This window comes from Pestalotiopsis fici (assembly GCF_000516985.1).
Source record: "Pestalotiopsis fici W106-1 unplaced genomic scaffold PFICI_Scf_1, whole genome shotgun sequence".
NCBI lineage: Eukaryota > Fungi > Ascomycota > Sordariomycetes > Amphisphaeriales > Sporocadaceae > Pestalotiopsis > Pestalotiopsis fici.
In genome coordinates this window covers 2,559,642-2,795,450 of record NW_006917091.1, presented here as the reverse complement: position 1 = coordinate 2,795,450, position 235,809 = coordinate 2,559,642, and the positions used below count along the sequence as shown (strand labels likewise).

The 235,809-nt window shown below is 48.6% G+C and overlaps 69 protein-coding genes across 69 annotated transcripts; 31 read left to right on the top strand and 38 right to left on the bottom strand.

Annotated features, from left to right (window-relative positions):
• Positions 1-1,170: 1,170 nt before the first annotated feature.
• Positions 1,171-3,183, top strand: PFICI_00847 (uncharacterized protein; the record flags this gene model as incomplete). The annotated part of the gene is made up of 1 exon (XM_007829428.1): positions 1,171-3,183. One exon carries the CDS (start codon positions 1,171-1,173, stop codon positions 3,181-3,183), a length of 2,013 nt encoding a protein of 670 aa, XP_007827619.1.
• Positions 3,184-3,905: 722 nt separating this feature from the next.
• On the bottom strand, positions 3,906-6,190 carry PFICI_00846 (Acetolactate synthase catalytic subunit; the record flags this gene model as incomplete). Its single annotated transcript, XM_007829427.1, has 4 exons — positions 3,906-5,656; positions 5,714-5,781; positions 5,841-5,945; positions 6,027-6,190. The coding sequence occupies 4 exons, from the start codon at positions 6,188-6,190 to the stop codon at positions 3,906-3,908; spliced, it is 2,088 nt and encodes a 695-aa protein (XP_007827618.1).
• Positions 6,191-9,525: 3,335 nt separating this feature from the next.
• PFICI_00845 (uncharacterized protein) lies at positions 9,526-10,806 on the top strand (the record flags this gene model as incomplete). The annotated part of the gene is made up of 1 exon (XM_007829426.1): positions 9,526-10,806. One exon carries the CDS (start codon positions 9,526-9,528, stop codon positions 10,804-10,806), a length of 1,281 nt encoding a protein of 426 aa, XP_007827617.1.
• A 203-nt stretch (positions 10,807-11,009) lies between these two features.
• Positions 11,010-12,332, bottom strand: PFICI_00844 (Glycerol-3-phosphate dehydrogenase; the record flags this gene model as incomplete). Its single annotated transcript, XM_007829425.1, has 1 exon — positions 11,010-12,332. One exon carries the CDS (start codon positions 12,330-12,332, stop codon positions 11,010-11,012), a length of 1,323 nt encoding a protein of 440 aa, XP_007827616.1.
• Positions 12,333-14,708: 2,376 nt separating this feature from the next.
• On the top strand, positions 14,709-19,411 carry PFICI_00843 (uncharacterized protein; the record flags this gene model as incomplete). The annotated part of the gene is made up of 2 exons (XM_007829424.1): positions 14,709-14,938; positions 14,998-19,411. The coding sequence occupies 2 exons, from the start codon at positions 14,709-14,711 to the stop codon at positions 19,409-19,411; spliced, it is 4,644 nt and encodes a 1,547-aa protein (XP_007827615.1).
• A 2,771-nt stretch (positions 19,412-22,182) lies between these two features.
• Positions 22,183-22,506, top strand: PFICI_00842 (uncharacterized protein; the record flags this gene model as incomplete). Its single annotated transcript, XM_007829423.1, has 2 exons — positions 22,183-22,231; positions 22,286-22,506. The coding sequence occupies 2 exons, from the start codon at positions 22,183-22,185 to the stop codon at positions 22,504-22,506; spliced, it is 270 nt and encodes an 89-aa protein (XP_007827614.1).
• Positions 22,507-27,397: 4,891 nt separating this feature from the next.
• PFICI_00841 (uncharacterized protein) lies at positions 27,398-28,204 on the top strand (the record flags this gene model as incomplete). The annotated part of the gene is made up of 3 exons (XM_007829422.1): positions 27,398-27,431; positions 27,508-27,853; positions 27,907-28,204. The coding sequence occupies 3 exons, from the start codon at positions 27,398-27,400 to the stop codon at positions 28,202-28,204; spliced, it is 678 nt and encodes a 225-aa protein (XP_007827613.1).
• A 2,700-nt stretch (positions 28,205-30,904) lies between these two features.
• PFICI_00840 (uncharacterized protein) lies at positions 30,905-35,131 on the bottom strand (the record flags this gene model as incomplete). Its single annotated transcript, XM_007829421.1, has 3 exons — positions 30,905-34,770; positions 34,829-35,012; positions 35,084-35,131. 3 exons carry the CDS (start codon positions 35,129-35,131, stop codon positions 30,905-30,907), a joined length of 4,098 nt encoding a protein of 1,365 aa, XP_007827612.1.
• Positions 35,132-37,401: 2,270 nt separating this feature from the next.
• PFICI_00839 (uncharacterized protein) lies at positions 37,402-40,945 on the bottom strand (the record flags this gene model as incomplete). The annotated part of the gene is made up of 2 exons (XM_007829420.1): positions 37,402-40,330; positions 40,407-40,945. 2 exons carry the CDS (start codon positions 40,943-40,945, stop codon positions 37,402-37,404), a joined length of 3,468 nt encoding a protein of 1,155 aa, XP_007827611.1.
• A 4,473-nt stretch (positions 40,946-45,418) lies between these two features.
• On the bottom strand, positions 45,419-48,988 carry PFICI_00838 (uncharacterized protein; the record flags this gene model as incomplete). The annotated part of the gene is made up of 1 exon (XM_007829419.1): positions 45,419-48,988. One exon carries the CDS (start codon positions 48,986-48,988, stop codon positions 45,419-45,421), a length of 3,570 nt encoding a protein of 1,189 aa, XP_007827610.1.
• Positions 48,989-51,518: 2,530 nt separating this feature from the next.
• On the bottom strand, positions 51,519-51,905 carry PFICI_00837 (uncharacterized protein; the record flags this gene model as incomplete). Its single annotated transcript, XM_007829418.1, has 1 exon — positions 51,519-51,905. One exon carries the CDS (start codon positions 51,903-51,905, stop codon positions 51,519-51,521), a length of 387 nt encoding a protein of 128 aa, XP_007827609.1.
• An 858-nt stretch (positions 51,906-52,763) lies between these two features.
• PFICI_00836 (uncharacterized protein) lies at positions 52,764-54,364 on the bottom strand (the record flags this gene model as incomplete). The annotated part of the gene is made up of 2 exons (XM_007829417.1): positions 52,764-54,146; positions 54,269-54,364. 2 exons carry the CDS (start codon positions 54,362-54,364, stop codon positions 52,764-52,766), a joined length of 1,479 nt encoding a protein of 492 aa, XP_007827608.1.
• A 1,063-nt stretch (positions 54,365-55,427) lies between these two features.
• On the top strand, positions 55,428-55,715 carry PFICI_00835 (uncharacterized protein; the record flags this gene model as incomplete). The annotated part of the gene is made up of 1 exon (XM_007829416.1): positions 55,428-55,715. The coding sequence occupies one exon, from the start codon at positions 55,428-55,430 to the stop codon at positions 55,713-55,715; it is 288 nt and encodes a 95-aa protein (XP_007827607.1).
• A 1,488-nt stretch (positions 55,716-57,203) lies between these two features.
• On the bottom strand, positions 57,204-60,506 carry PFICI_00834 (uncharacterized protein; the record flags this gene model as incomplete). Its single annotated transcript, XM_007829415.1, has 5 exons — positions 57,204-58,412; positions 58,463-58,896; positions 58,952-59,495; positions 59,545-59,687; positions 59,735-60,506. The coding sequence occupies 5 exons, from the start codon at positions 60,504-60,506 to the stop codon at positions 57,204-57,206; spliced, it is 3,102 nt and encodes a 1,033-aa protein (XP_007827606.1).
• Positions 60,507-63,797: 3,291 nt separating this feature from the next.
• Positions 63,798-64,552, bottom strand: PFICI_00833 (DNA replication complex GINS protein PSF1; the record flags this gene model as incomplete). Its single annotated transcript, XM_007829414.1, has 3 exons — positions 63,798-63,891; positions 63,953-64,461; positions 64,526-64,552. The coding sequence occupies 3 exons, from the start codon at positions 64,550-64,552 to the stop codon at positions 63,798-63,800; spliced, it is 630 nt and encodes a 209-aa protein (XP_007827605.1).
• A 603-nt stretch (positions 64,553-65,155) lies between these two features.
• PFICI_00832 (Bifunctional purine biosynthesis protein ADE17) lies at positions 65,156-67,067 on the top strand (the record flags this gene model as incomplete). Its single annotated transcript, XM_007829413.1, has 3 exons — positions 65,156-65,298; positions 65,379-66,858; positions 66,912-67,067. The coding sequence occupies 3 exons, from the start codon at positions 65,156-65,158 to the stop codon at positions 67,065-67,067; spliced, it is 1,779 nt and encodes a 592-aa protein (XP_007827604.1).
• A 1,064-nt stretch (positions 67,068-68,131) lies between these two features.
• Positions 68,132-68,801, top strand: PFICI_00831 (uncharacterized protein; the record flags this gene model as incomplete). The annotated part of the gene is made up of 2 exons (XM_007829412.1): positions 68,132-68,320; positions 68,451-68,801. The coding sequence occupies 2 exons, from the start codon at positions 68,132-68,134 to the stop codon at positions 68,799-68,801; spliced, it is 540 nt and encodes a 179-aa protein (XP_007827603.1).
• A 98-nt stretch (positions 68,802-68,899) lies between these two features.
• PFICI_00830 (uncharacterized protein) lies at positions 68,900-70,696 on the bottom strand (the record flags this gene model as incomplete). Its single annotated transcript, XM_007829411.1, has 1 exon — positions 68,900-70,696. One exon carries the CDS (start codon positions 70,694-70,696, stop codon positions 68,900-68,902), a length of 1,797 nt encoding a protein of 598 aa, XP_007827602.1.
• A 378-nt stretch (positions 70,697-71,074) lies between these two features.
• Positions 71,075-73,686, bottom strand: PFICI_00829 (uncharacterized protein; the record flags this gene model as incomplete). Its single annotated transcript, XM_007829410.1, has 5 exons — positions 71,075-72,041; positions 72,092-72,315; positions 72,411-72,492; positions 72,551-73,227; positions 73,279-73,686. The coding sequence occupies 5 exons, from the start codon at positions 73,684-73,686 to the stop codon at positions 71,075-71,077; spliced, it is 2,358 nt and encodes a 785-aa protein (XP_007827601.1).
• A 1,214-nt stretch (positions 73,687-74,900) lies between these two features.
• On the top strand, positions 74,901-75,838 carry PFICI_00828 (uncharacterized protein; the record flags this gene model as incomplete). The annotated part of the gene is made up of 3 exons (XM_007829409.1): positions 74,901-75,045; positions 75,100-75,392; positions 75,500-75,838. The coding sequence occupies 3 exons, from the start codon at positions 74,901-74,903 to the stop codon at positions 75,836-75,838; spliced, it is 777 nt and encodes a 258-aa protein (XP_007827600.1).
• A 1,094-nt stretch (positions 75,839-76,932) lies between these two features.
• On the top strand, positions 76,933-77,468 carry PFICI_00827 (uncharacterized protein; the record flags this gene model as incomplete). Its single annotated transcript, XM_007829408.1, has 3 exons — positions 76,933-77,013; positions 77,071-77,231; positions 77,303-77,468. The coding sequence occupies 3 exons, from the start codon at positions 76,933-76,935 to the stop codon at positions 77,466-77,468; spliced, it is 408 nt and encodes a 135-aa protein (XP_007827599.1).
• An 866-nt stretch (positions 77,469-78,334) lies between these two features.
• PFICI_00826 (uncharacterized protein) lies at positions 78,335-79,545 on the top strand (the record flags this gene model as incomplete). The annotated part of the gene is made up of 2 exons (XM_007829407.1): positions 78,335-78,728; positions 78,806-79,545. The coding sequence occupies 2 exons, from the start codon at positions 78,335-78,337 to the stop codon at positions 79,543-79,545; spliced, it is 1,134 nt and encodes a 377-aa protein (XP_007827598.1).
• A 269-nt stretch (positions 79,546-79,814) lies between these two features.
• Positions 79,815-80,829, bottom strand: PFICI_00825 (uncharacterized protein; the record flags this gene model as incomplete). The annotated part of the gene is made up of 2 exons (XM_007829406.1): positions 79,815-80,716; positions 80,775-80,829. The coding sequence occupies 2 exons, from the start codon at positions 80,827-80,829 to the stop codon at positions 79,815-79,817; spliced, it is 957 nt and encodes a 318-aa protein (XP_007827597.1).
• Positions 80,830-81,735: 906 nt separating this feature from the next.
• PFICI_00824 (uncharacterized protein) lies at positions 81,736-82,587 on the top strand (the record flags this gene model as incomplete). Its single annotated transcript, XM_007829405.1, has 2 exons — positions 81,736-81,798; positions 82,018-82,587. 2 exons carry the CDS (start codon positions 81,736-81,738, stop codon positions 82,585-82,587), a joined length of 633 nt encoding a protein of 210 aa, XP_007827596.1.
• A 3,386-nt stretch (positions 82,588-85,973) lies between these two features.
• On the bottom strand, positions 85,974-86,980 carry PFICI_00823 (uncharacterized protein; the record flags this gene model as incomplete). Its single annotated transcript, XM_007829404.1, has 2 exons — positions 85,974-86,910; positions 86,967-86,980. The coding sequence occupies 2 exons, from the start codon at positions 86,978-86,980 to the stop codon at positions 85,974-85,976; spliced, it is 951 nt and encodes a 316-aa protein (XP_007827595.1).
• Positions 86,981-91,498: 4,518 nt separating this feature from the next.
• On the top strand, positions 91,499-95,229 carry PFICI_00822 (uncharacterized protein; the record flags this gene model as incomplete). The annotated part of the gene is made up of 2 exons (XM_007829403.1): positions 91,499-94,122; positions 94,179-95,229. The coding sequence occupies 2 exons, from the start codon at positions 91,499-91,501 to the stop codon at positions 95,227-95,229; spliced, it is 3,675 nt and encodes a 1,224-aa protein (XP_007827594.1).
• A 761-nt stretch (positions 95,230-95,990) lies between these two features.
• Positions 95,991-96,362, bottom strand: PFICI_00821 (uncharacterized protein; the record flags this gene model as incomplete). Its single annotated transcript, XM_007829402.1, has 2 exons — positions 95,991-96,206; positions 96,282-96,362. The coding sequence occupies 2 exons, from the start codon at positions 96,360-96,362 to the stop codon at positions 95,991-95,993; spliced, it is 297 nt and encodes a 98-aa protein (XP_007827593.1).
• A 697-nt stretch (positions 96,363-97,059) lies between these two features.
• Positions 97,060-98,143, bottom strand: PFICI_00820 (uncharacterized protein; the record flags this gene model as incomplete). The annotated part of the gene is made up of 2 exons (XM_007829401.1): positions 97,060-97,754; positions 97,819-98,143. The coding sequence occupies 2 exons, from the start codon at positions 98,141-98,143 to the stop codon at positions 97,060-97,062; spliced, it is 1,020 nt and encodes a 339-aa protein (XP_007827592.1).
• A 923-nt stretch (positions 98,144-99,066) lies between these two features.
• Positions 99,067-100,121, bottom strand: PFICI_00819 (uncharacterized protein; the record flags this gene model as incomplete). The annotated part of the gene is made up of 2 exons (XM_007829400.1): positions 99,067-99,698; positions 99,755-100,121. 2 exons carry the CDS (start codon positions 100,119-100,121, stop codon positions 99,067-99,069), a joined length of 999 nt encoding a protein of 332 aa, XP_007827591.1.
• A 794-nt stretch (positions 100,122-100,915) lies between these two features.
• PFICI_00818 (uncharacterized protein) lies at positions 100,916-103,165 on the bottom strand (the record flags this gene model as incomplete). Its single annotated transcript, XM_007829399.1, has 2 exons — positions 100,916-102,543; positions 102,610-103,165. 2 exons carry the CDS (start codon positions 103,163-103,165, stop codon positions 100,916-100,918), a joined length of 2,184 nt encoding a protein of 727 aa, XP_007827590.1.
• A 4,799-nt stretch (positions 103,166-107,964) lies between these two features.
• On the bottom strand, positions 107,965-108,522 carry PFICI_00817 (uncharacterized protein; the record flags this gene model as incomplete). The annotated part of the gene is made up of 1 exon (XM_007829398.1): positions 107,965-108,522. The coding sequence occupies one exon, from the start codon at positions 108,520-108,522 to the stop codon at positions 107,965-107,967; it is 558 nt and encodes a 185-aa protein (XP_007827589.1).
• A 4,992-nt stretch (positions 108,523-113,514) lies between these two features.
• On the top strand, positions 113,515-114,045 carry PFICI_00816 (uncharacterized protein; the record flags this gene model as incomplete). Its single annotated transcript, XM_007829397.1, has 2 exons — positions 113,515-113,642; positions 113,835-114,045. 2 exons carry the CDS (start codon positions 113,515-113,517, stop codon positions 114,043-114,045), a joined length of 339 nt encoding a protein of 112 aa, XP_007827588.1.
• A 2,057-nt stretch (positions 114,046-116,102) lies between these two features.
• On the bottom strand, positions 116,103-117,219 carry PFICI_00815 (uncharacterized protein; the record flags this gene model as incomplete). The annotated part of the gene is made up of 4 exons (XM_007829396.1): positions 116,103-116,617; positions 116,680-116,831; positions 116,893-117,046; positions 117,096-117,219. The coding sequence occupies 4 exons, from the start codon at positions 117,217-117,219 to the stop codon at positions 116,103-116,105; spliced, it is 945 nt and encodes a 314-aa protein (XP_007827587.1).
• Positions 117,220-119,396: 2,177 nt separating this feature from the next.
• PFICI_00814 (uncharacterized protein) lies at positions 119,397-120,584 on the top strand (the record flags this gene model as incomplete). Its single annotated transcript, XM_007829395.1, has 2 exons — positions 119,397-119,609; positions 119,667-120,584. The coding sequence occupies 2 exons, from the start codon at positions 119,397-119,399 to the stop codon at positions 120,582-120,584; spliced, it is 1,131 nt and encodes a 376-aa protein (XP_007827586.1).
• A 1,885-nt stretch (positions 120,585-122,469) lies between these two features.
• On the top strand, positions 122,470-125,378 carry PFICI_00813 (uncharacterized protein; the record flags this gene model as incomplete). The annotated part of the gene is made up of 4 exons (XM_007829394.1): positions 122,470-122,484; positions 122,560-123,166; positions 123,226-123,821; positions 123,870-125,378. The coding sequence occupies 4 exons, from the start codon at positions 122,470-122,472 to the stop codon at positions 125,376-125,378; spliced, it is 2,727 nt and encodes a 908-aa protein (XP_007827585.1).
• A 40-nt stretch (positions 125,379-125,418) lies between these two features.
• On the bottom strand, positions 125,419-128,286 carry PFICI_00812 (uncharacterized protein; the record flags this gene model as incomplete). Its single annotated transcript, XM_007829393.1, has 1 exon — positions 125,419-128,286. One exon carries the CDS (start codon positions 128,284-128,286, stop codon positions 125,419-125,421), a length of 2,868 nt encoding a protein of 955 aa, XP_007827584.1.
• Positions 128,287-128,831: 545 nt separating this feature from the next.
• On the bottom strand, positions 128,832-129,567 carry PFICI_00811 (uncharacterized protein; the record flags this gene model as incomplete). The annotated part of the gene is made up of 3 exons (XM_007829392.1): positions 128,832-129,080; positions 129,154-129,348; positions 129,409-129,567. The coding sequence occupies 3 exons, from the start codon at positions 129,565-129,567 to the stop codon at positions 128,832-128,834; spliced, it is 603 nt and encodes a 200-aa protein (XP_007827583.1).
• Positions 129,568-133,509: 3,942 nt separating this feature from the next.
• On the top strand, positions 133,510-135,004 carry PFICI_00810 (N amino acid transport system protein; the record flags this gene model as incomplete). Its single annotated transcript, XM_007829391.1, has 2 exons — positions 133,510-134,883; positions 134,951-135,004. 2 exons carry the CDS (start codon positions 133,510-133,512, stop codon positions 135,002-135,004), a joined length of 1,428 nt encoding a protein of 475 aa, XP_007827582.1.
• Positions 135,005-135,493: 489 nt separating this feature from the next.
• Positions 135,494-139,318, bottom strand: PFICI_00809 (uncharacterized protein; the record flags this gene model as incomplete). Its single annotated transcript, XM_007829390.1, has 1 exon — positions 135,494-139,318. The coding sequence occupies one exon, from the start codon at positions 139,316-139,318 to the stop codon at positions 135,494-135,496; it is 3,825 nt and encodes a 1,274-aa protein (XP_007827581.1).
• Positions 139,319-141,359: 2,041 nt separating this feature from the next.
• On the bottom strand, positions 141,360-146,925 carry PFICI_00808 (uncharacterized protein; the record flags this gene model as incomplete). The annotated part of the gene is made up of 2 exons (XM_007829389.1): positions 141,360-141,494; positions 141,550-146,925. 2 exons carry the CDS (start codon positions 146,923-146,925, stop codon positions 141,360-141,362), a joined length of 5,511 nt encoding a protein of 1,836 aa, XP_007827580.1.
• A 666-nt stretch (positions 146,926-147,591) lies between these two features.
• Positions 147,592-149,442, top strand: PFICI_00807 (uncharacterized protein; the record flags this gene model as incomplete). The annotated part of the gene is made up of 1 exon (XM_007829388.1): positions 147,592-149,442. The coding sequence occupies one exon, from the start codon at positions 147,592-147,594 to the stop codon at positions 149,440-149,442; it is 1,851 nt and encodes a 616-aa protein (XP_007827579.1).
• A 503-nt stretch (positions 149,443-149,945) lies between these two features.
• On the bottom strand, positions 149,946-151,586 carry PFICI_00806 (uncharacterized protein; the record flags this gene model as incomplete). Its single annotated transcript, XM_007829387.1, has 3 exons — positions 149,946-150,845; positions 150,907-151,402; positions 151,462-151,586. The coding sequence occupies 3 exons, from the start codon at positions 151,584-151,586 to the stop codon at positions 149,946-149,948; spliced, it is 1,521 nt and encodes a 506-aa protein (XP_007827578.1).
• A 465-nt stretch (positions 151,587-152,051) lies between these two features.
• PFICI_00805 (uncharacterized protein) lies at positions 152,052-154,074 on the bottom strand (the record flags this gene model as incomplete). Its single annotated transcript, XM_007829386.1, has 2 exons — positions 152,052-152,511; positions 152,567-154,074. The coding sequence occupies 2 exons, from the start codon at positions 154,072-154,074 to the stop codon at positions 152,052-152,054; spliced, it is 1,968 nt and encodes a 655-aa protein (XP_007827577.1).
• Positions 154,075-154,873: 799 nt separating this feature from the next.
• PFICI_00804 (uncharacterized protein) lies at positions 154,874-156,901 on the bottom strand (the record flags this gene model as incomplete). Its single annotated transcript, XM_007829385.1, has 9 exons — positions 154,874-155,002; positions 155,058-155,522; positions 155,585-155,969; positions 156,026-156,146; positions 156,198-156,295; positions 156,360-156,442; positions 156,502-156,638; positions 156,687-156,767; positions 156,826-156,901. 9 exons carry the CDS (start codon positions 156,899-156,901, stop codon positions 154,874-154,876), a joined length of 1,575 nt encoding a protein of 524 aa, XP_007827576.1.
• A 411-nt stretch (positions 156,902-157,312) lies between these two features.
• Positions 157,313-159,239, top strand: PFICI_00803 (uncharacterized protein; the record flags this gene model as incomplete). The annotated part of the gene is made up of 5 exons (XM_007829384.1): positions 157,313-157,444; positions 157,499-158,348; positions 158,426-158,640; positions 158,690-158,860; positions 158,910-159,239. 5 exons carry the CDS (start codon positions 157,313-157,315, stop codon positions 159,237-159,239), a joined length of 1,698 nt encoding a protein of 565 aa, XP_007827575.1.
• An 821-nt stretch (positions 159,240-160,060) lies between these two features.
• Positions 160,061-161,173, top strand: PFICI_00802 (uncharacterized protein; the record flags this gene model as incomplete). Its single annotated transcript, XM_007829383.1, has 1 exon — positions 160,061-161,173. One exon carries the CDS (start codon positions 160,061-160,063, stop codon positions 161,171-161,173), a length of 1,113 nt encoding a protein of 370 aa, XP_007827574.1.
• Positions 161,174-161,292: 119 nt separating this feature from the next.
• On the bottom strand, positions 161,293-162,084 carry PFICI_00801 (uncharacterized protein; the record flags this gene model as incomplete). The annotated part of the gene is made up of 1 exon (XM_007829382.1): positions 161,293-162,084. The coding sequence occupies one exon, from the start codon at positions 162,082-162,084 to the stop codon at positions 161,293-161,295; it is 792 nt and encodes a 263-aa protein (XP_007827573.1).
• An 894-nt stretch (positions 162,085-162,978) lies between these two features.
• Positions 162,979-164,674, bottom strand: PFICI_00800 (uncharacterized protein; the record flags this gene model as incomplete). The annotated part of the gene is made up of 4 exons (XM_007829381.1): positions 162,979-163,250; positions 163,318-163,529; positions 163,589-164,286; positions 164,357-164,674. The coding sequence occupies 4 exons, from the start codon at positions 164,672-164,674 to the stop codon at positions 162,979-162,981; spliced, it is 1,500 nt and encodes a 499-aa protein (XP_007827572.1).
• A 903-nt stretch (positions 164,675-165,577) lies between these two features.
• Positions 165,578-166,215, top strand: PFICI_00799 (uncharacterized protein; the record flags this gene model as incomplete). Its single annotated transcript, XM_007829380.1, has 3 exons — positions 165,578-165,724; positions 165,794-166,014; positions 166,068-166,215. The coding sequence occupies 3 exons, from the start codon at positions 165,578-165,580 to the stop codon at positions 166,213-166,215; spliced, it is 516 nt and encodes a 171-aa protein (XP_007827571.1).
• A 902-nt stretch (positions 166,216-167,117) lies between these two features.
• Positions 167,118-168,013, top strand: PFICI_00798 (uncharacterized protein; the record flags this gene model as incomplete). Its single annotated transcript, XM_007829379.1, has 3 exons — positions 167,118-167,333; positions 167,408-167,643; positions 167,728-168,013. 3 exons carry the CDS (start codon positions 167,118-167,120, stop codon positions 168,011-168,013), a joined length of 738 nt encoding a protein of 245 aa, XP_007827570.1.
• Positions 168,014-169,142: 1,129 nt separating this feature from the next.
• PFICI_00797 (uncharacterized protein) lies at positions 169,143-169,751 on the bottom strand (the record flags this gene model as incomplete). Its single annotated transcript, XM_007829378.1, has 1 exon — positions 169,143-169,751. One exon carries the CDS (start codon positions 169,749-169,751, stop codon positions 169,143-169,145), a length of 609 nt encoding a protein of 202 aa, XP_007827569.1.
• Positions 169,752-173,515: 3,764 nt separating this feature from the next.
• On the top strand, positions 173,516-174,058 carry PFICI_00796 (uncharacterized protein; the record flags this gene model as incomplete). Its single annotated transcript, XM_007829377.1, has 1 exon — positions 173,516-174,058. One exon carries the CDS (start codon positions 173,516-173,518, stop codon positions 174,056-174,058), a length of 543 nt encoding a protein of 180 aa, XP_007827568.1.
• Positions 174,059-174,782: 724 nt separating this feature from the next.
• On the bottom strand, positions 174,783-178,805 carry PFICI_00795 (uncharacterized protein; the record flags this gene model as incomplete). Its single annotated transcript, XM_007829376.1, has 5 exons — positions 174,783-175,012; positions 175,069-175,183; positions 175,233-175,605; positions 175,658-178,672; positions 178,744-178,805. The coding sequence occupies 5 exons, from the start codon at positions 178,803-178,805 to the stop codon at positions 174,783-174,785; spliced, it is 3,795 nt and encodes a 1,264-aa protein (XP_007827567.1).
• A 1,025-nt stretch (positions 178,806-179,830) lies between these two features.
• PFICI_00794 (uncharacterized protein) lies at positions 179,831-181,476 on the bottom strand (the record flags this gene model as incomplete). The annotated part of the gene is made up of 4 exons (XM_007829375.1): positions 179,831-180,415; positions 180,474-181,026; positions 181,089-181,196; positions 181,253-181,476. 4 exons carry the CDS (start codon positions 181,474-181,476, stop codon positions 179,831-179,833), a joined length of 1,470 nt encoding a protein of 489 aa, XP_007827566.1.
• Positions 181,477-182,381: 905 nt separating this feature from the next.
• PFICI_00793 (Aconitate hydratase) lies at positions 182,382-184,870 on the bottom strand (the record flags this gene model as incomplete). The annotated part of the gene is made up of 2 exons (XM_007829374.1): positions 182,382-184,682; positions 184,742-184,870. 2 exons carry the CDS (start codon positions 184,868-184,870, stop codon positions 182,382-182,384), a joined length of 2,430 nt encoding a protein of 809 aa, XP_007827565.1.
• A 508-nt stretch (positions 184,871-185,378) lies between these two features.
• Positions 185,379-188,178, bottom strand: PFICI_00792 (uncharacterized protein; the record flags this gene model as incomplete). Its single annotated transcript, XM_007829373.1, has 5 exons — positions 185,379-186,486; positions 186,560-187,149; positions 187,387-187,885; positions 187,945-188,042; positions 188,107-188,178. The coding sequence occupies 5 exons, from the start codon at positions 188,176-188,178 to the stop codon at positions 185,379-185,381; spliced, it is 2,367 nt and encodes a 788-aa protein (XP_007827564.1).
• Positions 188,179-189,071: 893 nt separating this feature from the next.
• On the bottom strand, positions 189,072-190,005 carry PFICI_00791 (uncharacterized protein; the record flags this gene model as incomplete). Its single annotated transcript, XM_007829372.1, has 2 exons — positions 189,072-189,842; positions 189,922-190,005. 2 exons carry the CDS (start codon positions 190,003-190,005, stop codon positions 189,072-189,074), a joined length of 855 nt encoding a protein of 284 aa, XP_007827563.1.
• Positions 190,006-190,652: 647 nt separating this feature from the next.
• On the top strand, positions 190,653-191,633 carry PFICI_00790 (uncharacterized protein; the record flags this gene model as incomplete). The annotated part of the gene is made up of 2 exons (XM_007829371.1): positions 190,653-190,719; positions 190,771-191,633. The coding sequence occupies 2 exons, from the start codon at positions 190,653-190,655 to the stop codon at positions 191,631-191,633; spliced, it is 930 nt and encodes a 309-aa protein (XP_007827562.1).
• A 192-nt stretch (positions 191,634-191,825) lies between these two features.
• PFICI_00789 (uncharacterized protein) lies at positions 191,826-194,389 on the bottom strand (the record flags this gene model as incomplete). The annotated part of the gene is made up of 5 exons (XM_007829370.1): positions 191,826-192,101; positions 192,213-192,545; positions 193,108-193,593; positions 193,652-194,126; positions 194,178-194,389. 5 exons carry the CDS (start codon positions 194,387-194,389, stop codon positions 191,826-191,828), a joined length of 1,782 nt encoding a protein of 593 aa, XP_007827561.1.
• Positions 194,390-196,781: 2,392 nt separating this feature from the next.
• Positions 196,782-200,102, top strand: PFICI_00788 (uncharacterized protein; the record flags this gene model as incomplete). Its single annotated transcript, XM_007829369.1, has 1 exon — positions 196,782-200,102. The coding sequence occupies one exon, from the start codon at positions 196,782-196,784 to the stop codon at positions 200,100-200,102; it is 3,321 nt and encodes a 1,106-aa protein (XP_007827560.1).
• Positions 200,103-202,177: 2,075 nt separating this feature from the next.
• On the top strand, positions 202,178-202,754 carry PFICI_00787 (uncharacterized protein; the record flags this gene model as incomplete). The annotated part of the gene is made up of 3 exons (XM_007829368.1): positions 202,178-202,287; positions 202,351-202,569; positions 202,667-202,754. 3 exons carry the CDS (start codon positions 202,178-202,180, stop codon positions 202,752-202,754), a joined length of 417 nt encoding a protein of 138 aa, XP_007827559.1.
• A 380-nt stretch (positions 202,755-203,134) lies between these two features.
• Positions 203,135-204,844, bottom strand: PFICI_00786 (uncharacterized protein; the record flags this gene model as incomplete). The annotated part of the gene is made up of 2 exons (XM_007829367.1): positions 203,135-203,838; positions 203,905-204,844. 2 exons carry the CDS (start codon positions 204,842-204,844, stop codon positions 203,135-203,137), a joined length of 1,644 nt encoding a protein of 547 aa, XP_007827558.1.
• Positions 204,845-206,387: 1,543 nt separating this feature from the next.
• Positions 206,388-209,350, top strand: PFICI_00785 (uncharacterized protein; the record flags this gene model as incomplete). Its single annotated transcript, XM_007829366.1, has 2 exons — positions 206,388-206,924; positions 206,984-209,350. 2 exons carry the CDS (start codon positions 206,388-206,390, stop codon positions 209,348-209,350), a joined length of 2,904 nt encoding a protein of 967 aa, XP_007827557.1.
• Positions 209,351-210,209: 859 nt separating this feature from the next.
• Positions 210,210-210,959, top strand: PFICI_00784 (uncharacterized protein; the record flags this gene model as incomplete). Its single annotated transcript, XM_007829365.1, has 1 exon — positions 210,210-210,959. One exon carries the CDS (start codon positions 210,210-210,212, stop codon positions 210,957-210,959), a length of 750 nt encoding a protein of 249 aa, XP_007827556.1.
• An 888-nt stretch (positions 210,960-211,847) lies between these two features.
• PFICI_00783 (uncharacterized protein) lies at positions 211,848-213,357 on the bottom strand (the record flags this gene model as incomplete). The annotated part of the gene is made up of 4 exons (XM_007829364.1): positions 211,848-212,618; positions 212,677-212,902; positions 212,983-213,197; positions 213,280-213,357. The coding sequence occupies 4 exons, from the start codon at positions 213,355-213,357 to the stop codon at positions 211,848-211,850; spliced, it is 1,290 nt and encodes a 429-aa protein (XP_007827555.1).
• An 830-nt stretch (positions 213,358-214,187) lies between these two features.
• Positions 214,188-215,099, bottom strand: PFICI_00782 (uncharacterized protein; the record flags this gene model as incomplete). Its single annotated transcript, XM_007829363.1, has 1 exon — positions 214,188-215,099. One exon carries the CDS (start codon positions 215,097-215,099, stop codon positions 214,188-214,190), a length of 912 nt encoding a protein of 303 aa, XP_007827554.1.
• Positions 215,100-227,304: 12,205 nt separating this feature from the next.
• PFICI_00781 (uncharacterized protein) lies at positions 227,305-228,138 on the top strand (the record flags this gene model as incomplete). The annotated part of the gene is made up of 1 exon (XM_007829362.1): positions 227,305-228,138. The coding sequence occupies one exon, from the start codon at positions 227,305-227,307 to the stop codon at positions 228,136-228,138; it is 834 nt and encodes a 277-aa protein (XP_007827553.1).
• A 488-nt stretch (positions 228,139-228,626) lies between these two features.
• On the top strand, positions 228,627-230,654 carry PFICI_00780 (uncharacterized protein; the record flags this gene model as incomplete). Its single annotated transcript, XM_007829361.1, has 1 exon — positions 228,627-230,654. The coding sequence occupies one exon, from the start codon at positions 228,627-228,629 to the stop codon at positions 230,652-230,654; it is 2,028 nt and encodes a 675-aa protein (XP_007827552.1).
• A 1,289-nt stretch (positions 230,655-231,943) lies between these two features.
• On the top strand, positions 231,944-234,648 carry PFICI_00779 (uncharacterized protein; the record flags this gene model as incomplete). Its single annotated transcript, XM_007829360.1, has 3 exons — positions 231,944-232,162; positions 232,237-232,691; positions 232,743-234,648. The coding sequence occupies 3 exons, from the start codon at positions 231,944-231,946 to the stop codon at positions 234,646-234,648; spliced, it is 2,580 nt and encodes an 859-aa protein (XP_007827551.1).
• Between the last annotated feature and the right edge of the window lie 1,161 nt (positions 234,649-235,809).

The window sequence follows — 235,809 nt, the reverse complement described above, 5'->3', positions numbered from 1 at the left end:
TTTTCGTTCGTACTACTACCAACTACTACTACGTCCTCTCTCTCTCTCTCTCTCTCTCTCTCAAGGTCGTGTTTTTCATTCCTGACCATGATAGTACAAGCAAGTTACAAGATATTATAGGTGTAAAGAAGAGGAGGAGGACGGACCTCGTCACCTTGCTCGGCCCATCTGCATACATACTTACTGACTCATTGCCCGTCTTCTTTTCTTCACTTGTATCTCCTCAAGACGCGCCTCATTCTCGGCCTAAAGCATGCACATGCTCTGCCGCTGCCGCATGCACAAAAAGGACTTTTCTTGCTGCCACTATCCCAGCCATTCCCACCAACGCTGTGTTTCATCAGATGCTATTGATTATATAGCACAATGTGGGTTAGCAGCCACGGCGTCCACTTGGGGCTATCAACCCAGGCGCCACTCGAGCTACCCTGAAATAGTCCTTGCAGCAGTCTAGCTTGGGTATGTAATACATTATACTGACCATGTAACTTCTTTCTTAATACTTCCCTGTTTCCAGAGAGGCTCTTCTCGACCCATCATAGCGAGTTTCGTCGTCGTCGTCCCTCATCATCACCATCGTGCTCCTTTGCCATATATTCTTCGGACCGGCTTTCGGTGAGACACGCTTTGTCAGAGAGACATTCTGCCCTGTTTGTGTGTTCACCTGTCGTCAAGAACACGGGTACTCGAACACTCTGTCGTACCATCGACTACCGTAACAGCCGCCCGCCGTGTAATGCTCATGATTACTCGAAATTATTGTACCGCTCATGTCTGCCGTCTTTGAACGTATCCCGTTTTTTTCTTTACCAACACTTTTCCTTAGCAATCTTGGGTTTGGGCTATCCAATCTCGACCGGTTGAGGAGCACAATTATTATTCGTCACTCCTCGTATCTCGTCGGGACCTGAGAGACCAGAGAAAAGTTTATTCTCAGAGCCCCAAACATTGCCGCGAGCTTGACCTGAATCTCAGGCGCAGTTGTCTCGTTTCGGAAAAAGGCTAGGCAAAATCTCTGACTATTGGGCATCGCCCATCGTCAATTGTTTTTTTTTCCCCTTCCAAAGAACACCTTTGCTTCAGTAAGTCATTGGTCCCGACTCGTAGAGTATCTCGCACTGAACATCTGCAGCATTCAAGTTCTTTACTCGTCTATATATGCAGACAAGGATGACGGGTGGTCTTGATAGGCTGGAGAAGTTCTTCAGCTCTTCCCGGAAGAGAGAAAAGGATGTGCCGCAGAGGAGCGTGCCATTGAGGGATTTCGACTCTGTGCAAACAACAAGTCCAGGAACGGATGCCAGAGAAACCACCGTCTTTCCTTCGCCATCGTTTCTCAAGCCAACGTCATCTCGTATGCAACCGCGGGATGAGGCACAGAATGGCAAAGACAAGGCGAGATCGCGAAGTCTTCCCGACGTGAAAAAGTCTATAAGAGGACAAATGTCAGGTATCAAGTCTCTGGATGTTGAGAGAAAGACCAGAAGTTACGAGCCTAGACCACAGTCCATTCCCGAGATACCATCAACGCCTCCTCATCTTTCAGGTTTCCGCTTCCCAGAAGACTCACTGTTCCGGTCCCCGAAAACTCCTGATACTTCCAAAGGCTCGCCAGGCCGCAATGACACGAGCAATGATGCTTTGGAGTCGTCAAGGTCGGACAAGGACGGCCACCAATTGCTGGATTGGTCTCCCCGGCGTATTTCTCTCATGTTCAAACCCAACGAGCTGTTGTCCATGAATCAGAATCTTGGATTGGCCTTGAACCATGAAACCCCAGAGGACAAAACATTAATGCCGTCGCCAATGTTTGCGGTGCCTGAACACCCACCCCCCAAATCGCCCCTGCGAAGAAAAGGACTCAAGACGCCTCCGAGACCGCACACTGGACAGCCATCGAAAAGCCAGCCATGGGACTTTTCAAAGTTCCCAAGACAGTACTCTGTCATCAACTCATCCATGTGCCATACCTACTCCCCGCCAACGTCAGATAGTGAAGATGACCAATCAACTATTGTCACCATCCGATCAAATATCCATAGCAAACTAAACGCGGATGTCAGCTCCAATAGCGACTTATCGCCAAAGTCGCTCGTCACCAAAGGCCAGCAGCCCACGTCGGTTTCTGGACACAAGACTTCACGAGAAACCTGGGGCGTCAGGCGTGATGATCCCAACCTGTACACCTTGGATTCCAATGGCAGCCCCATACCACGTCTACATCTCGACAAGACAACCAATGCGTCAGACTTCATTGAGACGAGTTTTTCAGTTGTCAAGAAAAGAATCCTAGAAGAGCCCACCATCAAGGACATATATGCACTAAGTGACGAGGATATTTTCGAGGCACGGCCGTTCACACCACCACCTTCCTACCCACCCCCTCCACCCCCTCCCCCTCCCAAAGATGAAGTCCGGGTGCGCATTCGGCGGAGGACGCTCACCACCTCGACCGTCGTCGCCGTCGCCGCCCCTGCCCAGCCGCGGCGCGTCCATGCCGTCGACCCGACCAGCGGTGAAATGACGCCGCCGGAAACGCCGGTGGACCTCCAGTTCCTGGCGCCTCTGCCCGCCGCGCGCCACTCTGCCTGGGAGCTCGGCGCCCTCATGACGGCCGGCATCGCCACAAAGTTCAACTTTGACTTGATCTACCTCATCAAGGTGTGGCCGAGTAGCGAAGGGAGTCGCCGCCAAGCGTCTTTATCAAGGACTGCTTCTTGTGGCGCAACACCACATCATTCAGTAGTAGAGGTCAACAAGGGGAGTGGTGTGCTGTGTGGCGCTCCATCTACAAGAGCGGATATCTGCACACAGTACCTCGCAGCGTTTGGCCTGGACCAGGTCGGCGAGCCCTTGCAGATCCAGGCTCACGTGCTGCAAACGGCCCTGCAGACGGATAGGTGGAGCGAGCTCGACGACCCGGCCGGTCCCTTCAGTCATGGCTGGGCGTGCTCCTTGGCCAGCAAGCGAGCCTCGGTCCGGTCTCAAGATGTGGCCGACAGAAAGTCCATCATGATGGGGGGCGCAAAGAATGCTGCCAACCGGGGCGTCGTGTTTGCCGCTTATTCGAGGCGGCACAATAATACGGTACTCCCGAGGGAGTCACCGAGTACAACAAACTTCCTGGCCGAGCTGCGCGATGATGCAGAGAAACTCGCCAAGTTGGTTCTAGGAGATTACTGATGCGGTGTGAGGGCTGGCGATTTCGATCAAGACACGAACGGAGTGGGAGAGAAGACACGGGAGAGTATTGAATAAAGGGCTTGATATCCTGGACCATGAATGAATGCATGTTTTGCTTTAGCGAAGAAAGAGCAGATGGCAGTGGCGTTATAAAGAAGGGGCCAAAATAAATAAATCGTTAAAAGAACATTGACAACCAGAATATTGATGATGCTGTGCTTCCTTCTACGACAAAAGCGGAATTGTAAGTTGCAAAACAAGTATCCTGCTTGACCATTTCAAATGCCGAGGTTGATGTTGGTATTTCCAGCTTGCGCTTCACTCTTCACATTTCGATCAGAATTTGGAATAAAAAGCTCCCGTTTATTTTTTCCGGCCACATTTCGCTATATACAATTCCAAGATGCCATGTGAGAGCGAACAACTCAAAAGAATCAGAACAAATTAACCTCATACGCCATATGCCCGGAACAAAATTCGATGCTATGGGTGCACAAGCCGATGCCGTAAAAAACACTTTTTTGGTATTTTGGCGACCATGAAAATCCTCCCGTCACCCTCGTCCGTGGTATACATCCGCCCAGATATGCGAAAAAGCTCGACGACAAAACGATAAAGTCGCGATAACACATATCTTTCTCGACCAAAAGCCAAACCCCTTAGGATAGCAGAGCTCAACTTGTCGGCAACATTAAAAGCAGTCAAGATTCAGAGTGCTCCGCTTAGCCGTGGAGGCCACCGGTTCTCTCCCGCATCATCACTCTTCGCTTCTTGTCCTTCTCGCTGTCCCACACCAAGAACTCGTGCAGACCGCAGCCGGCGGGCACCATGGGCAGGACGGGAACCTTCTTGTCGGTGATGACCTCGAGCAGGGCGGGGCCATCAGACTCAATGAGCCACTTCAGGGCATCGACAGTGTCGTCGGGCTTGATGAGTCTCCGGTGCTGGATGCCCATAGCATCAGCCAGCTTCATGAAGTCGGGGTTCTTCTGGTGAGTGTGTGCGTAGCGGTCCTCGTAGAACAGGTTCTGCCATTGCGTGACCATACCCTGCTCCTCATTGTTCAGGACAATGACCTTGACGCCAATGTTGAACTGTGCTGCTGTGCTCAGCTCGGTCAGAGTCATGTTGAAAGAGGCATCACCGTCAATGTCAATGACGAGAGCATCAGGACGGGCAACCTTGGCACCAATGGCAGCAGGCAGACCGTAACCCATGGTTCCCAGACCTCCGGAGGTGACCATGGTTCGGGGGTGACGCCATCTGAAGTGCTGGGCGGTCCACATCTGGTGCTGGCCGACACCAGTTGAGATAATAGTCTCGTGCTTGCGGTCGTTGGTCAGGTTGCTGAGCTCCTCAATGAGGGTCTGGGGCTTGATAAGTCCGGCTCTCTCAGCCTTCTCGTAATCACCAAGGGGCCACTTAGTCTTCCAGGCGTTGATCTTATCGAACCATGCCTGACGATCCGAGATGGCCTTCTTCTCAACCTGGGGCAGGAGCTGAATAAGGTTGGTGGAGACATCACCCTCGACGGCCTCGGTGGCTTGAACAACCTTGTTGATGTTCTTGGGCATAATCTCAAAGTGGACGATACCTCCGCGGCCCTCGGCAGCAGCGGCCTTGGCACCAGGAGCAAACTTGTTAATGTTCAGAGTGACGCGGTCGTCGAATCGTCCTCCAAGGGCAATGATCAGGTCGGCCTCCTGGACAGCCATGTTGGCGTAGGCGGAACCGTGCATACCCAGCATGTGCAGAGACTTTTCGTCGAGCTCGTCAAATGCACCTAGGCCGTGGAGGGTGGTTGTGACGGGAATGGACGACTTGTCAGCCAGCTCCTTGAGAAGAGCAGGGCCATCGGGCGAGGAGATGATACCCTGACCAGCATAGATGACGGGCTGCTTGGCGTTGTTGATCAAGTTGGCAACGCGACGAATCGACTCGGCATTCTGTCGGCGGGTGACCTCCATGGCAGCGCGCGAGGCGGCGCTGGGAAGGGCGGGGAGAGCAGACTCGGTGGGGATAGCTCTCCTCAAGACGGCGGCGGTGACATCCTTGGGCAGGTCAACCAGGACGGGACCGGGACGACCGCTGGTGGCAATCTCGAAAGCCTCGTTGATTCTCCGGGGAAGCTCGGCAACGTTCTTGACCATGACGTTCCACTTGGTGCAGGCTCTCGAGATACCAATAACATCAGCCTCCTGGAAAGCATCGCTACCGATGGCGCTGGTGACGACCTGACCGGTGAAGACAACCATGGGAGTACCGTCAGACAGGGCATCCTGCATGGGGGTAATGACGTTGGTGGCACCTGGGCCAGAGGTGACGAGAACGACACCAGGCTTGCCAGATGCTCTGGCGTAACCCTCAGCCATGTGTCCAGCACCTTGCTCGTGTTTCGGGAGGATGAAATCGAAATGTTTCGAGTTGTAGATGGCGTCGAAGACGGGCAGAATGGCACCACCAGGATATCCGACTGTGACTCATGTTAGTTGATGGCCGCTATGCAAGTGCATAAATGTGTTTCGCCTACAGATGTGCTTGACACCTTGCCTCAGCATCATTTCGTGGAAGATTTCACCACCAGTCTTGCCAATGAACCTGCCAAACAATGGTTAGCTCGACATGCACAATTGCGGCGGGGTGACGAGACAACATACGACTCATCCATCTCTGGTTGTCTGGGGTTGACCAGAGGTTGCACATGGCCTTGCGACTTGGCATCTGCCGTGTTAAAGGCCTTTGAGGGCGATTCTCTTGCTACGCTACATTCCACGGTGTCAGTACTACAAATTGGCTCGAATTGGAGCGACAGCGATGTCGGACGAAAAGGAGAGAGCACGTACGGAGAAGAGGTTGCCGACGTGGCCTGATTCCTGGTACCAGCGGGAGTCTTGTGAGTGAGCTTGGCAGCAGCAGTCGCCGGCGAGGTGCTGAAAGACCGCTGTTGGAATCGCGAGTTTTGAGCCAGAGCCTTGACGGCTCGGCTGGCCTGGCGGGTACGGAGCATGTCTGCGGCGAAGGAGGATGGGAGACGAAAACGGCGGAAGAGGGATCGAAAGAAGGCTGTAGAGGGTCGAGATGGCTAGTCAACAATCTCGACAGGATCCGAAAAGTTGTTTAATGTCTCCCAATGGAATCCCCTTGAACCAATGCTTGATCAAAAAAATGGGAGATCGAGGAAACAAACAGCCAGGGACGAAACAATAAGAAGATCATGAACGGGGAGGTCAAATGAGTGGTGTCGAGAAAATGGGCCCAGATCCGACCGGCAATCGGGGCTCTGATTCACTGAAGCACTAAGAAAAAAAATTGAGGCTTCGGGAGAATGTGGGGTAAGAGGAGCCAAGCTAGGGAACATGTAGGGCACCTGGAGCCAATAACAGCGCAGCCAATGCAGCAAAAGTGGCGATATCGGCTATTATGTGCGTCCTCTGTCGCTTGTCAGAATTGTCTTTTCGCAGTGTCTAGGTCGGCGCAATCCAAGGGTCTTGCTCCTGCGCGGCGTTTCTCCTCCATTTGATAGTGGGATCTGGCCGAAAGTGTGTAGGTATCGTAGTAAGTCACTACGTTGACACAAACTTTTTTTTTTTTTCACACTGACCAGATTTGCCAAAAGCCAAAAGGCTTTGTTAGGGAGCACCTCAAGTCTTGAGAGCCTCTTCATGGGCATCACTCATACGGATCTTGAGGCGCTGAAACTAACCAAGCTGTATCGGAGTATATACCATCAGAGCGTCGTAGTGAACGCCTGTCAACCCACCTGTTATAGCGGTCTAGTCTGCATCAACAACCACCAATACTCCCCCCGCGACCTTACATGCTGACATGGTTGCGAACCAAGAAAGTCCTCAGCCATGCAGCAGCCACTGACGCGTGCCATTGTGAGAGCAATGCAATGCGAAACCGGCAGCTCGTGGATTCGTGGTAAATATGTTCAATGCTTGGGTTTGCAACCGCACCCTGCTGTTGTCACTGCCCACAGTTCTTTAACCCCCCAAATATAATGACAGGGCGCCAAAGGGCGCTTGAGTTGCACCGAGACTAATACTAGTCCAGCCCGAGGTCTTGTGCCCATGTTCCCCGCCATAGGACTGAAAGACACTTGATTGCTGCTTGGCATCAGTCTACTTGGTGGATGCTCGATGTGGGCGAAACATTTTCGAAACCTTGCGTTGACAAGTCTTGGCATATGAGATCCAAATAACCAGACTACCAAGTATGGCCGGCCAGCTACTATGTCAAGTGCGCCTCAAACTCGTTATAGTGAATTTATCATGACCAGATGCTTTGCTTACCGTTCTCGAAACCGCAACATCATTCGAGGTATAGTGTAGGTGACTCACGTGCCCTCCCTTATTCGGCGTCAGCACCGACAAAGTGAGTAATGCCTGATTACTTTCGTGAGCCAGTAAATTGTGAGCGTAAATTAGGTGGATCACTTGCTGCTATCAGCCAAGTGGATTGCTGTATACGTGGGTGGGTAACATGATATGAAGCATGTTACGAAGCACGACTTGTCTCTGATAATGGATATTGCTATATTTTCAGATGGTTATCAGACTTGTATTAGAGAATATCATTACTGAAGTACACCGGATTAGTCGCGCTATAGAATATATTGGTTGACGTGTCTTTCTGCTGATTCCATAATGTCGGATCCATATATTCTAGAATATGAACCTTTGGCCTTGAATACCACCTAGACGGTATTGGTGTCCTCTTCAAGTATTACTCAAAAGCACAGCTTCCAAGGGTCTAATAAGGTTTCCCCTGGCATGAACCAGACTGATTATGGACAATCATACTTGTATCCAAGCACTGCGTGGCAGAAAATAAAGTTCTCACAAACCTCAGTGCCTACATTAGTGATGCACCTGCCATTTTTGTCATCGAACTCTCATTGCTTGCATAGAGTCGACTACAAACGAGCAAAGACTGCAATTACTCACAGCTGAATTCCAGAAGAATATCTTCGTTTGTTTAGGTAATTCGAAAGACCAACACAGCTTTGTCCGTGAACTAGAACAATGGCTTATTATACCCTCTTGTTGTCTCGGTCTCTTTCTTTTGCGTTTTAGCTAACAGAGGTTGGCTGGATGTATAAACGTGCCATCAACCCATCTTAGACCTCAGAACATTCAAGCTGAACAAGATAGCAGTCTCACTCAGGGCAAACCATATTCTAAATCGATCCAAGTTCATTCAACTTGCTCAATCCGGAACAGACAGGCACCTAACAGGTAAAATGTCCAAGGGTCAAAATCTTGCAGAATCCGAGAACGCATGGCGTGCGTTGAACCAAAGAAGGGTTCAAGAGCAGGAGGCACGAATTGTCGTTCTACGGGCAACGTTAACCGAAGAGAAAACCAGATGGGGTGAACTACAAACGTGGGGATCGCATGAACTCACCGACGAACTCGAAAACTCACTATACGATTGCCAAACCCGAATGCGAGACCTTGCCGGCGAGATCAGTTGGAGAAGAACGTACGCAGAAGAATTGAGAAGGAAGCTCCGGGGAGAACCCGAGCCCGCTACCCTGTAAATACTAGCGAGGTAACTTTATACGACTTTTTGACGGTAAGTACCTGGGCAATTCGAGGCGAGGCAGAAGAAAATGAATATTCTCATATTTTCTTCAGGCCTGTTGAATTATATAGTTAATTAACAATTTTATCATTGTATCTGTTCTGGGTCCTCTGTCCATCGTATTGCTGCCAGACATGAGAGCACTCAAAATGTTGCCTCAGACTTACGTTACTTACTGCTTGGAATAACACAAGAAACGCACGCTTACAATCAGTTGCCCTCAAAATCACAACCACAGATCATCTAGACTCACTGTACTATTGCTAACAGTGTCGTTAAATCGAAGTGACAAGAAAGACCTAGATTATAGAAAGCAAAGATGATTTACAGCGCCAGATGGGGGTTAATTTAAAAGAAAAATGAAATAAAGAAACGGAAATGAAAAAGTATATCAATTCTTTAGAATATTTCTTTGGCGTCGCGAGGACAAGAACGACCCAAGTAATGTCTCAAACATGAACTCGAAAGGGCTTAGCATGTCCGTTGGGGCCATTAGCTGGGCCAATTAATCAGCATCACCAGGATGCCAGGATAACTCAGTATCATGTTACAAACCTGCCGCGCGGCCGTCTCGGCTATCTGATAGCCATCTATATCTGAAAGAGTGTGATTCATTTCATCTCCCTCTCGCAACTTATTGGTTGTTATCCTTGTGACCCATCTAGAGTATAGTAATAATACACCTACGATCGTCACTTGAGACTCGATATAGCCCCACCACTCCAGCTAGCTTCCGCGTACGAGATGGAGACAATGGCGGCACCTGAGCAAGTCAACTCTTCGACTTGCTGTCTTGTCCGGGCTGAACAGAGTGCCAGCCGGATCTGGCAGTCCGTGACAGCTTCACGCACAAGTCTACACCGGTCTTCTCCAGACCAACTGCCTGCCTCGAGCATCCCGCGGACATCCCCGGAACGCCTCGCGCAGGCATCGCCCGACTACCATGGGCCGAGGACCGCCACGACGGTGCTCTACCTGGCCTACGGCTCGAACCTGAGCGCACACACCTTCCTCGGCGTCCGCGGCATCAAGCCCATCTCCTCGATTAATGTCTCGGCCCCCGGGCTCGATCTGACCTTTGACCTGCCGGGGTTGCCGTACTCGGAGCCGTGCTTTGCCAACACGGCGCTCCGCAAGATTCCCAAGCTCCCGCTGCCGGGCGACCCCCCGATCAAGCCGCCGATTGATCTGCCCCCTCACGCCGAGAATATCTGCACGAACGACAAGTCGGGCGGCGTAGAGGCGGGACTAGGAGGGGGAGGACCCGACGTCTCATTCCCGGCACTGCCGATCCGGCGGCCGACCTGGAGCAAGGGCCTCTACGGCGTCGTCTACGAGGTGACGGCAGCAGACTACCGCAAGATCATCGCGACCGAGGGCGGAGGCACATCCTACGCCGAGATTGCGACGCTGTGCGTGGCGCTGCCGCCCGCCATCCGGGTCCCCGAGCAGCCCCCGACGATACCCGACACGAAGCCGTTTCTCGCCAAAACCCTCTACGCGCCGCGGCTGCCCAACAACGCGGAGCCGCCCGTCGACGACGACAAGAAGTGGTGGCGGAAATTTCTGCTCCCCGTGCGCCGCGCCGAAGCCGACTATGCCCAGCCCAGTCTGCGGTACCTGCGGCTGATCCGTGAGGGCGCCGCTGAACACTTTCTGCCATTCGAGTACCAGCAATACCTACAGCGGCTCGAGCATTATACGATTACCCGGCGTAAGCAAGAGATTGGTCGATTGCTCTTCTCGCTACTGTTCCTGCCTCTGCTTCTCTTGCTTGTCCTTGTGGGCAAATTCGTCTCGGACAAAGATGGCAAGCATCCTCGATGGCTGGCGGTTGTCATGGGCGTCCACTTTAATGTGATGTGGATGAGTTATGACGCTTTCTTCAAGGATACTTTTGGTGATGGAGAGCGGACCATGGAGGACGAGGAAGATGATGAAAATGATGTGACAAGGTCCATGAGCAGGAGAAGTTGGTGGCACACGAGCAATGGGGCGACGGGCGAGAAAAACCGTCTTCTTAACGATTGGTGACACGCCGTGTTATGCATCTCTGGAACTCGATTGGAAATTATGATTATTAGGCAAACTTTATCATCATTGCTGCTATACCTCTCTAAATCATGACCCATCCTGTATAAGTCTATTCCGAGTTCCGTTCCACGAACTTTGATTTCACAAAACTCCGTCCAGCAGTTCCTCGATACTAGAAGATTCCGGCAAAAGAATATTCACATCTAGTCGTCCTGAATCAGAGATAGCAGGTCAGTAGTGGGATATTTGCCCTCAATGATATCCCTGACGGCCGTGAAAAGAGGATATTCCTTCTCGAGGCCCTGCTTCTTAAGGAAGCTGTACACCTCCTGTGCAGTGGATGTTCCCTGAAGCTTTTGACCATTGAGCTCCTTGGCTTCAATTTCTGCAACGCTAACACCCTGCTCGACTGCCATCTTTGCACATCGAAAGTTTCTTCCGCTGCTGCAACTTGTGATGAGATCGGCCACACCAGCACTCTCCACGGTAAAGGTGTCGGGGTGTACTGTCTCGGCAAAGAACTCCTTGCCAAACTTGAGCATCTCACAAAGACCGACTCGGATGATTTCAGCCTTTGCGTTGTCACCCAAGCCCTGACCAATGACAAAACCGGCAGCCAAGGCGACAATATTCTTCAGAGCTCCACCGAGCGATACACCAGCCACATCCGACACCATGCGAACGCGGAAGTAGGGCCTCTGGAACAGGGTCTTGAATGTCTCGTGGTCGAGGGGAGGGAATTCGACCGGCACGGGAGTCAGCCTCGTCTTGCTTGCTCTGCCGCGTGCGTCTCTGTGCTGCATGTCCGCAAGGGGAGTGATGCTCAGTTCGGCGGCCTTGTCTCGAGGCCCATCCCGGCTAGGAGTGTGTGTGCGACTAGGCGTCTGTGTTCGAGGCGTCGGGTTGCGCGAGCTGTCCATCGGCGGGGGATCGTATGCAATGGTCGTGCCGCACCATTTCTCCGCTGCAATTTCGGATGCAATGTTGGCGCCGCTGAGAGCACCACAGTATATGCCCAGACCGTCTCCGATCCACTCCGAGAAGAGAGCGACACCCTCGTCAGAGACTTCAACACCCTTGATGCACGAGATACCACGGGCGAATGGTAGAATGTGCCCCTTGAGCTGGCTCGACACACGATGAATGAATTGGTGGGGCAAATTGAAGATCAAGATGGACGAGTCCTTGGCGGCATCGACCAAGGAGGGGTTGGCGATCAAGTTGGCGGGCAGCTTAATGTTGGGCAGGTACTTGACGTTCTCGTGGCACTTGTTGATCACATTGGTGAGCTTCTGGGGAGCGTCGCCCACAGCCGGGTCGTAGTGCGGCGAGTCCTTGGGAATAGTGACCTCCTCTTCGTAAACCCACATCTGCACCTCCTCCTCGAAAAGGTCTGAATGCTCCTTGGTGTTCTCGGCAACAATCTTTGCGACGGTAGAGCCCCAATTGCCAGAGCCGATGATGGTCACCTTGTGTCGCTGCTCGTACTTTTCGGCGCTCGCGGGGGTGAGAAGTCCGGGCGCCATCTTGTAAGTCGAGATCGTAAAGGTCCGGATGCGCTTCGGTGTTTGGTACTTGGGGTTTCGCTGGAAACTACGAGGACGGAAAAGAGGTCTCAAGCGCAAGAGCATATGCATAAATAAATCGTAGAAGTGGACAAAGGGAGAGGAGAATTCAGACACGGGATGTTGATTTTATGTGGGATGTCTTGTTCCCGAATTATTATGGATAGTTGGTATCTTGCACAAGAATTTGGTAGTCAGTACATCGATAAGGGACAGCTGACCGAGGAAGCCCGTGGTCGGCCGGTCTGTCCTGGTGGTATACCTCCCCGCCATCAACAAGTCTTGTGCTGCCACAACATGGCGGCAAGCAGTGCACTAACCTAGCACATCCCACCATTCTGTGGCTGTTGAGACTGGGATCTTCTTAGGGGGGTGACGCAAGTGGTAGAGGCAGAACCGTCCTGGAGTTGACCGCCTGCCTGGTAGGGCGAGACAGAGATCCAACGAAAAGGTTCGAAGAGCGTTGTGCCTACATTAGGTAGGGGAATAGCGACCGTTGGAGTGGCAGACAGCGGCAAAGTCCGAGAGTTACCGAGGAGATGAGAAAAGATCAGAGATATTGCCACCATCTCACAGGCCAGACATCTCGAGATACGAGGAACGAGAATCGAGTATCGAGGTCAAGAGAAACGGACTTTGATAAACATGTGAAAGTGGATATAAAGAAGTGCCGAATGAACATTCATATTTGTAGTGCATCGGCTCCCCCAGCGAGCATAACTGCACATTGTTTCTTAGCTGGTGAGCAAACCATCATGCCATCACTCGATGCTTCTCGTTCGATTTCCTTGACAATAAGTCAAGCCAGAGGATGTGGCTTGGGCATTGGCCATTGGTTTGACACCATTGTCGGGTGTCAGCCTGTGAAACGCAGAAAGTGCCCGTCGACCTCGCTGACCGGCTCGCTTTCTGTGTGACAATTCGCCAACCAAAGTCCTTACCATTCGAGCTATTCTAAGAAGGAGGGCAGCATTTTATCAAATTCCCAGCGCATGGCAGGATCCGACGAGCCTCATCCGGCCGGGCGATCAATCAGGTTTACAACCCTGCTCTGATATTCAGGAACCGACCTGACCGGGCAATCAAAACCAAACCATGCTTTTTTTTCCCGAGACGCGGCTTTTGGATTCCTCTGCAGGCTGACGGCTTGTCCTTGGCTTGCTTGGACGGCGTCTGGACTTGCAAGTCTCGCGTACAAACCCTGCAGGTTCGTGATTAGCAGTGTCGTTGGTGGTAGCTTAGCAGAGTTTCTTAGCTGCCTTTGACCTAGAGCCTTGCTGGGGGAGCATGTGGGACCACGCGGGTTGACTCCAGTCCTTCCCCCGTGGGATTGCTCCAGAGCCCAGTCTTTTACCAGTGACGTCAAGAAGATGACTCCAGACTCTGCGAATGCCCCGCATTGAGCTCGGGGCTCGTCTTCTCGAAGAGTTGCAACCCGGGAAACGGAGCTCAGCAATTGGCTGAAACCTCGTGAGAAATGGATCTCACTCCTCGAAATTTTTGTTGAAAGCGGGCAGCAGCCATCATGGTTTACAGTTGTTCATCGAGGGGAAGACAAGTCATGTTGTCTAGCTAGGTCCAGGCGCAGAATGCCAACGACTATCAGCCGCTAGTCTGCCCGTTGACTACTGCTCATTGGCTTCGCCGATTCGCGTCGTGCATATTGGGATCCATCACCAATGCCGCGCGCAGGAGAAGAACCACCTGTTGGTGTATATTTGTGTGTTTTCGATGCTGGATAATTCCCGCTCTTCCCCCATTTTCCATGTTGTCCCATGCAACAATGGGCTTGGGTCAATGTTTGTCCAGGGGCTAGAATAACAAGCTGGGCTAGGTCCCATGTGCACAACTGTCTCGCAAACCCAACCGGAAGTCACAGACATCCATCCCATTCCATTCATCCACCCCTGCTGCTGCCATCTCGTACCGTACTCTGTACCTACCTACCTACCTACCTTACTTAGCTGCCGCTTACTTGCTTGCCTTGGCACCCGACGGATGCCATCGTCGATGACGAGTCCCAAAAAGAGTACATTAATAAAGTTCCTGCATGCTGCCCGCTCCCAAGACAAGCTGGCATCGTGTCTCTTCACCGCTGACCTGACCTGACCTGACCTTACTTTACCTTACCTGACCGGCCTGTCCTCCCGGTCGTTGGGCTTGATCCTTCTCTCGGAGAGCTTCTCAGAGTCTCTCCGCCAGCCCATTGTGTAGCTCACTTTCTTTCTCGATCAGCTACATTCCTTACTGTGCAAAGACCCAAGTATTCTCGACTCCCTTGTCTGCGGCTGCTTGACGATCACGGCGACCACACATACCTGAGCCGGCAGAATCAAGATGGCTCCTAGAACCATGACCTCCAACGAGGTCTACCTCCTTCCTTTGAAGGACAATGGTGCTCCCGACGTGCCCGGCGAGTACATCTACTTGGCGCCGAAATCACAGGCGCCCATTACTATCCGATTCACCATTGAAGGCACCTCTTCCATATGTCGGCAAGGGAGCCTTTGGGTCAACATTCCGGAACAAGGCTCCCCTTTCCAGAGAGACTCCTTCCGAGAATACAAGTAAGACGGGTTCCCGTTCTTTATGGCCAATATTCGTCGCATAGACTGATACGTATTAGGCTTGATCCTGACTTTAATCGCACTCTCGAAATCTCAATCCCTATCCACGATGCTGGCGCTTTTGCCTACTATGTTACCTACGCCGAGCTGCCCGAGCTGACGACCGAGCTCGACTCCAACAAGTTGACCTCTTCCGAGAAGAAGAAATCACCTCTCTATTACATTGATGTGGCGCCGCGGCTGTCACTCGATGGCAGGCCCCTGCCCTTGCCTGCCTTGTCCCTGTTCTCCGTGATTAGCAAGTTCATGGGCAAATATCCCACTGATTGGGAAAGGCATTTGCGTGGAATTAGCGACCGAGGCTACAATATGATTCATTTCACACCACTCCAGGTTCGCGGAGATTCAAATTCACCATACAGTCTCTACGACCAGCTTGGCTGGGACCCCGACTGTTTTCCAAATGGAGAATCAGATGTTCAAAAGATGGTGACTAGCTTGGAGAAAAATCATGGACTGCTTAGTCTTACAGACATTGTGCTTAACCATGTCGCCAACAATACCAAGTGGCTAGAGGAACATCCTGATGCGGGTTACAACTTGACCACGGCACCGTGGCTGGAATCAGCCTACATTCTGGATACCAAGCTTCTTGAATTCGGTTTCAAGCTTGAAGAGTTGGGATATCCAAACGAGTTCAAGTCAGTTGACGATCTTGTCAAGGTCATGGATGGCATCAAGAAACACGTTGTTGCCGAAATCCGTCTCTGGGAGTATTATGCACTCAATGTTGACCGAGACGTGGATGCTGCTGTCGAGGCGTGGGCTGCGGGCAAGACATCTGCCGCCGCCGATCTTGACCATCTCAAGGATGCGAGCCTCAAAGACCAGGCCGAATACTTGCTCGGCAAAGGACTTCTTAACAACGATCGCTTAGGCGAACGTTTCTTTCGACGTATCGACCCAGAAGTGGCGGCTGCGTTGGCTGCCACATTGTTTGGAAAGTACCGTGGAGAGGCTGATGAGTCGACAATTCGCGCCAAGCTTGTTGAGATATTCGATGCCGCAAATGTCCGGTTTTATGACGAGTACGACAAGGAGATTGGAGAGATTCTTCAGCAGCTCTTCAATCGCATCAAATATGTTCGCATAGACGATCACGGGCCAAAACTTGGACCTGTGACCCAGAAGGACCCTCTTATTGAATCTTACTTTACCAGATTACCTCAAAACGAGACTACTTCCAAGCACAAAAAGCAGGACTTGGTGCTGGTCAACAATGGTTGGGTTTGGGCTGGCAATGCTCTGATTGACAACGCAGGGCCTTTGTCTAGGGTTTATCTTCGCCGTGAGGTGATCGTCTGGGGAGACTGTGTCAAGCTTCGATACGGCAGTGGGCCGCAAGACAGTCCGTTTTTGTGGGAGTACATGACCAAGTACGCGCGTATGCTGGCCAAGTACTTTGCCGGATTCCGTATCGACAACTGCCACTCTACTCCAATCCATGTGGCTGAACATATCCTCGATGAAGCTCGCCGCGTTAGACCGAACCTCTACGTTGTGGCTGAACTTTTCACCGGATCCGAGGAAATGGACTATGTTTTCGTAAAGCGACTAGGAATCAGTGCGCTCATTCGAGAAGCCATGCAAGCCTGGAGCACTGCGGAGATGAGCAGACTTGTCCATCGTCACGGTGGCCGCCCGATTGGGTCCTTCGAGGTGAATGACGTCTCCAAGACGGGTTCGCAGAACCCAGGAAGTCCCCCTATGAGTCCGGGTGTCAATGGTGCGACCACACGCGAGATCGTCAGGCGGGTCCAAGCAGTACCCATACAGGCACTGTTCATGGATTGCACACACGATAATGAAGTCCCTGCGCAGAAGAGAGATGCCCGCGACACTCTTCCCAACGCAGCTTTGGTCAGCATGTGTTCTAGTGCGACTGGCAGTGTCATGGGTTACGATGAAATCTACCCGAAACTCGTGGATTTGGTCAACGAGACGAGGCTGTACACATCCGAGTCCTCGGAAAAGGCAGTCAAGGTTGGCGGTGGAAAGGGAGGTATCGGCGGTGTCAAGAAGTTGCTCAACCAAATCCATACTCTCATGGGCATGGATGGCTACGATGAAACTCATATCCATCATGAAGACCAGTACGTCACAGTGCACAGAGTCCACCCAGAGTCGAGAAAAGGTTACTTCCTCATTGCGCACACTGCTTATCCGGGCTACGGCAACGGCAACGGAGCTTTCAACGCCGTTCACCTGACGGGCACTAAGGCACGGCATCTTGGAAGTTGGATGCTCGAGGTGGAAAGTGATGAAGCTGCTCAGAAGACTGTGCTTGAAGACAAGAAATACCTCAAGGGTCTGCCCAGCCGCGTAGTTGATGTACCCGGCATTCGCATGGAAGTCAAGGGTGACGAAACTATCATCACGGTCCGCGACAAATTCCCTCCCGGTTCCATTGCGCTGTTTGAGACCTGGATCCCCGCTGCTGAGCACTCGGTGGGATTGGACAACTATGTCACCTCGGGAGCAAAGGCTGCCATGTCCGAGCTAGACTTAGTAGATCTCAACTTCCTCCTCTTCCGCTGTGATGCAGAGGAGCGTGATGGAAGCGATGGCAAGGACGGAGCCTACGATATTCCTGGACACGGCAAGACGATATATGCCGGTCTTCAGGGCTGGTGGAGCATCCTGAAGGATGTTATCAAAGACAACAACCTCGCTCATCCTTTGTGCCAGCATTTGCGTGATGGACAGTGGGCCTTGGACTACACAATTGGTCGCTTGGAAAGGGCTAGCCAACAAGACCACTGGAAGGGGCTTGCCGTGCCAGCATCATGGTTAAAAGAGCGCTTTGACGCAATTCGAAAGGTTCCAAGCTTTCTGTTGCCACGATACTTTGCCTTGGTGATCCGAACGGCATACAAGGCAGCATGGGAACGTAGTCTTGAGCTGATGAACGAGAACACCCGCGATGGCCAATGGTTCCTCCAGAGTCTGGCCATGGTTAGCGTCCAGCAGACCGGAATCGTCAAGTCCGGCTCATTGTGGCCGTCAAAGCTTGTCCCTTCGCTGGCTGCTGGTTTGCCCCATTTCGCTGTGGAATGGGCTCGCTGTTGGGGTCGTGACGTCTTCATCTCTCTCCGTGGACTTTATCTGGGTACAGGCCGCTTTGAGGAGGCTGCAGAGCACATCTTTGCTTTTGCCAGCGTACTCAAGCACGGAATGATTCCCAATCTCCTGAGCAGCGGAAATCTACCAAGATATAACAGCAGAGATTCTGTGTGGTTCTTCTTGCAGACGATTCAAGACTATGTTCGGTTCGCTCCAAACGGAATTGATTTCCTGAAGCGAAAGGTCAAGCGCCGCTTCTTGCCATACGATGATACTTGGTTCCCTTCAGATGACCCCCGCGCCTATTCCACTGAGAGCATCATCCACGACGTAATTCAGGAGGCGTTGCAACGTCATGCCTCTGGAATGAAGTTCCGCGAAGCCAATGCCGGCCCCAGTATCGATGCTCAGATGCGTGATGAGGGCTTCAATATTGAGATTAATGTAGACTGGTCCAATGGCATCATCTTTGGTGGTAATCAGTTCAACTGTGGAACATGGATGGACAAGATGGGTGAAAGCGAACGGGCAAATTCCAAGGGTATCCCAGGAACACCAAGAGACGGCGCTGCCATTGAAATCACTGGTCTACTCTACAGCACCTTGAGATGGGTCGCCAAGCTTGCTTCGGAGGACAAGTACCCGTACAAGGGAGTGAAGAAGGCCGACGGCTCAGAGATCACCTTTACCGAATGGGCCGATCTTGTCAAGTCGAGCTTCGAATACAGTTACTACGTGCCGACCGACGCAGCAGATGACAGCAAGTATGCCGTCAACTCGCAAGTCGTCAATCGCAGAGGTATCTACAAGGATCTCTTCCGCTCGGGCAAGGAATACGAGGACTACCAACTTCGCCCCAACTTTGCCATTGCCATGACCGTTGCTCCGGATCTATTCGAGCCGTCACACGCGTGGGGTGCCCTCCTCTTGGCCGACAAGGTCCTCCGTGGCCCAACCGGAATGGCAACATTGGACCCCAGCGATTTGAACTACCGCCCATACTATGTCAACAGCGAAGACAGCGATGACTTTGCGACTTCAAAGGGCAGAAACTACCACCAGGGTCCAGAGTGGCTCTGGCCAACAGGTTTCTTCCTCCGCGCCTTGTTGAAGTTTGATCTTGAGCGTCGTCAGGGCAGCCAAGAGGGTCGTGTCGAGGCCTTCCAGCAGGTCACACGGCGCCTTGAAGGTTGCAAGGAAATGATCCAAAGCAGCCCATGGGCAGGTCTGCAGGAACTCACGCAGAAGAATGGCGAATACTGTAGTGATTCGAGTCCCACCCAAGCATGGAGTGCCGGTTGTTTGATAGATCTCTACATGGATGCTGCAGAATACACAACCAGAGCCTGATGTACTGCTGGCATATGGTACATAGATAATTAGATGGTTCAAGAAAATGGGTCGAGTTCTAGAGGCTCAAGAGCGGCCTATTCGGTAGGGCCGATAGGGGGTATAGCATGACAGTAAACGAAGTTATGATCAATTGGAGTTTATGAGTTTTGACCTGTTTAGCTTTTATTATCCGTGGTCGTTCTGGGATGATATCGTCCGATTTAATTACATAATTTCATTAAGCATCTGGACTTGAATAGGAATTTGTGAGATTGCGGTCAGTCAAAAACAGCAAGTCATCCAAGACCAAGTCCCGTATCATGATCCCGCAATCTTTACATGTGCCAACACATAAGGGCTAGCATAATAGGTCACCTAGTCATATAATCTTTGATATCGCACGATTTTAGTCCTTGTAATATATCCCAGACCGGAAGATTTCAAGATGCAAGACCTGTCGCATCACCCTCATCTTTCAGTGTTTAAATTGGAATTATAGATGGACAGTAGACGCTATTTTTGTTCCAAAGATTAAAACATTGTTAATTACATAATACTCTGATGGACTTGACATGACGAGTGCCTTTACTCTTCTTCGAGCGCGGAGATTGCCAGAGCGAGCCTGTTGATAGTGAGGAGAACGAACGAGGATTTGGGATGATACCGTGGCTGAACAATGAGCAACACCGAGGTCCTTGAGGAGGTGCGTAGTGAACAGTTTAGGAACTCTGACACTACTAACCAAAGAAGTGATTAGAATGAAGAATTATTATTGTTATCATGACGAAATGGTGAGACCGGTAAAGGGCATGCCATGTGGAATTCTGTCTTCTTTGGAGGCGCTGAGCGCCCCTTGACTTGCATGGACGTTGCAAGAGCAGCGGCTCATAAACTGGTTCAGGTCTAGACACACGAGGCTCAAAGGACTCGGCACGAAAGTCGCACCCCATAACGGGTGGATAGCGTCGGTATAGGGGTGAGAGTTGACGTGCTACATGGCCATGTGCCGTTGAGAGTATTTTTGGGCTGGACTCTTCCCCGAGACATTCTCAACTAGAACCACGTGGGAGGATCGTATCAGAAAGCCTTGGAATTTTTAGCTTTGAGGAAAGTAAAGACAATCGGGATAAAAGAAAAGGCGAAAAAATAATCGCACCTTATCATGGCACGATAACTTTCAAGGGACAATAGCTCCGAAGACTCAAAGTCTTTGTATAGGGGAGCAAAGCCGATTGGGTCAAATCTAAACACGGACTGATCCTATCTGTGGCTTCGGTTTTCCCTTCTAAGTGACCGGTTGAAGGGACAAACCAGCCATCGACTAGCCGGATATTGAACCGCTAGATCTTTCCTGGCTCGGGAATACAGACCATCACCAGTGATGAGTTGTCTTTTCGTTTCGTGATAGTTCTCATGGGTTTGGGGCCCAACTTGCCATGGTATTCATTTTCGCTGATCTCGCGATCGAGACTCGTCGGATGAAGTCTATTTGGCAGCGGGCCCAGATTATACCGGTAGAAAGAGGCATGTCTTCGGTATCGACAGTCCAATACAATGGCCTTGTGTCTGCCACACATGCTGCGTCCTCCCGTGAAGCATGGGTATCTCTTTGCTATTGACCCCTGTATTATGTCGCAAGGAACTGCCGTCGACCCTTCACGCGCGCTCGGAACCATAGTCTTCTAGATAATCGTCGGAGGGGAGACGCCATGATCTGATCTTCCTGGTTGGCTTGGAGCAAACATACGTAATTATGAGGCGATTGAGGTTGAAGGCAAAAGAATGTCTGACACGGCCTATTTCGGCGTGCGCCCACGCTTGACAACGCATCTTCTACCGGTGTCAATGGCACACCTAGTACCCGTTGGCCAACGTCCCTGTCGTTTGAGGTCGTCTCTATAGGGTATGCCATGATTTAGTGCCTGCGTCTATCCGTCTTGGCATGCTAAAAGCAACGGCCCCCTCAGTGCGTCTCGGTGGTGAGTCCGGGTCCCAGCCCGTGGCCAATGAGCCGCTCGCCCAATGGCACCTCTCGCTAAGTACTGCGTTATTCGGGGGAGGCTCTGAGTTGTCCAAGGCTGGAGTGCGAGAAAATACCCCATGAACCCAAGGCCGGGTTCTAGCCTTTGGCAATGTTTCCGTATCAGGCAACCGTAGCGATAGTCTGACACGGAAAGGCGGGAGGGCTGTATCTTCTGTTTGGCCAGATGTGACGTTCACAAGATATACTATACTGACTACCTGGAAGCTTGTAGGTAGTACATGCCGCCAGGTTCATGATAGGCATCTGGACGTATATCATCAAGTAGAAGCACATATCTACGAGGCAGTCAGTCCATGACACCTGAACGAGCCTCTAACACCTGAAACAACAAGATACCGCATCCCACAAGCTATACGCTTGAACAGTTGAATATGCCTTGCCCCTAAATCGAATAAGGTTCAGAATAAGCAACCCGACGGGAGCCGTATAATTCTTTGTTGCAATCGGGAACCCGGAGCCAGTTAAGCGAGAGCACCCAAGCACTGGGACAGTCTAGATACTGCCAATGCCAGTTTTTCTCTCGGAATAATAGGCGCAAAATGGCCGCACAGGAAGAGGCCAAGGTCGACCAGTATCGTGGATTGGATTCGTGTGGTGTATAAAAACATGTTGATATCCGTCCTCGAGTCGCTTCTCAGGCATTCTCGAGTAGAGAATTTCGCCATCCTTAATCAGCTTCAACACGTCACGGAGAGAAAACTCATGACAAGCATTCTCTGAGACACCTCACGACCAATACTTTAGCATGTCTCCATCTAGCAAGAAGTCCAAGAAGGCCTACAGTAGTTCAACTCGTGAGTTGCCCCCAGCAGAGCGATTCCTCCATGTCTTGGTCTGATGCAGTGCAGATTCGAGCTCCCACGTTCCTGTATCATCTGCCGTAACTGAGCAGTGGGTTCACACCCAAGCCGTCGAAGGACCCTGGGACAACATTGCCTTTGCAGCGGGCACATGGCCGAGCAACGTACAGAGCAGCAGCACATATGCCGAGTCTGTGCAAGCTAGCCAGGGCTCAGTGAAGCATAGCCACAAGCATGAACATCATAAGAAGAGTGGTGGCAAGAAGTAGAAACGACTGATTCGTCTCTCATGTCTGAAGAGGCAAGGACAAACCATAAGTCTCATTGGCAGATGTCTAATCTGCTGCTTTGCCTTGGTCGATTGATACTATAAGCTGGAAGATTCGACCTTTTGGGATCCCTCCTTTTGTTCCAGGCCGAAACGAATGGTAGCAAAGATTCAAGTCTGTTAGGCGTACTGAAGGATACATGGCCACTGTTTAGCTATACACTTGTGAGCCGGCCTATCTCGAGTAATTGTACTTGAATAAAGTATTAATCAAACTGAATACTATATTCTGAAAAGAAAACTGAGGTCTCAGCTCGAAAGGTCAAACCTCTGTTCTTGATTTTCATTTCACGTAGTTCACCGGCACCAGAGTCATCACTGAGACCCATTGGTATTCTGTAGAGTGCCATAATATGTTTGATGCATCTGACCTCCAGCCTTGATTCGAAAAAAGATACTCGAGGCTGGATTCGAATGCAGATAACATGTGTCATGGATGAGTGGTTCCCGATACCATTGAGGATGACTGACGTCCAATGAGACTTGTGATGCCTTGAGTTTGCATTGCTCGAAACGATGGCTCCGGGAATCAGTACTAGAAGGCTGTTAGGCCTTGGGTGACGAGCAACCGTCGTTATCGAATTGGTGATCAGAAATAGCCACATTGTCGTGGGTATTGTTCGACAATTGATGGTTTCTACTGTCGCATTACCAACAGGTACCATGGCCGTGGAATGGGGAGGAGCGGTCATTAGCGCACAATATTGAAGCAGTGGATTAGCAAGGTCCAATTGTCCGATCTATTGTCGACTGTACTCTGTAGATCAATGGAAACGTACAGATGATCGCTTCCCATATGGAGCACATGTATTCGCTAACATGCATGCTTATGCCCGGCTAGTCCGGAGGCCCGGCAGTACGGTTCAAGGTACGAATCGACTTGTTCGACCATGAATAATATGTTAGTATGTATTGCCAGTGTAATATGGCAAGCTAAACCACCATTCCAACTGCTGATGCCGTGTTGTTCCATGATGAAAAGACTGACGGCAATGAGTCGTGATTGGCACAGTGGAATACAACGGTGCAAGATCTTGCAGGGGTGGAGTCCGCAGCAGCCGGAATTATTAGTGGCCGCTGAACTGCAGAAGTGTAGGGGTTGTATTGGCTTCAACGTCTTTTGCGTACGAATCGTACATTGCAGTGAGCCAATGGTTGGACATGTAGCTCGTCTGCCAGTCTTGGGGTATTGTCATTTGGCCGCGTATACTGCTTCGGACGTGAGGTGTATGGAGTCATTCGGTGCAATGAACACGGCAAGATCGGGAACGGAGGTCCCTTGGTGCGTTAGGTTATGATTCGTCTGTTGCTAGCAGAGGCCGTTGGTATGGGATGGAGAAAGAAGAAAAAAGGTGTTGGAAGTGATGCAAGCAATGAATACCCAGCCAGCGATGGCTAGGATTATCATCCTTTGTCATCCCACGATCTCCCATGTCTAGTAGTAGTACTGCGTCCATTGCAGGTCCCCTGCTGTGTTCAATCAACGAAGCGCGAAGGGTTGGTTGTGTTCAATGTTGTTGGTAACCGGGTTCGGTCTTTTCTCTCTCTCGAATTATTAGCGACAAGATGCTGGGGTCCTACCGAGCAGAGTTTGCACCTTCCTGCCCAACATGATTCTCAATTTGCAGCAATGCCGAGGACATTGTCTCGCCGCAATATTTGCATAGCATAAATGATACAGAGCATAAACACAAAAGAGGTTATTCTACTGAACTCTAGATGTGATTTCGTTCATTCTTGGGCCGGTACACAACACGTTTGAGTAGATGTTTGATGATTTCTGCCAAAACTGAACAAAGCAAACAATTACCTACAACAAAACTATTAAACAATGAATACCGTGGCCATACCGCGTAACACGACACGAAATCGTTGAAAACTCTGCATGACGTCAAGGCAAGCGGAAATTAGCAGCACCTCGAGCCGGTCCGGGGAAGGAATTAGTGATTTCAAGACATGGAAATTTTCTTTCTTCTTCTCTACTGTGTGCATGTTCCAATGGCAAAAATGGGTATCCCTGGGAATTGGGTGCCGAGAGCCGCTGTTTTTGGTTTGCTTAGCCCCTGATGTACCTACGATCTTAGTACATTAGGCCTGGACTTGGATTGCGTTAAGTTACCAGCTCCAAACACCGGCCTCGCCGTTCACTGTTAATAAGCTTCTTTTCTTCGACTTTTTAAGCATGAAATCACCGACTTGGATCCAGGCTGGGGCAATTGTACTATTGAATCGAGGCATGTCGCCAAGATGAGTCCGTGACTTCCGCTTACCTGAGTCTGTAACCAGGTGTAAAAATCAAAAGGCCATGTCGCAAGGTCGTATCGTATCCAAGACTTGCAAAGGTTGGGGTTTTAAGGCAAGATCAAAATAGCCACATGTGTTACCGCCGAATGACCTGGGGTAGGACAAATTGACTTTTTTCTGATGGAGAGTCTGGCCAATGCAACGGGGGTCCTCGAGACGTTTGTTTGCAAGGAACATTTCAGAGGTATTCCTGGAAGCTTGTCCGTTCTGTACGGGAATATGCCGAGTCTGGTGGGCTGACCTTGTGGTACCTCCCTACAAGTAATATAGGTCCCCATTTCTCGTTCCTTCACAATCAATCCCATATATATTTGTTACCTTGTCATTATTCCATCGCGTCGGTCGTCCCTCGCGTGTCAGTCAGATGCGTTGCCGGCATGTGCCATGCATTCTCACCCTGCCCTCGCCTCGCGTATTGTAATGAGCGTAGCATGGGGGGTGACGCGTATTATTATCGCTCTCTCTGCTTATGGCTGGACCCTCCCCCGTCAGAAACCTGGACCAGCGTTTTGCTGCTGGTTGAGCCTCTTTTTCTCCAAATTCCCCCTTCTCATTACGAGCTTACCAGTTACTTCGGCCGCGGGAAGGAAGCTGCGCTATTGCCATGCTGCATACATTAGGTCTGATCCAGCCACGATAAGATCTGGGTTCCTGACTGAGGTACCCAAGTGCTGCCTCCTACCTAATGTACTAAACCACTACAAACTAGACGGACAGTACAGGTACGGTACTCGGGCAAGGGGGTGGCCAAACTTCAGGTGAGGGTAAAAAGGCACGGATGACAGGCGGCCGGAATGGTTTTGCTCACCTCTGTTTCGCAAGTGCGGGACAGCCATTTCTGGCTTGTGTAGATCAGGAGAATACTCATTCATAATAAAAATTGAAAAGCAAGAACAAGACTGTGTTTTTCAGTGAGTAATAGTGTGTATCACAAGAACAAAGATGAAGCTGTCCGTCGTGGTGAATTGACCAAAGAGCAGCAAAAATGTCCTGGCTGAAAGAGTGTCTGGTGTGTGCACTGCGTGTTTTTGGCGAGATGATGGAGGGACAAAATGATGGACCTAAAATGCATTTTCTCAGGTGCAGTGTGTCCACGTTCCAGCGCCGATTGAAGCTTGTCAAGGCCCGGTCAACACCCAGTGACTTGGCTGAACACATAGTTGTCTCTGCCAATTCCAACCTTCCTCAAGGTCCGCCACCTTGGCCACATATGGGGTCAACTCTACTTGACAACAGGAGGCAAGGGTAAATTGTACCGTTGATAAATAGAAACGAGTGACGGCAGCGTTTGCTACCTCTATCTCTCCCTGCGAATACAGCAAAAGTGAGTGCTGCTTTTACACTATTATTGCATTGCAGACCTCAATGAACAGATACAGTAGATGCGCCTGTCAGCATTGACGAAACCCAAGTAAATCCTTGGTAGTGGGTGTACCCTAGGTAGGGGTCAAGGGTCGTGGTGCTGTCCAGCGGGTTACTTTACCGTTTTTACTTTACCCTTTCAAAGTACCTTGACCATGCAGTAGGCTGTGGAGGGTACTTTCATGCATCTAGTCCATACATACAGTGGCTACCTACCTACATTACCAGTGCCAGACAGACAGACCTACAGTGGCCCCAGCATCAATCAGCACGAGCAGGTGCACTAGGTCGTTCCCAGCTTGGCGCCAATATTCCGCTCGGCTGCCCAGGCCGAGTCATCAGCTCATCTCATTCACCAACACGGTCGGAGGCCCAAATTGAAAGTTCAGCGTCTGTCTCTCTCTCGCTTTTTTGGCGCCGTGCTGCATTCTTTCTGCCTGTCCGCCTACACTGCAACTCTGTTCTGGCCTCTTTTTCTCTTTCTCCCTCACTGTCCGTACCCAATCTCCCCCAGGTACCGCCAAATCGCCAAAACCCTCGACATTCGTTTTATCTGGCGACAAACAGACGAGTCCGACTGCTTTTGCACTTTCTCCTTACCCCAGTCTGTCTTGCTCTGGCATCTGCAGCAGAAACCAAATTACCCACCAGCTGCCTCGCCGCAAAGTCGATCCATCTCGCGGCAGATCACCTTGCGCCAAGACATACCGTACACATTCCAGCCAAACTCCGACGCCCGACTTGCCCTTCCACCCCCCAAGGACGCTCGCTGTCTGGCATTTCCGCTGCTTCACAGATCCAAACGCGACGGCACTCAACCACAAAAGCGACTCGACGATTTCCACCTTGTCGCGTCTTTTGCGTTTATAGGTTTTTCAAACGACACTTCTGATCGCCTGCTCTGCGCGGGTTCTAGTCCGATAGTACCCATACTCGCTTGCGGAGGGCCCCGGGGGCTTCCAGTGCACTTCTCGCTGCTGTGACTTGGAAACACAGCACAACAATACGATCGCCGACAGCGCACCAGTTGGCATACAGACCAAGAAGTCGCCAGGAAGATTTGCACTGTTGGGACAATTACTGCGCACTGCCAGTCTCGTTGACCTCTTGCATCGCGCCTCATTTTCCCGCTCTTGCCGGATCTTGAATCGAATCTCCCAACCATCATGTGTATGGCTCCCTACCCCAAGTACCTTATTGGTCCCAAACTACCTTGGAGCTATAACACCATGTCGTCTGATGTTTGCAAAAACCCCTTACTGACTGTCCTGTTCAGCCGACCCAACAACTACGGTAGTGCCTTTCTCGGCTCTGCCATCATGTGCAGTTAGCTGTGGTCCTCTCTACGACGCAAACGGTGCTTGTGTGCCACCAGCTGCAGCGACAGCAAACGCGGTTGTCTATGATCAATGCTTCTGTAGCTACAGTGCTCTCCAAGCGTTCAGTTCAACTACCGCCGGTGTGTGCGATGCCGCCTGTACGGGGGAAGCCGATGGGCTATCAAGTATACAAAGCTGGTTCACGAGTTTCTGTGCATCGGCAGCAACAGCAACAGATAGTTCGTCAACATCGACCAGTACCAGCTCGAGCAAGGGCTCTAGCAATTCAGGTGGAGGTGACTGGTCAGTTTCGCTCCAGGAACTTGTAGCGGAAGTGGGTCTAACACAGCACACAGGATGTCAAATCACTGGAAATGGGTCATCATGATCGTCATCGTCGTGGTCGGCATTGGCGGCATCTGGATCGGCGCTTGCATCTGGCGACGCAAGTATCTCAAGAAGAAGGATCGCATGTACGAGCTCGGAAAGGGTCTGCCCAGCACGGTTGCTGTCAATGCTCAAGGAAAGCTCGTTGGACCTGGAGCGAGGACAAGCGACCAGCCGGGACTCTTCATGTCCGGCCCGGGCACGGAGGCGGGAGCTGAGAAGCCCAAGAAGGAAAGGAAACGCTGGAATGTCAAAGAACGAACATGATCTGCTGTATCAATTTGATACTTGCTGGGGCGAATCTATTAACCCTACTTTGATACCCTCCAAAAATGGTGGTGCTAGCTGTTGCGATATTGATTTTTTCAGCATATATCTGCCTTTCCACCCAAATACAACAATTCGGCGTATCGCATGGCAACATTTATAGGCGTTTCGAGGGGGCGGACGCGCTTGGGCTGACTTATTGGGGCATTGGCTTGGAAGCCGCAAAGGAGTTGCAAGCGGATGTACATTTTTGATCTGATCCTCAGCTGGGGATTGCTGTCCCGGATCTATCCTTGCAGAACTGGGCAATGTCATATCCGCGTGCATACACAGGGCGAGAAGAAGAAAAACGACCTGCACGGAATACCCCGCTGGCTTGAGCAGGAGCCAGCATTTGACGAACAGGATTGAATCATAATACAACCGATCCGGCTCTTCATGAAGAAAATAGTAATGGAATGTTTCTTGTCAAATAATCTGAACGGGCTTGGCCATTATCTGCGAATATTATTCGTGTCAAACAACCATGATATACCACGGGGAAACCCAAGACCAGTCCAGAGTCCGATAATTCGACCATGTCAGGACGATGAACCCGGTCATGGCCGTCAAGATAAACCCCCGCAAGAATCCAGAAATCTCTAGCAGCATGACGTGGGATAACTTGCAATGTACGACCCCTGATAGGTTTGTGCGACAGGACAAGATGTAGAGCCGCCAACGCAGGTTACCATGCACGTATAGGTACAATGAGTCCAACATCAGGCCTCTTTCAAACAAGGCTTTGAAGAACTAGAAGATGCAAGATAATTTTGACTAGGACAAGGCTCTGTTTATGTGATTATCCCAGTGATTTGGGCCATGGTGCCAAGACAAAATTTTGTACTTGATGCATTCCCTACGTCGTGGATTTTTGCCTTCACTGCGGAGTTTATATAATGCCAGAAAGGAGGATGTTTTTCATTTCCATGTTTTCCTATAGCTTGTCCTTTGCGGCGCCAAGTTACAGCCTTTCCCCATTAACTCATCACCGTCATGCAGATGAAGCATTGAAGAAATATGGCACCTTGTTCTGCAACCTTGGGGCAGTGTCTCATGTGGTACCTTGAGAGCTACGACAGGCTGCTTTTGGATGAGTTGACGCGATTTTACTTGCCCTTTTCAGACTTCTTGATGCAAAGCTGGCTATTTCTCTACCTGCTGTCCACGGTCAAGTCAAGCCGTGTCTGCATCTGCAAACATCATATAGTGACAACATAATATTCCATGTATTCAAGCAGTCGTGATCATCTCCAAATGATACGGACCGGTTCCAAAGTATTCAAAAGTCTCTCAATCACATGAGCTCTCTCAAGTGTTTCCTACAAGTATGATGAGATCTCTCATCGCGTGGCAGGCGTTGGATATAGCTAGCTGATTAGGAAATCAATTCTCCTTTCGTCCTTTGAACTCTCTTTCTCCCCCTCCTCTAACATCATTTAATAACGGTCTCCGAAATGTATGTCTGCCCCATCTATAGAACTTTTCCTCGGAAACGAGCAAATCTTCAACAGGCTGTACTCCTCGAGGTAATACAATCTGCAACATCCTCTTCTTCTGCGACTATTTCAAGTCACATCCAAAATGTTATAGCTTTCCTGGTTTGGAGTATTTACGCCCCGGTCGTTGAAAAGGACGGTCTTCGGTCCAAGCTAATGTATATCGTACACTAGGAAGGCAAATACCATGTCGGTTCAATCATGAGCTATGGAATTCTTAAGCTAATCACCTCTATCTCTTGTGCATTACCGCCCGCTCAAGAGACCGTAGATTTTACGGTATTTACGGGGCCAGCCCTATTAGCAATATTAATTCTTTGGGACCAAGTCACACTTCTAAGCACCAATTTCTAACATTGACTACAATTGAGCCCACGCTTCTGTGGTGATGAGTGTGGGAACTTGAAGAAAGCAAGCCACCGTTTTTCCGATAGAGACCCCCATTGAACGAACCAGCTTATCCCAGTCTTATATCAACAAACTAGAAGCCCGATTGGAGGGGTGGGCCATAACGCCCAATTCAGTGCCCACCAAGTCGATCAAGCTCGCCTTTTTCCTTACTCATCGCTGGGCACTAGTAGTAAAATTTTTGCACAAGTCATGATTTTTAATAAGAGCGACTCGATCTCAACAGATCACAACAGCCCCGCTGGCTCAATGGTAGAGCATTAGACTTCTACGCATTCGCTTTCAGGAAGATGATGATTTCGTCCCATGAAAGACGCTGCTGAGGGATCTAAAGGTTGCGGGTTCGACCCCCGCGTGGGGTTCAATACCTCCGGTGGACGCCCCAGGTATCTGACTTTCTTCGGTTGGTGCATGGGTCAAATTTTTTATGGCCTCTAAGCAGGCAAAGAAAGGACCTTGAACGCATACATCGATATACATTATTATATACGCTGCCTTGACAGGCTAGGATAATAAGTATTTTTTTAAGGTATTATTTCTTTTTTGCAAAGGTTAGAAGAAGAAGAAAAAAGGTAGAATCCTAGAGAAATTAATATAATGCCAGTCTTTTCGGAATACTTATCTACCTTCTATTCCCTTGAATTCTCCTTTCTCCGGCGGTTTGTAAATTATATAAATTGCAAACATGTTTTTATTGCCTTTTTATTTACATCATTAGGGATCTTCTGGAGACTTTGCAAATCTACCTTGATTTCTACTCCAAGGTCCAATTGCCCTCGGCTCTCCTCGTCTTGTACCAGTCCTGTACATATGGCAGGGTAACATGAGCACCGTACGGGTCCTCGTTCCATTGCGGCTCGGGAGCCGGCAGTCCCGTGTCGTCGAGGCAGCGGGCGCGGAGCTCCTCGAGCGAGCCGCCGCGGTTGTAGATGCTGGGATACTCCTTCTTGTCGGCGCGCAGGCGAACGCGCAGGGCCTCGGTCCCGGACGCGTCGACGGCAAAGGTGGTCGGGTCGACGACGACGCCGTAATTGTCGCGCGCGCCGGCGACCGTCACGAGCTTCTGGTGGACCTCGAGGGCCACGGTCTCGGCGGGCCGGGTGAGGGCGTCGCCTAGACCGCCGCCGCCCCAGGTAATGTGCTCGAGAACGTCGCCCGGCAGGACCTTGACGTGATCACACTTGCTGGGCAGATATTCTGGTCTCGGGTCTTTGCCCTGCGAGTATCGGTACAAGACCTTGCGGCTTCGCTTTCCGGGCTGGCCGCCGTCGATGCCCCACGGGTGGGTGAACCAGCGGTCGTCGTGGAGGGAGAACTCGCCGCGGTTGAGGAAGCGGTAGCGGGTGCGGTGCGCATTGCCGCCGCGGTAAAAGCCGGCGCCGCCCGTGTCGGCCAGGGACTCGTTGGCCTCAATGAGCAAGGGGAAGGCGAGCTCGATGGACTCGGTGGGCACCGACTTGATGGCCGGGAACAGACAATGCATGTCTGGGCCGTCTCCGACGGGCCGGGCAGGGACGCCACCAAAGGCAATCTGATAGAGCTGGAACCAGGTGCCGTCTGGCTTCCACCCCGAGTAGAAAAAGTGCGGGCTATCGCTGAAGCCGGCCGCGGCGCGGTACGCCTTGTTGTGCTGACCCATGAGCGCCTGGATTATGTCCATGACCCGACCAAGCAGATGTGTTCTACAACTCAGGGCGGCCGGGCGGATGGGCTTGAGGATGCTGCCCTCGGGTATGGCGACCTCGATAAAATCGTACAGGCCCTCGTTGACGACACAGTGAGGATCAAAGACGGCCAGCAGGTAATACCCCACAAACATCTTGAACATGGTCGGCGACAGATAAAAGTTGAGCGCCGTGTTACTCTGGGCCGAAGTGCCATCAAAGTCGAAACGGAGCTTGTTGCCGTCAACCTTTGTCATTTTACACTTGACGGCGTATGGGCCGATGCCAGCACCGTCATCGTCGACAAAATCGGTAAAGACGGCCTCCTCATCGCCAAATTGCGTTTCAATCAGCTTGGAGACGGCGAGCTGGTTGCGCCGCAACAGTTCGTCGCAGGCAGCTTCGTACAGCTCGAGGCCGAACCGGTCAATCGTTTCGCAGACACGAGCTCCGGCGGTCTGGCAGGAGGATATCAGGGCCTGGATATCGGATCGGTACCACTCTGGCATTCGAGAGTTGCGACACAGCAGATTCATAATCTCTACATTGTACTTTCCGGCCTTGTACAACTTGACGGGCGGGATCTGTACGCCGTCTTCGTACAGTCCACTCGACGAGATGGACATGCTTCCTGGCACCTTTCCGCCGACGTCGGATAAATGGCCAAAGTTGGCGGACCAGCCTACGAGCTGGTGCTTGTAGAAAATGGGCAACAGAATAATGACATCGTTCAAATGGCTAATGGCACCGTTTGTCGAGTATGGGTCGTTGGTCATGAATATGTCGCCCTCTTCGATGGTGCCGCCCGTCTTGTTCCAGCCCTCCAAGAACTCTCCAATGAAGCTGCCAAACTGGCCGACGAGCATCTGGCCCTTGCCATTCGTCACCACGTTGAACTCATCTTGCTGTTCACGGATACCAGGAGACATGGAACACCGTAGGACTAGTGTGTCCATCTCGATTCGGATTGCCTGGAGTGCCGATCCGATCAGTGTCGGGATCAGTGGCGAGTTTGTCACCTCAGCCTTGGCTTCTTCGGGGGTAAAAGTCTTGGTCTTGGCCACGACCGAGTCGTCGGCTGGGTGGATGAGAATGTTTCCTATCTGGTCAATCTCTCCGTAAAAGCCAGGCAGGATCAGAGTGTTTGAATCCATTTCGGAAATAACGGCTGGCCCGTCGACACGATATCCGGCCTTGTTCAGGGCGGCACGGTTGTAGTACTTGGCTTCAATCTGTTTTCCTTCGACCGTGATCATCTTCTTGTTGACTACAGCAGACTCGGGCGGCGCAACTAGCTTTCCGTCCGACTCGGACTTGATCTCGGCAAAGACTATTGGCGATGATGCGTCCGTGACGGTGGCACCCAGCCGGACTAGCTCAAATTCGAGCTCGTCGAGAGAAAAGCCGAACTGAAGTTCGTGTGTCGTGTTGAATCGTTTCCGCAACAGCTCCGCGAGCTCGTCCTTGCCCTTGCTGAACTCCTCCGGAGTGAACGAGATGGTGATATCCAGCGCCTGTCCCTTGTATCGCAAGTCGGCTTCGTAGGCAACGGATAACTTCTTTTCCGACAATGAACCACCCTCAAGTGCCGTGTTCATCTTTTCCGTGCACTGCCTGCCGAGATTCTCCAAGACTTCTTTCAAGTCTTGATGGGTACACTGCGACAGACTCTTGATAAACGACACAGACTGCGAGTGGCTCAGCTTTGTCGTGGCATCGCCTTGAGCGCAGAGCACACCTGGAGCCTGGGGTACAATGACCGGCCATGCACCCAGCAGCTTGCCCACGGCATTTGCATGGAGCGGGCCGGCACCTCCGAAAGCCACGAGGGCAAAGTCTCGCGGATCAAAGCCCTGTTCGACTGATACTTGTCTCAGAGCACCATACATGGTCTCGTTTACGAGGTTGACGATGCCCTCGGCGGTCTCCTCAGCGCTGATGTTCATCTGGTCGGCGACACTCTTGACTGCTTCCGCCGCGGCAGCGACGTCCAGGTGAAAGTCGCCTCCCAGCAGGGCTTCGGGAAGATAGCCAAGCACCAAGTTGGCGTCTGTGACGGTGGGCTGCTTGCCGCCTTTCTGGTAACAGGCCGGACCGGGCGACGCACCGGCCGACTCGGGCCCTACACGCATACTGGCCGTCAAGTCGACGTACTGGGCAATCGAGCCGCCGCCGGCGCCCACGGTCCGGACGTCGACCGAAGGCGCCCTGACCGTCAACTTGTCCACCACGGTCTCGCGTCTCAAGGCCGCCTTGCCGTCGACAATGAGCGCCACATCTGTCGATGTACCGCCCATGTCTAGAGTGACGAGATTCTTGTAGGGCGTCTGTTTGGAAATGACGTCCACGACGCCCTGCACGCCGCCGGCCGGGCCAGACATGAGCAAGTTGACGGGCAGCTCACCCGCGAGGTCGAGACTGGTCAAGGCGCCGTCGCTCTTGAGGATGCGAATCGTCCTGCTGTCGGGCGAGAGGAGCTTTTCCAGACCCTCCATGTAGCGCTTGACCAGAGGCTTGACCACGGCATTGGCGGCGGCCGTGACGGTGCGCTCGTACTCGCCCGCCTCGGGGAGCACGTCGGCAGAGCAAATGATTTCGACGTGGGGGCCAAACTCGTCGCGGACGATGCGCTCCACGGCCCTCTCGTGCTCATTGTTCACGTACGAGTTGAGTAGACTCACGGTGATGGCCTCGGGCTCTTGCCGCTTTAGATCGGCTAGGTCCCGGCGCAAGGCCGCCTCGTCAAAAGGAATAACGACCTGACCGCTCGGGTCGATGCGTCCAGTGCACTGTACCGTCCGCTCTAGGGGCACCACGGGCTCCGGGGGCACGAAGCTAATCCATCCCCCAAGACCTCCCGGGATCTGGCACCGCCGGTTGGTCAGGACTTCTTTGAAGCCGGCCGTGACTATCAAGCCTGCCTTGACACCTTTGGACTCGAGAATTGCATTGGTGGCTTGAAAAGGGGAGATTAGCCATGCAGTCCCGGTAGAGTGTAAAAGACCAATGCTCACCAACTGTGCTGCCATGGTGGATAAAAGAAAACTCCCCCTCCCAGTCGTACTTTGACTTGAGGAGTTTCCGCACCTTGGTGATGCCGTCTTTGACGCCCACGCTCTGATCCTGTGGCGTCGACGGTGTTTTTGCTCTGACGGTCTCGCCGTTGGGTGTAATGACGCAGACGTCGGTAAATGTGCCCTATATGATATCATGTCAAACATTATATTCTGCTATGCATTGACACATGGTTCTTAGTCGACAATACGTACACCCACGTCTACACCTAGACGATAGTCTCCATTCTTTGTTGAAGCCATGTTCTTCCAAGGCTTATTACCCCAAACTTGCAGTTGTGTATTGGAAACCAGATATAATGGTGACCAGGTATATTTCCACCCACAAGGGAAATGTTTGGGGGCTCCCTCTGGTTTATATGTCCCTTTACTTGCAATCGCCAATCATTGCTCAACTAGATAAGCCATTGCTCGCGGAAAACTCCCCTCCTATCTTTCCCACACCCGGACATCTCATGCCATGGAAATAGGATACGTGAGCAAGTAAAGTGCCGGGGGGCTGCTCAGCTCGTAAGGGCGCCAAACAAGTCTAGGCAACATGAAGCCGATAGGGACAGGACTGACAGGGCAATAGGCACGCCCCCAAAAAGGTCAGAGAGGTACGTGAGGGGAAGAAAACGAGCTTTCATAGGGCGCAAGTGATCATCGGGCATGTTTCCCGACCCTTTTCTGGACATCTGCCCCGTTCTAGGTAAGGACCATGATCAAGTTCAAGAGAAAAAGCCTGGCACATAACAGGCTACTACTACTATCAGCAAAAGGTGCATCGGGAAGCCACCATCCTGGGTTCCTTGGGCGGATTGGCGTTGGCTGGCTTGACCGCCCACGCCCGCGCCCATGGAAACTTCCCTCGGCATATCTGAATGAATTGGTCTGATCTGCAATAGTACGTAGTTGGAGGGTATGGGTAGGGCTATACTTCTCCAATTCCACCAAGGTAGAGTTCTCCACGCCCGGCCGCCGACGGTTTCTTTCCTTGATGAGCATTGGCATGCATTGGAGTGGGGGCGTACACAATGTGAAAGGCGGGGAGGCCCCCGGAGAGAATGTCAAGGCCGTCTCTTAGTTGCATACAATTATTAGCCGTGGCATACTGGTGTGACGTATTGCAATGTGCCAGCTCCAACATCATGATTGGTTTAATGCTTCCTAGAAAGTCATTCAAACGGATCAAACTCCATGCCATTGAGAAAATAGACTACTTGTTTGAGTAACTCAAACCGTCTACAATCAGCCTCCGGCGCCTGCGTCTTGGGCTCTTACAATGTCGCCAAAGAGGATTGGGACCCACCACGTCTCTTTCTTCTATCTAAAAATCAATACAACCCGTCGTACGATGTATAGATAGTATGTCAAATGGCACCATGACGATACAGATATCAGTAGAGATCCAAACATGCCCGACATCCTTTTACCAACGCCGGCCCGTTGGAAGCTCTTCCCGAAGGAGGGAAACACAAAGAGTTCTCCGAACCGCGAGCCGCTGCCGCCATCTGTGAAATTGGTCAATTGTGCGTCTGCCTTATGGCCCTTTGGTAAACCTGACAATAAGAGCCTCGCATGAAACACAAAGAAGGATTGAAGGATTATATTGCGACTCAACAGGATCGATAGGTAGAAATTAATAGATTAATTCAAGACGTCTCGCCTCGAGGAAACATTCCTGGTGAACGTAGATTGAATAAAGACTAGCGCTTAGTCAATATAATAGTGTCTAAGGACTCACCCAACAACCAATTAGCACAAAGCTTAATCTCGATTAGTATAGTGGTCAGTATGCCAGCTTGTCATTGAATCAACAATTCAGTACGCTGGAGACCGGGGTTCAATTCCCCGATCGAGAGCACAATTCTTTTGCAATTTCATTCAGTCTTTGACTGACCTCTGCTTCAAACTACATGCTTGTTGAGGCTTTTTTTTTTCCCCCTTCGCCTTTCTGCCTACTCTATTGCTCAATTACTTCAAGCGATGGTGAAAATACGTTGTGAATTATTATATTTGCTGCTTTTTGCATAGGCAATATATTATGGCCGCATAGCCTCGCATAAATAGTCGAATAATTAATCACATATATTACATTTCAAAAAGAAAAAAATATTCACCGAGTCGCAGGTTTATAGGTAAACTTATTTCATTTATGCAAAAGTCTTGGTGACTAAATTTCGAGTTCTTTTGGAACCGCTTCCTTCCCGTCTTCCTTTATATAATATAATAGTTACAAAGTAGAACTAGGCAACAGACATTAGCAATACAAGCTGGGCGCACCAATTTTTGCCGGCCATTTGAGATAGTATACAACAGAACAGGACAGGGGGGCATCGCCGCCAGCTAATGTGAAAAGAAAAAAGTTATAGAATGCGTATAAAGCAGGGTAATGTCAATGTCAAACGCCGTTGCACCTTTTTTATCCAGTGGGGGACTGCTGCACTAGCATATGTCCCGTTTGTACCCAAACCTTTAAATGCGTTTTAAAAAGAAAATTGAACGGGTCGGGTCGTGCCAAATGCAATGATCTAGGACTGGAGGCTCTTGAAACGCTCCTCAAAGGCCTTGACCTTCTCGGCTTGAAGTTCTCTCTCCAGCTTTCTTGTCTGGCTCATGGCAGCCTCACGCTCTTCTTGCAGCTGGAGGACCTCGATCTGGGCTGCGTTCATGCGACCGACGACCTCCTCCATCTCCGAGTCAGCTTGCGTCAGGGCCTTCTCAAGCTCAGTGACTTTCTCCTTGAGAGAAGCAACTTGGGTCTCTTCGGATACACTCATGGCTGGGCCAGATCGTGTCGTGCTGAGTCGGAACGACTTTGCGGAAGCCCGAGCAAATAGAGGCGACATTGGAGATTTTGGTAGGAACTGGCGTGGAGAACGGGGGTTGCTGCTGAGTCTAGCAAGATAGCCAGTCTGGTTCTCCTTGATGGCGGCAATCTCATCCTCATGGCGAGCAACGCGCTCTTCCGAAGCCGTCTGAGCAGCTACAACCTGCTCTTCCAGCATGTGCAGACGGTCTTGTAGAGCGGCAATACGCTCGGCATTTGCCCTTTGCGCAGCATCTCCGCGAGCAACCGTGTCGGACAAGCGCTGGCGCAGGTTCTGGTTGGTAGCCAATTGCTGACGGACTTGGGTGGAAAGCTCTTCAACGCGTCGAGCTGACTCGGAAAGCTCATCGCCGAGAGCCTTTTCACTCTCCAGGTAGGCACTCTCGCCTGCCTTGAGCATATCGAGCTGCGCCTTGAATGATGCCGCCTCCTGCATAGCGAGATCCCGATCCGAGATGGTCGAAGAGAGGCTTTGTTCAAGCCTTTCAATGGCGAGTTCCGTCTTCTCGTCTTGTGGGGTGGACAGCTCCTTGACGCGTCCCAGGGCTTGAGCGTACGCATCTTGGAGTTCCGCATAAGCGGTCACGAGGGACTCGGACGTTACAGGCGGGCGGATCGAGCCATCGCTGCTACCACTGTGCCGCAAGTAGGCCTCGGGGATGAGGATATCCTTCTCTTGGAGCAGGCTGCGAAGAGACGCAATCTCCATCTCGGCACGGTCAAGGTCCATCTTGAGACCAGCAAGACCCTTTTCAACTTGCCACTTCTGCTCAAGCGCTTCCTCAGACCTGCGGCGCAGCACGTTGATCTCATCACGGAGGTTTGAAACCTCCTTGGCGAAACCCGCTTTTTTCGGTGAACTGTTCAAAAGACGGTCTCGCTCCATCTCCAGAGCTTTGATCTTCTTTTCGTTCTCACGGTTCTGGTGCTCCTGGCGCTCGAGAAGGGCTTTCAAGGCACGGTGAAGTGCATCACGCTGATCCTCGACGTCCTTGAGTCTGTCCGTCAGGTTAAGCGGACTTGGAGCATTCGCGCTTGGGGGACCTGTGATGGAAAGTCGATTGGGTGTAGTGTCGCGAGACTCTGTTGTCCGGACCGACTTGGATCTCGAAAGTCCAAGGCCACCAGGTGATTTCGAGAATTTGCGCGTGGGCGGTGGGCCGGTAATGGAGTTTGATCGAGTAAGCCTGGAAGGCACAGCTGAAAAGCTGTCTTCCTCTGTGATGCTGCCCATCGAGGCAGCCGCTTTGGAACCGGCTTCTTTCAAGGATGTATTTTCCGACTTTAGTGCTTGAAGTTCCTGCTGCATCTTGGTCGCCTCATAGTTCATCTTCTCCAGTTCAGAAGCCTGATTCTCGAGGCCGTCCACACGAGCTCGCAGCTGCGGCACGATCTCGTCGCGCAAGTTGTCACGCTCGTTGGCAGCATTTTCCAGTTCGCCCTTCAATGCGGAAAGTAGATCCTCAAAGTTATCCTTGATCTGTCTCTCATCGGCCAGCTTCCTACGCAGGGACTCGCATGTGTTTTCCAGCTCCTGGATCCGGCCACTGGCGTCCATACTGTTTATCTGAGCTAGGTCGACTTGAGAGGCTCGTTCAGAAAGCTCCTTAATCTGACCGTCTAGTTCCGCCCTCTTGAGTCTCTCATCTTGCACCTTTTGGGTCAGCTCCAACCGAATTTGAGCCTTCTCCTGCTCTGATCTCCTCTGAATCTTTTCAATTTCATCTCTCGACTGTTCATACTCGCTGAATTTGGCCGAACTGTATCCGGAATCGGAGAAGTAGTCACTAGTTCGCTTGTTCGCCGTGGCAGTTGGGTTGTCCCTCTCTGCCTGAAGTCTGTCGACGAGGTCTTCCAAGTCCATCTCGCGCCGGATGGACGCGGCCAACTCGGTCGAGATGGCCTTGAGCTCGTCCTCCATCTCTTCGATCTCGGCAGTTGTTGCTGCTGATATTGGTGGGGGTGTCGCCAAGTACGAGTCAACGTAGTCTCGGGGATTTGCAGAGCCGTTGTAGGACACTAGGGGGGCTTCAAGGAGTGTCGTCTGTCTGAGCGTGGCCGGAGATGCATTTGGCAGCGTGTTTGACCTTGAGAACCCAGTGGATGGTGGAATAGGCGAGAAGCTTTCCTTGTCAGAGGACTCTGGCGTCGTCGGCGATTGACCTCCCCAGCCAAAGAAGGAACCAAGCTTGGATGCCGAACCTGGCGATTTGGGCAAAGGCTTGTTGGTATCTGGGGTCTTGAGGTCGTTTGGACTTGATATCGAGGTAGACCTGGTATCAGTGTCGACCTGTGCAAGGGCGAGTTGTGGTGGTGTTTTCCGTGAGTGAGGCATTGACATATTAGAGTTATTGGAACTAGTGTTATAGGAGGAGTCGGTATTATATCCGTCGAGCACACTCAGAGGATCTTCTTCATCCGTATTGGGTTCGGCCACAGATCCGTCACGCGAGGACTGACCGCTGGGCTGCAACAGCCCAGCTGTGAGATCTGTTTGAGGAGCTGCAGGGTTGGGGTGGTCTGCCAAGCTGGGATGTTTGACCTCCTCCCCCGCTATGACAGACGGCTCGGGCGACATTGACCGAGACGGGGATGAAGAACGGACTGGACTCTCAATTTTGTGAGAGTTCCTGGGGCAAATTAAGTTGGCATTTGTTTGGAAACACTGGGGCAATGGAATTGCAAAGCAATGAGACATTGACTTACCTTACGTCGTCCTTTGGCTTTGGTATGGACGCCACCTTGGCTCTTGGGAATGATAGGCCAGCAACGGTTTCTATTATTGACGCCTGTTCAAACCCATAGACGGTAGGGCTGTCCAGAGAGAAGGAGCGCGAGGTACGCTGCTCTAAGCGCGCCTTGTCCCGGACAATGGAGAGGTAGGCCCCAGACGAGAACCGGGTAGCGATGGGTGAGGCCGAGATGGACAGCGGCTTGCGTCGAATCAGATGGCCAGCAGACGGCGGGCGCGCGATGTCGCTGTTGATGGTGAGCTTCCTCGGGTTCCTGGACGACGACGACGGCGATGACGGCAGCTGGGCGGCAGCAGGCACGGAGGTATCTGGTAGTTGAGAAGGGAGAAGTTGAGGGGAGGAAACATCAGATGAAGCATTGGGAGTCTCAGATACAGATGTGACAGAGGGAGGAGAGGAGGGGTGGTGGTAGTAGTCGTCGAACCCGTCCTCGTCGAGCTCATGGTGCTGCTGCTGCCGCTGCCGCTGCTGCTCTTGATATTGGTACTCCATGTCGACTGATCAGACCGTCCAGACAGATGACTGGATTGATTACCTACTCCTAGCCCTTGTCTACTAGCGGACCAAGCAATAGTCGAACGAAAAGGGAATGTGGAGGGCAGATGATCAATTGCCTTCGCTAAGGGCAAAGATACATTGGCTCTTTCTCCAGACTCTACTTGGAGGAAAGGGGAAAGGAATGAGCGTGTCTTGGAAAGTAGATAGCGAAAAGACGACGGGATGAGCAGCGAGCGCAACCGCCGCAGCGAGGACAGAGCACACGCAGAGAGTGAGAGAGAGACCAGACCAGTCGGGAGAATCTATCTCAATGCAGGACTGGTTCAATCTGCCGGGCATTTGGCCCCTTAGCCGGGGGGGCCTTAGGGGGGCGAGGCCGGGGCTACGATTGGACAACAAAGCATTGAAATGGGCCCGAGTTGCCAGCAAATCCAGTCCGCCATTTGGGCAGCCCACTGATAGACCCCTGGACTATGTGCCTCTGGGCGCTGGTCTTTTGCTCCTCCAGGACTCGCCTGGGTGCTCAATTGGGGAAGCCACTGGACAGCTGGAGGGGGGTCAAGGTAGGAGCGGCTCCCACTGGGGACTCCGCAGCGCGGCTCAGGTGGGGAGACCTGGTTGGTGATTGTCCATTGATGTGACAAAGATGAGATGAGATGCAAGCATATTTGCCAGTTCGCGCGAGGCGTCTCTGAAAGACTCCCAACCTATCAGGAACCGCCCAGGAATGGGTTAATTGGCATCTCTAGCGCTATGAACGGCGACAGAAAACGCTGCAGGTGCAAATGCTGCTCTTTGGCGGCTGCTTGTTCCGTTCCCCCCCTGCATGACAGGCAAAAAGGAAAGACAAAAAAAAATCATTTCAAGGTGGGCGTTGATGAACGAGGCTCTTGAGTGGTTCGTTTGGTCGTAGCGCTGCAACGGCGCAGGCTTCGTTAGGAAAGCCGCAATTTCACTTATCGGTGCACTCCCTGCATTGGGACGCCCTGTTCGTCCGATGAACCCCCCTGAGATTTTGGCGCAACCCATACAGGGGGGAACGAGTGAACAACCGCCGCCCGGGATCGTGCATAGCTCGCGGGCCCAAGGCTGGCCTCTGCTGCAAGGCACACGGGGGGAAGCATGGACTGGCGGGGCTCGAGCACAGGGGGGGTTGTTCTGCTCCATGGGCGTCTGCACTCTTGACAGCTTTGGGCAAAGATCACCATATCGTCTGATGGAGAGGATTTTGGTCTGAAGTTGGATTGATTATGATCTGTTTCTCCAGGTTGTGATGTGATGCAGGATTCGGCACATGTGAGATAGCTGGAAGGTAGTGTAGTCTATGGTGTGCACTAAGATCTGGCCCGTCAAGTCTTTGCGCTGGGGAAGAAAGTGAATGGTTAGCCATCTGGCCACTGCAGAGGATCTGATTGATCTGACCGTCTGATGACGGCATAATCTGGTGAAAGGATGTGTGTAAGCTCTCCTTCACGCCTTGCAATCCTCTAGGAATGCCTTCCAATGTCCAGCGTCATAGGCTGGCTACTGTGTATCAAAGGGTCCCTCCATTCTTACTTGCCCCAAGGCTTGCAGGACGGGCTCGCGCAATCCTAAATCTACTACCTTGTAAAAAAACAAAAAAACAAAAAAAAAAAAAAAAAACAATGATTGGACAACGTCAAAGCCATGAGGTCCAGCACGGCACAGTACGTACAGAGTAGCACTGGCAAGAGAGAGACGCATCAAGATCCAATCCAATCGAAGAGGCGCAGCAGGTGATTAGACCCCTGTTCTAATCAATCTAGGTTATGAACTGGAAATAAGAATTACCTTTGGAGCGTCGTCGCATCGAATGGGGGAATCTCCCAGGTTCTCAGCCTCTCTAACCCAGTGCTACATAGTACAGAGACGACAAGGCGCCCGCCCGCCCGCTGTAGAGAAGAAGCATGATGAATGGTCAATGGGGGTCAAATTTGAGACCAGGAATTTCCCTTAGATCTAGGCCACATGTGCGCGCGCGGTAACGCTAGACTCAAAACCGACTAAACTTTTTGTGGCCCGTCGGAGATCATTATGAGAATTCGGGGTCCTTTGGAGCACAAAGTTGCCCTGATAGTTGCGACCTGCGTGGACGATCTGCGCGGAAAGCTGGTACAGATGAGATTGGAGAGCAACTAATGTTGTGTGCTTTTGTTTCTTCTTCTTGTTGCGGTGCGGTGCGGTGCGGTATTAACTTGATGGTTTTGTAATCATCATATACATACTGTGTAGTCGTGATGCCACACGCAAGGGATGGATTTGATCGACTTGAATCTCTGTTCTTGGAATGAATACCGAAACGTCCAAGCAAGGGGGTCAGCCGGGCATTGTCCGCGGAGTCTAGAATCTCAAACTTACTGGCTTTTAGGATCGCTACCAGCTCTGAGCTTTGCTTGGGAACAGTAAACTCAAGCCAGCACCAATTGGGACACCAAAAATAAACCTCTCTCCAATTTCCCTTGATTGAACGATCCATTGGACGACTTGTCGAGATATGAGAAATGACACAGCCGCCCTTATCTGCTAATCAAAGGCGCGCATCTTGACCGGAAGCTATCCTCTCCGTAAGAGTGGCGTCCTTTTCAAGAGCTTCTTTTATTTTAGTCTGCTTGCTGGATTTGAAGCGCTTACAGGACATCATCTTGCCAACGTCATGTGCACTTCTTTTTTTAGTCTTTAGTAGATCATGTAAGTGTGTAAATGGGCGCACGCCGCCGTCGGAATCGAATACGTAATGAAGAAAACACCAGCTTCATGCTCATTCTTTGCTTTTTTCTTCTGCTTACCCGCTGTCGGAACTTGTCTCTTTGGGTCCCGATGCACCAATGGAAAATAATCAGGAAGCGCGGACGGGACCCAAAACCTGAGACAATTGATGCATCCATACACGTGGGAACGCTGAACCAAAATCTGGTATAAACAGTCTAGCGCCAGGTACGCTTGCAACGCTATTAGCCAGTCGGGAACTTTGAATGAGGGGTTGGCAACTCGCTTAGGTACTGGTAGGGTCCAAGCACGAAACGTCTCTTTCTTTTCTCCTGCAAACTTCTGGAATTCTTGAAACGCTTTTCGGGCAGGGTGGTGTCTCTGGGCTGGTAAAGAAATCTGCCGTCACATCCGATTGGCAAGACGTTTCAAAGACATCATCTGAGAAGAGATGATGAAGAGACAGAGAAAGAAAGAGAGAATGCGCGTGTGTGTGTGTGTGCGTCTGTGGCACGTTCATCCCCGTCCTCACGCCATAGAGTTTGACGTTTTATGGCACGATACAGGCACTGGGATTCTTCAAATTTTGTTTCAACAATCAATAGAGCACATACCCTCAGCCATGAGATCCAGCCGCGTTGTGAGACGCAGAAAGGTAAGAAAAATGCCCACACGTAGAACATAATCCACCAAGGCGGCCTCGCTGGGCATGTTTGAGGTGCATCTGTGTAACAATGACCATGGCGGCGATCACAAGCTTGGCTTAATCCAGACTTGATCTGGCAAGTAAATTCTCAAGTTTGACGAGACTCGATTTGAAAAATAGGCCAGCGTCCACAAGAACTACTATATCAATACAACCAACAAGGTTCTGGAAAGCTATCGACGTTAGTAGGATCACAATTCCTTCCCATGATGTCGTGACAAACCGTTAGATATTCGATAGACTTGAGGGCTAGTCCAAAATTCCTTGGCATCATTGTCAAATTGTGGCTTCACATATGTCTCATCCGCGCCACTTTGTCTTTGCCAGACGGGTGCAAAATGCATTGGCGTGTTTAATTCGCTAATCTTTCCTCTAGCTCTTTGGGTGAGTCAGTAATAACAAGTTTGCAGTAATGCAATCAAACATTGTCATCGTAAAAGCCGTCAACTGCTCATGAAAAATCCTCCCAGCATAACAAAAGCTCCACTGCCATCTGAATCTGGGTCATCAAAAGTAGGAGCAACATCCCGAAACTGTAGATCTGACTTTTATATAATCAATTTGAAAAATGCCTCACACAAGCCGCGTATGAGCTCCTCAGACATGTCAGCGAGCTGGCTTTTGTGCCAAGTTGGTGGCAAAGCCCGCCTGCATAGCGACAGAGCACTTTTACAGATACCAGGCCAATCAGAAATAGCATCGCCTGGCTGACAAAATACACCATGGCTAAAGCGTCAATGAATACCATTGTAAAGAAAGTACAGTGGCAGCTCCAGGTCACGCTTCCCATCTCGTGGGCGACTGGTCCCAAATCCTCGTTTAGTAAATACATCAATTACGACACATTCTTGTGTCTAGTGTACATTCTAGTAATGGCGGTAATGTCTATGACCTCTCCATCTAGTCAACCTTGGTCATATGCTCATGTGCTTCATCTGCCCGTCATCCTCGAGCTCGTTCGTATATGTAAACGCCGTAAAAACAAATTCCCCATATTAGTGATGACTGTGATTGAGTGCTAGAATTGTGTGTCCTCATTTGGTGCCTCCGATCAGCCTCGAGGCAAATGTGACTGCTGGCATGAAGAACACTGGACTTGCGCTCCTGCGCCTGTCGCCTTCATGGCTAGTGCCGCTGTCCTCTTCCTCTTGCTTGGCATCATTGTCCTTGGCCTCGACAAGCAACAAATCTTGAAGCATGCCGGAACTAGCGGATCTCTTCACATTTGTCTGGTCTGGATCGGGCTCGAAAAGGACTGCACCCTTTCCGTGCGCCGTCGCAGGTCTGATGGCGAAGCCCATCTCCATGCCTGAAGAAGCCGACTGCCCTCTCGTGCCGTGCTGATGCATATTACTCCACAAAGACGTCGCCGTCATCGGCGAGCCTCGTATCCCCTTGATCATTGGTATCATCAACGCCCTGCGTAACCCCACCTCGATTAGCCTGGGTTCACCAACACGAATTCCCAGGAACCCAGCGCTGCCAAACGATCTGCGACGGGTCCGGGAGGGTGGCGGTGAACGTACCAGACTCGTGGCAAGTGATCGTGGTATCACTGATTTGTTGTTAGTCCTACTCCTGGAATCCTCGGGCTCGCTCTCGACAGCATTGTCCAGATTATTATAAAAGGCAGGCTGTGATGTCTCGCTATACGGGGAAGCAGTAGACCATGGTGAAGAAAAATCAAAATCTTGACGTGTTTGCGCGAATCCCTCAGATGGTGTACGAACCTCTGCATAAGCCGTCTTGGTTGGAGTTTGGGTGTCATCGTTCAGAGTAATCTCTACATCAGCTGTTGCTTGCTGTGGCGTCTCAGATGATTGATTTCTTTCATTATCCTCGATGACATTATCAGAGTAGTCCTCGTGGCGGACTGGTGGTGGTGGCAATTGCGAAGAAGCCTTTTCAGAACGATTCTTTTGGCTAGAAGTTGTTGCTGCAAAAGATGCGAGTTTCTCAGGCAATTGTGGAGTGACCGGTGACGCATCTGTGCCCTCTGCAGATAATGCCGTTTTATTGTCTTGTTTGCTGACCTCACTCTCTTGCTGCTGGTTGTCGGGCATCTGATGAGCTTGTCCGTCATTGGACGTGCTTGTCTCCATGTCGATGATATGTGCATTGCCTTCTAAAGTATCCCTGACTTCAGATACACTCTCGTCACTCAAATGATTCTGTTGCTGGAGAGGAGATGGCATATGCTTATGCTTCGTCAAACTGGAGCGTCTCAACGGTGAGATCAACTCCAAGGAAATGATGGGGTTTGAGAGTTTGGCATGAGATCCTGCTTCAACCGTCTCGTTCAAGGTGTGAAGATCGCGATTACTGTCTGGAGTACCAGGAGATAGCATCATGTCCAATTCCGAGCCTGAGCCGGCTGCATGAAACTGGGGTGTGAACATGGACAAGCTGCTCGCAGCCGAATGAAGACCTCCAGAGACCAGACTCGGTGTTGACGGTGCAATCGAGAGATCATCTGCTTCGCTGTGCCTAGCCTGATCTGACATGCCTGTAGAAGACATCCGTCTGGTATCAGACTCTGCAAAATCCCGAACCAGGACTTGAGTTTGCAAGTCCTGACCCGATTGTGGTCTGTCGGTGCCTGATATAGCAGCGCCATTCGGAGGAGCTGCGACTTTGATGTCCTTGTTTCCGTTGATGTCATGTTCCTGGGTCCCATGTTGACCCTCTGTACTTTGGTTCAATCCAAGGGCATCCACCGGTTTATCCTCGCGAACCGAATACGCTGGAGCTCGCTTATCGATGAAACCATATGAACTTGTAGGGGAAATCAAAGGGAAGGCTCGGACACCATCCCTGTAGTAGGCAAAAGACCTTGGCTTGGGTCTCTCGGGAGAAATGTTGGCCAGTGCTGTGCCGGGGGATTGAGGCAAGAGACTGCCCGCTGAGCCAGGAGGCGTGGCATAACCATCGGCTGGGCTTCGAGCCCTTGTCATGGGATCAGGGCAGGGTGTTCCAGGAAGAGGTATTTTGATGGCTTCAAACTCAGCCTGGCCAAAGACGTCTACTTTACTGGGAAGATCTTTGATTGCGGCCGGTTCGCTCTCGTCCAAGTTATCGAGTGAACATGTGTCCTTGCAGATCATGTCAATATCCTGGAGAACGCGGCGCCGGAGTTTGTCCACAACTTTTGTCTTGTTCTTGGAAGGTATACTCCAGCCGCCGGTGTCAGTGGTCACATCGCGTGGAGCGATAAGAGTCTTGTCGAGGATGTAATGGCCGCGTTTGGCTGCCGTCATGCGAACAGTGGCGGCATTTCCGCGAAGAACATCTGCGACGCCAGCCTGCACCCTGTCTAGAATGGCTTGGATACTTCGCCGCGAGTACGAGTCGGCTGGGCCCAAAGTGAAGACTAGTGGTTCGTCAATGTTCCAGCCTCGGCCACTGAGCTCGACGATACGGAACTCAAAATCGTTTGTTGCACTAATCGTGCGATCAGCGATGTCTCGCGAGGCCTGCAACGCTTTTTCAAGATTGCTCATGAGCTCAGTCACGTTCTTGGTATTGACGTCGGTGATGAGAACCAATTTGCTCGCCATGACTTTCTCCAGATGGTCAAACTGTGGCCCGAGATTGTTGATGATACGAAGGCTGAGCTTGGTGGCATCTTCCTCGTAGTGTGGACAATGTGCTGCAATGAACCCACAGCTCTGGCGATGTCGCTCCTCCACGGATCTCCGTCTGTGACCAAGTGTCCCCTCCACGGCATACGATGCGTTTGCAAACAAAGCCTCGGCTATTGCCAGGTTCAATGGTGACGTCTGCTCACTCTCTACCTCGAGGGTCTGGCTCCATTCCGGTGGTCTGCGGCGTTGGCACCTGCTCGTTATCGAAAGCTCAAGTTTGAAGCCGGGCAGTGCTTCGAATGTCTGTGTCTTTTCCAAGAAGCGAGATCGAGGGATGCAGTTCATGGGTTGTACGCCGCCCACTCTATAGGGCGCCGTTTCCGGGCCTTCCGGGATTTCGTCACGGAACGGACCATCCCTCCAGACAAATTCAGGATCATGCCTCCTTAAAAAGAGACCTATTAAGCGGTGAGATGAGAGCACAACTTCCTTGACAGAATTTGCCGTCATGACATCTTTCTGATACGAGGAGTATTTCCGCGTCGCCCAGACAGATCCCTTCTGGCTTATCTCAAAGGTCATTTCAAACCTCTTTGGCTTTTCCTTGCCATCACCCTTGGTCGTCGCCGTTGCAACGGGGTCTTTGCGCGTGATGAGTTCAAAGGCGCCATGATCTATTCTCCTCAAGAGGCCTCTCAATAGACGTTCACTTGGCTTGAAGTCTGGAGAGCTATTGTAGCATCTTTTACAGGAGAATTCGAGTGGCTCGTCAAAGTCCAGTGACAATTGAACAGAGATGCCCGCCTTGTGTTCGGGCTGCTCCTCCGGACAGTCAAAGTCGCTAGCAATTGACCAGGCCCGCTCCGAGTCGGTGGCGGTGGACTCTGCGGTGCTGGGACGGGGCGAGAGATGATGCCCACTTGCCGTGCGCTTCAGACCCGCAACATCTCTGACAAAGGTTTTAAACTTGCCGGGGAAGATGGTAGTCTTCCCGCTTTTCGGCGTTGTCTTCCATGCCATCTCTGCTGAGATGGATTACTGACTCCCATGCAAAAGGCACGTGTACACTGAGCGAGTGAGTGGATGGAGCACTTGGTCAGTTCTTGATGGGGAAAGTCCAAGCTTCTTTGACTATGCAAATAGGTCGTGAAGGAGCCGAAATAGAGGTCGAGGTTGTTTAGACCAGGGTTGTTTTGATTTTGTTGACTAAGATCAGGTGAGTAGGCACTCGAAAGACTGATAATGGCATGACCTAGGCGGGCAGCTGGCCTCGGACATTTGTGCAAAACTTACTTTGGTAGGCTGGGCGTTCACGATAGCACTCGCAACGGTCGGGTTGAGATCCACGAGGTTGGGTGAGTTGGCGCTGATGCTAGCTAGCCAGCGCAGCTTGTTTACCCTGGGTGGCAACTTGACTTTGAGCTCCGCAAGTTGCTGGCTCCAGTTGCGGTGAGTATAAGAATGGAAGAGGGAGAGACGCGTTTTGCTGTTGCGGAGTGAGAATGAAAGCTCGGCCAATGGCGGATGGACACACCAATCGGGAAGGTTGGTAATTGCCAAAACATACATGATAATACGTGGACCTTTTTCCTTTGAGAATCTGGGGCCATTCACTCCTTTGCGTTTGTCCAGCGTGTGAGTTCAAGGGCAGGAAACACAAACAGTTGTCTTTCTTCCTGCCCACAAGTTCAATTCACAGAAGACGCGGGATAAAGAACAGGCATACGAAAAAGAAGAGAAGAAAAAAAAAGTTGGCAAGAGAGCAGCAGGGTTAGGTAGGTGAAACTCGCCAAATAGTTGGTTAGATAGTGGTCACAGCACAGTTCCTAAGCGCCATCAATTAAACAATTTGTTCGGCCTCTGCCTACCTACCTACACAGTACCTGCCTCGTGCTGGGATGCGCGCTCTCTCTCTTTCTTTTGCGTCAGGATTTCCGCGTGCTAACAAAAACAAAAGCTCCGAGACGAGAGAGTCTTCTGACGACAGCAGACCGTGGCCAGTCAGTCGCCTGATTTGCGTGTTCCTGATGTACAAGAGGCGCAAAAAACTGGTTTCGGGCTCGGGGAGGTGGAGGGGGTCAAGGGCTTCCTATTCGCGGCTGGGTGGATTAGTTGGGCCCTGGTCACTTTGGCCGGGTGTTATGGAGTACATATCAAAATGCCGTATTATAGGGCCATGAGGTAGGTACCCAAGGTTCCTGCATGGTGCAGTTAGGTAGCCCCTCTGTGGAGTAAAAGCAGCACCCGAACGGCTGGATTAGCCGAGAGTCATAAGCCCTACTATGTACATACTGCGCTTGTTATGTAGTAGATATGTAAAATGATGTAGTACATAGCAGATGATGATATAACCTTTTGGAATATTGCTAAACTCATTCTCGAATCAATTGGTTACAAAGTAATTAACCTAGACAGCTATCAAGACGCTAGAATGTTCGACGATGAAAAAGCAACTCGTACCCAAGACGCGGATCGACAGGAACAGCGACAGCCCGATTCGGCCCCGAGACATTGTCTCATAATCCAAGACTTTCGATTTTCCTTCTTGTTCCAAACAAAGATCCTATAGCTTGAGCTCCCTAGTATATCACGAGGTCTTTTTTCAACACTTCACTTACAATGTTTGTCTTTTATAATATCAATCGAGCTCGCGGCGACCAGTCGGTGATTTGTCGGCCTCAATTTTAGCATGCGGGTACATTCGTAACCACCCTTAAAATATGTGACTAATATCAGTATGAATAACAACAATTTTCAACACATACGACCATAGCTCTTAGAAAACTCGGCATCCCGTCCGCTCTGCCCTAGATAAACTGAGAAGCGCCGGATTAGTACTCAGATCGGTGACGGCTGGGGAATCCCCGGTGTTGTATGTTTTTTGCCGTTCCTGACGTCTGTCACTTGCTCCTCTTTTTTCCCCATCCCATCTGGGCAAATAATGATCAGCGTATATTTGCGCCAGCCAAAGTCCAGTGAATCTGATATCAACGTCGTGGATTTCATTGTGGCTGCAGTCTTTTGCCCCCGAGACAGACGATCTTTGATTTATAGAGCCATGGCGTTGTGAGGACTGGGCAAATTCGAGAGACTTGCTCGGTTTTTTCTTGCGCCGCTCTGTCTCTGGCTGCGTTGAAGGTGAAATTGTCGAAGTGGAATCCAAGAATGGCTCAAGGCTTTATGAAAATTGGTGACAGGATTGGGCAAAACAGTAATAGCGATCACCAACCACTTGCTGCCCAGAGCCTCCGACGAAGAGATGATGAGATTCCCCGAAGCAATAAGATTCGTTCTTTCGGTGATCTTGCCTTGATTCTGCAATTGACCGTGATTGGGACAAAATTGGGATGCTACTTTTGGAAAGGATTCTTGATATACCGTAATATGTGTAATTAATTGGCACTTGGAAAGGCTCTCGGTGAGCGTCGAGATACCATTGCTTTTTAACATCATTACCTACTTACACAAAGTTCTCATATCGCGGCCAGACACGCCCCACCGTTTATCTTAGGGATTCTGTTCCTCGACTTTGCCTTTGACCCGCGGACGACTACTTGATCTCCGCACATCCAATGAAGACCACTTCCACCGCGGCAAGGCTAGCCGTAGCCGCGAAAATCTCGATGCGCCGCGCATTCGTGAACATGGAGAGCAGCGCCGCAAACGCCGCCGTGATGCCGATGGAAATGTAGATCCTATGCAGCAGATTCTGCTCAAAATACAAACCCAAGATCGCAATCATAGGTATAGTCGACGCGATAGTGATGGATACCATCTTGGCGAACCTATCCATCCGGCCTTTTCTATACTCGACCACGCCGGCCTCTTCATCGATGACGGTGCCCGCCGGGCGCCAGTTCTTGCTTCCCATCAGCCTGTGGTACAGCCGTACGGGATACGTCGTCAGCCACCGCGAGAACGGGGGCGATGTTGGCATGGTCATCTACAGTTGGCAGCCAGGTATCCTGAAGCCGGGAGCCAACGGAACAGCGCACCAATGCGTCGACTGGCCCAGGCTGTCGAGCTGGGCTAATGACCGGACCATTGACATCTACAAGCCAGGTCTGATTGTTAACCCCGAGCTGGGTAAGCTGATATCCCGCAGCATTCTTAAATATGCTTGGCAAGAGAGACCTGTTAACGCGTCTGGTATATAGGACCTGTTTATCCACATGGTAGAGATAATAAAGATCTGCATGATCCGTAGTGTTTTCTGATTACATATATGATGGTTATGCTGGCTTGATCGGCATCAGATCATGGTCGTGAGGAAAGATACACCTAATGATAAAGGCATTTGCAAGAAAACGAAACGGCCTTCTACAACTACATAAATATTCCAATGAAGTACTGCGACCCAGAATTCGACTGGCTACATGTATGCATGTGCAAATACATGCGAAACTCGTTGAATATAGGAACAAATCTATCATTATATGCTGCGTGAACTTTGCCGTTGTCCATACGTTTCAGCGTGTACTTGAGATACCATGCAATGCAGCTTAACAGTGATCCCATGGGTAGCCAAGACGTGATATGCCACGTGCGGCTTCATCCGTTGTTATGTGAACATGGGTATGCGCCTGGCAGCATACCACTCTCCATGCATGTGTGCCGAAAATGTATTTGGCTAGCATTGCAGCTGGTATGATGCAGAGTGGCTTGATAGACGACATGGTCGAAAGGATCATCTTAGTTTCCAGTCACACAAGTGCATAGGCATACTCATCCACGATGATGACGATGATGATGATGGTGATGAATATCTATGTGCTACATAAGCATAAGTGGCATCTCACCACTGTGGCTTACCCATTGCCCTCAACTTTGCGCCATATTTCCACAACAGAAAGGGTGCAGGCCAGCCAATGACAACAAATGTCAATGCGAGTATCGTGTTGCCCCAGCCGTACCCAAGGTTGCGATACATGGACGGCGCAAATATGGGGAACGCAAAGCCGGCGACACTGCGCAAGAATTGGGCCGCGGCAAAAGCAGAGGCCACGTACTTACGATATGCCTCGACGACGTAGGCCTGCATGGCCTGGGTGTTGAGGATGATACCACAACCAAAAATGCCGATGCCGATGTCAGGCACGATCCAGTGATAGTACTCATGGCGTTCTGCAGTCCATCCGTAGATAAACAGACCCAAGGGGATAAGAATGGCACCAGGTACCATCAGCGGCACCCGATACTCTGGTGCCGTATCGTCGCCGTGTTTGGCCTTGAGATATGCCCATAACCGATCCATTACCCTGCTACCCACTTGCGCGGCGATTGTGTAGCCGATCACTATAGCGATATAGTGCAGTCCACTCTGGGATTCGGTTTGTCCGTAGCGCTGGATCCATAGAGTGGCGAATGTCGACAAGACTATATAAAGTATGCCAAAGTTGTAGGCAAGGAATATGGCGATCACCTGGAGGATTGGCTGCGTAAAAAGTAGTCGAAATGGTCGGGAAAGAGAACGGGATAGCTTGGCGGTCAATGACAAAGACTCGGCGTCGATAAAGTAGGATTTGCCAGTGTCTTTCCGTAGCCTTGCAGCCTTCTTTGCCAGCAGGATTGGCTCGTATGTTTCCTGGAGAACAAATATCCCAACGAATATGAGGATTCCGTCGTAGATAGATAGAATCCAGAACGTCCATCTCCAGCCAATGGACTGTGTCACGGCACCACCGATAATGGGGCCTATTGCTGGCCCAAGTAGCGGGATAAAGGTGGCGATTGAGAATGACTTGCCACGCTCGTCCGGCTTCCAGCAGTCAGATAGGACGGGTTGAGTGATGGCAAACTCAACGCTGGCACCAAGGCCGGAGAGGATACGGCTCGCTATCATGAGGCCGGGAGTCTTGCTAAAGCCCGCGACGGTATTCCATAAGACGTAGAAGCAGCTGCCGAGTAGCCATACGGGGCGCCGGCCGAAGACCTCGGCCAGTGGCGAGAGGACCATGGGCCCAAAAGCAAAGGCCAGGATGAATATTGAAAGGAAAATCTGGGTTTCCTCCTCGTCGGTCTCGAGGTCCTGCGATATGGAGTGGAGGGCCGGTGCTAGCATGGCCCCAGACATGAGAGTGACCAAGCCGCCGTTAGAGAGAAGAATCGTGATGGCCCATTTACGGAGCTGTGGCCAATTAAATGGGTGCTGGGCATCATCATCGCCGTCCCATGTCACCTAATAGATCAATGTGTATTAGAACTATAGTATACCCACGACTCCCCCATGATCAACATGCGTCCACCGTCGCTATCTATCCCAAGGTCATGAGGGTGGAAACTAGGAGATGAGTAGCATACCAAAAGTGAGACTGTCGTCTCGTCCTGCTTCTCGCCCTCGACAGGCGTCAGCAGTGCGGGGCCAGCGGGGGACTTGTCAATATCCTGGACAGCCATGATTACTCAGTCATTGGTGAGACTTTGGATATTCAATGGCGGCATGGCAGCTTTAAGAGTCCCCGGGTCCTACTCCAGGCTGCCGCACTGGAGCACGGAACAATGGGCTCAGGTTCAGATTGCGACGAGCCAATGGAGCAGCAGATTGGCAGGTTGGGCGGACTTGGCGAGGGGTCGAGTCCGTTGCAAGGAACTGGAACAGGGGACTATCCAAGTCCAGTAAGTCGTAAATTTTGACCTGCATGCGAGTCCGACGTGGAGTATCAAGTCAGATCAAGTCAGCACAAACATATAAACCACCCACGAGTCCATGTCGGGGGATTGTGCCGCACATGCACCTGTCAAGTTGGCGACAGAAGAAATGGCGCGCTAATATGCCTTTCTGATACGTCGTGAAGCGTGATACCTAGTTGCCCAGGATTTGTTCAACCAATGTTTTCATCTTGGCACTGCTCCTTCTGCCAGGGTCGCCCAAGTTCTCATAACGGTTCTTCGGGGTCCAAGGCAGTATCATGCATAAGCGGAAGCGGCCAGCTGTGATGGCCATTCGCTCTGTAGGGGAAAACAATATTCTATGCTCATGGCCGGCCATGAGCCATTTTATGCCTATCGCTTTCGTGGGAACTGATGGATTGACTTTCCGCAGCCATCGAGGATCCCAATGAAGACCTCGTCTTGTGGGAATCTGGTGCCATCATCAATTACTTGATCGATCAATATGACGTGAACCATATCATCAGCTATGCAACGCTTAAAGAAAAGCATCAACCAAACCAATGGCGTTGGTGCACGATTCTGGTTATCTATTTTTGTTCTTTTATCTCCTATCAAACGAAAACGATAATGGAAGTATACTAAATTTAAATCCTTCATAGTACACTTTCAAGCAAGTGGCCAGGGTCCTTGTTTCGGGAAAGCAGGTTGGTTTACTGTTCTGCATTCCGAGAAGCTGCCCTCTGCCATATCTCTCTATCAAGCTGAAGTCCGCCGGATCCACGGCGTCCTGGAAGGCTGGCTCATCAAGCAGGAACAGCAGGGATAGCAATGGCTCGTGAGAGACAAGATGATCTATGCGGACCTTGCCTTTACGACCTGGAATGATCGCTCTGATGCCATCTTGGAGTGCGCTCCCGATGACAAGTTTAAAGGTTTCCCGCATGTGCAAAACTGGCACGAGCGTATGACCAGTCGCCCTTCGTGGGCAAAGGCCATGGAATCTCGCGCCAGACTTATGGATGAGCAGAGATTGACGTGGACGGGAATGCCAAAGGGATTTAATAGATTGGAAGAATGCCAAGAGCGGCTCAAGGCCAACGATGAGACGGCGGCCAATGCAGCTACAAAGAAGTGACCTTGTGTCACCAAGAAGGATCGAACTAGTTGTAGTCCATAGTTGAATTGGACAACTCACTCGTGGTACAACGCAGCGAAGACTATGACGCTGTTGAATGCGATTCACCTAGAATAATTGAATCCACGTGACCTCTGGATCACTCGATTGTCATCTCGTTCGCGGTTTCGTTATTTCCTGACTTCGAGGCCGTCGTGGTAATGAGGCCTGCATCCCAATCTGGGCCTTCGAAAGACGATTATTGCAATTAATATTCATCATGGAGTAGGCCGTTCAGAATGATAGACTCACAAGATTTATAGCCAAAGCATCTCCTGTTCCACCCAAAATTTGATATCCGATCCAGTGACTACTTGATATCTCTTGGGAAAGAGTGCTTAGCAGTCCGCCTCTGAGAGACACCATGGCTACTGCAAATAATAGAAAGGGATTCCACTAGCCCAGTTTCATCACAATACCTGTGCCCAGCAGAGCCGTTGCATCAGATATGACAGTTGAGAGATAGTTGATTCCACTTTGCGTAGGTGACACGTCCAGGACTGCCTGAAAGTAGATTGGTAGCCACTATATGGTGAGCTGGAAAGGTCATTGACAGTTATTTTCCATTTCTGAGTCTTGATTGGTTTACCGCTTATTCTAAGCCGTTGCTATTGTGGTTGTCATGATCTATCTAACTCTAATCCCAAAGACTGACCTTTTGCATGATCCTGCTGAAGAGATGACTTTCTCGGATTGGGGCCTTCATGGTGCTTCCCCCCGTGCATGCTTTTCTCCCTTTTCCAAGATGGACAATATATTGTCTCTGCTCAGTTGTGTCGACGGATGCTCCTGCCCGAGCAACTCCTCCTTTAGCGCCAGTGTCTTTTTATGCATCGCTGCCGCCTTTTCGTATTTCCCCTGACTGCCGAGAACCTCTGCCAGGTTGCTTTTGCTGTCAAGTGTTGACGGATGCATAGGCCCTAGCACCTGTTCTTTTAACACCAACGTCTTCCTATGCATCGCCTCCGCCTCTTTATACCTCCCTTGAATTCGAAGCACATCAGCTAGATGGGTCATATTATCAAGTGTTGACGGATGCTCGGGCCCCAGCACCTCCTCCGTCATGCTTGTCGCACGTCGATATTCTCACTTCAGCATACTTCTTTTCCCATGGGTTTTTCTTTTCTGTCAGCTTTCCATTCCACCGACTAAGATGAGCTGCTCGATGGACTGCCAGGGCTGCCGCTGTAGCAGAAAAGAAAAGTACTTGCTTATACTTCATAATGGCGGGATCATGTACTCTCTCGCGCTCACAACCACAATGGCACTTGATTACTCCTTTTGATCAATGGACTTGATGCTGACAATATTCTCGCTAAATGCTGCAAAACTATGAATGACTTTTGGTATCGGCCATACCACAACAACCAATGACATAGGCTTTTACAACCATTTATGCCCCCCCAGCCGTGAATGGCGGCTTTGTGACGACTTGATCAAGTCCTCTGATCAATTGGCGTTTGCTAGAGTATAGTTGGTCATGGCATTCATCCGCTCTGTCGTGAGCTTCAGCGATATGCTCAAGAGCTCCTGATAGACGTCATTCTGCTCTTGGCGCAACTTTTCCCAGCTCTCTCTATCCATGACCCACACGACACAGTCCCTGACAGCCTGAACGGTCGCAGTGCGGTTTGTTTGCGAGAAGAAGGGCAATTCACCGCAGGTTGTGCCTTGAACAATCGGCTCTGAAAGTTTTCCTTGCGGTGTTTCATAATCGGCTCGCAGTTCGCCTCTTTCGAGCAGATAAAACCCACTCGCCGGCTCGCCCCTCTTGTACAAGATGGTACCTGCAGGATACTCTTTCTGGGCGAAATACGGCTTGGCCCGGAACCAGAAGTCTTCATTCTTGTCGCTGAGGTCGTGGAAAATTTGAAGCATGAGTCGAAGAGGCTCGTTGATATTCCGCCATCTGGAGGCCCGCTTCAGTTCATGCTCTACCAAAACATTCTTGGCAACTTCTTGCCGGTAATTTCGTCGTGGCGATTCTGACAAGAACTCTCCCGGTTCGAGAGACTGGACTGTTTTCCTTGGGCTAGGGACTTCGAGATTCTTGGCCGACGCCGGGCGCTCAACTCGCCGTAGTGCCTCTTGGTGGGCATAGAATGTCTTTAATTGCTCATTCTCGCAACTCTCGAGGGCCGAGTTCAAATCAGGCATAAACATGACTTCCGGCCCGTCGTTTCCAAGACCGACAGCACGCAGGTCTCGACCAATCTTGCTTTCGGCATCCTTGCCACTGATGAGTAGTATAACTCCCTTTTTGTGGAGCAATCGACTGATTGTCATGAAGCCCTCTGCAGCCGAATAGTCAATGCCAGTGACTTGCCACAGGTCGATGATCAAGTACTTGATGGGATGTTCCGCAAAAACATTATCCGCAATTAGGGCACGGATCTTTTCTTGCACACCGACAATTGTGCCAAAAAAGAGATTTCCTACAAGTTTGATGATATAGGTTTGCCGACCAACTTCTTGCAAGTAATGGTGCTGGGACGGATTCCTTCGAACCATTGAATCGACTTGATCGCCAGTGTAGCAGGCTCGAATTGCGGACACTCCGGATTGATGCACAATCACAGACGCAAAAGCAAGAATAATGCCAAGGAAGATTCCAGCAACAAAGTCGTAGATACCCATGGTGAGGACAATTGCGAGAATCTATCCATCTTGTCAGTGATTGAAGAGCAGCTAGCCAGAAAACTTCTTACTGTGAGATATTCAAGGCCCTTGAGCTTGTGTCTCGGTGCTACTAGCGCATCGCACAACAACTCAAAACCAAGTACAAAGATCAGCGTGCCGACCATCATGACAGGGATAAAGCCAATAAGCTTTGGGCCAATGACTAGAACGACTGCTGTCAGGGCAGCAAGCATAACACCTGCAAGCCGACTATTACCACCGGAGCGCATGAAGAACAAGGTATTGGCATATACCAGGTAATTCTGTATGCTACCAGCGCAACCGGAGAGGAAGTTGGAATAACCGTGGAGCTTGAGCTCTTTGTTCAAGTCTGCGTTATCCTCTCCTGTGCTCTGTGCCAGGGCCGGCACATTAATGGGCACATGTAATAGGCTGAAGAATGTAAGCGCAAACATGGCTCCGGTGGTTTCGAAAACGGCGCCCCAGTGGACGAGATTGAATTCTGATCTCATAGTCAGCAGGAATTGCATTTCACCAGGAGCTTTTAGGATACTCACTATACAAGGTCCAGAAATGCCACCAAGGCTCTCCTTCGTTTGGCGCTTCGAAAATCCAACCATGTTCCCTCAAGTTTTCTGGCTCAAGCTCGTCTATGGTGAGGACAAAAAAGTAGAAAACAAAGGGTATCATAAGGATATAAACGGATAAGAAATATTGAGATGTGATCTTCCGCTGAAGACCAAAAAGGAGAATGGCGAGTGCAAGTGGGATAATCCACAGAGCCAGAGTGTCGCTCTGTCCGAGTCTATGAAGAGTGTCTAAATCGTATTGGAAGTCTTCCAAGCGTGCGGAGACTTCGAAACCAGTCTGGATAAGAAACCATCCGACTCCGCCGATGCAACCAATGAGGATGTGGCGAGGGATGAAGCCGATGATGTATCCCAATCGGAACTTGCCCATGAGCCAGAAAATGAGACCAGTCAGCATGGAGCTGAGTGCATATGACGTGATTGTCGTTGCAATGACGGCGTCTGGGTTTTCTTCGCCGACAATGGAAGTAATCGTACCGGCCATACTGTGGAAGAACGGCACGACTTCGATCTGTAGCTAGTCAGCAATGTTTACATTATGACGATTGCGAAATACTCACCAACTCGGACCCAATGCCACCTTTGAAAATACTGCCAGCGGAGAAAACGAGCTGCGAGATGATTGTGCTGACGTAGAATATGGAAATACCTGCAGGACCCAGATTTGCAAATACAGGGTTTCCAAGAGGAAACAAGATCATGCCTGTCATTGTTAGTAGACGACCAACATGCTAGGTCCAGTTTCCGTACCATATGATAATGCGTCCAGTATGTTGAGGAGCAGGCCCACAACGACAGCTGGTAGGCAGTGAATTGGGGCCATTACGGCATTCTGCCATATTGCGTGTCTGTCCCAGGATTTGGGATTCACGAAATGGGAAACAACTCGAACCTTGTCTCTGGCCCTTTCTCTGATGCTTCCATAGCGACGGTAGGATTGGTCCATCCTTGGTTTCTGGCTCTCGACATCACTAAGATCGTCCGCATCGCTCATGCTTGGGCTTTCCGGCGGTCTCGAATAGCTCGACATGGTTCGTCCCAACAGAGGCGTATGCTCAGAAGCCCCGTCAACGTTTATTTCTGCCATTGAACCGTTGGCGCTCTCCGGGCGCCGGTTGGTTTTTCTTTTGCCATTGTCTGCATTTCCGTTCGTCGAAGAATCGTCGGCTTCTGAGGCGTAGTCGATCTTGGGGGGAGAATGTTTCAGCATGCTCGATAGAATTGAGGGACCATCGTCGGGTATGTCTTCGATAGCACTGTCGGGCGATGAGGGCTCCGACACCTCGGTAATTCCTTCGCCACTAGCCGTATGCTGTTCTCCTCGATAGGGGGAGAAGTTCTCACGATCGCCATACGAGGAGCCAGACGTCCTCCGCCTCAGGAACGAGGCGTTTCTCTTATCCTTCTTATCTGCGAGCACATAGGAAGCGAGCTCGGCAGTGTCTTCACGAACACTGCGGGCGTAACTGGCACTATCAATTGGAGCTGCATATGACGTTAGCAGACGTGCGGATGGTGGCATGTTCTAGAGCAACCACTTGCATAAATGGTCTCTTGCAGAGCCAGGGACAAATGATCTCGTTGGTTCTCGGTGGGAGGCGGAAGCGACGGAGGATGACAACAGTCTAGGGTCCGGGTAGTTTGTAGATCGTGAATGTGAGCCTGGACTGCTTATTTGGCCCGGAATGTCCTCAGGCCCGGTGCGCGAGGCGAACGAAGGAGACCTCCTCCGCCAGGAGGAGAAACCGAAGGTTGGTACAGACATGATAGACTCAAGAGGACGGGACGGAGCGCTAGCTCAGTCAGTAGGCCGGGTGTCGCGCATAGGTACAGGTAGGTTCGTATGATAGTGTTTAAAGCCAAAACCTATGAACTCGTGCAGAGGAATGCCGCTCTGATAAGAAAAGAAGCGCGGCGCATCTGGTGATGGGAGGAAGAGCACAGGCCAGCGAGTCGTTCACCAGAGAGGTAGATGTCAAGGAGCCAGAGGAGAGAGAAGGAGAAGAAGAAGCTCAATGTTAGCATGGGACTTGAGCATATCTAGCAGCGGCATTGTGGGACTGTCAAAAGTAGTCGTGGTCGTTGCCGGGAAAGCTCCAGAACCTTGATCGTTGTGAGATTTTTTAGCTTCGGAGCGGGCTTCGCTGCGCAAGTTGGCAAGGTCGTCGTCGTCGGTCGGTGCGATGCAGGCTAGGTCCCATTTCCCCACTAGTACTGCATTGTAGTTTGCATATGTATGGGTGGGTGGGTGTCTTGAGTGACAACGAGACAAGGAAAAAAAATAGAAGAAAAAAATGCACAGGGCAACTTGAAGGTGTGTATGCTTTCCATTGGATGCATTCTTTTCATTCTTCTCATCATCAGACATCTTCAGCCAACGATTTTGTTCATTTGGCCCTTTACCGTTGCTGTCTTTTCCTAAAGTCTCTTTCAAAAGTCTCATCAAACTTGTCAGGTGCAGCTACGTATTGATTACGGTAGGTACCAGTCCTAGCCCATGGAGGGGAAAGGGCGAAAATGTACCCAGGGTCGAAGTGACAAGGCTTGGGCCTAGGCTCACTGTCAGCTCCAATTCTAAAAGTTGAGCACTGCAAATAACCATCCAAGATCGAGGCACACCCACCCATCAGCGATGGACCAGGATGCAGATAAAATTTCGTCGACATGCTTGACATGTATGCCGGCCCCCTTGTCACGGTTACACAACTCACGTCAGAAAAAGTCCATCTTTGGCAAGGGCATGCGGTATACTGCCGTGCTCGGAGCTCTGTGGGAGCAATATGAAATTGAGGAGATTGAGTGAATGCTGCATTCAGTCCTACTCCAACCAACAACGCCTCATGCTGCCAGCAGGGTGTAGAAATAAGACGAGTTGTCGTCTGCTATACCACATCACCTTACTACACTACAGTACTTGCAGATTGGGGCTAAGCAAGTGCTGTTTGTAAATTAGGTACTAGTTTGAGGGGTCGAGGATATCTGGGGAGTAATCTAAGCTTGAGGTTAGGCAAGTTAGCCAGAAAGCCTCAAAGTGTTCAAACGTTGTTTCTGTAATCGGCGATTTTGCAACAAAATATACATGTGCAAAGATTTATGTGATGACCCGGCATAGTCTGCCGAATGACTTTCCCGCCGTGGGCTCGTACACGCCCCAATCCCAGAACTCCCTTTGTTCCACTCCAGCTCCACTGGCATTTTCAACTGGATCTCGGATTTCTTCACAATGCCAAGCCACGAGGTGGTGAGCACAGTACTAAATTATCACCAGTAGCGGCGATAACAGGTACTAAAACCATTTTGTATGAAGGATATTGACTGCCGTCTTCTGCTAGAGGGGGGTTTCCCCGCGATTAAAGCCATCGTGTATGGTGCACCACGCCGGCTCTTGGCTTGCTTGGGTCACCTCAGAGGTCGTCAAACGGTTGAGGAGGCTGAAAGGGGATCTACAAATCGGATTGCCAGGCCGTCCTCGTGGTTCCGGATTGTGACCTGCATGGTGAATGAAGACCCCTTGCTGCATCTGCACCACCTACCTTGTATCTACACTATTACATATTACACCATGCTGCACTACATACTAGGTATAGAACGCGGGGCAACGACGCGGCTCGATTTGGAGTAACGAGTGACCTGAGTGGCCCAGTGATTCTTGGTCTTCTACTACGAATATCTCGTCATGATGGCAGAATATATCATGATTCCACACCGAGTGCTTTGCCTGCCTAGATATGTAGAATCGAAATATTTGGACTTAGGACTGGCCACCAATGCTGTAGTAGTACAATTGCGAAATCAGAACGCGACTGAGGAAGAAGAGCAGCTGAACCTGGACATTGCCATACTGATCAGACGAATCATACGAATATGCACCAAGATGGAGTATTAATAATTGGATCGAATAAAAGAGGAAGCATGTCTGCCCACGCCATGGTATCGACATCAGCGAGCCTCCGCATTATCCCGGCCGGTTTTTACGTACAACTTAGCGTATTGATTCGTGCGACTATATTTACAATCGGCCAAGCAAGCAGCCAAGCAATCATCGGATTCGGAACGGCCCTCTCGAGGCTAAGACATTGCCCCATAACATTTTCCACCTCACACACCCGTGTTGTGTAACCAGTTGCCCCGCCCCAAATCATCTCCACCTCCTCAGACTCTTGCAGGTCGTCGAGCTGTGATCCCAGTTCAAGATCGACAGCTCTACCAGTTTGCATCACCTAGGTCTGGCAGACGATTTGACAGCGGGATGGCGGACACCCGCCACTTCGTCAGCAATGCTGTCGTATTTCCGTAGGCATTCGGACCGTCTGACATAATCCACCAATCCCTAAGGTTTGCGTAAAGCTTTGCGAAACGAACCTGCGACATGAGGTTGAACCAAATGCAATGACTGTCCGAGATCAATGCATTACCTTGCTAGTCGATATGTTCCAATACAACCATCGTAGCATTGTGGAATCATTGTCATCTTCGGAGAGAGAATCCTTTGCAGATAATGTCCAATCCAACCACATGGCCAGGCCTGAGACTGGCGCATATTGTGCTTCGATGTGCTCAAACCCTAACAATACCCACCCAGCAATGCCTTCCTCTCCGGCATGAATCGTGAGAAAGGATATCTGAGTTGTGAAGTGAGGTCCTAGGGCACGAGTGTTGGCTGCCATGGGCTCTTCTGCGGGCATTCTGACAGACAATGCCCTTGTACAAGCTGCATGTGAGTCACATTTTCATGACGGTGTCACAGCAAGGGCCCCTTATTGACAGCAATTGAGCTGGTCGTGTCAAGACTTCAATACCCGAAGATGTTCGCTCAACTTAGTTTTTGCAGATAACCCTGGGCAATCAGGCGCTCGACATCGCCTTGTCGAACGTAGAACTGGCTGTTCTTGGTCAAAGTTATGGCCCTACATAGCGTTGTCAGCACAAAAGCTCTGAATATACTGACCTATCCAAACATTGACCTACCCATACTCGGTTTGGATCTCTCCTGCATCCTTGAGCACACGAACATCAATGAACAGGTCGCGAGGTGGTTCAAGGCTACCCGTCAGGTCTATATCAGTCCACTGTCCCTTATATGCAGCGAGTAGATCGCTGTATTGCCGAACATAGTCCTCTTCTTGAGGACTTAAACTGCTCGAACTGCTTGCACTGGGACCTTGGTTGGCCGATATTTGTTGGCCAGGTAGGTCGACGACGTCTTCTCCTTTCCAGACCAGTTCTTCGAGCTTATCTGTCCGTGTTCTGTGATAAGCCAGCAAGCATCGTTTGTCCCTGCGCATCGAGAGATGGTTGACAAGCATCGTGCAAGACTTTGCCTCGTCGGCATGCGGCTCGAAACTACCCTGGAAGGATTCCAGCATAGAGGAGAGGTCCTTATCTAGGTCGCGCACTTCTCGAGTTACAGCGCGGACCAACTCCGTCTGATAGGGTGGCAAATATGCCAGTTGCTGCGCCCGCTTCGCATGAAGGACCTGAGCGAACCAGACTGGTCAACATATGATGAGGGGTGAGCATCTACCAAGAACTGCATCTTACAAGCTTGTTGCCCAAATCTCCGTACATTGGATCGATGACAGGCGTGGCGCAAAGTCTTCAATGGATCACAGTTTTGGCTTGCGCGAGTGAAAGGCGTCTGGCCGATTGTGTAGCAATGGGAGATGTACCCGATATCGTGGTGAAGGAAGGACGCGTTGAGTGAGCTGTGATACGCGTCTAATGGCGGGGCATGGAAACGGGTGCGGTACCTTGTATGCCAACCTTGCACCAGCGCCTGGAAGTCGGCAATCGGGCAAAACAGGCGGTACCATTCAGGTCTCGCTACAGCCGGACGGCAGCCGACCCAGGGCCGGCAAAGGGTGCTCGAGAAGTTCCTATTTTTTTTTTCAGCCCAATGAGTGACGCCATTTCCTAGTGGGAAATAGCGTCTACCACTCAGCGCTCTCGGATAACTCAATTCCAGCCTGGAGAAGAGCTGCCCCGCGATCAGATCCTTGCAAAAATTTGAAAATATTGCTCGCCGATGAGCTCCGTACCCCGCCAGCGTCATAAGGTAAAGAGAGACCAATTTCGAGATTCAGGGTCTGGTTTGGAACCTTTCTCTTCTCTACACAACCATCAATTTCTTCTTTTCCTTGGCTCTAATTGATCCTCTCATTCCAATTCGCCATGGCTCAGAGAATTGCTATTGTGTCCGTCTATGACAAGACTGGATTGCTGGACCTTGCCAAGGGTCTGGCCCAGCAGAATGTCCGCATTCTCGCTTCCGGTGGCACTGCCAAAATGATCAGAGAATCTGGCTTCGCTGTTGAGTAAGAGACACTTGGATCTTGTTGATTTGCTCCCTCGAGAGGGATGTCAAGGGTAGAATATGTGCTTATACAGCTTCAAGGGACATTTCCGCCATCACCAAGGCTCCTGAGATGCTCGCTGGTCGCGTCAAGACCCTCCACCCGGCCGTCCACGCTGGTATCCTGGCCCGCAACCTTGCCTCTGACGAGAAGGACCTCGCGGAGCAGCACATTGACAAGGTTGACTACGTCGTCTGCAACCTCTACCCTTTCAAGGAGACGATTGCCAAGCCCAATGTCACCGTTCCCGAGGCTGTCGAGGAGATTGATATTGGTGGTGTTACGCTCATCCGAGCTGCCGCCAAGAACCACTCGCGTGTTACGATCCTGAGCGACCCGAACGACTACGCCGAGTTCCTCAAGGAGCTTGAGGCTGGTGAGATCAAGGAGTCTAGCCGAAACCGATACGCCTTGAAGGCTTTTGAGCACACGGCCGACTACGATGATAACATTTCAGCCTTCTTCCGTGCGCGATACGCCACAAACGGCGAACAGCACTCCCAGCTTCGCTACGGCGCCAACCCCCACCAGAAGCCCGCTGCTGCCTTCATGAAGTCGTCCAACCTCCCCTTCAAGGTCCTGAACGGCTCTCCTGGCTACATCAACCTCTTGGATGCCCTGAACAGCTGGCCGCTGGTCAAGGAGCTCAAGGCCGCTCTTGGCAAGCCTGCCGCTGCTAGTTTCAAGCACGTCTCTCCTGCTGGTGCTGCTATCGGTGTTCCTCTCTCTGCTGAGGAGCGCAAGGTCTACTTTGTCGATGACATTCCCGGCATCGAGACATCGGCTCTTGCCCAGGCCTACGCCAGGGCTCGCGGAGCTGACCGCATGAGCAGCTTTGGAGACGTCATTGCTCTCAGCGACATTGTCGATGTTCCCACCGCCAGCATCATCTCCAAGGAGGTCTCTGATGGAGTGATCGCCCCTGGTTTCGAGGATGCTGCTTTGGAGATCCTGAAGAAGAAGAAGGGCGGCAAGTACCTCGTCTTGCAAATTGATGAGGACTATATTCCCGACCCTATCGAGACGAGGACCGTCTACGGTGTTACCCTGCAGCAGCACCGCAACGATGTGGAGATTTCTCCCAGCTCTTTCAGCCGGACCATCACACCCAAGGACTTTGCCCTTCCCGAGTCCGCTGCTCGTGACCTTACGGTTGCCACGATTGCCCTCAAGTACACCCAGAGCAACTCTGTTTGCTACGCCAAGGATGGTCAAGTAATCGGTCTCGGTGCAGGCCAACAGTCTCGTATCCACTGCACTCGCCTTGCCGGTGACAAGGCTGACAACTGGTGGTTCCGCTTCCACCCCAAGGTTCTGGGCCTGAAGTGGAAGAAGGGTACTAAGCGCCCCGACAAGAGCAATGCCATTGACCTGCTGGTCAGCGGTGAGCTGCCCAAGTCTGGTGACGAACGTGCGCAGTTTGAGGCTGTGTTTGAGGAGGTCCCCGCAGCTTTCACTGAGGCTGAGCGTGAGGAGTGGGCCAGCAAGCTGACTAACGTCGCTGTGTCCAGTGATGCCTTTGTAAGTACACCAAAACAACAATCACACAGATTAGAGACTGACAGATTCAATAGTTCCCCTTCATTGACAACGTTTACCGAGCACACCGATCCGGCGTCAAGTACATTGCCGCACCAGGCGGTAGCCAGAACGATGGTGCTGTCTATGAGACTGCCCAGAAATTGGGTATTGTGGTCGTAGAGCAGAACGTGAGACTGTTCCACCACTAGATATTCCTTACATGATATTTGCGATCCAATGTTGGCGAGCCAAGGAAAGACAGAGAAAAATGAGAAAACCATACTAGAAAGATACCCCGATGGAGGTATGGCAGATTCGGACAGGACTGGAAAAATGACGATTTGAATGATGTACGATACCGCAACTTCTCAACTAAAGGGGGTTCAAGAGAAGTTTCAACACTTCATGAAATAAAAGATATACTGCAACTTATTCCATGATCTTGGCGCCATCTGACATGAAAGTTTCATCTTCTGCATGACAAAAATCTTGCCAGCCCGCTTAAATGACTTATCGAGGTGATTTGCAGTCACGAGATTATTCTGTGGATCGCTCTGCTGGAGGGTCGTAAAGGTTCTGTAAATATGCATGGGTATGGTCTGGGTATAGGCGGCCTTCGCGTTGGTTGCGGCTAACATGCAGCATGGCACAGCATCCGCTCGCCTCAACCAACAACCAATTCGTGCCAGGCGTTCAAAGTTGTACATTCGAGCCGCTCGGTCTTTTAGCTTATACCAACTACCCCCATTTTCAAAACCACAAGATTTAGAATCTACTAGTGCTGGTTATGGAACCTGCACATCTTTGCGGTTGAAGCCACTACAGTGGCCATTCGTACAATTAGGCGGGTTTAGTCATACCAATCAAAAATATCTTGGCCGCTTGAGAAACAATAGATAAAAGCATGCATATGGAGGTTTGAAGATGAAAGGCAATTGCTCCATGTGGTTGCATAGCCTGGTACATGGGTCAGAAGTTGCTGTCAAGGTATAGAAGCATCTGGAGAGGGGAGTTCAGGCATCGATGTAACAAGGACACCTGCATACATCGTGTTTGGTGTCTTGGTTGACCTGGCCAACAAGACAAGACACATTTAGGCATTTTTCGGTCTGTGGATGGCCCACCTCGAGATGCCTAGCCAACGTTGCCAATGTCCACAAGGTGCCTGCAAGAGAGAGATGTATATAATGCCAGAAGGGTGACCAGAATTGTTTGCATCCTCCCATCCCAGTTTTTCCCTCTATCCTGGACCAGCCATACCTGTTTGTCGATAATGCCGCGCAACAAGAAGGGAGCCAAGGCCAAGGCCATCACCGTGGAGCCCAAGAACCCTCCAAAGAAACCCAAGGTTGTTGAGGAGTGGGAGGCATACTTCAAGAAGGGTGATCTCCAGGACTGGTTGCGCTTCATGGGAGATTTGGGTTTGCGTCAAGATTATAGCAGCATCACAAAGTGTCGCAAGGTGAGCTTAGTATACTATTCTTCTTCTTCCTGGCATCTTCTTTTCTCTCTGACTTGACACAACCGACTATATCAAACTCGTGTGTGTGCGAGAGGAACCAGGCTAACGTATTGCATAAACAAATCATCAGGCTTTGAAGAATGTCTGGGTCAATATCCACGATTTCCTCCATGCTGTCAAGAACAATCAAAAGCCCCGCCGCTTCGCGTCCCAGCACGAGCTCGCCCGCTATACTCTGGATAGCCGCAAGACGTACCCCAAGAAGAACATTCCCCAGGGCAGCCCCCTGCGCCGCCTGCTCGCTCACATTCACCAGCCGAGCATTGGAGAGAAGCGGCTGTCCAAGCAAGAGCAGCAGCACGAGTACCAGAAACAGCTGGCCCATGCCCTCGCCATTGTAGAGAAGGAGCACAGATTGAAGGGAGCGTACACGCCGGAATCCGATGAGGAGTCGCTTTACCTATCGTCAAACGGATTATGATACGCACCGTTGCAATATACCCGGGGGAAAGAAATGATGCCTTGGAGCTTTTGCAATGTAATTTTTGGGAGTACGACTCTTACTACGTAGTATCTTTTTTAACTCCGTATCTCCCATAATCTGATCTTTCCCGTATCGTTGCCAACCGCGAGCGTATCGCTCTTGCTTCCAAACGCAATGGCCGTGATGCGTCCGAGAGGGGTCTGCGCCGTCGGCCAGTTTCTATACACGGTGCAGCTGGGCAGATGAGCCAGGCGCAGAGCGTCCTTCTTGTGCGTGCTACCAAAGGCGAGGATTTGACCGTCGGGACTAAAGGTCAGGAAAGTGACGGGAACTGTCAGCTGCTCAAAGCGCCGGGCGGGTTCGGGGCGCTCCTTGAGCTCCAGCTCGTCATTGGCCTCTGAAGACGTGATGAGGTCCTCTCGGTTGTAAATGTTCATGACGCCACTATTTGAGCCAACGGCCACCCACTTGTGTCCACCCAGGACCTTGGGTCCATTGTGGCCACCCAGCGCAATGACAGTGCCGCCTATCGAGCCCTCATCGTTCCATATTGCCAGGAAACGGCGGGTTGCCATGCTCCATTCGCCGACCTGACCTCCCTTTCCTAGCACCGTCAAGCCGTTGCCGTTGCTCCACCATTGAAAGTCAGCAATACCTCCTCTGCTGTCTAGACGAGCCGCGGCAATCCATTGCATGGTGTTGACATTGACAATGTTAATCTCACCACCTCCCTTCCGAGTAGAGGCAATCATTCCCAACCACCGCCCACACGGACTCAGCTTGAAACGTTCCCATGTCCTCTGCTCAAGGTTGTGGCCCTGAAGCTTCTGCGTCTTTTGGATCAAACCCGTAGGCAGATCCCACGAGTGAATGAATCGCCGCCGTCCAGCAAAGAATATCTTGTCTCCACCTGGGTAAAGGAATTCGGCATGCCTCACCGGAACCTGCTTGATTTGCACAGAAGTCAAGAGCGGGTTCGGTGTAGGGTGGGCAGTCGGCGCGATATGGTGAAGGTACAAGAGTGTTGATGTACTCGAGGACAAGAGAACTGGGTATTCTGGGTGGAAGCAGAGCGCTGTGACTTCTTCCTTGTGGCTGTCGGCCATGTCTCTCGATCGTTGTATGTCAATGACCTCGGGGCGAAGCTTCTTTGACCTTGCGCCGCTCTCCCGTAGCGAGGTTGCGTCGCGCAGGAATTGGTCGAGCGGTAGGGCTGATGCTTCGTCGCTGCTGTCACTGACATCCGAGGCTTGGGAATCGTCCGAAGCAGCAGAAGAGCGCCGGCGGCGCTTGGCTGGGCGGCCCTCTGCCTCCTTGGCCCAAGCAGGCACCGGATTCAGCCGCAGGTATTGCTGTCGCAGTCTTCTGGTGTACTCGGTACCGTTCACCACGTCGTCGTCTTCGGTAATGCGCAGCTTTCGCAGCTGCGTGGCGCTGGCGAGGGAGACGGTCAACCGCTCGTCGTCGCTGTCCTCCCACGCCGGCGCATTCTTGTCCTCCTTTTTGGCCGCAACAGCATTGGTCGGGGTTGCTACCGCGAGGCCCTTGCTGCTGGCGGGAGGCGCATCGAGGAAGAAGAGTTGCGCATCGTCGATGTCTTCAATGTTGTCGTCGCCGTCCTGGTCGTCCTCTGCACCAATATCCTCGAAATCTGAGCCGACCTCGCCCTCATAGTCGTTCTTGAAGAGATTTTCTCTAAAATTCGAACTGTCGCCCAGAACTAACCGCTCGAGCTCTTCCTCATCCGAGTCTTTCTCGAGTACTGGTTTGGGCTGGCGGTTCTGAGGTTGCTGCTGCTCTTCTTCGCTTTCGCTACCCGACTCATCGTGCTCGGAAGAAGAAGACGTGTAGACGTCCTCGTCGACGACTTCTTGCCTTTGCTTGGGCGGCATGATTGCAATTGGTGATCAGTGATTATGAAAAGGCAGAATAATCCTCGTCCTCAAGTCAATTGTTCTGCTTGGAAACTTTTTTACTGGGGTCCATAGCCTTGCATGCGACTAGCAGGGATGATATGTTATCGCTGTGGGTTGGGTTCCGCGATAAAGAGCCCCTCTTTAACATGGTTCAAGTGCATATTCTCTATGAAAAGACTATAATATGCACCTATCCATTTGATGGGACTTATACTCCTACAACACCTTTTTTGAATTTTAATTTTTGGTGGCACAACGTTCTCATACTAATCGGCACTTTCAAGATTAATCGATGAAGTTGTGACTTTCCAATTTTGAACATTATAAGTATGAATTATGTGCTTCAATGTTCGCTCACATCGCCCGAGATGCTGCCAACTCGCCTGTCAATGATCCCAACTCCTCACTGACCGATTCAGAACTTCTCAAGGTCATGACTGCCGCCTTTTGGGAAACATGCATGAGATTTTCGATTTCCCCTCCCTGAGCAAGCCCGGAAATCAGAACGCCCAAGAATGTATCTCCTACGCCATTGACTGAGACAACATCATCAACGGTCTGCGCCACTGGGAATAACCTCATATAGACACCTCCAATATCTGGGTGATCGTGGAACGATCTGCATAGAATGAATGGCTCATAAGCAACATCAATCAGGCGCGGATCTTCTTTTCGCAGAATTGAAGTCAAGAGAGCTCCTTGGTCGCCAAGCTTTGTGATGATTGTAGGAACGTATGGGAGTAGTTGAATGGCTTGCTGCGGAATTCCAGCATCCGTCATGGCAGCGGAAGTGATGCTGACAAATCGTTCTCTCGCACCCTTCATGCCAAAAGCATCGATAACCTCCCACCATTTCTGGTTCTCGAGATATCCGTTTTGTTGTGCCGCAGCGTGCATGGCTGCCAACTCGTACTGATTTGGGGTGGCCAGGTCGACATGATGTCTGGGATAAACACCCAACTGTTCCATGTTCTTTGCCGAACAGAATAACCGAGCCGACTTTGCATTCGATACAGGCTCGAAAGCCACCTTGGCGCCACTCTTCTTGCCAGCATTTATCCACGAACGAATGCTGGGCTCTGACCAATTGCCATCTACAACGAGCCACTTTGGTTTGGCAGCGGCCACTTCAGCACTCCACTCTGCCGGGAAAGAATGTGTAGTAAATAGGTCCATATCGGCCATGGCAAGGACGAGGCTCTTGTTGGCATCATTGACCGCAACATATTGTGCAGTCCTGCTTGATGGCCCGCTGAGCTGTCTGATGGACTGAGTGTCCATGCCCGCTGAAGTGAGTGATGCTAATACGGTCGAGCCGGCACTGCTAGTCTTAGCGTTTCAGTCTATACACAAAAACATGATTCGACTTACATGTCATTTCCCACCATGCTGCATAGTCTGACCTTCATATCGCCACTGACACGGTGTGCGGCTAGTGCCACGTTGCGACCAACGCCCCCTATAGACTGACTGATACGGGAAGGATTGGAAGTCTTCAGATGGGGTGCTGGGTCATTGGCGCTGCCAGGCCCGGCATAGTCACAGTTTAAATCAATTGCAACGGAGCCAGCCACCATGATATCTGCTCCTTCTACCTGTTTGGAAAGTCAGAGGTCTGACGGTAAATGGGACGTGTTGCACGACTATTTTCTCTCACACTACACGGACGACGATTGTCGACTATTCATACCTTGGGCTTTGTTTCTTGGACGTCATTGATTACAGGCTTATTTGCCAACTTTGGGATCGTATAGGATTGGGGTTGGCTTTTCCTAAATATGGTCTTGTCAGGATTTTATTCTCTTCTCTACATTTGAATCTAGCCCTCACGCTTGCACAGGCGCCGCAATATCGCCCGAAATAATTTGCGAGACAGCAGCGGCGACTTTGGCAGCGCGCTCCACGTTCGCTTGGACTAGTGCTTTGTTTGCCGGCACGCTCCGACCGTTGGAGAGCTCCCGAATCTTCTTGAGAATGAAAGGCGTGTTCTCGTTGCCTGAGGCACCTTGTTTCTCTGACTCGCGAACAGCTTGGTCAATGATCTTGTTCATTTCGTCTCGCGGAATGGAAAACTCTTCTGGTATAGGGTTTGCGAACAAGAGTCCGGACTCGATACCAAGGCTCTCCTGTGCCAAGATCATGGCCGCTGCTTGCTCTTCGGTTTGCACCACAAATGGACTCTTGGTGCCGCTGTCCCGAGCCCAAAAGGCAGGGAAATCAACATTTCCATTACGGCCATCCGCAAAGGTCGACACCAGAACGCCTTGCGTTTCAAGGTACTCCAACGTTCGTGGGAGATCGAGAAAGCCCTTGCAGCCACTGCTGATAACAGCCATTCTGGTACGGCCAAGCTCCGTCAGGTCGGCCGAGATGTCGAGAGTGTTGTGACCGTCTCGGTGCACGCCACCAAGGCCGCCTGTGCCAAAGACGCGAATGCCGGCCAGCCTTGCCAAAATCATGGTGCCGGCAATCGTCATGCCTCCATTGATTCTCTGGCCCATCATACCCTAGTGAAAAGCGTTAGAGAGCACGATTGCGAATGACCATGAACCTCATACCATGCCGGTGAGGAATGCGATATCCCTCCGAGAGACTTTCTTGGGTGAGCTGGCAACCATATGCGCCACTTCTTCAGGCAAAAGTCCAACGGATGGCACGCCCTCAAGAATTCCACACACGGCTGGCACTCCACCGTTGCGGCGGACAATGCCTTCCAGATCAAGATCATCACCCAATGCCCCGTGGGTGTAGATTGTCGATTCCAAAGCCACAACCGGCTTATTGGTGGCGATAGCATCTTGCACTGCCTCGGATACTTTGAGAAATTTGCCCAAGGAGCCCAGAGACTTGGAGGCTCCCCCGACTGAAGTAGACCAGAGCCTTCTCGACGCTGTAGTCAATAAGCTGCTACGTTGACTGTAGACTTGCCGATTCACGGCTCGCCACGCAGTCCTTGTTATTGTCATGATGTGTACTATGGTGATTTCAAGCCGTTGTGAATTTGGGAATGGGATCTAGAGTTAGAATTGAATCTTGAGCTGAAGTAAAGTATTTTCAGGTCCTGTATTTATCGCTCTGCTTATCACGCCGAGAGTACTGTGCCACAGTAATGATCGGAATAACTGTTGGCTGCCGCTCCTCGAAGAAGAGGGTCTCGCGTGAAGTATGCAGACCAATCAAACGTTGCAAAGGGCTTAGTCAACTCTCTGGGGAACCTGGACGATGTGTGAACCGGGTTTAATCGTTGTCGAGCTGCTTACCGTGAAAGGCTGACCGAGGTCAACAATGTGGTGGTTGGCGGTTGGTGGTGTATGTGCCAACGTTTCCCGTCGGCAGACTCCGACTGGGACATTGGAACGTTTTGGAGCGCCCACAATTGGCAAAGGCAGAGGCGTGCCGACTAGCCTAGCGTGGCCGTAAGCATGCCCCCCATTTTTATTCCATCTAAGATTATTCCCAGTGCCAGTCTGGGCCTGGTGCTCGGGAGCTCTAAACTTGAAACCCGAAGTGCAATCAGGAGGCTTCATCGTCATTTATATTACATTGATACCCATGATATTGAAATTCTTGTCATCTTTTGAAAGTTGCGCACTGGAGTGAAATGGGAGATGAGCGCGTTGGTCGTGGATTGTGGACCGAAGCATAGCTGTTTTGTCAAAATTCAAGCTCAAACCATTACATAGTAACAAACTGACTGTTGAATGGTGAAGTTGTTCATGACATGGAAAATGGCTTGTGGACTTGTACTCAAGGTAGGCCTTTGCAGAGGGGCATCGCTAATGGGAATCTCCATCCTTTAGAGCCCCTGCGATCATCATGCAGCCCGACGAACAGCGCATGAATGGCAAACCAGGATATTGGGCCACCTTCCAGGTAATATCCTCTAAACGATCTACGCAATATTACTGACATCTTTCGTCCCATAACTACCCAACTTTTTAATTCCATCTCATGGATTGTGCGAGAGAGCCAAGGATCATTTTTTAAGCTTGTTTCTCTCCTTCGTTTGCCTGTTTCTCAACCGTAATCATAACATTCGCCAACAGGAAGATATTTCTATAGACACCAGAAATACGCCCGTGTCTGTAAGACGTGGGACGCGATAAACCATTGCAACGAGGCCGGCCAGATCCAATTGTTTTATCCTTTGCTGTTGCCTCTCCTGATGTATCTTCTCGAAATGGCGACAATACTTATTGGCGCGTGTATCGCTGGTCTTGTTACCCGGACCGCCGCCCTCAACTTTACCATTTCCAATGGTCAAATCTTTACTCCTGGCTTCGCCATACTCGACTCTCCACAGCCAGGTACACCTATGGGTGGTGGTGAGTCTGAATGAAATGTCTAGACCACCACGTTTTCTCACGTTTGCCATATAGACACCATTGAGGTAGCGCTCGATGTTTCTGCAGATGGAAAATTGAATTTGCCCCCATACGGCGATGACAGCCCCAGTCAGATTTTCAACATCACGATCTTCCTATACAGCTACGAGACAGGACGAAACTTTACCATCACAAATGGCACAGCGTCGGCAAACAATGCTAGCCTTGGTGATATCATGCTCTCCGAATCCGGTAGCACGGTGAAACATGTCAAGTGGCAATGGCCAGACTGTCTGGTCGGCAACGGTCAGCCAACCTCTTCGGATAGCGATCGTGGTGTCTACAATGTAAGTACACAACCAACCAACGTTCTCATGTCCTTCCGATTGTTACTGGCATCATTTTTCTCTCTCCATCATCTCGGGCGAAAGCGGCTTGCTCACAGCTGTGTTAGATCTCGATTCGCCAAAACTTCCGTCTCAACGGCGACGATCACTATACCATCTTTGACGTGCCCATCAACGTCACCAACAGCATCGAGGACTCGAGCGATAGGCCGTCTTGCGATGCACTGGATAATCCGCTCCTCAGCTATGACGAGATCAACGCGACGGCAGCCAATAGCGTAGGCATTCTGTTCGCCCCGGGCGACGCGACGCAAGTCGAGCAGTCGGGATCCGGCTCCGGCTCTTCGGGTTCCACGGGCGGGCTAGGTGCAGCTGCGACGATACACTGGAGCGGCGCGGCCGTTTCTCTGGCTTTGCTGTCTCTCTCAGCTGTATTCTTTATTTAGTTTCATTCTCGAGCTAATTATGCTGCAATTGATTTTCTTCCCAACAGTTTCTCTTGGCGTTTCTTTTGGCAATAATAGTCGAGATGATTTCCCGAGAATTCGATGCGTCATGACTGGGGATTCATTCCCGGGTATCTGCAGACACCACAAAGAAGAATTTGGAAAATGTGACAAAGCCTGGCGTTGCCCTGCCATATAGAGAGCAACGTCGTATAGCTTTGTCGGGGAGGACTCTTGACCGCTTCGTGGTCGCCTAGAACGAAGGTACTGCATATCTTGCCAGGTTACACGATATGCGGGCAATTTCGTAAAATATTCTTCAGCTGCAACACTTGGCATAATTCTCAGTCTTTCTGTCCACATGAGTGAAGACAGCCGCGAATCATTGGATGATGTATTTGAATCCATACTCTACTTGCAAGCTGGAGTCGTGGTTCACTGGCGTTATTGGAAGCGGAGCTGTGTATACGCATACTCAAATCGCTCATAGATATCGCTCCCAATTGCAATAATTCTTGGGAGTTGGATAAACAGATTGTCCTGTCGTGATTGTCAACCGTTGGCCCTTTGCCCGAATTCCGGACCAAACAGTCAATATTTGAGTACACAACACGAGAAATACTACCATAACGAGAAGATGTTTGCTTGAATAGGCATAAATACCGGAAGTTCTGGATCTTCTGCATGCATGATGATGTGCAGCTCGTACAAGAACGAGCAGCGGGTCCGCCGATATGGTCGCATAAGGGTCTCTGGCTGCATACAGCGGTGGCACGGGGTATTCGAATACTCGGAGTCCAGATGCCTCTCAACTCGTGCTCAGCGAAGCGACGAACATCTCGAATACGTAAATGCATTCCATATTCACCATACTGAGAATCTGACAACGGAAGTCGAGAAATGTATAAATGCCCGTCCTGCCACCTCTGACTGAACAATCTCTTGAGTCGTGAACAGACAAAGCTACCCATATAAGATTATCGCCGCGCAAACCTTCATCACATCGACTACCCCAAAGTGCCAACTTTTTCTAATTCCTGCTTCTACTTTGAGAAACATCTTTTTCCCCCTTGGAACCTTAATCCTCATCCAAAATGCAGTCCTTGATCATCTTTGCCCTCGCTCTTCTGCCAACAGCCATCGGCGCACCTACAGAGAAGAGAGTCCTTGGCGATGTGAGCATTTCCTACACCTGCATCGGCGAGCCTCTAGACAACTAACAATGGAACCAGGTCGAGCTCTTTACCGAGGAGAACTTTGCTGGTCAATCCGAGACCCTCTTCGTAGGCGACACGTCGGACTGGATCGCCAATTGCAAAAAGCTTCCAGAGCCGTACGCCCTCAACCTTGGATCGTTCAGACCCAGCTCGGGCCTCTTGTGCCGACTTTACAGGTTTGTCTTTTTTTTCCGAAAACGCATCAACACATGTGGAATTTGGTTCCCGCTGACCCAGACGAATCAAGCTCCGAGTACCCTGACTGCAGTGGCCATGGCATGATCATCGCCGACGGCTCTGATGCCAGCGGTGCAACTCTCTTTACTCTCGCAAACCCTGAAAGCCAAACGGGCGGTTTCGTCGGCCAGGACGCCGAGTCCATCTCTTGCGTCCGTTGCACCAACTGTGTATAGACGGAACTGCAAAATCATTGTTGTTGATGCCATGGGTTGGAAAGGGAAACTTAATCATCTACAACTTTCCCTTGTTCGGGTGACTTATTTCAGCGAGTCTTGGGCATGGCAGTAATACTTAATCATCATAATTATATCAGAAGCAGAATTGTTTCCATTCATGTCAAGTCTGCGAATGCGATGTTTGAGAGTGTGATATGTTACAAGTTGATTGGGGGCATTGCCCAAGTCAAAAGAATTAGACTTTGATATGCCTATTTATATTCATATGTAAAGCTGTTAAATAACTGAGTATAGTCATGCCTCTCGATGCATTTTGAGACAGTGAAACTCTGTCAGGTCCCAAACAATCCTCACCTGGCACAAACCTTGAAGATGTCAACACAATTCTCTAACAAGTTCGACCTATACCCCATCAGTAGCTCACAAGCCCGCGTAAATTGGAGCTGGGGTGTGTTAAGCACAATCCCAAAGCAGGAACGAGGTCGCAGCCAAGAAACCCCAATGTTTATGCAAGCCCCAGCCTACCCAGCACAGACATCATGATATTACCCCAGCTTCCCCGCATCTTAATGTGGTTACTTTTGCTCATCACTGTCGTTGCAGAAACCATTGTATTGGCCAGTTCAGAAAGGGGGTATTTGCCTCGGCAGAACCTGTGAATGTGCCATCATGTCACTGATGCGAGAGGACTTAATGTGCAAAGGGGTCCCTTTTCGCCCCGACTCTTGCCCAAGAGAATCAGGTTTTTGACCAGAACTCCCTTCATCAACCGCTGATATCATCCGAGCTTGAGAAACTTTTATAACTTCCGAAAGCCAAAGCACAAAGATTCCAATATTTGATCAATCATTGGTTTGTCCAGTATGCCGTTCCATAATGGTTGGCTGCCCCGCGAAGGGTTCACTGCCGATCCGGTGCTGAGCTTGGTCAATAAGACGGTCTTGAACCCTGTGCTTCTGCTGCCCGTCCTGCTGCTTGCAAGATTTACGAAAAAGGGCGAAGATGTGTCCCTTCTTCACCCTCAGGCCTTCTCCAGATTCAAAACCTTGTTCTATTTTGGCCTGGCCAAATGGCTGAGCGCATACTACTCGGACGGCGTCATCAATAACTGGACGCGGGATACCTACGACTGGCCGAGGGAGATTGCCGTGGTCACGGGAGGCGCGGGAGGTATCGGTGGGAATGTCGTCAAGTTGTTAGCAGAGCGCGGTGTCAAGGTTGTGGTTTTGGACATTCAAGAGATGAACTTTGATGCTGGTACGTGTGACATTCAACATCTGTGTTTTCATGCATCATGTTTTCCAAAGCGAGAGCCACTCACATATTTTCCCCAGGCCCCAATGTTCATTACTACAAATGCGACTTGACCAGCCCGGCCGAGATCAAGTCGGTCGCGGCCAAGGTCCGGGCTGAAGTGGGCGACCCGACAATCTTGGTGAACAATGCCGGAGTGGCACGCGGCAAGACGATTCTCGACACGACGGAGCGGGATCTCAAATTCACCTTTGACGTCAACGTCTTTGCGGGCTTCTACACGGTGCGGGAGTTTCTGCCGGCCATGATCCGCCGTGACCACGGCATGATTGTGACCGTCACGTCGCTGGCCGCCTGGATCACGGTGCCCAACATGGTCGACTACGGCGCGTCCAAGGCCGCGGCCCTGGCCTTCCACGAGGGGCTGTCGGCCGAGCTCAAGACGCGCTACAATGCCCCCAAGGTCCGCACCGTCCTGGTCAACCAGGGCTATACCAAGACGCCCCTGTTCACCGGGTTCCGCGAGGACAGCCCCTTTACCATGCCCGCGCTCGAGCCCGAGAGCGTGGCCGAGGCCATTGTCAGGCAAATCCTCACGGGCAAGAGCGGTCACATTGTCAAGCCGTCTCTCGGCGCCACCATGAAGGCGCTCAGGACTTTGCCGCACTGGTACAGCTATGGTTTGAGGGCCAAGGGGGAGAACTTTATGACCAACTGGCGCGGAACGCAGGTCGTCAAGGACTTGGACAAGCACTATGCGGAGAGAGAGGGAGGCAAAGGCGAGGTTGATGGGAGCACAGTGCTCGTGCCAGAGGCGTAATGTGAGCTGCTGTAACGTTGTACAAAGCGATATTAAATGTATATGTTGGAGACGATAATGTCACCTTTCCGAGTCATCTGGGGCATTACACAAATATGCGATACTATCAGACATGGATATATGTTTACTTTTTAATGGTCTCAGCGGCGACTTGGAAGGACGAAATACATTCAAATTTGTCGCAAAAGAAAAGAACCTAAGTTATCTATAGTCACAGACTCTGTGACGTTCAAATGTACAATTCTTATCATTATCCTCCATTATCATCATTATAGCTTGGAGCGGCCATCCCGTGCATCCTTTGCGTACTTTGCAAGCTCACCGTTAAGGAGGAATTGGGGGTATTGGGTAGAGGAATCTGTGCCAGGTCCAGAGGCGGTCTTCAGTCTCCAGGCTGCACCATCCACCACAAGGACCTCGCCGTTGACGTAGTTGCCCGTATCGGAGAACAGGTAGACGGTGGCGTCGGCAATGTCGCGAATCGTGCCCCAGCGAGCGAGCGGGACGCTGGCGGCAATCTGCCACTGATCACCCTTGTTGCCTCCGGAAAGTCGGCGCATGCCCTCAGTGTCGGCAATGGCGCCCGGAGAGATCACGTTGGAGGTGATGCCGTACGGACCATACTCGAGACTGACAGAGGCCATGAGAGAGTCTACTGATGACTTGGCGGCGGCCACGTGAGCCTGGAGGGGCATGCCGGTGTAGTGGAAGCTGGCCGAGACAAAGATGATCCTGCCGCCTGTCAAGCCATCCTTGCTCGGGTTAGGGTTTCGCTTGGCCGACTCGATGAGGTAGGGTACGGTGGCCTTGATTGTGTTGAAGGTGCCCAGGACGTCAATGTCCATGACCGACTTGAAGCCCTTGGAGCTCAAGCCCGAGATGGGGGCCACAAAGTTGCCAGCGGCACCGGCAATAACAAAGTCAATGGCGCCGAGCTCCTTGACGCAGCGCTCGGCGGCCTTGTTGAGGCTCTCGGGATCCCGCACATCGCATCCGCCGATGCCAATGACCCGGGCGCCCTTTCGTGCCGTGGCAAGGTCCTTGGCTACTGCATCTGTCTTTTCGACGTTGCGTCCGATGATGCAAGCATCCGCACCGAGATGGACCAGGGCGCGTGTCTGCGCGCTACAGATTGTGCCAGCACCTCCCGTGACGAATGCGACACGGCCATCTAAGGGGGGCCAATCAGCTATCATGAGACAAGCATGAGAATGTTGTTTATAACTCACTGAAGATGCCATCCTTCCAGACGGAACTGAGATACTCGGATCTTTCAACAGGCATTTTTCTTTTCGGGAATAATAGAAAATAAAAGTCAAGTAGTAAGAATTAGATTAATTTGATAATGGAAAAGAAGATACCGGCTGACCGCAGCGGTGACGGTAAAATGGTTGATGAGGTTGGCCCGTTTAGGTAGGTAGGTAGGTGTTGAACAATGGAATGGTAGCGAGGGAGAAGATGCGAGCCGAAAATCGAATAGTCGAGAGATTAAATTCACATATGAAACCATCGACTTCTGTTTTTCCCGTGGCTATGACCATTCGCCAGCAATCTGGGGTAATCGTTGACCTATTGACTGAACCTCCGCCATTACTTGAGTACTTGCGGGCGTCCCGATACCTCGGCTGGTGGTGGAGAACTACATTAGGTAGACAGTAGTCAAACGGCAGGGCCTCGTGGGCGCTGTCCGGGGCTTTACTCCGGGTACCATAGTGGACAGTTATCACCTATCGGCGTACTGTAGATTGAGACTGTGTCCTGCCCAACAATGCTTGCTTGCTTGCTCGCTTGCTTGGCTTTCTCCTACAGAGTGCTTCTTCACAAGCAAGCCATGAAACGACCTCCAATTCCCGTAGCTGCAATGGGATTCGTCCACGGCGTGCAAATGGCAGTGCCTTGATTGGCTCTTCCCCAGATTCTCATAGCAGTAACCGCCGCGCCTAGGCTGAACCTAGTTCACTCGGACATGCTAGAACACAGCTCCTAGATTCCACAAGTGACGCTGTCAGGCCCCATCAATCAGCCCACTGTATTACCACCTGGACCTGGTCACTCACTGTAATCTGTACATGACCTAACCTCTTGCGAATCCGACGACCTTCCTCAACTTCCACCTCGATCCGCATCAAAGTTGCTCACCACCTCGAACTCCATCGCAGATTCAACCTTGGCCTAGGTCAACCCTGCATCATGGCGTCGAAGAAGGTGTCTATCCTCAAATTCGTCGGGACCGTCTCCCTCGGTCTCCTCACCGTAAGTCTTTGGAAGCACTGACGTTGTTCATCCCAAACGTCACACCCCACCTCACCTGCCTTTACCCGCGCCCCGCCCTGGGCTCGTTGGACTGCGACGACATCAATCCTCAGATGTTCTACAATATGCTTTGCGTTGCGAGGGACATGGATGCGCAAAATCTGGGGGAACAGCGGGCGCTTCGTCAACATTGCCTGAAGGCAGCTAACTCGTTTCTAGGGCACAACATATACCCTCTCAACCTCCACGATTCCTCAGCTACTCGATCTCCCCTCGGCTTCTAGCGCCTCCAAGGCGTTCCGCTCTATAACCAGCACCGCCGCGACTCATCTCAACACGCTGACTGGTGTAGCCGGCTCCGCCTTTCTGCTCGCATTTGCTCTGTCGCCGCGCGGCTTCAGACACCCGTATCTGATCTACACGTCCGTTTTCGTCTTCAGCACCCGCCTGACCGACTACTTTGCCCCGTCACTGTTTGGCGCCCCCGGCGACTTTTCGCAGAAGAGGGCTGCCCTGGCCAAGGCTCGCCGGGAGAAGGCTGCCGCCAAGCGCATGGAGCAGAGCTACGAGGTTCTGGGCAGTGAGACGCAGAGCGACGAGGGCAGCAGCGAGGACATCTTTGAGGAGGAGATCAACGGCGAGGAGGTCCGCAGCGAGGTCGAGCTCTTTGTCAAGAACCACCTGGTCCAGACCGCCCTGGCCGGCATTGGCTTCATGATGGCCGTGGTCGGCATCTGGGGCGACGGCGTCTACGATTCCTTTAGCGAGACCGTGGTTGTTGCGCTATAGTAGAGTGGACGACTAGTTATGAGAGGACGAATACATGAATGAGGTGAAACAAATTGGAACAAGGCATCTTACAGTCACCACACTATAAAAGGGACAATAGTTGATGCCGAATGTTGACGCGGAGTTTTCGGCGGGTGTTGTACTATCAGATTTAGGATTTTTGTTGGATTCACGGTAGACGACATACGAATTACTTACGAATATGCTCTGGACATTGCCCATTGCAAAAAAAACATCTCGACTTATCAAAACATTTTGGACACCATTCTCTATAAACTGGATCAAAACTAGCACGTGATGATATTATTTCGCAGTGTAACACGGTTGTGCATGGTCTCAGCTAAGCGGTGTTGGTTGTCCTCCGTCTCCATGGTATACATGATAGTGTAATAATGGTCTGGCGATTGCATGTCTCCTAAGTTTGTGGTTTCATCTGTTATGTTTGAAGATATGTCATATCATCACTTGAACGTTTTCGGAAATTGGCGCTCGGTGTCTGGCAGTATGCCATTCTTGGTTCGCCACACCCAAGCTCTACCGACCTATTTTGCTCACATGAATACGCTGTAGATGATCCGCTCATGCAACATATCCTGCCTATATACCAGGTCGCTGTGGGTAAGATGCTTCGCAGTGATAACTCTTTGAGGTCATTATACGCTGATTATGGAAGTCAGTACCGGACGTGTGCTGACAGCCTTTTTCAACCTCTTCTCAGATCTACGTAATATATCACGGGAACTCCTTGATTGATGATGAGGGATAAGTTCATATAGCTATCGAAAATGCGGCCACGTCAGTCAAGGTGAAAATTGTTGAAAATTTCCCTTTTGCTCTGACTCTGCAGACATTCTCGCCAAGTCATTTCGAAATCAAATCCCGTGTGTGCGACCCGAGTTTCGGTCTTTCAGAAATTGACACACCAAATGACCACTTGGCACATGTGGTTTAACTCCCTTTCTATACAGAGTAGTTTCCTGTTAATCGGAGAAATGACGGCACAAGAGCCTACTTGAAGGCAAAAGAGAAGCCCTCAGGAACATGGCGCGATACAAACAAACTCCCGTGATAATAGGTTGGAAGGACGATCTCATTTGTACTATGAATACACTTGAAAATAGTTTGAATGTAATAGCAACCAAGTCTCCAACAAAAGCGACTACCTGGGTCATGTTCATTGAAATCCATGACTGGCCCAAGACCCTTGGAGCATGCATGCCACGTTGATGATAACCTTTTTTAAATGATACCACGACGGATACCGACCAAATTATTGACCATGAAGCTCCACAGTGGTCCTCCTATTGGGGGTTCGTGTGACCGGTAACGGTTGACCTGTACCGCCGCCAATCGGGTAACCGCTTGCTTATGCTCAACCCCTGCGTCTCATGCACGAACTTGGAGACGACGCTGCTGAAAACAGTTATTTGTTTACTCCAACCTTTTGAGGTCTCACAGTTTCTTTTCGAGCTGTACGGTGCGTATTGTCGTTCATGATGTTTTTTTCTGGTCTTGAAGATCTAAACATAATTGCGATACGAGAACGTCATGCCCGCATCTTAACCTCCGAAAAAATAACCTGATTCACACACTTTTTGCTCGTAGCCTCATGCCAAGCTCATGGTTGCGAAAGTGTATAGAAGTACAAGGTTTAGTATGTCTCACTTTATATACCTGCCATCATAATCACCTCGCCTATTAATCACGCTGACACCCCTTTTTGCGGCACACGTGTAGGGAATCCACTCCTAGCAGCAGATGGTCAAACCAAACGACGCCATCGCCTTGATTATAGGCTTTCACATTCTCCTCCTTGTGCTCATAACATGGGGTCTCAATCAGATTCTGCGCCGCGCCAGAGGTGCTAGCGTCAGTTCGACTTACGAGACGTCGACCGAGAGCTACAGTTCAGTCTCCGAGGAGGTTGTCCAGCCGGGGCCGCCGCCTGCCGGAATGCGTCGACCATAGCCCGAGCAAGATGTGGTAGACGGCAAGTCTTACTTTCGAGTGTTGACTTGCCGTCCCCAAAGACAATAGAAGACAAACACTACGCCCATAGCCCGGAAATGGCTCTTCTCAACATTTCACCAAAGGCGCTGGTGAGATGCGTTGCAACATACATACAAAACATCACGCATACTGGGGAGAAAGTCGGAAAACTCACCAAAAGCAACAAATGGTATTTCGCAATCTGATCAACACAATGCCGTTGATCATTCGTTCGAGCGAACCAATTTCCTGTTTCGGTAGCCACAAGTGGACGCAAAAGTGAGATCGTAATAATGAGAGGCGTGATCACTAGTGGTCATGCCCAAGGAAATGCAATTACAATGACACGATCTGGAATCACCGGGACGGGGCTAAGACGGCATCTGGATATTTGAATTTGACATTGCCGACGGATTTGGATTCTGGCCGGGAGAGGCTGAGAAGGACTTTCCGGTCGATTTAAGGAAGGGCTCCTGGCACGAATGCTTGCTTGGTAACCGAGCCTCGTTGAAGATCACTGGATTAGGCATGAAGACGGGAAACTTGGCGATTTCCAAAATTGACATATAGTCGATTTTCCTCTGAAGAAGCAGTGCCAAATTAACTGATATATTCATTGCAGTACTTCACCTGTGCCGCTCGGTGTTCAACATGCCCAAAGCTAAAGGCCAAATTGAATCTTCACTGAGATCAATCACATTGTGTTTTCCCCGTGAAGCCAAGTTTTATTATTGCTTTTCTAGTGATCATGCGTCAAAAGCAGGTTTGATACATATATCCCAACGTTAGCGAAGATGATTTAGAGAAGGCTGGAAACTCATGTCTACGGGCGAACGAAGGGAACTACTGGATAAACTGAAATGCTCAATGCACGGGCAAGGTTCCCGACCACGGCAGAAAACGTAGCCTTACCAGTTTTCACTGCAATATTAGCCCACTCAAAGGGATTATCACTTACCAGAGCACAAGAGAGAAGTGGAGGGCAGATTGGCAGCGTGAAGATGGTCTTGAGCTCAATGTGAAGAAACTATCTCTACTGACCTTGACGTAAAGCTGAGGAAAAGGAGCAAAAGAAGGAGAGAATTCACAATCATCAAGTTATCTACATGATTATGCATGCACTTCGTCTAATGGTTCGGGACACCTCTGACATTTTCAATCCCGTCAATGAAAGACGAACACACAGAAAACGACCCTACCAGAGGGCACGCCTTTGGACGCGGCTTGGAGAAACAATGCGATGAAATACCAATGACCTCTAAAAGTCTTGATTAACTACCGATGATCTTGATGCGCTCAGAGCACATGGCCAATAAACCTTTTCTTTTCTTTTGAGAGCAACGCCAAACTCCGATGCGATACATAAAAAGCCTTGACAACAGATCCGCCAAGAAGAATTATTTCTTGCTCTTGGGCGCCTCATCATCATCGTCTCCACCAGCTTGCTCGTCTTCCATATCCCTGGATCTCTTGAGACCCTTCATCTTTCTTGTCTGCAGCTCGCCGAGATCTTGTCTGCCCAAGTGTATTCTGCCGAGCTTGTCACCCATGGAGTCGGTCGACACGTTCTTCTTGGTCCTCTCCTCGTTGGTCTTGGCCTTCTTCATGGCCTCCTTCCACATGGCCTCCTCGGCTTCCTGCACTCTGCCCACTCTGAAATCCATACGGGGGCCCATCTCCTCGACCTCGACTCGGGGCATCTTTTGGCCGCTGCGCTTGGTCGAGATGAGGTAGACTCTGAGGTGGATGACGGGCTTGTCGTTCTCGCCGACGGGCTCCTCGGCCGAGATGGACACCATGTACTGCAGACCCTCGACGTCAATCTTGTCGGACCCTTCGCCCTTGAAAAAGTCGAGGAAGAAGCTCTTGGCCAGGGTGTACTCGTTGGTGACGGGGCTGTCAAAGGCGGTACCGGCAAAGTGAATCATGGGGCGCAGACCGACGGCGAACTTGCGGCCCTTGAACTGGTCAATCTTGCGGTGGCTCTCGGGGTCGAGGTGCAGCTCGAGCATGTCGAGCGTCTTGTGGCCAAACAGGCGGACCATGGTCAGGGTGTGCGGGCGCTTCTTGGAGCTGCTGCCAAAGACCATGAGCGAGGCGTCATTCTTTTCCGAGAAGAACTCGAGCGACGAAGGGTCCTCGAACGGGTGGATGGCGTTCTTCTTGGTGAACTTCTTGGCGAGGGGGACGCGCAGCTGGTACAGGTCGGTGATGGCATCCTGCACAATCTGCGAGCACGAGGTGCCGCGCAGGAAGAGGCACGTCTTTGGGTTCTCGATGGCCTTGGGGGCCTTTTTCTCGAGCGCGCGCTTGGAGCGGGCGTTGCGTGGTTTTCTAGACTGTTGTGAGTGATGTGCGAGAGGGCGATTGTGTCGGGAAATGCAACTTACATTTGTCTCAGCATCTTGACTGACTGTTTTGTATTTCGGCGCAATGGGGAGGCTGAATCCAGCACAGTATGGCGCAGGCGAGGGGACTTGAGAATAGAAAACTTTCTTATCGGGCTACACACGATAAGCGGAAAGTTGCAGGGTGGGACCTCGTTTGGCGGGGCGGTTCCGCTCCCACGCAGCCAGAGTTGAGCTCGAGGTCTAGCACCATCCATGCCTAACCTAGTGGAATGCACGTTGTAGAGGTACTATATTTCCCATGTGTGCTGGCACCACAGATAGAGTGTTACGAGACTCTAACCACTATATTTCAGACTGAGTGCATAAACTTGAACTGCAAGATTATTGACGAGTGGTCACTGCTATCTGTATGACATTTTGCTTTACTGGGATCAAGGCGTTGCACAAGGCGCGTATTTGGGCAAGCCGCATGTCTTGGTAGGCTACAGTTGCCGAGCATTCTTTTCATATTTTTCGTCTCTTGGGACTCGGAATACACCATACATGTAAACTTGATCTCTTCTACATCCGCGGATGAACGGCAATTTCAAGAATACGGGAAGCTTGAATTGATGCCTGCCCTCATTGCTGGCTCTTATCCATCATCTCCCCAAGTTACTGGGTTAGAGCGTTTTATCTGCAGCGGGGCCGTTCTACGGGCCGGCCGCCCGCTATTGACAGGTCTTTTGCATGAAGAAGTTATCGCCCATTTATATCAAGCACGCCTCAATAGTACTTGAAGTTACATTGCTGAAGCCAATAAAATATTGCTCAACATGGTTTGACAAGATTGGCATGATAAACCTTCTAGCACGATGCATGATGAGCAGAAGTAAATAGAATTTCCGTAGATCGCCTTCCCCCAGTATAACTTTTTCAGATTCCGGAAATATAGCTAAATAACATCGCTTGAAGTTGTGTGTGTATATGTGTATGTGTCTTTTCTTTCCTTCTGAAAACCCAACATCTCTTTTGAGACCGAGTAGTGTTATACCTTATAATGCTGCTTTGCTCAGGTTCAATAAGTATAGAACGCCGATAATTTTTATAGGGAAACCCCTCTTTCTTTCTTATTATATACCTAGAAGAATTTTCTTACTCTTTTTGCTCCATATATCCTTGACTACTAAATCATCTTTAAATCGAGGTGTCCATAATGATGAAAAGTAAAGCCTTTACCTGCGCTGAGGTAGAACTGCTCAATTGTTAAAGTCAAATAATATAAAAACAGCCAGCTTAGCGAAATGACACCCCTTGAGTTCTTGGCCCACCAGAGTCGCGGAAAAAAAGCAGCCATCTGAGATGATCAGCAAGTGTCATGAGCGCAAGAGGTAGGAAGCTTTTCCTATTCGCCGTTATTGTAAAGCACATGACTCTGGGGAGGAGACGCCAGAACGATTGTCGAAACAAGGGCAATGGCGACACCCGACGGTAATCGGACAGTTGCTTCGCAGATTTTCTCGTCTGTATCGTCGACTTGGTGATGAGAAAGAGAATTCGCCGCACTCATAATACCCTTTTGCTTTGATCATAATGTAGAATTCTTGCGAGGGGTCCTGCTGTTTGACTATTTGGGCTAAGAGCGACTACATTATATGTATATCGTATATATACAGCCATTTATGGCCATGGTTGCCACGCATTAGCCAATGACCATCAAAACCCGATGACTAAGCGAGAAAGCAGTAATCTATCTGTATGCCCCTTATCGCAATTCTTTTTGAGATTAAATTGACACAAATACTAGGTTATACTACTCATTAAACATGCCTCGCGTACGTAGTGATTTGCCTCTGTATCGTCCCACTTCCATATGATATGGTCGATCAGATATTTAAGCCGTGACGTCACCGTTGTGTGTTGCTTGGAGTAACGGCACCGTCTGTATCTGTGAATTTCATTCTGGGGACAGCATCATTCCGTAAATTCGGTACCGTGCCTGTCATTCAATCATTTACTGGATACCCTACGTGGCCGGATGCCGAGGCTCAAGAACAGTGAGAGCTATTACCAGCTATCCTCGACTGTCTAACCAGGAACATTTTGTTTAGGTGACCTCCTAGACTCGGTACCTATTTATACTAGTGCACTACGAAATGGCATTTCCGATGGACGGGAAGCCTCAGCTGGGTTAGCTGAAGTGTCTACACTACTGTCAGCCCTGCATCGCCGGATCCGAGCCACCCGGAGGCCCTGCATTCAGCAGTGGGGTCCGTAATCAGCTTCCCCTGTCCTCAAGACTACCAGATCATTTCGGAGGTCGGACTGGTACCAAATTCTTGATCCTTCCAGGTTTCTACTCTGATGGCTGTTTCAACACTGGTAAGGATTTGCGAGCTAGAAAGTGGTTTGGAAAAGACTCAATGCTCTTGGGACTTGCATGTATACACAGTAAAGAGCACGCCAGACGAATTCAAGCTAATAAACTAGAATTGTCCGAAAGCTTTCGGCTGCAAATGTGCATGGCAGCTGTCATCTAATAAGTTGCGATCCAGACCAGTACCGGTACTGGTCTCGATAGATCCTAGCCTGCCCCCATTCGCAGCACTATTGTACACATCAGATGACGGCTTAGCCTAAGGTAAAAGAGACATCAATAGTGTCGCACTCGACAAGCTGTTGCGATTCATTGACAACTTTTCCAGCGAGGCCGCCCGTACTAATTTCATCTATCGAGAGATCATGACCAATGGTGGTGTCTAGAGGGGGTTTGCTCACTTGACTTCTTCCATTAGGTATACAATCACGTAGTTGGCTCCTAGGTCGGAAATCAAACAGACCAGTGCGTTGAGAGCTTTGTTGTGGTACCATCCACCCTTGAAATCAGCATATCCTGTACCAGTGTTTTTTGCCTTGCACGTATTTTCAAGGGTACAGGATCTCTGAGAACTGCACCAGGCTGGAATTGTACCATTGCCATTTGTACCTGAGTGCCTGAAAGTTGAAGCCAGAAGCCTCATAGTTGAGACATTATGTAGGGCGGTGTGCTGGCCTATGCGCTCTCCAGACTTGCTTGACCCATTTGACAACACGAAAAGATCTGATTGTATCCATACACGTCGAAATATTGATGTTCCTCAGCAAAGGAGCCAATGACAGCCCCCTTCTCGGGCATGGAAAATCAGGTGCGTAGTACACAAGACACAATACATGTGTAAGCAGGGGGGCGGTGAGTGAGGGCATCCACACACGCACAAGCGTGGTGAACAACAAAACAAAACGACTGACCAATCCGCTGTGTATAATGTCTGTTGATTCGCTTGCATGGTGAAGTTTTCGAATAGAGACACGGCGGCACGCCACACAGCTGCGGTAATTGCTTCTGGAAGTAGGAGTGACATTTATTAGCTGCAAAGTAAGAAAAAAAAAAAAGACCCGAGATGCTCTGCTTGGTTAGAGCATCTATCCGCACGTGCATGTGCCTACTCATAGTTAGAGTTCAGCCGCTAACAGCCATCAATGATTGTTACAGCAGTCTTTTGTGATGTTTAATTCATTCCCGATCATAGCCAGGACAGCCAGCTCAGCGAGCAACGTTTTTTTCGTTGCCCCCTTTCACCTGCATCCCATCCCCAAGTACCTGGGGGCGTGCTGTAAATCATTACCGCTTCCCTCGCTCAGGCAAGAGCGCTGTTGCATCACTATTAGTGTTATTCATCTTAGCACATGGCCAACCCCCAGTCGACTGAGTCTTGGGGCTAATATACCTTAGGTACGACCGGACTCGGATCCCAACAGGCCTGGATAAACGAGTCTCTCGGGCGTGTGACGATGAACATGACATATTGATGCTATTTTCTTTCCTTCTTGTCTTTCCTCTCCCGTTCTTCTCTCCTGTTGTTGGACATGTGCACGGCCTCGTGTGTGACCAGTACTGAACCCTCCCCATATTAGACTCTGCTGGGACACCCTTTCGAACGGTTAAGTCTTGGTCCAGTCCATCCATCTACTTAGCGGCAGCATCACAAGTGCTTGAAACCACCACCAAGCGCAGCCTACCCACATCGTCTCTGTTTCCCAATCCACCCCCCGTTCCTCTCCGTCGCTTGCGAATTTTCCCTACTAGACTTGCGATTCCTCTTAAGTGTTTGCCTGCGCAGATCTGGCTTGTCATTCATTATACTACTTGCTTCTCTTTCCGTTGACGCGCTCTGCATCTTGTATAGGCGTTTCGCGGTCGTTGTGGTTTCCTTGGTCCTATATAATATACTTCCCCTGCGCCGACAAGACCCAGAAGCTTACTGTAAGGGGATACCCTACCTTGCCTACCCTCACCTACTCTCGACGTTCGACCGGCCTCTGAAACGCGGCCCCGTCCGCCACAAAAAAAAGATTAGGTACAGTGAATTTGACTGCTACAGTACATACATAGCACCTGCAGACAGCGCTGAGCACGTCTCGAAACTCTGCATTCACTGCAAAGCAACTGCACTGCGCTGCGCTGCGCTGGGGGAGGAGGAGACCCACGTGTTTGTTGCCTGTCTGTCTGGCACTGATATCCCCGTCTCGACTCGTCTCGTCACAGCCATGAGATGACTGCTCCAACTTTGACTGTGACGGCAGCTCCAACCGTCCACAAGTCACAGTCCTTCTCATGCCAACCAAAGTCGCAGGCAAATCCCGGTCATGCACAGCCGCAGCCGACGGATTCTTCTGCTTCTTCCTCCTCTCTTTTTCTCAATGATCAGCAACAGCAGCAACAAAATCGTCTAACCTCCAAAAGTCTTTCCAATCTACCAGCAGCCACAGCCGCAGCCTTCGACTTTGACTTGCCCTCGTTGGACTTTGATACCGGCATTGACTTCGACCCAACATTGCCCGTAAGCCGAAAGCTGCAGCTTAGCCCCAATGAGAAGACTACACTCGCTCCAAACGCTGCGAATCTCGAGGGTCCGCGGCCCCGGACAGACAAGATGGGGAGGAGGAAGTCAATTTTAGGACGCCCGCATTCGTGGGTGCCGACCTCCAAAGCCACAGCCGACACTCGGCCTGCAAGCGAAAAGTCAACTGAACCCAATGGTGGCCATGTGAAGACGACCGAGACTCAGGATCAGAATAATAATAAAAAGGAAGCTCCTGGTTCTGGACTCTTGCAGCTGCCCCCCGAACGAACTGGCGGCGCTCTGTCCTCCCTTGCGAGACGCTCATGGATTTCTTCGTCAAAGACACCTTCGCCCTCGGCCAATGCAACTGAGTCCTCAGACTACGTGAGCCATGCATCGCGCGAGCGTTCCCTGAGTACATCGTCAAATAAGCTCAAGAAGCTCACGCGCAAGCGACAAGGCTCTACCAATGACAACGAAGGCAGCAAATCCTCCGACTCCCTGGGCAAACTCGGGTCGTATCTGGGGAAAATGAAGCAGCGCCCTCAGAATGGCCTGTCCAAGGGTGCGGCGCAACATGATACTGATAGTGCGGCATCCTCGATTACAAGCAGTGCACCCGCCTCGACAGCCACGAGACCTTCCAATGCGGCATCGGACAATACGTTTCCATCTGTTGTTGTAGAGGAGGTAGCCCGGCCACCGACTGCACAAGCGCGCGATCCTCTTTGGTCCGTCTTCAAGAACCTCGAGTCTGAATATGCAAAATTCCAGGCCAAGAAGCCAGCAGAGAAGATGAGGCATGTGCGGACGGTACTGATCCCTTTTCTGCGAGGTCACGCTTCTCATCCTTCGACCAAGAAATTGACTTTGGAACATGTCGAGCAAAGGGCCAATATTCTCCACAAGTGGTGGAACGGATTACTGGAACTGCTCGATGGGCCTTCACAAGGAGCTGTGCCGGGCACCGACCGACCGACCTTGCACGAGGTGACTACGCTTGTCATGATGCGGCCAGAGTGGCGATTGAACACGCCCTATTTCCGACCATTATCAGAACGGAACCTGGGGGAAGCTTCGAAGCGCAGAGGACAGCCGCAGTCTGCCAACGCAGCCAACGACTCAGAAGGTTCTGTAGACTCTGACTTCATCGCCGAGTCTGCAGAACACAATGTGCGGACCATGTTTACATCCAACCTGATGCGACAGATGGCGATTGTGGTGGACAAGATGTCACAGCGTCACATGCCGTGGAGTATGATCAACTTTGCCGGAAAAGCCTGCGCCTATGCCTTCTTCTTTGTCCCAGGAGTTGCCGATGTCCTGGTGAGCCTATGGTCTTTGACGGCTGACTTGATGCGACGCGTGGCAGACGAATTCCATGTCCAGCGACGAGGCAAAGGCGAGAGCGATGATATTGTGGCCCTCTTCCCGCCTAATCTGAACAGGCTGAGCTGGACCTCTGTCAAGGGCATGGCGCGCATACTACGAGAGCCCACGAAACTTCCCCATGCCGCAGCAAAGATCAACTGGAATGGACCGTGGATGGCCAGATGGCGTGGCCGTGATACTGACCTCTTCTTCATCTTTTGCAAGTATTATTTCATACTTGCGGAAGAGTTCATACCTTCAGAGCTTGCTCTGGTGGAAAAGAGCCGAATCCCAGCGTTTGTGCTGGTAAATGCCCAGATTCTCTCGGCACTCGATTCAACAGTTCATCGACAAGCAGCTTTCAACAACGCCATGGCATTCCCTTCTGCAGATGGGATCGATGCTACTGCCACCGCACTACCAATCGCGCCGAACAATAACGTAATGAAAGGAATGACCGAGAACCGACTGATTGTGCTACTCAAGGACTTTCTATCGGCCAGCTCAGTAGCTTTCATGGCCGCTCGCCATACGTTTGCTGAGGCTTTCATGGCTTTGATGAAGGCATCTGCGAAGCGCACATCACTTTTTGATCATAATGCTTGTTTTACACTGTGCGACTTCCTCGAAGAATCTTTGGTTGCCTACGATGGTTACGTCGACGTACACAGACCGACCTTGGAATACATTGACTGGCCCTTTTGGATTGATGTTTGCAGGAAGATGATGGCTTCTAGTAATGCCGGTTCCGAGGTTCGCGTACTATCGCTTGTCTTTTCAATTTGGGACGCCATTGTCAGTAATCCGAGCCGGAAAGAGCTGGTCTGCTTGGACTGGCTTCTACAGGAGGATATTTTCTACAAATGGTTCAATAATTGGTGCCCCATGGTCCGAGCATACTACATGCGTCTCGTGTGTTGGCGAATGTGTCGGAATACTGGGAGCCCATCAGAGCTTGATACGTAAGTTCACATTCTCTGTACCAGCCTGGTGGAGAAACGACTGACATCTTGAATAGCAAAATCTTCGCAGTGGTCAACAGTCGACTGAAGACTGTCTGGTCCCACTATATTTGGCTAAAGCAGGAAGCAGATTCGAAAGGCAAGGTTCCTCCCTCGACAGCTCCATGTTGGCCGACTCCCGGAAAGCGCTTTGTCATTATTCGAACAGAGGTGCCGGCTGCCCAATCGGGACTGATGTTGGGCTTTGATTCATTTTCAACGCCCATGGGACCTTTGGAAACTGCTGTGAGCCCGCCAAGCCCCCGGGGCTCAGCAGAGATGTCAGCGGTCGAGCCGGCTGCATACAAGAAGAAATGGAACCTATTCGGAAAGGTTCTTTCGTTTGGAAGTACAAGTGGTCCCAATGATTTGGAGACTATCAGGCGCGAAACCGCAGCGGCACGCAAGCACTCAGCGCCTCCAAAGTCGAGCGAAACGCCTACTCCTCCAGCATCTGACACGGACAGCCTAGGTTCATCGCCAACTTATGAAGCACTCCAATATGTATTCCGTTTCACTCTGCAATGGCATTCACAGGGAGCGACGGCCCCACTGGGTAGAATCCTGACACGGCCTCGACTACCAGCACCCGCTCAATCATGCATTAATGCGCAGGCAAACCAGGGAGATGGAAGCCCACCGCCACTGCCCGCGAGCAGGCCGGCTCCCACGAGAGCATTTTCGGGAAGTGCCAATAGTGGCCTCATCGACGCTGCCAAAAATGCCAATCCTGGGGATGTTTCGCCCACAACCGTCAGGACAATGATGCAGTACGCCGATGATGACATTTCAGTGTCACTCAGCCCTATCGAACAAAGAAGCAGCAATGGCCAGTCGCCATGGTCTGCCCCCCAGATAGCAACTTCGGAAACCCTCGTCGGTCCTGTGAAACCAATGGGAATCTATATGCAGTCGTCGACCTACGCAGGTCGTGCTCTTGCAGAATGGAGCACAGTGGTGGCCGAGTGCAACAGCTTCGTCGACCGAAGACGCGAGGAAGGTGTACTCAGTCTTGAAGATGTCGAGGTCCCTGCATTGGGCGTGGAGGGTTTTAGAAAGATTGGCTAGAAGCAAAAAGAGCCTCGGTCCATTTTCCGGCCCATCCACATTTTTTAGACTTGTTGTCTATCAATCCGAGCCAGGTCCCTTCAACATGGCTTGTATTGTGCATCCTGAGGGTCAAGTCAACCACTCGAGTGCCCAGTGCGGCCAAGTGGTATGTGTTGTTTACAAACTCAAATCCTTTGAGCCATCAATCCTTTTGTTGTATTATCTGCAAACATTTTGCGGTAGCATCACGCGAGCATAGCATTGGCGGCGTTTTGGTCAGGATTTTCTGCGGTTTCTTCTTTCTTGTTTTGATCAATTGTACACGAGAAATTTCGTGAGCATAGGGAAGATGCCAGGCACAAGATGTCTGCTCTGGCTACTTTTACAAAAACGACGAGAACTTTTGGCTTTTTTCCCATGTAGGAGTGGTTACAATCAGGCACAAGGTTCATGGTAGATAGGGTTTTCATTGCGCCTGGACAGAAGTTTAGACTTCTTGGTACATATGCGGTACATATAGGCATTGGCTGAACTCGCTCACGCGCGTTGTCAACAACTGTATATAAGGTTTCTCTAGGATGCCTCAAAACTTGTCAAATGTGCAACTCTAGTTTCCCTTTCCTCATGTGACCAAACTCGATCAAAGTTGTCTTCTCAGTCCAATCTAACCAGTCCAGTCCTTGACATCCTCTCTTCAACACATGGCAAGTTTCCTCCGCATTCCATTCTAGGATCTATGGCGAGCTTCCATCATGTCGTTTGAACTGTAGCCGGAATTCTTAGAATCGGGTGGTGCTGGTGAAAAGCACTTTGTCAAAAATGCGTAGCACCAGAAACATGAGCCAGAGACCGAAGAAGCAGGTCAGAACTGTCATCAGGCCATTGAGAAAGACCATACCAGCATCTGCCTCGGTGTCGGCGCCACCAATGCGCTCAACGACATGGGGCTCGATCTCCTCCAGATCGTCAGGAATGAAGAGGTTGGAGTCGGTGTTCTATTAGACGGGGAAAGCTCAGGTCAGTATCTGTATGGCCCCCATTGTGGGAATCGAAAGAGTTGCAAGACGTACGTTGGAACCAACCGACTGGTTTCCGGTATCAGCACCGGTGGTGAAGCCCGAAGACGGGTTGTTGGGAGTCTGCTGTGCCATGGTTTGTTGTTGAGACAGTTGACTGATGCTCTGCGTAGGGTGTGGGAGTGCTTGTGATGATGAATGAAAATACTTCGTTGTGGGACGAAGAATGAGGAGTGGTGGTGATGGTTGAAGGAAGAGGGAAAATAGCTGTCAGAAACCAGCTGTATTTGTAAACAATTCCTAGAGGGTTGGGCTTGGGCTGATTGTGCTGCAAGTGTCCAGCCGTCACAGGATCGTTTTGGGTAGGCCCGCTGCGTCGTCACGTCTTTTGAGACGACGACCAGAATTCTGTTTGATTCCGAAAGTCCAGTCGGCCAGTCACCAGGAAGCTTGGCCATCAGGGTGAACAATAAGACTTTGTACATCGTCTCCAATTAGGCAACGATCTGTTTTTTCCGTTCCAGCTATTCACATCAGGTGAACTATCAAACGCTGAATACCCGAGTACATAGTGATGAAAGGACACACTCAGATTGTCCTGATTCACGCACTGGTGATTCCCTTACATCACGCTGTGGTAAAAGTAACAACCATTTCATAGGATGCCATGGTAGAGAAAGAAAGTCAGACTGATACTTTCATGGTCACTTCCTTATTACAGCAAACTACAGCCCTAGCAGTTATACAGAGAAGAAAAAAACAAGCCTTATCAATGCTTCAAGCCAAATACCTTTCTTCTTTACGCATAATTCTTGGACTGGCCTCAATTTTTTCAAGTATTGATGTCTGAGGGATCGTTGTTGGTCTTCTCAGAATGTTCTCTGGTAGTTTGCCAAGTTTCATCAGTTTCCAAGACGGGCTCAAAGTCGTCACCGAGGGCGCGGAGGGGAAAGTCCCAGCACGTCACCAGCCTCTTCTTCGTTTTCTCCCACAACGCATCTGGTCGAATTTCAGCGTAGTCGCGGATCAGATCGTCAGGGTTGTATTCCACGTCAGCAATAAAAAGCCGGCAGAGCCACATGTTCGGAACGGGCGGATCTTCGTTCTCTCTGAATCCCAATGGGCAATGCCGTTGCCGTTCACGGAGCCATTCGCATTGATAGCAGCACTTTGGCGGCTGGTGTGAGTCTAGGTCCTCCTCACTGTCAAGCATCTGAAGATCGTAGACACGTTTCACCTGATTCATCTGTTCTGTGGTGGGCGGCGCGGTGATGTGGCTTCTTGTAATCCAGAGCGCCATGTCACTTATCTTATATGGGGGACGGTACCCCGACCAGTCTAGGTATTGCCACTGAAGCCTTTGCTGGATATTGTCTAATTCGCCGTAATTAATGGCGAAAATCAGTTCGTCCCACCATATTGGATTGAACCCGGTCAACAAGGTGGTGTACTCAAAGTTGAGACGGAGGACCCCTTTGGCCTCGCCGTCGGGCTCCGGTCTCATTTCTGTTGATTCTCTCACACAAGCTGGGACAGGTGAGCAAGCTTTGGGACTTGGTGTTTTTTTCTCTCGAGACTGTTGGAGACCTACCGAAAACATCGAGTTCTATATTGTAAAACGTTTTAGCAAGTTTATTGGATGCGGAGTTCACCAACGAAATGTTGGATATCAGCTGCACGCTCGGCACTAGGCCCTGGTGATCTTCAACCACGATTGTCCGTTGGGCCTCTGCAATCAGAGCGTACGTCCAAATGATGTCTTTAAGCTCTTGCGGAAGGTCTTTAAAGCTAGGGGGGTTTTCCTGCTGCTGTGCTGGTGGGTTGCTCTCTTTGTCCTGTCCGTTCTTGTCCTTTTCCTCGGACTCGTCGACTTCCAATTGTGCCATCTCCATGGTCTCCCTCTGAAGCTCTTCCATTATACACCATGGTTGCATAAAGGGATCGAAATAGGTGAGGAGAAAAAAATCCATGATACGCACTGGGGTTCGCAATGGGCTAGGGCCGCCAAAATCTGTCTAATCAAGATGTTTATGTACAAAGTGATGGAATCCAAAGTTGCTAATTTCTCTCAAGCAAGTGGGGAAGAAGAGAAACTCGTGACTGCTGGGTAAGACGTCAACAGTGACAGAAGGCTGTCAGTCACGGCTGAGATGGACGGCGGGTAGTGGCTCCTGCTTGCCGCAGCCTGTCTTCTAACCTTGAAGCGATTTGTGCGAAAGAGCGACTCGATTGCTCAGTTCAAATGGAAGACTGCGAACAATTCCAAATTTGCGTATCTGCCAAAAGATTTGCTCGTACATGCCAGCATCAAATTCCACTCTGTCATATTTAGTGCCGATGGTGTAGCTAGAAGGTTGAGGATAGGATATTGATGGAGTGGAAAAAGGCGAAAACTTCAGTCAGACCGTCCTATGCATTCTCAGCATCCTTGATCATGGTGCTACAAGCATTGATAGCCTACTGTATCTCTCATGTAAATGACCATGCACCTCATCGTCGCATCATGGTGCAAGACGCGAACTGAGGACGCCACTGCCACGGCGGACTTTAAGAAGATACTGGACTTGATAAGTTTTCTTCTACGTGACAGACGCATACAGGTCTCTACATGACGGATTAAATGAATGTCAAATAGTACTCTAAACCCAAGCGCAACTGAAGTTACAGATGCAAATTATTCCATGCCAAGTCATTATTTCATAATCATCACGACACCGCACCCAGACACCGGAGTTTGTGACGTTTTCCTATCAACCGTCCATACTTTTGGCGCATCAATTGTTGTCTCAGCCACAAGTGTCAATAAGTCAAAGAGTGACAAGATTTCCCATCGGCATCTTCACCACTCGCGGTCTGGGTCTGGCTCAAAGTCATCACCGGCACGACGGACTGGGAAATCGTCACACGTGACGAACCTTCCCCTCATGAGCTCCCACAACTCCTCGATTGGGACTTTAGCATAGTCTGTCACCAGCATATCGAGCTGGTACTCGAAGTCGGTGATGAAGAGCCGACAAAGCCACACGTTGGGGAACTGGCTCTCCTTGTGCGACGAATACGCGCCTTCGCAAGGGAAATTCGCGGACTCCCAGCTGCAGCCCCAGCAACACGGTGGCTCCCAGTAACAATCATCCACTGGAGAACTCTCTTCCTGGTATATGCGTTTCACCTGAGCTCGCTGCGGCTCGTCGAGGGGCGCGGTGATGTGGGAGCGGGTGATCCAAAGCTGCTTATCATGCCAAATCGAGGAGTCTCCCTGGGGACGGGTGCCCGACCACTTGACGTAGTCCTGATTATCTCTGCCGTCTTCAAACTCTTCCCCAATGTCCTCGATTTCGTCCAAGTCGAGTCTGAAAACGTACCAGGGCGGTTGGCGGCCGAGAAACAAGGCGGTGTACTCGAGATTGAGGCGGAGAACGCCCTTGGCCTGGCGGCGCTGAAGTATCATCTCTGGAGGTTCTCGAGTGCAGGCTAGGAGGGGTGAATCAGCTTGAAAGATACTGCCACAAGAGGCTTGAGCAACATACCAAAGACGTCGAGCTTTACGTTGTAGAATTCTGTAGCAATGGTACGAGCAGCTTTGTTGACCGTCGAGATGGACGAAATAAGCTTCACACTTGGTAGCAAACCACCTGTCTTGGAATCGTGTATCACGAAGGTATGTTTGACTTCTGCAATCAATGCTTGCTTCCAGATGCTATTCTGGATCTCCTGGGGGAATTCCTTGAAGTAGGGGAACTGTACAGGCAAGCTTGGCTTGGTCTTGTTGTTCTTAAAAGCGCTCTGCTGAGCTGTCTCTGGCTGTGAAGGCGACTCGGTCTTCTTGTTTGCTTGCCCGCCCTTGCTTTTCCCCTTGCCCTTGCCTCTGCCCCTTTTGCCCTTCGACTTGGCCATTTTCTTCCTGTTATTTCCGCTGAATGTGTCAGAGAAAAAGACGGATGAGTGAGAGATGGTAGAGTGGGAAGTGTAGGAGAGAATTTGGCCGGCCGGAATCTATAAGAGATCCGTATCGTTTAATCTAAACCTGCCTGAGAACTGCCCACCTGCCTCAGTCCTGGGACAATGAGATGCTAGGCTTCTACGTTATTTGAGACAAGGACAACGTACACCTCTTAGTAAAGTAGACTAACCGCCAGATTTGTCATAAAAAGTGACAAAAGTTGGTAGTGGCGTTTGATGATTGCCCCTACTTGTCCAATGGTTTTTCCCCCAACCATGCATCTTCCCGGGATTGTTTGTGTCAAATCATGACGACGAATGAAAAATAAAGAACTAAATAGCCTGCATGATGTCGGGTTGCGTTTAGCAAGAGAATCTGGTATAAAGAATGGAAACCAAGGTCGCCCTTGTTAGAGAGACATGGCAAGATGATTGTGCAGCTGACATATCCAGTTCCTCAGTATTATGGTCCTTTTCTACAAGTTGGCGCAGGTGTCATTATTTAGTCAACTGAGCCTTTGATTCTGCATACGATACGTCATAAAGCATGCCATATCCTCTAATGCCAACAACCGCATTCTATCCCCAGATTGAATTAAGATTATGAAGTTACTGTCATGCCACTTCAACATTTCAAATGCACTCCTATGTCAAGTATTTGGTGAATTTGAAATAAAACTGCGTAAAATATCAACGCAGGACAGCTGCCACCTAATATCTTTTCTTTTTCTTTTATCGGGTTTGAAGATTTATGCTAGCACCACATCCTGCTCTGTCTCATTCTTGATCCAAGTCGTATCAAGTAGACGACCGTAGCCGACTCGCTGGTAAACATTCCTGTCGCGATTGTAGCAGACCAAGAGGCACCACAAGTAGGATGGCTCAGCCGTGTCAAGAGGGGGCATATACCACGGTTGCGTTGGAGCCTTTACCAGTGGCAGAAACCATACCGAGGCAGTCGGGATCTTGGGCCCCTCATCGAAAGCTCCCCAACCAACGGCCTTTCCAGAGCTAGCCATCAGCATGTAGTATCTCTCTGGGTGATTACTATGATGACACCATTCTCTGTCTTGATCCTTCATTGATAGACCCGAGTCTGGATCCACCCCTCGAAGCTCCTCGACAGTGGTCGGTAAGCATTCAAATGGCCCGTGAAATGAGGCGGCTTCCTTTACTTTTGCCCTTAGATGCAGCGCACCAGAAATGAGAGTAGACGGCTCAATGTCACCGCAGAATACCTCTGAAGCGCTCTTATCTTCGACTGCTATCGAGGCAAATTCAATGCGCCCAGTAGTAGAGGCCCAAGTCCAGGATGGAACGCCATTTCCGATATTCCGGACCAGAGCCTCCAACACTGACCCGCGGCCAATCCATAGCAGACAATAGGGCAGTTCTTCGAGGAATATACCGTGATAATAGATGTTCTTGGTCCTTTTCGCCCACGCGTCTGCCAAGCCCTGGATTGCCACCATCTTGTCCGACTTGTATGTAAGATCACGTCGCGTGTACTCTCGAATCATGGCCATCCAGGTATTGGGCACAATGTAGGCAGTCCCGACCTCGAACTCGTTACGCTGGTACCCCGGATCACGGCCGCAGGTCCAGTACACGCCAAACGCCGTAAAGTGCATCGTTCGGCGCGCCAGGACAGATTCCTGGAGAACCCAGCCCCGTCCGCTCAAGGACGACTTTTCGAAAATGGTGCTGGCGCCCACCGGGTGCTCGTAGGCATAGATGGCACCGCGCGTGCCCGACTCCCGGTGCGTGTATGGGAGCTCCACAAAGTTGACATTGGACCGGACGCCGAATAAGCCCTGGCTCGAGTTGGACGCCGAGGACGCGGCAATGGTGAATTCCGACTCCTCGTATACTCTGCACATAATGGCGGCCTCGTGGCTCCAGTCGGCCGGGTCATCTTGGATGATGCAGAGGGAGTCTATCCAGATGAGCTCAACGCCCAGGGTCAAGCAGAGTGTACACGCATCCCGAAATGTCTGAGATAGACGTAGCCAAGGCACTTGGATCTTGTGCTGTTCAAGATTCGCCTTGAGGGTGCACAATGGTCGTTTCTCGGGAGGACCCCAACAGTGACTTAGACTCACGTACCGTGCCCTAAAAGGCTTTGCTGGTTCAATGAGGCGTACTGATGGGGGTTCATTGGGATTCTGCGGTGCCGTGATGGCAAGCAAGCGTCGAGGTGCCACCTCTGGATTGCCCTCAATTCTCTCCCCTGAAAACGACTCGTAGCAGTCGTCATGTCCAGCTTTACACCAATTGAGCCACTTGCTAGCAAGATCACTCGGAGTCAGTGATTCGGCGTCCAGAGGCACGCAGATATCGCGGCTGGCGACGTCGCCAAACACTGCAGCTGGGCTGCCTATCAAGTCTCGATGCGGTTAGCAATTGGACCATGTATCTGGGATCACTATGGGCGATGACTGACCTCGTGGAGCGTACAGGTTGACGGAGAATATCAGCCCGTCGCGACCGAAACTAACATCGAAACCGTGAAGACTGGTCTCTTTTCTCGATTTGAAACTGTCCTTTGCCTGTCTCAGCAAAGAAACGGGTAATTCGATCTTGTCTGCGGCGACACCATCCTTTGTCGCATAGTGCGCGAAATAGGAACTGGCCAAGATGTGCGCTAAAATCAGCCCGCAGAGGGCGCAACTAGAATTGATCGCGCGACTATAAACTTGGCCGAGAGTGCCCAGCTTGAAACCCGGCGGTCGCGGGTGACTGTTGAGGGGGAGTTGTTGGATCTCCAACCGGGAGCACGAGTCGCAGAGATTCATCTGATATGTATCGCGCAACGAGCCCGTGGACTTCTTGTTGACCAAAGTAGGTTCAGCTCCGGACTGGGTGACCCCGCGGTCTCCAGGGTTAAATGCAACATCTGGGATGTCCTGCAGAGGAACATGATAGCCAAGGAGGCGCTTGCATGAGCCCTTCACCCGTACCCATGGCGTCGGGAGGCGTGGCGCGATCCCTGGAATCATTTTCATGCATGATCATTGCTGGAAAGTTTCCTAATTTGATTATTTTCATTATACTATTGTATGATAGGTCACAACTACACAAACAATGCGCTCTTCTGCCACAAAAAAAAAAGACCTCAAATCGCGAAGCTCAACTGGGTATATTTCCGCCGATTTGAGGTCCCCTTCCCATTATGATCTCATACTTGGGGGCCAAATCTTCTTCTTTTTGCCAGGTTTGTCAACTACAACGTGTTGCATCGTTGCCCCATGTTCTAATGCCCCGGTGTATTCGCCGGCATCTCATGAACTCGTCCATAGTGTGGCATTTCCACTGGCGATTTGATCGCCGAGAGTTCCTGGAGTGGCTCGTAATTCCCCTTGGCCACACCGCCCGATGACGACGAGAAATATGTCTGGTCCGTGTAAGGTTGACTGTGCGGTGTGTGTGATTGATTGTGCGGCGAAGCGCCGCCAAATTCGCTGTACTCGCCCGGTTGCCCTGACCATTGCGCGCCGCTGTTATACTGCATTTCGGGATTATAGCCGGGGTGGTTGTTATTATTGTTGTTGTTGTTGTAGTAGTTGGCATTATTTACGTTTTTGTTTTTCCTTCTCGAAAAGAGGAAAAAGGCCGCAATCAGAATCGCGACAACTCCTGCGCCCACACCAACGCCGATCCCAATTTTTGCGCCCGTGCTCAAGCCCGAGGACGACGATTCTTGGTATGATGTTGTTGATTGCGACGAAGAAGAAGAAGAGGCGGTCGCTGTTCCCGCGGTCGCGCCAGAAGTACCTGTACTCGTTGATGCTGCTATAAATGATGGATCGGTCGATTGCCTAGTGACGCTGTCAGCGCATGTTTATTTGTAAAAGTAAAAGGCACATCTGGGATTACCTTTGGACTATAACTCCATAAGCCTCGATAAATGTCTGATCCGACGATAGTGTCGTTGTAATTACGTCGGCAGAGTTTGTATAAATAGTGGTGGATGCCGTCGAGATGGTTTCAAAGGTGACGCTTTCAATGGTGAGGACTGTATTTGCCGTCACCAGAGAGGTGCATCCATAGATATTGCCGGCTCTAGGCGTCCGACAAACGTAATTTCTGGGAGGGCATGTCAGCTTCTTCTGATGGCTTTGTTTCTTGGCTGGTCAATAACGGCTCACTTTGGACAACATGTTCCCACGGTCACTACAGAATTATCGGACGTAAAACTCGAGGAACACGCCGCGACGAATCCCGATGGGCATATGCCTGGCGAAAAGTAGTACTCGGGATCTCGCGTAAAGCCCGTTGGCAGGCAAGATGTCGAATCTGATCCTATGCCGCCAAGGACGTACCATCCTGCGCTGTTGCTGTTCTTGGCATAATGGACGCTGCTACATAAACTTCCCGAGGGAGTATAAGTCGTGGTCAAAGGGCCCAGGAGGGTTGAGGGTGTAGTGGTAGTCATGATGGGCGAGACGGGACTGATTGCTGAGTTGCCTTACCAGAGGCGCAACACTCCAGGCCAATTCAGCCTTTTAACATGGGCCAAAGACGAAAGGAAGGGAAAGAGTGTTGTAAAATCACGACGCCAAGGGCGACGACAATGTCTATTTTTGAGACGTGACAAGCCAAAATTATGGGCCTGGCGAGCACTAGATTCGTTGACAAGAAATTGAGGCCCTGTCAATGAGAGAAAAGAGAGTCATGCTGGTCGCAGGGGGATCCTCAGCTGCTGCTGACATGTCCCACAGAAGATGCTTGTCACATCTTCCGGGACCGCTGCCACTACACTGTCTGTACCTTGGGTTGACCCATGTCCCATGCCGGCCAAGAGCAAATGGTAATAAGGCAGCTCCAGTTGATGGACATTATCCTCTATGGAAATAAGGCGCAGATGTCCGACATGTCGAAGAACATCAGAATTCATAATCCTAGTATGCAACCGTCTCATATCATAAATGCCGGTTGCTTAACGGCCGTTAGGTATTATTACAATACTACGGTAGTACAGATTAGTTGACGGCGTCCACCGGGTCGGAACCCCGAAGGAGGGATGTCTTAGGGCCGAAGGGGCCCTGGGGCAGCCCCCCTTTTTATAAATACACTATCGTTGGCTGCTAACGAGTTCTGTGCAGCGTCACCGCACCGTGCTATGATGGATCAAGTTCTAGCAGGCTGCGGGCCTCAGAGCCGTGGAATATTGGCAAGACGCTGCCCGGAAAATGGGGCACTTGATCCGTGCTCGGAGTAGCATCCTAGCATATTTTGTTCCGTCGCGTTATGGTTGCTGCTTGTGCAAAAGGCTCCACGCTGGGAGGGGCAGACCAAGACCCATGATCCAAATTCCAGAGCTCAAACTCTACGAGCTTGACGAGGTCGCCAGAATAGAACAAGCTGGCTACTTAAGCCTAGAAACTGCTGTTCAATGGTGCCGCGAAGGATTTTCGGCGCGCCTCGACTCTTTGCGGGCAGGCCATTTGGGTTTCTCGTGCCCTCTTTGTAGCATGGAGTGGCCTTGGTGTTCCAGACCCCTTCCTTCGACAGTCGGCAATCGAGAACTGACTGATTTTTGACGGAGGATTAAAAAAAAGAAAAAAAAAAAAAAAGGGCGATGCATACCACGGCACGACGTCTATGGTTCAAGAACAGGCTTAATTCTGTAAATAAAAGGGCAGCCTCCAGACAGGCTTGATCTGACTGCTTGGCTGGAAATCAACCATACCTCGGTGAAATTCGAACGATTGACTGCCTGTGACATGCTCAAAATACTCTCGGCGTGCTGTCTTTCTCAACCGGCCCTGCAAGGCATGGCTCACCCATGTTATAGTATCAGATCATATACTTTGATATAATGCCACCTCATTGGTTCCAGGCTATTCGTAGAAGGGCGAATGAACTTTCTTCCCGTGGCAGCGTGGCGTAGTCCACCATCCCTGCGAGGTATGTAGCCGATAGCCTTACAAGGCTTGTGAGGATCCATTCATTGCATCCTGCTTAATAACCATTTGTTACGTACGTATGCAAATGAGTACCAGGGATTTGGCATGAAGCGCGGTGAAAGGGTTTGATTACGTACACCACAAAAGATCCTGCGCTGCTTTGAGATCCTCCGCAGAGTTGAGAATCACTAGACAGAATCCGAATAACTCAAAAGACTTCTTGGTAGGCTGTCAAGAGAGGACCCAATCTTAGTTTCTACATTTGCAACTGTCACAATTTATTGGCCAGTGGAGTAATTGGGTCGAGCTAGGAAGCCTTGCCATTATCATTATATATTACTGTGATTTCTATAGAATTAAGATAAGGGTGGCGCCAGGATACCCGATCCCTTCAAGTAGCGAGACACATGACGGGCGAACGGCCAACGCAAGCGGAACAGGATCTGAATACATGTTTGTTTCGAAGATGGGGAAACAAAATATTCTCACCTAGAATTTCTTGTGAGTATTGGGAGGCAAGAAGAGTGGCAAACTTTCCGTGAACCCCCTCTTCTTATACTTGTCAGCCATCCCATAGCAACACGTTCACAGTTTCCTCGAATGCAGTCATCCATGTTTATGAACCATAGTAAAGCCAAGCTGTCAAGTGGATTCGATGTATCCAAGACTAAGAATATTGCGGGTGTGAAACCGAGTGAGTTGAGCATGGTGCATTATGATTCATCTACTATTCAGACTCGAGGTGTTACACGAAATTGGCTGCAAGTGATTATAGCAAAGAGGCTGACATGTGGCTGAAATGGTGACGTGGCTGAAATGGTGACATGGCAGCATATACATCTACACAGTACAACTTACTGCCCGAAAGAGCTACTCTGCTCTACAATCCCGTCTTCTTATGCCAAGAGCCAAGCTTACGCCGACGACCATGCGCTAGCTTGGCACAGCTACCTTTAATCGATGATGCTTCTTTCGAATACCTGCAAAGTGTCAAATGCAGAAAAAAAGCTCACAGATAAGGATGTAGTTCTCCTAAACTGATATCTCCGCTACTCCGGCTGTGGATCAAATCGGCACTTTGTGATCTGATTACGTCGAAGAGGGCAGGCAGTAAAAGTGAAGCAAGTAAAGACCCAACCAACAAAAAGATCTTTCGTCTCTTTCTTTCTAATTTGCAAGCTGGCTCGTAAAGACGGATTCTGTTGCCGATATAATGTCCTGCATAGGGGTTGGTTCGTACTTAATGCAACCATCATTTAGGATCGGCCAGGCCTGGTGTTCTCTACACTGATGTCTAATGTTACTTGGAATTGATACCAATGTTGCATCGTATATGGCTCGGGTCGATCCGCTAATATCATATCGGCCGCCCTGCAGGTTGCGTGCGACCGACATATAGGGCACCACTAGGCATGACACTACGACTGTTAAATGCGGGTGCATCCGCTGTGGCGGCGCCCCAATCGCCCAATCACCCTTCTGACCCTGCCACAAATGCGACGCTGAAGCACGCTAATCGTAGTTGCCGTTCAGCACACTGACCAACTGTGCGACGTATGCAATACAGGCTTGAACATTACCTACCTACAAATAGTACGGATATTAGGGGTCTCTCTCTCAAAAAAGGCATCGCAAGGATCATCTCAAGATTCGACGACAATACGGTCGAGGAATGGTAGTGTAATATTTAGTGGTTTTATTGTGTTACATTTAGCACAGGGCCGCCCACTAAGCGCATCTCTTTAGTAACAGAGTGGTTGAATTCTGCGTTGAACCACCCGATATCCTTATATCCTTGCCCAAAAGAACCCCGACCCAGATGACCCAGATTCAACTCCGTACAAGTAGTAAGAGCAAAAAGAGTATAGACATGATTTCTTTGATTGTATCTACTCGGTGCAAACGGCAACCTTGATAGCACCAAAGAGGTCCGCGGCCCCGAGTGATCCTCCAGCAGCCGACAGCGCATCAAAGACGGCACCACAAGCATCCTTGGACTCGGACGTGCTGATGGAGATCTTGTACAGAGTGTTGGGGTCGTCATTGTCGTAGTTGCGTCTGAGCGAGATGTAGCCGGGGATGGTGTAGTTTGTGGCATCGAGGAACCCGCAGCCCGAGCTGGTGCAGTCGGAAATGGTCGTGTCCTCGGTCTTCATCGAGTTCTTGATGTACTCGCCGACAATCTCGAGGATGTTGTCGTGGTTGTCGTCGAGGTTGTCGCCGTCAATCGAGATGCAGTGGGCAATGTTGCACTTTTCCGTGCCCGAGTCGCAGCCGTTGCTGTCGCACGCGTCGAGCACCGAGTCGACCAGGTCGTTGAACTCGTCGATGCTGTAGCCAGAGTCGGCGCGCACCGTCTCGGTCATCTCGTTGTTGTGGTCGACATCGGTCTTGAAGGCCGAAACGCTGTTCAGAGCGAGGAGAGACAGGACAGTAGAGTAACGCATTGTGACGACTGGCTATTGGGAGTGGCTCTTGTATGAGAATATACGATGATGAGAGTAGGAACTAATGTATGAATTTTAAGTCAATCAGGCAATGTTTATTGGATATAAGTAGAGTTTTTTGATACTTTTTTCTCATCGTTATCGACGGACTTTCACTCGTATTTATAATGTGACCCTCTACAGTTTACGCCGTTGATCATTCTTTGGGATATCCAACACCGGGTTCGAGACATGACTCTATCATGGAATTCTCAGTATAAGCTCATCTAGAATGTTGTCTTGCTGAGCCACTGTGATCTTCGGGAAGATATCCATTTGAGGTTATAGAAGCACTAGAGTTGTTCTTTTTTTGTGTCGGCCAAGACTTTTAGTTCTTATACCAATTCTTCAGCTCAATCCTACCATCGAGATTCTGTAAGGGACTCAATCCTTGACCAACATATGCTTGCGCAGGGGAGAAAAGCTTTAATTCACGTAATCGACGGCAGATCCGACCCTTTTTTTGGAAATATCAAGTATTATGAAATGCGTTCTTGGCGCAATGCGGGGGAACTGTGGGAATATATGCGCTGCGCCGCTGTCATCATTGATCATCTTCAACAAGGGAGGGTTTCTTACTTGTCGAATGTTCAGGCTGACTGCCAAGAGAAGGGTAGCCCCCAGATTTCGTCATATTTTAATGAAGCCTTGCCGTCTGGGCCGTGCCTGCAGCAGTATTCTGGGGAACAAGTGGTCCTGGATTTCTGCTGTGAGCATGCGCATCATGTAACAATTTCTCTTATTCCTCTTTCTACCATTGTGATGCACCAGGCATCGATATCGCACTATATGAAGACGTCTAGTAATATCCAGACATTCCTAAATTATCCCAAATCCTTCCATCCTTCCGCCTTTGATACCATGAACTCTATACCTATCATCCATCCACCCATTCTTTATTGGAATGCCGAGGATCTCATATGCCATGAAAAGACCAAGCACTCGCCTACTACTATGTACAATACACATGACTGCACATGGTTGTGTATCAGGCCAGGAAAAAGTCGCTTGACTGCTGGCCTTGGGAGTGTCGTCCCGGCTCCAGAGCTTCAGCAGATACTGGCCGACATGGAGCAGCGGTCAACGATTTGCGTCTCGCCTGATTGCGGCCGCACTGCGACAGGGAGAAAGAGCCAAAGTAACCATACATCAACATCAGCATAGGCATGTCTAGAAAAGTTCCGCACCAGAGAATGATCGGAATGAGCGTTTGAGCTGGTTTCTTCGATTAAAGTGAATGCGGAATTTCCTGCAGTTGTGAAAGAGAGATGACGTTTGAAATTAAAGCGGTACGCTCCTTGGCCTAGCGCTATATCAAACGAAGGCCTTCTTCGTCTGTAGTAAATATTTTCTAGGTATAGGCCGAAAGGCTTTGCTTCCGAGATATGCAGCCTTCGAGCTTTGACGTTTGATTGGTATGCCCGTCCAACGTTCAATGGCTGCTACCGTTAACATGGATCGAGATGTAAAAACCTCTCGTTGGGCAAGAGCAAAGTATAGCCACATCTACCTCAAAGTACGGCACAAAGAAAGAATAGGAGCAGAAAAGTCACAGCCGAGTGTACTCACAACGGCGTAAGATATTCTTGGCAAACAGACTATTTAAAGACCTGATCAACTGACCCATGAACATGATGGTTTGTCAAGCACTAAACCAATTGCCTTGGGTGATACGTCACGACATTACCAAACTGGACATTGAATCCTCCATATTCTCATCAGGAAGAATCGGCAATTGACCAAATGGCAAAGATTGGCTTCTCCCGAGTCGGAAAGGATCAAGAAAAGCACAAGGAATTCGAAAAGACCGATGCTCTGCGGAGTGAACCCTTTTCAGCTGCACACATGCTCCAGGAGTGCACTGGGGTGTAATGGAATACAAGTCCACTCGTTCCCGATTGAAAACAAAAAACCCACGGCAAAGTTGCAACAGGTAAGCCGAGGCTAGGAATTGGGACTAGTATAATATCTCCTGGGGCCAACTGGCTAAGGGAGAATACTACAGAGTTGGCCTCCTCGTTCATAAACACGTATTTATTCCATGGCGCAGTCTGTTTTTTGCGGCAAACTGAGATGGCGAAGAGCTATTGGGTCTTCCATGGCTTCTAGTTTATGCTTACGCCCTGACCGCCCCCAACGTCCGGCACCAGACTGATTTCATGTCTGTTAGCTCAAACCTTGCACCTTCGGTAGATGGGATGTGACCGATTACACGATCAACACTAGGGGGGAAATCGCCCTAACCTAGGTTGTCTGTTGCCTTTATGTTGCGTGGCCCAAAACTGCAAAATATTGAGCAAATAGGTTATCTCGACATCATAGTGCAAAGCTTTGAAGAACTTAAGAGCTGGCGTATCGGCACCGAGTGATGCAACCACAAGCTGAGGAGCCACGCATCAATCAGCTGACATTTGATAAACCCTTTATATTCCCTTGGTGTTCGAGGGTCCGGCAAATCAAAGATCAGCGGAGCCAGTCCTGAGTAGGAGCGCGTGCGGTCGAACGGATGCCGCACCGTTGCCCGGCGTCGCTTCCGAAATAGGATAATGGACAAACCGCTGTGCATCTCGTAGGCAACTTTTGAAGCCAAGGAATTCTTCTTTTACTGGTACACCAGCGCAAGGCGTCGGTCGGAATACGCCCGCCCATTAGACTTTGCCAACGGCCCGGTTTAGAGCCTTTGCAGCGGCGCCGCCCCGGATTTTGCCCAAACTTGGATCCACTGACTGGGCTACAGCCATCTTTGCTCCAACGTCGGCAAGGTCGGACATGGGCTTGGCTTACTTGCTGTTTAACCCTGTGAGTATAGGCCCAGAGAGTCCCTAGACGTCCCCTTTTCCCCTACCGATCGATTGCCACTCGATCTTACTACCTTTGGTGGTATTATGTATGCACAGCCCACGACGCATTGACAACCTTCAAGAGCGGTGATGAATACGATGTATTGCTAATCAATCCTGAGTATTGTCTTGTCACTCTATTATCGAGCATTTTCAGCAGAGTATCCATCAGGAGCTGCGTTCGGGATGCTAGAGATTCACATCATCGCCAGCGCAACGTATGAGAGAAACGAAAAACTCACTAAATATCTGACTAGCAAGTTTGGTTATTTGGCTAATGCCGGCAGGCACGTGAATCGACGGCACGATCGCTGTCGGTGCTCACCAATTTCCGCGGAGCACATTTGAAAGACGTCGGATACCGCTCCGTTTATAGCTACGTTTATATTGGAGCATATACGCCAACAATCTGTCAAATGGCTTCATTCGGAACCTGAAAGTCATTGCGTGTCGAATCACATATGTCGAGTCTGCAACGCTAAGCGATGGCAACTTTTGCAATGACTCAACCCCGAATCAAGCCTCGTGGTAAACACCTCGGAATTTTTGGTTCTTTTCCCAAAGAGTCGTATATTTCTTACCGTTGAAAGTCCCAGGAGTTTGGGGGTGTTAGTCCATCGTGGCGACAGGTCGTCTTGCCAAAAATCATAGCTTGGGGTCCTTTTCCACACCCGCGAGTCGGGACCCCAGGGGTCTGGCAATATACTTTGGTAGCGTAGAACATCGCGTCATGAGCGCAACATGGTAGGATAGAATCGGAAGATTCCCCTTGATGGCCCCTCACTGGCTGACGGACGGGTTCAACCTAACTACCTACCTACGTAGCTGACTGGCTGCACTGCCTCTTCTCTCTTGTCCTTTTCGCCCGCAAAAGATAACGAACAATTTCCCGACAACGTTTCTCCCGTAATAAATCCCTGACGAGGAAAACCCCATTCATGTATCTTTCACGGTCTTTGCGCCGCCCGCAACGCCTCTTCAGCGTCGTCGTCAATTTGGACACTTTGCGATGAGCGTGCCAGGAGGATTTGAGCCGGGACCCTCCCGCGACCCGCTGGGAGGTAGGGTTGCCTCCCTCTCAGTATGTGTCCTGGCAGCAATAGTCGTTTCGACTCTTCTCGGTGTGTGGTATATCGGATGGGGAGTGGGAAAGATTTTAGATTGCTAACATCATCTTAAGGATACAAGTATGCGATTGTCAGCCATCGACAAAAGCTACCTTGGTTAATATGGCGTATGTTGACGGCTGGAACCCCAAAAGTGAGACAATCATATTGACGAGTTTAGTGGTCTTTGCGATATACCTACTCTCCATGGTGTTTGTATCCTCACTGATCATCCTACAATTTGGTGTTTACACTGGGAGGAATATGCACGCATGTAATGCTGCAAGCTTCTTGTGCTTGGGAGTGTACCTATTGACAAAGGTAAGTCCTCCGACATTCAGCGCTTAAGGATTTGATACTAATTGCTATTCAGATTGTATGTTTGGACGTCTCGATTAAGGTTGCCCGACTAATCAACCCTTAGGCCATTTATCTCTTCCTCGTGGACCGAGCTGTAAGTGCCCTTCACATAAAGTACATTTGAAAATATACATCTAAGCCACGTGTAGTATATTGTGAGCGGATCCACGAAAAGTCGCTTGAAATCGAAATTATACCTTTGGAATACATTTGGAATGTTGGGTACGGATCCTGTTGTTAGGTCTCCTATATTGACACGGGGCAATGTTAATCAATATTACAGGTCTTTACGGAGTTATCGGGATTCTGGATTTTGTTTAGTAAGCTTTTCTTCTTTTCTTCATTCTTCCTTCCTGTGCAATATCGCACAAGCTAACCAACCAGTCGCATTGCTTATATCAGAGATGGCCAATGTATCCTTGGCATTGAGTGGGAGCTCATCATCCCCTTAATCGTATTTGACGTTGCAGCAAATGTTTGTGCTAATCATACCTTGATCGAATGGACGGCATATTGACATCAAAGTAGATTTACCTCACTATACTCTTCCTCAAGCCACTAATGAGTAGGATAACACACACAACCTTTATCGCCAAGTCCTTGATATTGACCATGGCTTCCTAGACACTTACTCGGTACGGCAAAAGATGCCACCGCCTCCGGTCTTGTCAGGCGGAGACGCGGCATTACAGGCCAAGCCCCTAAACACCAAGCTACGAAAACTTGCCATCCGAACCGTCATTGGGTGTGTCAGCACATTGCTCATCAGCATGGCGTAAGTATGTGCTTCCAATAGGATGGGCTGTGTGGGCTAACTCTAGGACAACAGCAACGTGACAGCACTTTTGATCCTCCGAAGTGAAGTGGTTTGGCTTTGCATGACTTGCTGTACAGTCGATAGTGAGTATACCTATGCTTTGGTTGTCCGTCCACCCATCGTTTATGAGTTGGCTAACCATGGCTATAGTCATAGCAACTTCCATAATCATACACTGGGTCACTCTACCCGACGATTTGTCCAAGGCGCACTCATCCTGCGGACCCAGCTGCAACGAGACACTTCTCACCGACGAATCCGAGCGGGAAACAAAGTCAAGGACATTATCCATACCGACCGCTCCACCCTAGGCGACTTTTGGATGACATGTTTCGAAGGCATATCAGCCGCACCGCGTTGAGTTGAAAGTCGAATACTGCAAATCAAGGATCAATTGAGCAGAAATGGAAACGAAGAATGTCTTACAACCATCACCCTTCGCACGCATAAAATTCGATAATATTCTGACAAGACCAATATTATTATTTGGTATGCGGTTATGGAATCCCGTGGTCTGCGACGACATTATCCCACGTTCATACTATCTTCTTGGAACCGATACTTTCAGCTTTGAAAGTCGCAGTTCTCCGCCACCTATCGCTATCTAAAGTTACAATTAACAAATGACCATAAGGCTTCAGTGGACGATTATGACCCATTTGCCCAAGCTCCTCGACAGTCAAAAAGAAACCGGGCCCCGCCACTAAGTCCGTCTGATCCGCTCCCACGTCTGCGTGGAATGTGGAATCGCCGAGACCGCCATAACTGATGATGAATCATAAACGCTTTGTATATTTTCTGAATAGACCGCGCGACAGGATTCGGAACTCTTAGTGCACCTTGGCCAACAACCAACGTAAACCGGGAGCCGACAGGTCAAAACTCAGGTGACCAATACTGCTTTGAGGAAGGGCTACATAGGAGTCAAAGGGACCATCGTCGAATTCGGCCTGCCTCGGAACCCTGGTTCAACATGAGGGATGGCTTAGACCCCAGCTGCCTCAGGCGTTCGTTGGTTATATTGCGAAAGTATCTATTTTCTTTCAGACTGTTCCTCAGCACATGTCTGTAGCGTGTCTCCAAATGTAAACGGTCAAGAGCTGAAGTCCTGGCGGCCTTGACCTCATTGATTCTGTCCATTAGCCGGTGGACGAAATTGCTCGCTGCCATGAGAATAGCTTCTCTTTCAACCTGGAAACTCTCGATCCCAGGGGCGCCCAAAACAAAATAGGGCCCTCTGAAAATGGGATTTAACAGCGGAAACATGGTATCCCTCGCTTGCTCGAGTTCACCTATCAGTGACGAGTACCTATTTATATGTTGTTTGAGAATTCCAATGGCGCGGATGTTGTCATGTCTGGCTTGGTCTAATTGTTCATACTTCGCCTCGCTGACGCGAACGTCATTTTCGAGACGAATTCGTTCGTCGTCAACATCGTGGTCTTCGTTCTCGGCCATCGCTAGTTTTTTGGAAAGAGATCGAGTATGCGAAATACCGGAGGTGGAAATGATTCCTATTTCTGAATTGCTGTTGCGCTCTTTGATGGCACCGACTCGTGATATCGAAACGTGAGGCGGGCTCCAAGAAGTTATCGGCGGTATAAGAATCAAAAAGCTTTCTGTTGAGTTTGAGCCACAAAAGGGCGGTATAAGTTGTGCTGTCCGCCACGAGTTGGAGGAAATGTAATGCTTGGTTGTAGAAAGTAAAAAGCTATGTGCAGGTGTGAAAAGCAGATGCCGTGTGGTAGTAGACTTTTGCCAACGGCCAGCGCGCTTGTTGGAAATGGGGGATTGTTTTGGGTTCACGGATTGTTGTGGTGCGCTTGGTCGCGGACTGTTATGACAATGGTCTTTATAATGTGATCCTTTTAGGGAAGTGGCATCTCTCGACACCAAGAGGGTCAAGGCTTCGCTCGATGGTCGGGATGGTACAACGCGACTACTCGACATGGGAAGATTGACGCAGACGTAGTTACCCTTGGACATGAGTGATGACTACCTGTGTTTATCGTTGTCATGCATTTTCATTTTCATTTGAGCCAGGATGACAACAAGACAACGAGATATTGACCCTCTGTATCTCTTGAGATCATCTTACATATGTACAATTTCCCACTCTTGTAATCATTCAAGAGTTGAATCCAAGCGGCTCGACAACCATTTTATCGAACATGACGCCAGAAAGATACAATCATGAGCAAGGAGTTTGAATCAATAACCCACGTCCATCACCAGCAGTGCAGAAGACTTGGACCCAAACATTCTCATCAATCAATACTTCCATCCATCCTTTATTATGACTCTGATTTATCATTATATAAGTGTCTTGACTGGTCTATAGTCTTCTCATCTCATTTTCAACGTGTAGAATAATTTTGGTTGCTCTAGTACATGCCGCGTTGGTCCAGTTCCTACTTTTCACCTTCCGTGATAAGTCGATGCATCCATTTCATAATAGTGAGGCGCCTGACCTCCTCCCATCTCGTGAACATTTCCACCCACATCGTGAACATTTCCGCCCATTTCATGAACCTGCCCGCCCATTTCGTAAACCTGCGGGGAATCGCTGTACGCAACCGGATGCTGATAGAGCTCCGGTGAGCCCGCGTGTTCGACCTTTGCCACCGATTCACGTACCGGCGACTGGTATGGATGCGTGGCGGCCATTTCCCCAGGAGCATGACTACCACCATTCCCACCCTTTTTGCGCCGGAGGAGGAACCAGAGCAGCGCACCAACAATGGCCACACCTACAATACTGCCGACGACGGCGCCAGCGATTGTACCCGTGCTTGGGCCTGCAGAAGTTGTAGCGGGCTCGGAAGATGTTGGTGAACTAATGATGGAGGTGCCCGTGCTGGTCATTGGTGTGGTAGACGTAGCCGTGGTGAGTGACTGTACACCAGTGGAGGCTGATGTTGTCGACGAAGTTGCTGTTGAGCACTTGTGTTAGTCGCGTGGAGAGCCAACCTGAAGATGAACGGGAGGGACATACATGATGACTTCGAGCTCGTAGTCGTCGTCGTAGCATCTAGTTGTCGAAAGACGGTCGCGGCAGGCCATGAGCCTTGGCCGCAAAAGTAATTGTAGATTGCTGATCCTGTTGGGTAAACCACCATCATTGAGTAGCAAGTGCTAGTGCCAGTGCTGTTCGAAATTTTCGGTTAGCTTCCAGAAACGGCCATGTTACTTCGACAAGGCACTATACCATGCAATATCAGTGCCACCGCTATCTGCCAAAGCCCAAGTGGAAGAACACGCCGTCTGGAACTGGCAAGACGTTTTGGCGGTATTGCAACATACGCCATATTTTCCAGAGGTCGTCCATTTCTGGTCGGTACCGCAATTCATTTCCTGAGGGTCTGAAATGGTCAGCGCAAAAGGGAGATGTGGGAAGTTTTCTCAACATACCCGAAGATGGTGGTTCATACCAGCCCATGAAACGAGCCGATGCTGTGACAGTTTGACTGTGGCATTGTAATACAAGTAATGTCAAAATGACAATACATCGTCCGAGTGAATTCACGAATGCCATCGTTGCACGCGGTCAAATTGTTAGATTTTTGGCAGCGAGCTTGAATCTAGGCATGAAGCTTGGATAGATGTGGGAAAAGCAAAAGAGTCCAAGAACGGTGAAACGAGGCTCGGGGGGCAGGATTATGGGCATTTCTCGCGTTGCGATTCGGTAGGATGCTGCCCATGTTGCGTTTTAGGGCGGTGCCGGGTGTCCATGATATTGACGGGTTACCACTTACAGGTTGCGCCATATCTCTATCAGACAAAGGGCTACTCCTACAAGTTAACGTGCCATGCCCCTTTGCTGAGCGGTCCAGGGACCCCGGGAATAGAAAGATATCTTCCCATGCCCCAAACCTGTGGCTGCCAGCTCGGCCCCGACGGTGCAGGGTCAGATCATACAAGGCTTCCGACAATACGCAGGTACTCATCGTGCATACCTAGCTGGATGTGAGATCGAGCAGGCTAATGTGACATTCGAGAAGAAGGAGCATTGGGCGGCTTTGTTCTACGAAAAGTTCTTCTCAGGGGGTTTCACAATAAATGTGGCGCAAGGCTGCCGCTCAACCAGCAGTTGACCCAAGCATCGAGAACCAAATGTGTCATTGATCTTGCATGGTGCCATTGCTTCCGCTCAACAGAAGAAATATTGCAGGGCCTTTGATGCTTTCTAAATGTGGAGCATTCTAGTCTTGAACAAAAAAAAGAAGAAGAAAAAGAAAAAGTCAATTTTTAGTCTAGTAATGTGATCGGCTGTGTATCAGTCCCGATGTGCAATCATCATATCATCATATCATATCATATTCCAACGGAAATAAACACAGTATGGCGTGGACTTGTCTCCAAAGTGTGCTGGCGGGACCGCGGGGGATACGGACCGGTTATGGTAATTTTGCAAGTGGGAGCGCCAAGCTTGGAGATAAAGTCTCTCGGTAGTCGGAAGCCAGGGTTCTATGATCTAGGAATAAAGCCATGCAGTCCTTTTTTTCATACTGCATCTACTCCATTCCAGTACACTCCAGTGTGATGGGTATAATGTGGTCAACGTCGTAGAATCAATGGAATTGCCCCGTTCCTGGGTGTCAGACACGAGAAACAACTTGATACTTTGATAATTCTTGAGCCTACACTGTACCCAAATATGCACTCATCCATGTCATTGATTTCACAGCTGCTCCTCTCGACCGGGGTATTATTGAGATTCGCTTCCACTCGGCTGCAGCATCCCGGTCAAGTCGCATATGGGCAAGACAGGGCGTCTTCGATCTAGTAGGCCACTTACACAAAAGAAAGGTGCGCAGGCTGCAAAAAAAGAATTGAAGCGGGTGACTGCTCATTTCCAAGCCATCAGATATATTTATTCGCCTTTGCCAAGTCAATATTCAATGACTTAAGAATCTGAGGACCGAACTGCTAGCTTGTATTATGATCGATCGGAGGAGAATTGACCTGTAAGGCTGCTGCAACGTCAAGATTCAGGCCCCGGTTATATGAACAGTCCCTGGCCAATGGGCGCAGCATGCCCTTGCCGCCAGAATTAAACATTGCAGGCAACAGGAAAGCCTAAAATTTGACCATAACGATTAAGCAGTGAGCCATGTAGGGGACATACCCTGGAATAAAAGAGCGGGCGGCGGCGCAGGCGGCCAATCAACAACGAGAGCCGATCACCACTTTGCCCGTGTTTGATGCCCCCACACCTGCAGCAACAGTGTTGGTTAGTAGTACGAAGCTGTCAACATCGTGCTGTGATTTGCTTGTGTGATGTGGGAGGATGCAAATGCTTTTGCAGCTGATGGCCCTGTACTTTTGTGTGTAAGTAGGTACCGCTGTCACTCGTTTCCGTTGACCTACTGTGTATGTAGGTAGTCTGACTCTCTCGTCTTGGGCCAACCGGGCTGCACTGCAGGCAAGCAGCGCGCGCATAATTTCCAGTTCTAAGGGCCCATGTCGAAAAGTGACAATGTGATATAAATACTTCCGTACCCAGCTATTTGGTACTGCTTCTCGCCGACCATGAAAGGTCATCATGTACACAGGGGCAAACGGCTCCTACAAATGGCTTCTCCTACGCCATTACCTCCTTTGAATCCCCAGGCTCCATTTGCCCATTACTTTCCTTGATTTTATGTTTTTTTCATTTCCTTTCTCCTGTCAGAAGTAGTGCACATGTACGAATTCTCCAACTCTTCAAAGATGATTGCGCAGGTCGTCGGACCGGCCGGAACCATTATTGGGCGGGCACCCCGGAAATGGATCATAGCCACGATAGCCGCATTTATGATCATTGCTCTGGGCCTACTACATGGTGTAAAAACCGACTTTCAGTCTTTTAGCCACAATAGCCCAGATATTGAGGAGCCGGTTCTTCAACATCCAAGAGACCTTGCTACAAACTCGACACTTGGGGTGCGCTTGTTCCTCCAAGTAATCCTGTTTCCAACCGTATGCTCATGGTTATTCTAGTTTGAACGTCTCGTCGCTCTGTCGACTGGGCCGAGCTGGCGCACGCGCGGTCTGAACCGTGCAGCCGATCTCTCCGGCCTCGACTTTACTATTCCTTTTCAACCACGTAACCCCGATGAACTGGTGCATGCCTTTCAAAGCCTCGGCAGCCCGCAAGACCGGAAGCCGCCGGATGGCTCTGCTCGCGCCTGGCTCTCACATCTCGACTTGCTCAAATACATCATCGCCTCGGGCTTTGAGACGGCCCTCGTTGTCGAAGATGACGTTGATTGGGATGTGCGCATCAAGCAACAGATGACCCTTGTCTCGGACAATCTACGAGCATATCAAGAGACGCCCGAAAATGACACGACGCCCTTTGGTACCGACTGGGATGTCCTCTGGCTCGGACATTGCGGATCCTCCATCTCGGAACATCCATCCAAGGCGCCATTAGTTTATGCCGACGACACTGCTTTCCCTAGCAGTCATTACCTTGGCTGGGCCCAGCCAACACTGGAGAAGTACCTTGGAGATGGACGGCGGCAGGTGCAGACTTCGTCCATGACAGTCTGCTCCTTTGCCTATGCTGTGAATCGCGTCAGCGCGCAGAAAGTGCTCGAAGTGATGGGCAAAGGTGCCAATGAAGCTTTCGACGTCGGCCTTAATGTAGCTTGCCGCGATGGAAAGCTGCGCTGTCTTATTGTCAATCCGCAGCTCTTCAACCACTATGAGCCGCCGTTTACGCAGGGCTATGTCAGCGACGTGCAGGCTGGTGATGGCAAGGGGGCCAGCAAAGAAGAAGACGAGTTTGAGCAGAAGATGGGGACAACGAGGAATATCATCCAGAGCGCACGCTGCAAGGCCTTGTTTGGGAGCGAATGCGCACAGCCCAGCAACTGTATTGGGTCCGCCATATGCAAGGAACTGTACAACTGATAGATAGAAACTATAGAAAAGATTTTTAATAATTTTATAAAACCTGTAAAACGACAGCCCCTGGCACTTGAAACTCGTGACGACGACTGCAAACCAGTATTGTAGCAATTCGGTGCAATCTGCAGAAAGAGAAAATATCAACTTTATTACCAATTTGCAACTGAATCGCTATGGATCAATCCAAACTGCCGTCTTGAACCCACTTACAGCTCAGCTCATTTTGATGCTCTTACACTTCGCTATTCTAACTTGAGGCATCTTTATGTGTACTCTGTACGCCCCAGAGACCGGTCCCATGTCCCCTCGATGATCTGTCAGCATGAGTGCTGTCCGACAGTCCGGACAAGTCAGTGCAATGCCAGTGCGAAAAGTACATTGGCATGTCACCGGAAAGGTACAGCCTGCCTCCCCTCTCCCTCTCCAAGTTGGGAAGAGTCAAGTTGGCGGAGTCGCAGACATGCCAGGTTTCCAATCCATCAACGGCAACTCGAAACTCGGCTGTGGCTGGGAGATCAGTTGATACTGACGAAAAGCCAGAGTTTGCAAAGAGGCCGGACACCAACTCGAGGCGATCCCCTGCATATCCTCTCAAACTCTGCATAATGTACAGCGCAGAGTTATGATGTTATGTTCCCGACAAGGTCATGACTCCAGCTGCTGGTCATGCTGTAACCCAACTCATTTTGCAGTTTTATTGAATATGCGTCTTGAACCACCATCACCACTAGTAACAATGATTGGGCTAGGGGGTAAACAGGAATGTTCTATGTGTTTGCTGGGCTAGAATGCTGACGCCGCCAACACCATCAGCCATCAGTAGACATGACTATCAATAGCTTAATCCGGTAATAAGTTTCTAGTTGTACTGGGAACGATGAAATTACTATTTCGGATGGCATATTGGATCGCGACTGGCCAAAAGTCAAAATGGGAGGCCAGAATTATATCCAAGGAATACATTGTCGGCTGCTCTAGCTGAATGCACCATGAATGAGGGCCCCCAAGGAGCAATCATGGCAATTTTGATATTCAATCCGTTTGAACAGGGCTGCGACCATGCTAGGAATTGCAGCCGGTCCATAGGTCTGTAAATAGTGATCGGTTTGGTGCCCGATAGCCAGGTCGGCATTTCGGTTCAAAAGCCATGTGAGGACGCACAGTAAAACCACTCACACGATAAAGATGCTCAAGGGCGATCGCGGCGTAGAATAGTGCTACACTGGAGATACGCAAGAGATGTATTCGTATACAGCTTGAATTACTGTTTTAGACGCTGCTCTCATGACCAAGTTGGTAGTTTGGTAGCCGTGTTTGCTGCGGTTTCATATTCAAGTCGAAGAACTGGCAGTTATAAGAGTCGCTCATTCTAGTATACAACCCTTAGCGTGTTAACGTGTGTGGTTGAGTGCTACCCAGTAGTATTGCGACCATGTGATGCGGTCATGGATGGCATAAGTTGTATGAGATCCCAGAGCTTTAATAGCTGGGGCTGTAAAAAATGCGGCGAAAGGAGTATTATATAGGTATATATATTAATTATTAAAATGCTTGGATATGATTGTGACTGTACTCGGTGCGTTTCTCAGAAGAATGCGCTCGTGTCATTTGATGCAGGCTTGAATGCTCACTGGGGCTCCCGATGCTCTGAATGGACCAGTCTCTTAGCCCGATGGAGTCCGGCCGGGGGGGCTGACGAGGACCGAATTGGGGGCCAAAATGGAAGCCTTCATGCAGGGCAACATCCAGCTGAGAGAATCTCTGCATCTTACCCTGGGTACCGCAACTCGGAGCATCTTGCACTGAATTCTAGTTTTATGTTATTGCCCAAGCCTGCGACTTGTACGTGAATTGCTGTCGAGACAAGTCCCTACATTAGTATTCTAGTATGAATTCTTCAGGCGTGAGTGGATGTAGCGCCACAGCGCAGTGCCAAGCGCGAACATCATGTCTTATCTAACCAAATGGATCTATTCAGACCTTCCAAGGTGCAACATCAATCCTAGACCAGGAGTCGCTTTTCGAGAGACCTCGACTCTTTTCGAGCTATATTCTGGATACGTCTGAAGATGCCGCGCGGTACAATTTGATCACCTTTCTGGCAGCGGTCCAAGGCCTTGATCTCGGGATATTCTCCATCCCATGGCAATCAGCGAGACGAGCGATTGGAGATGGAGGGACCAGCCAGATCAGCCAAGCGTCTGTAAACCCCGAGACCAGCATCGCGTTCAAGCGCGTGTCCACCCACGACAAGCTGCAGCTCGACGACGGTGAAATACTGCGCCGTTTGCTGAGCGAGATCCTCGTGCTTGGACACCCAGAGGTTCGTGATCACCCGCACATTCTCGACTTGCAGGGCGTGTCGTGGGATGTTTCGGTCAAGGCGGACGAGAACAATGCCAGTTCTGCATCTGCCGCATCGCCCAGTAGCAGTGCAGTCTATCCGGTTCTCATGTTTGAAATGTCGCGCCACGGAGATTTGTACAACTTTGCAAAATCACCAAACGGCCAAGTCATGACTATTGCAGCGCGCTTGGAGTTTTGCTTCATGATTGGTACGGCCATTGCAACGATGCATGCGAATCGTGAGTTTTGTGTCTCTTCTGTGGATATTCCAGCTGTTGATTGAGACCGCACCCTGCAGACATCATACATGGTGATATCAAGCCCAACAATGTCATTGTTTCCAAGTTGGAAGATGATTCTTTCATCCCAAAGGTGGCCGACTTTGGATATTCTAGTCCGCCCGCTCATCAAGAGGTGCCAATTCAGCTCCCCCGGTCCTGGCCATGGAATGCACCCGAGCTGGATGAATACCCGTCCTTCACACCGGCGCAAGCCACCACGGCTGATGTATTCTCGTACGGTGTTCTGTGCTTCTGGTTCATCTTTGAAAAGTATCTTTCAGGAGTCGAGCCGCTCCCCGAAGTAGGCGAGATCACTGGGCTCAACCACGGCTTTGAAAATCAGGATGCATCGTGGAAGAACCTCGCTGATCTAAGGCGCAACAACATCAACCTTGTTCAACTCTCTGAATACTTGATATCGTCCAACAAAGATCTAGACGCCCAGTCAATGTCGAAGCTGCGGCGATTCTTTAGTGCGACGCTCGCCTACGATGCAATGGAAAGAGGCACAGACTTGTCTGAACTGTTAAGTTATCTGGATCCAGGGCAGGAGCTCATCAAAGAGGAAGCCGACGCGTTCCAGTATAACGCTCCAGCAGATTATACTTTCCATGTAAGTCTGGTCCTCGTAAAGAGATTCAACACTCACATGATGGCATAGCTCAATCAATCACTACGATCACTCTACCTATGCGACTTTCGTGTCCGATCGCACATTGTTGCTTGCCTCGAGGAGATTGTCCTGGCGGATCCAAAGGGCCCGCTCGCTGCTCAATTGGGATTGTGTTATGCCATTGGATTTGGTCAGTCTACGACAGTCGACGAACAGCAGAGAGTCCAAGCAATATTACAAGCCTCTTCCATTGACACCAAAGCGATACTGGAGCAGGGACCCATGTTTATCGAGAATGCGACAGACTTCATGACAGACTTGGCCGAGTCACGCTACATGGCCGAGATGGACTCGCTCGCCGACACCTACCGCGAACATGACGTGCTGGAGGAGGCCGCAACAGTCACAAAACACGAGTTCGAGAGCCTGAGTCGCATCATGGGACCTGATCATCCTATACTGGCAGATCTGGCCAATATTCTTTCTCTGATCATGCATTCAATGGGCCAGTGGGAAGAAGCTGAAAAGTTTGCCAAGTATCAGGCAGACTTTCTGGAAAAGACTCTGGGCGACAAGGACAGCGATACACTACAGAGTAAGTTGCACCTAGCTGGAGTATACTGGGAGCAAGGCCGATGGCAGGAGGCGGAAAAGATGGAACAGGGAGTCATGGACGTTTGCTTGAGCGAATTCGGACGGCATCATGCTCTCACCCTGTCGTGCATGGCAAGCATGACGGCAACATTCAGGGAGCAAGGCCGATTCGAAGAGGCCGAGAAACTCGGCATCGAGACCATGCAAGGGACGCGTCAGTTATTTGGCCCCGAGCACCCCACCACGTTGGCCAACATGACCATCCTGGCTGCGCTGTACCACCGGCTGGGGAGGCTGGATGAGGCCATTGAGCTCCAGACGGAAATCTCGGAAACATCGGAGAGAGTGCAGGGGTTCGACCATCCAGATTCCATTGTAGCCTTGTCGACGCTGGCGCAGATGTACTGGGACGAGGAAATATGGAAGCAGGGACTGGAGCTGCAGTTTGACGCAATGGATGCAGCAACACGAGTACTCGGCAGCAGCCATCCAGAGACCCTCAAGATGACGGCAGCGTTTGCAAACATGTACAGAGAGCTGGGAGAGTATGAGGAAGCCGAGAAGCTGCAAAGACAAGTCATTGACGAAAGAAAGAGAACGATTGGCGATGAGCATCCCGACACATTGACGGGAATGGCGGCGCTGGCACTCACACTTGGAGAACAGGGGAAACGCAACGAAGAAGAGGAAATAGAGTTGGCGGTTTTGGAGACTAGAAAACGGCTTTTCGGTCCAAAGCACCCAGATACTTTGACCATGATGTCCAATCTAGCCTTTACGTGGAAGGATATGGGCGAAAACGACAGCGCTTCAGCCCTGATGCAAGAATGTCTCAAATTACGACAAGAAGAATTGGGCAATGATCACCTTGATACTATTGAGACTTTGCAAGTTTTGGAAGAGTGGGACGACGAGGAGTGGGAGTCAGCCGAAGATGAAGATGTAGAGATGGAAGACGACTGAGCCTTGAGCAAACGAGATATGAATTGAAAGTGTCACTACTTCAAATTCCCGAAAATGGCCTTTGTAGTCGCCCAACAACGCGCTTTTCAAACTGTAGTAACGTCTCCCTCGAAGACACGGTATCATTACCCTTGAGGCTTTCAGCGCCGAAATCGCACTCGATACAGTCTCTTACGGCTTCAAAATATGCTTTTCCCATATGTTGTCTCAGACGAGGTACTCGGTCAGCAAGAAGCTTCTTGCGCCTGTCCTCGAAAGATCCCGTCCAGCCATGTGTGATCTTGGCCAGCGGAGACCAGAACCCAATCTCGAGCAATATCATGCCCAGACTATAATAATCAAACTGGGCTTGGTATCCGAAGCGCTGTTTGAGGTATGCCGGATGCGTGTAGTGACGTGCGGCCGACTCTGCCATGCCGGAAGTGAACGACAAGGGGTCGTCGGGTCGGCTGTGGTCGAACCCGACGAGAAAAGGCTCCCGGATGATGCCTTCATGTCCGGCATTAGCTTTCGGAAAGAATACAATGTTGGATGGCGTGATGGCTTTGTGGACCCATCCCACGGTATGGAACTCCAGTATTGCGCCGGCGACTGCAGAAGCAAGTGCGAACCTGTCATCAAGGTCGGGCCACAGGCTCGTTTTACTCGCAGTCTTTTCTATCATCTTTTGCAGGCTGACTCTGTCTAGAGAACCGGTGGTAGGTGAACTTGTAGGTGTGTCGAAAACGACACCAAAAGCCCCTCTGCTCGCCTCGTGGAAAAAGCCAGTAGCCCTGAGCGTCCGAAAAGTCTTGGGCCGTTCTTGCGCAAAGAGCTCCGTCAATCTGGCTGCACGCCCAAAGAGCTGTTCCATGACGTGTTCATCTGACCCATGTTGTGCATATTTTCGCCACTCGATCCATATCGGGCGCGTCGACTCGCCCTCAGTAAAAACTCCCAGGTTGTGCTCTCCAAACGTGCCGCTTATCTGTAGTTTACTGGCATCCACCTGCAGCGCACGAGACTCTGTACCGGCACCACCTGCAAAGAGCTGACTGATATGTTTGATATTTGATCTCATTCGTATCTCGTAGTCGAGGGTCAAGCCACTATTCGAGTCGGTGACCTTGTCAAACAGCCCGTCATTGTTTTCCATAAGAGTGATGCTGAAGTATCGTTGCGAAGTATCTTTCTGTTCTTGACCGAGAAAGTACATGAGCTCATCGTTCAGTTGGGTCAGCAGTGACAGGTCCAGGCGTTGTGTATCTTGACCTCGTGATAGCCGCGAGTCCAGATCGTCGCGAAGTCGAGTCAAACAATTCAACGCAGCATCAAACTTTTGCAACACCACAAGGGTAGCGCTGGAAAGTGTCACGACGTCCATTTCAGGGCAGTCAATAGTCATGGCGTATCTCCACGAGTTGAATCTCGCCTGTTCAAGAAACATGTCTAATGAAACATTGCCACTCATGATGCGTTTGAACAAGTCGTCGATGGAAAGGCCGGCCATGTACAATGCGGCCAGGCGTATTCGAGCACACAATTCTGCAGCTTTGGGTCGATCGGCTGGATCCAAACACAACGCCTTTCTTGCAATGGACGCCATCAGAGTGCTAGCAACAGATGAGGACTGTTGTACTTTCTCCAACCAGCTTTCAACGCCCGCGCTCAATTGCTTGGGGCCGTGATGGAACTGGGAAAGCGTCCAGGCTCCTACCTTGTGTTCCCTGACCTGTACAAACTGCGCCACTCCCTGGTGACCAAAGGCCATGTAGGTCGCAACCTCTGCAATGATACAGCCCAGCGACCAAATGTCGCTCGATCTCGTCACTGTACCTCCCTGGAAGCCATTGTCCCAGTCCTCGCACTCGGGAGCCAGATAGTCGTCAGTAACAGGCTTGAAAGGAGTCGCCGAGTTCCGGGTGGTTTGTTTAAATGTGGAAAGTCCGAAATCAGCCAAGATAAAGGTCCCGTCAGAGATGAGAATATTGCGCGGCCGCAGATCGTGGTGACATCCAATGAACCGCAGATTCATCTTGCTCTCGAAAAAATCGTGTACGTGGTGCACCGCCGAAGTAAGCGCAGCAAGCGCAAACACCATGGACTCATCCGAGGCGAACGCAGTATCACTGCGTTCCGCTTTCAGGAGATTGGCAAGACTTCCAGACTTTGCCAGCGGAAAAAGGAGGTTATGTTTGTCGTTGTGAGTATAAGAGCTCAACAACTCGACAATGTTGGGATGCTTGAGATGATTGAGTATGGCAAGATTTTCGAGCTCTTTATGGTGGTCATCTGATATTTGAAACTCCTTTCGTGCAAACTTGATCATGGTTAGCCAAGGACAAGCCGACGAGTCATGCATCGATACAGTACCTACATTCTCTGGAAATGCTCGATCTAGTGGTTGGTGAGTCACGTCGAGTGCAACCTCGTATACTGTCCCAAAGGCGCCTCCCCCGATCCGGCGGTCCGACAGAAAAGGAAGGATTGCGCCCTCGCCCAAGCGCCGATGTAGTGTACCGCGGCAGAAAGTGGGAGCCAGCAGTTCCCACTGTCTCTCTTCAAAGTCCTGTGCTTCTTCTTCCTGGAGGTTGATGTCGTCTGTGAGGGTTTCGATCTTGAATGGGAGCTTTGCATCTTCAAATTGATCTGCCTCGATGAAATTGTTGACAAGCGCGGTGTGGTCCAATAAGACTAGGATGCTAAATATCTTTTTGCCATATTGGACAATTCTCGGCGCGATTTCTTCCCAGTGGTGTTGTGGGATCGCGGACTCTGCCAGTGCTTGTCGAATCGCCTCTTCCGACATTAAAGACAGGAAGGCCGTTTCGGGGATAAAATACTTGCGGCCGGAGTTCCTCTTACGGAGCCGCTTGAGATGATATTTCAAGTCATCCTTTTTGTCTGGCTCATCGAGCCGCAGCGCCATTGTTGCCATGGGATGACTTCAAGAGCAAAACCAGAATAGGCGTGTGCCAAGAAGCTCGCTTGCTCGCTGTGAGCCGACGAGGGGTTGCTGCTTGACCCTGGCGCCGCTGCAGGCGAGTGGATCGCCACGATCGATGTTTCGCTCACGATTTGACAATGCCTGAACGACTTTGCGCCTTTATGTTATCATTTGGTTGCGTTGGTCAAAATCTTTTGATGTGCTTTAATATCTTATCCTGAAAGAGTTTGAGCTGTTGAAATTTCATACTGGCCAAATGGTTTGGGTTGAAGCTGGGGCTGACAGGCACCCCAGTCCCATTGGTGGGTGCATCATGCAACCCACGTCAGCAATGCTTTGCTGGGTCATGAGGTGGATTTCGACGATGAAATCCACGCAGTATCTCCTAGCGGCCAAAACAGCGTACCGCAGGACCGAGGGACCAAAGGCGCACCTACGTATTCTGCAGCATCACCATGATAGAGTGAACTGTGTCACCAGATGACAGATGTCTGGCGACCGCTTTGTTTGCCTACTCGCCGAAACTTTTATACCATACCCTCTGACAATGAATGCACATTACTGAATCGCTTCTCCTTGGAATCGTCTTTATCGGTGCGCGCCTTTTCCTTTCGCTCCCACCACATTGATGCCGTTAGAGTACAAGTTGTAAGGACCAAGATGGTGACAACAGAGATCCAAATTGAGCTGTGGACCTGAAGATGAGAAGCTTGGCTCTCCTCCTCTTCTCCGTCACCAGCACTATCAAACCAGACAAAGACCGTACTGAAAAAGGCCTATACTTTTGTTAGTATGTCCGGATTGCAGCCGCCCATTGAAATATTCAAAATGGTAGCGACAACTACATACCATGACCAAATTCGCAGGCAAGTATACCATGGCAATCAGGGTAGCTATGCGCATGGTGCGCGAGTCTTGCGCCGTCTTGTCTGCGAGTGAAAGCATGGTCTTGTTCTCAACCGAGTCGGCCTGGGCAATCTGCGCAAGTCTCACGCCATTGTCATGCAAAAGCTCCTGGCCCCGGAACTTGAGAATGTCATCGTACTTGAGAGAACAAATTCATTAGTAGCTCGGCTATATCTTGACACATGTGCACAGACTCACCATGGATCGAATATCTTCCGAAAAGTTTAGTAGCTTCTTGGTGGTTTCTGTATAGTGTTGCAGCTCTGTAGAGATACCTCTCAGTTCACGTTGGAACCTTTCATGCGTGGACGCAGCGAGTCCGAATCTCTGCGCAACTGCGTCTCCGTGATTTTCCATGGTTGACAAGGTGCTTTGGGTGTTTGCTAGAATTGAACGAGCGTGATGGAGTTTCCGCCGTAGGTTGTGAATGGCTTGTTTGGAACTAAAATCAATGCCGAATTCTCCGTATGGTTTGGAAATAGCTACTTCTTCGTCCTACTCGTAATGACCACAACTCTGGTCAGCTCTCCTCAAGTGCATAGTGAAGGAGTATTCAATGTCGTTGTGGTAGGGCTTCGTTTACCAAACCACGTCAGGTTTGGTTCAAACTTACAAGTACCGCTAATTGTTTGGATATAAAGTTCAAGTACTCTCTCCAACGGTGAGTGGCAACTAGCAGGAAATGTATATGCATCTCCATAGGGTGAGATTCCTCGGTCAAAGAGTACTGTTTCGAGTATTCGAGAGTCAACACAGAGGGTTGCACCATGATGAATGCTGACCTGCGTGTTCCATGGTGGTACTTTTGGTGTATTGCAGACTGGCGGCATGACCAAGGATCTTCGAGTTGGCGTCCGTGTTGCTCGAAATAGCGTATATTATAGCAAATGTCTACCAGTCTTTCTTAGTTACTTTTATACTCATGAGATCCTTCCTCATTTGACACTTACCGTACGTGAGGTCAGCAGCTTCGCTTCGCCTATCTCCAAGCTGCTCCGTCCCCACGTCGTTTCCATTGGCAGAAAAGCGTGCCGAGCAAGCCACAAAGTCTTCATCATGAGCAGACAATTTTCTACCAAATCCCATGACAATTTTTAGGAATTGTGGCAAAACTAGGTCAAAAACACATATTGTTGTAAATAATTCGACTGTGGTGTCAATCCGGCTCCAAGAGTTGAAACGCTGCAAGAATCTGCAATGATGCCTCATCAGATACGAAACATTATAATGCATGTTTTTCAGTTTTGCTCACAATATCCTTGATGAGCCTGGTGGCAGAGTTTTCTAGAGGTAGTCGAATTAGTGTACTTGTTATGATTGAGAGAGACTGGTGCGGATAATGACCAACTTTCAACGAAGTCTCGAGCTCTACCTTGTTCGACACCCACTCGATCTCTTTCGTGATGCCATCAAGCTCAATTCCATGCTCATTTGGACATTTACTTGGTATTGAGCCATTTTCCCGAGGTCTGGTTTTTACAATTTCGGACCTGCAGTCGCTTGATTCCTCTATAAAAAGATTGGGTGATTTCGATTCAAAGTCGGACCAGAAAGTGTGAAGGCCACGACTATCAAGTGTTTTGCGCAACACTCGTAAATGGCATGAAAGTTTCTCAGCCATGATTCATTCGTGAGTTGCAAATGTGGTTGAGCAACCCACCACCGCACATCAAAACAGAATACATGCGCAATGCACACTGGGCTGTCTTTAAGGGCTTGCGAGGAGGTGAATGCAATAGTGGCCTGCAAGCCCCTCACTCTCCTCCCCCTCCTTGCCCACATGCACTCTATCAAGCCGCCCGCCCGCCCTCAGCGCACTGCCTCCTGCACATGCAATAAGTTCCCACCAGTTCTTCAACAGACAACGCATCGCCTCCCCGCAAGGCAGAATGGTGGCTCAGAAGGGTTTGGTAGTACATTGTAGTAGCAGAGACGGCCCGCCCGATGGATTGACAAGGGGCCCGGCAGATATGGGGGCCGAATTCACTCAATCACTGGAGGGCCAGTGTCAGCACCCAGCTGCGTTGGCTGGCTAGCGCCATTTTGCCTGCTTCTCGTCCGCTGGGTCGCCCAAACGCCTCGACAACGCCCGGCGCTTATATCTGTCGGAAAGTGCCTCCCTGCCTGGGTAGGACAATGTGATCTGGTGCAAAACAGAGTTGTTACTCAATTCCTACCTGTTTTCCTTCAATCTCCCAGCCTTACAAACTTGATCAAAATGGCATCCGTGACTCGACTCGAGGCCCGATATGTAGTCCGGGCAAAGCTCGACAGTCTCCTTCGAAAACTATTTGGTTCCTCCTACACTGTCGCGGTATTTTCTAGGCATGTTCCCGTGTACAAGGCCTGCCCAGCTAATCCTACGTTAGAGCCAAGGCGACAGGATTGAGATCACTGCATCGAGAAGTCTTACCGAGGTAGGCAACCCAGTTGGTAATGACCATCGGTGAAGTAGCTAAAAGAGTGACTTTATAGGATGAAATCAGCTCCGTCGTGTCTGGTCGCTGAGTGTTTCGTACACGTTTATCGTGTACACGGATTGATGACATGGGGCGCCGAATACAAGAGGCTTTGGGAATAAGCCTAACATTACGGCCCACCGCGATGACAGTATGAATGCTTCTGGTCTCATTTGATGATTGGTCATTGTCCTAAAGTGCGGTCATCTTGGTACCAAGACTTTCGCGTAATAAAGAGTTGAATTAGAGATGGCCTACAACTTCGAGAAAATCTCAACCAAACAAGCTCACTTCATTCTCCCCGTTGCGCCACCCGACGGTGCCACACTGCTGAGCTACGCTAGTAGCATCCCGTACACTGTAGCCCAACAACAGCCAGTTACATCACTGTATCTTGCCAAGTCTTATTGGAGTATAAAAAAACGCCAACCCATCGCCAAGTTCAAAGACCACACTTGTACAATGAAATCGGTTGCATGAAACTTCAATTTCTAGTGCGGGATGGACCAGATTCTTGAAAATCTAAAACACCATGCAGTCTGTCTATGAAACTCTGTCAGACCCTAGTAATATCAACACCCAACATGTACTTGAATCCTTTGCATCAAAAATCACACCAAGTCCTTCTGCGTGACGACTTTGTTCTTGCCTGCATCTGACAATCGCCTCACTTTCCACAAAAATAGCACTGGCCCTAGGTTTTTAACCTTATTGATAACATATCAATGAGACTGGACATGGGATTAAGAGAGTGGACCGTATTCAAACGCGGTGCACCCTATGCGGTGACTAATAGACTTCCTATTTGGATAGGTAGACGAGGTAGAAGGGGTTTGGGGGGTGGGGAATGTTCTGTACAATAATTGTATACTCAGTTCATACTCAAGACTCCTTGTGATAGGTGTAAAAGAACCTTGGCCGTTCAATAAATGCATAATCATCTGTTCTACCAAGGGCCCAAGCGGCGCATATTTGGCCGTTAGTACCCGCGCCGTCGTAAATTAAACCCCTTTGAATTTGTCATCTAGACCACCAAAACCACACTGTGAGATAGTTTCAAAAGCAGCAAGAATCATCATGATTAACGGGCTTATTGATCAAGAGATAAGATTGCAAAGATATTGACACATTTTGACAGATAACTTGTACGAGCCCAAAAAGCATGGACAAACCGGATTGGCTGGTTGTACAGGCTTTGCACGGGCGATTTCACGGATGCGGCAATGTTTTTCTCACCTTGGTATATATTGAGGCATGGACTAAGGGAGAAGAAAAAATTCTCTTACCTAGGAAAAACTCTTCAAGTTGCACTTATTACGCGTGAGAAACACAGACTGTACGCCTTTTGCTGGTGAAGAAACATGAATTATGGAGACACTAGCGTTGGTTTTACGTATTTTGGTGCGACTTGGTTCTTTTTATGGCTTTTTCGCCTCGTAATTGAAAGACGGATGCCGCCACTAAGACACGACTATAGTCTATGTCTTTCGTAACAAAACTCCACCGGGCATCGTGGGACCTTGCAGTAATGTATGCAAGGAACGCTCCATATGGGACCGTCACGACTCAATGCACCCGACCCGCGGATAAGGCCGCGCCTTTCCAGACTTCTAGAATGTTTAATCCAGTCAAATTCCATGGGTTTGCCATCCCGTCCCTTGCCTTTTTCACTTCTCTCTTCTTGGGATTTCATTACCCTTTTATTACATCACAGACACTTCTTCTTTGCTTTTCCCGTTCCATGACCACTGCTGCCCGTCCAGCCTAACGAGGAGGTCATTGGTTGTTGTTGCTGTCGCTGTTGCGTGAGGACGAGCCCCCCCGGACGAAAAGAGAAAAGATGAGTGCTGCAACTGCCACCCCTGAGCCTATGAAGGCGCCAGCGAGGGGTCCTCAGGATACGGCAGGCGGTGTCACGGATAGCGAATCCGGAAATGTCCAGGAGATCAACGACAGAGACCGCACCGACATTGAGAAGCAAAAGTCGGCGCAGGGCGCGGCGCACTTTAACCGTCTGGGATGGAAGCGTCTCACGGTTGTCCTCTTGGTAGAGGCCATTGCCCTGGGCACGCTCAGTATCCCTTCGGCCTTTGCGACGCTCGGCATGGTCCCCGGCGTGATCCTCTCGGTCGGCCTGGGTCTCGTGGCCGTCTACACTTCGTATATCGTCGGCCAGGTCAAGCTGCGCTACCCCCACGTTTCGCACTATGCCGATGCTGGACGCTTGTTGATGGGCAAGTTTGGCTACGAGCTCGTGGGAACCATGTTTGCGCTCGAGCTCATCTTTACCGTCGGTTCCCACTGCTTGACGGGAGCTATTGCACTCAACAATATCACCGCCCACGGCACTTGTTCCGTCGTTTTCGGCTTCGTCTCGGCCGTGATCCTGATTCTCTTGGCCATTCCGCCCTCCTTTGCTGAAGTCGCCATTCTGGGTTATGTCGATTTCGCCTCCATCATTATTGCTGTTGGCATCACCATCATCGCCACCGGCATTCAGTACACCCACCCCACGGCGGCTTCCGTCGCAACGGCAGCAGCTCCATGGCAGCTATGGCCCAAGGAGGGTCTTGAGCTCGCCGAGGCTTTCGTGGCTCTCGGAAACATTATCTTTGCCTACAGTTTCGCTCTGTGCCAATTCTCGTTCATGGACGAGATGCACACCCCCGAGGACTTCCCCAAGTCGATTGTGGCGCTCGGCATTATCGAGATTGTTATTTACACAGTGACCGGCGCGCTCATCTACGTCTTTGTCGGCCAGGATGTGCAATCTCCAGCCCTCTTGTCCGCCGGAAACACGGTTTCCAAGGTTGCTTTTGGCATTGCGCTGCCCGTAATTTTCATCTCGGGCTCCATCAACACCACCGTCGTCGCCCGATACATCCACGGCCGTGTCTTTGAGCACTCGATCATCAGGTACATCAACACCAAGATGGGTTGGATCACCTGGTTGGCGCTGATTACCACCATTACCCTGATTGCCTGGGTCATTGCCGAGGCGATTCCCTTCTTTTCGGATCTGCTCTCGATTGCGTCTTGCCTCTTCGTCTCTGGTTTCACCTTTTACTTTCCCGCCGCCTTTTGGTTCAAGTTGCTCAAGGAGGGTCACTGGTACGAGAGGAAGAACATTGTCAAGGCGATTGTCAATGGCATTGTATTCGTTATCGGTATAATCATTTTGGGCGTTGGAACATACGCCAGTGTACAAGACATTGTAAGTCGACACATTATGCAAAAGTTGTCCTTGTGCAGAACCGGATTGCTAACTTTGCTCCTACTAGATCAATCAATACAGAGAGGGTACAGTGAGTGGAGCCTTCACATGCGATGCATAGACAGACCGAGGGAATCAGGAAAACAGTCCTGAACCCACTTAATGACGGAGTTCTGGCAAGCACATAAGATGTGCTGGAATCGTTGAAGATCATTGTACATTAGGCATGTGATGAAAAATCTCTACAAAGTAATAAAGCGCGAGACTTGAATGAACCTTCCACATGGATTCGAACCCCCAATCAGCGTACCATCTACCGATTCACGTTTTCCTGTCGTGAAGGAGCCAACAGATTGTGCGAAATGGAACGTGACAGCTTTACTAGGCACTTGGCAGCCTGTTGCATAGATCATACTTTATTCACAAACCAAAACATATCAGCAGAGGCATTGGCATGTATGGGTATTTTATATCATTAATCCGTACCTGTTCCTTACTGCGGCTCTATTTTAAACCCTTCCGCATCTTATATCCAGTCCATTTCTATCGTGACAAGATCTATTATGTATTTTCTAAAAGACTTTCATTGAAATCCAACAATGAACATGGCCTAAACCAAGGCAGTGTTCTTGTATACCAAAATTCTATTACTTCCACCACAAGCCTCCGTCTTGTTGCCATTGCAAGGATAGTCACAGCCGGCCGACAAGGGATCAGCACCAGACGCCACCGCGGCCGAAGAGGAGAGCTGGCCGCCGTAGCACTCGGAGTAGTACTCCTCGCCACAGTACGGGTAGCCGCTCGCGGCGCAGGCGTCCAGGCAGTGGGCAATGGTGGCATTGCTGGAACCGCCCGAGGCCGACAGGCTGACGCCGTTGGGCAGGATGCGGCTCGACGTGTCGACGTAGCAGTCCATGAGGGTCCAGGTGCCGTAGCTCGCGCGCACGCCAAAGGACGACGTCCAGGTTGTGTCGTCGACGACGGACAGGCGGTTGCCGGCGCCGCACGTCTGGGTAGCGTCGCCCGAGCAGGCCATGTTGCACTCGCTGCTGCTTGTCGCCAGGGTTGAGTTGTCGGGCTTGGTGTTGCCGCACCAACATTCCGAGGCATATTCTGTGCCCGAGTACTTGTAGCCCGCAGACTGGCAGGCCGTGGCGCAGGACTGGGGCGTGTTGGTGCTGCCAGAGGTGGCCTGATAGGTGAGAAGTCTGGGGTTACCCGAGTCCACGTAGCAGCCCAAGGCAGAGAAACCAGCAGAGAGAGCCGACGTGGTAGTAGCAGCTGCGCTGGAAGAAGTGGTGGTAGACGAGATCACTGAGCTCGAGGTGGTAGTCGACGTGGTGCTAATGGTGCTCAAGGTCGTCAAGGTGGTTGCGGTTGATGTGGGTGATGTGCTGGATGTCGAGGAAGTAGAACTGATCGACGTAACGGTCGACAATGTGGATGAAGTGATCGAGCTTGAAGAGGATGTTGACGTGGAACTCAACGAGGACGAAGACACGGAACTGGATGACGATGTCGAAGTGACCAGTCTAGCTCCCTGGACAGCATTATAGACGGGCGCCTGAACGCTAGACTTCATGTAACAGGCCGAGCCCTGGAAGGACACAACGACGCACTGACTTTCAGCTGCGCAGGCATCGATACACTGCTGCAAGTTGCTAGTGCTAACGCTCTTGAAGTCGCCACCGGCATGGTCGATACCGCACTCAATCACAAAGGACAGACCTCCAGTGACATACGTTGTACTGTTGGAGGCTGGGCAGACGATACTGGTGGTTGATGCCGTGGCCGATGTAGTTGTCGATGTGCTGGTCACGGTGGTAGAGGACGTGGTGCTAACTGTTGAGCTCAGACTCGTGGTCGCACTCGAACTCGTAGCCGTAGTCGTGGCCGTGGTCGAGCTTCCCGACGCCGAGCTTGTGGTCGAGGACGAAGTAATCAGCTTTGCGCCCCATACACCATTTGATACGGAAGCGCCAAGGGTGGACTTGAGATAGCAGGCCGATCCAGACAGACTGACATCAACACACTGAGAGTTCTGGGCACAAGCATCGATGCAAGCAGCAAATGAGCTGACACTGAGGGAAGTCAGATCACCTCCAGCATGGTCTATGCCGCACTCAATCAGGAACGAAAGACCATTGGACGTGTATACGGTGCTGTTGGACCCCGGACAGGTGGGAGCCGTGCTAGTTGCCGCAGCCGACGAAGTTGTCGTGGTCGCCACCGAGCTCAGGCTCGACGTACCTGTCGTGGTGACGGTGGATGCTGCTGAGCTAGTGGAAGACTTTGACGTGGTTGTCGATGAGCTGGTGGAGGTTGACGAACCCGACGATAGTTTTGCTCCCCAAATACCTGAATTTGATACTGCGGCGCCGAGAGTCGACTTGAGATAGCAGGATGTCCCCGATAAGCTGACGTCGACACACTGGCTGTTCGATGCGCAAGCATCAATGCAGCCCTGGAAGGACGAGACAGTAGTTGAGGTGAGATCACCGCCCGAGTGATCAACACCACACTCAATAGTAAAGTTCTTGCCATTGGACGTCACGACCGTATTGTTGGACGTCGGGCAAGAGATATCGGCCGTGGTGCTCGAGGCCACCCAGGTTGTGTTCTGGTAGACGGTGAGGCGATAGCCTGCTCCGCAATACTCGCTTGTATCATTGGCGCAGAGCATGCTACATTCGCTGTCGCTGGTTCGGTTGGCTCCAGCGGCGAAGCTGTTGCCACAGTAGCACTCGGAGCCGTACTCGGTGCCAAAGTACTGGTACCCCTTGCAGTAGCTGGCGCAGTACTCGAGAGTCATGGAGCTAGTCGACGTGGACTTGCTAGAGAGAGCGTGGCCGCTGGTAGCCTCAGTGTAGCAAGAAACGTAGTAAAAGTCACCAATGCTCTCGGGGGTGCCGGGGGCAGACTGCTGAGCTGGACTTCCGTTGGAATAGAGCGACAGACGATTGCCGCCACCGCAGATTTCGCTAGAGTTGCCGGGACAGGCAGTGGAGCACGAGCTCTCAATGACTTGTTGCGACAGGTATCCAAGCGATGTACCGCAAAAGCACTGACTTCCGTACTCGAGTCCTGCAATCGTGTTACCACCAGCTGCGCAAGTCGAGGTGCAAAGCTCAATCGTGTTGGCGTCGCTCTGATAAGTCATGTTGGTCAGGGTCAATGGAGTCTGATCGGACCAGCAACCCCAGTAAGTCATGTTTCCAGCATAGGTATTGTTGTTGACGCTAGATGAAGTACCATTGAGACTCGGGTTGGGGTAAGGATCATCACCATCCTGCTGGCGAGGGTAACCAAAGTCATAGGATCTGTTGCCATTGCCGTAAAAGTTGTCAATGAACAGACGAGCAAGACCGGCAGATGAGGCCATCATGGCACCGCCATCGTGACCCGAGTTGATAAAGTCGACAGTGTCACAGTTACCGCCGGTCGGGTTCGGGCAGGACGGTGGGAAAGCCTTGATAAAGTTGAAGAATCGCTCGTTACGATTAGAACCAGTAGTGCCAGGAGCGCAGCCCGAAGAATCATCGCCGAGATCTTTAGTTCCGCGGGCATAGTTGACGGCCTTGCTGTTGAAGTTTGCCAGAATGGCAGATCGCCCCTGAGCGACAAGACTTGTAGCATAAGTCATGGGATAGGTGGAAAAGTTGGTAAAGCCCTCTCGATAGACATCGTACGCTGCGCAAGATGCCGTGGAGAATGGCCGATCGGTGCTCAACCATACATAGCTGTTGGGATTGGCCACCCAGTATGATACGGGCGACTTGGTGTTCAGCTGAGCACCAATGGCGGCGTAGCGTTGTACAGTCTGTCCACCCATGGAATGGCCGGCAATGACAATCTGCTTCATGTTGGGGAACAGAGTGGTGTTGTCAAAGTATTGAATGACCTGATCCAGCACCGCATATGAGCTCGTGTTCTTGGAGGTATACGGATACTGGTTGTTGCCTCCTGCCGACCATTGTGATCCTGACCAGACGAGTGCGTTTGTGGTTGATCCGCGTCCGGACTTGAGGCCGTCTGTCCAGGGATAGCCATAATTCTTGTCGTCTCCGTTCGGAAAGTACGGTGCCATGATGGCCACTGAATCGGTATTAATGTTGGAATCAGTTGTCACTTGCGACAGTGCCGACAGCATGTTGGACATGTAAGTGCCGGGGTCTCTGTTGAGGCCATGGACAATGACCACTGCTCGCTGAACATTGCTCTCCACCAGACGCTTGCCCGACTTTCCATGAGAATAGTAATTGATAAGTGTCAGATTATTGTTGGCGCCCGAAGGGTCTTTGATGCGAAAGTATGCAATCTCTGAGCCCGGTACCGAGGGCAACGAGGAGTTAATGCTATCGCCGGCATACTGTTGAGCGAATGAAGGCTCGAAAAGGCAAGCACCAAGTGCCGCCAAGACTGTGTGGAAGCGCATAGTGCGCGGACCGCAAGAGACAAACGATAGAACCAAGAGACAGAAACAATATGATCAGGAAACGAACGACCGATCGACGCAATGGTCACCTCAAACAAGAGAAGTCTGACCCAGATGGTTGGCAAGCGACAATGGGAAGATCTTCGCAAGTGCACACCGTCGCCATGATATAGTACTGTGTAAAAAACGCGTCTCGATAAGCCAATGCCTGCCTTGATGTGAACTATACCCGGATTGTATCCCCTGCTCCTCCCAGATAGGCCAGAAGCTTATCTGCATCTCTAAACTTTGACGTTCGGAGGCTGGTATGGGGATCGTCAGCTAGCCCTGGCACCGACGCCTAGAGCGGCCCAGTTCCTAATTGAGGCTTTAGGGACCCGGCTTTCAGGTGCCCACTGTTGAACTAGCGGTGCCCTTCTGGGAATGGTAAGGCCCAAGCTGAATACGAGTATTGAAGCTAAAAAGACACAAGCCGTCTAGAAGCGCCAGAGATATTCAGTCCACCGACGGCATTCACATCACAAGTTCGAGGGCCCAAGTTGACTAGAACCCGCTGTGCCATTTGTCCTCGGACAGGGGTTGTCTTGCGAGCTATCTCTGCCCTGCAGAGTTCACGATCCCGAACCAGGGCCATCGCGAGATCCCAAGGTGACATCGGCTGTAATACGGAATATCGTGTACGACCTATGCCGGCCAATGAATCCGACAACATGGGAGGCCAAGACCAGGGGTTCAAGGGCCTGCTGCACCGTATCGGTCAGGCCGCGATAGATTGCAGCAATCTGAGGATTCGGCCCTTGCATTCAAAGCATGCGCGCTCGTGCAGCTGTGAGGTTGGGCTTGGCAACCCACATGTTCCAGCTCGACTCTGCTTTCTGTTTTCTTTCCTATACAGAGTAGTATATAGCTTTCAACTTTGCTGTACAACTCATTCAGAGTCTGGACCTGTATAGCTTTTCGAGCTATTGAAATTCCTTGACTGCAGCTGACATGAGAACGGCTACAGCTCATCGCGCAAATACAGGACGACTTTTCTGTTACTTACCGAGTTGCGCGGTTATACCATGTTGAATTTGGCACTGCAGACTGCAATGACTTGGTGTGGACGGGATCATTCTGGAAATCTGAAAGAAGGGCATCACGCTCGCTTTTACTCGATTTGTTGACAGGGAGCGCCCAAAGACTTGTGTGGGAATTTTCCGGCATCGTCAACGTGCTCGTCGCTGTGTCGAAACAGAAAGCGTCGATAGTGGATCAGAAAAGTGCTCAGGTTGGCGTGGCGATGCAGACACACGTTGCCGTACCACAGCCATTCATTCAGCTTGTTCTCATGAGAGCTGAGAATTCTTGTTCTGGACATGGATAAGAAAAAAAATACACGCATTCAAGACCCCCATGTTGACCAAGCTAGGCTTTTTACATTCTACGCAAAGGCACAAAGATGGAGTCTAGCTCCCTCGGAAGCTTCTCCTGCCCTAACGATCCCGGCTGGGTCTAACCGCAGACGATAAACAAGTCCGTCGCGCTATCAACGGATAATCCGCTTCCATTCCACTCTATAGTCTTTTTGGGCGGAAGCTACGGATAAGCGTACTGCCTATTTTTGACCTCATCTCATATCATGTGGTAAACGTGCAAGGCTGAAATGCATCCAGTCCTCCAGGGTTTAGTAGACAGCTCTTGTGCAGTGCTCTAATGAAAATCAGGTCATCTCCTGGATGAGAGGCTGCTGAAAAGTTCCGAAAACGGCACATCACCAGCTCTATTGAATCGCCTCTCCCATCTAGCCCTTTAGCTGAGTGCAATTGATCTCTTGGGAGGTCAAGAGCGGCCGCTGACCACTGTGACTCGGCCCTTCTGCGTGGGCCTTGCACTGGGCAGCCACGATTGACGCTCGGTGATTTCACTTGCTTTGAGGGGGAAAATAAAGGTCAATTGAATATTGTTTGATTACTATTCGTAGCGCTCTCCACGTTATCATGTGTTCAAATCGTTCAGGTTGTTGTAAAAATGGTGTCCCCGGTCAGGCTGATCGCTGGGATCATGACAGAGGCTGAATGACCAGGAGCTCGTCTTGCGCTTGCACAATGCGCCCTTCTTGGACACTCACCCTAGCGCAAACTCCCTCGATAGGGCTGGACACCTCAATCTCCATCTTGCTACATTCCAAGTACACCTATGATGAGCAAGTTAGTGCTGAACTCCACCAGACGCAAATGGCATGAACTTACCAGAGCCTCTCCCTTCTTGACCTTTTGCCCCTCGACAACAGCTATCCTCCAGCATCGGCCTGGCATAGGTGCTCGAACAGAGTCTCCAACAATCTCCATGCTTCCATTGTCAAGCGACCGTGTGAGTCCGCTATCATATGGTTTGATCAGCTCTTCCATGAACGGTGAGTTGTCCCGGTGTTCAGCACGCTTTGCTTCCCACTCTGCTATCTCAGACTTGTTCTCTTCGAGCCAAGATTTGTATGCCACCAGATCAAGCGTACCATCAGAGATCTTGATGAGCTCAGATGATGACTTTGTATCGATGTCGGACTCTGTAACAGGGTGGAAAGTGATCCGGTCGAATATTTGGAAGATCCACGCATTGTTTGTGTCGGTCCCCGCTCCTCTGTTCCCTTCATGAACCGGTGTTGAACTCCAGATATCTGTTGTTCGACCCACAAGCTGATAACCTCCCGGTGAATTCATAGCATATATGCACATGTACTGTCCACCGATGCCTACCGAGCCTCTAGGTGTGAATGACCGAGAAGGGTTGTACTTTGTGCCAAACAAACGCTGCCGAGGATCTAGTGGGATTGCACACGGGGAGCCCAGATAGACATCACCAAGACCGAGAACGAGGAAGGTAGACTGCTGAAGGACATCTTGCAGATCGTCGATGCCATTCAGCTGTTCCAAAAATTTGATATTACTGGGCAACCACGGAGCTTGCGATCGAATTGTCGCACTGTACCTGTCGAGGGCTGCTCGGGTAACGCTGTCGTCAAAGGCAAGCGGCAACGAAACGATGCGAGACGGAACTTTTAGCGGCACCTCTCTAGATGTCAGGGATTTGACCAGGCGTTGAAAGATCAAGCCCGGGTCAGCCTGAGAGGTGTATGTAACATGCAAGGTTCGGACACCAGGTGTCAATTCTCGGACATCGGGAATAGGGTCAACACGATGCTGCTGTATCAATGTCAGACTTCGAGCGCTTTGCCAAATGTCGAATCCATCATTCTCTTGACCGAATTCCAATAATATGCCACGATCGCCGGCTTGTTTAGCGACGATTTTAGTACCATTGTCATCAACTTCTCCAATCATGGTAGAGTAGAATTCAGCAGCTTGCTGGCCATGCTCAGAGGGATTCGAAAATGGGTCTGAGAACTCAAAAGAGTTTAGTGACTGCAAGAGAGACATTTCCAGCTCATGAGCGCGTTTGAGGTTGATTGGTTGAAGCTTGATCTTGTCTCCAGGTCGGACTTGGCCCAACTTCCACAATTCCGCAGCAGCAACGACGCAGAAAACAGCAAATCCTCCTAGACTGGGGCCATCGACTGTCAACACAATGGCCTCATCGCCAGTGAAGCTGACACTTCCAATGGAATAAGGCGCGTCATGTATGTTGGAAGGATGTAAACCCGCTGAGCCGCCATTCTGGCGCGCCCAGCTTGGCCGCACACCCTGGAGGCGAATGCCTAGACGATTGCTATTGTAATGAACGTCCCATTCATTGTCAAATAGTGCATCGATCCCTTCTTGATTGAAAATATCCGGGGCGCCATGTGGACCAGGAATGACTCCTATCGTCCACTTAGCATTGGGCTGAGATGGGATTGGTAGAGGGACGGCCGACTGCAAAGTCCTAGACTCGCTTTTGTGCCCATTGGTGTTCAGGTGGATCACATCAGCCGCTGCCAGTTTCCGTCCCTTGTGGCCACCCAGCTGTGCGAGATCAAACGTGGACCGACTTCCCATCACTAGTGGAACATCAATGCCACCAGCGACTGCGATATAGATACGGTATCCAGTCTCGATTTCCTTGCAATGGATATGTTGTCCGGCACTAACGCAAAGTGCTTGATACATCTTGACCGGAAGATCGTCAATAAAGACCTCGCATTGACCTCCCGTCACAGCGATGACGGTGTCGCAGTGGAATTTGAGCGAGGGACCTCTGAGTGTGCATTCGAAAGCGGCAGCATGGTCATCGTTGGATACTAGTCGATTGGCAAGTCTGAAGGAGAGGTCATCCATTGGACCGGAAGGCGGCACTCCAATGTCCCAAAACCCTACCCTACCGGGGAAATCTTGGATCGCCAGGCTGCCACCGGGTTGGAGAATTGTCAAGCTATCTGTCACAAATTGAAAGGTGTCAAGGATTGTTGTGGTGTATGAACCGGTGCGAAACATTTCTGAGCTGATGATCTGGCGAAGGTATTTGAGGTTGCTCTGAACACCGTCAATCCTGGTCTCTGCAAGTCCACGAGCCATGATCTCCAATGCTTCTTGGCGGTCCTTACCAAAGGTGATTAGCTTGGCCAGCATGGGGTCATATGACGTGGAAACTTCAGTCCCTTTCTCAATCCAAGTGTCTACCCGCAGCCACTCGGGGAACTTGACATTTGTGATGAGCCCGTGGCAAGGTTGGAATGACTGAACTGGATCTTCAGCATAGACTCTGACCTCGATTGAAGCGCCGGATGATTCCACTTCATTGTGCTTCTGGTGGAACAATGCTGCGAAATCCTGAGCTGCAATGTTAATCATACACTGAACAAGGTCGAGGCCCGTCACTGACTCAGTCACTGGGTGCTCAACCTGCAGACGCGTGTTCACTTCAAGGAAGAAGAACTCCTGTGAGTCGACATCATAGATGAACTCCACAGTACCGACATTCCGATATTTCACTGATGAAGCGAGTTTGATTGCGGATTGCCGTATTTGAGAGCGAATTGCGGCTGGTATCATTGAAGCAGGTGATTCTTCTACCACCTTCTGGTGACGTCGCTGAAGGGAGCAGTCTCGCTCGCCAGCTGCGAGAACACGACCGGTGCCGTCTCCGAGAATCTGAACCTCGACATGGCGAGCGTTTCGGATGAAACGTTCCAAAAAGACACCGTCATCGGCAAAATTTGCACTGGCAAGTCGCTTGACACCATCAAAAGCTTCTCTCAGCTCTTCAACGTCATTGCATTGACGCAGTCCGATGCCACCACCGCCGGCAGTGCTCTTGAGCATCAAGGGAAAGCCAACACGATGAGCCTCAGAAAGTGCCTTTTCTAGCTCGGCGATCAACTCTGGGCTACCCGGAACGGTGGGAACGCCAGCTTGTTGAGCAATTGCACGGGCACGATGCTTCAAACCCAAGTCGGACATTTGATCTGGCGTCGGCCCAACCCACACGATGCCGTGCTCCTCGACCCTGCGAGCAAAATCGGCATTCTCGCTCAAGAAACCATAACCAGGAATGATTGCATCCACCTTTTCGCTCTTTGCCAGCTGCAAGATCTTGTCAGCGTTGAGGTAGGTGTCTATGACTGAAGTGCCCTCAAGGCGTAGCGCAACATCAGCGTCGCGGACATGAGGGCATGCAGCATCCGCATCCGAATAGATGGTGACTGCTTTAATGCCCATCTGGCGAAGAGTCTTGAGGATGCGCAGTGCTATCTCGCCGCGATTGGCTATTAGCACGCTCTTGATCCGGCGGGCGGTTGCTTTGGGCGGCAGAATGTGAGGACTAGAATCTTGAATGCTCCTGTTGTATGCTCTCCAACCACCAAAATGAGTAATATCCAAAGCGCTCTGCAGAGCAGAGTACTCGCAGACAAATCCTTTTACCCAAGTACCATCTGCCAGTTGGATAGTTCCAATACCAAGGGGGAAAGGAATGGTCTCCATGAAGCCAGCAAAGTTCTCTCGTGGCAGACTCCATACCTCGACTTCGACCTTTTCGCCCACCTCGCCCGTGAGTGCTTGACGTAATCCTGGCTTTCTTGGTTCAGAGTTTGACAGAGCAAACAAGCGATACGTGGACGAGGTTGAAGTGAGTTGCTCAAAGACCGCGCCACGGGAAACCAGGTCCTTGTTCAGTGGAAAGCCGCGCAAGTGTGCGCCCACTACAGCAACTCTAATTCTATCAAGACGAGGGGAGTCTGCTAATGGAGCATTGGCCTCGTGTCCTGGATTCGCCACTGCCAAGTGCTGGGTTGACCCGAGACGGTGGCTCGTGCCGGAGACCAACTGGCGAGCCCAAGCAAGGAGAGCTGTTTCTTGCCATGAATTCGCAATGAGAGTAACACCAAAAGGCAATCCATCTCCACGAAAGCCAGCTGGTACTGAAAATGCAGACCAGTCCAGAAAGTTCACGAAGTTTGTGTAAGTCCCCAGCTTTGAGTTTTCGCCAATGGGATCCTTTACGAGAGCTGCCATGGTTGGAAACAGAGGAGTAGTGGGCACAAGAAGGCCGTCAAAGTTCTTGAAGGTACTTTGAACCTGCCGTGTGAGTTCCTGGCGTTTGTACTCCGCCAAAAATGTGTCAACAGCAGAGAAATTCTTTGCACCAAGCACAATGGTGCGCACTGTCGGATCCATTTCACTGCCTGATTCAATGAACTCATGGATGGCCGCAAAGCGCTCTGCAACCCAAGGGCCCTCGTATAGCAGTTTGGCGAGGGCAAATAGATCAGCAAAACTGACGGGAACCAGTTTCCAGCCAAGGCCGGTGCATCGTTTGAGTGCCGAAGCGTAGGCATCGGCCTGTTCATCGTCTCCATACCACGCTGGGTCGTTACAAACGGCAAAAGTTGGGGTCTTTGTAGGAGATGCGCAGGAATTCTCGCCGAGACCGCTCGCTGTCAGCTGAGATGGCCGTGCTCTCGAATACGCGTCTTCTTCGTCAAAGCCCTCCGCAATGTGTAAAATTGTCTCTGCATCATCGACAGTGAGTGCAAATATTGAGACACAATCAAGTGAACGGCAGGCAGGGACCACGCCTTTAGTGCTCAGAGCTCCGCGTGTTGGCTTGAGTCCGTAGATATTGTTCAATCCGGCTGGAACACGGCCCGATCCAGCAGTATCAGTGCCAAGGCTGAACGGCACCACAGCGCGAGCTACACTGACAGCGCTTCCAGAGCTTGAACCACCGCTGACGTAGCTGGGATCAAACGAGTTGGGCACAGCGCCATAGGGAGAACGAGTGCCGACCAATCCAGTGGCAAATTGATCCAGGTTGGTTTTTCCAATGAGAATAGCACCAGCAGCCTTGAGCCTTTTTACCACGGTCGCGTCCTCGGTAGCTGCCGTTGGGTTGAAGGAAGGACAGGCAGCTGTGCTGCGGAATGTTGCAGCATCAATATTGTCCTTGACGGCGAACGGGACACCATACAGCGGAAGGTTGTCCGATGATAGAGCATGCCACTGATGTGCAATCTGTTTATCTGTCGCAAGGGATATCCACACACGCGATTGCTCATTGTGCGCTCTTTGATGGGCCACAAGAGACTGGAGTCTGGCCAGACCATTGCCTGCAACCTGTGCTGCCCTCCATTCCGATATGGTCACGGGGAACTCGCCATCCATCGCCTGGGCTTCTGACAGGCCCAGTTGCATCTTGGTGTGTGATGCTGCGAGGGCCGAGTGAATATGTGGTGGCGATGAAGAGATTCGACAAATATAGAAACGTCGAAATCAGTCTTTAATTTCCGCACGACGATCCGAGCTTTGATCTCGAGGATGGGAGGGAGAGCGGAAGACTTTTGAGATAGAATTGTTATTCTTGAATTCAGTTGTATCAGTGAGCTCCAAGTAAGCAGACTGGTGCTATTAAAATACTACAAAAGCAGTCATGCTCATGATTCTTCAGCTCGAGTGAAGTTTTCATCTAACAAAACTTGCACTGCAATGTGACAAATAATGCAGCAAAAATTTTATTAAGATAAAATCTACCGATTGAAAGACAGTCAAATGCGTTGGTACTGAATGCCGGCGGGCATCAAGACGCCCACCTGCTTTGTCGATTCCTCCATCCATGGTGGTGAGGTAAGTGAGTGGTTGTATGTGTTGAAGGAGGAAAATGTGGTTGAAGACTGAGATGCCCGTCGGGTAAAGCGGTGATTGGCTCTTGCCAGAGCTATTAGCTTCGCCGGCGGGACCGCGGCTGCACAGCACTTGAGCGCCAATTGCTTTTGACCCGGCGGCTTTCTCCCCTCCCCCCGCGACGCGAGTACTGGAACGGATCGTGTCGAAATTGGCATCTCGCTGCTGCTTTCACAAGTCATGGCCCCACGAGCTCGCTCTTCAGCAGCATGCGATACGTGCAGATTGCGCAAAACCAAGTGTGTTTTACGGCCCGGCGAGGAGCGCTGCATTCTCTGCGCGTTCCATGAGCTAGAATGTGTATTCGACCCGGACGGCCCCCGCCGCAAACGACAGCGCCGACGGCGTAGCACACAGGATGGGGCTGGACTAGTGGAGCAGCAGCAGGATACCTCGCATACAGGCACAGGTCAACATGTTCAGCAAAGACGACACCACCAAGAAACGCTTGCCGAGCCGGCGGCTTCGTCAAGGGAGACATATGTTGACTTGTCATCACCCGAGAGCAGCCGAGATCGAATCAGCACCCCTCCCGCTGCAGCGTACCCCAGCATTCTCAACGAAACCCTCGGCCTCGATCCCGCGAACCATGCTGAATATGTCGGCCCGAGCGACTATAGAGACCCTCTCTTACTCGATTTAAGGCTGAACACCGAGAATAGCTCAAGTTTTGTCCGTCGAACGGACAATCGTACTCTTTTCATTGTCCACTCCGATGAAGCAGCCGCCTCTGATGCCAGGAGAATCGCCGACGTGGACGCCATTGAGGCTGTTGTTCACCCCCACGGCCCGAATCTAGTCAACTTGTACTTCCGCTTTGTACACCCAAGTTTTCCTATACTCCACAAAGATGTTTTCATTGCCAAACATCGCGTGTCATACCGCTACTTTACACCATCACTGCTTGCTGCGGTGTATTTGCTGTCCATAGAATGGCGATTACATGATAGTGTGCTGGCCAGCAGCGACATTCGTACTGGACCAGATGTCACTGCCCTTGAACAGCTCGCTGATGCCGCAATTCAAGAAGATATGCGGACGCCGAAACTAAGTACCCTGGAAGCGGGCTTATTGCTTTTGCAAAGACACAAGTTACAACTTGTCGAGCGGCCAGTAGCTTCGATATGGAGGTTGCACTCTCAAATTGTTGCCATTTCTCACGAGCTTGGTCTCCATGCCGACTGTAGCTCTTGGTCAACCCCCGACTGGGAAGTTGGGCTACGGCGAAGAATTGCCTGGGCGTTATACATGCAGGATCGCTGGATCTCGTTTGTGCACGGCCGGCCGGCGCTCCTCCATGACGATGACTGGGATGTCCAGCCCTGTTCTTCATCAGACTTTCCAGAATATCATGACAAGCCGGATGACTCGTCAATAGGTACTATAGCGGCTCCAACCGGTTGGCGACTTTTTCTCCGCCAAATCGAATTATCTCAGATTCTGTGTGAAATCTATCGTATTTATTATGCAACATCGGCAACCAGGCGAAACGGCTCTCTCGATCAGATGGGCGTCCGCGCCGCGGTAGATCTTGCAAAACCCATCATTGCCCGGCTTTCTCAATGGAAATCGGCCCTGTCGCCAGATCTGGCCTTTACTGCATCGAAACCACGTACACTCTGTGCAAGCGCATCTCTTCATCTCGCATACCACACTGTTGTCATTGCAATGTATCGAGCCCTTGTGCGGATACTCACACCAGATACACCAGAATCGTTGTATACAGCCGTCCGTAGCGCTGCTAGGGACAAATTACAAGCTGCCGTGCAGCTGCTGGGTTCCATGCAGCCGGAACATACATCGGCGTTCTGGGGTAGTGTTGCTTCTTACCAGGTGGCTATGATAGGAGCCTTTGCCGGACTCTTGTGGGCCACGGCAGAGACTAGTGAGGAAATAGCCTGGTGCGCCGCTCGCATAGATGATCTGAAGTGGGCGTTGAGAGTCAGAGGTGCAGCTGCGCCTTTTGCTAGAGAGGCATTGCAATTGCTAGAGCATGAGACAAGCGGTCTCAACGCTTTAAAGGCCACTTGAGCCATAGAGGCAGTCATGAATAAAAGAAATGCTAAAGTAGTCACGTAGAGCGATGGCTACTAGTTGATGTAATGTATTGATTACATGTAATGGTCATGTCTTGTGGCAATGTGTACTTCTTGCTACCCCAACTTTGCAGCTTCGCTTGTTGTCAGGGCTGACTTACGGCTAGGGTTGGGGCATTTTGGTGTGGGGTCCGGGCTTTTGTATTAGACACGAGAGCTAAGACAAGTACAAAATATAGGCCCGCTGGATTCGGCCCGGCCCGAGCCCCTATCGTAAGGAAGCCAGGTCCCGTCCACGGTTATACGTATACCCCTTTATTATAGTCACAAGAAGGTCTCAAAACCAAGGTCAGCAATTTTCCTGCTGAGGAGATTGAGGGAGTGAATGGAAGAAAAACAACAAGAAACAGTCCCCGAACTGTACCTCACTTTTTCTTCGTGTTGACTCTCTATGTATACTTGCATCCACTATTTTGTACACGATATGATTAAAGATGTCTAGAGCTGATATTTGACCTGTGGGGTCTCTCCATTGTGGGCTAAAACAACCTCTCCCTTCTCATCCACCAGCTCACCAACAAAAGTCTGCTTTGCCAGTTGACGGTTTTTGGCCCAGTAATACACAATCATCAAGGATACAACCACAATACTCCCCGCATATATGCACATGATCTTGAGGAACCCCTTTTCATAGTACGGTGCATCGCTCTGCACAAAAATATTCTGCCCAGCAAGTCCACCCAGATTAGAGCCAGCCACGGCCAGAGCCATGCCGAGACAGCGCACTTGGGGGTCGGCGGTATTAACGCTAAACCATGCATCATTCAGACCTTGAGATACCGCCGTCCCAGCCGCAAAGACGGTCAAGATGGCGTACTTGAGCCAAGTGTCGGTGTTGCGCACGAGCGAATACTGTATCCCGGAAAAGACTAGGCTGTAGATGCCGCAGAGCAGACACAGGGGGCCCCGTATCGCTGTCTTGTCGCTGATCCACGAAACCACAATGGCATAGATGCAAACGCCAAAATTGTGTACGGCAGCCAGCTCGCTGGCTATAATGGCATCGAACCCAAAATTCTTGATAATTGTGGGCATGTATGTTCCAATGCCGCCCTTTGGTGTCAAGGAGATGAGGTTGATGGCCGAGTGGCCCCAGATGGCGGGATTAGTGAGTAGGATCTGACTAGCACGCTTGACTCCGATGCTTTCCAAGGATATCTTTTTCCGTGGATCATCGAGAATAACTCTGGAACGGATGATGCGATTATCTTCCTCGGTGAACAGATTTAGGCATTTGAGACCACATAGAGGTGCAGTATTGGTAGTTGTCGAGGGCATAAAGAAGATGAACCAAAGCCCCACAATCAGAGTAAACAGACCATTGAGTAGAAAGAGCCACTTGTTGCTGTCAGCAATCACTCGGGGCATACATATATATATACATGTAAGATTGTCTTACCTGCCATTGCTTCAGACCAGTTGACTGTGGAATCTTGAATATACCGCCGGCAATCAGGCCTCCAACCCCAGCCGAGAAGTAGTTGCCAATGTATACAAGCGTGACTCGCATGGCCATCTCGCCACGGGTATAAAAGCTGGCGAGAATGGTCAGGGCTGCCGCAAGATAGCCCGCCTCACACATGCCCAGCAAGAATCGCGTGGCATAAAACCCCGCAAGGTTTCGTATGGCCGTTTGCGCCGTGGCGACGGTCCCCCAGGCGAAGATCTGAATGACGAGCCACTTGGCGGCCCCGATCCGGGACAAGACCATGTTGAACGGTATCTCGAAAATGACAATGCCCGCTAGCATCAGTTGGTTTCCATAATTGACTTGGTCGGTGCCGATACCAATGTCCCTAGTGAAGCTTGTCGTGATGGCGTAGGCAATGTTGCCCTTGTCCAGCTGGAGTGCAAAAAGGCCCAACATGAGAGATGGAAGTACGAGGTAGTCGAGCCTAGTTGATGCAGAGCACTTAGCCAAGATACGAAAGGAATTTTTCATCACGTAACTCACTTTCTCCGAACTCTTCGTTCAGTCTGAAGAGACCAGTCCCTTACCAGACCCGCCTCTGCATTTGCTGGTGTCTCATCCATGTCCCTGGCTGATTCCTCGACAGTAGACTTTCTAGGTATGGTCATCATGGCCGCTCTAGCAAATCTATGAGAAGACGATTGCTATTGCTCTGAGAGAATGACTCCGGCATCAAGGTGTCACTGAATTGTGTGTAGAACGGGGTAGGTTGTAGAGATACACAGCTTAGCAAGGCAATAGTCGGATTATACACGAAAACTGTACAAGCTTCCCCACAAACCATGACCATACTCCGATGTTCCGCTATTTCGGCGTCTTGCGGACCACTGCCCCGATCGCCGAAAATTGAAATGACAACACCAAGGTCAAGTATGGCGCAATCACAGTCAAAAGACCGCTAGTACAACTATCAGGTCGTTTCTTCAGCAGTCACTATTTTCATGCTGGTGATATCTGCGGCCATGTCAGTACCTTCTGGTTTATCAAATTGATTTTCTCCCAACTTGCAGCATGTGGATAGTCTCCATTGTCTCATTATTTATATTTCGTCGTTTTCACAAACGAATTGTCATCTACAAATTGAACTCGCTCAGTGGATCTTGGGGGCTCATTCCATCCCATATTGTAACATCTAGAGAGCCCACATCTAGCATGTTGTCGCCAATTATGGACCAGTCTGGTACTGAGGTGGCTTGAGGGGTAGAAGTAGTTCCGTTACAGTAGCTTGGATACGATTGAGACGGAAACTCAAACCCTTTGCCTTCAATCGTGCCAGCTAGCTGGTCAAAAATGGCCTGCACTAATGGCTGGCTGCTGCAAGACTGCACCTCAATGTCCAGCGCACTCGAAACGGCTGCAGACTCGACTTGTGCTACATGCTCGGTCACGGCTTCTATTATTGTCTCGAGAACTTCGCAGTACTTATCCACGGCACTGTTTCGCGCTGCTGCTGCAAAAAGTGCAGAAGAACAGACGCGCATTTCGTTAGCTCGCGCTGGCGTCCAAAGGCCTGGGTTCTTGAAGATGATATAGCTGTGAACTATGAGCGGTGGACACACAGGTGAGCGTTATATATATATATACTTACCATATGGTCACTCCAGCAGTGAAGACAGTATTGACCATGGTGAAAGAGTACCCAAGGCGTCGCTCGAGCCTTTGCCGCTTGAATGATTTACACACACCTCCTGCTGCTTGCAGACAAGCTGTTTTCATATCGTCACAAAGTATTTGAGTGGACAAGAATGGCTCCGTCATCTTCATAGCAGCAGTTTCTATATGCAGTCGTAGGAATTCGCGGTCGAGCTCGTCGCAATCCGAAATCGAAGCCTCTAGCTGCCGTATTTTCCCAAGCAGAGATATGGCATATTCCTGGGCTGCGTAAGACAGGTTTGTCCCATGAAGACGACCATAAGCCTGAGAATTGATTCGTGACAGGCGAACAATAGCAATAAAGACCCGAAGATCCAATGGTCGAGATGCGCCATATTCAAGATGAGTACCGCTCTCACTATCAAGAAATGTAGAAAATGCACCTGGTGCAGGAAGCTCCACGTCAATATCAAGATCTGACAGGCTAACTGGCCTCTTGAGGTGCCAGGCCACACTCCTCTCAATGACGTAGACGGACCAGAATAGCCTTCGACGCAAGTCTGCCTCCTCCGAAGGAAGGGTCTGATAATGCTGGTTTCGGTGCATTCCAGCATCGATTGCAGTGCGCATGGCGAGACCAGTCGAGTACCATATATCCGAGGTGAATGACGAGCGCAGCTTGTACATGATATGCCACAGTAGTCGCTCAGTCATCTCGATAGCGTTCTTGTTATCCAGATATCCCTCAGTTTCTAATGCTCTGGAAATGTAAGTTTCGGGCTGTAAAGGATGTGACGAGCCCGTCAGTTGTTGTACTCGCGCACCAATTGCACAAGCCATGTGCAATCGAAAAGAGTGCATCGGTTTTGTGTTTTCGGTAAACGGGGATTCAACTCCATGTTGCAAAGTCTCTAAAATGCCGAGATAGTCACAAAACGGTAGCCGACGATGCAAGTTCTCTAGGAACGTGGTCAACAGTTGCCTCTCGTTGACGGCACTCTTGCCAATGCCGTCATCAAGACAAGACCCGCGCGAAGGCACTTCATTAGGCCATGAGGGTTGTAGCGCGCTGTTCACTGCAAAATGCGTGGCTATCGTCGAAATGCCGGAAGATAGTGCTTCAGGAGTCTGAGCAGGGTCATAAAGTCCTCCGCATGGCTGAGGATGTTGCACTCTCCACCTCTGAGGGTTCGCGTTACTGTCTGAGGAGGCTGATGGAGATGGTCGGCCATCGATTGGTTCAATCGAAAAGTGCCTCTGCCTGTTGTCCCCTTCATCCGCATTTAACTCTGGTACTTGGCTGTGAATATCCTCAATCTTTTTGATCAGCTCCTCCTTTGATAACGCAGACAAGCGGCGCATGAGCGGCGTTGAGTCCCGACTGCATGGAATGTTTGCCGTCCGGCAATTGGCACATGCGGGATAGCCAACGCATCTTTGCTTCCTCCGATGACACCGTGCGCAGGCCTTGAGCGTCGCCCGTCGAGGCCTTGGGGAGCTCATGATGATTACAATGAGACGACAAAAAGGAGTGGTGGAGATCTCTTATCCAACATCAAGGTGCCTAGCGACTCGTGGACATTGCCAAAGTGTCGTCGGCAGCTAGACTATGGAGCTGGAATTGCACAATCAGAGCTACAAGCACGTCATCTTGAGGGTTCCGCACAAGTGCCCAGAAGAGGGAAAAGTGTTCCCAGCTTGGCCAGCGCGAGCTGTCCGAGTGCGGGGAGACGGACATGGAATCTGCGGTTCTGATTGGCCATGACTATTCGTTTCGTCGGATTGGATTCGATGCCGGTCATTCGTATAGTATTGCGCGCAAAAGTCAAATGGCCGTGATTTGCGAATTATTGTCATGTGCTGCTTGGCCAGATGCCCCCCTGTTGTTCGACTGAAGGTACAAGCTAGGAACATTCAACTGCTGCTGTCCCCTGCCAATAGGCAATCACGAAGCAAAATGCCCGGAGTGGCGGGATAGCTATTATTCGAGATAATTGATTCATTCCTGGATATCAGATATTTGTGATGGTGGAGGTTGAGAAATGGATAGGACAGTTTCAAGCTGCCGCCAAAATGGCCCCTCTTCCTTAACGACGCTGCTACTATAAAGTACCCCGTAAACTTCCCCCGCACTACCCGCTAAACCCCTCCAAGACACCCCTAACCAACATGTGCAGTGGATTTTTGACCATGCCAATTACAACTTCTTTTCCCTCATTAACATGGTGACTGCGAACCCCATTGATACAAGTGCCATTGATAGTACTACAACGATTAGCTGTTGTCAGGGTTCAATTGTGTCTCAGAACGTTCGGAAGCCCTTACCATTCGAACTTGAGAGTGCATGAATAAATGCATCTGCCACCAGACGCCATATTGCTTCTGGCAATTTCTGGATGTACTCTGTGTCGGATGTCACCCGCTCAATAACCTTGTTTATATCTCAACATCAGTTAACAGTCACAATATTTGTCGTAGAGTCTCACCTGTTGTTTATTTTCAATACCGTCCAAGTTCTTTTCCAGCAAGAAACTTGTTCTTTGATTGATGATGGATGTCGACAGACTAGCACCCACGAGGATGCCGACGTTTTGGGCGAGGAACCACGCTGAGCCAGCAATTGCAATCTCAGAGTGCTCAAGGCTCGCGGCTAAATGTACAAAAGTTGTCGACTGAATTATGCCCATACCCATGCCAGGCAATGAGACAAAGACAGACTCGTACCATCTGGTGCTTCCGCGCCATCTCAGAAAGATGATAATGAAGCCAACAAGTCCAATCACATTGCCCATGGCCGTCATCACCTTGTATCTCTTGTATCGGGTGATTAGTTGACCACTAAGGATCGTTCCAAATGCATTGCCAATGACCACGGGGACAATTCGGGTTCCAGACGACGAAATCGATTCTCGGCCGATGACTTGGAAATAAATGGGGATCGCGTACAGAAGCTGTTGGCCTAAACATTAGCATAGCTTCTCGAATCGAAATGACAAGTCTGAACTTGACGGACCCCGAATTGTGCTGCGGATTGAAACATGATGATCGCGTATGATGTCAACACGCCGGGATTAGCAAGGAGTCCCAGTGGGAATATCGGCTCTCTGGCATAGTATTTTTCAACGAGGATGAATATTACGAGGGACATTATAAAGCCAACCACCAGACTCGCCGTTAGCCAACACCATCCTAGTTTGGTAGCCATCTCGACAGAGAGAAGTCCAGCAAGAACGACTCCTACAAGTGAACTTGCACCAGCAAAGTCGATTCGACGCAATGCCGAGGCACCATGGCTATATTGGCAAGTATCCAGAATGTTGTTGGATCTAGGCTCCGGGAGCTTCCAGATGACGAGACCAAGACCAACGAGAGCGACAGGGAATTGAATGAGGAAGCACCTGAACCGGGAAAGTTTCCATTAGCCTTTCGTCATGTATGAGGGGAAGCGACTTACCATCGCCAGCCGACACTGCCTGCAAGCCACCCTCCGACTGGTCCTCCTATAGATCTGGCAATCGTTGCAGTCAGGTTCACGTATGCTCTGTAACGAGCGACATCCCGGAGAGGCACCAAGTCTGCGCTAGATTGTCAGTACAGGGAAAATCATCAGGATAATAATTATATACCGGCCACGACAATCGATGTCAAGGCTATCTTGCCTGCACTCCCGATTCCACTGATAGCGCGGCCGAGAATAACATGCCAGAATCTCTGACCAAGTGCCCTAGAATTATTCAGTACTTCAAATACGGCTTCAATGGGAATTAAATGGCTACAAATGCCCATACACAAGAAGACAACCAAGGCCAAACACTAGCCAGCTGAAAATAATACATCTTCTGCGCCCATAAATGTCACTCAATTTGCCGTACTAATAATTGGTCAACATGACATTAAATGTACAACTTCCAGCACATTTGGAGTTCCTACCAGAGGTTGGCTAGCGGACTGAGACAGCGTGTACGTCGTCAAGAGCCATGCTGCTGAAGATAAGGCATTGAACTCGGAGGCTATATGCTGATTTGTGGCAATGACCACGGACGACACGGCGTTTGATAAAAAGATTCCTGGCTATGTCAGCACATTGCCGTTCATATGATATGTTTCTCTGTTACCCATGAGCAGAATGGGAAGTACCATCCATAGTACCACGGGCTGTATATAGTCTTGTTCTGTGTGGGAGTTTCCATTGATGCCTACATTGCGAATCAATTCTCGTGAATATCTCCCATAGACATTTGCAATATTGCTTACTAGTGGTCTGGCCAACACCCAGCAAACTACTCCTCTCATCCACCCTTGCGGTATTGTGAGATTTCTGATGTGACATGTTGCAACGATTACAATTTTTGGTCTCAATGCAAAGAGTTCAAGAGACTGTGTGCCGCTCAAAAACATCCACATCAGACCGTTGTCCATTGTTGAACAAAGTTCGAGTCGGAACTAGCCCTTATCGGGGCATCGTGACCCTGGATGATTTCTGCATACGGTCAGAATGAGTTGTACAGAGTACCAGAGTCACCTGCCGAAACATGGAGCCGCCGACGGAGCCGGTCGGCGATCGGACACTTGCGTCTCGGCGATCGGGCGGTCCACCATGTGACCCACACCAACCGCCATTCCGCTTTTACGGTTGGTAGAGTTATACGGTGATAATGGCTGCAAAATCAAAATTGGATTGAAAAGAGCTTGTTGTTTAGCATTTTCCATGAAACATACCACTCATTATATTGCGTCGAAAATGTGGCAGGTACTCTTTGTGCTGTTCTTGTTTGGACAGCTTGGACTATGCGCCAAACCAAACATCCTTTTCATCTTGACGGATGACCAGGACTGGCATATGGAGAGTGTTGACCATATGCAACATTTGAAGGTGAATGCCATGAAATAAGGAAGCAAAATTTGAACATTTGCTGATGAATCACAGTCATTGATCGTCAACGAGGGCCTGACATACAACCAGCACTACTGCACAGTTGCGCTATGCTGTCCTTCGCGCGCGTCGCTTTGGACCGGCAGGTCCGCTCATAACCATAATGTTACCAACGTAGCGCCGCCTCATGGAGGTTATCCAAAAGTTGTTGATCAAGGCGTGAATGACGACAACTTGTTCTTGTGGATGCAAGACGCTGGCTACCAGACATACTACGTGGGGAAATTGTGGAACTTTCACGCCGTCGACAACTACAACAAGCCCTTCGCAAAGGGATTCAACGGATCAGAGTTCTTGCTTGATCCATATACATATCAGTACTGGAACTCCCAGATGACTCGAAATGGGCAAGAGCCCGTTAGCTATGCCGGACAGTATTCAACAGATGTAGTCACCGACAAAGCTGTTGGGTTCCTCCGCGACGCTTTGTCTCACGAAGACCCCTTCTTTCTGACGATTGCACCAATCGCACCGCATTCGAATTGGGTCATAGATCCAGCGCGTGACCTTTCATACTTGGAAGAGCCCAAGTCTGCGCCTCGGCATCAGCACCTATTTGAAGAATACATCATTCCGCGCACCGAAAGCTTCAATGCCCCAATTGTTGGCGGTGCCAGCTGGGTCAAGGACCTCAAAAAGCTGAATGACACCGTACTGGCTTACAACGACCACTACCAGCGCCAACGCTTGCGAGCCTTGCAAGCCGTCGACGAAATGTTGCCACGGCTAGTCCAAGAACTTGAAAATGCTGGTCAGCTGGACAACACGTATATATTCTACACTACTGACAATGGCTACCACATTAGCCAGCATCAGATGCATCCGGGGAAAGAGTGTGGCTATGGTAAGTAGATTGCACACAATCTTGTTTGCCCTCGAGTTCGAGGCCGTTTCAGACTCTGACGGGACTGACCGCTACAGACACCGACATACACATCCCATTCTTCGTTCGTGGACCAGGCGTTCCCCGTGGAGAGGCAGTAGACGTCGTGACGACACACACAGATGTCAGCTCTACACTCTTGAAGATTGCTGGTATCTCCAAGACACTAGACGGTGTGGCAATGCCACTACACAAGGCCGACGATGATCTCTCTCATCGACATGAGCATGCCACTATTGAGTACTGGGGCATGGTAAGTTGAACGGTCTTCCAGAAAATAAGGCGTAGCTTATAATCTATAGGGAGTGCCAGAAGGCAACTATGGTGGAAAGGCCGATAAGAATAGAGAAGCTGGGGAATGGAAGAACATCTATCAGAACAACACGTACAAAGGGATTCGAATAGTATCTGACGAATATAGTCTCTACTATTCGGTCTGGTGTACTGGCGAGATAGAATTCTACGACTTGAAGGTATGGAAGCGTGACCTGAAAGTTGCATAACTAAGCTGACGCCCGACAGTCTGATCCCTTTCAAACAACCAACATAGCAACACCGTCATCTGTTTCATCGTATCAAATCGCAGGGCGGCCGCTTGGCGAGATTCTCTCGCGTCTCAATGCTTTGGTCATGGTGCTGAAAACGTGCAAGGATAGGGTGTGTATCCACCCGTGGGAAGTACTACATCCTAATGGTGGTGTGAAAAATCTAAGCCAGTCTCTCCAGAAACGATTTGACGTCTTTTACAATCGTCAACCGCAGATGTGGTTCTCAGATTGTCCTCTTGCATATTTTGCAGACCTGGAGAACCAATCCCCTGTTAACGTATTCAGGGGCGAAGTTGAGCTGTAGGAGGAGAATTAGTTGCTAGCATCAAATATAGGATATGACTGCTCGTGGTTTGTGCACGCATTTCACCAATATAAGCAGCCATGTGTGCCAAACGGTAAAAACATTGACGGGAGATAAAAACAAAGAAAAGAAAAGAAACAAAATAAATTATCATACGAGGAAATCCAAGAAAATTAATTACGCAGAATTAGGGAACACGCCTCTCCGAACGTCACGCATTGCCTCAAACCCATGTAGGGAGTATTGTGGCTTTTTAGTGCTGACCTCAGAAAACCCGCTGCACGTCAAAGATCCTTGGTCTGAAAACTGATAGGAAGCAGGGGTTGATCATCATTGAGCTATAATCACACTGCAGAGCGATCGTCCCGCAAAGCTTGGAGTCTCATTGGTTCGCATCCGTAAATATCTTTGATGATCTTTCTAGAATAACGGCAGGAAGTTTCGCGTGCCGATCCACTCACAGCTTCCCATTCCACAGACAGCAGCAGGCCTGTAAGACTTGCCAAGTATGATACCCCTGTAATTTTCCCTCGACCAGGTATGCCTACATATACATTGATAGAATAGATGTAAGCTAGAAAACCCAGGCATGCCACTTCTACAACCTCTTGACAACCTTCTTCTTACCATTCCAACGTGATATACCGCAAGATTCGTTCAAGTCTGGGCAGCCTCATTCTACAAACAGCAGTAGATGCGCATCACGGGAGAATGGTATTTCATTTCAAATTTTCCCCGTTTGGTGCATGCGCCTTGAGATACAACGAGTAGCTAGGAAAGAAACGGCATACACGACAAGAACGACTGTCATTCAGTAGAAAATGCTCACGATTGCCAATCTGCGCATCCAAAGTCAAGAGACTAGCTTCTCCGATTGGATATCTGTATCGACTCTCGGCCTGGCACCGCTGGTGGCGCATATTCTGGCCGGCGCGCCGCAACCTTCCTTCTTGGTCTCGTCCAAGCCGAGATGGCACGATAGGATTTGCGTCTTGAATCCCACCACCATCTTGTGCCGCTATGCCGCCATCGTGGACAGGCGCATCCGCGCCCGGGGAGGGCGGTGGGAGCCCGGAGATGCCGCGGCCGCCAATGCCATCTTTTGGACGTGTCAGGGATGGGTCGGGTCGGACTTGATGGCCGTCGAGGCCCTCCCGCTGTGTACGCTCTTGCCGGAATGCGGCACGGTCCGACTACTATCGACGGAAATGCTCAAGACCATTATTGTCACACTGCAGGGTCTACAATCCCTCGTGATGCTCTTGGGCGGCGCCACGGGCACCATCATGTACAACCAATACTTTGGTTTGGACTGGGTATTCGGCCCCTTGTCCATCATGGGGTTGCTCCGGCTTTTTGCGGCGCCTTGGTTGACGTCGGATTTCATGTACTCGATACGAACTGCTGGTACCGGTTCCGCAGCCCCGGATCGCTCGAGGCATTCCGTTGACAGCTTATGCATCACGTCTGAAGAAAAGTCGCCCGTGGTGATCAGATACCGCTCTTCATCGTATCGGCCCAGTCGGTGCTTTCGAGTGCTCTACTTGGGTTTATTGGCCTCCTGTTGGCTGCTGGCCGTGTGGTGGACATTTATCAAGCCCTTCATACAACCGACCGGCTTGCCTTTGACATTGTCGGCATTTATCACCGGAGCCTTTTACGTATCTGCCCTCGCCAGCGTTATCGCCATCTTCTTTTACTATTACGTGTGGCACGGGTCAACCTCGACTGTTCTTCCCTGCATTGGTGAAACGTGGTACAAGGTCTATACTATGCTCCTAATGTCTTTCACGCTGGTGGTCATTTTGTTGGTCGCTCTCGAAACCTACAAGACTCCCTGTGGAACCTACTCGAGTCTGCCCAGAAAATGTGCAGATTTGGTTTGCAAGGTAAGGGAGGGAGAGGTGACGGGGGCTTTTACAGATTGCTATTGAGGAACAGAGTAATCAACCTGTGGCTCACTCGTATGAAAGACGACATACTTCCAATAGCTGGATCTCTTGAAAGTAATATTTAGTTTTGACAAACAGCTAGACGATGGATTGGTCAAATGTCAATTCAAAGTGCCCACTGCATCATGCGTCAAGTGCTGAGCATCTCTGAGCAGTGATTCACCCCACCCGCTCAAAAACCATACATTGGGCTCTCCTAATGAGAGAACTCTGGCATAATACCATAATACCACAAAAGCGGAAGGCTCTTTTTGCTTCAAAAGCCGCATGAATTCGTCTGATAGAGCAATGGGCCAGTAGAATACCACTCTCAAGTGAGGAGCGCTGCTGGTCAACATTGCTCGCTCAATGGCATATGTCAAAGATTCAGCGGCCTGACGGCAGGCCGGGTCCGAGCCTACAACATTTGATGGACTCGCAGCCATCTTTGCAAGGTCGTGCATGACATCCCCCAGCTCCGCAGAGTCCCGGGGCTGATCCGACGGATGGAATTGTCGGGCGAGGGGCCCTGACCAGAGGCTCGACTCGTACATTTTGAGGATACCATTCATGCCTCTAGTGAGTTCAAAAATGTCGAGCAAGTCCTCGATTGCGCTACCTGGGCTTTGACATGAGTATGATGCGAAGCTGTTGATGACCAAGAGAGATGCTGTCGCAAAGATGGAATGACATGATTCTTCCGTCAACTCTCGTGTTGCTAGTCGCAGGTCCTCTGTCGTCCTACCATGGAACCCAAGGGCTCTGAGGACCCAATGTTCCCGTTCTGATGGGGCTAGGTGAGCTTTGTGAAAGGCTGAGACGGCGAGCACTTGATACATGAGGTGTGAACTCTTGAAGGCCATTTTGGGGATGGCGTCTTGCCAAATGTGCAGGAGCTCAGGTGTGCGAGGCATGGTGTGGCATGTCGAAGTCGCGTAGTGATGCATCAATTGCAAGTTCTGTAGCCAGGATTTGTTTGCATCTGTGTGCTCATCTGGACGACTAGTAGATATGCCCTGCGACCGACCTAAAGAGCTAATGGGGGGCCCTGAAGGCATTGATGGAGACAAAGTTGGGCGATGGAATTGCGAGGTGGCTAGGACGTCCTGACTGAAATCACTTTGGATCGATGGTTTCGCATCTGGAGCGATGACAATTGGCTGTTGTCGCAATGGTATACTCCGAGGAGGTGGCTGAAAAGGTAATCTGCTTTGGCCGACCGAGGTTACAGTCAAGCTGCACGATACTCGGTGACGCGTACAGGCAGAACATGGCACTCGTTCGTCGCACTTGTAGTGGCAGCATTAGTTGGCCAGACATTTGTAGCGTGGCCTACAGATGGCCTTACCTTGACTTTTCTCTGCTTACATCTTCGACAGCCTGTACGGGACTTTGTCCTCAATGACCTAGGGTCGTTCATGGTAATTTCGGTGGTCTCTGAGTGCTTGTGGAAGCAGTAAAGGAATTAATTAGCCGGGGTCTCAGTGAATGGAGCAGCGACAATTGGTTGTGAAGGTCCGGGCTGCCCGGGCGGACCTCAGCAGCCTATGTAAGGTAGGTGACCTTAGGTTGGTGCCTAGCGTCCCTTTACAGAGCCCCTATCTGGCGCGGCGCGCGATTCGTTAGCGCCTTGGACTCAAAGAAAGATGTTTGAACCATTTCTATGTACTATTGATGTGCACTATAAACATTGAATAAGAAGTATAAATATCGCCATTCGCGTTTTCCACACGTAGATACTGGTGCATGTATGTGTATATCAGAATTCAATGATTCCAACACATAAAAATGCATATCCACTATTCGCCTCAGCGAGAAAGCTTGAAACCACCCCAGTTCAGGCGGGTAAAGACGCCCAACGGATCGTAGTCGGAGCGAACCTGTCTCATCCTCTCAACATTCTCGCGAGGAAAGGTAACATAAGGGTCCTGGAATTCTCCAGCATCACCCATGTAGAGCCACTCGTGCGCCAAACCCATGAGCTGGTTCTCCTGGTGCCAGTAGTCGAGTAGGGATCGGGACCATGATGTCATGCGGATGTCATCTTCAGCGTTGGCCCAGCCAGTTGAGAATTGCCAAACTGCATGAGATATTAGTGCCATGATATATAGAACGATATTGAGGAATAGACTTGTCTCGCCACGTACTGATATAGGATTGGCTGTCATCTAGGCCCCAGACGTTACCAACGCCATTGTTTTTGGCCACGCTGAGGGCGCTCTTTGGAACAATGTTCATCACAAAAGTTGGGTACAAGCCCTCGACATCGCTAATGGAGTCAACGGCATCCTTCCAGCCCTGGTAGATCCGGTAGAGTTGGTCGGCATCGGGGATCATTGTCTTGTGTGCGAATTGTACTCTATGTAAGCAGGTATTAGCAAAGCACCTAAGAATGCATTCCAAATCATTCAAACTTACCGGAACATTTGGTTGGGAGTATCAAGGTTTGCGTGCCATTGCTTGGGACTCATGACTGCGTTCATTGTAGAGGTCGAGGGAATTTTCGAAAAGGCATCGAAACGAGAGGGGGGTGATTCCGTTCCTTCTTGCATTCCCATGATGAATGAGGTAACTTCCTTCGTAGTTGCGTTGTACTGTATGGTGATCACCGAGCCTGCTGCCAGTTCCGGTCCGTCATTGTTGACAAGATCAACTGTGGCGCCGATGAAATCCTCAATGGCAGATTCGTTAAAGTTTTGGTAAGTGATGCTGACGTTGGCGATGGGGTACGCCTGAAGCTTGAAGTTTGTGACGAGTCCAAAGTTGTTGGCGCCTCCCTTCAATGCCCAGAAGAGTTCAAAATTATCGGTCTTGTTCGCGACGACCTGAGTACCGTTACCAAGAACGACATCGTAGCTCAAGACATTGTCCATGGTAAATCCATACTTGTTGATAAAGTAGTGGAATCCACCAATCAGAGTAAGTCCGGGTACACCAATTGTCTTCATTCTACCACCGATAGTGTAAAGGCCATATTCGTCGAGTGCGTCATACACATCCACCCAGCGGCTTCCAGGTCCCACGTCGATTGTCTGACTCTCGGCATCGACGATATTCTGGTCCAAAGCAGCGAGCGACACCAAAACTCCGCCATTGATATTGTTGGCGCCCGGGTACTACTGTATCGTTAGAACTGCAGCACGTCGCAGCGACAAGGCTGACTTTTCGCCTTTTGGAGAGACTCACATTCATGTGGCCGCCTCCGCGGACAGCAAACTGTGTGCCACAGCCAGCAAGGATTTGCAGAGCGCTGGACACATCACTGGCGCTCGAGGGCTCGAAAATGCATGCAGGTGCCAAGTCCGACCGAACGTCCCAAAAGTCGATGACTTCAGTGGCGTATGCAGTAGAGTTGCTGAAGATGGTCTTGTTGCCAAACGTTGAGCTCAATTGAGCGCAACCGCACGTAGCTCCCTCGGACAAGGATACTACTGGCACTTGCAACGACTGAGCGACTGCAAGCGCTGGCAAAAGAGCCGCGACTGCAGTGTTGAGAAAGGACATTGCGAAGCACTGATTGTGAGAAGCTAGGATGAATTGATGATGATACAATAGAATCATTACAAGTTACTTGGGCAAGGTACCATACATATATATGTGTTGATTGATGTAGATCTCGGTATAGTCAAAGCTAGCGGCTTTCCAAGATCTACGCCAATCCACCTACCCATTATGTCACGGAGGCGTGGTTCGTGCTATAATTTCATGCGAGGCAACGAGGGTTGGGTAACATGCGCATAGGTACTTCGGCATAGGCAGAGCGACGCAGGGGCACAGGCACTAGGCCGAATAGACTCACTTAGACAGTTGACCAATCATTGTGAGCAAAACCCGAGAGCGAGAGTCTTGTGGGGTTGGATTAAGTTGGATTAACCGTTGCCTAACGACCCGAGACCGAGATGGGTCCAGGGTTGCTTGGCGATCCAAATCTAATGAAAACGTTCCATATTCTTCGCATCAACTAGAAGCAAAGGCGGCGCAGTGCTGCTGCTAGTCAGGCTTCTCAAGCTATTATAACTCTTTTGTCATGGCGTTTGATGTAGGAAAAAAAACTCAAACTCTGTTTTTTTGAGGCTGTTCATCTGGTATACATATTGGAGCCAATAAACAGGCCAACCGAAGGCCAAGCTTTTTCTTACCAGATAGGTGAGAGGCTGAGCTGACTCGGACAACATGGAATGGCTTCATGATGCTATTTTGGAAGATGCGATATCGACTATTGAAAGATGAAGAGGAGATATGTGTCTATAAAGATCCATAAGAGGTCGAAACTTGAAGTTGATTTTGCATATTCTGCTCAACATCTCAAAGCACTATTCATTCACATCATTACCATTGCCACCACAACCACACTCAATATACCCAGCAAAAGCATCTTCGTGATCAATTCCAGTTGTGACGTCAGCCATGGCTTTTCTCTTGAACCCGCGATACATTCTCGCTGTCCACATGGTTCAGCTTTTCTTGGTCATCACAGTGATCGTTCTTGCGGTGGCGCGAATCTTTATCAAAGGTGGCCAACTCCGAAGAAATGACACCATGGCCCTCAGTATGGTATGCAAATTTGCCTCGAACCTTGGAAATACTATCATCTCAGTACCATGAGCTAACGATATAACAAAGGGCGCCAAATCACTCGGATTCCTTGCCTATGAATTGATAACGGAGCACTGGCACCGGGCCAGGAGATGGGCTAGTTTGAAGGCAAACACCATTCTCAACTGCCTCGAGATCCTGTTCTGGGCCGCCATTGCATTTTTGGCCATCCAAACCAACGTCAATTCGTGCCTGGGAACAAGCTGCACGATCAACTGGGTTATTGTCGTTCTTGCCATCATCACCAGGTTAGTGCATCGAGCCGAGTCATTTGGAATTCATGCTAATTCCAAGTTTAAAGTATTGTCTCTGCATATGCAGCTGCGATTTTCTACATTGAATTCCGCAAGTCTCGACAGCCAGTCTTGACAAGCGAAGTCATGATGAGTGACTCCATGGTACCTTTGGACCAGCATCGTGGAAGCTACAAGTCGGTTGATACCGTGTGAGGAGATGATTTCAATAGATTCAAGATTAAAGATGGGGTAAAACCCTACAGTAGAGTTTATCGTTGGGCGTTACGGGTTTGGCGATGGATGATTTTCATATAAAGTCTTGCAATGTTTGAGGAGTTAGACTAGAAGGATTCTCCTATATAAATTTTCTTCATTTGAGCTAAAGGCGGGGCGACCAAAGTTCCCTTTTTTTTTTTTAATATTCTTTTTCAGAATTAAAATGTACTTAGTTTTCATATTTGTAGCCAAGCTGTGGCGATTGTGTAAAGAGCTAATCAGTACATACATACCTATGTAATCAGCCCCAGCATGTGCGACGGTACTGACCCCGCGGGGCTGCCGACAATTGTAATGCAACTTGACATCTTTGTACAGAGTATGACAGTGGTATTATTGGTGACAGGCCACATTTGAATTGAAATTGCCATGTCAGCCTCAAGATATCGTATTGCTTCTATTGCCTTTTGCTCCTCAAAAGTACCAACTGCAGACGCTGAGACCAACGGTACTCGCACTGATCCCGGTCTGCCATCGTAATGACTAGCGGCGGGACTTGAGCTGGCCGCCGCCAAGCTTGTAGCGCTGGGCTAGAACATGGACTAGAAGTAGATATCCAAGGTGACTGCGCCCACTTCTACTTGAATGACATACAAACCCATCCCTGATTCTGATTCTCAAACCCTCTCTTTCGTTCCGAGATCTCGTCCAATACTCCGTACACGTTTCATCCAGCTGTCATTAACTCGCCTTTATCATTGTCATAATCTTTGGCCCTATTCTACTACCTCCGCTTTCAACTTGCAAAGTCCACCAAACACAGCAGAGTACCACAAAAGACGAGCAAGATCATCATCTCAGCGATTACTTGAAAGACTATTATGAAGCAAGTTGGTAACATGGATAAACCATCTCCCACAACTCCTGGGCCTGATCCACAGCAAAACGAAAACTGGATGGACTCACCCTTGATTCAACTCCAAAGACAATGGATGGCAACAAACTCGAAATACCAACTCGCGGCACTGGCGTTTGCAGTACTCACCGCCGCAATCACAATAGCGTTGTGGGCGGGTATTCCGAAACTACTTGATCCAGCTCTGACATTACCTCTTGTAAGCAGACACACATTCCCTTCAACAAGCCTATGTACAAGGCATGAATGGCATGCTAATTTGGACATCTCTAGGGAGTTGTCAGCATAATATGGAACGCGACCGACCTCATTCTCGTGCGCATGCGAGAAGACAAGATCAAATTGAAATGGCACATTGCAGCATATTGCATTCTCTGGTTTGGAGGATTCACTTCGGCCGGATATCAGAGTTACACTATTATTAAAGACCCCAACTCGGTCGTACAAGGAACAAGCTCGAGTTGGCGGGCAGTTCTCAACTTTCTGTGTGCGACCACAGCCATCATGTCGTGAGTTCTCCCACTCCATTTCCTGCTGTTCGCACTATATTCCTGTCGCATCATCATCCATAGCCATAAGCTAATCCGATATAGTCTACTTCATTTTATACTCTTCATCAGAGCATGCCTGGAAACAGATAGACGAAAGAAGGATCTCCGCGTGCGAGACCTCATGATTGCCTTGTCGGACCGTCAAGAGCAGCAGCGCATGCAGTCTTCCTGGTCCGCATTTACACCCTCGCCAGTGACACCCCATCCCGGTCTGCCCGATCTGCCCGAGTTTGACGACAAGGCTGCATTGGCTGAGCTTGGCGTCGCGGAACCCCAGGAGATTTATACAGAGCCAAAGCCGCGCATGCAGCCGGTCGAACTCCCCTAGCTATAATATTATAGAATAATCTGCATTTGAAATATTACCGATACACTCTGTTTTCAGTTTGCTCCAACATTGGTTGTCTGCTTTCTTACGTAGTCCCAGATCAAAGTGGTGTCAAAGAAAAAAAGGTACTGCCCAATTGACAACACTAGCGTGGCTACGGGCAAGTTAATCTCGGATGCTGTCGTGATTGGCGTATCGAGACTGGGCCCACATGGAACCCCTACACCTTACCTACGGCATTAATCGGCGTCTCCCTAATTCCGGTCCGTCACTCGTCTTGTGCGCATCGGTAGCTGCGCCCTCGGCGGGGTCCAGTGAACTCATGGTCGTTGTGTAGTGGCACACACTTGTAGTCCTTTGCGTCGTACGTGGGAAGGCGAAGGATCTGTTGCAGACTTAGGCACCTTCGTACGGTAAAGAACTAGTACAAGTCTTCTATCTGACTTCTTCAGACTCGATAGGATATAGCATAACAAGACTGCTACGCACTACCGTACGTACGCACGAACTGTTATCTCTTCACTCTTGCCAATCTGTGTTCACAAAGCCGGTGAACACTGATCAGTGTAGAATGGCTTCACCATCCGAATGGATTTCTCCTCGTACAACGGGTGACGGCAAATAGATCTATTATTCAACGTGACGTGCAAGGGAAGAGGGGAACTCCTCCGTTCGTACGATGCGCTATAAATAACGCCTTCAGGCGTCTGGCCGTTGGCGCCCGCTAGCCACAGCGTGGCTGTGGTAACTGGTTAGCCATATCTGTCTGTACTATCTACCTAGAAGCTATACTCGTACGATACCGCAAATGCAATTATTCCAAGCTGCAGCGGCCTTGCAATTTGTGATCGAGACGGGACGTCGGTACAACGTAGCACTGCGTACCACTTTGGGCGCGCCTTCTGCCGTTTGTGCCTCGCATGGATATTGATGGCTGAATTGATTCGATAGTGTTGATTGCAGATGGTAATAATGCTTTCGACAAACGTGATCATGGCTGGTAAACAAGGTGGCTGGCTGGGTTTCGTGGGCTGGATAATTATTGTTGCATCGTCTCTACACTACCCAGCCTGAGCTGGGTGTGAAGCTCCCACTTTTGCGCCAATGGCTCAGTGGGACATTGCGACAATCATTTCCTGGCCTTTTGTTGCTTCGTCGTAGATTTTGACCCTGCAGCGGTCGGCCCATCTTCAATGCGTGGTAGTCCCTGACGTTGTAGCCTTGCCAGGAATTTTTCGTTGCGCATTTCGTCTTGCTGTATGCCAAACACGGCCTCGTATAAGGGCGCTATGTCATGCGGGCCGCATGGTCGTGCATCGCCGCTTGCCTTGCGCTTGTCTAGAAAGCGAGCCATTCTGGTATGAATGGCTGTCTCCACGGTTGCTGGGTGGGAGATGCCGGTTGCGGCTTTGTATCGGCTGGGTTCATCGTCTTGTTCGCCGTTGTCGCCGTATTCGTTGTCTTCTATCGACGGGATTTCATGGTCGATGACAGCGTTTTTAACACATGTAACTTCCTCGGGTGTGAAGTATGGGCCGCTGATGTACAGGGCATCCGTCGTTGCTAGAGTTCTTTGCTCTGAGGCGCGGTCCTTTGACATGCTGCGAAGATCGTGAAGTAGGACGCGAATCTTATAGCCCAAGAAGGGATTGTTTCCTAAAGCTGAGGTAGTTTGAGGTGAAGATGCTGCAGATGAGGCAGCCATTGGCTTAGGTCCGCGATTCTTTGATTTGGCCATTTTGATGACAATTGAAAATTGCCCAGATGTGAGTTCAGATTGTATGCGTTGGAGCTTACTGGATGGGAGGTAGAGGTTTGGGGTTGATATATGTGATGGTTTCCACTGAGAAAGAACAAGGCTTGGGTGAAATTTTGGTGTGAAGGAAGGTAGAGGCAGCAGAGTCCCGTGTTAGGCCACTTCTTTCTTATTTACATGTTTGTATGTCAACACAAACGGCGTACTCAAACCTTATGCCCTGGCTTGTGAGTCACTCGATCATGGCGCCGAAAAGGTGCTGTTAGAATTAATTGTTCAAAACGTTATTTCAACTTGATCGGTCCGAGTCGCCAATCGGACTACCGGCCGTGTTCATCAGGGACTTCAGCGAGACAGCGGAGAAAAGAAGGTTTTCAGGGAAAAGGTGATGATGATAGAAGGTTACGGAGTACTTAGGTGCAGATTCGTAGGAAGGCAATTAGCAATAGGGAAAACTGGGAAACTCCCGTTGATGAACGATGGTTTTATTGTGATTACGGATTGAGGAAAGTCATCAAAGCTAGGCCATCTACCACAATTGTTCATCACACATTTCCGTTTTTCAGTCGTGCCTGGATCATGCCTTCCTGGCACAGCCCTAACCAGACTCCCAAACCTTGGGGAAACTACCTTTGTAAAGATATATACCATTACAGCCACGGAAGGTGTAATGTGATCAAGCCGTAAAGGGTAAAGAAAGATAATGTTAGATTGGCCAGATATAACGACGGGCTGGGACCAAGCTCAAGATTCAAATCAATTCAGCCTCGTCGCTCATGATGCGGACTGGGAAATAAGCCGGGCTACACCGCCCCTGATTACATACAGCCTTTCGCATGTTACGCGTTGCCGGGCGCGACTCAACGACGCGATAATGCCCGATACGCGTAGAGCAACGAGCATAACCTCAATGATTGGTTGGCGGTAAATCCTCGCCTGATATGTGCCTGGCCCATGCACTCCCAGAGCATCCCCATACCTTCTTTGTGATGGGGTCACGGGTCATCCTGTAAAGAAAGTCTGCAGATTGACGTGTCCAACCCCGCTGTCTTTGCCATGAGTCGGACCGGGAATAACCGCCTTAAAGGCTGCGGCTACCTAATAATCCAATCCTATATGACTTCTATTTTAACTCGCGACTGTGGCATTCCCGAGTCAGGCGTCACTTCCCAGGGCGAAATTACGTCGTCGAATTTTGATCCCTCGCAATCCTGGCCTTTTCCACTCTGTATTCGTGCTGCCCGATCCCGTGCAAGTTCGTAGTGGCGCCGTTTTCTTTCTACACGATGTGTTCCGTGCGCGAAACTTTTCGTAATTTAGTTCATCAGCCTTTAGGCTATCACGATATTCCTGCTGGCAGTAGCTGGAGTGTGTTAGCAGCTACTGAGGGTGGAAAATTTCCGATTACGTGTATATATATACTGACCTGTGACACCGAAGTCGACTTTGCCACCTCCTGGCTCCGCCTCTCCTTTTTTTTCCCCCACAAGCACCACGAAGAGAAGCATCGTGATGGGTAAGTATCGTGATATTTAAGTCTCGTGATGGTAAGTACTGTCTAAGCCCTGTCATTAAGCATCGAACCAGTGAGTATTGCAGCGGTGAAACAGCTTTATGCAATCCATAGTACTGGACTTAGTAGTGGTGTGATACGTAGACTGGCGATGATCAGGTTGGCAACAATGCCCAGTACTGGGTTATGTAGCACAGTGGTAAGCAGACTGATATAGAGCAGATGGGTACAGAGCAGATTGGTACAATGAAGACTTAGCATAGCGGCAGTGTGATAGGACTGTGACTAAAGAAGACATTGCCCAAGGGTGTCGCTGCAGTGGAAGATCGATAAGAATGCGGCCCAGCTCACGTGCATGTATGAGAGTGTAGAACTTGAAAATGATTGAAGTCGCACAATACCATGGGAAATCAGTGACACCGGAAGGATGCACCAGAGGCTGGCAAATGACGGAACATTTCTTTAGAATGATTATTTTTTGCATGAATTCGGATTTGTTGCTCCGCACCCGGGACGGCCAGCACGAATCAACCACCTTCAGAAATTGCTCAAAATACATTGTAAACGCCTTTGATATGATACTCCAATGCTCCGAACGAAGATTTGTATGCATGAATATTCAATCGGTCGTTCATAGCTCAAGCTCGTGTCAGACATTGTGGGTCTTGGCACCGAAGCTGGTTCGTCGAGCAGAGTATTCGGGTTCGAGGTGGAATTGCCAGGCTAATAAGTGTAAGATTCGAAATAATAAACCTCGATACATCAAAGGCCCAACGTATCAAACCTTCAGAGCCAATCCTTTTCCCGAAGTTACGGATCGCGAATACTGTGTGGTGGTTATTATGCGATTCGCTAAGATGCACCAGTAAGCATACGGAAATCAGGCCGTTCCAGCACTCTTACCGGGCTTCTACACAATTTTAGTGTAAGCTCCACGCTTCTTGACTGTACATATCATAGGACGTAAGGGGGGCAAATGAATGATAGATTCTCTGAAGCATTCAAATGACACAGACAATGAGCGGCCATATCGGGACTCTGATATTTCGCCAAATTATTGGTCATTACCGGAGGCTTCGACCTTAAGAGGAATCGAAGAATCATAATGTTCTCTAGGTGGTGCATTAGACGGTACATGCCTACTTATGGCTATAAAGGCTCTTATGCTTGGCATAAGTTAGTTGTCTTCTATATTTGTCCTTCCTCTATCGGCATTACAAATGCGAACGTTAACCGAGGACACCCTCTGTACAAACAACCAGTCTGAATGAACCTAAAACTTGAGTCAAATATAAATCTTAGAGCGATGTTGACACATCTCAACGGCACTCTGGATGCATTTAGACAGGCAGACGGATCGAAAATTGACTCGTCGATATTCTTTGCGAGTATGAAGCGAACATTCGAGAATGTACCATGGTAATTGATGGCATTACGCTTGTGTCTCAAATGGTGAGCAGCCTCGTCTTTAAGGTGAACTTTACTAATAGATCCGGTTGTGGAATTAAATTGGGTACCAGGATACCCAAGTTAATCTAAGAACTGCTTCGGATACAAGACAAAATTCGGGCAAATCAGCTCTATTGCTGTACTCACCATAATATTCTTGCCTGTAACATTCGTATCGGTAAGTATGGGCCTCCAAAATGAAATTGTCAGGATCTGATCAATAATAAAGTTACTATTCTCCATGTCCTTTTTTATATAAATCTCCAATAGGAGGCGAAAATGTTTCATCGCCTTACATTTGGCTCTAACCTGCCATCATAATCAGCATAACGCCTGTAGTAATACTCTCCTGGTGTATGTTCAGCAGGAGAATGAAGGAAAACCTAAGCGAGAAGTTGCCAGTATAGCAATCTGTCCAGATCGGGGTGGGAAAGAAATCATTTGAAAATTAGGGACGTCAGTTTAGATAGTCTATTTCTTGAGGGGAATACTTTGCAAAGTTGAGCGAATTGTGCGCTGCATATTTGTGACATATGCCCAATTAGGGATCACAAGGGATTTCTATTTACTTTAATCTTTACCAATGAAGAATATTGGATGTGAAAAAAAAGGATTCCAAGCACGGCTATTTGGCGGGAAGATGATGACAGTGGCAGGAACTTTGGCAAATATTCTAGATATGATCAAATAGAGGCTTCCACTGTCGACCGTGTAAGACATAACCGTAAATATACTCTATGCGTAATTCGATAATAGACTTGCTACAATAACAATTCACTCGTTAATGATTGTCAGGTCTGCCGGCGCTCCAAATTCCTGGATCTATACCAAGACGGGTGACCTTGGCAAATACTCTGGTGTACAAGCGCTCATGCCTGACCTCAATGTGGGCATGAATATCTTGGCAGCAGGAGTGCATTCAGGTCCCCAGGCGCGGGTTACGGCAGATATCTTGGCCAACAACTTTATTCCTACATTCTGGGCCCAGGCCAAAGACGAGACCGAATCTACCTACGCTGGTACATACACGGATCAAGACAAGAATTCAACTATTGGTGTTGCGACTGCAGATGACGCCCCTGGTCTTGTAGTCCAACAGTTCATTCTAGGCGGCCAGGACGTGCTGGCAGCCATGGAGCAATTGCTCAAGTCCAAATTTACCCTCCGCCTCTATCACATGGGACTCAGCATTCCAAGTTCTAACGGCACCAGCACGGAATCCTGGCGCGCCATCTTTGAAACACCGGCCTCCTTGTCTTTCCGAGTCAACAAGTTGTATCTCCTGGTTCTTGCTCAACCAATTCGTGTATGGCGGTGTCGGCCTTGATGAGTTCTTGTTTACCATGGGTCCTGGTAGGGAGAATGCTTTGGCCATCGAATCACGAATTGCCGGTGTAGGCTCTGCAAAGGGCAAGTCGACAGATTCTCAAGTAATAAGGCTCGCCAAGCGGACAGGTTGACATCTCCGAAATCAAGACAGACCATGAAATCTCGCCGACATTGGCGCCAGCTATTCTAATTGTTTAGTGGGTATCTCGTGTACTCGTGCCTATCGTTTCATAAATGTGTCTCTCCGTAATCGCTGAGATTGGTGAAAAGTCTCATGATATCATGTTGCGTGCAATATAGATCGCACGCAACATACCCTATTCCAGAATACGCCATGTGCAACATGTTATAGTGTCTTGCACGCTTTTCAACCAACCACCTACCCAGACCATTTGAATATGAATATACATGTGTATGCGCCGTACTAGACTTCCCGAGCCTGCTTTTCCACTCGATTCGCAATCGAAAATCAATGCATTCTGTTGCAATGCATCTCCTTGGTTGAGCCTCCGAAGCTCATACCCCCTAGTGGCTCCTATACATCTTGTGGAGTCCGCGCTTGGTCAAACGTGGCACACACCACGTTGAGATATTTGGCGCTGTTGTCAACTTGCGCCTTGCATTGCCGGCCGGTGGTATCGCGAGCTGCTGTATTCATCTTACCGCCCCATTCGACTTGGTGGAGCGGGAACAGTTTCGAGCGGTTCTCGGAAGTTCTTGCCTTAAGTCTTGGTTCCCAACCCCTTATCATCGAGAAGCTCTGTGAGCTGATTCAAGCGCACAGGTTTTGGCAAGAAGAAATCTACACCACTGCCAAAAGCTTCTTGCTGTACTTTTCCGGATGCCATTCCAGTCAGAGCAACAATCAGTGAGCGCGGTAGCTTTTCCGAGAGCTCGAATTCCCGAATGCGCCTTGTCGCCTCCAAGCCGTCCATGACCGGCATGGATATATCTGAAATTTGTTAGAAAAAGATATTCCGACATGAGAGACCGAGAAGAGGAACATACCCATCAGAATGCAACGGAAATGGCCCGGAGAGGCAGAATAAGTTTGTAGTGCTTCTAGCCCGTTGCTTGCGCTCTCGTACGATCGTTTCATCTTCTTCATAAAGGCCGAGAGGATCTGCTGCTTCGTTAAAAAGACGTCGTTGGACCAGGAGTGGGGCTTCTACCTTCAAGTTGATTTTATTGTCATCAACAAGCAAGAATTCCGTACCCTGCTCGTATCCTGAGCCCAAGGATGTCTCACTACCTTCGCCAGTATTTTGTGTTGTTACAGGCCGTATTTCATCGACATGGTCCACTTCGTCAATAGTCTGCTCGGCCACAGCCTTGGTCAGGGATTCAAGGGACAAGGTCGGATCAACATGAGAGTCACCCACCCTATGAGTTTGTTGATCTATGGGGCTGCTGCCGGGATCGATCGTGAGGGGCCGTGAATGAAGCATCGCCAATACATCTGCGGTCCCTTCCGGAGAGGCTGAGAAGACTTTCCAACGTTCCATGACCAACAACAGTGCCTTGGAGAGCTTGTGGGGGCCAATACTATTAATCATTAGTCACATGAATGTACACCAAAGAAAATAACTCCACCTACGGCTGCGAAATAAACTCGAAAAAGTCACTTCGTCTCCTATTCCGACTCTTGTCCAATTGGGCGCGTGCGATGCTTCCATTTTGACACACTACCACAATGGGAGGCAAAACTCCAGACGGGCCTCGGGTGAGTTGGTCAAAGTATTGGTCGTTGCATATAATGCAGTCTGGTCGGATTTCCTCGGAATCTTCAGGAATAATTTCCAGATCAAGCCAGGTTCTGCACAAGTTCGCTAGTAGTTCAGCCTCTATAGGGGCGGGGTGATTTGGAAGACCATCCGTGTTTGTACTGGTTTTGAAGCCACGAAGACTGACCCTCAAGCCCTTTAGAGAGTCAACGTCGGTTCCTGAGCTACCGGAAGTTTCGGACGCCATTTGCGCTTGTGCTAGAGGTAGAATGACCTCCATCTTCGTTCCGCGCCCCAGCTGGCTTTCCACTGTGATGGTGCCATTCAGGAGGGTAATGATTTGGTGTATAAGGCTTAGGCCCAGACCTGTCCCTGGTTGCAAATTGTCCTCTTGGCTGAAGGGAGTGAAGATCTTGTCGCGTAGAAAGTCTGGGTCGATACCCTTACCCGAATCAGTGACGGTGAGTTTCAGGTTTGTCTGCTTGTAATTTCGCCTGAGCGGCACTTTGATCAACGTCAATTGGACCAAAATATAGCCGCTGTTTGTGTATTTCATGGAATTGCCAAGAATGTTCATCATAATGCGCCTGAGTCCGCCCGCTTGAACGTGACGTGTCCATGTGACATTTGCATCAATGTCGAGATATACAGCCACGGAACCGTTGGATATGCGGTGTGAATCTTGATTGTTCTGGTAGGCAAACGAACTCTGGTCGTACAAGGACCCTGGCGCAAGTGCCTGGTCAGCCTGCGCTCCGCGAGAACGGCCATAACTGAATCCAGAATAAACGCTCTCAATAGTCTCCTCTACCAGAAGACTGACGTCAACATCTGTTGCTAGTGGTGCCATCTGGGACTCGAAAGACTGTTGTTGCTTCTTCAGGGTCTTGTCAGTATTCTTAGATGCTCGTTTGGGAGACTGCGTCGATTTGGTCGGTTTCGTCGAGTTGACGAACCTGTTCATCTTGCTGTAGTCGAGAAGATGTTCGATGACGTCCAACAAAGTTCGACCACAGGATTCCATCGAGTGCAGTGTGTCTCCTTGAAAAGCATCGAGCTCGGTGTCCTGAATCAGTTCGATACCTGCTAATACGCCATGCAGGGGAGATCTCAGTTCATGGCTAAGAGAGCCTAGTAAATCTGACTTCATTTTCTCGGAATGCGCAGCCTCGATACGATTGATTTCAGCCATTATAGTCGACCCGAACGCCCTCAGATAGCTGACTTCCTTTTCGACTGAGAAAATTCGATCCGGGCTTCTCGTCCACACAAAGGCACTCGCATGCCATCTCTCTCGCGTAGAGTCCCATAGTGGAACCATTGCGACGCTACGAGCCCCATTGAGTATGGACGTGAGCATGGCGCTCTCTGAGTGTCGGGACTGCGTGACTTTGCGTTTGCGCTCCTGCAAGGGCACCTGGACGTGACCAGAAGTTGGGCCCGAAGCACGAAGCCGGTCCTCCTCTGAGTCACCGGATACAAGCTCTCCAACACCATCAAAAGTAAACGTCTTGCCAGCAGGATATCGTCGAAGGAGGGCACGTAAGAACCTTTGGGGGACGTTAATTGAGGAGCTGCCATGGAGCTTTCCATCAATACTTGATGCATCGGTTGTCGAAAAACCAACAATGCGGCAATATTTCTGCTCTGGATCTTCCTTCTCTTCGCGTCCCTCGCTTCCAGACGTATCGGGCTGCGACTCCGAACTGGTTGTTTCACTGTCGGAATTGCTTGCTACTAGACCCCCAAAGGTACCAATCGTGGCATCTAAAAAGGCAACACCTTCCACCTCAATTGATTCTCGGATGATATTGGCCGCCTTTCCAAATACTTCCCTTAGCTCCTTTGTGTGTAGTTCGTCACCAAAAGATTTGGCAGCGCCGCTTGTAACTGACGCGTTTGAGTGGAGAGTAAATCTAGTTGATTTGGAAGCCTTGTCTGTCACAGAGCGAGAGTCTTGGCCACTAGAAACAACTCCGTTGGGATCGCTCACCGTCAGTGAAGATAACGGCGCGGGTGATGACTCGTTCTCGCTCCTCTCATGCGCTGCTGCTGCCAATGACGACCGGGGGCTGCGATGGGGTGCCACATCAGCCCCATGGTAAAGATTACGGGACGACTCAAAGGCGCTTTCTTGCATGGCCAGGTCCCGGTCAGTGTCCGCCTGTTGCAAAAACTGTTGATTCTTGTTGAGCTTTCCCTCCGTACCGCTCTGTTCAAACGCTGCTGCATTGGTGCCTCGCCAGAGGTTCGACAAGGTCGATTTGCCCTCAACAAAACTGCCGATTCCTCGAACCATTCGGTCACTCCTCCCAGCACTCTCGGCAGAGCGGCGCAGCTCTAGGTGGCTCATAACGGCGCGAGACATTACTTGCATAAATTCGATGTCCGGCGTGGAGAGGCCATCTCGTGGTTTGTCATCAAAGATGGCATATGCGCCAATACATATGCCCCTGGCGGTCCGCAGGGCCGAACCGGCGTAGAAGCGGTTGTGCGGCGCACTCAATACATGATCTTTGGCCAGATAGCGTGTGTCTTGGGTCATGTCGGGTACGACAGACACGGGCAGCGGTGTTGATAAGAGTTTCGATTCGTCCGTCGAAGGGTTGTTGGCAGCGGTCAAGAGATGGTCGCAACCGGTATAGGACCGGGTAACCGCAGCGCATCCCAGCCAAAAGTGCTCGGGCTGGCTGGTATTGGTTGCAAGGCTGGACGAGGGTGTGGCTTCCGCAATAACGTACTGGTAGTCCTGGTCGAAGATGGAGATTAAGCAGCGGGCGGCGCCAAGCCTCAGCGCGCCAATCTGGGCAAAGGCATTGAGTCCGGCATCGAAAGAGGATAGAGAAGTTCCTGGTTTCGATCGCTCTGAGCTCTCCTTGATGTGGCAGCTTTGTAGGGTCAAATCGTCAGCTCCCGAGGTGACTGCAGTCTCTGTGAACTACACTTGAGTGGCACGTACAAAACCGTCGCGTATTTGAGGGCTTCCCTCTCGCGAGCCGCCTCCGATAATGTCTTGGCCATGGTGTGTGCAGAGCGCCGGCCGCGCGTCGATATGCACGTGTTGTGTGTTGTTCTTACGAGCACAGGTGGAGTGAGGCCATCTAGAGGTCCCAGTGAGGCATCATGGGAATTTTGAATTGTCGATATCTAGGTACCTTGGATTCCCCATGTGAATGAAAGCATGTTCGAGCGGCGGTCTGGCCAGGTCTTGCGCTAACAGGCGGGGCTGGCTGGGCTTGGCGGAGCGCAATCGAGATCTAACCTGTCGCAGGGGTAAGCTTCATGTCATGTCCATGTAAATGGTAGGTCCACGGGTATGTCTTTTCTCTTTTCTTTCCTTTTTTTTTTTTGGGGGGGGGGGCTCTCGCTCCCCTGCAGGAGTTCGCAGAATATAGATCACGAGAAAAACTCTCACCTGAGCCAATGTGAAAGGGAAGATGTCTTAGTTGATCCTACAGATCAACAAAAGAGGGTTGCTAAATCAGAAGATCTCATAGTATCCATAGACCCGAGCAGGCACCGGCTGATCTGTGGGTACAGAGTACTGACTACCTACATAGTACCAAACCGCGCGCAGACCAATTGACCGGAAAAACCCCCTGCTTCGAATTCGGTACCTGCCCCGTAGTGCTCTTTTGCCCATCATAGTACCTTAACGTGTTGAACAGTCGGGTAGCTGCGGGGTACCTAGGCAGGGGGTATGTGCATATATATTGCTGTAACTTGTTGATCTGTACAGAATCGCTACCAGTAGAATATTTCCTGGCACTCCAGATGCAAGGTTTTCGCCAGCTGTGTCAGCCGGTACTTGCCCGTAGTGCCGTAACTCAACACTACGTCAATGCAACAGAAACAGAATAAAAAAGGTCCGAGACTCTTTAATTCCATGAATGATAACCGACCACCCGTCAAAAATGAAGAGTTGATATTTATAAATTTTGTATAGGCCATATGCGTGATAAGACAGTCGGATCTAGCAATTCTTTGCATTTTTATACTTGCTTGAGTTATATTCCAACACTGTGGTAAGCTATGATGAGTTTAATCTACAGCGTAAAAAGATTGACATCCTCTCCAGTTTCCCTAAGCTTCTTGTTTGCTTTCCTCAACAATATCTTCATAATGATACACGTAGCAATGGACACCCCCGAAGAGACAGCCATCAAGATATTGGCCATGACGTAACGGGGACCATCCGAAGAAGGGAAGAAATAGGGACTCCAAATATTTCCCAACTGACTCAAGAGGTTGATAATGGCCGTCGCACACGCACGCTTCTCCGGCGTCTGGTTCAGCGTGGAGCTGGCCCAGCTGAACACCATGGCATTGGAGGAAAAGCAGCCACAGATGTACAAAAACGCAACCGCGTACCGGGCCACATTATTGGTGGTGGCTAGCGTCACGATGAATCCGATGCACGCCACGCCTTGCGGGATGGAGATGTGGTATCCTCGCTCCTTGCGGCGGTCGCTGGACCATGCCGTCAAAAAGGCAACAATGGTGCCTACGAGATAGGGGGGCGCCGTCAGCAACAGCGTGGTGGTGTTGTCTCCCAGCTTCATGCTCTTGACTAGTGTAGGGAAGAAGTTGTTGAAGCCATAGGCGCTGTGGTTGGCTGTCAACATGATGGACTGTGTCACTTATTAGTTTCGGTACCAGTCGACCAGGTATCTGCTCAGCAACACTCACAAAGATCCAAGTGCGAATGTCCTTGACAGCCAGCGTGAGACCCCTCCAGACACTCGAGTCCTCGGTCGGGAGCGATACACGATCTCTAGCAATCCTCTCCACCGCGACCTTCTGCTCCTCTTCCGTCAAGAGCCACCGCACTACTCCCGACTTCATTCCAGGAAAGTCGGGAAGCAGAAACATGCCAATCATGGCGGCCCCAAAACTTCCTGCACCCTCAATGATGAATAGCCACCTCCAGCCGGAAATACCATGTGCTCCTTCCAGGTTGGACAAGACCCCTGCGGCAATGAGACCTGAGAAGGCCGTTGCCAGAAGCACGCCCGAGTATAGAAATGCTGTCCTCAGAGCCAACTCCTTTCGTGGGTACCAGCAGCTGAGCATGTACATGGCGCCCGGGAAGAAGGGAGCCTCGGCGATACCCAAGAAGAAACGAATTGCAATGAGATCTTGATAATTCCTAGCAGCGGCACTAGAAGCGGATATGACGGACCATAGAGCTACGCAGGCCGGGAGATAAATGGAGGGTCTTGTTCGAGTTATCAACATGTTACTATAGTCGACTGTTAGCTCTTTTCCCTTCTTTTCGTGTAAAGGACTATAATTTCAAAGCACCTTGGCAATTGCATGAGCATATAACCAACGTTGAGAATGGAAACCGCGACATTAAATTGGCTACCAACGAGCCCAAGGTCCTTCTCAAACGTGCTCAGCCTAGCCTGTCTGATAGATAGTCAATACATGATGCATCAGCCGAATACTGTCCTCGAAGAACTTACGCAATATTGTTACGGTCAAGGTAGTTGAATAGATAAAACACCCATAGGATAGGGACAAGAGTGAGATCGAGCTTCCGCACAAGTCTCTTCTCTGCTGCTTCCCATTCTTCGTCTGAAAGACCGCAATTGTCTTCTTTCGTGGTGATGTCTGGCACATCAGACCCCTTACGCTCAATGTGGTTTGACGTCTCTCGCTCCGTCATCTTCTCGTCGAGCTGTGCCATGTTGATAATGATGACTCAACTAAATCTAAGTTAAAGTAGATCACAATCTGAAATCAAGTACGAGGTGATCTTGAAGATTGGAAATTGAATGACTAAAATGGCGACTTGATGATCCTTAAATGCAACCATATGGATCAAGTCACTTGGCAACTTGGCAACCCCATGGGGAGAGATAATCGTGCCACTTTGATTGACGCTAGCAGTGGAACGGCCCAGGCTGTTGGAGCAGTGTCATCTTGGCGAAAGGTCAGCATGTCATGATAACGGACAAGCCCGTTGGTGAGGAGCCATGAGGTTGATAGCGGCTGGTGAGAAGTGGAAAAGGATAGATGCTTGTCACTTGTGGGGAATAATGGATTGCTCCGCGAGCCAACAGAAATCAGGGGCGCGGAGCGTTCCTTGCCAGAAAGGCGTCCACGACTCAGGGCCATCACATTTGCTCACGCTTGCTTAGTGCCTCCCCAGAAACCCACACAGGTGTCGTTGAATACCTGCCTCGTGTAGTATATTTTACAGGCTACTTGTGGGGAGCCTTGCGTAGAAGGTCATGTTTGTTTAATACCCCGGGATCCAATAATTCAGGTGGGCATTGGAGACGATGGATTCCCACGGAACAGTCGCGAGCTTCAAGTTGGTACGAGGGTCGCATATTGAATGAAGAAAACGGAGGCAAGGAATGAAAACGGAAGCCGCAACAACAAATCAAGTAGTAGTAATCGTGTGTATGTCATTGGCATGCACTGTGGGAACCTTAATAAACATAGGGATTCTACATATACTGTATAACTGCCTCGACCGAGGTAATTCGTCCAAGGTCATTTGGACGTTATACAAATTTCGTGAAACTTGTCGATAATTGCTCGCAGAGTTTAAATCAATATGATTTCATTGACAATATCCTTGTACTAGGATTGAGACAACATTAACTGTTTTACATGATTGAGGGCCCCGCCAGCTCTGAGCCAGAGAATCTGGTGCGCATGATACGAGTGATTGAGCATCGCCGTCCATTTCGTGCCTTTTGCAGTTCTTACTTCCATGGTGACTTGCTTTCCCGGTTGCATCTCACCATCTTGGGCACCAAGTAAAGTAATCGAGTCGCCTGGACTTATACGGTCGTAGTCTGCTGGGTCGGCAAATGTGAGTGGAAGCATACCATGTTTCTTGAGATTCGTTTCGTGGATTCTCGCAAAGCTCTTTGCAATGACTGAGACACCTCCAAGAAATCGAGGCTCGAGAGCTGCGTGCTCCCGACTGCTTCCTTCGCCGTAATTGTCATCACCGATGATGCACCATTTGATGCCATCTTTTTGCAAGTTCTTGGCCACCTGGGGAATCGGCTGCACCGTTTCATCTTTAGGATTCATTGTCTTGCCAATCATGTTGAGGGATCGGGAGTCTGGCAGGAAAGCATTGACTGCTCCTAGGAGTAGATTATTGCTGATATTCTCCAAGTGACCCCTGTAATTGTACCATGGTCCAGCGGGAGAAATATGGTCAGTGGTACATTTTCCAGAGACCTTGACCAAGATATGCATGTCCTTTGCATTTTCATCCCTCCAAGGCGCAAATGGCTGGAGGAGCTGTAGCCTCTGGCTATTTGGACTGATGGCAACCTGCAGAGATGATGTATCGCTGAGAACTGGAGCCTGGAATTTATTCGATCCCGGAGAAAATGCTGTAGGCAATTCTTCAGCTTTGGGTGCCGAGAACTTGAAGGACTTTGAGGAACCAGTCTTATCACTGAATATGATATCGTCGGTAGCGGGGTTGAATTTGAGGTCGCCAGAGAAGGCAAATGCGGTAGATAATTCTGGAGAGGTCACAAAGGAATGGGTTGCGGGATTGCTGTCATGGCGCCCCGTAAAATTGCGGTTGAAACTTGAAATGACCGAATTTGCCTCTGCGCCAGCGACGTCAACATCCTTTCGATCCCATTGACCGACACATGGGCCGCAAGAATTGCTAAGAACCGTCGCACCAGCTTGTCTCAAAGTTTCCAGGATACCGGCGTCTTCGGCTGTCGCTCGGATCTGTTCGCTTCCAGGGCTGACTAGAAACGGTGTTTGAAAGGTAGTCATGCCAGCCTCCTTTGCTTGGGTCACGAGGTCGCGCACCTTGGTCAAGTCCTCGTAGGAACTGTTTGTACAGCTCCCAACCATACTGTGACTGATTTTAGAGGGCCATGAGCTTTCAGAGACGCGCTGCTTGAATTGTGATAGCGGATGTGAGAGGTCTGGAGTAAAGGGTCCATTGATGTGTGGTTCAAGTGTGTCGAGATCGATTTCAATGACCTCGTCATAAAATGATTCACTTCCCGGATCAGCGGTCAGCAGCGGTTCTTTGAATACCTGGGCATGTTTGGCGACCTCCTTCCTTTTGGTCGCCGACAGATAGCGTGCCATTGCCTCTGAAAAAGGGAATATGCAAGATGTTGACCCAACTTCTGCAGACATATTGCAGACTGTAGCCATTGCTGTCGTGCCGAGTGTTTCTGTTCCGGGGCCAAAGAATTCAATGATCTTGCCTTTTCCCCCGGAAACGGTCAGAATGCCTGCCAGGTGGCAGATGATGTCCTTGGACGAGGTCCAGCCGGATAGGCGCCCAGTCAGACGCACGCCGACAACTTTGGGACACATCAGCTCCCAAGGCATTCCAGTCATGGCGTCTACGGCATCTGAGCCACCTACGCCAATCGCAAGCATTCCCATACCTCCGGCGTTCGGTGAATGGGAGTCGGTTCCAATAAGAAGTCCTCCAGGAAAAGCATAGTTCTCCAGGATTGTAGTGTGTATAATACCAGCGCCAGCCTTCCAGTAGCCAATACCATATTTCTTGGACGCACTACTGAGAAATTCGTACACTTCTTTGTGGTCGCTTGCAGCCCGAGCCAGATCCTCTTCAGCCCCATACTCAGCTACAATCAGATGATCGCTGTGTATTGACGTTGGAACTTGAACTCGAGGAAGTCCCGTGCTGATGAACTGTAACATGGCCATGGTGGCCGTCGCATCGTGGCAGGCGACGCGATCTGGTCTCAGCTCAAGTATAGTCTTGCCTCTTTTGATCTCGTCGAGTGCCCATTCCTTTCGTTGTAATATTAAATGGCTGAAGAGAAGCTTCTCGGATAATGTCAAAGGTCGTGTGCTGGTCTTGCGGACATGATTCAGGGTTTCACAGCGTTCTGTATAGTTGAGTATATTGTACTGTGCGCTGGATCAGCTGACGTGTCGCCAAATGTGTATAAGCAGTTTTGGAAACTTACTGGCTCCAAGGGACTTATTGCAGCTGTCCCATTGGTGGTCGCATACTGGCGTCCTCGCGATAGTTGTTGAGTCCGCTGCAATAGCGGGCGCACATCACGGAGGTAGTTCCGTGCAACCAAGGACGACATGATCGTCTACTTGGATATGTGACGAGTTGAATGGAAACGCCCAAATTATCAAATGGCACATCAGAGAGTAAAGATGTGTTGGTTGCATGTTCAAAAAATAAGAATGCATTTTGATGCCTGCGCTGAATATTCAATGCTGTGTCATTTTCCAGGCGCCTATTCAGGTTGTGGCGCGCGACAGGCAGGATAGCTCCGTTCATCAACGGAGCGCTCCGCGTGCGTGTGGGTCTGTGGTATTATACTTCCCTCCGGTGTATGTGGGTACTGCACCAGTAGAAAGAGGGAGCCCCGAGTCGCCTACTAACCAATCCGGATGAGCCCAAATCAAATGCCGTAGGATTCTACCCACAAATCACTCCTGGTTATGAGCATTTGCAAACGCTTGAATCAGCTCATGTGAAGTGAGGGCCCCACCATGTTGGCCACTTTTATGCTGGTTCTCGCTCGCCGAGGCACTTCTGTAAGAAAATATGGAGCTCGTCCGGGCAATGAGCGGGTGTGCAGTCATTCAAATTTGCGGAAAGAAAATATCTGGCGGATTTGATGAATCTCCAATCTCATTCAACGGCAAGTTCCACGCAAGATCTGACCTGTCGAATCCGGCCAGAAATTCTTCAATCTCTGGTGCATAATCAAAAGATGGAGCAGAACGAGTGGTCAGATCCGAAAGCATGTTTGGCCAATCTTCTTCCTGCTGCCGTTGTGATGATTCAATACCCTGTTCGGTAACGAGGTTTGGTTCGAACGACCCAGGAGCCATGCTGCTTTGCAATCTTGTGAGGCTATCCGCAGCTTGGAGCTCATGATTGATATCGAAGACTGTGTGGGTGCCGTTTTGGGGAGCGGATACACGCATCTGTTTTGACGAGACACCTTCGGTATAGAGCTTCTGAATCGTGAGGTCGGAAATGGCCCCAAAGCTATTGTAACCTCTCTTCGCAGAGGGCCACCACTCGCCTCCTATGCTGAGAAGGGTTGAACAACTTCGCAGAGTTCTCGAAACTTCGACAACTGATGCACGACGTCTTACATCTATGGATGTCCAAAATGAATAAATCATTGTCGCTCCTGCGGCGAATATGTTCTGCACTGTTCTCCAACCATGATAGAGGCCGTGATGATCGTGCAAAGTCTGATAGTCATGTAGAGTCTGACAAGCATTGTCAAAACAGATCTGCAGGGATGTGTCGGACGGCTTCCTAATCATCTGTGAAGGTTGAAACAAAAGGATCATTGTCGTTTGGAATCGTATCTTGAGTTTCAAGTACCATATCTCTTGCTGTCTCTTGTCCAGGGTATTTGCATCAAGATGGAGATGCGAGCTTCTGGTCCACCACTCAAGCAGTCTTTGGTGAAGCTTTTGTTGTTGTGCAACAGGATCCCTTGCCCAAGGAAACCCAATGTGCTTATTTGGCAGGTGATAAAGATGCAATTTGATATCGGAGACAATTTGATCCAGTTCAAACTGAGCGGCTGCATAACAGGTAACAGCCTTGACAAAAGTGTCCGGGATCAAGTTCAGTCCATGCATTGGGGTCAGCGTTACAGATGGTATTTTTATATCAAAGGTCTCGTCACGAAAGCCAAGTGGCCGTCCTTGGATAGAGGAGATAGATCTTCCAAGACATTAGCAAACAGTCCAAAGAAGGCTCAGGCGATATGTATAAGAAGAAACGTAAAATGACGCACCTATCCAAGGAGTACAAGGTATAGAATATGAAACGCATGACTTGTTGGTACGCCACATCTTGCGTTTCTGTAGACGGATGCTCACGGTGCAGCCCAAGCTCTATACAATGAGCCACACCAAGGTGTGTTAGTGTCCAGGCATTTATGGCGCTTGGAGTGAGTACACCATGAATTACAATGGTAACCAGTGCCTGAATAGTGTCTGGTGTGGTCCTCATAAAGCAATCTTTTGAGAAATGCAGAGCCGCTTGATGAAATCTTTCGGGAGAATATTCGTATACACGCGAGCGAACCTTGACGATAGCTCCAATGCTAAAGACCATGAAAAAAATAAATGCAATGACGGGCAAGGGTATGATGGGTACCTCGGCGTTGTCGATAGAATATAGCCGCCCGTTCCAGTAGAGGTTATTGATCGTGCTTGGCCAACCAGATTGTAGTTGGTCATGCTCCAGATCACTCAGGGTGCTGGCATAGAGAATTTCAAGGGCAGAACACAGTGACGGCGGGTCCAAAACAGGAAAGTCGGGATGGACCCAGCGGATATAGGTCTGAAGTAACAATTCAGCGTCGGCTTTTTTTGGTAGTTCCTTTGAAGATGTCAGTACTTTCACTCTGGCATTCTGACTACAACATCACGCTCAATTCCGAGGAATTGAGGGAGAGTTCCTTCTGAAGATGCGGTAGAACAAGGGTTAAAGGAGAAAAATAATATCTATTGGATGTTGATACGCATCGGGCTCTTGATCGGGCAGGTGGTAATTCGCAGATCCTTCGACGAATACGTATACTGTGACAGGAACGCCAAATTCAAAGTGCCAACATACCTGTCTGAGGAACAAGTGCAGGCTTTTATAGTGCTCGTTTAGTGAAGTGGAATGTGCTTCCGAAGGAGACCAATGGGTTCTGGTAGGTTGTCCTTCCGACACGGCCGAAGGCGAGTCATTGCTTGAAGGAGACGCGCCGATGAGGTGCGTGAAGAGTAAGCCCGAGCTCGAACCTATGTAGTGTTTTTGAAGAGAGTCCGAGTTCAATGACAACATTCCAAGATTCATCGAAACTGTGTGCGCCTGTTCCGAGAAAGCCTCTGCGTCTTCCGCGTCAGTCTCAAGGGGCAATGGCCTCTTGAGCGACAGCTGGCGCGCGTGGCCATTGCGGTCAGCTTCGTCTCCCCGTGAAATTGGCTGTGGCGTAGCAGAGCCTGCCGCGTTGTCTTGATCTCTACTTGTTTCGACTTGAGGTCCAGACTCCAGATCCACGTCAGGTAATCGCGTCCTGATGATGTCTTCCAGCCATGAGATCCTCGCTCGTGCCGCGTTGGCGAAGCTGATAGTAAAGAGTCAACACAGGTACGCACTTATGCAGAAACCCCAGATGAATCTTACTTGCGAGGGATGAGCACGTCCGAGTTCTGGCTATCTACATCAAGGCATGGAGAGCCGCTCTTGGCACAGTTTGAGCATGCAGGAACTTCACCGTCGCACTGCATACGATTTTTGTGATCAGCATCTGTGGAGCAAATGGAAACGCCAAGACTAGGTACCAACCTTGATGCGTCGGGTCCGGCATCGTCGGCATGCCAGTCGAACTTTCTTGGGCGCATCGGATCTGGTCGCCATGTTGACGGTTTGGGACGAGTTTTGCAATTTGACCGTGAGACTGCAGCGTGGGTGTCCTACTATGGCTAGACAGGTACCTACCCACTAAGGAGCAGGCCTTAGAATCAATATGGCGGCCAATTTTCCTCGTTGGCAGTGCAAGAATACTCAGTCTTTGACGTGAGGCTGAAAAGAGTCAAACCCATATATGAGATGGGAGCTAAATTATCGTCTAATGAAGCTCAAATGAACCGAATTGCTACAAACGGGCGGATATCAGTCACGTGTATCTGAGCAGCTACAGGTCTGGGTGCTATCTCGAATTTCCAGAAGTATTTTATGGGCAAGGTGCAAATGCAGTGTTAGGTGCATTGACCTATGGAATATACTTGGTAGGTACCTAATAGTGCAAAGGCTTATCTACTAGGTACGTAGGTAGTATGTGAAGACCTAAATAATGCTTTTGCTCATAAAAAGGTATTGACTCCCAGAAGAAGTCTCAGTGGTAACCAGCATAGGTCTCCCAAATGAAGACCGTTCAATCCCACCTCCTGTCCTACTCTGCACTCCCTGCCCAGGTGTACATCAATGTGCCTGGTGTTGAAATGGTCTGCATACTGAGATAGGGCTCTAGGCACTACAGCGGGCTCTTAGCTGAAAGGCTAGCACTAATATTGAATGCACATGACGCCACTGGCTGGAGCTTCTAATCGCCGTGCACTCGACATGAACATCTATGATTATTTATTTGCACTTGGACTAGAACATATGAATATTACAATAGACAGCATGTCCCCAACTCAAGCCATTTGGCGCTCCAGTTTAGTCGCATCAGCCGCACGAAAGATATCAATTACTCTGGTATAAATGCTAAAGCTGACGGCGCCTGATATCTGTTGCAACGGACGACCTGGTCAGTATGCGTACGCGGCTGCTGGGATCGGAGGAATCAAACTTACACTGAGTCTGAGCAGCCTTGGAGTCGAGCCTCGCCATAAGCCTGCAATGCCTTGTTCGTTGACCACCATTACAAAACTCTGAGCCAGGCTCTGAGGACTAGCAGCGCCGGCCTGAGATTGCATTCTCGTCTTGAGCACATCAAACGGCATGGTGCAGTATACTGTGACTATGCCAGCTGCTGCGCCCGCGATCGCTGGCGCCGAAGCTTCCACTCCTGCCCGTTGAGTATACGGACGAATCATGTCGAGTATAGCGCTATAGCTTGTAAATCTTGTGAATGCGTTTGCCCCTTGTTTCATCATGACTGGTGACACTCCACGATATAGGCCTTGCAGGCCATTTGTACGAAGAATCTCCCGAATCACCCTACCGGCCGATGTATCATTATACCGGGCACGCTCTTGGATCATTTTGGTCTTTATATTCTCCCCGGGCGTGACAACAGTAATACTCTCTGCAACACCGGCGGCTACACCAGCCATCATTGTGGAAATTGCGGTTGGCTTTCCTGTTTCTGCGTGTTTGGGCAATCTATCTCGAACCGTATCGAAAGTCAAGAACCGTACACCGGATTTTAGTGAGTTGGAGATGCAAAAAGCGCCGGCTCCAGTGTACACGGTTCCAAAGTCATGAGTACGAATAGCTGTGGTCAGAATCCTCAACGAGGATTCTGGCGCTCCTGCGTGTAGGAGCTGTCTGCGCGTCTTGACGTATTCTGTTGGATACTTGTTTGTCTCAGTATGTTTTCAAACCCTTATGCTTTGTACGGTCTTTGAAGGCAAGTCCCTCTCGATGTATACTTACAGTTATAAGCGACTCGGCGCCTCCCGCCACACCTCCTGCAATTGTCGATTGTAGAGCTTGGGAAACATTTGATTTATTTTCCATGTCTGCTCAAATTTGGTGTGATTGTACTAAGTGTATTGAGAAGAACAACTTCAGAATCGATGGAATGGTCTTAGATTGTAGAATACATGAACACCTGGTAACCGGAACAAAATGCTGGAAACTCTTTTTTCTATTCTCAAAGCAATCTATGGTACCGTCAAGCATAATTGTTTAGGTACTTTTACCAATTGCATTCACGCGACAGTCAGCTAACCATTGCTGGAGGTGCCCAGGGACCATCAAGCCTCACAAGCGGTGCGAGTCACTAGCCTCCAGCGGCTGGATTGCCCCTTTGGCGATGGAATAGCGCGCGAGTGCACTACGCGGGTTTCTCCAGCGGGGTGACGCTACTGCCCCAACCATGGAGATCCATCCAGGCGGATAGCTCCATAGTCACACGACTCAGTGCTCCTTGTCGCAAGTGGGCAAGCGTAACTGTTTGCAAGAAATATGAAGATAATGGATCATAAACGGGCGAACTAGTCCCGACTTGCTTGATATGATGCGTCAGTTGAAACCTCGTATGCATTCGCTTATTGTTTGTTCTACCAACTACAAGGACGTAACTTCTCTGCTGCCACGAAACCTGAGAAACAGTCTAGGACCAGAAGTTATAGTCGGACATATCAAACATCAAACACGGCAATATGATCGAGACCAAGAGAAACTACTTCCCTAGAGGTGGTTGGGATACACACCACCACATTTTTGATCGTGAGTCTTTCCTTGCAGCGCCGCAGTCACATTTATACTAACAGATTCAAGCCTCATTTCCGTATAGCCCGGACCGACATCTCACCCCGCCACCAGCAACGATTGACGCATTTACCGATTTCAAGAAGAGGCTTGGCATTACAAAGTCAGTCCTCACACATGGATTATCATATGGAGATGACTGCAGCTCTTTGAAAGCTTTCATACCAGAACTTGGCCCCGAGACCACCAAGGCCATTGGTGTCATTGAGCCCGAGACGACTAGCGATGACGAGATCATGGCAATGCACAAGGCTGGCGTCCGAGGAGTCCGAGTGAATCTGTACCAATATCGCGCCATGGCAGATGTTGAGCTACAAAAGATTGCGCTGTCAGCTCATGCTGCCAGAATAAAGAAGTTGTCCCTTCCGTGGAGTCTTACAATGACCACAATCTACCCCGAGTTCTGGAGTAAACTTCAGCCTTTTGTGGAGGAAAATATCAGTCGAGATGGGATCCCGCTGATTACAGATCATTTTGCCCTTCTCAAAGGGCCCAGTATGCTACCTGCCGAATATCGCGATGACCCAACCACCCAGCCTGGGTTCGAGCCAATCATGAACATGGTTCGCACAGGCAGGCTTTACGTCAAACTCAGTGCTCCGTATCGTGTCAGTGAGCAAAAGCCGCACTATTCTGACCTCAAATTCTTGGTGCGCGCCTTTGTCGATGCCAATCCGAACCAGATCCTGTGGGGAAGCGACTGGCCTCACACGCCCAGAATGAAAGTGCGTACACATGAAGAGGCCATGGCGGAAACACCATTCATGGATGTTGATGACGAGGCGTGGCTCCAGAGCTTGAGATCATGGCTTTCGGATGAGGAATGGGACAAAGTCATGGTGGAGAATCCAAGTAATCTCTTTGGACAGTAGAATCATAATTGTTTCCAAGCAATACAGACGGTTTCACCATCTAGCTATTGCACATTTGCACAACCTCCTTTGAGTACCTAGTATATGAGAGTTTTGCCAATGTCAGATGCATTGACGCTTATGAGCTTCTTACAATCAGTTTTGAGGTATCTGCCTGGTCTTATGGTCTAAAATTGATCCAGCAATCACTATCTACTTCTCTTTCCGTAGAGACTTGATCAGTTCCCCCATAGCACCGCCTTTGCGCAACTCCACAAACATCTTCTCGTCAATTTCCGCGCGTTCCTGACATAGAGCGACAACTTGTTCCACAAGCGACGGGGGTGTCACAACAACTCCATCCTCATCAGCAATCATCAGATCTCCTGGATTGATCCATAAATCGTTCTTGTACTGCAGTGGGATATTGACTCGAGATGCCCGGGTAAAGGTATTTGATCCTAGGATCGAGTTGCCGCGTGCGAAAACCTGTACCCAAAATCCCCGATTGTTAGCATTCTATCGTGAGAGGCAACAATGGATTTCATTTTAGGAGGGGAAGAAAAAGCGAAATAGTGCCCTTGATATGCAAAATCTTACCGGGAATCCCATTTCACGATGTTCGCTCACATCTCGCATCCGCCCATCAATAACCACAGCCTGAGCCCCAAGGAACTTTGCACGGGTGGACATCAAACCGCCCCAGCAGGCCGAAGGAAGACCCTTTGGCTGCTGAATGTACATGATTGATCCATCCTCGTTGTGATCAACAAAGTGCTTGTCGAGTTTTGGTGCCGATGTGTCGCTCATCTCGACCATTTGCACAGTAATGGCAGGGCCGAATACTCGGCCAATGGCGCCTGGCGAAAACATCTTGATACCGTCGAGGAATCCGCCATATGGATATTTCAGTTTGACCAGTGCATCGCCAATCTAGTACCTTGTCAGCTTCATTTTCCACGAAACTAGGCACTGTGAATACTTGCGTCGCACGACGTAAACTTGCGAAGAGCCTCCAGGGCACGTGGGGAAGCCATGTTTCTTTGTGTTGGTGTTCGACCCGAATTGACGACGTTCAGCAATTACTATTTCAGTGCAGTGATTGAATTAACAGACTCAAATGTCCTACCCTCATGACGAACATGCCCAAGCTTCTCAAGTAAGCTCCAGTCCGGGAATGTGTTCCGCTACTATGTCGTACCTGGGTACCCAGGGGATGCCAACGGATACATCCTGCCCCGCAAGCCCCGCAAAATGCCGTCGTCGACGGAAACGTCCGAAGTCTACACGCGGGACCCAGACCAAGGAACCCCCCTTCTCCTCCAAGGGATGTCTTCCATTCATAGCGTAAGGACCATATTTTGGTTGCCGGTGTAATATTCAGCTCAAGTCGTAATTGGGAGTAACGCATTGTCAATTGGCTTCATATTATTTGCACTCGTGCTACCTTAGCTAACTACCACGTTCTATCGAGTCTCTCTTGTATCCCACTGACATGCCACACTCCACCCCTCCCTACAATCCACAACTCATGCTCGCCAAAAGCAAGGGTGACAGCCAAATTCTCTCCTCCGCCCACCCGGATAGTGCCGAGAGTAAGTCCAGTGATAGGGTCAATCACGTCTACACCATCGCCAGCGCCCGCAAAGATGTAACCATTCCTCGAGACGCGGATTCCATCGTAGAAGTAAGAAATAGGACTGTTCAACAGGCGCGGGTTGGACAAGACACCTCCCTCGGCTGCGACATCGTAGGCAGTCAGCCTGCGGTCTCCATATGGGTCTTTGAGCGACACTGTCCTGAAGGTGGAGACACCCGTGTCAGGCAAATAGAGCTGTCGAGGGCCATCGGATGGAGCCGATACAGCGACGCCGTTTGCATTTCCAGTGGTAATGTGCACAACCTTTGGTCGCATTGTAGTTCCATTAACCATGTATACTGTAGGGTTGGTTGGAGGGTAGAACTCAGTCAGATACCGTCCCTGGGTCGCGTCAGTACATAAGCTCACTCCCATGTCTCATGAATTGACCATCACTCACATAGGCAGCTTTGGAGTCGGTGAGCCAGAAGTTGCCGTCCGGGTCAATATCCAAATCGTTGAAACCCATGAAAGGTTGTTGGTAGTAGTTGTTTAGCAGTACCGTCTTGTTCAGACTTCCTGGGTCAATTCTGACTAGAGTTCCTGTTTCTTGGTGGCTACCATCGGTTACCACATACATTGCACCACGGTGAAAGACGCAACCATGTACATTTGTAGTTGGTGGGTTGGTTGTGATATTACGAAGAACATTTGTCTCGGTATCCAGTATGTATTGCCAGGAATGCTCTCCAGCAAGACCACCAGGAGGGCCCCATTCGACGAAAAAGAGCTCTTTGGCATCCGGGTTGTAACACGCTGCCTCGTGGCTCTGGAATGCGAGGTACTGAACATGATCCACGACAGCATTTGGCCCAATTATGTCAAAGAACTTGTCATCGTAAGCAATAAAGTCAGTGGTATTAAGAAAATTGTTGCTATGGATGTCATTAGTCATGAAACCAGCGGTGATAAGACACATAGCTCACATTTGTATCAAAGACGAGTCAGATGTTGTGCTTTCGAATGGGGCATCAAACACTGAGCGGTTGAAGGAGCCTGGAAGAACAGAGGCAGAAGGGTTTTGATAGGATATCAAAGCCCATTGCGATGCGTTGAATCCGGACGGAATGTCGGAAACATAATCCTGCGCTAGAGTAATTCCCAGCTGCAAGGACAAAGCCAACATCAAGAGACCCATATTGGCCTGTTGGTGAGCTCGACAACGTATATCTGAACAAAAGCAAGCTAGGTACTCGAATAAAGTGACTCCGATGCGCCACTGGTGGACGTAAGTGCTACTTGAATGGAGTCCACAACCTTTCTCGAAATCATGTGTCTGATTCACAAAGACTTGTACGTACCTACCTACTTATATGAGATCTATAGTATACCAAGGACAAGGACTAATCTGCGGGGCCCCGCAAACTCGAATGCGGAGGTTGTCCACTTTCCCAGATACTCTCTGCTGTCTTACGAGAGCTAGCACGTAAATAGGAAACAGAATATGGGATGCGGACAGGTCCGGCGCGGAGATATGAAATATGATGCGCGCCCAGTATATTCTGGTACCTGGCTCGGACAATCCCCGTGTGCGGACTATTCCGCCATCTCATTTCGACTATTCCCCACAATCCCTCCAACGGCGTCGCGAGAAGTTTCACAACATTCAGGCCCAGTGAGCTCAGATCTTGATGCGCCACTGCGTGGCTGGATAGTGTGGCACCTTTCGAGTGACACAACGGGAAGCAACAAGAAAACCTCTCAATTCAATGTGTTCTCGAATGAATTTCGTAGATGGAATTTATCAGCAATAGATGGTCATAGCAATCATTTCTCGGAGCGACATCGTTTTGTTTGGTTTCCGCAACTGAACCGCGGATGAAGATGCATTTGGCACATCATATATCCACCATCATAGGCGATAGCACCATGGAGGTCCAGATATGGATTTTGCTCAATTATTCAAATGGCCGAGCCTAATTCGATTTCCCTCTTGTCAATCTGAACCTAGGCTGCAGTCTTGGATTGTGGAACAAACCATTCATTGGAGTGATCGGATTACGCCTTGGGTGGCATCGTAAGCCCTGCACGTATTGTCGATTGAGAAGCCTGCATGAGCGGGGCTTAAGATGCAACGCAGCGAGACCGGATTCGCCAACACAGCCTTCATTTCGCTGCGGGCTACGGCGGGGCAGCCACTATCTGTGCAACGGCATGATGATACCGGGCAGGACAACGCAAAGTTTGATCACGGCAACTATAGTCTCTATTGACAGTTGCGCCATGGCTGCAAATGCTGATTCGGCTACCTAATGAGACTGGCGAGTAATAAATAAATAGCTGATGGTGGTATCGATTTTAACGGAATTGAATGCTATGCTACGCTCCCTCAAGGACTTAATCGCAGGATTGTGGTGCCTTGACTGCGTGGCTTCTTCTACCGAGAGACTCTAATCCTGTGGTAGACAATGTAATATACCATCTGTTGATCTTCCACCTTCCGAAAATATGCAAAACCGCGGGCTTGAACTTTTTTGAATCCGGTTTAGAAATTATCCAATAATCTAAAAGCCTCTTGCATTGACTGCATCGGATAAGCCACGACCGGACTGTCTGGTTTTGGCGTAATCCAATGGGAGCTGCAGTAAAAGATCTCACGCACATTGCCAACTTTCGACTCTGATTTTGACATAAGCCAATCAGAGGTGCAGCCAGATGCAAGTATTAGGGTAATGAGGCACATCTTTCGCTATCCATTTTCACCATACAAGTACCTACTTAAGCATCTACAGCGCGCATCAATTTAATTGTTGAACTACTTCACCATCCGTTTTGCACCAAATTAAGTACAGGCATTCAGTCAGAGAACAGTCTCTCCTTTCCTTGTCTAGTACCGGCAATTGTCAGCAGTTGCGAAACGTGAAAATGGCAAGTGAGTGGGGGCCCTTCAAGGATGAAATCACCTTACTCTACCTTGTGGAGGGTCTCACACTTAATGAGGTGTCGTCACAAATGGTTCAGAGGCACGGTTTTGAGAAAAAGTAAAGTCCTGCTTCTATATTTCCACGCTGGATAATTACTGACAGCATTTCAGGAAGCACCAATATGAATACATGCTGAAGAAATGGAGGATCAGCAAAAATACGAAGAAAGAGATGTGGGAATACGTCGACCATGTTATACGAAAAAGGACAAAGCAGCGAAAAGAGTCTCAAGTGCGCCTACATGGCATTCTTCTTTCGGAATCCCGTGTCACGAAGTCAACGCAAAGATATGGTCGAAGATCACTCGCTGGAAAATTTCGAACAGGTACGTCTAGGAGAAGTCACCGCTGAGAGCGTATAGCTTTTGATATTGAATAACAGTCTTAGCACCAAGCCCACAGAGTCCAGAAGGCCAGCTCATACATATAGGCAGCCCACCCGCGCCACGAAAGCATTTGGAATGGCCAGCAAACTTACCGTGGGTACAATTCGAGAGATTTTTACATCCCAGTACGTAAAGGATATCGCTTCCGCGCGTTGCAATATTATATCACTGGGTCCTTCACTAATTACTGCAAAGTCCGTATCCAATTACCAGAACCTCTAATGGACTCAATGGTTCGGGCGTTGGCCTTATGCAGCGATGACCTGGAAAGCGAAGAGGATGTTAATCTCTCTATCGCTACAGCCTTGGGCCAGCCCTTGAATCGGGAGGCCACTATCAACCAGACGCTACCACAGGTCCTAGGAGATGCACCAGAATCGGTACAATTCTCGATGTTGGAACCGAGGTGCATCACAGCAACACAAATCTTCAAAACTTTACTCTTCCAGATATCAAACAGAAGGTACGATGTGGAGCATCCTCTACTGGCCCAACATATGATGAAGTTAATCTATGGGCTTTGTCGGGAAGCCCCTGCAGCCGTTGATCACCTACTGCGCTCTCCAGATCTAACATCAGCTGCTATCAAAGAGACCTTCTTCGCAATTGCGGTCACGTTTGGGCAATCACTGCTAGTTTCCAAATTCTTGGCAGCTGGCAAAAATCCCAATCTTCCCATGAGTTATGGTATGCAGTTCGATATTTGTCTGTGCCGAGGCAGAGCCAATTTCGTCCGAGAACAGAATACTGTGTGGCAAGTCACGCGCTTGCAGCTCGCTTCTTCAGCGTGTGACGTTCAAATGGCCACTGTACTGCTGGAGTACGGGGCAAGGCCAGATCTTGGAAATCCTACTCCGCTGCAGATTGTCTGTTCTCGATCACCAGGACCTCATACGATGAAACTCGCCAAACTGCTTTTACGTTACGGCGCACAGCTAGACACTGCCCAACATAATATTCTGCTCCCTCCTCTTCTAGAAGCAGTGGCTTGTCAAAACAAAGAAATGGTCCATCTTCTAATTACCGAGGGATCAACGGACAAGATTGTCTCCGTTGACAATTTTGACGATTTCAAGTATTCTATGCTGATTTTCCCTTCAATCCTACCTGTCAATGTTCACTCCCCCACGTACTGGGGCCCATTCCCCATGCATCACTATTCTGGACGCGTCCGATTGTACAAAAGGTATCACACCATTTCGGCAATGCAAATTGGGGTGATTATCAACGATGCGGACATTCTGGACATACTCAATCTCTCGATCTTACATCATGGTAGTCGGAAGGAGATATACAGACATACATTCATTACTGCTTGTTTAGCAGCAGATGAAGGTATGATACACAAGCTCTTGAACATGGACATCGAGATACTAGATGATGACACGTGGGTGAATTCGGCCTTTTGCGCGCTAGCATGGATCTCGGATTGCCGAATAGCACGTCTATTGCTCCATAATGGACTCGTACCACGATGGAGCCAGAGAGCTTTCGTTTCTCCCGTCCAAGTGGCAGCATTACATGGTAATGCAGAACTCATAGAGTTGCTCCACTCGTATGAGTGCGACGTCAATCGTTGCCCAAACAGGGAGTTAGTCACCGTTTTTCCTGGGCCCTTCTACATGGACATATTGATGGGGCACTGGAGACCGCTCGATTGTGCAATACGCTTCAGACACAGCCAGTCAGCGCTCGTTTTATTGCGACTTGGTGCCTGGTTGTCTGATACTACGCTCTCTCTTGCAATTCGGTTTGGAAATGATGAGTTAGTCATTAATTTGCTATCTAGAGATGCAAGCATCGCACACGGGAGTGGCGAACGATCTCTAATTCTCACTGCCATTGAGCAACGGAGGGGATTAATCTGCATAAGCAGACTATTTCAAGCCGGTGCAGGTATTGGGCGTGACGAGCTTGTTGAAGCTGTTCGGCAAAACCAACAAGACGTTAGTGAATATCTCCTAGCTTCTGGAGCCAACATTCTGGCACCTGGCACAAATGGGACCACCGTGCTGGAGACCGCAGCCCAGGCCGGAAACTTCCGATTGATACAAAGATACATTAACAGTGGCGGGCACTACAACTCAAAGGCACTTCAACGGGCTGTTTATAAATACCAAGGCACCTCTGACCACTGCATGGTTCAATATCTGTTCCAATGCCGACCCCCGGGAGCCCTGGACGCTGCTGAGGTGAGTATGTTTGTACAGTCCATATTGACGAAAGATCACATACTTGTGGAAATGTTTCTTGATCTCCGGCCTGAACTTTTCTGGTACGAATCCTGGCCTAGTGGACCGCAAGTCTTAAGTTGTGGTCGAATTAGGCTTCAAGACTTTGAGCGAGTAGACAAGCGCTGGGTCTCACCATTATGGGCCGCGGCCTACATGCAACAAGAACAACTTGTGAATGAATTAATTCTCCGCAAGCACCCACCTGATCATTTTCTACTTGAATCAGCACTTTTCAATCAAGATTTCGCCAGCAAGGAGATGCGGCAGCGGCTGGGCACGGCGTATCCGCTTGCATCAATCAAAGACGAGGAATTAGGTCACAAACTCCTCATGTCTGCAATTCGTCTGCATGCTGAGCCTGAGCTTTTCCAACAGCAAATCGTCAGCCTCAATTCCTTCGACTTTGTTTATGGCGAATATGTAGATGATTCTCGAACGCCATTGCAGCTCGCTGTGGAGTTTGGGAAGCTTGGATGCGCCAAAGTCATCTTGGAATCTGGAAGCAACATCAACGCGCCGGCATCGGGTGTATCTGGAATGACGGCGTTACAGGCTACAGTTTACGTAAAGAACATCGAGATGGCAACACTCCTCCTCGACTCCGGCGCTGATGTTAACGCATCAGCATCAGTTTCCCATGGTCATACAGCCTTGCAATTTGCGGTCCGGAGCAGCAATCTTGAGATGGTAATTCTCCTTCTTGAGCATGGCGCGGACGTCAATGGACTGCCTTCGATGCAATTCGGCATGACAGCCATCGAAATAGCAGCGCGACGCGGACTCATTGACATATCAGCATTACTTCTGCAGCACCTAAACGTTGAGGGGGCTTTGAGAATACACTTTGTCAGGGCCGTGCGATTCGCCGAAGACCAATGCTACAGTGCTATTGTAGCGCTCCTGAAGAAGCATGGAGGCTGGACGGAAGAAGATCGTCGGCTTGCGGCTAGCCCAAAAGCCACCATAGGGGATCATACATGTCCGAGATTCCTTTATGGTGACGAGTCCTGGAATGGAGAATGCCCTCAGTGTAAATTTACGGGTTCTTCGGATTCATCGTCAGCGCCCAATTCCTCTGGTGATGATGACAGCATCAATCTTCAGTTCTCTGACTCTAACGGGATTGAAGAACAGGAAATGCAGTCTGGGATGCACCTGCTAGACGATGACTTCACAGTATTGCAGTACCCGCTGGAGGAATCGATCTTGGGGGATACAGAAGTGACCCCTACAATTTTCGCTCCTTATGATTCCACGGATAGGTGGCTGGATGACCTTGCCAGGGACTACATCGACAGTCTTGTGTAGCTACTGAATTCCGAGAGGCATTGGAATCAATCCTTGGAATTTGGCTCGGTGCTACTCTGTTCTTTTTGCTAACTTTCGGTTCCAATCATGAAATCCATAGCTCAACGCCTCACTTGGTCATTTTTGCGGCTCTGAATGGAAATTCTCTTGTTCCGCGTACCAGAGGTTGAAAATGTAGTTCCCGAACAGCCGCTCATTTTCCTTAATTCTTTTGACAGAAAGTTGATAAACTTGGCAACCTAAGTGCCCTCCTTATCCAAAACCTGTGAACATCATTACCTTCCACAGCTCCCAAGAGCCAACCCCTGTTGGCATCGGCAGTCACAATACACCTCCTCAAGGATTATAAATGTTAGATCGGTACAAAGCTCCACTCACTAACCCTCTGATCTGTTAGGTATCTCTCCCTATAATATATGCTGTTTGTGTACGGGTTGTGGAAGATTCCAGCACTGGATATGGAAGTAGATAGAAAATTGGCTTCTTTTTGGTGGTAAAATTCCGATGGGAGGTGCTGGGTCACTGCGTGGGGCAAGTAACGATCTAACGTTTATAATCCTTGAGGAGGTGTATACCGCTTATTATGAGGAAGACGTTCCCGCATGAGCGCAAAGCTTGAACATACCTGGCATTCAGGGTGAAGCTGAGTGCTTCATTCTGGAACAACGTGAACGGTGGAACCGACCGCGAGTCAGTTCGCAGGCTTCAGCTGTTGACCTTGACAGCATTATGGTTACCCATTACGTTAGCTTTGCGCACAATGGACATGAAAAGATTAAATAGAGACAGCTATGCAAATTGGCAGATACGCGCCATTTCTTGAAGTCCAACAAAATTGTTTCATCTGTCTGCCCCCATCCCTTGCATAGTGAAAGTGGAAGTGAATAGATTTACACAGCTTTTCAATTTCACGAATCCTCGTACTTTTAATCATAAGAATATTCAGTTGCGTATGTTGAATCAAATTCGTAGGAAGGAGTATATTGATATGCACTGCAATCGTTGTTAGGTAACTGATAATTCCTTGGTAACATGCAAACATTCAAGCATTCATAATAATCTAGAGCCAGCTGAGAATCATTCTCACACAATTTCTTGACTCCTAAAACGTATCTAAAAACCGTCGCACTTGTATGCCAGTTCTCCTGAATCCCACGTTCTGACGCGGAATTTCTATGACCGTGAATGCATTCCGCTACTATTATGTAAGGGCATGTCTTCAAGCCCAACCTCAGACCATTCCGTGAACAGCTGCGATATACTCGGTATTCCGTTACCTGTCAAAGTCAGGGGAAGCTTTCCAACACGAGCAATTGAGAATGCCAGGTGTCGCCTCGCAGCCTGTGCTCCAGGTTTCAGCGGGTTGGCGGGGAAGACAAAAGGCTAAGCCCCCTGGGCAGCAGCCGATCTTCAGGGGCCGCTGACTGTCTCTCCCCATAATTCGCATTTTAAGCATAATTCACTTCGGCACTTTATTTGTAGCAGATGGGATTGTGTGAAAGATTACAGCGAATGCCGTACCACCATGCTTGTTAGTAAATGCGAACTTGATATTTTTAAGCAATTGAGTTACTATCCTATTGCAATTGATCTAAATTCAACCCTTTTCAACGATCAGAATTTTGATTCTCGGCAATAACTTTGTTCTAACTTGAAACATGGCTACTATAACAGCTATCATATAGTGCAAAGCGCTATCCAAGGCCTCGCAATCGCCCGAGCCGAACTCCCAGATCCGTCGCATGTTCCATTGCAGTATCCGCATTAGGAGGCAAAGGCGAGGGCCGCGATCCCCACGTCTTCCATACCCACATTTGAATACGAGAGAAGCATTGACGACCCCACAGATCGTCATCGTCTTGCCAGACGTGACGGCATGTCTCGTATTGGGAATTTGGCAGGGCAAAGGAGCCTCACACGATGGCCGATTTTGGGTATATAAACATTGTCAATCCAGCTTCGAAGTTGGATTTGAGAACACCATCACACAATCAATCAATCCTCTCACCACAAACCAACAACCTCACTTTTACACCTTTTCACCTCTTTCTTCGGAAAACCACCAATCAGTCAAAATGAAGTTCTTCATGACCGCCGTCTCCGCTGCCGCCGTCGCCTCTGCGACCGCTGTCTTCTCGGTCAGCGACTTCTCGGCCAGCTGCATCCCTCACTCTTCTCAGTGCTCGTGAGTTTCTGCCCGCTACCAGACGATGATCAAGTGCCTCTGATTTCTAACATTTCTCCTCAGTTACTCCTTCGGTGTCCTCCAGCCCGGCACCATGGAGACCACCCCCGTCCAGTGCTCCAAGATGCTGACTGCCAGCGGCACCAGCAACCTGCCCGACGTCACCGACGGCACCTGCGAGAACTCCTCGCGCACCTGGACCGTCACCCGCAGCGACGCTGGCCTGGTCTTCACCGTCTCCCAGCAGGTCACTCCCTCCAGCTTCCAGACTGGTACCTACACGTAAGTATTCAATAAAGTCGGCAATCTCTTTGCCGCTTCACGAAAAAAAAAAAAGTCCCAAGAAAAACAAATAAACTGACATATCTTGACTCTCCAGCATCCCTGCCGACCAGCTCGCCGTCGCTACCCAGCCCAACGCCCAGGTTGAGAGCTACACTGGCCCTACCAGCTTCGACCTCAACTAGAGTGTTCCCGCAAAGAGCGGTAGAGCTTCTATCCATGTACATACGGTGGGGGATTAAACCCTGAGAGAGGGATTTGTATATAAAATCGAGCGCTTGGCGTCGTCCTAATCATTAATACATGTAATTGCGCTCAAAATTTAGCAATGTCCTCTGTGTCGCTCATTGGTGCATGCTGAAGTCTGCATAAGGTTCACGTACCCGAGGTGGTATCCACCTGTCTTTGAACTGTGCCTACCAATAGAATTTCTGACTATATCTGGCCATCCTTGTACCACAGCAAGTTCCAACGACAACAACGAAGCTCAAAGCAATCGAAAAGCCACCACAATCATATCACATGAACTTCCGTTTTCGAAACTCCTTTTGCCAGAAGAGTTGTTCTAGACAAGTATGATGTTTCGTGGACTCTTATCCGGAAACCGTGTTTCTTTGATCAGAAATTTGGCAATTCCAACGCGCCGATACGTTGTTCCGGTTGAGTCATTCGAGATCACAGGTTCCAACAAGAGAGCAACTTCCTGGTAAGGGGTTGGGGAGCCAGATGACAAGACAAGAAGACAGGTGTAACTTTGTTTCGCACCGCTGCCATGGTCGATGCGTCCAGTGCAACACCAAGGAATGGGCCCCTTCTCAAAGTCGGGCACCTCGTCTCCAACATTCATTTTTGGTGGGTTGAAATCTCGGCCTTCTGGGGCGACGCTCAGCACAATGTCTTGTACAGGGCCCCTGACTTGGACCTGAGCGGCTTTGATGCCGGAGACGAATGGTGTTCCGGTCCACAAAACGTTCCAATCAAGCAGTTTTACATGATACTCATGAACTGCATTCTTGTCGCGACTGGTCCAATGATCGTATGAGACATCATCATGGCGGGTCAACCAGGACCAGGATGGTATTCCAGGAATTCCAACGTTTGGTGGCTTTCGTGAAAGAGGCAGCCATAACAACCCCTGGGCAAAAGAGTTCTCCCAACATCCAAGTATGTGTCGATATCCAGATATGGAAGTGAAAAACTCAACGATGCCTGCCATTGCAGATAATCTGTCCTTTGTGAAGGTGAACTCCCTCCCAGAGTAGTTAGCCACTATAGCCATGTCAGGATGTTTCCAAACAACTGGGAAGATCGTATGGGTAGATTGAGCCGACTTACTCCATTGATACCAAACATCGTGCAAGCTAGCCTGGGGTCTCCCAGGAACCGATGGGAGCACGTTGTTGTTGTTTCGTAAGTCAAAAGCGGCACCAGATTCTATCTGATAGCAACACTGACAACGCCAGTGAAGTTCTGGGAGCATACAATAGACAATACGTCTCGACAGTACGTCTTCTTGCAGGACCCAGCCTCGCGAGCTCAGTGCTGTCTCTCTTGTTAGTGACCGGGTATCGCCATTATGCGCCCTGATATGGAGAGAATGGCCGTGTGAAACCTTGACAGTGAAGTTGATATCACGAAAAGGCCCGACGGGTCGAAACGAATCATCGGGCGCCATGGCTGTCAGACATCCATCATCACTGCATCTGCCGTTCGCTGCAGCAATAGTCAACACACTCCCTGCGTAAATGTCCTTCATCATGGCCGCCTCCTGAGCCCACTCAACAGGGTCGTCTTGACGAATGCAGAGCGCATCGATCCATAAGTATGGAATATCGATACGGCAAGCTAGCTCAATCGCATCTCGAAAGGTCCGGGGCAACATGGATTCAGGTATTCCTTTCTCCAACATTGCTTCGTTGCCACTTGTTGTGCGCAGTGGCAGCTTGTCGCCCCAGCAATGACTCAGTGTGGCATACCTGACCGCTTTTTGAGTGAACTTGGCAGTGCGCACCAGTCGTATTGGCCCATCAGAGACACCAGTCGTAACAAGACGTTTTGGTAAGATTGAGACGACTGGTGTGCAGGCACCGTGTGACGATTCGCACTGATCGAACCAAGTCTTCAATAAGGTTATCTTGTCGGAAATTGATGGCGTCGGCCTTGTCCAGATTGCAGGTTTGACATCTCCTAGCAAACCATGAGTTTCTACATGACCGGGCCGAGATGGAAACTTGGAATCAAACCCACCCTCCGCGCAGCATGAAGTGATTGACATTTTTGCAACAAACTCAAAATTCTGTTTTGGTACTGTGATACCGATATAGACTATTTTCCATGAGACACTGGCATTGAGTTGTTCTGGTTTTGAAAGGGAAATATGAAGCTGCAATGAATTGTAATACGCTTCCGAGATGTCAGGGAATCGCGAACATGCGTCTTCGAGATGCCAACATTGCTGGATGAACTGGCATAGTATGCATTTGTCTGCGTGGTTAATCAAATCTGCCACGGTTTTATGATGCTGAATGACAATGTTCTCGCTTCCACTTTCCATGCACAACATTTGTAGGCAGAAGTGACAAATTTCCTGCATGTTGCTCACTATTTCTGAAGATGGCATTTGCCGTCGTATGAATTCATTAAAAGTTTAAGCGAGACCGCGAGAGTATTTCCGCACGGTGACAATTGGATAGTTGAGAGAAGTCTTGAATATTGTCCAAAAGAATACGAGTGAAATAGATAGATGGATGAAAGCTGGTCTCCATCATCCACCCCGCTTTGAGCGAATAACTCATTGGTGTATTGATGCTTCAGGCAGACACTCTCAAAAGCACCGCCACAGCTAGGGTGACAGCACAGTCATACATCCTAATTGGTGGGAGGCCCGACTAGGTACCTTGGTTTCATGTCAATAACGGAGGTAGTCATATGCGCAAAAGAAACGCAGGGCGCTAACCCATTCAACTTACGCTCTCTGCGAGGCTGTATTCTGTACCTTGACAGCCACGGTCATCAACCACGCTGTGCCGCAAAACTTGAGGGAGGCGGTGACGTTGCGCTGCTTCTTTAAGCTATCATCCGCCATTTCGTTTTGAAATATTTCAAACTCTTCACTAGTTGGGCGATCATAAAACAAAGCCCATTTATGATATACGTCGTAAAATTCGCTTGGCACTCTTAAGAGAGGGTGGCATCGTAGCCAGGGGTTACCCTTACACCCTGAGACGGAAAGAGTAAAAATTGAAGAAATAGAGAGAGATGTGATAACTAACAAGGAATATGTGTGATGCACCACATTGCGGCTGGTTAGTGTGGCACCCTTTGGGTGACACAACGGAAAGGGCTCATTAAGTATATTCGCTGACGCATTCTTTTCGTAAATGTAGAGCATCTTTAATTTACTCGTTATCTTTGGATACTGGTTGTATCAATGTGCTTTCATGTAATTAGAACGCATTTAAAAAGTCGGACCTTCTCAGATATCTTTAATGCAAGAATAAAACCGAGAAAAATGCGTTGGACAAAGTGACTACGACCCCTGGTCGAAAAAAGATGGTCGAAAAAGAAAAGAATAAAGCCAGTTCCATGATTACTCGCTTGCCCACTGTTGAGCTATCAGGATCCATAATTTTTGTTCTGAAACAAAATCTGGAAGTGGGGTCACGAATCCTCTTTGTCTGGCTTTCAGTCAGTGGCATTTCCTCCGAGTAAAGACATGGCCATGAGTAAACTGCGTTTTTAAAGTATCTCTCTTGATTCATAATTCAGCGTATATTTCAACCAAAATTTATATTCTAATCATCGAATAGTTGCTTATCATGGAGCGTCGCAATGTCTATCAGGCTTTGGCAGCGCCAGAGAGTATCCGACTGCTGCGTCTCTTACCCAGCACGAATGCCCACGCACCGCTTCGAGGCCAGCTATTCGAGTGTAATATCATGGACTTTTACGGAAAACCCAGCTCATTTGAGGCTCTCTCCTATGTCTGGGGTGACCCGAAACAAAGCCATTTCATCTTCCTAGACGGATCAGAACACCCCATCACATCCAACTTACATGCGGCACTGACGCATCTCAGAGGTCTGCATGGAGAGAGACTGCTGTGGGCAGATGCTCTATGCATCAACCAGAAGGACGATCGTGAAAAAGAACATCAGATTGGACTGATGTACCAGATATACGCTTCTGCCAGTCGCGTTGTTGTTTGGTTAGGAGAGAAACAAGACGGGAGTGACCATGCATTCCAAGATCTGCGAGTCATTGGTCGTAGAAGGTCCACAGAGTCTGTAACAGACCAACGTGTATTGGAGAGAATTTTCCTATTGTTCCATCGACAATGGTTTCGTCGTATATGGGTAACTAAACAACCAAATATTCATTCTTTTTCTTTTCACACTGGCTAACTGTTTGAAAGGTTCTGCAAGAAGTTGGTGCCGCTCGACACATTCTGATACAGTGTGGACACTCTACAATCGATGGATATGCTTTCAGTCTGGCTGCCAATGTATTGAAACCGCTGTTTAGTACCCGTGCTGAGTCGCGAGGACTGCAAAACACGGTTCAATCTTTGGCCTACCTCATACAAGGTTCAGTCCACAGACAACCTTATCAAGGGTTTGGTGCACCCTCTGATGGCATTGCGCCTTTTGGGGAGCTGATCGACATGTTTCACGACCGCGAGGCAACGGTGGCCCACGACAAAGTGTTTGCCTTGCTCGGAATGAGTTCACATGATATGACCAAGTCGGGCTTGGAACCAGATTACACCATTCCCCTCGGTCAGCTATTCAACAGACTTGTCAAGTTCATCCTTTCTGATCGCATACTGGTCGACTGTCGCAAAGAAAAAGAAGTTGCTGTGATCAAAGCTACAGGCTATGTGATTGGCAATATCTACAGTGTTGGGGATGATGCGCAATCTTTCAACTTGCAGAGGATTCGTTTCCATTGGACAGGTGTAATTGATCGTCTAGCATCAGATGATTCCGAGCTCTCTTCTCATGGGACCGAGGCTGAGGTCGAAAATGACGAGTATTGGAAGATGCCAGCCTCGTCAACGCCCGTTCAGAAGGGTGATCTCATTTGTCTTCTCGACGGTTCTGTGACGCCTACCATTATAAGAGTCTACAAAGACTTCTCGGTGGTTGTGGTTGCATCTGCTACACTGAGTCCACGGACAGAAGACAACAACAGCGACCTCTGGGAAAAGCGTGTGAAGCAGCTTGGCCTACCCAAACGCGATCTTCTTCTTGTATGGGACTGGTACTACACCTCTGAGTCGTATTCACGTTTGGCAAACTACAGAGCCTGGGCTATATCAAATGATTGGGGAACCGAAGACCCAGTATTTGTCGCCAACAAGTCTCTCAATGACCTCTCTCGACATTTGGATCATGTTCTCATACTTTCAGATGGCTTTGGCTATAATGAGAGGCTGCTCAGAGAGCTACTTATGCATTTTGGCACGGCGATACAGACAGAAAGTTCACGCACCATGTGCGAAAAAAGGTTCGCAGACTTCTTGTACGATATCAGCACATCATCTGCCCATGCACCACCAATCGCTCACGGTTCTGGTTCTTACTACATCATGCCACGCCTCCTAAACTGGGCCGTTGAGAGCCACAACAAGATTGCAGCAAAACTCATCATTGCATCGGGCGGTTTGGATGACATTTCACTATATGGCTCAGATTCAGAGCTACCCTCACCATTTCAGATGGCAGTGAAAAGTGGCGACATGGATATGATCGGTATTCTTCTACAGGCTGAAGCAGTCATTCATGCATCGGCCGTTGAACCTGAAGGAATGACGGCACTTCAAGCAGCCGCGAAACATGGAAATATAACCGTTGTTGAGTGTCTCATTCAGCTGCAGGTAGACGTGAATGCAAAGCCTCCCAAGGGAGGGAGAACGGCACTCCAAGCTGCGGCGGAGCAGGGTCATGTAGGTGTTGTTGAGCGGCTACTCCAAGCAAAAGCAGACGTCAACGCAAAACCAGCCGAGATTGGTGGAAGAACGGCGCTCCAAGCCGCATCTCAGAACGGTCATGTAGCTCTTGTCGAGCGACTACTTCAAGCAAAGGCAGATGTTGACGCACAGCCGGCCGACGACGGCGGAAGAACAGCACTCCAAGCCGCAGCGGAGCAGGGTCACATGGCTGTTGTCGAGCGGCTAATCAAAGCAGAAGCAGATGTGAATGGACGGGGAGCATTCGACAATGGAATACTAGCACTGTCTGCTGCAGCCGGAAATGGTCATTTAGCTGTTGTTGAGTGCCTTCTTGACGGTGGCGCACGGATCGATAAAGTCGCATGGGGCCAGGGTGGGATAGCACTCCATGCCGCAGCCGAGAATGGCCACAGGGCCATTGTAGAGAGGCTGCTCGAGACAAAAGCGTCCGTTGATAAAGCGGATAAGCACGGAGTGACAGCACTCATGTTGGCATCGAAACAAGGCCATGTAAAGGTTGTGGATCAGCTTCTCAGAGCAGGGGCGTACGCATTGTACCCAGACGACACCGGCGTGACTGCCCTCATGTGGGCGTCGCTTAGGGGACATATAGCGATTGTGGAGAGACTGATTGAGGCAGATGGCTATGTTCATGATAATAGCAGGGGTGGAAAAGCACTCGACTATGCGTTGAGAAACGGCCACCATGATATCGTCAAGAGACTCGAGGAACAAGGAGCGCTTGTCAGCTACGATTCGGGTTATTACATTGACGAGAACGACATACCGCAGAGGTTCGGTCGGTGGAGGGCCCCCAATCGGTGGTAGCGTTCCAGCACCTCTCTGTGGTCAGGCTTGAGGCTCGACTTGGACTTCTTTTCAAGGTCCCCGCTTCACATTTTTCCCTTCCCACTGGCTAGAATGAGACAGAACCATGCTGTATGCCTATAAGTTCTACGGATACTTTCGGAATTGGTTCAAACAGGCGCTGTGGAAGTGATCTCGGCGTCAAGAAACGGCATCCTTTTGGCTGGCAAAAGCACGGGATCAGAAAAGGCATTGTAGATTCGGTGTCATCGGTTTGCAAGGCAGGTTGTCCATGGTTTGCCATACCCCTCAACTAGGTACCTAGGTAGTTTCAATAGTAATCATATTTCATACTGTCCAAGTCGCCTAACGCTATTTTCGCCAGCGCCGAAGGAGCGTGCAGCGTGATATGAGCACTTGGATTCTTATGTAGGTGGCCTGACATGAAATTCTGGAGCTTGCCTTTGGCAGTCTTCCGCGTGTGTATGAAATAACTGAGTTCGCAGACTTGGTGACGATTGGCAGACAATTGATAGATTCGAAGCATCAAAATGTTGAAGAAGATCGAAAGGGATTTAACCTAGGTGCTGAGGATTGTCATGCATCCATTACCACAGGGCGCACCTACCAGGTAAGGTAGGTGTGGGCATGCTAAAACGCTGGATTTCGGCAGCCCCACGCCGAGCTTTGGCAGCTTGGTTAACGTAGTGTAGCCATAGCTACCCCAGATCTACGGGCGACCGAGCTTTTTCACAACATTGAAACTGCCTGGTGCGAATGTCAGTACTCCCGTCGTTTACACAGACTTGCGCTGGCGCAAATATCGCTCAGCTTATACCAACTTTTTCACGAAAATTCCTGGCTCTAAATAATTCTTACAATGTCGTCCCGCTTCGTGTCCGGCGGGACCATTGCTGGGGACGACAACACCTTGGCCGCCGCCACCACAGCAACCACGTCGTCTACTGCCCCGCCGTCGTCTGCTTCCAGCGCCTGGGAGAAGGCGCAAGCACAATTAGAGAGCGACCGACGCGCCCGCGAAGCCGCACGCAAGACGGCGATCGAGTCCAACTCCGGCCAGTCGCTCTACGACGTGCTACAGGCAAACAAGGCCGCCAAGCAAGCCGCTTTCGAGGAGGCCAACAAGATACGCAACCAGTTCCGCGCGCTAGATGATGATGAGGTCGACTTTCTAGACGGCATGGCGGAGGATGAGAGGAAAAAGAATGAGGAGCAGAAGAGGGCCGAGGAAGAAGGCTTAAAGGTGTTCAGAGACGCACAAAAGAAGGGCCAGCCAGTGGAAGAAGCAGATGACGCGCCCGTTGCCGACGAGGTAATTGACGAATGGAGTACTGCTGGAGCGAGAAAGAGAAAGAGGGAAAAGGAACCCATTATTAAGGGTATCAAGCGCCGCGTCAGTCAAAATGCCCTGGCCGTAGAGTCCAATCCGGAAGCCAAAGATGAGACTCCGACGACTTCTATCACCAAGGCTTCCGTAGCCAAATCTCCCATTCCAGCCCAGAAACCAGCATCATCGCCAGAGCCTAAGCCTGTTCAACCTACACCTACAACCAAGTCAAAGACGGGACTTGTAGACTACGGCTCAGATGAGGACGACGATGACGATTGAAATGACAAAGTTAGTCACAGAATACCGCTCACATCATCTTATATGGTTTGCACTTATCCACCAGCCGGCTCATCGTAGAACTGGTTTTACAGTGCTAATGGACCCATTATGGCTCTCGTTCCACCCGACATTCTCAAGAGAAACAAGTTCAATAAGAAATTCCAAGGAGCGAATGCTATGAAGTAGCTCTAGCATGATTCATGGGCTCTCGGTGGCAACGAGATCTCCCAGATCATCATACGAGATCATTGTAGCCTAGCTCCTACCCATGCTCACATTTCTGCCAGCGTCAGTGCGCAGCCATTGGGTTGAGAACGAGCTATCATGAGAACCATGCCCTCATCGCAATAGGACATCCACTGTGTCACCGCGCGTGACTCTCACGAAAGGAGCTTCTGCACCAAGTGATGAACAACACATGCTCAACGATGCTTGGGTAGCCCTGGGCCCGTCCTACTGCATCGCATCCTGGCTTCCGCACTTAGAATCGGAGAGACTACCCTGGTGTTTCAGATGCGAACAACATGACGGCAATCGAATTGATTGCTGTTTCTTCTCTTGTGCTGGCATGCGGCTGATCACAATTTGATTATCTTCATGGGCCTCCTCGGGCACATGAGCTAAATACCGATTGCTGTCAGCTATTCAAGTTGCTATGCTGTCATAGTGCATGAGTCAGTACGATAGAAGAGGTAACGTCACCATCAGATATTTGCGAAAGAGTCGCCTATGAATGTGAGGCAGGAATCAGCAGAGGGTTCGACTTGGGAAAGATTGAAAAGAAATTTCTCATGTACTGATAATGGGCAAAGATATATCTTCTGACCGTTTGGACCATCTTAGCTCTTGGTAAGAATGACCAAGTCAAACAATACTGCAGTCCGGGAGCTAGTCTCCGAGGAAAGGAATGAACTTGTTTACAGTATAATATACCCCAATCGGTTGTGTTCTCAATGACAGGAAATCCTCAACGTAGAGAAACAGGCGGCAAAACGTATAGACAACACAAGTGATTGTTACCGGAATCATGACGTGTAGTGGTACAGCCATCTCAGGGTCTTTATCAATGGAAATGTTCCTCATCCGCCCCAGAACGGCGAGCAGTCGGTGAATGACCCGCATAGGACCCTTTGGGCAGCTCCTAGCCTCAAGTATCACTGTGTCAGTATCGATAGCTTGCTCTTGATCACCACTGAGTAAAGTGGTCGGGTTAAGAGGTGCTTTTCGGACCGATCTAGGACCCGGCCTAGACCTAGGTACACCATTCCCTTCAATGGCCTTTTTCCACATGTACCAAGATATGACGTAGTAAACAAAGCCATATATCATAAAGACGGCACAATAGACGCTACAAGCTCGCCATAGCTGCTGTTCGACTTCAGTAGGGAACTGGAAGTTCCATGCGATCAGGAACGAGGCACTGAACCAGAGCAAGATAAAGCAGCCGTAGGGTGTGTAGAACAAGTCTGGAGGTAGCCACATATCAGAGGGGAAACGATTCCATGGCCGCGAATTCATCCTTCTCGACACAAGTGGTATGTGCAAGATCTCTGACAATCGTACGTAGTAAGACCAGTGCGCTTCAATCCGCCAACGTGGACCGCTCAGGAAGTCTACCGGAGTTCTGTACCATACTCCGAGATCTAGGTTAGGGTGAGTCTGGCTAGAATCAGCAAGCATGTTCGCATGTCTTTTTACAAATTATCGCTTCTCATACCGTCTCTTTAATGGCTGCACGAATCTCGTCGATTGTCTTGTCATTCTTTGTGGGGACATTTCTTGGATGTGTGATGGCGGGTTTGCGATACCAGCAGACTGAAGTGATGATGATAACGAAAGCGTATGACAACGCTGTCAATTCTAGCGTTGTCAATGGCAATCCAGTCCTGGCCCGTTGTATCTCTGCAATTGAAAACCAAAGGACTTGCCACATGGTGATCAATCTATAAAGGACAGTTTGATCAGCTTGCTGTGCCATAGTTTCGAATTATTCACAGATCTCCGTAACGCAATGTTGGCTCACCTCGACAGTGTATCGGCCGAATTTCTTTCCGAGATGTGCATTTCGTCCATGTTCGGGAAATCGATGTAATCGTGCTTGATGAGGTAATGAAATTGTTGCGCATTTATCGGAAACCCCTCAGGAAAGTCTGGGCTGGTGAGAAAAATCCCGCCCATATCGACGAAGAATGCATGTCGATAAGTCCATTTCATACCCTTGGAAAGTTTTCGGTCTGCCTGAAAGAGCTTGTTTTCCACTGTATCAGCGGAACGCCGGTCGATCACTGGTAAAGCGCATCCATGAGGAATGTTCACTGACCTTGACGCTTCTCCTGGCACTGGATAGTTGACCTATTGCGATGCCAAAGAGGAAGTCCGGACCCAGTAGGCCGACCATGGCTAAATGGAATTTGTCAATAAAGCGATGATGCCATTTATCTGTCGGTGCACCAGCATTGGGTTGTGTCGATACCCAGCAACACAGCAGGATCGTTAAACATGACGAATACAAAATATCAATACTTCCGCGATCGCGAGAGCTTGATACCCAGCCAGGCACCATTGCGTTATAGTCGGTGACATTTTGAAAAGGAGGTATTGTTGGCATCCTGGCCAGTCAGATGTTACGGTTACGACCAGAACAAAAGATAATGGGCAAAGTAGACTGCTTGGGACTACTAGATAGGCGATTAGAGCTGGATTATACTTAAGGATAGTCTGAACTCAAATTCGGGGGAGAATATGATGGGCCCAAGGCAGTTTTCATTGAGAAGGCTGCATACCCGACATGGGGGTCCTCGGGTCGGATTGATTGCATGTGCACTTAAGCGCGCAGAAGTATCCATGAATAGAAACATGCACTGAGCTCATGGCAGCAAGAGCCAGTCAATGCTCCGCAAACCTGGCAAGGCTTTCGAACCAACGAGTTCTCTGCATGCATAATCACAATGCATCGTCCTGTGTGATTCCAGACGAAAGTCCCCTGTATGAGATGCAGTTTCGTGTTTTCTACTTTGCCGCAAACTTGTGGTCTTGGTGGTGTGCCATTCCCAATACAAGAGTTTTTGAGAGAAATAACTACTAACTCATTCGATTCATGATTCATGGGCCTGCTTTATCACGATTCCTATCGTACGGCGATGAATAACGGAACAGGCATTGATGAGATCTACATGTGTTTGATTGGTTACGCCCACTATCTGAGGCACATCTTGCTCCCCCTGGTGTCTACTTCGATTTGGGAGCTTCAATCGTTGAACCTGGCTTGGTAGCCGTGATAGCAACATACCGCCATCGCCCGTGGCCTAGGTATGTGTTAACTCCAGCGATCGTGTTGATAAAGAAGCGCTCCAAATGCAACAGCTTGATGATGTAGTAAGGAATGACGGCCAAGAGGAAGAAAGCCCTAGTCATAGGGCGAATGTTGTCAGAGAAGTCACGCACAACAACGTCTTCAAAGCCTGCATCCTCTAGCATTCGCTTGAAAACGCCAACGTCGGAAATGTCATTCGTCGGCATCGCCGCGTAGTGATTGATCTGTCGCATTGATTTTGCCATGTCTTCTGGCTCGTTTTCCAGCAAGTTGTGGTCGTACTCGAAAAGCGCGACGCGGCCACCTGGTCGGAGGATGCGATAAAGCCCTGCGAGGACTGCTTCGGGGTCTGTGGCGTGTACGAAGGTCTCCATAGTATAAGCACCATCAAAGGACTCGTCTTTGAAAGATTCCAGGTGATGGTAGTCCATTTTCCGTACTGTGACTTGCCCAGCTGGCACGCCTGAGCTCGCGATGTTCCTCCGGGCCTTGACAATGTGATGGTCAATGACATCGATACCAGATATGCGAAGCTTGAATTTCTTCGCTAGGCGCAGAGCGACGTGGCCGACTCCGCAGCCAGCGTCAAGCACTTGTGCGCCTGCCGGAAGGGCGAGCACTTCGGCCAGCTTGTCCTCCATTGCGCGCAAGGCCTTGGAAATGGGGAACGGCCAATATCTGTCATTGTCCCAGTACCCAAAATGGCGGGTACCCCCAAGGACAAATCTGTACCCTACGCGCGACTCTAAAGAGTAGTAGTAAGATTGTAGCAGTGGGTTGTCGTTGATAAGAGGCGCCTGGTCGCCATCGTGCTCTGTTTGTGCCATATTTGGCTGGCTTGTTGTCAATAGCACTGGACAAGGTTCTGAACGGGTCACTTCGGAACACTCAGATTGTTTCGCTCAGTAGTGAGAAGCAGGAAGCTGAGCAACGTGACCAATTTGTGGGAGCAATCGGTGGCATGGAAGTGGTGTTTCGTGTTTCGTGTTTCGTGGTCCATGGGACAGAAAAGCCGAGGGTGAGTTAAGCGCCCAGCCCTGTCTGGACTCCCAGCAACAGGGCTGGGCGTAAATGAAATCGTATTTATTTGATTTACCGGTTTAGCGTTAAAATTAACCAAATGGGCAGTTCTTTCCCGATTTATAAATAAATAGTTATAAGGGCCGATTTATAAACCAAATATAAATTCCTATTATATTCCTTATTATAACTATTTAGGCTTTATAATAATCGATTTATTTAGGCTAATTAAAAAACCTCGTAATAGCTGTTTTTAATAATTTGTTATAAGTTATAATTGCTTTTTATTATTTTTAAACGCGTTATTACGCGTACGCGATTAAATTTTATTATATTATAATATCGTTAAATAAGTTTTTAAGCAAAATCTAATTATTTAATTAGCTATTAATAATACGATAAGCTTTTTATTAGCTATTAATAAACTAATAAAAATTTTAAAAATTGCCTTTATTTAATTATAAACTATTATATAGCTAAATCTAATTAATTTATATATAGCCTATTATAATTACAAAAAATTTATATTATATTAAATTATAAAAACTCCGTTTATACGGATCGCGAATTATAACGGTATTATAAATAATAATAATAACAATTATATAGCAATTAAAGGCTTATAAAATATAATTTAAATTTTTTTATAAAAGGATAATAATGCTATATTATTTAAATAAACGAAAATCTATTACTAAAATTATTTAATATACTTATTCGAACCTATTATATTTGCATTTAAAACTTTTTTATATATAATTTAATTTTATAATACCCGCCCTCGCATAAATCTAATTAACTATAAAAGGCTTATCCTTAATTCGCAATTTAACTGCGTTTATTATTATTAGCTAATTAATTATAGCCGTAATTTATAATAGCCTCGGTTCTTAGCTATATTTTAATAATAAAAAACCTAGCTATATAAAACAGGGTGGCTAGCGCAATTATGCCCCTATTATATAGCAAATAGCAGCCTACGATAATATTAATCTGTTATATAACGCAGCTTTTAGCGCTTTTCCTAAATTGCTATTTAATAAGGATTATCGCTAATTTATTCCTATTTATTTATTATTAGGTAACGTTATTAAGCGCAATGCTATTAAGGTTTATAATGGCTATATTATAAAATACTTTGGCGATAATCCTAATAGCAAGGGCATTATTGCCAGCAAAAACCTTCTTTTTTGCCGTTATTATAATAATAATAAGAAAATAAAGCTTTATAATAGCAGGGCTATAATAAATTTATAAAATTATTTAGCTAATATTTATAGCAAAAATAATAATAGCGATTTTATTGCTAATATTTTATTAATTATTAAAATTAGGCTTAAGCGTAAATATAAAATTATTATAATATTTATGCTTAAGCAATTATATAAAAAGGCAAAAATTGCTATTCGTCCTTAAATAGCAATTAAGCAGCTTTAATTTAAAATAATAAATTTAATTATTATAGCTAAGCTTCCCTTATTAATAATAAATTATTTAGCCTTTAGGGAATTATATATTTTCTTCGATTTTAAATATAGCGATTTATTAAATAACCGCCGGATTATAACGCGATAGGTATTAAATAGGTTTAAATTATATAGGGAGCGTATTATTAGCCGTATTAAGAACCATTATATCGGCAAAATTAGCTTTTTTTTTAATTATTAGACTTTGCTAAGGCAATGCTTATTATTTAGTATAATTGCGCATTATATTAGCGATAATTATTTACGCAAAAGTTAGCTTTTCGTATTACGTGAAATTAATAAAAAATATATTAAGGAAGCATTAGTAATTAAGGTGCTAAATATAATAAATTCTTTTAAAATCCTAGCTTATAATATAGGCTAATTTATGCTTAATAATGCTATTAATAATAATATTATAATTAAGCACCTAATGGCTTTATAATTAGGATTTCCTACTAATTTGCGCGTTATTATTACGAACATGCACCCTTGCATAAAAATAAACAAATGTATTGGCGCTTAAGGAAAAAAGGGAGGGGCTTAGCACCGAAAGCCGGAAATAAGTTAAAACGAAAACCACCATCTTTAACAGCTGCTAATCAGCTGCCTAATAAGATTACAATTTTAGCAATAATCTAAACGATTAAATTATTAGGATTATTAAATTTTATCGATTTTAAAATTATAAAATCGGCTTAATATTATAATTTAAAAAATATTAGTAAAAAAATAAATAAATATATATTATAAAAAGATTTCCTATATAAATAATTATTATTTTAATAATTAATTTAAGCATTTATCTTACTTATAAATAAAGCATTTAATACGCTTTAACGATTATATTTATAAATTAATTTAATTACCCTTACCTTCGGATATTTATTATTTAATACCTTTTTTTAAAATTACCGTTCCTTATTAATATATACCCTAATACCTTTTATACTTTAGGTTTATTCTAAAAACCCGTAATATAATCGTTATATTTTAATTATTTTTATTTAGGTATATTACTTTTAAAAAAAACCTTAAGCAATATTTAGCGGAATATCGTTAACCGGAAAAACCCCTTTTTCCTTATCTAAATACTCCTAACGCTCGCTTGCGCAAAAAATAGAAAAAAATAATTTCGAATTAACTAAAAACTAATACTTAAAATTAGTTAAAAAAATCCGCGCATTTAAAAAAAAAAACCACCTCCTTTATACGCAAAACCCAAATAGGATAAATTATATAAAAATTATAAAATTCTAATAATATTATAGCTAAAATAACTAATATTATCTTTACCCTAATTTATTCCGAAAAATTTAAGCTTAATATATTAACGGCTTTTAATAATACCCTTGGATTATTTTAAAAATTCTTAGCCTAAATCCGAGCTTATTAAACCTTTTACGATAACTAATTTATAATAAAAAAACAAAAAATATTTTATATTACGTTTTATTTTAAAAAACGAGCATTTACCTAATTCGAACTTTATTTTTTAAATATAATTAAATACGAATAACAGATAAAATTATATAAAGCGGAAATTTAGAATATTTTCTAAAATTATATAAAATTTAAAGCGGCGCTTCGATCCTTATTTTAAAATCCGGATAAAAAACGATAAATTAAAAAAGAATTTAAAAACCTTAAATAAAAAAGATCCGCATTTAATTATACGGCAAATTTTAAACGTATTATCGCTAAAATAAAATATACCGATAATATTAGGATTATATTATATTATCGAAAATTTAAGAATAATATTAAAAACGAATTTAGCAAAATTTTTAAATTATTAGCCGAATTTAGCAAATATAGCGAATTTACCGTTAAAATCGATAATTAGTTATACGCTCGATAAAATAAGAAAAAAAGGAATTATTTTATATTACGGTTTTAACGAAATTACGCTAATATAAGAAAATAACGGAACCTTTAATAACTTAAAAATAATTAGCGCGATAAAACCTTATATAAAATCTATAGCGGATAAATAGACTTTAACGCTATTTAGCGTAAAAATAAACTTAAAATTAAATACTATAATTACGATAAAATAAAATATTACGCTAATAAATATCGCTAACCTAAAAAATTAGGATTTAAGCTAATGCTAAAAGGCAAAAAGCAATTTAATAATATTAAAAGGAATAATATACCTTATAAATTATTTTTTTAAACGGCGTATTTCGATAATAAATATCGGACGCATAAATCTAGCAAAAATAAAAGCGGATAATACCCTTAAAAACGGAAAACCCTAATAGTTATACGATTAAAAAAAATCGTATACTTTAAAAAATAAAAATAATTTTAGGATAATAACGATTATATATTTTCGGATACTTTAAAAAACGAAATATATTATTAAATAAAATAGGCAAAAGGCCGGAATTAATAAAATTTATATAATAATACCTTTAATTGCGAAAAAAGCATTAATATCGATATAAACTCTAATAAATAAAAAAAAAATAAACTCGTTAAATTTATCTAAAATAACGACGAAAAATATATTATCGATTATATATCTAAAAACGGAACTAATTACGTTTATAATATAACTATTATTACCGTAAAATAATAGGATATCGCGCTATAATTTATAAAAATCTTCTAAAAAAAACTAGTATTTTATAAACCCGACGAACCCTAAAAGCAGCAATAGGAGATAACGCAAAGCTTACCTATATATACCCGGTATATAATACCGTAGCATAATACGGATATATTAACCCTAATTATAATATATATTTATAAAATAAAATCCGAAAAAGGATATTTCTTTTGCAATATAATAAAAACGCTATTTACCACCTTTTTAAGGCGGGAAAAATAAAAAATATAAAAATTAATTATATCGATTTTCGAAAATTCGTAATATTTTATATACGATTATAAAATCTAAACTAATATTTAAAAAACGGGGATAAAAAATAAAAAAAATGCCTATATTATAATTACGAATATTACGTAATAAAAAAATTAAAATATAGCACTTCCTTAAAAAATATAAAATAATAGGACGTATCCGCGTTATAGCCACCTAATTAAGAAATAATAATACCGAAAATCTAATATAAGCCATAAACGATAAATATAAGCCACCTATATATTTAATAGCTAATTTATTATTATAACTAATTATCGAAATAATAGAAAAAACGGGAAAAACCCGTATTAAAACTATTACCAGCCTATATTTCGTATACTAAAAACCTAAAAAACTAAAAAAACCCTTTAAAAATAATAAAAAATAAAAAAATACCCCTAATATATAATAAAAAATAAACGAATTATCTAAATAATACGGAAATCGACCCTTACGAGCCAGAAAAAATTTAAATATACTAAAATAACAAATATATACGGCCGCTAAAACGCAATAAGCTAATAAACGAATTAACAAAAATTCGGGAAACGATTACGGGCATTTTTAAAGCGATAAAAATAAATTTTAACCAAAAAGTCTATATATGCTATAAATAATATTAATATTAATAAATATTTTATAATTTAAATTAAAATTATAAATTAAAAAATACGAATTTTAATAAATACGGGAGCTTAAGGAAATTTTATTTCGCTAATAATCGTTAACGCTTTATAAATATTATAAAAGCAGAAAAAAACGTTTTACGCATTCTAAATTATTAATAAAAAACCTATATCGTATAAAAACGGAATTATAAATATAAAAACTACGCATATTCAAATTTATATCCAAAATTATAAAAAAAAACTTAAATACAATATTACAAAAATTACGGATTACGATATTATCCTAAGGATACCCTAATTATAAACGAATAACCCCAAAATTAACTAAAATACCGGCCAATTTTAGTAAAATATACTAAAAAAAAAATTAGCCTTTAAAAAACGCTAAAATAAACCTTTAAGCAACTTTAAAATATTTAGATTTTACCTTATAACTAAATATATTAAGCCGAAATTTAAAATTAAAATACCAAAAAAATACTAAAAATTTAGCGACCTATTTAATAAAATATTAAAAATAAAATTACTAAAATATATAAAATACGATTATAAAATACCTTTTTAGGAAAAAAAATTATATTTTATACTAATATATTTAATAAAACCTTAATATAAAAAGGCGCTAAAGGAATACCTAGCGGATATATTATAAAAAAAATAAATTATAAAATCTATTTTACCCGCAGGATACCTAATACTTTTTATATTTAAAAAAAATAAAAACGGAAAATTTAAATAAAAACCTTATATTAATTACCGCAAGCTTAACGATATTACGATTAAAAATCGATACCTTTTACCTTTAATTAAAAACCTATGCGATAAATTATACGGAGCCTAATAATTTACGGCTCTAAATTTGCCTAACGCGTACGGATTAATACGAATTAAAAAAAGAGAAAAATAAAAAACCGCTTTCCGATATAAATACGGATATTTCGAATATAAAATTATACCTTTCGGATTAATTAACGCATTAGCAAATTTTTAAAATATAATTAATAACGTTTTAAAAAAATATCTTAATAAATTTATAATAATATATTTCGACGATATATTTATTTATTCTAAAAATTTTAATAAATACTAACGATATATTAAAATAATATTATAAAAATTATAAAACGCAAACCTATTAATTAACCTAAAAAAAACAAATTTTATAAAAAAAAATTACCTTTATAAAATATATAATATCCCCCGGAAAAATTAAAATAAAACTATCTAAAATTTTAATAATAAAAAATTGGCCTACCCCGATTTCGGTAATAAAAATTAAATTTTTTTTAGGATTCGTAAATTTTTACCGAATATTTATTTAAAAACTCGGAAATATCGCTATACCGCTTATATATTTAATAAAAAAAATATATTTTTCGACTAAATACCCAAAGCACAAAAAGCCTTTAAAGCAATTAAAAAACGAATTATAAATAAACCTATAATACGTATAGCAAACTTAAAACGGGAATTTAAAATCGAAATAAACGCCTTAAATTACGTTATAAGCGAATAATTTATATAAAAAAACGATAACGGGAAATTATACCCGATTATATTTTATAGTAAAAAGTTTACGAAAAAATAACTAAACTACTAAATTTATAATAAAAAACTTATAATTATTATTGAAGCATTCTAGGAATAAAAATACTATTTTAACGGAATTAAATACTAAATTAAAATCTATACCGATTATAAAAATTTAGCCTTATTTATTATTAATAAAAAATTTAATAAACGATAAATTAAATAGGCAAAATTCTTAGCAGATTTTAATTTTAAAATAATTTACCGTAAAAAATTAAAAAACGGAAAAGCTAACGCTTTTAGCCGAAAATTAAATTACTTCTAAAAAATACTAAAAAAAACCAATATTATCCTTTTAACGGATAATAAAAAAAACCTAATATTAATTATAACCTTATATATAATTATAAAGGTTAATAACGATAATAATTAAACTAAAAGGATAACTAACGATAACGGCATACTCGATACGTACGCTAATAAAATCAAAATTAAAAATATATTACTCGATTAAATAATTAAGGATTACTATAAATTACCTATTAAAAAATACTAAAAAATATTTAAAATAACTAAACGAATTTAATAATATTTCGACTATTTATAGCTACGTAAATACGTTAGTAATATTATTAAAAAATATAATTTATATAATAAAATAAAATTAATACGATATAAATAATATAAAAAATTATAACCTATATTACCGCTAAATAAAATATAAAAATCTATTATATTAAATTTTATAATAAAACTATTATTTTTAAAAAAACCTTTAATTAGGATTTTTTACGATAATATCCTAATATTTATAAAATAATTTACGAAATACGCTTATTTCCTCCTATATAAAAAAGCCAATAACGCAAAAGATTTAGCCTATACGTTCCTTCGGACGATAACTAATTAATATAAATTACCAAACGAAATTATTTTAAATAAAAATAAGCTCTTTATATCGAAATTCTGGAAATCATTTATTAACCAGTTAAAATGCGATTATAAGCTTTTAATAGCTTTTTATCCGCAAACTAACAAATAAATAAAACGAGCAAACCAAGTATTTAAGGAATATTTTAAATATTACGTTAATTATAAATAGGATAATTAGGTTATATTATTACCACTCGTATAATTTGCATATAATAATATAATATAAAAACCTACTAGAATATTACTATTTTACGCCAATTACGGATATAAATCCGATATTACCAAAAAACCACTAAAAAGAAAAGAATTTGCATTATACGCTATTATACGCGTCGAATAACTCAAAAATCTGCAAATAAAACTCCAAAAAACCCTTATCGCCATTTAATAAAAAATAAAACCCTAATACGATAAAAAAAAATTAAAAAACCAATTTTTAAAAAAGGAAATAAAATCTACCTTTTACGCAAAAATATTAAAATAAAACGACCAAGCGATAAACTCGATTTTAAAAAAATTTAAACCATTTAAAATCGATAAAAAAATTTCAAACGTTAATTACCGACTTAAGCTACCAAAAACCATAAAAAACTATAAAACCTTCTATATTTTACTACTCGAACTAATACCAAAAAACGCTAAAATTAACAAAATACTAAAAATAAAACCAAATTAGCAAAAATACATTATTAAAAAAATTATTAACTATAAAAAAATCGGACGCAAATACTAATTTTATATTAAATAAAAAAATTATTTACCTAAAAAAATACTTAAAAATTTAAAAAAAATATTAAAAACTATATCGCTTTTAACCAATACCTCCAGCTTTAATAAAAGGACTAAAATCTATAAAATCACTTCCGAAACCGAATACCGACTAATCGGGCTCGTTAAAAATGCCTAACGATTAAAAATCGTTTATTATAAAATATTTATAACTTTTAAAAGCAAAAAAAACCCTATTTTCCTTATTTAATTCCTTTATATTATAAGCGAATAATTCGGAATTATAAATTTTTATTTATGCTTTAATTTTCCGAATCCGAAATAACCGATTAATAGCAGCCGCTAAAAAAAATTAAAGCTTAACTATTTTTTTATAAAATTCTAAAAGGCTATTATTCGCTTTTTTTTCCTCGGTCTTTAATTTCCGCTATTAATCTAAAACCTTCCGAAATATAAAAACCACCAAAATATTATTATATTTCCGAGAAAAATACGCGATACACTTTAAATAATAAATCGATTTTTTATCCGCTATTCGGCAAAAACGCTTATTTTTAAAATAAAGCGTATACGGTATATTTATAATACGACCGTTTAATTTAATAAAATTAAAAAGCTTAATTTATTTACGAACTTTTCGTTTTTTCGTTATTTCCGATAAAAATTCTAATATAATAAGCATATATTATAAATAAAGCAAAAAGGAACGATAAAAAAAAATAAAATAACCACGGTACGTAAATATTACGACTTATTTAAGCGGCCTAAAATCTTTCGAAAATAAAAAATATAAAAAAGGAAGCTAATATTACGAATATATACCTTTATATAAAAATAAATAAATATATTAGCGCTTAAGGAAAAAAAAAAGGGCTTAGCACCGAAAGCCAAAAATAGGTTAAAACGAAAACCACCATTTTTAATAGCTATTAATCAGCTGCCTAATAAAATTATAATTTTAGCAATAATCTAAATAATTAAATTATTAAGATTATTAAATTTTATCGACTCTAAAATTATAAAATCGGCTTAATATTATAATTTAAGGGATATTAATAAAAAAATAAATAAATATATATTATAAAAAAATTTCCTATATAAATAATTATTACTTTAGTAATTAATTTAAATATTTATTTTACCTATAAATAAAGCATTTAATACGCTTTAACGACTATATTTATAAATTAGTTTAATTACCCTTACCTTCGGATATTTATTGCTTAGTACCTTTTTTCAAAACTACCGTTCCTTATTAGCATATACCCCAACACCTTTTATACTTTAGGTTTATTCTAAAAACCCGTAGTATAATCGTTATAGTTATTTAGCAAAAAAAGGCATTTAAGCGATTACGCTGCTTTAGTTATATCTTTAATTTAATCGCAAAATTTATTTTTAATAGCAAAGCTAAAGCTAAAATTAAGCGTATAATTAATAATAGCATAAGCACCGATTTTATTATTATAAAATACCGTATATAGCTTAAAGCGGGCTTATTACGCAAGATTTACGAGCTGGCTATATATATCCGAAATAGCTTATAACGCCGCAAAAAATTTCTTCGGATAGCTAAAAGGCTTTATAATAGTAAAAAATAAAGCGAATTTAAGGTTTTACCTATTATTAAAAATGCTACGCGATAAAACTCTGTATACGAAATGCTATAGCGAGCGCTGCGCTTAAAGCAAGCCTTTAATATATAGGCTATTAATTACGGGCTAAGCTATAAGCTAATTATAAATAATTAGCTAATTATTATTTAAATTAAAGGATTATTTAAATTTATTTATATTATTACCTTTAAATTTAAGGGCTATAACGCTAGGATCGATAAAATATTACCTATATTATATTATTTAATTAATTAAATTAAAATCGCATAAATTAAGTTTATATCCGAGGCTATAATTAATAAAAGTTTTATATAACTAAAAATAACCTTATAGCTAGCTAATTTATATAATAAAAAAATACGCAAATTACTTATTAAATACTAAAACGATAAGGTTAATAAACCGAATATATAGCGCTTACGTATTATTAATATAGCTAAAAAGCTAAATAATAATAACGGCTATAGGTTTATACGCTAGTTATTATAGCGAAGACTGCTTATTGCTTAAAAATATTATAATTTATTATAAAAATCCAAAATTTATTAGGTCGCATATATATTAAACCCAGCCTTTAAAATATTATAAATTAAAAAATACGATATCGAGCCGTTTTATATTAAGGATGATTTTCGCTTATAAATAAGCCGTTATAATTAAATCGTCGAAATAGCTAAAAAAGCCTATATTATATTAAAAAAATTAGTTATATTCGTTAAATAATTTCGTAAATTAACTAAATTTAAATAATACCTACGGCCGCTAGGATTTTATAATTCTAATAGCAATAAGCCTTATTTAAATAAGGTTAAAAGGTATTTAAGCTAGCCGGCGATTTAAACTAATTTACCTTTATTATAGTGGGAATAGCATAAAAAAACTTTTTACGCCTTTATTAATTAGCGTTAAATTTATATTTTATTCCCTTTATAAACGATAAAATTAAGCGGCTATTTAATAAAGGCAAGCTTAACGTAATTACGCAGCGCATAAACCTATAATTATTTACGCTTAAAGCCATTATTTACGTTAGGCATTAAGCGCGTAAATTTAACAAAAACGGATTAAAAGAAATTAAAAAGGAATAGCGCGCTATAATGCATTTAAATTAATTCGGGGAAATACGCGTTTTATATTATATTGCTTTATTATTTTAATAAAAACGCGTTAATTTAGGTGGGACCGGCTAATTTCCGGGAGATAGCTGCATTATAGCTATTAGCGCTATTTATAATGCTATAATATAGCAATTAAATAAAAGTATATTTTTAAAAAAATAGTCAATTAATCTAATTATAAAATAATAATTATAATAGCCGTAAAAATAATTATAAATATTTAAAATATAAAAACTATTAAAAATTAACGTTTTAAAAAATAATTATTAATATCCCGGGCTTTTAATTAATTCGGATTATATTCCCCGATTTGATTTTTAAATTAAATGGGCAAATAAAGCATATATTACGATTTGCTTATATATACACAAATTAAAGAAATGGAGGGGTCCGATTTGGTTTATTTTATTTATGCCCAGCCCTGCCCAGCAACTTCCAACAGCAATTGCCAATAGCGACAATCCAGCGGAGAATACCAGATAAGGCAAGGTCATTTCCCCCGCCACCCGCATCCTGTGTCTTGTACTGCTACCAAGCATGTTCCTTGGTCTTGCAGAATATAAGAGAGAGATGTCGTCGCAATATCGCTGGATCATCGTTTAGATTGTCACAACTATAAAAGGACTTCTAACTACACCTCAAGCACCTTAACCATAGCAGTCATACAAAATCGTGTTTAGCTTTGAGCCCAAGAAACACCAGCCATGGTGTTATCACAAACATAGCTAGCCGCCGAGGTGGGTATCGAGGTGGGGCAAGAAACGGCCAGGGGCTAATCTGGATTAGGCCTCGGGATCATCGTCATCCTGTAACTCCGATTCAAACGGGTACCCGACGTACAGCATATGTGCATCGGCAACTGACCGGGTGACTCAGAGGGGGAAAAAAGCCGATAGTTACCGGTACCTTGGTATCAGATATCCTGAGTCACTACATGACTCTGACGGATGGCTATCCCAAAGCATGATCATGCCGCCTCTTGTAATTTGAAGTGGCCCTTGACTCTATCAGAGCGCATGGCCATTTGCGATCACCGAGCCCTCTGGAAATGTCCTCTACCCACATAGATCCATTCAAACTTGAAGATTGGCACATCCTTTAACTGAGGACCAGCACGTGATGGCTTCTACGGATGGCCCATTCCGGGCCGTTATATACCTTCCAACAACGGAGGCGTATGATCGATGGGCTGCAGTCTACGATACCGACGGCAATTTCTTGCAGGCTCTTGATGACTTGGAAATGAGCAAACTCTTTTCCAAATTCAGAGCCGCACTAAACCCTTCAGCAAGTCCCAGAAAGCTTGTCGATCTAGGCTGTGGGACAGGTCGTAATACTGCACAGTTACTCGGGGTCGAGGACGCCACGGTTGTGGCCCTTGATGCAAGTCCTGGAATGCTAGCTGTCGCTGAAAAACGGCTGAACGATCTCGTCAAAGCAGCACAAGGCGGAGGAGCACAGTCATCGGGTCATGATAAGCTGGCAATGGGAATTTTTGATCTCTTAACTTGCGACATCCCTCCAGAAACTGCAAGACAAGCAGATGGAGTCATCAGTACCTTGGTGCTGGAGCACATTCCACTCGACACTTATTTCCGTCACGTCAGCCAAATGTTGAAACCTGATGGAGTGTTGCTACTTACAAACATGCACAGCGACATGGGCCGAATCAGTCAGGCCGGATTTGTTGACACCATGACTGGAGAAAAGGTCCGTCCCACCAGCTACGCGCATACTGTTGAGGATGTGATCACCGAGGCAAGAAGACACGGCCTGGTAGCGATCAGTGATGAAGAGACAGACAGTGCCGGGCTCATGGAAAGGGCAGTAACTGAGGAATTGGTTGAACGATTGGGCTCCCGGAGTAAAAAGTGGGTGGGAATCAACTGCTGGTTTGGCGGACTCTTAAGAAAGGTAGACGACGCATCGACGCAGATTGAAGACGGAGTATAGACGTGCGAGACGCCCACATCGTCTTATTAACAATATATTTAGGTAAACGTGGTGTTATCATGTTCAGCATCATTATCTCTATCTGGTATATTGAAGTTCTCTTCATGCTCTCGACTCTCAAACGCTCTCATACTCGTTCTTTGTGTTGCTGATTCTAAAATTCTTTTTCTTTTTTAAAAAAACAACAATGAACGCGGTGGGGAATACATCGCGGTTGTGCAATTTGTGCAGATATTGTTCACCTTTCTGGAGTCGTACACGAAGAACGCCACGGCGCAGGAAGCCAATCGCTTCGACTTCGCATATGGCTGAATCAATCACAGTCGAGGGCCGTTCATTGGTGGGAGCACAGTTCACGCTGCATGTTCCAGCCTCACGAGCAATGTGACGGTGAAAATTTTCGAGCCCCTCTTTCAAAACCTCCATCACCTTCAAATGACTCTCTATGTCCATATGATCATATCTCTGCGCCCACTTTGCTCATTGAGATGACGTCTTCTGGTGAGAGCTTTCCTGGTACTGACGTTGGCAATGCCACCGAATATCTTCTTGCGGAACTTCTAAAGGTTGTCAAGGATAAGATTGCCACTGACGATTCAGCGACCGATTGGGATCCGATTACCTTTGCATTCACGGTGCCGGTCGGCATCTTTGGTATCCTGGCCACCTTGTTTGCATTTGTTACGATCATTCAAGGCATCTTCGCGGCCAGTCCAGGGCGCAGAAAGTCCAGTCGTCGGGTCATTGGCAAATGGGCCGAGACAAGATGGACCACTGTCCTTTGGGACGAATTGCGGACTACAACCTTTGTCAAGACTCCCATTCTTCGGGCCGATTCACTGTACGAAGCGCTACAGGTTCAGATAGAGTCGTTGGGAGCAGAAACGAAAGAGTCTCTCGCACCTGTTGGAAATATTCAAGCACGTTCGAATCCAAGAGCTATGGTATCTACTGAGAAACATGTCGGCACCGGTGGCGCTACCCAAGCCAACTGGGTAAAACTTTTGGCTCAATTTCACTTGGATGACATTGAATTTCGTGAGGAAGATTTGGAGATCACTGCTACGGATCACATTCCTGATGAGCTGCGGTCCGTATACGCCTACACTGATATCCGCACCATGGTAGCTCTTGGGGCAATTGCCGGTGCGTCAAATCTAGAACCCGAGTCTGGCTCAAGTTACCCTATCTTGATTGGAACCGAGACTCAGATCGACTTTCGGCAACATCCGCTACTAGGAACGGTAGTAGCTTTCTCCCAATACGGAAAACAACGGCGTCAATTGAAGGAAATCTCTTCATACTCGGGAATGTCAAGCCGAGCCCTCATGATGGCATTACAACACAGCAATGCTGAAGTGGAATATACTCCGCCCAACGCCAACAGCAATGTATTTGGCTCACCTCGCCCCAGTGTTGATAGTATACATGTCATTAGCGCAGTCGACAGCGATGAACTGTATAAAGGAACAACACCGCAGCAAGCCAAGGAAATCATTTACGGCATCAGGGACTACAAATACTCTCGGGAATGGCACAATCACGAGGACTGTTTATGTCGCTGTGAAGGCAATTGGTATCGTTTTGCTCATCGAAACCTTTTCTGGATGTTCGTGGCAAAGGCTCCTCGCGAACCACCTCGTGTCTTTCCATCAAGCTATGTGGCAATCCGCAAATCTCTCACAACGCTCTGTCTCCAGAGCCGTTTCTGGTCTCAGCCTAGAGTCAACCAGTCTATCCACTTTCTGTACCATCCATTGTCCTCGACCGAATTGCCAGAAAGGTTTAAAGATAAGCTTGATGAGTTTCGCGGACAACTCGGCAGCTATGGAGACACCATTTGCCAGAATTGTCTACAAGTCTTGTCCGGCAATAGCGAGAGTGTGAGAGGGGCCTGGCTCCTAGAGTACTTCAATACAATACATGGCTTGCTTGAAGATCTGGACTCGACCTTGGCCATCTTGCCGATTGAAGTGGTTGGATGTCGCAAAGCGAATTTGTTTCTCACCACCTTGATTCTTCGGGAGATCAGTTGTGGGATCGAAGATGGGAATTTTAAAACGTCAAATCTGAGTTCCTGGAGGTATTTGACCTTGTCAGATACCCAGCCATTACACGAAATACACACTGCCGATGGGACCATCATGCAAGAGCACTTATATGATCTGAGACAGCTCGATATGTTTCTTTCACGAGCAAAATATCGTCAGGAAATCGAGACGTCCAGTAGCCTCTTCCTCCTCACCAATGATGGCTTGCGTAATCTGGATGCTGATCAAATACTCTCACGTCTGAAAATGATCGTAAGACAATGTGCCGCCACAGGACACTTGTTGCAAAAAATGGAGGAGGGCAAAGTATACAATGAAGATACATGGGAAAGAGACCTCTACGAAATTGTAGATGACATCATCATCTGGAAAACAATCTTGATAGGCGTCCTTTTCTGTTCTGCGCCCGACAACAGCACGATTTTCCAGTCGGCTGTCTGGAACCACGTTATTCCACTACTTTGACAGTTTCGATGCTTGCTGGCTGCGCATGGTCTCGATATTTATGAATGCAGTTCCATTTCTGCACTTTTACACAAGGAACTTCGTATATATGGCAATAATCATCTACCTTGTTTTCCGTATTTGACACTTGAAATGAGATGTATGTATTCACCTCATGCGGTCAAGAAGTCCACAATATGCTCAAACTTGGTCTGGAGACTTTACAGTGTTGTGGTCCTTCAGATACGATGTACGTGACGACAATAGGTATAAGATATTGTGCAACGATTAACAAATACCATATTTGCATCCTATACGAGATAGTCCATGATTGTGCATTGATCAGCAATTCAAGATGCAAATGCCGAGTGTAAACAGCACCATGTGAGCAGGGATCGAAGCGGAATTTCCGGAGGTTCAATCTCTGACCGCAATCTTGGCTTGAAGAATGTGGATACATCCGACACGATTTCCAACACAAGCAGTTTCACTGGGAACAAACGGCCAAGACAATCCAAGGCATGGGAAAACACTGACATGGCAATCTGATCTTGGAACTGCGAAAACAGATTGCCATGATGGATGTGCCGGGGGAAATTCCGAAGAAAGAGAGTTGCGCCGGTGCGTGGGCTGGCCTTGAGATCCGGGAAACGGGCACCAACACACCATGATTTTCTCGCTTGACGCTTCGCTTCTTTTTCCCCGCATGCTGCTGCGATGCGATGCGCGACGAGTTCAGACGGAGCGTGGAGGTGAGTGATGGGGAGGGGTTGCAATCCGTGGGGTAGCACCAAAGCATGGCTCTGGGGTTACATCCACAATGCTGCATCGTCAATCCCTGTTCGCGCCGAATACGGTCAGCCATAATCATGTTCAAGGCCTGAAATCGACACAGTCAGATCCACCCCAGAGGATTCTATCCGAGTGCTCCAGGAATCCAGATCCAATGGTGAAGCGATATTGGTGTTTGCCCGGAAAGGCCCCCGGAACCACCGAGAGAGGCTTCACACACTTGTGACCATAACGCCAAGTGTTGACGACACTAAAAAGGCGTCCCCTGTTGATCTGGACTTCGCAAGACGGCCCCGGTTGCGGGGATGACCGTTCGGATCCACGGGTTCGAGCGGAATTTCCGCTCAGCCAGTAGCCTAAGCTACTTCGTGAGGCGTCAGCAGCTAGTCGATAAAGCACTAGATCTAAGGACTACATTTGGAGCAAACCCCGGACGACTGCCCGATGCGTCGAGTCTTGTCTCTTGTGCATCAAAGGACAATTGTCAAACACATCTCACACAACACCAATCATCAGCCATGGCCCCAATACAGACCGATATCCCTCTGCAGGCTGGGCCTCAAGATCCCGAGAAGGCTGCTCTGTTCAGCACCACCGTCGTGCCGGTTGCTACGATCCCGCAGACCCCAGAGGAGCTGCTCGCAGAGTTGACACTGGAGGAGAAGGTGTCTCTCTTGTCCGGTGTTGATTTCAGAACCACTCCTGGCGTTCAGCGTCTGGGAATATCTCCTCTTTGCGTATGTATTTGATGTTTTTTGCGCCGTCAAAATCGACCCCTATTTGGATGTGGAAAAGACTAACATCTAAATAGACTAGCGATGGCATCAATGGAGTGCGGCCAGCGGCTCACGACAGTGATATGACCACAGCATGCTTTCCAAATACCACATGTTTAGCATCGACATGGGATGCCGAGCTGCTCGGAGTCATGGGCGAGCGGCTTGTGCCGGAAGCATTCGCGAAAAGCTCGCAATTTCTTCTGGGCCCTACCATTAACATTCACCGCGACGCTCGCGCGGGGCGAAACTTTGAATGCTTCAGTGAGGATCCGCTGCTTTCTGGCCAGCTTGCTGGTGCCATTGTCAACAGTGTGCAAAAGGGTGGCGTGGGATCAGTACCAAAGCACTTGGTTTGCAATGATTCCGAGTATTTGCGTCACTTTTACAATGTGGAACTGTCCGTGAATGACAGGCCAATGCGCGAGATTTACCTTGCTGCTTGGCAACATCTTCTGCGCACTAGCGACCCGGTGGGCCTCATGATGGCGTGAGTATATTTACGAGATTAAAATGTTGGAATTATACTGATATTTTGCAGTTACAACAAGGTCGATGGTGACTTCTGCTCTGAGAACAAGCCCCTGATGGACCTTGTCCGCAATGAGTGGGGATACAAGGGAATCTTCATGTCTGATTGGTTTGGTACTCACAACACAGTCGAACCTATCAAGGCAGGCCTCGACCTTGAAATGCCATTCCCAGTTTGGAGAAGGGGCAAGCTGATCGAGGCTGTCAAGTCTGGCCGCGTCACCCAGGAGGAAGTCGATGCGCGTGTGCTCAAGATGCTCGAGGTCCGTGATAGGACGAGACCGAGCCACCGCAGCGAACCCGAGTTCTCCGAGCCCAACGAAGAGACCATTAAGGTCATCCGTGACCTTGCCGCTGGAGGTATTGTGCTCTTGAAGAACGAAAACGAGACGCTCCCGGTGAAATCAGCAAAGATTGCTCTGATTGGAGAGTTTGCCAAGAAGCCCGTTGTGACTGGTGGTGGTAGCGCTTCTTGCAATCCTCAGTATCTGCTGTCTCCACATGATACCTTGAAGCAGGCGCTCAGCGGAAAGGCAGAGATTGAATACGCAGCCGGAGTCAGAACACGACGCATCATCCCCATGGCTCCCAAGGAGATTTTACTAGCAGCAAACGGCAGGCCTGGTGTGGATGTCAAGTACTTCAACGATGGAACAGAGGGGCCAGTGTTCACTGAGCAGCTGGATAAGGCTGCTGTGTGGATGTTGGGTGATGGTTACAGACCTGGCTTGGCCATTGTGGGATCTCATCTGGAAATGACGACAAAGATGACTCCACCAAGCACAGGAAAGCACACCTTGGCTGTTCGTGCAACTGGAGACTTTTCGCTCACAGTAAACGGCCAAGAGGTCTTGACCGGTAAGCAGCCAGATGTGACAACCGAGCAGACAATCTTCAACCATACTCTACTGGAGTTCCGCACCGAAGTTGAGCTCACCGGCGGCGAGCCTTGCGACATCAAGCTTCACATGAGGTCACGCGACAAGATGACTGTCAACGAGCCTACTCCTTATGCCGCCACCCTTTGTTTCGAGGAGTACTACTCGGAATCCGATGCCATTGCAGAGGCAGCCGAACTCGCCAAGAACTCTGATACTAGCATCATTTTTGCCGGACGAGATGGACAATATGAGTCGGAAGGATTTGACCTTCAGTCTATCAAGATGCCCGAGAACCAGACTGCTTTAATCAAGGCAGTTGCTGCCGCGTCAAAGAAGACCGTCCTGGTGCTGCAATCGGGCAACCCCATTGACGTCAGTGACTTTGAAGGCGACGTCGATGCAATCCTCGCCGCTCATTTCTATGGTCAGGAAGGACCTAATGCTATTGCCGATATCCTGGCTGGAAACGTCAACCCTAGTGGACGTCTGGCAACCACATGGTTCAAGTCGATTGAGGACGCGCCCAGTTTTGGCAGCTTCCCTGCCAGGAAGGAGGCCGACGGAAGTGTCACGCTCAAGTACACGGAGGGTCTGCAAATGGGCTACCGACACCCTGACGCCAGCCGCGTCAGATATCCCTTTGGACATGGATTATCATACACGACTTTCCAATACGAAGCCTTGGATGCCCGCGCGCAACAAGATGGCTCAGCTGAGCCGAAGTTGATTTGCAGCGTCAAGGTCAGCAATACCGGAAGCGTAGCTGGTCGCGAGGTGGTTCAGCTCTACGTTACACCAGCGTCAACAAGCTCGGTGTGGCGGCCACAGAAGGAGCTGAAGGGCTTCAAGAAGATACTTCTTCAACCCGGAGAGTCTAAACAGGTTGATTTCGAGGTGGATCTCAAGGTGGCATGCAGCTATTGGGACGAGGAGAAGAGGTCATGGTCGCTCGATAGTGGAGAGTATGGTGTTCTCGTAGGCAGTCTGGGCTCCAATTTCACGGTGGCCAAGTCAGAGGTCTGGAATCACTTGTAGGGTAAAACGTCTAGACTAGAATCAATTAGACCTCTTGTTTCCCACGATCTATTGCTTCCCCATGGGGTAGAACCTCGAGTGATTAAGCAACGATGCCTCGAAGCCAAGACCATACTGCACAGTGACAGATCTTTAGCAAGATGTTAGTGTCGATCCCCTGGTGGATATTCTTTTACTGGCTTTCATCTGTGTATAATTCTGAGGAGAAGCCAAGATCTGTACGTATCGAATCTGGGGTTTCCCCAGAGTTGGTGGCTGAAGCCACTTTGGGGTTGTTGGAGAAGCTATTACAAGCCAAGTTTGCTGCCATACACCTTGGCCGGCTTTGCTATGGCTTGATTGGTCGAATCTCCGGCGGAGCTCGATTGCACGCACACTAAGACGCCCGGGATTTCCGAGCCACGCAGCGGTGCAGATCCCAGATACCAAGGCGGCCCTCAGCCGAGTATTCATCATAGATAATACGGAATATTTGGAGATGTGTGTGATTTTTATCATGAATACGTCTTGGCTAATGATACTCTTTCCCCACTGACCGACAGACGCCTGCATCATTGGCAAGGCGGGCCGTCAGGTAACCGAAACGGCTTGACGTCAAACTGCTTGATCATGTTGCAGTTGCTCCTCTTTTCTGCGTTGCCGCGTCGCAGCAAATCTGCACATGTTGTTTGAGAACTCTATATACCGGATTCCCCATATCAGCTGTACCATGAAACTGCCGTAAAAGGTCAATTCATTATAGCGCAGTATTACAAATGCCAGTGTGACACTCGTGGTGATTGTCATTGGTGGCCAGGACGCGTCATTATACTCCAGGAGTCCAGGTCATACCAATGAATAAGCCACCAGCTGAACAGATAAAAATCCCAATGCGGCTACGACAGAAACTTGGTACAATCTCCACATCAATGCTCCGATATCACGCCGCACACCTATAGAGCCTGGATCCTGGCGAAGGGCGACGAAACATTTCTTTTGCAAGCTTAGGAATCCTGAGTCAGGACGGAGGCGTGCGGAGAGGAGGGACTTCCCCCGCATTTCAACAAATTTCTTGGGGGGAAACGAGTCTAGACATCCCAGACCGTTTACTAATGGGTTAGTCTGAAAAAAAAAAAGATAGCCTCAAAGATCGTGTGTGTGTGTGTGTGTGTGTGTGTGTGT